Source organism: Pseudophryne corroboree, chromosome 8 (assembly GCF_028390025.1).
Source record: "Pseudophryne corroboree isolate aPseCor3 chromosome 8, aPseCor3.hap2, whole genome shotgun sequence".
Lineage (NCBI taxonomy): Eukaryota > Metazoa > Chordata > Amphibia > Anura > Myobatrachidae > Pseudophryne > Pseudophryne corroboree.
In genome coordinates, this window is record NC_086451.1 from 132,895,470 (window position 1) to 133,183,827 (window position 288,358).

Below are 288,358 nucleotides of genomic sequence, written 5' to 3' on the forward strand. Positions count from 1 at the left end.
AGATCCGGACACCCGAGTCTAGGAAGTCTGCATCCAACGATGCAGATCCTGGACCCACCACACCTTCAAAATGGGGTGACATGGCCTTGTTTTGAAGAACAGTGCCGGGTGCCGTCACCGCTCCGGCCTCAAATGCCGAGGTGTATCAATCATGCTGCAGCTGACGGGGCTGCGAGCGACATCGCAAAACCCGTTCTGTACATGAGCAGAACAGGTCTTGCGTCTGCACAGACCCCCAAACATCATATTTGTATGTAAACCATCAGGTTTGCGTACAAATATGAATCAGGCTCAATGTCCGCAGAGGTATAGTATTCAGTTATGTAACAATGAATACATTTATGTTGATATCTCTCTGCGTATATAATTAAAGGATTTCAAAATACTGTGTAGAAGTAAATGCAGTGCTCTATGCTTATACCAGTTGGCCATTAGAACATGCTGTTATACTGACAACTAATCCCTTTGTGATGGTTTATTATGAGGTATGTGTGTCTTTGTGCAGGTCAGGTACAGTGTGGGCAGATGCACTGCAGACTCCCTTATGCTGCTCCTCCTGTGCATCTCAAAAGCGACATGGAGCCACTATCTAACAGAGGAGATAAGGTATGAGCTAAAGTACAGTATGTAGGGTAATGTACACTTCACTCATTGCCTTCTTCTTCTTCTTCTTCTTCTTATTATTATTATTATTGTTGTTTTTATTAACTTTTATTTTTAAAGTGCCACCAAATGTAATGCCATACAGGGTAAATGTACAAAACATTTCACATTAACAAGGTATTACTGTAGATCTTATACTATGGCACTCCGTCGTGCATTGTACCAAACATTAATATTACACCACAGACTGGATAGGACAGATAACAGCATGGGTTGGGCAACTTATTGAAGCTAGCTAGCAGTCTCGGGAGGAAATCAGTTCAGCAGTCAGTGATCCTGTACCCAACGTATGGGTGAGCAGATAGAATAATGAATGTCGGTATTTTGACCGTGTCTGTATTTTGACTGTAGGTCAATGGATGTCGAGATTATGACCGTCGGTATTGTGTCCGTCGGTAAATCATACTGAACCCTTTAAGTACTGTACATAGTATTGTATAGTACTGTTGTTTTAATTACAAAGAGTCGAAGGCATTCCAAATCTTATCATTACAGTATATACACATACAGTGCATCCGGAAAGTATTCACAGCGCTACACTTTTCCACATTTTGTTATGTTACAGCCATACTTGCCTACCTGACCCTCTCCATGAAGGAGAAAATGCTCTGTTCCTGGACTTTCCTGGTAATGTATAATTGCCATCACCTGTGGTGAGCTAGATAATTGATAAGAAAGGTGTTTCACCACAGGTGATGGCAATCATACATTACCAGGAAAGTCCAGGAACAGAGCATTTTCTCCCTCATGGAGAGGGTCAGGTAGGCAAGTATGGTTACAGCCTTATTCCAAAATGGAATAAATTCATTTTTGCCCTCAAAATTCTACACACAATACCCCATAATGACAACGTGGAAAAAGTTTTTTTTGAGATTTTTGCTAATTTCTTAAAAATAAAAAACTAAGAAATCACATGTACATAAGTATTCACAGCCTTTGCCATGAAGCTCAAAATTGAGCTCAGGTGCATCCTGTTTCCACTGATCATCCTTGAGATGTTCCTACAGCTTAATTGGAGTCCACCTGTGGTAAATTCAGTTGATTGGACATGATTTGGAAAAGCACACACCTGCTGTTGTTATTATTAGATGCAAATAATGATGTCCACAACACTACAGCCAAGTTGTTGTCACTAGATCTAATTATTTGTATATTTGGCAGAATATTTAATATTATGTGAAGCCTTTTTAAGAATGTAATACAAATTTACAAATTTACTGTAACCTATGGTAATTTGTCAGATTTATTTCTCTACTCCTGTTAAGAAAATTAACGCAAGTATCTAATTGGATGTTATGAGTTACAGCCGGGTTTCCCTAACTCTGCCATTACTGTCCATGTTTTAACCATATCCATACTTTAGTCAATTTTATTTAAGCATCTGTACTCAGAAATGGATATCCTTTAAATCTGGAAAACTGGGAAACTGAGATACAGTATTTTTATGATCTCTGCACTGCCCCACTGCAGGGACAGACTGGGGCCATGAAACAGCCCTGGAATGTCACTGTGTCCATGCACCGCAGGTGTGTACAGGACAAGTGGGTTGCAGCCATGGCTGAGTGGTCAGAGGGTCCTGGCCTTACGGCACACCCCCATCCATCTGCGTAAAAAGCACATACGGGCAAGTGGGTGGTCGATCAGCAAGTCGGAATGCTGCTCTGCTTGGCAAGCCCAGCACTCTGTGTTACTGGACCGGCTTAACAGGCCATCAGCCCTTTCGGTATGTGCCAGAAGAGCCAGATGGCCAGTCCGGCAACTGCTCATTGGCATATCTATAATGGGTGCGCTGTTGCACACAGGCCAATTTATCACCCAAAATATACTCCACTGCTGTGGGGGCCCCATATCTGCTGCCATCTTTAGGTTTATATATTTGAAAAGATGGCACCAGCTCAGATGTTCGCAAAGACCATGGCCCTGTGTCAGTGCCTTTGCAATTTCTGTGCATGTCCCATGTCTCTACAAATATCATACAAAAGATGGCCACCAACAGAAGGTATAAGTGAGAGGAGGGGGGCTGCAGTAGTTGGTGCTGCACGAGGGCTCCCCTGGCTATTACTACATCACTGCACTGCACCATTGCTTTAGAAAATAGTGTTGCTAATATCTGTATCAGTAAATGTTGCCATTTCTTCTGGCAGGTAATCCTTTTTCAGTATTGAACATCATCTTCTGCCATTGGTGATGACATACTGCCCTTCCTGCCTGGGTCATAAAGAATTCAGCACAGATTGACACCCAGCACAGAAGACATCATGTGTTCTCCTTGGCTTTTATTCTCTATGAGTGAAGTGGCCAATATATAGTGGAGACTTTAATATTTCTTCAAAAGAACGTAGACTTTGCTTCTCGGGAGAGCAGCTAAACCATCACATTAAATTAGTTGGCTGGATTTCCTATGGGTATCAATTCAATACAACCCATTCCCAGAAGGAATTTGTCATCCACTGCACTTGTACGGAAGACTAATTACTGTACAGCCAGAATGAGGAGGCCTCATTCTGAGGAGACCTCATTTTCAGTCTAAAGAACATGAAGTTGACCTGAGATGTTGCACCTGGTTGGATAATGCTCATTCAATAACGGTGACTAAGTGTATGCATTATTTGCATAACCAGACACAGCAAAGTCTCTTTAAAGTACAGCCTCACTTATAACTTGATTTGTTGGTACAATAAAAGATGTAACAACCTACAACATAAAATGTAAGTTCCAAACTCTTAATAAGCTTCTCTACCCAAAACATTTTGTCATGTAAACGTTACAACTTATTGAATTTCTTGTCTTTAGTTTCCCACACCTCTACTGCTTGGAGTAAATCATCTCTACACTAGAATTATATAAAAAAAAAAATGGTTAGACCTATAATATTAGAGATTTGGCTCTAGTCTGTTATCTCTCCTTGAGCGTCAGATTAGCTTTGATTATACCAAAAACCATTTAAATGTTTCTCATCAGTTACTGTTATTATATTTGGGAACATTAATCCCACAGCCCAAAGCTCTGCTAAAATGAAGAACTGTTAGGGCATGTTTCAGTATTGTGAAAACTAGCCAAATGAATAAGACTACTTTAGTTTACTTTACCTCATCATATAGAAAATATGGGGATATGTATCAAGCAGTGTAAAGAGTGGAGAAGTTGCCTATAGCAATCAATTAGATTCTAGCTATCTTTTTTTTAGTATATTCTATAAACAATAGGTAGAATCTGATTGGTTGCTATAGGCAACTTGTCCACTTTTTACACCACTTGAAATGGGGGATGTAGCCGTCGGTATTGTGACCGCCAGTCTCCTGATCGCTGGTCACATAACTACATCCCCTTGAAACTTCTCTCTATAGTTTGATAGACAACAATTCCTCATCACGTCAGAAAACTATTGTGAATCAGAAACATTATATTGCCTATTTATCACTTCAAAGTATTCATCAATTTCTTCTGATCAGAATTTTAAAATAAGTTTTCCATTTCTAAGTTCTTATCAAAAGCACAAAGCCACACAATTGACGTTTTGGTGGGTGACATCAGCATAAACCAGTTAGTCTCATCACTTTGATAAAGAATAAGAAATAATTGGGATAATTATTTGCATGCACAATACCATCTGCATTTCTGAAAGATCTCATTTAACTAACATTGAGGCATTAAATAAGAAAACAAGATGGTAGATGAAAAATATATACACCACGGGCGTATGGCGTATCTATCTACCATTTTTTCATGCTGTTTATTTTATACTTCAGTTTATTGTTAAACCTTTTGCATTACAAAGAGTGCATATCAGACCAGATGTTATAGTGCATTTCTGTCCCACTTTTTTTTGTCAGTGAATTTATTTTTGTACGATATAGAGGCACACACATTAAACTTTGTATGTGCAACTCATCAGCAAGTGGAATTGCAAAAAGAAAAAAAAAAAGTTAAAGCTTAAAATACACACTATCCAATTTGGGGAATTATCAGGCCAATCAACAGATACTGCCAGACAACTGTGTATACAGGGGCGCTGGAATGTTTGTAGCCGATAAATGTTCCTGTAACCTTCCGATTGAGGACACTAGAGAGCATGTGCGGCACACGTCATCCCCATCATCCTGATCCCGTTTTAGAGATGAGGCAAGAAAATGCCCAGTATGTATGTGTATGCACCAATCCAATATTCACTTCATTGCATCGGAGCGTTTAGGAGACATTGGGAAAAAGATCCGGTAATGTACATATGACTTCTCACTCAGTCTTTACGCTGAAAGTAAGGAGGAGTTAGGATTGTTAGGAGTTAGGATTGTCCATATTTAAAATACCATCATTATTTGGTTTGTCGTTTTAAATACATTGCTATAATAGCTGCACTCAGAAAATAGAACTCATTTGAAAACAGCTGCAAACATCATCTCAAAAAGTTTAAATGCACAATGGAAAAACTATATGACACAGCTCACACTTATAGATCATTTTACGATATGGTAAATCAATTTTGGCACCGTCACCTACTTAGCTGTGACTACTCATAAGGAACCCTTATGTTAAACTTTGGAAAACGTAAAACCCCGATTATACGGGATTGTACTAACTGTGGTGCAGTTTAACCGGGGCAGCTAATTTTTTTTAATCTGTTTTTATACTCCTCTCTGGTAATATATATATGCTGTACAGTAGTCCAAGCTAGGCTGCACATGTTCCTTTCTGGCGCACACCCCTATGTATTTGACTTTTCATTTCGAATAATGTCCACATTAACAGCTAATCCACCACCTGCCTGGAATAAAGGCCTGACCCAGAGCTATGATGCAATTAATATTAAATAGGCAAACTAGATGGCTCCAAACAAATTTGTCCTCACCATTCTATATTTCTGTCACTGTCCTGTAAATGTAGAAATCTCATATAGTTTAGGAAAGACAACATGCTATAGGTTCCGTTCAGAAGCTGTGATGCCTATTCAGACGTCCTGCGGGGCTTTGCACAAAAAGAGCATTATACTCTTGTGAATTTAGCACTTGGTCTTGAGGATGAAATCATTTCTTCCGTGTGCTAAGACTAGCTGCTATAAACACCTACATTCATTTATATGTGGATATACCAGATGCTACTGTCACTTGGCAAAACGTGCCTGGAATATTTGCCAGTTACTTTGCAAAAAAGGAAAAAGGAACATTTAAATATAATTTTATCCTGCATATAAATACATGCAAAAAATTACTGAAATACAGAACACAATCACGTTAAGACATCTCTTTCAAATACCCTTCATAAAGGACTCCCTCTATTAAGGAACTTCCTATAATTCCTTTACACCATACAAAGATGCCCTTGAATAGGCAACTACATTCCTGCTGCTTTTTTGACACTTAGCGGATATATTTCATGACATACAGGTTCTACAAATAAACTGGTGATCAGCTGAAATATAGCGTACTGTAATTAGCTAAAAATTCTGCATAATTATGTCATACTTGTGCAGAAAAGGTGGAATAATTATGTAAATGATGGATTGATTATAATGAGAATCAGACAATTTACAATTTCATTTACCAGCACTCCTTCACTGCCAGAACTTTCAGGTGTGTAAACACAGTAACTGAATATGAGATGCACAACAGAGCCCCCACATACCGTACCTTATGTGAATTAAGCAATCACAAAGACTCCCTGTTTCCAAAAACTGGTTTCAACCGCTGCCAAGTTCTGATGAATATTCTAAGCCAGATTTAAAACAGACAACAAAGTAACGTTGATGCATTAGTCCAAGTGGACTTTTTTTTAACTTTCCAATCCTGCTTGCTGAGGAGTCGTACATACAAAGTTAAAGTCTATTGCCTGCTCACCTGGAATGTCCAGGATACTCCAGAGTTTTGAGGAGTCCCAAGGATTCCCAGGAGAGCTGTTCACCCTCCTATATGAACTCTCCCAGAGGGAACCATACATACTGTAAGTAGGTAAGAGTTCAGTGGGTGTGTAAAACCTTGTGAGCAAATGGCCAAATATATTTCCCGTTCCACTAACATGAAAGATTACTGGCACAAAGAAAAGCAATGATGCTATATTTCAACTCCGAGCCATATAAATGGTAATATGGAACATAAAACATATGCATGAAAGGCTACTAGGTTGGAGAACAAAGTATAGGGGCACAGGTAGATAGATGTAAAAGGACAATTGTAGGAGAAATGTTGGTAACTGTTAGGACACACATTGCACTTGGTAATCTTAATGAGCTCTAAGAAGAAAAAAAATGCCTTCAGACCATGGTAATAAATTGGTGCAGGATGCTCAGCAGTGTAATAGCTGCAATGTAATGATGTCAAGAAAATAAGGAAGAGAGCCAGGCTGTTTTGGCACCAGTGGAAATAGGTTTTTGTGAGATACACAATCGAGTAACATTATTATGACCACCAGCTAGTATCCAGAGTAACCGCCATGTGCAGAACAGAGAGCTTCTAGACGGGCTGAATTGTCATTTTAGACACGTCTGGTAGCCCCCAGGTTCATTTTGACAGTGAGCTGCTCCACTGTACCGTGTCGGTCAGCCCTCACACACCTTCATAGCTGACGTTCACCTCTCACATGTGGTGCTACGCAGTTTCCATGTCGGTTATTCGCAATGGTGCCATGTGTCCAGTCATGATACACCTTCACAACAGCATGTGAACTGCTCACAAACTGCGCTGTTTTAGAAATACTGTCACCCTTGGCCCGAATGACGACAATCATTCATTTTTGCAACCCAGATAAATCGCCCCTTTTACCCATGACAACAGCAAGCGATATGAGGGGTTTTTTCAGAGTTGTTAGCAAACCAAAAAAGTTTGCAATTGGGCAAAACCATGTTGCACTGCAGGTGGGGCAGATGTAACATGTGAGGAGAGATTTAGATTTGGGTGGGGTGTGTTCAAACTGAAATCTAAATTCCAGTGCCAAAATAAGGCAGCAAGTATTTACCATGCACAGAAACAATATAACCCACCCAAATATAAATCTATCTGCCCCACCTTCAGTACAACATGGTTTTGCCCAATTGCTAACTTTTTTGGTTTGCTAACAACTCTGAATAACCCCCTGTGTGCAGACAGTCTATCCACACACCCTATATACCCACCAAGCCAGAGCACAACTTCAGCAGGACAGTCCCATTTGTCTAGGCCTGTCCCAGTTTCCTGCGGTAGGGTGAGTTGGGCGGAGGGCGCATGTGCACAGCATCCATTCACAGTGATGGGAGAGACTGGGGGCAGGCCAGCATCTCAGAGACTGCTGGGCATGCCCCACAATGATGGGAATGGGGATACGATGAAGCTCCACCCCCTTTCCCTGAGGCCTCACCCCCTCCACGGTCAGCCCCTTTCATGGTCCCACTCTATGAACCACCAATGCTAGGAAGTATGTAGTATTAGTATTTATAGAAAGGAGGCACTCATTACTATATAGTAAGAGGCCCCATTTCCTTTTTTGCAACCTGGTACAGACCTGCCAGGGGTACCAGGAGGGGACTAATACTACTTAACATTGGTTCTGGCATTCCTAAGTGTTGGGGCTAATTAGCATGACCCATTGAGGCAGGGGAGGGTTTTTTCTATTTTTTTCCTTACAGGCTGACAGGCAACATACAATAGCTGCAGTTATCTAGTCTGTCACAACCACCTCATTTTTAAGCTGTTTTTTTTTTGGAGTGTTTACCTGCAGTTTCCAGGCTAATGTGTCTGGCAATCTCTAATTTTTTTTAATGTAAAACAACTGGGATGACAGTTTACATCAGAGTGAGCTTTAAAATGTCAGTTTTGCTATGATAAATCCAGAGTTTGCTGATAGCCCACAAATAATGCCAAAGAGAGTCAAATTGCTTTTCAGAAATCCTCCCAAATGCTGTTCACACACATAAAATATTGGTGTATCAATTTAGTCAATTCAATCTAGTCGAGCAAACATTGTACATAATGGGCAGTATTTAATTCTGTTCACCCCCTTCCACACCCGTTACGTTTCTGCTGACGTGTGTGTTATAATCATTTCAGCTTGCTACCCTCGGGGTAGCGAGGGCGCCCTACCATTTACGCAGCTAAACCTGATTACTATGGACACGATTTGTGTGATAACGGGGATCACTTTAGAAAGGAGATTGGGCGTGATATATCATTTGAATACCGCCCCATGTCCGTATTTGAAAATCACTGAATTTCTAACCAGATTGCATATGAACTGGAAGGTTCATCAGTCCAGTCCTTGAATATGATAGTAGTGTGTGTGTCCAATATCTATTGCAGTCCAATTTTATCTAATTATTGCAGTCTGGGATTATTTTGCATTTACATGTGTTTAGTATAATTGCTGACAGAACCCATTGCAACGTGTGTAGGCAACATTAGTCTTTTTATTGCAGGACTTTTACTGAAAACTTCAACAATGACAATTACATTTATTTTGTAGGAAACTCTTTTTCTAAAATAGTACTTTGTTTGATACCACTAACAGTTGAATTTATGAGCACCAACCCATTGTAGTGGTGGCATTTACATTTCCCCGAAATCACATCTACTTTATTTTACTGTAAATTTTCATTCATATTTGAATAATAAGACTTAATTTGCCACTTTCAGCTTGTATTGTTAATATATAATGAGGCTCAATCATCTACAATGTATTGCCCCAATTCCTCGTTCTGCTTACGCCAGAATTGGATAAATCCAACATGTTGGAAATCCTCAAATTGTTAATTTCGACCCAAAAAAATATTGGGATTGGGATCTTTAACATAATGAAATTCCCTGACAGATTGCAGATCATCAATGTCGCCAGTCGCTAGTTTTGATTTCATGTTGCTTTATGCTTGTCCTCCTTCATTTTAGCCATAGGGTTACAGAGTAATGATCATTTGCTGAGGAACAGAAGGTTGCATAGGCCAAGTGGACTAGTTTTTTTAGAGGGAGAACCTACAGTAGTTTTACACAGCAGTGCCAAATAAGGTTTTAGTTTTCAAAGTGAGATAACTGAAATGAGCTAAAGGGGCTGCAGACTACTGTGTCCTACAGGTGGAAAACCAAGACATTTTGTGGTGCGCTTCCCATATGCTGTGTAAATGACACCCAGAGCATCTGCAGGGTACTGCAATTCAGAGGTTGAGTAATCTTAGTCCATTACCTTTACATATAAACATAAATCAGTAGTAACCTAACACTTTAAATAACTGTACAAGTACGCAAGGCTGCTGTTAGGCTGTCAGTGGGAAGACTCTGGTAAACATTTTTTGATGTCCCATAATATGGAAATTTACTTTTAAAAGACTTATCTAAACCAACAAATCAAAACAGTGGGGCAGAGGTATTAAGTCTGGAGAAGTGATAAAGCAGTGATAAGTGCAAGGTTATAATGCACCAGACAATCAGCGCCAATATGTAAATTTACAATTAGGAGCTGATTGGCTGCTGTGTTATCACCTTGCACTTATTACTGCTTTATCAATTCTCCAGGCTTACATCTGCCCCAATGTTTCTTAATGATCACTTTTTGTTATGTCATGTATTCTCCTGGACTCCAAATATTAATCTATAACTAGTATCACACTATTGAGAATCAATTGTCAATTTCTACTTAATGATGTTGCTGTCAAGTTGTCTAAAATAGATTTGTTGTCCTCTGGTATGGGAAACTACAGAAAGGATTCTGTGAGTAAATTGTGTAATAATGGGAATAAATTATTTTGTAAACCATCCATTTGAATAACACTTTACCATTAATCAGAAGTAACATGGTACGTACAGTCAGGGTTAATGGGTCATTGATTAGACCCATATGCAATACAAGTGCTGCATGTTTCACTGCAGTTAACTTCTCATGCATGCTGCATAGAAACATGTAATCTAATTGTAATGAAACCTTGCATTAAGTGTATTTCAAATGGTTCTATATTTACATGGTTGATTTGGCAACCATATTTGGTGAGACAAAATTTGCCTGTACGGATCCACTGCAATGCTGGACAAAGTCATCATTAATATATTCCAAGTCTTCTCTTTATCTGCATATAAGCGACAAAAATGGGTAATGGACAAATCTCCTACTACCACATGGCCACTGTTGGTACCTGTACAAATTATGAACAATGAATGACCCAGAACTAAATCAGTTCAAGGTTTTACCTCTAATCTGCAAGTCTTCACCAAGATGGCGGTGATGGCTTATAAAATCTGTTCGCATCCAGATCATCACCAAAGCATTCTCAAATGAACTGTTTTGTTATTGTGTGTTGCAATCAGACATTTCTTGGTTAACATCTTAGGCCTCGTACACACTGGCACCAGTAAAACACAGATGAGGTGTACACGGTGCGTAGCAGTGAATGTGCATTCTATGCACTGTGAATGCTTTCAGAATTATGGTTCACTGAACCCTTCGGCAAATGCTCACTTGCAGGGTGATCTTCAGATATGAGGCATCGTGTATGCTACGCATCGTGTATGCCTTATTGGAGCCTGTATGCGAGCCCTTATTTAGGTAAAACAAAGATTACCGCAAATGTAATATTTATTTATTAAAGAAAAATGTGTAAGCACTTTTTTTTAAGTATGTCTGTTTTGTTATATATACTTTTAATGTTGTGCATTGTAAAATGTCCTATTTGTGTATTAAATAAAGTTACCTTGGGTGGAAGTGCTGGCACTTAACTGAATGACGCTGATTTTTATTGCAGTGGCAAACCATGAGCATGAATTATATTTATTTTCATCAGTAGTTTTCACGTGCCAGATGCAGGTGTGTCTGAGATTATGCATCTGCATGGGTTTGCTTCCTATGCATGCACATTGCAGATCCATAAAACATTGGGGTAGTACTCACTCTGCATCAGAGCTTTGCACATTAGCAAAATGACCTGGTCCATTGCAAACTTACCTTTTGTTCCCCAACACAGCTGAATGGGGCAGCAATATAGGGCCTCCCACAAGTCAGGAATTCTCTGTATGATATAAAACTTTGTGAAGCTGTTGTCATAAGTATTAAAGAGTCTTAGGACCAGCTAACTCAATAGGGTGTTGTTAAGAAAACATGGTGGGCAAGCACATAATGGAATACAAATTTGTGTTCCCTACTTCATCCTTCCCAGGTCATTATCAACTTTATGTACATGGTTCTCTAAATAGCGCTAAGACGCTATGTCCTGTTTATGTGGATATACTCTAATATTATGACATTACGCTGTCAAAACTCCAGATAAGCACTCACAGTATGATTCCAATCAACAGACTCGGGAGGCTCAAAAGAACATCCCAGAGCAGACAACACTAATTTAGAAATGATGTTGCAATTTGAAAAGTTACATTTCTAAATGACCAAATTACCAAAAACAGCCATGGTTAAATGAACAAGTTCAAGGTCAGTCTATATAAGGTTAAAAGAGGTTATTCCTTTGTGGATTTCTACTGCAACAAAATTAAAGAAAGGTTTTAATTTACACTAGGGCAGAACCCATACACTGTTGTGTTATACACCAGAAAATCCCTGGGTCTTATCCATAAATTCTTACATTGTGGAGAATATAAGCAAGGCAACAAGTAGAAAAATAATGAAGAAAAAGTATTTTTTTGAAAATGCTGTAGCCAAACTGATAATGTTACATGTGAAAAATAATATTGCATCATTTACACATCTACGTAAAATGTGATTTTTATTATTAAAACATGATGTGAAATAATGTATCACTGGCAAATCTGAAGATTCCGACCAAAAAATGATTGTGATCGACAAGTCAGGGATTTTTATCATGCAGTTTTTTTTTGCCATTGTCATCTATGTCCGCAGATTGGTGGCCTCAGAACAAGGAATTGGCCTGTCGTTTTTTCCAGGAAATATCAATAGCTTGATATAATATCTCCTCACATTGCAATGAAAATGTACCCAAAATTGCAAATAAAGTGTTTTTTTTTTTAATTGAAACTGACAGTAAATTAATTAAAAACAAATGCATGTTTTTTTTGTTATTTTACTACCCCCTGCCAATAAATACTGTTTTATTATTATTTTTATTATTATTAATATTAGCTTAAACAAGAGCAAAAAGACAGCTTCTAGATAGACAATTTTTCTCTAGTGTAAATGAAATTACATTAAATTTAATTTACACTAGAGAAAATAATAAGGTAACAAAACAAAGCATACAATAAAGGAGATTTATGGTAGACTTACCATGGTTAAATCTTTCTGCGAGGTACACTGGGTTCCACAGGGAATACATTGGGGTGTAGAGATGGATCTTGATCCAGAGGCACACACAGGCTAAATCTTTAGACTGTCCCAGGATGCATTGCGGGGCTTCCTCTATTACCCCGCCTCCAGGCACTGTGAGCTCAGTTTTGTTAACCAGTCCAATGCAGAAGCAGGCAAAAGAGAAGGCAGATGTTAGTCACATAGAACCACGTTCTCACGACAGGAGAAGGGACTAGCGGCTAATGCCATACAAACCCAAAGAAGCTAAGTGCGTCAGGGTGGGCACCCTGTGGAACCCAGTGTACCTCGCAGAACGAGATTTAACCATGGTAAGTCTACCATAAATCTCATTTTATGCAGCGGGGTACACTGTGTTCCACAGGGAATACATTGGAGATGTCCTAAAGCATTTCCTCAAGGGAGGGGACGCACCTTAGCGGGTATGAGAACCCGGCGTCCAAAGAAAGCATCCTGGGAGGTGGAAGTATCAAAGGCATAGAACTTAATAAACGTGTTCACTGAGGACCACGTAGCCGCCTTGCACAACTGTTCTGCGGACGCGCCACGATGGGCCACCCAAGAAAGTCCAACAGACCAAGTAGAATGGGCTTTAATAGCAGCGGGAGCTGGTAGTCCAGCCTGCGCATAAGCTTGTGCAATCACCATTCTAATCCATCTGGCCAAGTTTTGCTTATTCGCAGGCCAGCACGTTTGTGGAAACAAACAGTACAAAGAGGGTATCTGACCTTCTGATAGAGGCAGTCCTCTCCACATATATATGGAGAGCCCGTTCCACATCCAAACACCGTTCTTTGGAGGACAACTCAGAAGAGATGAAGGCTGGAACCACAATCTCTTGATTAAGGTGAAAAGATGACACCACCTTAGGTAAATAACCAGGGCGAGTTCTAAGAATTGCTCGGTCACAATGAAATATCAAAAAGGGTGAATGACAGCACACCGCGCCTAGGTCTGACACCCTTCTAACAGAGGCAAAAGCCAGCAGAAACAGGACCTTAGCTGTGAGCCATTTAAGATCCACTGACTCAAGAGGTTCAAATGGAGACTCCTGTAGGGAATTCAGGACAACAGACAAATCCCATGGAGCCACAGGAGGGACATATGGAGGCTGAATCCACAGTATGCCCAGAGTGAACGTATGAACATCAGGTATAGACGCAATTTTTCTCTGAAACCACACCGACAAGGCAGATACGTGAACCTTAAGGGAGGCAAGACGAAGTCCTAAATTCAGGCCTTGTTGCAAAAAAGCCAGAAGTCTGGGAGTACTTAACTTGGAAGCATCATAATTCTTAGCAGCACACCAGGTGAAGTAAGAATTCCAGACCCTAGAATAAATCCGTGCAGAAGCCGGTTTGCGGGCCTTTAGCATAGTTTGGATAACTGCCTCGGAGAATCCTTTGCCCCTCAGGAGTGAGGCTTTAAGAGCCACGCCGTCTAAGCCAATCTGGCCAGGTCCGGCTAGACACAAGGGCCCTGAACGAGGAGGTCTGGGCGTTGAGGAAGTAAAAGAGGACGCTCTATTAAAAGGCCCTGCAGGTCTGAGAACCAATGCCGTCTGGGCCACGCTGGAGCGACTAGAAGTAGTATTCCTCCGTCTTGCTTGAACTTCCGTAGTACCCTGGGCAGAAGTGACACTGGAGGGAACTCGTAGGGCAGACGAAAGTTCCATGGAATTGCCAGTGCGTCCACGAACGCTGCTTGAGGATCCCTTGTTCTTGATCCAAAGACCGGAACTTTGTGATTGTGTCGAGACGCCATCAGGTCTACATCTGGTAGACCCCACATGTCCACTAGGAGTTAAAAGACTGTCAGAACTCTGGTATTTTGTGTATCCAAGTTAGAATCAATATGTGGTTCTGTGGTGGGCGCACAGTGCAGGAAACTTGGTGGGCGTAGATAAGACTTGCGGATGAGGTACACAGGAAGATGAGGTTAATATTGATATGCTTTATTGTAGATTACATGAAATATACTGGCAAAAGAATCAGTTCAATATCTGGATTGCTTGAGCCGGACTGGAATCCAGCGAGACAACTGGAACTGGAGTTAGTTAATATCCGACTTGCTTGAACCGGCCTGGAATCCGGTGAGACAACTGGAACTGGAGTCAGTTAAATATCAGACTTGCTTGAACCGGCCTGGAATCCGGTGAGACAACTGGAACTGGAGTCAGTTAAATATCAGACTTGCTTGAACCGGCCTGGAATCCGGTGAGACAACTGGAACTGGAGTCCACATGAATTCACACTGATTAGCTTGCACTTGGACTGAGCTGTTTCAGGAATGCTTGCAGCAGCACACTCAAGGACACACTGGAAGATTATTTAACTTCAGGAAACTCAGCACAGGTGTTACTACTATGAGCTGGAATCACAGTGTTAGTATTGCTGCAGTGAGTAGAAATCACAGTGCTGGTAATACTTGCTTTGAGCTGAAATCACAGTGCGGGTAATGCTGCTAAGAACTGAAGTCTCTGTGCTGATGATATACAATGAGCTGGAATCACAGGTAGTTTAAAGAGCTTTCAGGGCACAAGGAGTGAACCCTGAAGTATGAGTCTAGACGCAGCTAGGAAGCGACGTTGTTCTGGACGATTTGCTAGGGCCCTGCCCAGCCCCTTTATCCCCCTTGCTGGACAGTGATTGGGCAGTGGAATCATGTGACTGAACCGACAGCCGTGGTTGGTAGAGTTGCGGTCAGCTGATCATTGGCAACATGGCGGCGCCCAGTACCTGCGGCCAGCGGGGAGGATAGCGGTGAGCTGGAAGGGAGTTCAGGGGTACTGGAGCCAGCACAGTGGGAGGCGACATGACACCTGCAGGACCACCGGAGCCGGACTAGGCTGCGCACTGGTAAGACCTGTGACGTTAAGTCCCGATTCCTGACAGTACCCCTCCCTTCAAGGGTGGCCACCGGACACCTTTTTGGCTTCAATGGAAATTTGCTATGGAAGACTCGGACTAAATAAGGAGCATGCACATCTGAAGCATTGATCCAAGCTCTCTCTTCAGGACCATATCCTCTCCAGTCGATTAGGTATTGCAGACGACCATAACGACATCTAGAATCAAGAATTTTCTCAACTTCAAATTCCACACCACGGCTGGTAACAACTTTCGGAGCTTTTGGAGGAGTCTGTTGGAAGCGATTGAGCACTAGTGGCCGGAGGAGAGAGATATGGAAAGAATTCGGAATTTTTAGATATGAAGGCAAAGTCAATTTATAAGCTACTGGATTGATTACTTGTTCCACAGGAAAAGGACCGATAAATCTTGGAGCAAACTTCATGGAAGGAACTTTGAGTCTAAGATTACGAGTAGACAGCCAAACTCGATCTCCTGGCTTTAAACTGGGAACAGCTCGTCTCTTCTGATCAGCAAAAAATTTATATCTGGCGGAGGCTTTCTTTAAAGACTGATGAATTGACTTCCACACTTTAGAGAATTGTTGTAAAGAAACGGAAGCAGCTGGGACATCAACTGCCGGTAATGATTGAAAATCAGGTACTCGTGGATGTTGGCCATAAACTGTGAAGAAAGGTGTTGTGTCAGTGGCAGTATGGTAACGAAAGTTGTGAGCAAACTCTGCCCAGGGTAGTAGATCTACCCAATCGTCTTGAGATGAAGAGACATAAAGCCTGATAAATGTTTCTAATTCTTGATTTACCCTTTCTGTTTGGCCATTTGTCTGTGGATGGTATGCTGAAGAGAATTTCAGTTTTACTTGAAGAGCTGAACAGAGGGCTTTCCAAAACTTCGCCACAAACTGTACTCCTCGGTCAGATATAATTTCAGTTGGAAGTCCATGAAGACGAAAGATTTCTCGAAGAAAGTGCTGGGCCAGCTTGTTTGCTGATGGTAGCCCTGTGAGTGGAATGAAATGAGCCATTTTTGAGAACCTGTCGACCACTACCCAGATGGTATTGTGACCACGGGAAGGCGGTAACTCAGAGATAAAGTCCATAGAAATATGGGACCATGGTCGTGTAGGAATAGATAATGGCTGTAAAGTTCCCGCTGGAGACTGCCGGGAGGTTTTATGTTGAGCACATTTGGGACATGACTGCACAAAATCTTGAATGTCGGACTTCATGTTGGGCCACCAATAGGACCTTTGAAGAGTTTTATAAACTTTAAGAACTCCAGGATGTCCAAAGAACTGAGAAGTATGTGCCCAAGTCAGTAATTTCTTCCGCAATTCTGGTGTTACAAACATTTTGCCAGGAGGAGGAGTAGAATACGTAACTTGAGTAGTAGCAAATGATACTGGACTAATAATAGGACGTTCTTCTTGTGAATTTGCCTCTGTATCTGGAACCATGGAACGTGATAAGGCGTCCGCTTTCACGTTTTGAGACCCAGGACGAAATGTGATAAGGAAACTGAATCTAGAAAAGAATAAAGCCCACCGGGCCTGACGTGGGTTGAGACATTGAGCAGACTTGAGGTACAGCAAGTTTTTATGATCTGTAAGAATTGATACAGGAAATTTAGCTCCTTCTAGAAGATATCTCCATTCCTCCAGAGCCAACTTGATTGCTAACAATTCTTGATCACCAATAGAATAATTCCTTTCTGCAGGGGAAAATTTTCTGGAGAAAAAACCACATGGATGCAACTTTCCAGCATCAGAAGTCTGTGAGAGAACTGCTCCCACACCTACTGTGGACGCATCCACTTCTAAAATGAAAGGCTTCTGAACATCAGGCTGATGGAGAACTGGTGCGGTGATAAAAGCTTGCTTGATAAGGTGAAAAGCAGACAGAGCTTCCTTGGACCAGTGAGCCGGATCAGAACCTTTGCGGGTTAAAGCAGTAATTGGTGCTACCAGTGTTGAAAATCCTTTGATAAACTTTCTGTAATAGTTAGCGAATCCCAAAAACCTTTGTACTGCCTTCACAGTTGTAGGAAGAGTCCAATTGAGTATGGAATCTAACTTGGCAGGATCCATACGGAGTTCAGAGCCAGATATAATGTATCCAAGGAATGGAATAGATGAGACTTCGAATGTACATTTTGATAACTTTCCATACAAACGATTCTGACGAAGACGGCTGAGAACTTCTCTGACTTGTTGACGATGTGTTGCAAGATCTCGAGAAAAAATGAGGATATCGTCTAAATAAACAACGACAAATTTGTACAAAATGTCTCTGAAGATTTCGTTTACAAAATGCTGAAACACTGCAGGAGCATTACTTAACCCAAAAGGCATCACAAGGTATTCATAATGACCATCTCTAGTGTTAAAAGCTGTTTTCCATTCATCTCCTTTGCGTATTCTTATAAGATTGTAGGCACCTCGTAAATCGAGCTTGGTGAAGATAGTGGCTCCTTTAACTCTGTCAAAAAGCTCGGTAATTAAGGGCAAAGGATAACCATTCTTAACTGTAATATCATTAAGACCACGATAATCTATACAAGGTCGAAGACCACCATCTTTCTTTTTAACAAAGAAGAACCCAGCGCCTGCAGGAGATGAGGAAGGCCGAATGAAACCCTTTTGGAGATTTTCTTTAATGTATTCTGACATTGCTGTAGTCTCTGGAACAGATAGTGGATAGGTACGTCCCTTGGGTGGAGTTTTCCCTGGAATGATATCAATGGGACAGTCCCACTCTCGATGAAGAGGTAACTCATTTGCAGCTTGCTCACTGAATACATCTGAAAAGTCCTGGTATACATCTGGTAATACATCTGAAGCTTTAGTCTGTCGGACGGGAATAACATGCTGTAAACAGGACTTGAAGCAAGAGGGGCTCCAAGCAGAAATCTGAAGAGTGGACCAGTCAATGGATGGATTGTGCAATTGCAGCCATGGAAGGCCTAGAACCATCTCGTGGGTAGCCTTGGGAATCACAAAGAACTCAATCTGTTCAGAATGGAGAATCCCAATACGTAAAGACAAAGGTGCTGTCTGAAGGGTGATATTACTTTCTGGTATGCGACTTCCATTAACCGCAGTCAAAGCTATAGGCCTGAGTAATGTTTTAGTAGGCAGACCCAATTCATGTACTACAGAGAGGGTCAGAAAGTTGCCTGCAGCTCCTGAGTCTAGGAGTGCTGAGAGAAATCTTGTACCATGGAAGTATTCCAGAGTTGCAGGCAGAATACAATCTTTCTGTGGAGAAGTTTTCTGAAGGATTCCTAACCTGACTTCCCCTTTACAGGTTAGGCTCTGGCGTTTCCCGGACGGGTGGGACAAGAACCCAGGAAATGACCTGGAGCAGCACAATAAAGGCACAACTTCCATCGCTGTCTTCGAGAGCGCTCCTCAGAGGATAGGCGTGATCGATTAATCTCCATTGGTTCTTCTGAGGATGCAGATGGAGAAGATGCACGAGGAACAGAGTGTATCTTTGTATGGTCACCCCTGAATCTCTCACTAATCCGTTCTCTCATACGTAGATCAATCTTAACGCATAAGGAGATCAAGTCATCTAACTTAGTCGGAAGATCACGCGTTGCCAGTTCATCCTTTAGTTTATCAGAAAGTCCATGCCTAAAAGCAGCCACCAAAGCATCATTATTCCAATTTAGCTCGGATGCTAAAGTCTGAAACTGAATTACAAATTGCCCAACAGGGCGTGATCCCTGCTGTATCTGGAGAATGGTAGCAGAAGCGAAGGAAGACCTGCCGGGCTCATCAAATATTCTTCTGAAGGTGCTCACGAAGTCCTTGTAGTTGGTTAACAGAGAATCAGCACGCTCCCATAATGGTGACACCCAGTTCAGAGCAGAACCTGACAGCAAGGACACGATATAGGCCACTTTAGTTCTATCCGTAGGAAAGTTATGAGGAAGTAATTCGAAGTGTACTTCACAAACATTTAAAAAGCCTCGGCAGAGTTTTGGATTGCCGTCAAACTTGCAAGGTGTGGGCAGCTGAAGATGTGACACCCGGGTGTCGGCTGTTGCTAGCTGAATTGATGTAACTGGTGCAGGACTGGATACTGGAGTAGCTGAACTTAAAGATGATTGCATGTTATTAAGATGTGTAGAGACCTCTTGCAAGAACTGAACCACTTGCCACTGGGCGGTTTCCTGACCTTCTAGTCTGGTTATAAGACTTTGAAGAGCCCCTGGACCAACACTCTGATCATCACTTGAATCCATTTGGTCCAGAACAAACTGTCAGAACTCTGGTATTTTGTGTATCCAAGTTAGAATCAATATGTGGTTCTGTGGTGGGCGCACAGTGCAGGAAACTTGGTGGGCGTAGATAAGACTTGCGGATGAGGTACACAGGAAGATGAGGTTAATATTGATATGCTTTATTGTAGATTACATGAAATATACTGGCAAAAGAATCAGTTCAATATCTGGATTGCTTGAGCCGGACTGGAATCCAGCGAGACAACTGGAACTGGAGTTAGTTAATATCCGACTTGCTTGAACCGGCCTGGAATCCGGTGAGACAACTGGAACTGGAGTCAGTTAAATATCAGACTTGCTTGAACCGGCCTGGAATCCGGTGAGACAACTGGAACTGGAGTCAGTTAAATATCAGACTTGCTTGAACCGGCCTGGAATCCGGTGAGACAACTGGAACTGGAGTCCACATGAATTCACACTGATTAGCTTGCACTTGGACTGAGCTGTTTCAGGAATGCTTGCAGCAGCACACTCAAGGACACACTGGAAGATTATTTAACTTCAGGAAACTCAGCACAGGTGTTACTACTATGAGCTGGAATCACAGTGTTAGTATTGCTGCAGTGAGTAGAAATCACAGTGCTGGTAATACTTGCTTTGAGCTGAAATCACAGTGCGGGTAATGCTGCTAAGAACTGAAGTCTCTGTGCTGATGATATACAATGAGCTGGAATCACAGGTAGTTTAAAGAGCTTTCAGGGCACAAGGAGTGAACCCTGAAGTATGAGTCTAGACGCAGCTAGGAAGCGACGTTGTTCTGGACGATTTGCTAGGGCCCTGCCCAGCCCCTTTATCCCCCTTGCTGGACAGTGATTGGGCAGTGGAATCATGTGACTGAACCGACAGCCGTGGTTGGTAGAGTTGCGGTCAGCTGATCATTGGCAACATGGCGGCGCCCAGTACCTGCGGCCAGCGGGGAGGATAGCGGTGAGCTGGAAGGGAGTTCAGGGGTACTGGAGCCAGCACAGTGGGAGGCGACATGACACCTGCAGGACCACCGGAGCCGGACTAGGCTGCGCACTGGTAAGACCTGTGACGTTAAGTCCCGATTCCTGACAAAGACTTCCTGATGAAGACTCCACTCTCCGGCGTGCACGTCCTGACGACTGAGGAAATCCGCTTCCCAGTTGAGGATTCCCGGAATGAACACTGCTGATATTGCTGGCAGATGGCGTTCCGCCCAACAAAGGATTTTTTACACTTCCATCATTGCCATGCGGCTTCGAGTGCGGCCTTGACGGTTTATGTATGCCACCGTGGTGTCGTTGTCTGACTGTACTTGAACAGGCCTGTTCTGTTTCAGAGGCAGGGCAAGAGTCAAAGCATTGAACACTACCCGCAATTCCAGAATGTTTATCGGGAGGAGAGATTCCTGCTTGGTCCACCGACCCTGGAGAGAGTGTTGCTCTAGCACCGTGTCCCAACCCCGCAGACTGGCGTCCGTAGTCGGTAGGACCCAGTTGGGGATCCAGAAGGGACGGCCCCTGCTCAACTGTTGGTCCTGTAGCCACCAGCCCAGTGACAGACGAACCTCCGGAGTCAAGGAGATCATTTGAGACCTGATACGATGAGGCAGGTCGTCCCACTTGGAAAGGATTAACCTCTGGAGAGGGCAGGAATGAAACTGAGTGTACACCACCATGTCAAAAGTTGACACCATGTGGCCTAGTACTTGTATCGCCGAGCATATCAACACTCTTGGACGAGAGAGGAAGTATCTGATCCTGTCCTGAAGTTTCAGGACTTTCTCTGGAGACAGAAACAGTCTTTGGCTGTGTGTGTCCAGCAGTGCCCCCAGATGCACCATGCTCTGAGCAGGGACCAGCGAGGACTTTTCCAGTTGACGAGCCAACCGTGGGCTTGTAGGAAGCGTACCGTCAGTTGCAAATGACTGAGGACATCTTGGGAGTTCGCCAGGATCAGCAAGTCGTCCAGATACGTCAGGATCCTGATTCCCTGATGATGTAGATGTGTCGTCATCACGGCCATAACCTTGGTGAAGATCTAAGGGGCCGTGGCCAGTCCAAACGGCAGAGCCTGGAACTGATAGTGAAGGTTGCCAATAGCAAACAGCAGATATTGCTGATGCGATATGGCAATAGGAATATGCAGATAAGCATCTTGTAAATCCAGGGACACCATATAATCTCCGGGTTCCATGGCCAGTACAATCGAGCGCAGCGTTTCCATATGGAACTTGGACACACTTACAAATTTGTTTAGTGATTTTAGGTTGAGTATAGGCCGGAAACACCCATTGGGTTTCAGGACTAGAAACAGGGTAGAGTAGTATCCTCTGCCTCTCTGGGACAGGGGTACTGGCACTACCACTCCTCTATCCAGGAGAGAACGCACAACCAGGTGTAGAGCTTGCGTCTCCAACAGATCCGAAGGAATAACCATTGCGCAGAACTGGCAAGTGGGATGTCTCTTGAAAGAGACTGCGTACCCGCGAGAGATGACTTCATGCACCCATGCAATACAGAAAGAAGACAGTTTTTTCTCAGTATAAGCGCCCAATGTAGATATCAAATAAAATATACATCCCTTAAGGGTATTCAAAATGGTGATCCTCAGTAGTTCAGCGAAAGTTCTCAGTTGATGTAATTAGTGTCCAGTCATTGTTACATGGAAAAAAAACAGAACATACAATGTGTACTATTGTTTTTTATATGGTATTCAGAGAAAGTCCTTTTATCCCATCAGCATAACAGGAAAGTAGTAACATGAATAGGGGGTCTGTATAGAGTGCGTACCCCAACTCACACTGGGAAGAACGAATGTGTGCACATAAAGGTTTCTTTTAAAACTCTTCACCCTTTCTGTGTGTCCTCCACCAAAAAGTATGCATAGATGAGCATACCTAAACTCACTTTAAAGTGAAGATGAGACAAATGTATAAAGGTATCTTTCACAAATATTTCTATGTCAAATAAAAGGTGCGTACCACACTCACAGAATGAAGTGTGGAAATGTTCCTATCAAGGTATCTTTTGGATCCGCAGCTGTTTCAGGCCTCAAGATGCCAGTGCGTAGTTGAACAGTTATAAATCCAAAAAGACAAAAATGGTGCCAATCAATCCATTTAAAAAAAAGTTTTTAATTGATACAAAATCCCATAACTGGGAGAAGGATACATACAAATAAAAACACTCCGCGAAAGGAGAATAAAAATATGAGAGCTAGAATTTGCAGCCACAAAAACAATTTTTTCTAAAAAATCTTGTATTCTGTATGAGATGCATCAAGTGATAAAAATACCTTGAAGGTTGGTTTTTAGGAGTTGCACAGTGCCCAAAGTTGTCGACGCATTTCGGCTCAGCAGGAGCCTTCCTCAAGACATGTGGGCACTGTGTAACCCCATGCTATTTATTTGGGCACTGGCCAATGAGGTAACAGGAAATGATCTCACAGGTGGATAACCAATTAGTGTAAAAATTAATAAAATTATGGATTCTTTCAGTAAGAAATACATAATTATAGTAAAGAAAGTAACAAGGCATTACGCAACTAAGAACAAAGTCGTAATGAACCAGATAACCACTGCAGGATAACGAAGCAATAGGTGGGCGCCCAGCATCCTCTATGGACTATGAGAAAAGATTTACTGGTAGGTAATTAAAATCCTATTTTCTCTTACGTCCTAGAGGATACTGGGGTCCACATTAGAACCATGGGGATGTACCAAAGCTCCCAAAATGGGAGGGAGAGCGCGGAGGCTCCTGCAGAACTGATTGATCAAACTTTAGGTCCTCAGAGGCCAAAGTATCGAACTTGTAGAACTTAGCAAACGTGTTCGACCCTGACCAAGTAGCTGCTCGGCAAAGCTGTAAAGCCGAGACACCCCGGGCAGCCGCCCAGGAAGACCCCACCTTACACAGTAGAGTGGGCCTTAACAGATTTTGGACACTGCAATCCTGCTGTAGATTACGCATGCTGGATAGTGAACCTGATCCAACCCGAAATCGTCTGCTTAGACGCAGGACACCTAGTTTTCTTGGGATCATACAGGACAAACAGAGTCCGATTTCCTGTGACGAGCAGTCCTCTTCACATAGATTTTCAGAGCCCTTACAACATACAAGGACTTTGATGGAATTGAGGAGTCAGTAGCAACTGGCACAATAGGTTGATTGATATGAAAAGCCGACACAACCTTAGGAAGAAACTGCTGATGTGTCTGGAGTTAAACTCTATCTTCATGAAAAATCAAGTAGGGGCTCTTACAAGACAAAACCCCCAACTCCGACACGCGTCTAGCAGAAGTCAAGGCCAACAAAGTGACCGCCTTCCACGTGAGAAACTTGACCTCAACCTCCTGTAGAGGTTCGAACCAATCCAATTGGAGGAACTGTAACACCACGTTAAGATACCAGGGTGCCGTAGGTGGCACAAAGGGAGGCTGGATGTGCAGAACCCCTTTCAAGAAAGTCTGAGCCTCAGGGGGGAAGCTTGTTGTTTCTCGAAGAAAATGGATAGGGCCAAAATCTGGACCTTTACGGATCCCAAGCTCAGGCCCATATCCACACCTGCTTGCAGGAAGAGGAGACACCATCCCAGTTGAAACTCCACCGTAGGATACTTCTTGGATTCACACCAAGAGGCATATTTTTTCCAAATGCGATGGTAATGTTTAGACGTTACTCCTTTCTTAGCCTGTATCAGGGTAGGAATAACCTTGCTCAGAATACCCTTTTGGGCTAAGATCTGGCATTCAACCGCCATGCCGTCAAACGTAGCCGCGGTAAGTCTTGAAAAGCGAACGGCCCCTGCTGCAGAAGGTCCTCGCGAAGAGGAAGAGGCCTCGTATCTTCCAGCAGTAAGTCCAGAAGATCCGCATACCAAGCCCTTCTTGGCCAGTCCAGAGCAATGAGAATTGCCTGAACCCTTGTTCTCTTTATGAGTTTTAGAACTCTTGGAATGAGAGGAAGTGGAGGGAACACGTACACTGACTTGAACACCCACGGAGTTACCAGGGTATCCACCGCCACTGCTTGTGGGTCTCTCGACCTGGAACAGTACCTCCAAAGTTTTTTGTTGAGACGTGAGGCCATCACGTCTATTTGAGGCACGCCCCAACGACAGGTCACGTCTGTGAACACCTCCGGATGGAGGCCCCATTCTCCCGTATGGAGATCGTGTCTGCTGAGGAAGTCCGCTTCCCAGTTGTCCACTCCTGGAAGGAAGATCGTTAACAGTGCCAATGCGTGCCTTTCTGCCCAGAGGAGGATTCGTTACCTCTGTCATTGTAGCTCTGCTCTTTGTTCCTCCCTGTTGGTTTATGTAGGCCACCGTCGTTACATTGTCCGACTGTACTTGAATGGCGCGATCTTGTAGAAGCGCCGTTGTACACAGCTTTTAGTTCCAGAATGTTTATTGGAAGAATGGCTTCCAGATTTGACCATCTTCCCTGGAAGGTGTCCCCCTGGGTGACCGCTCCACAACCTCTGAGACTTGCATCTGTGGTTAGAAGGATCCAGTTCTGAACTCCGAACCTGCAACCCTCCAGTAGGTGAGGCATTTGCAGCCACCATAGGAGCGAAATCCTTGCCTTCGGTGAGAGACGTATCCTCTGGTGCATGTGCAGATGAGATCCCGACCATTTGTCTAGGACAGTGATGGCTAACCTTGACACTCCAGCTGTTGTTGAACTACACATCCCAGCATGCCCTGCTACAGTTTTGCTATTTGGCCTTGCTAAAACTGATGCAGGGCATGCTGGGATGTGTAGTTCAACAACAGCTGGAGTGTCAAGGTTAGTCATCACTGGTCTAGGTGATCCAGATGGAAGGGTCGAGCATGGAATCTTCCGTACGGCAGAGCCTCATAGGAGGCAACCATCTTCCCCAGAAGGCGAATGCACCGATGAACCGCTACCCGGGCAGGCTTCAAGACATCCTGCACCATTGATTGTATCACCAACGCTTTCTCCACCGGTAGAAATACCCTCTACACTTCTGTGTCGAGGATCGTCCCCAGGAAAGATAATCTCCTTGTCGGTTCCAAATGTGACTTTGGAAGGTTCAGGATCCAACCGTGATCCCTGAGCAGTCGAGTCGTGAGAGCAATGGATTGCAATAACTTCTCCCTGGACACTGCCTTTACCAGCAGATCGTCCAGGTATGGAATTATGTTCACTCCCTGCCTGCAGAGGAGAACCATCATCTCTGCCATTACCTTGGTGAATACCCTGATAAGCCTGATGTGGTGGTCAAATCGGAATGTGGAGGTACGCATCCTTGATATCTAGGGATACCAGGAACTCCCCCTCCTCCAGACCTTATATCACCGCTCTCAGAGACTCCATTTTGAATTTGAACTCCCTCAGATAGGGGTTCAACATTTTCAAATTCAAAATTGGCCTGACTGAACCATCCGGCTTCGGTACCATGAAAAGGTTTGAATAGTAACCATTGTTTTGCATCTAAGGTGGAACTGGTATAGTGACCTGTGACTTTTCCAATTTTTGGATGGCTTCCTGAAGGACAGCCCTGTCTGCAAGCAAAGCTGGTAAGCCTGATTTGAAGAATCGGTGAGGCGGGAGTTCTTGAAACTCAAGCCTGTACCCCTGGGACACAAAATCATGCACCCAGGGGTCTAGGCCGGATGACACCCACACGTGGCTGAACCATCTGAGCTTTGCCCCCACCGGCCCTTCCTCCAGGCTGTGCGGTCCACCGTGATGCTGAGAATTTTGATGTACCAGAAACAGGCTTCTGGTACTGGGAAACTGCAGCAGCAGGTTTTTTGGATTTTACCCGACCTCTTCTAAAGAAGGTGTTAGACGGCTTGGTCTTTTTTGTTTTAGCTGTCCGAAAGGACTGTGACGTAGCTGAAGAAAAGGGTTTCTTCGTAGCAGGTGCAGCTGTGGGAGGAAAAGGTGACTTACCCGCGGTTGCCATGGAAATCCACGCATCCAACGCTTCCCCAAATAGAGCCTGACCTGTATAGGTTAGGTTCTCCACACCTCTCCTGGATTCCGCGTCAGCAGACCGTAACCTCTATGAGCTGAGACAGACATGGAAGATATCCCTGCAGCCATCGAACCCAGGTCTTTCATGGATTCCACCATAAATCCTGCAGAATCTTGTATGTTACGTAAAAAAAAATTGTCACTTTTATCCATTGTATCCAATTCCTCAAGTAACGTGCCTGACCACTTTACTATAGCTTTAGAGATCCATGCACAGGCAATATTAGGTTGTAGCATCGCCCCTGAAGCGGTGTATATGGATTTAAGCCTAGTGTCAATTTTGCGATCAGCCGGTTCTTTTAACGCGGTAGATCCCGGGACAGGTAAAACCACCTTCTTTGATAGTCTGAAAACAGATGCGTCAACTATGGGTGGGTTTTCCCATTTCTTTCTATCCTCCCCAGGGAAGGGAAAAGCAATCAGAACCTTCCTGGGAATCTGGAATTTGTTCTCCGGGTTTTCCCAGCATTTTTCAAATACAGCGTTTAATTCTTTAGACACAGGGAAGGTTAGCAAGGCTTTATAATTATCCGTGAAGCGTCCTCAACCTGCTCGGGTGTTGTGTCAGCAATATTCAACACATCTCTAATGGCCTCAATTATCAACTGCACTCCTTTTACAAGAGATGCCGCCCCCCGCAGCACATCCCCATCTCCGTCTTTCGTGTCAGAATCGGTATCCGTGTCATCTTGCATAATCTGGGCAAGAGCACATTTTTGAGGGTGTACGCTAGGGGGACCTGAAGGAACAGCACCAGACCAAACCCCCATAGAGTTCTGTAAAACCTGAGTTGCAGTCGCAGTCTGTGCTACCCTAGTAGAAATCTGAGAAATCATACTCATAATAGAGGCTAACCACTCAGGCTCCTTTGCAGGGACCTGTGATAAAACAGTACAATCCTGAGTACATGGAATGGGATCGTCCTGAGAGGAATTATCCTCTGCAGCATATGATACAGTGTCCCTAGACATGGCGTTTGGAAACAGCAAACACTCCACACACACACAGGGAAATGACAGACACAGTTTCCCCCCAAGAATGGCGAGAGCCACAGAGATTGGAGCCAACCCACTCACAGCGCTTTTCAGATACAGAGAAGCCCCTATCTGGCGCTTACTGTGCACCTTAATAGGTTACACAGTATTCACACAGCCTCCCCCCCCCCCCCCCTTCTACAACCCCCTGGTACCGTACAAGATAGCTGGAGTTGAAATGGAGGGAAAGCTCTCCCTGTCAGCGTCTCCAGATTGATCTGCAGGCAGGGAAAAATAAGATTTTACTCACCGGTAAATCTATTTCTCGTAGTCCGTAGTGGATGCTGGGACTCCGTAAGGACCATGGGGAATAGCGGCTCCGCAGGAGACTGGGCACAACTAAAGAAAGCTTTAGGACTACCTGGTGTGCACTGGCTCCTCCCACTATGACCCTCCTCCAGACCTCAGTTAGGATACTGTGCCCGGAAGAGCTGACACAATAAGGAAGGATTTTGAATCCCGGGTAAGACTTATACCAGCCACACCAATCACACCGTATAACTCGTGATACTATACCCAGTTAACAGTATGAAATATAACTGAGCCTCTCAACAGATGGCTCAACAATAACCCTTTAGTTAGGCAATAACTATATACAAGTATTGCAGACAATCCGCACTTGGGATGGGCGCCCAGCATCCACTACGGACTACGAGAAATAGATTTACCGGTGAGTAAAATCTTATTTTCTCTGACGTCCTAAGTGGATGCTGGGACTCCGTAAGGACCATGGGGATTATACCAAAGCTCCCAAACGGGCGGGAGAGTGCGGATGACTCTGCAGCACCGAATGAGCAAACTCTAGGTCCTCCTCAGCCAGGGTATCAAACTTGTAGACTCTTGCAAAAGTGTTTGAACCCGACCAAGTAACAGCTCGGCAAATTTGTAAAGCCGAGACCCCTCGGGCAGCCGCCCAAGAAGAGCCCACTTTCCTCGTGGAATGGGCTTTTACAGATTTAGGGTGCGGCAGTCCAGCCGCAGAATGTGCAAGTTGAATCGTGCTACAGATCCAGCGAGCAATAGTCTGCTTAGAAGCAGGAGCACCCAGCTTGTTGGGTGCATACAGGATAAATAGCGAGTCAGTTTTCCTGACTCCAGCCGTCCTGGAAACATATATTTTTCAGGGCCCTGACTACGTCCAGTAACTTGGAATCCTCCAAGTCCCAAGTAGCCGCAGGCACCACAATAGGTTGGTTCACATGAAAAACTGATACCACCTTAGGAAGGAATTGGGAACGAGTCCTCAATTCCGCCCTATCCATATAAAAAAATTAAATAAGGGCTTTTGCATGATAAAGCCGCTAATTCTGATACACGCCTGGCCGACGCCAAGGCCAACAGCATGACCACTTTCCACGTGAGGTATTTTAGCTCCACGGATTTAAGTGGCTCAACCCAATGCGACTTCAGGAAATCCAACACCACGTTGAGATCCCACGGTGCCACTGGAGGCACAAACGGGGACTGACTATGCAGCACTCCCTTAACAAAAGTCTGAACTTCAGGCAGTGAAGTCAGTTCTATTTTGGAAGAAAATCGATAGAGCCGAAATCTGGACCTTAATGGAACCCAATTTTAGGCCCATAGTCACCCCTGACTGTAGGAAGTGCAGAAATCGACCTAGCTGAAATTCCTCCGTTGGGGCCTTCCTGGCCTCACAGCACGCAACATATTTCCGCCATATGCGGTGATAATGGTTTGCGTTCACTTCTTTCCTAGCTTTAATTAGCGTAGGAATAACTTCCTCCGGAATGCCCTTTTCCTTCAGGATCCGGCGTTCAACCGCCATGCCGTCAAACGCAGCCGCGGTACGTCTTGGAACAGACAGGCCCCCTGCTGCAGCAGGTCCTGTCTGAGCGGCAGAGGCCATGGGTCCTCTGAGATCATTTCTTGGAGTTCTGGGTACCAAGCTCTTCTTGGCCAATCCGGAACAATGAGTATAGTTCTTACTCCTCTCCTTCTTATTATTCTCATTACCCTGGGTATGAGAGGCAGAGAAGGGAACACATACACCGACTGGTACATCCACGGTGTTACCAGAGCGTCCACAGCTATCGCCTGAGGGTCCCTTGACCTGGCGCAATATCTTTTTAGCTTTTTGTTGAGGCGGGACGCCATCATGTCCACCTGTGGCCTTTCCCAACGGTGTACAACCATTTGGAATACTTCTGGATGAAGTCCCCACTCTCCCGGGTGAGGTCGTGTCTGCTAAGAAAGTCTGCTTCCCAGTTATCCACTCTGGGAATGAACACTGCTGACAGTGCTAACACATGATTTTCCGCCCATCGGAGAATCCTTGTGGCTTCTGCCATCGCCATCCTGCTTCTTGTGCTGCCCTGTCGGTTTACATGAGCGACCGTCGTGATGTTGTCTGACTGGATCAGCACCGGCCGGTGTTGAAGCAGGGGTCTAGCCTGACTTAGGGCATTGTAAATGGCCCTTAGTTCCAGAATATTTTTGTGTAGGGAAGTCTCCTGACTTGTCCATAGTCCTTGGAAGTTTCTTCCCTGTGTGACTGCCCCCCAGCCTCGAAGGCTGGCATCCGTGGTCACCAGGACCCAGTCCTGTATGCCGAATCTGCGGCCCTCTAGAAGATGAGCACTCTGCAGCCACCACAACAGCGACACCCTGGCCCTTGGAGACAGGGTTATCCGCCGATGCATCTGAAGATGCGACCCGGACCACTTGTCCAACAGATCCCACTGGAAGATCCTTGCATGGGACCTGGCGAATGGAATTTCTTCGTAAGAAGCTACCATCTTTCCCAGGGCTCGCGTGCATTGATGCATCGACACCTGTATTTGTATTAGGAGGTCTCTGTCTAGAGACGACAACTCCTTGGACTTCTCCGGGAGAAACCCTTTTTTCTTGTTCTGTGTCCAGAACCATACCCAGGAACAGTAGACGCGTCGTAGGAACCAGCTGCGACTTTGGAATATTCAGAATCCAGCTGTGCTGTTGTAGCACTTCCCGAGATAGTGCTACTCCGACGAACAACTGCTCCCTGGACCTCGCCTTTATAAGGAGATCATCCAAGTACGGGATAATTATTTCATCCATTACCTTGGTAAATACCCTCGGTGCCGGGGACAGACCAACGGCAACGTCTGGAATTGGTAATGACAATCCTGGTGAGGAGGGTAAATAGGGACATGCAGGTAAGCATCCTTGATGTCCAGTGATACCATGAAATTCTCCAGGCTTGCAATAATCGCCCTGAGCGATTCCATTTTGAACTTGAACCTTCGTATATAAGTGTTCAAGGATTTCAATTTTAGAATGGGTCTCACCGAACCGTCTGGTTTCGGTACCACAAACATTTTGGAATAGTAATCCCGGCCTTGTTGAAGGAGGGGTACCTTGATTTCACCTGCTGGAAGTACAGCTTGTGAATTGCCGCCAGTACTACCTCCCTTTCTCCGAGGGCAGCAGGCAAGGCTGATGTGAGGTAACGGCGAGGGGGAGTCGCCTCGAACTCCAGCTTGTATCCCTGTGATACTACTTGCAGAACCTAGGGATCCACCTGTGGGCAAGCCCACTGGTCCCTGAAGTTCCCGAGACGCGCCCCCACCGCACCTGTCTCCACCTGTGGAGCCCCAGCATCATGCGGTGGACTCAGAGGAAGCGGGGGAAGATTTTTGATCCTGGGAACTGGCTGTCTGGTGCAGCTTTTTCCTTCTTCCCTTGTCTCTGTGCAGAAAGGAAGCGCCTTTGACCCGCTTGCTTTTCTGAAGCCGAAAGGACTGTACCTGAAAATACGGTGCTTTCTTAGGCTGTGAGGAAACCTGAGGTACATTTTTTTTCTTCCCAGCTGTTGCTGTGGATACGAGGTCCCAGAGACCATCCCCAAACAATTCCTCACCCTTATAAGGCAGAATCTCCATGTGCCTTTTAAAGTCAGCATCACCTGTCCACTGCCGGGTCTCTAATACCCTCCTGACAGAATGGACATTGCATTAATTCTGGATGCCAGCCGGCAAATATCCCTCTGTGCATCCCTCATATATAAGACGACGTCTTTAAAATGCTCTATGTTAGCAAAATATTATCCCTGTCTAGGGTATTAATATTATCTGACAGGGTATCAGACCACGCTGCAGCAGCACTATTCATGCTGAGGCAATTGCAGGTCTCAGTATAGTACCTGAGTGTGTATATACAGACTTCAGGATAGCCTCCTGCTTTTTATCAGCAGGCTCCTTCAAAGTGGCCGTATCCTAAGACGGCAGTGCCACCTTTTTTGACAAACGTGTGAGCGCCTTATCCACCCTAGGGGATATCTCCCAACGTGACCTATCCTCTGGCGGGAAAGGGTACGCCAGCAGTAACTTTTTAGAAATTACCAGTTTCTTATCGGGGAACCCACGGTTCTTTACACACTTCATTCACTCATCTGATGGGGGAACAAAACACTGGCTGCTTTTTCTCCCCAACATAAAACCCCTTTTATGTGGTACTTGGGTTAATGTCAGAAATGTGTAACACATTTTTTATTGCCGAGATCATGCAACGGATGTTCCTAGTGGATTGTGTATATGTCTCAACCTCGTCGACACTGGAGTCAGACTCCGTGTCGACATCTGTGTCTGCCATCTGAGGTAACGGGCGTTTTTTTTTTGAGCCACTGATGGCCTTTGAGATGCCTGGGCAGGCGCGGGCTGAGAAGCCAGCTGTCCCACAGCTGTTACGTCATCCAGCCTTTTATGTAAGGCGTTGACATTGTCGGTTAATACCTTCCACCTATCCATCCACTCTGGTGTCGGCCCCACAGGGGGCGACATCCCATTTATCGGCCTCTGCTCCGCCTCCACGTAACCTTCCCCATCCAACATGTCGACACAGCCGTACCGACACACCGCACACACACAGGGAATGCTCTGACTGAGGACAGGACCCCACAAAGTCCTTTGGGGAGACAGAGAGAGAGTATGCCAGCACACACCAGAGCACTATATAATGCAGGGATTAACACTATAACTGAGTGATTTTTCCCCCAATAGCTGCTTGTATACACATATTGCGCCTAAATTTGGTGCCCCCCCCTCTCTTTTTAACCCTTTGAGCCTGAAAACTACAGGGGAGAGCCTGGGGAGCTGTCTTCCAGCTGCACTGTGAAGAAAAAATGGCGCCAGTGTGCTGAGGGAGATAGCCCCGCCCGTTTTTCGGCGGACTTTTCTCCCACTTTTTTCATGGATTCTGGCAGGGGTAATTTATCACATATATAGCCCTGGGACTATATATTGTGATGATTTGCCAGCCAAGGTGTTTATATTGCCCTCAGGGCGCCCCCCCCCCCCCCCCAGCGCCCTGCACCCATCAGTGACCGGAGTGTGAGGTGTGCATGAGGAGCAATGGCGCACAGCTGCAGTGCTGTGCGCTACCTTGTTGAAGTCTTCTGCCGCCGATTTTCCGGAACACTTCTTGCTTCTGGCTCTGTAAGGGGGCCGGCGGCGCGGCTCCGGGACCGAACATCGAGGTCGGGTCCTGTGGTCGATCCCTCTGGAGCTAATGGTGTCCAGTAGCCTAAGAAGCCCAAGCTACCACCAGTTAGGTAGGTTCGCTTCTTCCCTCGCTTAGTCCCTCGCTGCAGTGAGTCTGTTGCCAGCAGATCTCACTGTAAAATAAAAAACCTAAAATATACTTTCTTTCTAGGAGCTCAGGAGAGCCCCTAGTGTGCATCCAGCTCAGCCGGGCACAAGATTCTAACTGAGGTCTGGAGGAGGGTCATAGTGGGAGGAGCCAGTGCACACCAGGTAGTCCTAAAGCTTTCTTTAGTTGTGCCCAGTCTCCTGCGGAGCCGCTATTCCCCATGGTCCTTACGGAGTCCCAGCATCCACTTAGGACGTCAGAGAAATGGCGCTGAACGCTGCTGGGTCCGCTCTGAGAAGCTCTGTCCCCTTTCATGGCACTCCACCGTTCTTTATACTGGCCTGAGGAAAATGCTGGCAGTGAAACCGGGCCCCTGACAGACTTTACAACCAGTGTAGGGTATGGCGCTGGCTCAGGGCGCCCCTCACAGCGCCGCACTAAGGGGGTAATTCTGAGTTGATCGCAGCAGCAAGTTTGTTCGCAATTGGGCAAAACCATGTGCACTGCAGGGGGAGCAGATATAACATTTGCAGAGAGAGTTAGATTTGGGTGGGTTATTTTGTTTCTGTGCAGGGTAAATACTGGTTGCTTTATTTTTACCCTGCAATTTAAATTTCAGTTTGAACACACCCCACCCAAATCTAACTCTCTCTGCAAATGTTATATCTGCCACACCTGCAGTGCAAATGGTTTTTCCCAACTGCTAACATATTTGCTGCTGCAATCAACTCAGAATTAGGCCCTAAGTACCGCTGAGACTCCGGAGCGCAGTGAGTACTGCGCTCCCACCCTGTTGCCGCCATCTACACACTGGCTCCCCGCTTGCTAGGGGGGCCGGTGACTCACTCACCACTTCTGGCTCTGTAAGGGGGTGGCGGCATGCTGCGGGGGTGAGCGATCCCCTGTGGCGGCGAACGATCATTCCCCTCAGGAGCTCAGTGTCCTGTCAGCGGAGAAAGTAGCTCAGACCCCTTAGGGCGGACACTACTGCCCCCCTTAGTCCCACGAAGCATGGAGGCTGTTGTCAGCAGCCTCCCTGTGCCTAAAACTAAAAAAATAAAAACTAGAAGAACCCCTATGGAACTCCCCTAGCTGTGACTGCCTTCTCCGGGCACATTTTCTAAACTGAGTCTGGTAGGAGGGGCATAAAGGGAGGAGCCAGCCCACAATCTCAAACTCTTGAAGTGCCAATGGCTCCTGGTGGTCCCCATGGTACTAATGTGGACCCCAGCATCCTCTAGGATGTAAGAGAAATGATGTTAGTGAGACAATAAAACTGCACTGGACTAGTAAATATATATATATATATATATATATATAACAATACGCGGTCAGAGACCGGGTGTATACATCAGAGTACTTGTACAATATATTCTGGCAGAGGTACACTTGTTCTTACCTAACACTGTCTTAAGATGACATGTAGAATACTTAAGTGTCTGTAAAATCACAGCGCTGACGAATCAGGCGGACTTACAGAGGAGACCTTGCCCTGCAGTCCCGGAGACCAGTCACAGCTACTGTGAGAAGATAGTGCCCAGCGTCTCAGTCAGGAAGTGAGGGAGAGTGTGAGGCCGCTCCAGGGCGGGAACACCAGCAGTAGATGGCGCCCCGGAGCTGGGGGAGGGGCTACAAGTCAAGCACCTTTTCCCCTATGCTGGTCCTCACCTTCCGGTACTATGGAGCCTTATTCAAGTGGATATTTTACTCTCCGACCTGTGCTCCCATGCCCTGATAGATATAATGGGGTCCCTGCTCTGTCACAGTGTCCACGCCAGCGTCATGGTTCTTCTCCTTAATCCGCAACTGGAACGTGATTTAATGGCGTGTCCCTCCTGTGGAACCATCTTACCTCCTCCCTTAGTAGCAGCCACGCGATACTGGAGAGCCGCAAGTACCTGGGAACAGAGCCAGCGGGAGTATGCGACGCCACTGGGGAGGTGATGGAGCCGCAGCACAATATGTCACACCGACATATGAAGTGCTGCAGCCTTTGAAGTCTTCTAAAAAGCTTTTTCAGGGCTGCCTAGCGCAGCCCCCCTATTAAGTGACCTGCTTCATGCAGGCACCAACTCTAAAACTGAGCTCACAGTGCATGGAGGCTGTGTTATAGAGGTGGACCATCAATGCATCCTGGGACAGTCTAAAGCTTTAGCCTGTTGGTACCTCTGGATCAAGATCCAACTCTACATCCCGATGTATTCCCTGTGGAACACCGTGTACCCCGCTGCAGAAATGAAAAATTAGACATGCCTTATTAAATTATAGCACATCTGAGCTGATTGAAGCCTGGATGGGGGAGATCTAGGAATTAGAACCTTACTATTTCTAAACTTTTTAACACTTCTGTACTATAGGGTGTTATTGTCCTTTGTGATCAACATTGTGAGCACCAGACAATAACTATTAAGTGATGGTATCCGCAAGTGATGGGGTAGAAAAGGCACATTCAGTACTACCGTACAAAATCTGTCTCTACTACTATTTCTGCAGTGCAGGGTGTTATTGTCTGGTGACCAGCAGACAGTAACCACTAAGAGGTCACACCATTTTAAACAGGGGACTCATTTCAGGATGCAATTTTAGTGAACTCCACCATATTCCCGGGATTTTACCTATTTAGTGTAGACTACTGGTAAGAGGGCTCTATCTTAATTACTTTACTGGCATGGTCAGATTTCATGCGACTGCGCCGTCCCACCCTGTCCCCCCTTTTTTGATGAGGAGATCCATTCTGCAGATGTGCATAATATAATGTTTAAATATTGTGAAAAATACTTTTTAAACTTTATTAAACAAAATAAATTTTAAAAAACAATGTTATTAACAGTTTTGAAGGGAAAAATTGTCAGTTAAGTGGTGGACATCATTGTGTATCCGGCTTGACAACAAGCCTTACCACCTCCCAAAACCAACAAGCAGCAGGGTGTTAGGGTCTCCTGCCCTGTGCTGCCACGTCGTCATGGCAACCGGGAGACAAGTGCTAGTGGAGTAACCTGAGCGCAGCTGATACTCCGGTTCGGGTCTTTTGCTGTGCAGTGGTTATAGGCTCTGTGCACGGCAGGGGATCCGGTGCTGGTTTTTGTGCTCACAGTCTGTGAGGTCTGAGTGGGGCGTGGACAGCACCTGCTTTATAAGGCCTCTTTTCAGGGTAAGCAGATGCTGCTGAATCTTTGTTGGTTAGTCAGTTCATGAAAGTTAGCCAGTACTGTGTAGCTTTGTATTTGTTTGTTGCTTACTGCAACTAGGCCTGGGGATTTGGTATTACACTCTGCCAATCCAGACCTAGCAGTAAGACTGGAGTCAGTCGTTTAGCTTGCTGGGGTTCTGTTACTACTCTGTGAACTTAGCAAGTTTGCGGCTGTATTCTAAGACTTGCCTGTCTAATCCTGTCTCACTGTGCTAGGTGTCAGGGGTCAGTTTAGTGGCAGTAAGCTAAAACCTGTGCACTGCAAGTGAGAATCAGGATTGTGGAGACTCTCCTTGTGTCTATCATTCCATCTCTGACCAAGGAGTTTACTGCCACACCCGTTGGTAACCCTTTAGGGTTTTGCTGTTGCCCTTAGCAACAGCATTTCGGGTTCTCTACGTATTAAAACACAACATCTTGCTTATTCCATCTGAGCAGTTCTAATACAAGGGAGATACCCAGTTCCTTAGCCTCTGGGCTTCTCTGTTCACTTTGTGTGTATTTTGTTACCCTATCACCTTCTGTGTACGTTATGTCATATTCCCCAGGTTGTCTGTGAGTCCATTTGTTTTGCATAACAGTTCAAACACCAGTACATTCCTGCAGACACTGGAGTGCATAACAGTTCTGACACCAGTACTTTCCTGCAGGCACTGGTGTGCATAACACAGGGTAAGGGGAGAGACACATGACATTTAGGTATGTTACAGACCCCACCGTCCTTTTGAACACTTGCAGTGCTCAGGGCAAGTGTAACTCATCCTTAACACTGAAGCGGTTACATATGCTTTTATTTAATATCTGGCTTTATCCTGCATGGTAACCCCTAAAAGCTATTGTAGATAAATACAAAATGTGAACTATGATGCACCCATATACATAATTATACATAAACACACTACTGATAAAATGTATATTTTTGTATGACTGATCTCAGAACAAAAGACAGTGACCCCTTTTTTTTTTTTTTAAACAATTCGAAAAAAATATGTAGGGGACAATAGAATAAAATCTAACATTGTCATTTGCTTGATGTATTCAAATGCATTTTACAGAATGGCATTCATTATCTGGTAAATGGTTTGTGCTTCTATGAACATTGCAGGTGAGCTGTTCCGGAAAACATCTGACGGCAGTGCTAGTATTTAGGTCTGTATCCAACAATCTCATCCCATCCCTTGCGACAGGTTTGAATTATCCATTCATGTTCATCATCATCTGGAACAACAAAAAAAGTTTACAAAAATAAAAGTTTACCCAATATGAAAGAGAACCTCTTTGATGGGGATGGATGGATAGATGGAAGGATGGATGGATAAATGAAGTGAGATGAGGATATCTGAAGAAAACTGGTCAACTGTCTATCAGCAGGGGTAAGTGACCGCTGGGCAACCAAGAAAGAGAAGTTGACATTCCATCACTATATACAGTATATGATGAATGTCAACATATCATACCACACCCATAAAATGATTTACAATTACAGCAGCGCTTCCCAAACTGAGTGTTGTAGAGGTCTTATACAGGTGCCACGGGCAAGTGGCAGGTCTACTGATTCCATATCAAATGATATGGGCTGGCGAGTTTGAATCCTGGACTACAAGCTACTTGCTGCTTTTAGCTGGAGAAAGACAGCACACGTCCATGTAGTACAAGGACCGCATATCTAAGTGCGGCAATGCGTCTCTGCTCCTTTCTGTAACATTAAATTGAATTGTAAATTCATTTTTTTGTACCTAACTATTTAATTAGTAGATCTGTTAGTTTTTTCTTTTGGCGTACGAGTGCTGTGAACGAAACTGCTGAGACACTAAGGGTGCCATGAAGCAAGAAATTTTGGGTACCACTGACATATAGGGGGTAATTCAGACCTGATCGCTAGGGTGCGTTTTTTGCATCCCTGTGATCAGATAGTCACCGCCTACAGAGGGAGGGGGAAATCGCTGTGTATGTGTGCGTTCGGATGTGTTGGAGAGACTGCACAAACTAATTTTGTGCAGTCTCTGCGCAGCCCAATTCTTACTCTTCCAGTGCGATGATCGGGGCTGGAGCTGACGTCAGAAACCCTACCTCCAAACACCTGGTACATCCTGCATTTTTCCAGACACTACTCAAAAACGGTCAGTTGCCACCCACAAACGCCCTCTTCCTGTCAATCTCCTTGCATTCGCCGGTGCGATGGGAATTTTCACACCATCCCATCGCTGCGGACCGTCGCACCTGCGCATTGCGGTGCATGCGCAGTTCAGGCTTGATCGCAAACGCACAGCAGCGATCAGATCTGAATCGGCCCCCTAGTACAAACAAAGCAGAACATTGTAGGATTCAAAACTTTCTAAACATGGCAGTCAATAGCTATGCATATACAGTCACCATAACCACATAATCAGTGCAGCAGACAGGTTAGAGACACAGCAAGAGGGGTACATAATGGCATAAATAAGGAAAGGAAGAGTACACGAGGGAAGAGGACCTGCTGACGAGAGCTTACACTCTATAGGGGAGCGGTACACAAGATATATGTGACACAGAGAGGTCAGACTTCCCATCCTTGTAACCTCTCTTATAGAGTAATGTCTGGGACTCATTGCTTTTTTTTGTTACACTAGACTGGAGTTAAAACATTTGACATTGTATGTAGACTTCCTTATACCACTTTTCCACAAAAATCCTGGGTCCGACCAGGGATATGGAACATGATCAGACCTGAGACAGACCCCTTTCACACTGCGGCTCCGACCCGAGTTATTCCCAGGTCGGCGCTGTTTACACTGCACACACATGACATCTCCAAGCACCAGGAAATCCAGATTCACATTCAAAACCGTCGACATGCCGCGAGGCGGGGGAAGGGGGGTTGTCCCGTCCGTGAGGGTGTCTGTCACAGCTGTTACCAGGGGTATAGGCAAGGAGAGATTACAGCTTCCCAGTATGAAGTGGGGATAGGGTAAAAACCGAAAGGGCAGCACTAAATGGGTAAACTGTAATCTCTCCCTCCCCAGTGACAGCTGTCACAGACACCATTCCATTTTTACCCAAACCCCATGCTATAAATGGGACCCGGGTTGGATGACCTGGATTACCCATTTACCCTGCCCCTAAACCCGGGTCCTTCCCGTGTTCAACCCTGGTCGCTATCCAGGATGGAGTCTTTTTTTTTTTTGGAAGCTATTTCCACTTAGCCATGTTCTGGGTTGTGATTAGCAGGACTGAAAAAGGGGTATAGATTACTAAAAGCACTGTGTCATTATTTTGTTGTTAACCATTTCATTTTCCTTAGGTCTCCCCAGTGATAAAAGTTGTTTTTGGAGATCGCTTTAATACTACAGATAAGCTTTTTTTTTTTTTTTAGATAGTTTTTATTAAGTTTCAGATAAACAAAAAACAAGAGTAATAGCACATTTCACATACAATGTCCAAAAAATAACAGAATTGAGTAAGTGACAGAAGTCTACATAATACAGCAACACTAGAGCAGAGTGCTCAATTCGCCAATTGTGTACTTCTAATCTTGGCAACAAACAAATAAAATACATAACAGAAGCAAAACAAAGAAAACATCAAATAGTGCAAGCAGAAAGATAAGAAAAAGTACATGATAACGACACATAAGGGGAAACGAAAAGACAAAAGTAAAAGTCTACAATATTTGTGTTCGTAGGAGCAGCATAACCAGGCATTGGTATAAGGAGGCAGAAGAGGAATAGCTGTTACAATAAGTCAGTATCAGACTGTGGGGAGTGTAATTGCAACAAATCTGTGGGATCATTAAGAAGTATGGTATGACCCTGCCGTTCCCGAAATTCCCTCCATTTCATCCAATTTCTTTGCACTGGGGGAGGCGATATAGAATACACACCTCCTGCTGTTTCAAACAAGAAATGCTTGTGGGTATTATTAATAATAGTTTGGATGGTGGGTATTGACTGCGATTTCCACAGTTGACCTATTGCCGCCTTAGTGGATATGAGGATATGACCAGCCACATATCTATCACTATTCAGTAGGGCATGTGTTGAATAGTGAAATAAGGCAAACATGGGATTCAGTGGCACCTCTATATCTAGCACTTCCCGCATAAGAGAGAACACTTCCGTCCACAGCGGCCCCAAGATCGGGCACTCCCAGAAAGTATGTAAAATATTGCCCACATGTCCACAATTTTTCCAGCAGAGTTGGGACATCGAGGGCCAAATGCTATGAAGCCGCTGCGGAGTGAAGTACGCCCTGTGACACAATTTATAAAACATTTTGGAATGTTGGAGACATTTAGAAATTTTGAAACACATTAAGGAGATAGTGTCCCACTCATCCTCTCGGAAAACAATGGAAAGATCCCGTTCCCATTTAAGCTGTGAAGGAGTCTTACCCGTTTTAGGTGGTCATTCCGTGCTGTTCGCTCGCTAGCTGCTTTTAGCAGCATTGCCAACGCTAGGCCGCCGCCCTCTGGGAGTGTATCTTAGCATAGCAGAATAGCAAACGAAAGATTAGCAGAATTGCTACTAAAAATTTTCAAGCAGTTTCTGAGTAGCTCCAGACCTACTCCTAGATTGCGATCACCTCAGTCCGTTTAGATCCTGGTTTGACGTCACAAACACACCCTGCGTTCGGCCAGCCACTCCCCCGTTTCTCCAGCCACTCCTGCGTTTTTCCCTGGCACGCCTGCGTTTTGTAGCACACTCCCGGAAAAACGCTCAGTTACCTCCCAGAAACGCCCCTTTCCTGTCAATCACTCACCAATCAGCAGTGTGACTGAAAAGCGCCGCACGAACTCCAGCAAATCTACTAAGTTTTGTGTTAAATAACTTAGCGCATGCGCACTGTATACCATGCGCATTTTCCACCTATTCGCTGCGTTGCGAAAAACGTCAACGAGCGAACAACTCGAAATGACCACCTTAGTCAGAAGAACACTATACTGATACCATTTAGAAATCCCACCTCTATGACCAGGGGAGGACAGTCTAGAGTATAAAGGAGCAGGGATGGGAATGGGACCTCTCAACGCTCCAGCACAAGAATACAGCCAATGGCGTATTTGTAAGTATTTAAAGAAGTCATGTTTTGGTATACCGAAATGGGATTGTAAACTAGAGAAGGGCACTAAACTTCCTTCCGAGCAGAGATCCTTCAGATTCACAATCCCTGCATCTATCCATGCTTCAAGCGCGAGATTAGGGATGATACTGGCGATAGTTCTAACAGTCAGGTCCGCTGCTGGCAGCGAGATAGTTGGGTCAGACGCTACCACTGAATGCCAAAGCTTTAAGGTACTTCTAATCGCCCTGCCATTTTGGAACACCGTGAATAGGCAGCAAGAAGAGATCCCTTATGTCAATCAATCCCAAAAAAGACCATTCAATAAGGACCCATGGTTTAGGGTTGTGCGTGGTGAACCAGTCCCGAGCCCGGCTGAGAAGACAGGCGGAGTGGTATGCCTCCAAACTAGGATAAGCTACACCACCAGCATTCTTTGGTAAAGTCAAAACCTGCCGAGCAATGCGAGGTTTAGACCCTTTCCAAATAAAGTGAGAAAAGATTTTGTTAGCTCGTACACTAAGAGGTTTGGGGAATCTACAAGGGATAGCCCTGAACAAGTAGAGGAGTTTTGGGAGCAGTATCATCTTGGTTGCAGAGATACGTCCTAGCCAAGAAATTTCGTGAAGGGACCATTCTTTAATAAATTTTTCAAATGCGCTTAATAAGGGTGTATAATTGCAATCATATAGATCTCTATCTAGCGAGAGGTGAATACCCAAATATTTAATAGATCTCACTTGCCAAGCATATCTGTATCTGTCCTTTAGCAAAGTCAATGTTTGTAGCGGAGTATGAAACGGTAGGGCTTCCGTTTTATAAGTATTTAATTTATAGTAAGATATACTAGAATATATATCCAGGATATTATGTAGGGCTGGAAGGGAGGTGTCAGGATGGGTCAAACAGAGCAAGATGTCATCAGCGAATAAACTGATCTTGTGATTCAATCCCCCTATCTCGGGACCTGTGACTGTTGCATCAGACCTAATAGTCTCTGCCAGGGGCTCGATAGCCAAAGTAAAAATGAGGGGTGACAAGGGGCAACCCTGTCTAGTGCTATTCGATATAGTAAACCCACCTGACAGATACCCATTAACAAACACCCTTGCAGAGGAAGTGGAGTACAAAGCAAAGATAGAGTCCAAAAACCTCCCAAAAAAATCCAAATTTACTGAGAACAGATCGCAGATATCCCCAATGGAGTCTGTCGAACGCCTTTTCTGCGTCCAATGAAAGAATCAAAAGGGGCGTTTTATGTACATTGCAATACTCCATGGCGTTATAAACTCTCCGAGTGTTGCCCGGGGCCTGCCTGCCTGGGACAAAGCCAACCTGATCTGCAGCTATGAGAGATGGTAATAGCGGGCAGAGGCGATTAGCTGCACAAAAAGCTTTATGTCTGTGTTTAACAGAGCTATAGGACGGTAATTTTGGACAGATGTAGGAGGTTTACCTAATTTAGGGATAGCAACTATTTGTGCTTCAAGCATTTCCTTTGGAAACCGCCCCACATCTGAAGCCTCATTAAAAACGGACAACAGTACTGGGGCCAAGTCAGCTTTGTATGTTTTATAGAAATTGTATGGGAAGCCATTAGGACCAGGCGCTTTATCTCTCGGGAGATCATCAATAGCTGCTTCTAGTTCCTTTAAGGTCCAAGGAGAACTAAGGGACAGGCAGGTTGCGGAGTCCAGCATCGGGAGGGAGATTTTATTCAGAAAAGACTGAATTTCAGCCTCCAAGTGCTGGGGAGTAGCTGGGTCCGACTGTAAACTGTACAGTTGGGAATAATACTCTGCAAAGGTGATTGCGATATCATAAGGGTCACATACTCTGGAGCCAGTGGAGGAACAGATATAATGAATTCTAGCTTTAGCTCGTCTACCTCGTAAATTCCGGGCCAAAAGTCGACCTGCTTTATTACCAAATATATAAAATCTCTGGTTCAGGCGCACAATATTACGTTGCACCTCCCGAAGAGAGAAAACATTCACCTTCTCCCTAGTAACAAGCAAAAGTTTAAAAACATTTCTATTTTGTGGATTAGCCTTATGCACCAATTCAAGTCTGGCAGCTCCACTTTCAGCCAACAAGCGTTCAGCATTTTGAGAGCGTTTGAGCCGTGAAGCTGCCTGAATTGCCGATCCCCGTACTACTGCTTTAAGAGAGCACCAGTTGTTAAAGATCGAGGTGTCCTCTGGCTTGTTAATATCTAGATACAACTGTATAGAACGTTGTATGACGAGAAATGCTTCTGGATGGCTAAGTAAGAAATTCCCCAGCCTCCGGGGGCCTGGAGATACCTTACGGGCACCCGGGTCCCATACTACCAATAATGGGGAGTGGTCAGACCAAGACATCGGCAGAATGGTTACTTTCCTAATAGTCGCTAACGACTTCTTATCAGTCAGCAAAAGGTCAATTCTAGAGTACGAGGAGTGTACATGGGAGTAAAAAGAATAGTCCCTAACCGTAGGATGTTTAGTCCTCCACACATTGTAGAAATCATACTCCTCGAGTAAGTGGCAAAAACCAGCGTTCTTATCAGGAGCAGTCCTAATCCTAGATGAGGTAGTTCTAATGGGTCTGGATCTGTCCATAGAGGGGTCTACAACCATGTTAAAATCCCCCAATATTATAATGGCCCCTTTAGCTTGATTCTGTATTAGGGAACATAATTTCCTGCAGAACGCAAGCTGCCCAGAGTTCGGCGCATAACATGAGACCAAGGTAACCGCAGTATTCTCGAGTCGACCTATTAATATAAGATACCGACCATCGGGGTCTACTATTTGGGATTCTAAGTTAAAAGGACAGTTTAGAGAGAATAGTATCGCAACACCAGCCTTTTTTGAGGGGCCATTAGCCATATAGCAGGTAGGGAATCGGCTATCGTTAAATTTTGGGGGATCTAGTTTCCCAAAGTGAGTTTCCTGAATAGCTACTACATTCGCCTTTAGTTTATAGAAGTAGGACAGTGCTAACTTACGCTTCTGTGAGGAATTCAATCCCTTAACATTCAGTGATAATAACTTAACTATAGCTGAGTAACTGGGGGGCGAGCTGACAGATTATACCAACAGGTACAGTGAAAAATACTACCGTATCCTGAACACTCTAACACATCAGAGCAATAAACATTGGGAAGACAAGACACAAAAGGGAAACAAACAGAGGGAGAAAAGGAAGAAACAACAGAAAAGAAAAGGAAAAAGCAGACCCCGTAAAGATACGGGGGTATATTTACTAAGATTCGTAATTGACGGGATTTAGAGGGAGATTAAACGAATAACATCGAATGTGTGAATTTGCAACTTTTTGGGGTTTTTAACGACTCATTTACTAAACTGTCGTATTCTGCATTTTCGTTTTTTCCGATGCCGATGTAATTCGTAATGCCAGGCAGTGTTTTACGGGAGTGATCAGTAAAACACTGCCGGGCTTAACACAATGAATCCCGATCGGATCTGTGAGATCCGTGCAGGGCTTCATTGTGTATATTAGGTGAAGAAAGAGTTAAAAATCAGAAATTTTTTTTGCGTGGGGTCCCCCCTCCTATGCATAACCAGCCTTGTGCTCTTTGAGCCGGTCCTGGCTGTAAAAATACGGGGGAAAAATTAACTGGGGTTTCCCTATATTTAAACAACCAGCACCGGGCTCTGCGCCTGGTCCTGGTGCAAAAAATACGGGGGGACAAAAAGCGTATTTTACAGGTACCCCTGGATTCTACTGGAGAAGAGGACCGAGTGCTTCGTGTCAACATAGGTAAGTATGTATGTATGTATGTAAGTGTGCATGTATGTTTAATAAAATTTTACTATCACGGTGTGTGTGTTATGTTTTTATTTGGGTGTTTTTTTTGTAGTAGAACTACAGGTACCAGCAGGCCCGTTCCCCCCCCACGCATGCTGGTACTTGTGGTTCTTCTCCATGTACCAGCTTGTGGGGGAGGCTTGCTGGGACTTGTAGTTCTGCTACAAAAAACAAAACTATTTTTTTACACAAAAGGCTATCAGCCTCCCATCCACTGCCCTTGGATGGGGGGGGGGGGGGGGGGGCAGCCTTGGGCTCAACCCCTGGTCCTTGGGTGGCTGGAGGGGGGATCACTTGATTTAAGGGGTCCCCAATCCTCCAGGGTACCCCGGCCAGGAGTGACTGGTTGGGGATTTAATGCCAGGGCCGCAGGGACCAATATAAAAGTGTCCCCCGGGTGTGGCTTTATCTCTCTGACTAGTGGAGCCCAGTGCTGGTGTTAAAAATACGGGGGACCCCTACATTTTTTGTCCCCCATATTTTTTGCACCAGGACCAGGCGCAGAGCCTGGTGCTGGTTGTTTTAATATAGGGGAACCTAAGTCTATTTTCCCCCCGTATTTTTACAACCAGGACCGGCTCAAAGAGCCCGAGGCTGGTTATGCATAGGAGGGGAAGACCCCCACGCAATTTTTTTTCCGGATTTTTAACTCTTTCACACCCCTTCCCACTGATAAACATGCACGGATCTCACTGATCCGTGCATGCCTATCAGAATATGGTTAAAAAAAGCAGGTCTGTTTGAAAACTGCTTTTTTTTACGATTTGTACTTTTTCCCGGCAGTGTTTGGCTATTGCCGGCAGTGATTGTGAATACGATTTTTTTGTAAATTACTGAGTTGTATAAAATAACAGGCGTGTTTGACCGATGGTGTATTCATTCGTATTTTTTTTTTTTGCCTTCAAAAAAAATACGAATGCCCTCATCACTGCCGAGATTTGTGTTTAGTAAATTCCCGAGATGACACTTTGAAGAAAAAATACCAACTCGGTCAAAATCGGGAGCTTAGTAAATATACCCCACAGAGTCATAGTAAGGCATCAAAACATCCAGTGCCTCACACTACAAAATAGAGAGGTTAGTGGCCAACCTCCCCGCAATCAAATAACCGAAAAATACAGAACTTGGTAACCATATGGTCACACGGCATAGAGAACAAATAAGGGCAAGGCAACATAAACATGCTATCTTGAGCAGAATACTGAGTTCTAGAGCTAACGAATTATCATAGTGCCTAAAACGAAGATATCAATATAAAACATATTGCGTATACCTAGCTCCTAAAATGTAATGTTAAACAATGCATAAATGATCAGAACAGGGAAAAAAAAAGAAAAATAAGAACTCAATGATGGTAATCAGCAAAGGCAATGTCCATAGCAACCCTCGTAGCAAGACATTATGAAAAGACAGCACCAGCCCCATGGAGGTCGTTCTTGGAAAAGAAATGCATCAAAGGCGAGGCCCTATTTCTCAACCGTCGACCAGTCCTGCTGGAGTCAGCGGTCAGGAGAGCTGGTCCCGTGATCTCCCCCTAAATTCCATTTATGAAGAAGTCTCATACCGTCCTCTACTGAAGACACGGCAATAGTAGAACCTTCTCTAGAAATTAGTAGGTGCGTGGGGAAGCCCCACCTATAAACGATGCCAGCTTTCCTAAGAGCCACGGTGACTGGTTGAAAAGAGCATCTTTTGGTAAGGGTATACTGCGATAGGTCCCCAAAGAGTTGAAGCGAGCCTAACGCCTCTGCTGTGTCAGAAGAAGGTCTAGCCACCTTGAGCAGGGACTCTTTAATGTGGAAGAAGTGGACTCTCATTATGACATCCCTCGACAACCCCTCGGGAGCACTGTGACCCTTGGAACCCTATGAATACGGTCTAATATCAAATTCGATGAGGTGACAGAAGGTAGGAGTTTCTTGAAAACCTCAATAGTATAGTCATGATGGCAACTATTAGAAACTGATTCGGGGACCCCCCTGAGCTTAAGGTTGTTTCTTCGCGAGCAATCTTCCATAGCCGCTACTTTATCCCGCAAGGCAGCTACTTCCCCCTCAAAGGTATCATGAGAGTCGATGAGGGTATTATGAGAGCCCACCACCTCACCCATTTTTGTTTCCAGCTGACCGGTTCTCTCGCCCAAATCCTCAAGAGAGCTCTGGCAGGATTGCAACATGGCCCGAAATTCTGATGCCACTTTGTCCTTAAACTGGTGTAACAGAAGCTTCATGTTGCCTACTGTTAAGGCTTCGTTATCCTCCAAATGTGGCGAGGAAGGGGAGTTATGAGTTGAGGATGCGGTCACCATAGGAGATGAAAACGTAGGCGAGGGGGTCGTTCCGGACGCAGGAACCCGTCTCCTGAGACTTGTTACGATAAGGAGAAGGCTTAAAAAAGGCGACTTGAGAAATCAGTTTGGAGGCTTTGTGCAGCTCTCGTTGCGGGGGAAGGCGCCCCTGCACCAGAACTCCACTGCAGAGAAGGTCCACTCAGCCGAGCACCCAGTCTGGGGGGAGACACACACTACAGTCCCCGGCTTCACAGTGAGGGGAAGGCCACAACCCGCAGGGACCCTTAAAAGAGCCCCCCAGCTCCGTAGCTGCAGCCCCTCAATCACATACGCTGGGGGTTGATATCTGGAGATAGTGGGGGTAGCGGGAGCCCCAAATAGTGTAGGTAATTTGCCAAAAGTGTAGGGCTAGCAGGAGCTCCCAAAAATCACGTCCTCTCAGCTTGCTGGCTAAGCCATGCCCTCCCACAGATAAGCTTTTAACTTTTATTCATTGATGCAAACTAACTGTAAATCTACAACTAGTTATATTGACAAATGAATTATATTTTGCAGTGTCCTCACATATCCCCCAACCAAAGTGAGATATCCCAAATGCCCCACTGCAGCTACACTCCCTTGAAAATGTGCTCACTTTACCAGCATTGTTACATAAGAGCAACAACCAAAAGATGATATTTCAGGTTAATTCACGACTGGCTAATTGTGCTCGTCACTGATGAGATTTCCTTACTCTGATAATGAATTACTCTATTAACCTTGCTGTCTGACTGCACAGGGTTAACTATTAATCACTTTTCTGCTAGTACAAAAGCTATAATGAAGAGCATACCTGCTTGGGAAGGACGTAGATGAACCTCTAATAAGCTGGAAAGTGTCCACGTGCCATTATACCAAAATAGTCAGTATGCAAAAAAATGTACATATCTGACAATAAGAGGGCCCCAAAACATGATTCCGGTACCCCACTTCGGGTCCTGATCCACCGGCTGTTTACTTCTATGTTATGCTCCCAGCTGTCCTCTGTGGGGTATATTCAATTGATGTCGGATCATTTCCGAAAGGATCCAACATTTGAGTATTCAATTAGCGGTCAAATCAGACAGGGGGGGTAATTCAGAGTTGATCACAGCAGCAAATTTGTTAGCAGTTGGGCAAAACCATGTGCACTTCAGGGGAGGCAGATATAACATGTGCAGAGAGAGAGAGTTCGATTTGGGTGGGGTGTGTTCAAACTGAAATCTAAATTGCAGTGTAATAATAAAGCAGCCAGTATTTACCCTGCACAGAAACAATATAACCCACCCAAATCTTACTCTCTCTGCACATGTTATATCTGCCCGCCCTGCAGTGCACATGGTTTTACCCAACTGCTAACAAATTTGTTGCTGCGATCAGCTCTGAATTAGGCCCAGGATTTGGTCGTTCCCAACACTGCCAATCCGACTTTTTTTAAAAGTCGGATTGACATTGTCAGAAACGGGGCTAAAACCTGTTGGATTTGGCCGCAATTCCGTCAAAACACATGGATCTGCAGCTATTACTTGTCGGAAAACGGCAGCCAAATTGAATAGGTTGGAACAGTTTCCGACCGAAAAAGTCGGACACTGCCATCTTTCTGACAAGACGGCAGTTATGACTACAATTGAATACACCCCTAATAAGCCTTTTCTTAGTATATATGATTCTCACTGTAAAACTTATTTGTAGAATCGATGTTATTTTCATAATTTAATATAGCAGCTGGATCAATAAAAGTTTACTCCAAGGACCATTTTTACATTTTGGATATAAGCAATTGACAGCTCAGTTTCTAAAACTGTATTCAAGCAATACATGACAATAAAAGCAATCGTACTGACATGCCATGGATGAATGGATAATCAAAAAATGTAATTCTAAACAAAATACAAGAATACTACTCTAAAGTATACAGCATCTATGCAGTAAAACATACATTCCAGATAAGATATTGTAACCCATATATATGCCAGTATTTAAACAGTTACTATTTGTATATATGGTTTCCAGAGCAAAAAAAAAAAAGGATTGCTTCATAATTACTGTAGTTCTGAGGCTATTTGAATCTGTGCAGCTGCAACCTCTTCAGCAGTAACCCACGAAACAAGACAAACTGGGCTTATTATACTGAACAAGCCTTAAAGCCCCTCCCTGATTGTTAGTAATTGGCAGCAATGAACTTAACAGCCACTTGACTATCCTTTTCACACTACCTGGCTGTGCAGCCAACAATTTGAATCACAAATGTATGCGCTTCTTACTGCAGCTGCCTCTGCACTCTGCTCTGCTGCCTCCGAGCCCAAAAACATCAGGACTATGCTTTAAAAGCAAGCAGCATCAATGTTTGAGATGCAATTATTCCCAAGTATCGATTAGCGTTAGCAAATGTAAGACTTATAATTGCTATCCTTCCAATAGCAACTATTTTCAATATGTTAATGTGATGACAGATATAGTTTTACAACGCTTTCCTTTCTAAACGGTCATATTTAAATATTTAACATAAAAGGGAATTTCTGACCTCAACAGCCACTACAGTTAATAATCAAGGCAAAATGCTGTAGTCTGTCTGTCTTCAAAGGCAACAGGCAAAATTAGCTGAGCAGTGCTCTTGCAGATCAGGGTTACATTTATTATGTTATAATGTGGCACCATTTATACAGCCATACAATGAGAACCGTTCCCCATCATCCTTTTTTTTCTACACCAATGAATAATTAATATTGAACATTTAATAAAATTAAATGAAACATTCATTTAGCACCATAACACATTAATAAAATGATATTGCTCACATCAGAGAATTATTGTTATTTGCCTCCTTAATCAATACTTAATGAAGTGTATTGTCCTCGCCTTCTGATTGGCCAGATACAGTTATTAACAGTTTTATATTATTATAGGGGCATCATCGACCACTGGTGTAAATGTATTTATATAGTTAAATAAGACAAAATCTATCTAAAAAAAAAGGGGGGAGGGGCGGGTTTAAAAGTATAACAGTTTATTTAAGCTCGTTACAAAAAATAATAATAATATAATAAAAAATTAAGACATATTAAAACAATGAGCAGAGTATAGGAATCAGTAGGTAGATCTTATCTTAGTGCAGGAGATCAGTGAGGGGAAACCCAACACGTTTCGTCCTTAGGACTTCATCAAGGGGTAGTATATATTCTGTAGCAGCACTTTAGAGAATTAGTCATTCATATCAGTCCCTGCTCCAATTGAGCTTGCAATATATGGGGGAGAGTTAGCAAATCTTGGAGAGAAATAAAGTACCAACCAATCAGCTTGTAACTGTCATTTTACAGGATGTGTTAAAAAAATGTCAGATGCTGCTTGGTTGCTACTTTATCTCTCTACAAGATTTGATAGATCTCACCCAATGTTCCCTAACACACAGACACACACTGACACACACTCTATGGTTATTTTTTTGTCAGATGTAAATCAACTTACCAGTATGTTTTTGGAGTGTGGTAAAACACAACAGCAGCTGGAGGAGACTGAAAGGGACACATACAACTATACACAGAAAAAGCCTTGGGGCCTGATTCGGCGATGTACATAAACCCGATGGTTTGCATACATCTCCAGTGGTAGGACACCTGGGCATGCATCTTCCCTGGCCCTAGCAGAATGAACAGCCCGGCCATCCTGCATAACCTGAGAGTTATGCAAATGGCATAAGTGCATGCAAGTGAGCTGACGCTGCAGCTTCGGACGCAGCAGTGAATCACACATGCATGCAGGAGGCGTCTATCTATTCAAGATGACTCCTGCTGTTTTTGCATATTTTGTACAGCAGCTGCATACAAAGACACAACTGCTGTACGAACTGCATCCACCTCGGAATCAGGACCTTGGTCAGGAACTGAACTCATGACCTCAGGGCTGTGAGACAGTAATGTTAACCACTAGGGCAAGCAATACAGTGGCAATATAGTGGTATGAAGGTAAAAACCACTGGCGATGTGGCAAAATTGACGCATGAGCCAATATCCTATTAGCTGTGCTATGTTACTGCAGCTAAAGGATTCCAAAGAGGCTATCCTATTAGCCCCGGAAGCCGGCACGTATAGGGAATTATGCTTCACGTGCCTCAGGAATACAAAGCAGAATCCCCGAAAACTAGCCCCCGGCAACCTTTTATCGGACCCGAACACATGGGTCCGCGATGTTTTCACGGATCCCATGTGTTAATCGGGTAATAGTGAGTGAGTTACCACATGGTAAAAAATGGACTGTAATAGGATAGCCCAATAGCGTTATCGGGCTAAAAAGCCTGTTATCACCGCGCGGTAACTCACCGCACATAATAGGATATCAGCTTTAGTAAATTTAGCTCGATTTATGTTAAACAGGCAAAACATGTGCAAATCTAGTAATGACTCCCACTTTTGCATGTTTGAAGTTGGCAATCTGGAAACAGCCCATGCTTCTCTAACTTTTGCAGTATGTTCCATTTGTTCTAAAAATAATAATTACTGCTTTTCACCATGTCAAAAATAGGAAGCTTACATTTTAGTCAGCAGCCAATTAATCTACTAGTATGCTTTTGGTTTGGCAGGAAACCGGAGCATTCTGCTGAAGGGCTTAATTCAGAGATGTATGTTAATGCACTCACAGCTGCGATCTCATTGGCGGAAATATGCTAGTGCTGTAGACACCTGGAAATGTATGTAAATCTAAGAAACTGTGTACAAATACGCAGCAACATTCGATGATCCTTTGATAAACGTCTCCCTAAATAACCATGTGGAGGTGCAACATGGCCATGGGAATTGAGGTGCTGGCGCTCTATGTTGTGCATACAGATTTGTAGTTGTGAGCCGGGAGATGCACCAAAACTGGCTGCAACACGCCTGCATATTTGCTACCACTCCCAAATGGTTCCTGACTGTTAATCACTTTGTGAATAAATCCTCACTGTGAACGACATCGCTAAGGTACCACGGCTCATGCATAGTGCAAACACGACACGTGCAGTCGGACGTTAATCACACAATATCACCATTGCATAAACTTCTGATTCAGGCCCTGAAATCCACACAAACATGGAGACATTAAACTCTACACAAACTGAGAACTGAAGTGTTATGAGGGTAATTGCAATGGGCGTAACTATGGTGGGTGCAGGGGTGACTAAGGATGCAGCCTCTTAGTTCGGCATGCCAGGAACATGGGGCTGAGGTGCCCTCATTTTCTGTAACTCTGCCTTCAAAACGCCAGCAGCATGTCAATCCTCTCCTGGCTTTGGGGCAATGTGAGCAACACTGCATCCCCAGCTCTGCACATGCGCAGTGCGGCTTCTGTGCATGTCAGATCTTAATACATTGGAGATGTGTGTAACATCAAATTAATGTACATCTCTGAATCAGGCCCTATACTTCCTCTTGTGTAGATGCCACTTCAGTATATTATGCAGTCTACAAATTCATCTCTATATGCAAATACTGCAAATGCCATTCTCAAAGTGCTTTTGAATATTTTATACTAAATTTTAAATATGAAAAACTGGTTTATGTATACGTACCTAGATGTAAATTTGTATGTGCTCCCAAGATTAAAGGAAGCAGCACGACTATACTTAGCATAATTATTAATTTATTACCAGTGATTTATATAATGTATATTCTGCAGCGTTTTACAGAGAATATTTGGCCATTCCCCTCAGTCCTTGCCCCACTGGAGCTTACAATCTGAGAGCCTAATTCAGCTCTGATCGCTGGGCTGCGTTTTTTGCTGCCCTGCGATCAGATAGTCGCTGCCTACAGGGGAAGTATATTTTAGCTGTGCAAGTGTGCGGTCGCATGTGTAGCTGAGCTGTTTGTGCAGTGTGTGCGCAGCCCAGGACTTACTCTTCCAGTGCGATTGAACCCTGCTAATGGGGGCTGGACCTGATGTCAGACACCCTCTCTCCTGAAAACGCTTGAGCCCTTCTGCGTTTTTCCAGACACTCCCTAAAAATGGTCATTGCCACCCACAAACGGCCTCTTCCTCTCAATCACCTTGCAAATGCCCGTGCAAATTGATCCTTCGCACCATCCCGTCGCTGACCACTGATACCCGTTGTAGCCGTCCAACGCACCTGCGCATTGCGGCTCAGATGCTTGTGCAGCTCTGGTCTGATCGCCCGCTGTGTGAAAACGCACAGCAGCGATCAGATCTGAATTACGCCCTATATTCCGCACACACATTTACGCTAGTATTAACTTTGTTTGGAGGCAATTAACCTACTAGTATAGTATATTTTTGGATTGTGGGAAACTGGAGTACCCAGAGGAAACCCACTCAAGTACAGGGAGAATATACAAACTCCACACATTTAAGTCTATGGTTGGAATCTAACCTATGACCTCAGTGCTGCGAGGAAGTAATTCTAAAAATTACACCATCCGTGCTGCCCATATAATAAGTTCATACTTACCGTCCGAAGGGATGATGCAGACGACAAGTGTGGCGAAAGATGTACCACAATATCATGGTCTTACATCCGCAACTTTGCAAATCTTGCAGAGGGGGTGACACAAAAATCACATGATTCACTAAGAATCATATCATCATGCCCTCTTCTTGCCCATGTCACCAGGATGTGGACTGCATGCGGGAGACTGGCCTGATCTTTTGGGAGTCTGCATGAACTCCCCAATATTTGGTGGTCTCCCAGACATTCCAAGAGGGGTGTAGTATGGCTGACCGGCGGTCTCCTGACCGCCGGTCAGCTTACCGACGCCGGGATCCCGGCGGGGAGAGGCGAGTGCAGCAAGCCCCTTGCGGGCTCGCTGCGCTCGCCACACTGCGGGCTCGGTGGCGACCTACGGTCGCCACGGGTTCTATTCCCACTCTATGGGTGTCGTGGACACCCACGAGTGGAAATAGTCTCTGTTGGTCGGCATGCCGACCATCGGGATAGTGGGGGTCGGGATGCTAGAGGAGGTCATGTGACCGTCGGTCTCCCGACCGTCGGTCACATGAATACCACCCTCCAGGAGAATATGCTAGTGTGCATATAGCTTTATTACAGCTAATAGCATTGGGAGTCTGCATGTCATACATAACCATTACACTGTATACAATAATTGCTGACAGCCCTGTTTGTGTCAACGTATCATTTGGCTCAGTCCACAAAATCCTTTAAAAGTTCATGTATATCAAGGGACTAAGATTTGGACACAGGTAGTAGGAAAGCAGAGTGTTGTTTTGTTTTCAAATTAAATTGTCTTCAGTATGATCTTTGACACCAACGACCATTTAAACTGCTCTGCAAAAACAAGCCACATCTGAACTCTGCTGTGATAGACATCCTAGAGCGACACTCCCAGACCCCTGTGCAACTCTTGCTAAACCTGTCTTGCTAAGACACTGCTACAGAGGACTTCCTGAATATTTCCTACCATCTGCTTTAGATGCTTTAGTGGGCTGGCCTGCAGCCTTGGAGTTTTCCTGCTCCTTCCTGCCCACCCTACTCAAGCCGTTCTGGATGGGTTCCCTGTCATTCCAGAGCCTTTCCTCATTTTCTTTTGCCGACAGCATTTTTTTTTTTTATTATTATTCTTTTACTCTTCCGTTACTTCGTGGCTTTGTGCCTTAATGTGTCTCTCTTGGGAATTTCTGCTTCATAGCTATTAGCTATTCCAAAGTACTTAAATATTGACAGCAATATCATATAGATACAGCTTGTATTACTGCAAGACACCTTCATCAATTTCTTTAAACTCAAGGAATAAAATTCAATAAGGATCTCTCCTGGTTTCAGTAAAATATTTCTACATTTAAAAAGAAATTGAAATGACCTCTCCATAAAGCTACCTATAATCTCTCCTATGTACTGTAATAGTCTGCGTGCTGCAGGAACTGGCATGATTATGGCGATTCAGCTTGTAGATCTAAGGCACCAATTTAAAAGGCAAGATCAGTTTAGTTTTGCCTTTTAAATTATTATTGCCGATTTGAGGGCCTAATTCAGACCTGATCGCAGCAGCAAAGTTTTTCTCTAATGGTCAAAACCATGTGCACTGCAGGCAGTGGCGCCGAGAGAGGAGGGGAAAGGGTACAAATTACCTGAGCCCAGGTCTGTTGGAGGGGCCCAGGGCTATGCCTCCCGTGATTAGGCCATGCCCCCTGAAAAGTACCTTGGCCCAGACAGGCTCTCTACTGCCCCAGCTGAGGGGCATGCCATGTTCCTGTGAGTGGGTGCTTCTCATATGCTAGACATGTCCCCAAAAAGGAGGGTGCAGGGGGGCCCAGAAAGTTGTTGTACCGGGGCCCAGAATTTCTCTTGGCAGCCCCGACTGTAGGTGGGGCAGATATAACATGTGCAGAGAGAGTTTGGGCCAGATTCAGATCTGATCGCTGGGCTGCGTTTTTTGCTGTCCTGTGATCAGATAGTCGCCGCCTACTGGGGGAGTATAAATTCGCTGTGCATGTGTAGCTGAGCTGCAAAAATCCACTTTGTGCAGTCGCCACCCACAAGTGGGTGCGATCGGATTTTTCCCACCATCCCGTCACTGACCGGCGATGCCCGTTGTTGTCGTTCAACGCGCGTGCACATTGAGGTGCATACGCATGTGCAGTTAGGATCTGATTGCTCGCTGTGCGGAAACACACAGCAGCAATCAGATCTGAATTACCCCCTTAGATTTGGGTGGGGTGTGTTAAACGGAAATCTAAATTGCAGTGTAAAAATAAAGCAGCCAGTATTACCCTGCACAGAAACAAAATAACCCACCCAAATCTAACTCTCTCTGCACATGTTACATCTGCCCCCCCTGCAGTGCACATGGGGGTAATTCTGAGTTGATCGCAGCTTCAAGTTTGTTAGCAATTGGGCAAAACCATGGCCCTCATTCCGAGTTGTTCGCTCGGTAAAAATCTTCGCATCGCAGCGATTTTCCGCTTAATGCGCATGCGCAATGTCCGCACTGCGACTGCGCCAAGTAAATTTGCTATGTAGTTAGGAATTTTACTCACGGCTTTTTCATCGTTCTGGCGATCGTAATGTGATTGACAGGAAATGGGTGTTACTGGCCGGAAACAGGCCGTTTTATGGGCGTGTGGGAAAAAACGCTACCGTTTCCGGAAAAAACGCAGGAGTGGCCGGAGAAACGGAGGAGTGTCTGGGCGAACGCTGGGTGTGTTTGTGACGTCAAACCAGGAACGCCAAGCACTGAACTGATCGCAGATGCCGAGTAAGTCTGGAGCTACTCAGAAACTGCTACGAGGTGTGTAATCGCAATATTGCGAATACATCGTTCGCAATTTTAAGATGCTAAGATTCACTCCCAGTAGGCGGCGGCTTAGCGTGTGCAATGCTGCTAAAATCCGCTTGCGAGCGAACAACTCGGAATGAGGGCCCATGTGCACTGCAGGAGGGGCAGATATAACATGTGCAGAGAGAGATAGATTTGGGTGTGGTGTGTTCAATCTGCAATCTAAATTGCAGTGTAAAAATAAAGCAGCCAGTATTTACCCTGCACAGAAACAAAATAACCCACCCAAATCTAACTCTCTCTGCAAATGTTATATCTGCCTCCCCTGCAGTGCACATGGTTTTGCCCAACTGCTAAAAAAATTCCTGCTGCGATCAACTTGGAATTACCCCCAAGGTTTTGTCCATTAGAGAAAAATGTTGCTGCTGCGGTCAAGTCTGGATTAGGCCCTAATTCTACAGGTTAAATGGATAGAATCGCACCAGTTCCTGCGACACACAGACATATTGGCTACAGAGGGTGATCCAGATTTGTACATAAATACAGTATATTTGCATACATCATTTTGTCCTGTGTTTATATTTACAAGTATCTGACATGTACTATCCCTTTCGCCTGGGGAGGCAGATGAGGGCATTTATCCACAGGTGTCAGACAGTACGTGCATGCAAGTTAAGTATTCCCGTAAGAGAGGCATCTTATTTTAGGTGACACATATCTCTGAACTATGGGGGTCATTCCGACCCGTTCGCACGCAGCGGTTTGTCGCTGCGATGCGAATGGATCTGGAATGCGCATGCGCGGTGGGCGCACTGCACACAAGCGTCGTTGCCCAGCGACAGGGGTCGCCGGGTTACGTCATGTCCTACGAAGAAAGCGGTCGCAGAGCCGACCGCAAGAAGATTGACAGAAAGAATGCGTTCCTGGGCGGATCCGGACTGTTGCCAGCCATTTTCGGGGAGTGGTAAGGAAAACGCAGGCGTGTCCAGGAGAACGGAGGGCGGATGTCTGACGTCAAAGCCGGCTCCAGCATCGCAGAGATCGTCGCACAGGGTATGTATGTCCAGGGCTAGTCATGTTTTTTAGCTTAGCAGGACTGCACAAGCAATTGCAGCCCTGCTAAGCTAAAATACACTCCCCCATAGGCGTGGACTAGTTGATCGCAGCGTCAGCAAAAAGTTGCTGGCTGCGATCAACTCTAAAATACCACCTATATACCATATTGAGAACAAATGATGCGCCTAAGCATGATGGCTGTGGTTTTTGAGCTGATGAAGATGATGATGACTGTGTTGCATTCACATGATGCATGTATCTTAAGATGCACGTAACTTAAAATAGATAAGGAAGCACTAACAGACACATATTTGTACATTCACAAATAGGACATATTTTACATTCAGCTCTAAATCAAACCATAGTGATATGAAACTAAAATGTATACAGATTTAATAATAAAAATTAAATCAACATGGCACAAAATGTATCTGGCACAGGTTGTTTATGTTCCAATTGCAGAATTAGCTTTTTGGGGTCAAATTTATTACCAGGCTCTCTTCGCTCTGTGTGTGTGATGACACACAGAAGTTTAACATATTTGATGCCCTTGCATATCCTACAGTACAGTGTAAAGAACAGCATTTAGGGGGAAAAGGAAAGGTAATTATCACACTACTATACCTCGCTTCATCCAAAATGTAAAAAACCCCACAAAAAACAACAACCCGGTTTTGTTGGAACTATGTAGGAAATGTGTGTGTATGGGGGTTATATTACAAGCTCTAGTTAGATTAATGGGAAGTCCTCTCCTGCAATAATTCTTACAGAAATCTTCTGGTTATCCCCCACCTCCCTCATGTGAACTACCAAGGATTGTAATTGATACACGTCCTATCAAATGTATCAGCAGGGAGCAAAATACCACTCTGGTCATTCACCCTCCCTTGACATCACAATTCGGAAACAAATTGTAATTAAATATGGTGGAAAAAGTACCCACCAGCAAGTCCCACACTGAAGATTCCTGCAAAAACACAGTAGGGAACATTTACGTAACTGAAGTAAAAATAGAATATGAAATATTGGACTAAAAAGTGACATTACTTCAAAATGCTAGTCACATTTATACAATGACGTTATAAAATAATCCTATCTTATTTAAAAACATGTTTTTATTGATTTACAGAACTTCATACAGTAGACCTTTTTCTACCTTTTTTCCCCGAAATATCCCATGTATTCCACTTACAGCCCTGCAAGTGTTGTATCCCAATGACACATTGCAGCAAAGGGAAAAAACTATTTCCCTGTCACACCTGCGCACCTTAGTAATTTTACTAAAGCGTCTAAAACAGAGAATTGGTGATGTTGAACATAGCAATCAATCAGAAGCCATCTATCATTTATCTATTGCCTTTTAGAAAATGATAGACAGCGCCTGATTGGTTGCTCCATTTCTGCTAGGAGCTGTGGGGTCCTAAACCTACCATGTAATAACAGCCTTAAGGGTAGATATGGCAATGCAAATATTTGTATCATTTCTATACATTCCAACGCTCGAGTAACGTCAGATTCAGTGACATAAGAAAAACATCAATTCATTTGCATTGAATACAATAAAGATATTGAAAATATTGACATTCAAAATATAGAAATAGTCAAACCATTTTCTACATTGCAGTGAAGCGGTCATATGCCTTCTGCTTAGTTAAACAGTGATTTTGTCATTGACAGGATATCTTATAAACAAATGTTATAACAACGAGTTCAAAGCATATGTGAGGACAAGGGATGGGTGGGTGTTCCCGCTATATTGTTAATCATTACAGGTTCCTGTGTTTTTGGAAACCATACTGCTTATCTCAGTTGATATAATATTTTCTGCATACCAAATGTTTTGGGATCCACGCCAACTAAAACTACCCAGGCAGAGTTATAACATGGGGGTGTCAGACAGGACAGCAGGATCATAAGCACAAGATAAAATCATTTCCATTTTCTGATTTTCAGTGTTAGGACAGATGACACATTGTACAAGTCCAGAATGTCCACACACACATTATTTAAAGGGCCATAAGTCTGATTGTAAAGAGATGAGAGGATGCTGAGGAGTTGTTGGTAGAGACGACAGGCGCCGTCAGATTAGATTGCGCTGGCGGGGTGATTGCAGTGGCAATGCCACAGATAATCACCCTGATTGCCCGCCGCTGCCCGCATACTGAGCCGGCCCTAGGCAGCGCTCCTGACTCCCTTGCAGCAACAGAGAGACGGGAGACAGACACTAGCGGGAGTGAGTCGGACTGGAGATAGCGGCTGTGCGGGTTAGCTGTGTGCTGTCAGATGGTGAGCCCTCAGTGCATTTGCGCAGTGGGCAAGGCACCATTGGCACACACCTAGATACGGCCCTGGCTCAGGGCCAACGGTTACTGGGGGGTATGGTTACACCGAATTCTGGATTATGGCCCTCATTCCGAGTTGTTCGCTCGCAAGCTGCTTTTAGCAGCATTGCACACGCTAAGCCGCCGCCTACTGGGAGTGAATCTTAGCTTATCAAAATTGCGAACGAAAGATTCTCAAAATTGCGAATAGAAATTTCTTAGCAGTTTCTGAGTAGCTCGGGACTTACTCTGCCACTGCGATCAGTTCAGTCAGTTTCGTTCCAGGTTTGACGTCACAAACACACCCAGCGTTCGCCCAGACACTCCCCCGTTTCTTCAGACACTCCCGCGTTTTTCCCAGAAAAGGCAGCGTTTTTTCACACACTCCCATAAAACGGCCAGTTTCCGCCCAGAAACACCCACTTCCTGTCAATCACACTCCGATCACCAGAACGAAGAATAAACCTCGTAATGCCGTGAGTAAAATACCAAACTTCTTAGCAAATTTACTTGGCGCAGTCGCAGTGCGAACATTGCGCATGCACAATTAGCGGAAAATCGCTGCGATGCGAAGAAAAATAACGAGCGAACAACTCGGAATGAGGGCCAATGTTCCTATGGTATGCACAGAGGGGTGCATGGTCATCAGGCTCAGGTACTGAAAATAAAAAGGTGGTAACCCTACTGCCTAGGCTTATGAGAGTTAATAGTCCCATGACTGTAGTGGTCAGCGTCCAAACAGTTGCTGAATGACAGGGTACCAGGTGTGAAAGAAAGTACCAGTCTCCCCTCACTGCCGCCAACACAAGTTGAAAGTACTGCGGAAAATGGAGTGGAGTTTAGTACCAATGGGAGTAGATCTTGTATGAGGTCTCTAGGATGGCAATACTAATAGAAGCATGACCCTTTTCAGAGGCTAATAGCAGCCCACTCCTCGCTGTCCAATGACACCTCTAAACCCCTTTCCCAAGCTGGTATGTGTGGATTATGTAGACAGAAGTTCAAGGCAAGTTGGAATGATAAAGGAGAGAAATGTCACCTTTGCCCCCCCAACTGAGTAAATGCAGTCTCTCTAAGGGGGGTAGGTGACCAAACTAAAGTTTTGACTATGTGATGAATGTAAGTAAAAGTCAAAACATTATTGATTAAATTGTTAAATGCACTGGGCTAATTATCCAGAAATAAAGTATGTGTTTTGAAGTGCATAAGACTGTAAGCACTATATAAGGCTAAAGATAATAATTATGTGCAATGCCATTAAGTGGCCACTTTAATCATGTGTTGTATGGCTAAGATGCACTGTGTGCTAACATAGGAGTCCAGAGAGAAAGTGCTCTCTTCTGCAGAATAAAAGATTGCCGGTGGGTTAATGTTTGCTTCCTATCACTGAGAATTTGTCTTGGCTTTGACAAGTTATATATAACACGCTCTTGAATCAGTCCTCAGAGATCGGTAAGTGCTGCCTGTGGTGCAATGACTGTTCACAGAGAATTTTTCCAGCTAAGATGAAAAGTGTCACGAGAGGGTCTAAATAAGGTTTTCTGCAGAAACCAGGTTCAATTGAATAATTGTGGCAAACTGGTCTGCAATTAAATTCAGTCTAATTTCTCCTCTCGTGTACTAGATAAAAGTAAAAATTTCAGGCATATGTTCCTACAATGTGGTACGCATATTTGTTTCAGCCAATTCAGTAACTTCAAAAGTTAAATGCATAAAAACTGCACTTCCCGCCATTAAAGAGAACCTGCCACATTCTAGGTAAAATAAATCCTTTGATAAAGATGCCTCTTGCACTCTGGGGCAGATTCAGAGATGGACTCAATAGCACAGACACAAGAAAGATGCCCACTGATCCTTTGCTGCATCCAAAAACACAGCATCAGCTCTTCTGCATGAACAATGGTCATCTGAGTAACCCTCGGTTACTCAGGGAGGCCGGGATATTCTCACCACGGCAAGGAAGCTGCAAAGGAAGACGCAGACACTGGCCTCAGCCCGCCTCAAAAATGGGTCCGGGAGGTCCCCATTTTTGAGAATGTTGCCCATCGCTACCCATGTCCTTGCCCTCAAACATTGTCAGCCAGGGCCGGATTAAGGCTTGTGAGGGCCCTGAGGCAACAAAATTGTGGTGGTCCCCACCAATACAAAATTAATGCCACCTGTCCGCACCTATAATCCGGCTCTGCCTGTGTCTCCATACAAGGCCCCTCAGGTGTCTGCCAGAAAGCACCTGTTACTCATTATAGAGCAGCAATAAGTATTACAGAAGGTCACGGGGGTCCCATCTGCCTTCATGCAGGGCCCCACATGGTGTCTGTCAGGAAGACCCTGTGCCCCATCATAGAGCAGCAATAAGTATTACAGAAGGTTACGGGGGTCCCGTCTGCCTTCATGCAGGGCCCCACATGGTGTCTGTCAGGAAGACCCTGTGCCCCATCATAGAGCAGCAATAAGTATTACAGAAGGTTACGGGGGTCCCGTCTGCCTTCATGCAGGGCCCATAGGGTGTCTGTCAGGAAGCCCCTGTGACCCATCATAGAGCAGCAATAAGTATTACAGAAGGTCACTGGGGTCCCGTCTGCCTTCATGCAGGGCCCTGCACAGTGTAAGAAGCATTGTAGTGCGGTGTAGAATGGATTACAACAGCACAGCATCTTTTGCTCCCTTCCTCCTCTTCTAGCAGACACTCAAGAGACATTGAGCAGAGGAGGACTATGGAGCACAGTCAAGCTTTCAGGTATGTGTATACTCTTACAATAAGAGTGCTGTGCCAGGGGCATGCAGACAGGATGCAGTGCTGCCGCTGTTAAATGCTGTCGGCAGCCAGGGGCTGGTGAGACTCACCATAAGACTGAGACTGGGAGAGGAGCAGTCACAGATGATGCCAGCAAATAGCTACTGAACATAATGAAACTCCTCCCCTGCACAGGAGACAGCGGGAAGACCACGGCAGCATCTGATCACTGCTGAGCCTGTGTTCTGCTGCTTCTGCTCCACAAGTCGGTGACTACTCTCCCCGCCGCCACTGGTGTCAGATGGGTCAACTAATCCATTAGATTAGCTGCCCTTGCAGTTGCCTGCACTTAGTGGCAAGTGCAGAGTGAGCAAGGTTAGGGCAATGTTTACAGCCGTGCTTTGAGAGAAATACTTCTCTCCACAGTGCTCCACCAGAGTTTTATTTATTTATTTATTATAACAATGACTACTTTATAACCAACCCCTTTTTATTTTGTCTTCCATATAAACTAACCACTTTACATTCACTTTCCCTGCTTATTTGGTCTCTTTCGATATTTAAAAAAATAAGGCAATACAAGCTCACATACAAATACATGGTCAAGTCACATTATTATGACCACCTCCTACATTTGACGTTGGCAGCGCGTAGCCCATGAAGTATGTCACGTGTCATGTGCTGGCTTAGTGGGTATTTAAAGTGTGCGATAGGCCGTCTGCTTTCGGCCCAAGGGCATTGCGATTAGCTGTGCACTATCAATGTTCAGGGTAAGGTTCTGTTGGATTGCAGGGTACGGATCTGTTGGAGAGAACAGTAAGGTTCTTTTGGGGTGCACAGTAAGGATATGTTGGGTCCCATGGTAAGGATATGTTAGGTTGCAAGGTGGTGATCTGGGGGGTCATCCAGTTGCGGTTGGTTTTCCTACTCCTGTTGCAATGATTTACCGCATGCAATTGCAATTATATGCTAATATTGACAGAAGCTAACCCATGCAAAAGGACTCACACTGTGATCGCATCTTTTCGTACGGCACCTCATGATTGCAGAAACATCTGTAACATTGTCACACATCAGGTCACCACGCAGAGCCCGAGTACCTCTGAAAACGCTAAGCCTGAGCCACTCTTCCAGGACGTCTGGACCTATCCAGTAACAAGTGTGGTCGCAGCTGCTAATATATGCACGGCCAGAAAAGGCTGTCCGAATGGCTATAACACGCCTTCGCATGGCCACTCCCCATTACCAACCCCCCAAACACTTACTTCATGTCACTCACTTTGCGACCAAAAACGAGATTTATGGAAAGAACTTACCGTTGTTAAATCTCTTTCTGCGAGGTACACTGGGCTCCACAAGGAATGACATTGGGGTGTAGAGTAGGATCTTGATCCGGGGAAACCAACAGGCTCAAAGCTTTGACCTTCTTCCCAGAATGCCTAGCGACGCCTCCTCTATAACCCCGCCTCCGTGCACAGGCACTCAGTTTTTGTTAACCAGTCCAATGCAGCAGCAGGCAAAAGAGACGACAACTGTTAGTAGCCACATACACCACATTCTCACGACAGGAGAAAGTGTCAGCGGCTAATGCCATACCAACCCAAAGAAGCTAGGTGCGTCGGGGTGGGCGCCTTGTGGAGCCCAGTGTACCTCACAGAAAGAGATTTAGCAACAGTAAGTTCTTACCATAAATCTCATTTTCTGCTGCGGGGTACACTGGGCTCCACAGGGAATGACATTGGGGATGTCCTAAAGCAGTTCCTTATGGGAGGGGACGCACTGTAGCGAACACAAGAACCCGGTGTCCAAAGGAAGCATCCTGGGAGGCGGAAGTATCGAAGGCATAGAACCTTATGAACATGTTCACTGAGGACCACGTAGCCGCCTTGCACAATTGCTCAAGGGTCGCACCTGGCTGGCCGCCCAAGAAGATCCAACAGACCGAGTAGAATGGGCCTTTATAGTAGCAGGAGTTGGACGACCAGCCTGTACATAAGCATGTGCAATCAGCATTCTAATCCATCTGGCCAGAGTCTGCTTGTGAGCAGGCCAGCCACGTTTGTGAAAACCAAACAGTACAAAAAGAGAATCAGACTTCCTGATAGGAGCTGTCCTCTTCACGTAGATACGGAGAGCCCGTACCACGTCCAAAGACCACTCTTTGGAAGACAATTCAGGAGAAGCAAAGGCCGGAACCATGATCTCCTGATTAAGGCGGAAAGAAGACACCACCTTAGGTAAATACCCGGGACGTGTTCTAAGAACCTCCCGGTCACGGTGAAAAATCAGATAAGGTGACCCACAGGACAAGGCACCCAAATCCGACACTCGTCTAGCAGAGGCAATAGCAAGCAGAAACAACACCTTAAGAGAAAGCCACTTAAGGACTGCTGATTCAAGGGGCTCAAAGGGAGACCCTTGCAGTGCCTCCAGAACCACCGACAAGTCCCAAGGAGCCACAGGAAGGACATAAGGAGGTTGAATCCGCAACACACCCTGAGTGAACATATGAACATCAGGTAAAGTCGTAATTTTTCTCTGGAACCAAACCGACAAGGCAGAAATATGAACCTTGATGAAGACAAGACGAAGGCCCAAGTCCAGGCCTTGTTGTAGAAAGGCCAAAAGTTTGGCCGTACTAAACTTTGAAGCGTCATAATTGTTAGAGGCGCAACAAGCAAAGTAAGAATTCCAGAGCCTATGATAAATCCGTGCAGAAGCCGGTTTTCGGGCCTTCAACATAGTTTGAATGACCGCCTCAGAAAATCCTTTGGCCCTCAAGATGGAAGCTTCAAGAGCCACGCTGTCAAAGCCAGCCGGGCTAAATCCTGATATACACAGTGGCCCTGAACGAGGAGATCTAGGCGCTGTGGAAGTAGAAGTGGACGCTCTATCGAGAGACCCTGAAGGTCTGAGAACCAATGCCGTCTGGCCCACGCAGGAGAGATCAGAAGTAGGAGTCCTCCTTCTTGCTTGAACTTCCTTATTACTCTGGGCAGGAGTGACACCGGAGGGAACACATACGGCAGCCGAAAGTTCCATGGAATTGCCAGCGCATCCATGAACACTGCTTGAGGATCCCTTGTCCTTGCTCCGAAGACCGGCACCTTGTGATTGTGTTGAGACGCCATCAGGTCCACATCTGGAAGGCCCCACTTGTCCACGAGGAGTCGAAACACTTCTGGATGGAGGCTCCGCTCTCCGGCATGTATGTCCTGATGACTGAGGAAGTCTGCTTCCCAGTTTAGGACCCCCGGAATGAACACTGCCGATATGGCTAGCAGATGACGCTCTGCCCACTGAAGAATTCTTGATACTTCCCTCATTGCCATGCGGCTTCGAGTGCCGCCTTGATGATTTATGTACGTTGTCTGACTGTACTTAAACAGGTTTGTTCTGTCTTAAATGCTGGGCCAGGTTCAGAGCAATGAACACCGCCCGCAGTTCCAGAATGTTTATCGGGAGGAGAAATTCCTCCCTGGTCCACCGACCCTGAAGGGAGTGTTACTACAACACCATGCCCCAACCTCTCAGACTGGCATCCGTCGTCAGAGGACCCAGTTGGAGATCCAGAAGGGACGACACGTGCTCAATCGTTGGTCCTGAAGCCACCAACTCAGTGACAGATGGAGCTCCGGAGACAAGGAGATCATTTGAGATCTGATCCAGTGAGGCAAGCCGTCCCATTTGGCAAGAATCAGCTTCTGCAGAGGGCGGGAATGGAATTGAGTGTACTCCACCATGTTGAAAGCCGACACCATTAGACCTATCACTTGCATCGCCGAGTGTATCGACACTAGTGGACGAGATAGGAAGCATTGAATCCTGTCCTAAAGTTTCAGGACCTTCACCTGAGACATGAACAACCGCTGGTTGTGAGTGTCCAACAATGCCCCCAGGTGAACCATGCTCTGAGCAGGGACTAGGGAAGACTTCTTCCAGTTGATGAGCCACCCGTGGGTTTGCAGAAACTGGGTAGTCAGATCCAGATGGCGTAAGGAGAATTTCTGAGGAATTCGCCAGGATCAACAAGTCGTCCAGATACGGCAGGATCCAGATCCCTCGACGGCGGAGTATAGCCGTCATTACCACCATGACCTTGGTGAAGACTCGCGGAGCCGTGGTCAAACCAAAAGGTAACGCCCGAAATTGGTAATGGAGGTTCCCAACCGCAAACCTCAGGTACTGCTGATGCGGCATTGCAATAGGTATGTGCAGGTAAGCATCCTGTATGTCCAGGGAGACCATATAGTCCCCAGGTTCCAAGGCCAGAACAATAGAGCGGAGAGAGTTTACGAAACTTGGAGAACCTCACAAATTTGTTCAAGGACTTGAGGTTGAGAATGGGCCAGGAAGACCCATTCGGTTTCGGGACTAGGATCAGCGGTGAATAGTACCCCTTGTCTCTCTGAGCCAGAGGCACCTGTACTACAACTCCTGTGTCTAGGAGGGACTGCACCACCGAATAAAGAGTTTTTGCCTTCACCTGATCTGAAGGGACGTCTGTCAGGCAAAATCGATAAGGGGGACGATTTTTTAAGGATATGGCTTAACCTCGAGTGACTACTTCCCATATCCAGGCATCGGAAGTGGTTTTCAACCATTTCTGGGTATACCCTAGAAGTCGGCCCCCCACCCTGGGATCCCCCAGAGGGAGGCCCGCCCAGTCATGCGGCAGGCTTGTCAGTTTTGGAAGCAGGCTGACGGGCGGCCCAGGCCCATTTGGGCTTATTGGGTTTGGAAGTGCGAGTCTGTTTCGGGTATGCCTGACCTTTTGCTTTCCCTGAAGGACGAAAGGAGCGAAAAGGAGTACTCTTGGCCTTCGGCACCGAAGGAGTAGTACTAGGTAGACATGCTGTTTTAGCAGAAGCTAAGTCAGCCAGTATCTTGTTGAGGTCTTCTCCAAAAAGAATGTCTCCCTTAAAAGGGAGTACCTCCAGGGTTTTCTTAGAGTCCATGTCCACAGACCAGGACCGTAACCAGAGAATCCGGTGAGCTAAAATGAACGTAGTAGAAGCCTTGGCCGCCAGAAATACCGGTATCAGAAACCGCCTCCTTAATGTAATGAGACGCTGTGACAATAAATGACAAGCATTGTCTAGCATGATCAGAAGCATTGGTAGGCAACTCCACCTCCAGCTCCGGAGCCCACGCTTCCACAACTTCTGCAGCCCATGTCGCTGCAATGGTGGGGCTATGCTCAGCACCGGTTAGGGTGTAAATTGCCTTTAAACAACCCTCCACCGGCTTATCCGTCGGCTCTCTCAGGGACGTGATGGTAGTTACAGGCAGAGTTGAGGATACCACCAGCCGGGTCACCTGCGAATCCACTGGCGGGGGTGTTTCCAGTTAGGACCCCTCCCTCCATACCTACTGCCCCAATCGACTAAAGAGGGGAGACCACATTCCCTGCCTACAACAAGCCGGGAGTAGCAGGGAATTTAATGCTGCTGCATTCCATCTATGAGGCTGGAAAACCCAATGTAACAAAATCCTTGATTCCTACTCCCTGCCACCACGACACAGTCCAGACCCTTCTAAAGTAAGTCACACAAGAGAGTAGTCCCACAAGGGAAGGCGCCACCCAGGCCCATGTGTGAAAATAAAATGTGAGGGGGAGTCTGCCGCTCCCAAACTGTATTATGCCACAGTATAGTAACACAATTTACAGCAAAACAGAATGCGTATTATTATAGTTAAAGGCAAATCCAAAGTAACGGATGTAACACTCAGATAAAATGTTTGTGATAAACATCTGGATTGCTTCAAATTTAAAATGCACATAAGGAAGAAAATGTTACCACAATTGTATCTACCAGTAGTGAATTAAAATATGAAGTGAGAAAAAATCACCATTGTTGTCTGCTGTAAATAAATACATTGTTTAAATGTAACGGATGTAACCGGGAAAGGAGATGGTAATTTCTGACATAACACATGTCTGATTTCTCTGAAACTAAAACAGATATTTATTCCATACTTTTTACAATAAAGCATAAACCACACAGATTGTTTTAGTACAATTTTCAGGAAAGTCATCATTCTTATTACCTTGACAATATTTAATGGAATGGATGTGTAACGGACATAACCCGAAAATCGTCACAGACGTAACCATCAAATCAGGAAATGAAAAAAGGCCCCTGGTACAGGGTCATTTATCTTTCCAATAATGTTTTCAGATGGGTACCGTATCTCATCAGCTTTGTTTTAACTCTTTCACTAACATAAAACCACATGAAACACTGATTATCAACATACAATTTCTGACAGTACATCTCCTCAACTTTTGTTATAAACTACAATAATCCAAGTTTTTTACCTTTGTTTTCAGAAAACAGCAATAGATAATCAGTGGTCACAATCAGTATCTGCCTGATGCCTGGTAGCCATTACTTAAATAAGACAAAATGGCAGCATGTCATGTGACACACTGTTACCAACCCATTTTTTAACTACTATAGACTATGGGGTATATTTACTAAGCTCCCGATTTTGACCGATTTTGATTTTTTTCATCTCGGGAATTTACTAAACTGAAATCTCGGCAGTGATGAGGGCATTCGTATTTTTTTTTAAGGAAAAACACGCCTGTTATTTTATACAACTCGGTAATTTACAAAAAATTTGTATTCACAATCACTGCCGGCAATTGCCAAACACTGCCGTACAAATCGTAAAAAAAAGCAGTTTTCAAATAGACCTGCTTTTTTTTACCGTATGCTGATAGGCATGCACGGATCAGTGAGATCCGTGCATGTTTATCAGTGGGAAGGGGTGTGAAAGAGTTAAAAATTAGGTACAGGTACCAGCGGGCCCGATTTCCCCCCGCATGCTGGTACTTGTGGTTCTCCAAGTACCAGCTTGCGGGGGAGGCTTGCTGGGACTTGTAGTTCTGCTACAAAAAACAATATTCTTTTTTTACACAAAGGGCTATCAGCCTCCCATCCACTGCCCACGGATGGGGGGGGGGACAGCCTCGGGCTTCACCCCTGGCCCTTGGGTGGCTGGAGGGGGAGTCCCCTTGATTTAAGGGGTCCTCATTCCTCCAGGGTACCCCGGCCAGGGGTGACTAGTTGGGGATTTAATGCCAGGGCCGCAGGGACCAATATAAAAATGTCCCCCGGCTGTGGCATTATATCTCTGACTAGTGGAGCCCGGTGCTGGTGTTAAAAATATGGGGGACCCCTACGTTTTTTGTCCCCCGTATTTTTTGCACCAGGACCAGGTGCAGAGCCCGGTGCTGGTTGTTTAAATATATGGGAACCCCAGTCATTTTTACCCCTGTATTTTTACAATCAGGACCGGCTCAAAAAGCCCGAGGCTGGTTATGCTTAGGAGGGGGGACCCCACGCAAATTTTTTGGGGGATTTTTAACTCTTTCTTCACTTCTCAGAATATACACAATGAAGCCCTGCACGGATCTCACAGATCCGGCCGGGATTCATTGTGTTAAGTCCGGCAGTGTTTTACTTATCACTCCCATAAAACACTGCCAGACATTACGAATGACATCGACATCGCAAAAAACGAAAATGCAGAATACGACAGCTTAGTAAATGAGTCGTAAAAAATACAAAAAGTTGCAAATTCACACTACCTATGTCATTCGTGTTTAATCTCCCCCCAAATCCCGACAATTACGAATCTTAGTAAATATACCCCAATGACTAATGCACTGGAAAATAAAAAAATTTAATATTCCAACTTTTTTTTTTATAGCAAACCTGTGACCACATTCCACATTGCTTTTTTATTTTTCTCAATATCGACCCAAATCGACTTTTAGTAAATATACACCCTTGTGTCTGTTCATCCTTTGTCTCAAGAAATTGTTTTTGAAAAAAAAAAAGCCAGCATAGAATGTAGTCACAGGTTCATATAACAATAACTATACAGGGGTGTATTTAATAGATGTCGGATCCTTTCAGACGGAAAGAATCTGACATCTCAGTATTCAATGAGCGGCCAAATCCAACATGATTTGACTGTTCACGACAATGCCAATCCGACTTTTATTAAAGTCGGATTGACACTGTCTGAACCGGGGCCAAAACCTGTCCGATTTGGCAGCGGAATCCGACAAAACACGTGGATCCGCGGCTAATCCGCCGATCCACGTGTTTTCCGACAAGTTGGAATTGCTGAATTGTCGGAAAGGATTGAATAGTTCGGAATAGTCTCCATCCTAAAAAGGTCGGAAACTGACGTCTTTCCAACAAGATGGCAGTTTCCCACCACAACTGAATACACCCTATAATAAGCATTCTGCTTTTGCTGTAAATTGTGTTACTGTACTGTGGCATTATACAGTTAAAATCGACTTTTAGTAAATATACCCCAAAGAGTTATACCACATAGTAAAGTATACATTCAGGAGCACAAATCAAAACAGCATATTATAATACAACAATTCAAAATGTCCAGCTGTTTGGTGCCAAAAAGAAGAAAAATGTAGCACAAGAAATGTACATACCTCAAAGTATAACAATAGAAACACCAAATAAGAATTTCAAAGAAAACAGACATATCAACTTGGGGCATAAATAAACAAATAAAAAAACTCTGAACCCTAGTGCAACAGGTCCAACTCCATCCTCCCCACAATGGAAGATTACCAATTCCTATAGAAGAAAAGGAAGACTATCCAGTATTATCTTGGTATGATGATATAATAAATAATTTAGGACATCTAGAATTCTAAACATGTCATTCCAAATTGCGATACAAAAAAACAATTTGTGCAGCCCCTACTTTTAACTCTTAATTCCACTTACACCAATACATGGCAGGACTCCTGGATGAAATATTTAGGTGTCAGAATCCTGTCTGATCTTCATACTGTCATAGATTCCAATTACTCTATTCTATTTAAACATTTTATTTATCTGACCAAATCATGGGCTAATTATGAGATACCATGGTTGGGTAGACTCTCTGCTGTAAAAATTGTTACTTCCCATATGGTTATATCTTTTTTGAGCCATTCCATACATATTACCTCGCCCTCTGCTAAATCAGTTCTATGTTGATTCTTCATCCTTTATATGTAAAGGAAAATGTGTTCGACTCTCCTGTGATGGCATGTTTCGGTCCAAAGCTAAGGAAGGGCTTGCTGCCCCAAAATTGGAGTTTTACCAACTAGCTAGCTTGTTGGCCCAACTTTCTGATTGATTTTCCCCTACCTCTCCCAAAGCCTGGGTGGTCATTGATCGTTCTCAGTCTGTCCCCTTCCCCCTGGAGGATCTCCTTTGGTTAGTTTCTGGACATAGGTCATTCTCTATATGCCTGGTACACTATGGTTAAAATCACCAGTAATACTGGGTTGCCTTCAGCCCAGTTATCATTGAAATCTGTAGCTAAAATGATTCCAGATCTCTCCCTCTTCATCCTGGATGGACCTGGAGCTAAGTGTCTTGACCTATTAGACAACACTGATGTCTGAGGCCAGATGCACACATGGTAAGGGGCGTTCCAAGACACACATGGGGAGGGGGATTATAGGGAGAGGGATTAGAGACATACACACGGGTAGGAGGTTCGGAGGCACACTAGGGGAAAGAAATCAGAGACACCACAGGGGAGGGGATTTGGAAACACCCCAGGGGAAGGGGTTCCGGGACACCCCAGGAGATGAGGTTCAGATACATATTTGAGAAGAGAGGTTAAAGACACATTTGAGAGGGGAATCAGAGGCACACTAGGGGAGGGTCAGAGAAACACATGAGGAGGGATAAGGGCAGTGGCACACATGGGAAAGTTCTGTGTGCCTCTATTACTGTGAAATAAATGAGGGGGGATAAACAAGGAGAGTTGTGGACACATGCGAGTAGAACTAACCAACTCAGCCGAGACAGGGAGAAGTAATCTCCAGAATCCTATGAGAGGAGAGCTTGTTTATCGCAAGTCTTAAAAATGTTTCTGCAGCTGTCACTGGACACTGAAGGGATCTGCAGCGCGCTGATAAATCCGCCAGTAAACTGCTTCTTAGTCACAGGCTGACATCAGCCTGTGACTAAGAAGCATCTTGCATGATGGATCATCGTGGCCAGTGATCCATGCCCACACACACTTCCACACAGTAACTGAGCCGGCTATAGCACCAAAAGGCACCCCCGTCCCCATAGTGATCTAGTGGAAGTCACCAGGAGTTGGTAGGCTGCTGGTGAGGGGCTACTTCAAGTATAAGATCTAACTATGGTCAACCCTGCATCGTGTGGTCAGCACTACCTTGTGTGGTCAGTGCTGCAGCCGCTTCCATAACTGATTGTTCAGAAGTCACTTCTATTACTCTGTAAGGCCATGTGAGGTGAGCTAGGTGCAGAGGTTGAGGCAGGCACAGGAAGTGATAATGCCTCATAGCATCTGCACCCCCTGCGCCAGCCGTGTGCGATATGGTTTAATTATATTTTGATGCGACCACATGCTACTTGATAATGACGGTTAGAGTTTTAAAGTATATTTTTAAATACATTTTTTTTTATATAAATGTGATCTAAGGTTGGGAGCTATTAGTGCCCAGAAAAGAGAATGTAAATAGCGTTGGGTCCCCCTGCAACTGTCACAAAAAGAACAGACTGAATTGGTCACACTATAACAGGCAAGTGTTAGGTAAAATGAATTCTATACTGCCTGTGGTGTGCACATAGGGGGTAATTCTGAGTTGATCGCAGCAGCAAGTTTGTTAGCAAATGGCCAAAACCATGTGCACTGGAGGGGAAAGGGGGGGGGGGGGGGGCAGATATAACATTTGCAGAGAGAGTTAGATTTGGGTGGGTTATGTCAAAGTCGAAAAATATTACAGAACACACAGCACGTATAAAATACACACACATGCCCACTGCGCGTGCACTTGTTCCGCCGTGCGTGCACATATCCGCAATTTGCGTATGGTCGCTCCCGCGTTCCTGCGCGTGGTATGGGTATTTACGGCGGAGTTTGTGAACGCATGGAGGGCTATCAAAACATTACATATTTAATCCAAATTGTGCACATTGTACACATAGTCCCCCTGCACCACATCAGCAAGTATCAACAGTTTAAATGATTCTAGAACAGAGGGATTCGCCTTTACATGATAGGAGGGGACAGACTAAGGTTATAAGGTGGTGTTTGGTACCCAGCTGTAGGGTATTTTAAGGGTAACATTCCGGTGTTGGTTTGAGGAAGATCGCATGTTCCTGCGTATAGTTATGTGCAGAAGCAGAATATAGGTATAAACTGTATTTACTGTATATTATGTATGCAGCGGGAATCCAGAGGAGACCACCCACAAGAGCAGTTGAGAAAGACATCGCCCACCTTTTCAAATCAACCTATGACCTCTCCTGTACTGTAAGGATGCATCCCTGTGTCCAATGGACAAAGGGATTACAGTATCCATTGTATTGCTTTTGGAAGTATTGTATAAAAAGCCTGTTGCTGCCTGGCCGGTCACAAGACTCTCAACACTATCTACCTGATTAGCGGAGGACTGGACCAGGAAGCGCATGCGAATATTCTCACGTATGTACATTGACTGTAGCCATTTACTTTGTTGTATTGTAGTGCATAATTTGTATTGTTAACCCCCTTTCAGATATATTACTCTGTGGTGTCGGAACCCAGTGATTAACTACAAATCGGTGTTGTGTCCTCTTTTCCCTGCTAGGGTTTAAAGTGTATTACATTTCCTAACTGTATAAGGTTTTAAAGTGTATTAATAAGAGTGTGTACGCGCTGCGTGTACTTTGTACCCCCAGCGCGGCATTTGTACGCAGAGTCTGTACACGGTATGGGACTCATTACGCAAATAGCGTAAAAGGTACATAGAGTGCATATTAAGTTTAGCGGCCATAGCGGCTCCATGGTAAAGGTGTGTTTAAAGGTGTAGCTTTATGGTTTAAGATAATATCGACATTATCAGTTATTTTGTTTCTGTGCAGGGTAAATACTGCCTGCTTTATTTTTACACTGCAATTTAGATTGCAGATTGAACACACCACACCCAAATCTAACTCTCTCTGCACATGTTATATCTTCCCCCCCTTTGCAGTGCAAATGGTTTTGCCCAATTGCTAACAAAATTGCTGCTGCGATCAACTCAGAATTAGGCCCATAGGGCCTAATTCTGAGCTGATCGCAGCAGCAAATTTGTTAACAGTTGGGCAAAACCATGGGGGTAATTCCAAGTTGATCGCAGCAGGAATTTTGTTAGCAGTTGGGCAAAACCATGTGCACTGCAGGGGAGGCAGATATAACATGTGCAGAAAGAGTTTGATTTGGGTGGGTTATTTTATTTCTGTTCAGGGTAAATACTGGCTGCCTTATTTTTACACTGCAAATTAGATTGCAGATTGAACACACCGCACCCAAATCTAACTCTCTCTGCACATGTTAAATCTGCCTCCCCTGCAGTGCACATGATTTTGCCCAATTGCTAACAAACTTGCTGCTGCGATCAGCTCAGAATTACCCAATAATACAGTCAGGTGCATAAATATTGGGACAGTGACACAATTCTCATATTTTGGGCCCTATACACCACCACAATGGATTTGAAATGAAACAAAAAGATGTGTTTTAACTGCAGACTTTCTGCTTTAATTTGAGGGTATTTACATCCAAATCAGGTGAACGGTGTACAACGGTTTCTATATGTGCCTCACACTTTTTAAGGGACCAAAAGTAATGGGACAATCGACTCAAAAGCTATTTCATGGACAGGAGTGGGCTATTCCCTCGTTATTTCATCATCAATTAAGCAGGTAAAAGGTCTGGAGTAGATTCCAGATGTGGCATTTGCATTTGGAATCTGTTGCTGTCGACTCTCAATATGAGATCCAAAGAGCTGCCACTATAGGTGAAGCAAGCCATCATTAGGCTAAAAAATCAAAACAAACCCATCAGAGAGATAGCAAAAGCATTAGGTGTGGCCAAATCAACTGTTTGGAACATTCTTAAAAAGAAAGAACGCACCGGAGAGCTCAGCAACACCAAAAGACCCGGAAGACCACGGAAAACAACTGTGGTGGATGACAGAAGAATTATTTCCCTGGTAAAAAAAACCCCTTCACAACAGTTGCCCATATCAAGAACACTCTCCAGGAGGTAGGTGTATATGGGTCAAAGTCAACAATCAAAAGAAGACTTCACAAGAGTGAATATAGAGATGTTCACCACAAGATGTAAACCATTGGTGAGCCACAAAAACAGGAAGACCAGATTAGAGTTTGCCAAACAACATCTAAAAAAAGCCTTTACAGTTCTGGAACAACATCCTATGGACAGATGAGACAAAGATCAACTTGTACCAGAGTGATGGGAAGAGAAGAGTATGGAGAAGGAAAGGAACTGCTCATGATCCAAAACATACCACCTTATCAGTGAAGCATGGTGGTGGTAGTGTCATGGCGTGGGCATGTATGACTGCCAATGGAACTGGTTCCCTTGTATTTATTGATAATGTGACTGCTGACAAAAGCAGCAGGATTAATTGTGAAGTGTTTCGGGCAATATTATCTGCTCATATTCAGTCAAATGCTTCAGTACTCATTTGACGGCGCTTCACAGTGCAGATGGACATGACCCGAAGCATACTGCGAAAGCAACCAAAGAGTTTTTTAAGGCAAATAAGTGGAATGTTATGCAATGGCCAAGTCAATCACCTGACCTGAATTCGATTGAGCATGCATTTCACTTGATGAAGACAAAACTGAAGGGGAAATGCCCCAAGAACAAGCAGGAACTGAAGACATTTGCAGTAGAGGCCTGGCAGAGCATCACCAGGGATGAAACCCAGCGTCTGGTGAGGTCTATGCGTTCCAGACTTCAGGCTGTAAATAACTGCAAAGGATTTGCAAGAAAGTATTAAAAAGTGAAAGTTGGATTTAGGATTGTTTAGTTTGTCCCATTACTTTTGGTCCCTTAAAAAGTGGGAGGCACATAAAGAAACCGTTGTAATTCCTACACCGTTCACCTGATTTGGATGTACATACCCTCAAAATAAAGCGGAAAGTCTGCAGTTAAAGTACATCTTGTTTGTTTAATTTCAAATCCATTGTGGTGGTGTATAGAGCCCAAAATATGAGAATTGTGTTGGTGTCCCAATATTTATGGACCTGACTGTATATACGGTATAGTAAGAACTTACCGTGGATAACGGTATTTCTCCTAAGTCCACAGGTTCCACAGGATAACAGTGGGATATGATGGAATGACAGCGGATTGGCACCAATCGATCAAAGCTTTCTGGTCTCCCAGGATGCAACGGGCCCGTCCATATATCCCCGCCCACTGGCTCAGGCAAATCAGTTGTATTCCAAAGCACAAGGTAGGAGCATCATGCAGAACCCTAATCAGGTGATAAGAACACACATGCACACCCTTCCGTACAAGAAGGAAGAGGTTAGTGAGTAGAAGAATCCTCAAATCAGGTGTGTCAGGGTGGGATCCCTGTGGAACCTGTGGACTTAGGAGAAAATAAGAATTTACTCACCGGTAATTCTATTTCTCGTAGTCCGTAGTGGATGCTGGGAACTCCGTAAGGACCATGGGGAATAGCGGCTCCGCAGGAGACTGGGCACAACTAAGAAAGATTTAGGACTACCTCGTGTGCACTGGCTCCTCCCTCTATGCCCCTCCTCCAGACCTCAGTTAGGAAACTGTGCCCGGAAGAGCTGACACAATAAGGAAAGGATTTTGAATCCCGGGTAAGACTCATACCAGCCACACCAATCACACCGTAGAACTCGTGATACTATACCCAGTTAACAGTATGAATAACAACTGAGCCTCTCAACAGATGGCTCCAAACAATAACCCTTTAGTTAGGCAATAACTATATACAAGTATTGCAGACAATCCGCACTGGGGATGGGCGCCCAGCATCCACTACGGACTACGAGAAATAGAATTACCGGTGAGTAAATTCTTCTTTTCTCTGACGTCCTAGTGGATGCTGGGAACTCCGTAAGGACCATGGGGATTATACCAAAGCCCCCAAACGGGCGGGAGAGTGCGGGTGACTCTGCAGCACCGAATGAGCAAACTCATGGTCCTCCTTAGCCAGGGTATCAAACTTGTAGAATTTAGCAAACGTGTTTGAACCTGACCAAGTAGCCGCTCGGCAAAGTTGTAAAGCCGAGACCCCTCGGGCAGCCGCCCAAGAAGAGCCCACTTTCCTCGTGGAATGGACTTTTACAGATTTAGGATGCGGCAGTCCAGTCGCAGAATGCGCAAGTTGAATCGTACTACACATCCAGCGAGCAATAGACTGCTTTGAAGCAGGAGCACCCAGCTTGTTGGGCGCATACAGGATAAATAGCGAGTCAGTTTTCCTGACTCCAGCCGTCCTGGAAACATAGATTTTCAGGGCCCTGACTACGTCCAGCAACTTGGAATCCTCCAAGTCCTTAGTAGCCGCAGGCACCACAATAGGTTGGTTCAAATGAAAAGCTGACACCACCTTAGGAAGAAATTGGGGACGAGTCCTCAATTCCGCCCTATCCATATGGAAAATCAGATAAGGACTTTTACATGACAAAGCCGCCAATTCTGACACACGCCTGGCCGAAGCCAAGGCCAACAGCATGACAACTTTCCACGTGAGATATTTTAGTTCCACGGTTTTAAGTGGCTCAAACCAATGTGACTTAAGGAAATCCAACACCACGTTGAGATCCCAAGGTGCCACTGGAGGCACAAAAGGGGGCTGAATATGCAGCACTCCTTTAACAAACGTCTGAACTTCAGGCAGTGAAGCCAGTTCTTTTTGGAAGAAAATCGACAGAGCCGAAATCTGGACCTTAATGGAACCTAATTTGAGGCCCATAGTCACCCCTGACTGTAGGAAGTGCAGAAATCGACCCAGCTGAAATTCCTCCGTTGGGGCCCTTCTGGCCTCACACCACGCAACATATTTTCGCCATATGCGGTGATAATGGTTTGCGGTCACCTCCTTCCTAGCTTTAATCAGTGTAGGGATGACTTCCTCCGGAATACCCTTTTCCTTCAGGATCCGGCGTTCAACCGCCATGCCGTCAAACACAGTCGCGGTAAGTCTTGGAACAGACAGGGTCCCTGCTGCAGCAGGTCCTGTCTGAGCGGCAGAGGCCATGGGTCCTCTGAGATCATTTCTTGAAGTTCTGGGTACCAAGCTCTTCTTGGCCAATCCGGAACCACAAATATAGTTCTTACTCTTCTCCTTCTTATTATTCTCAGTACCTTGGGTATGAGAGGCAGAGGAGGGAACACATAAACCGACTGGTACACCCACGGTGTCACTAGAGCGTCCACAGCTATCGCCTGAGGGTCCCTTGACCTGGCGCAATATCTTTTTAGCTTTTTGTTGAGGCGGGACGCCATCATGTCTACCTGTGGCCTTTCCCAACGGTGTACAACCATTTGGAAGACTTCTGGATGAAGTCCCCACTCTCCCGGGTGGAGGTCGTGTCTGCTGAGGAAGTCTGCTTCCCAGTTGTCCACTCCCGGAATGAACACTGCTGACAGTGCGAACACATAATTTTCCGCCCATCGGAGAATGCTTGTGGCTTCTGCCATCGCCATCCTGCTTCTTGTGCCGCCCTGACGGTTTACATGGGCGACCGCCGTGATGTTGTCTGACTGGATCAGCACCGGCTGGTGTTGAAGCAGGGGTCTTGCCTGACTTAGGGCATTGTAAATGGCCCTTAGTTCCAGAATATTTATGTGTAGGGAAGTCTCCTGACTTGTCCATAGTCCTTGGAAGTTTCTTCCCTGTGTGACTGCCCCCCAACCTCGAAGGCTGGCTTCCGCGGTCACCAGGACCCAGTCCTGTATGCCGAATCTGCGGCCCTCTAGAAGATGAGCACTCTGCAGCCACCACAACAGCGACACCCTGGTCCTTGGAGACAGGGTTATCAGCCGATGCATCTGAAGATGCGATCCGGACCACTTGTCCAACAGATCCCACTGAAAGATCCTTGCATGGAACCTTCCGAATGGAATCGCTTCGTAAGAAGCCACCATCTTTCCCAGGACTCGCGTGCAGTGGTGCACCGACACCTGTTTTGGTTTTAGGAGGTCTCTGACTAGAGATGAAAACTCCTTGGCCTTCTCCTCCGGGAGAAACACCTTTTTCTGTTCTGTGTCCAGAACCATCCCCAGGAACAGCAGACGCGTTGTAGGAACCAGCTGCGACTTTGGAATATTCAGGATCCAGCCGTGCTGTTGTAGCACTTCCCGAGCTAGTGCTACTCCGATCAACAACTGTTCCTGGACCTCGCCTTTATAAGGAGATCGTCCAAGTACGGGATAATTAAAACTCCCTTTTTCCGAAGGAGTATCATCATTTCGGCCATTACCTTGGTAAATACCCTCGGTGCCGTGGACAGACCAAACGGCAACGTCTGGAATTGGTAATGACAGTCCTGTACCACAAATCTGAGGTACTCCTGGTGAGGAGGGTAAATGGGGACATGCAGGTAAGCATCCTTGATGTCCAGTGATACCATGTAATCCCCCTCGTCCAGGCTTGCAATCACCGCCCTGAGCGATTCCATCTTGAACTTGAACCTTCTTATATAAGTGTTCAAGGATTTTAAATTTAAAATGGGTCTCACCGAACCGTCCGGTTTCGGTACCACAAACATTGTGGAATAGTAACCCCGTCCTTGTTGAAGGAGGGGTACCTTGATTATCACCTGCTGAGAATACAGCTTGTGAATCGCCTCCAGCACTGCCTCCCTGTCCGGGGGAGCTGTCGGCAAGGCAGATTTGAGGAAACGGCGAGGGGGAGACGTCTCGAATTCCAGCTTGTACCCCTGAGATACTACTTGTAGAATCCAGGGATCCACCCGTGAGCGAGCCCACTGGTCGCTGAAGTTCTTGAGACGGGCCCCCACCGTACCTGGCTCCGCCTGTGGAGCCCCAGCGTCATGCGGTGGACTTAGAGGAAGCGGGGGAGGACTTTTGTTCCTGGGAACTGGCTGTATGTTGCAGCTTTTTCCCTCTACCTCTGCCTCTGGGCAGAAAGGACGCGCCTCTAACCCGCTTGCCTTTCTGGGGCCAAAAGGACTGTACCTGATAATACGGTGCTTTCTTTGGCTGTGAGGGAACATGGGGTAAAAATGCTGACTTCCCAGCTGTCGCTGTGGAAACGAGGTCCGAGAGACCATCCCCAAACAACTCCTCACTCTTGTAAGGCAAAACTTCCATGTGTCTTTTAGAATCTGCATCTCCTGTCCACTGCCGAGTCCACAATCCTCTCCTGGCAGAAATGGACATTGCGTTTATTTTAGATGCCAGCTGGCAAATATCCCTCTGTGCATCTCTCATGTATAAGACAGCGTCTTTAATATGCTCTACGGTTAGCAATATAGTGTCCCTGTCTAGGGTATCAATGTTTTCCGACAGGGAATCTGACCACGCAGTTGCAGCACTGCACATCCATGCTGAAGCAATAGCCGGTCTCAGTATAATTCCTGAGTATGTATATACAGACTTCAGGATAGCCTCCTGCTTTCTATCCACAGGCTCCTTTAGGGCGGCCGTGTCCGGAGACGGTAGTGCCACCTTTTTTGACAGACGTGTGAGCGCTTTATCCACCCTAGGGGATGTCTCCCAACGTGACCTGTCCTCTGGCGGGAAAGGGTACGCCATTAGTAACTTTTTAGAAATTACCAGTTTCTTATCGGGGGAAGCCCACGCTTCTTCACACACTTCATTTAATTCATCAGATGGGGGAAAAACCACTGGTAGCTTTTTCTCCCCAAACATAATACCCTTTTTTGTGGTACCTGGGGTAATATCAGAAATGTGCAACACATTTTTCATTGCCGTAATCATATAACGAGTGGCTCTATTGGAATGTACACTAGTCTCATCGTCGTCGACACTGGAGTCAGTATCCGTGTCGACATCTGTGTCTGCCATCTGAGGTAGTGGGCGTTTTAGAGCCCCTGATGGCTTTTGAGACGCCTGGGCAGGCACGGGCAGAGAAGCCGGCTTTCCCACATCGGTTATGTCGTCAAACCTTTTATGTAAGGAGTTGACACTGTCGCGTAATTCCTTCCACATGTCCATCCATTCAGGTGTCGACCCCGCAGGGGGTGACATCACATTTATCGGCACCTGCTCCGCCTCCACATAAGCCTCCTCATCAAACATGTCGACACAGCCGTACCGACACACCGCACACACACAGGGAATGCTCTGACTGAGGACAGGACCCCACAAAGTCCTTTGGGGAGACAGAGAGAGAGAGTATGCCAGCACACACCAGAGCGCTATATAATGCAGGGATACACACTACACACAGTGATTTTTCCCCTATAGCTGCTATAATACACAGTTTGCGCCTAAATTTAGTGCCCCCCCTCTCTTTTTTACCCTATTGAGCCTGGAAACTGCAGGGGAGAGCCTTGGGAGCGTCCTTCCAGCGGAGCTGTGAGAGGAAATGGCGCCAGTGTGCTGAGGGAGATAGCCCCGCCCCCTTCACGGCGGACTTCTCCCGCTTTTTTCAGGATATTTGTGGCAGGGGATTTTACACATATATAGTCTTACTGACTATATTATGTGTTTATTTGCCAGCTAAGGTACTCTTATTGCAGCCCAGGGCGCCCCCCCCCCAGCGCCCTGCACCCATCAGTGACCGGAGTGTGTGGTGTGCATGGGGAGCAATGGCGCACAGCTGCAGTGCTGTGCGCTACCTTAATGAAGACCGGCGTCTTCAGCCGCCGATTTCCTGGACGTTCTTCTTGCTTCTGGCTCTGCAAGGGGGACGGCGGCGCGACTCCGGGACCGGACGACCGAGGCTGGGCCTGTGTTCGATCCCTCTGGAGCTAATGGTGTCCAGTAGCCTAAGAAGCCCAAGCTAGCTGCAAGCAGGTAGGTGCGCTTCTTCCCCACTCAGTCCCTCGTAGCAGTGAATCTGTTGCCAGCAGATCTCACTGAAAATAAAAAACCTAATTATACTTTCTTTTCTAAGAGCTCAGGAGAGCCCCTAGTGTGCATCCAGCTCGGCCGGCACAAAATTCTAACTGAGGTCTGGAGGAGGGGCATAGAGGGAGGAGCCAGTGCACACCAGGTTGTCCTAAATCTTTCTTAGTTGTGCCCAGTCTCCTGCAGAGCCGCTATTCCCCATGGTCCTTACGGAGTTCCCAGCATCCACTAGAACGTCAGAGAAATAATAATAATAATAATAATAATTTTTATTTATATAGTGCTCTTTCTCCAACAGGACTCAACGGTAAATTCTTACCATAACGTATATATTTCTCCCGCAGGGTCCACAGGTTATCCACAGGATAAAAATGGGATTTCCCAAAGCAATTTAGAAGTGGGGACGCTCCTGATTGAACAGGAGAACCTTACACCCAAATTCAGCGTCATGAGAGGCAAAAGTATCCAAGGCATAATGTCTAATGAATGTGTTAATGGAAGACCATGTGGCTGCCTTACATATCTGTTCTGCTGAAGCACCATTTTGTGCTGCCCATGAAGGACCTACTTTACGAGTAGAGTGAGCAGAGACATTAGCCGGAACAGGGAGATCAGCTTGAGATATGCTTCTGAAATCGTCATTTGAAGCCATCTTGCCAGCGTCTGTTTAGTAGCAGGTCATCCTCTCTTGTGAAATCCGTAGAGAATGAAGAGAGAATCTGTCTTTCTGATGGCACCGGTATGATCCACGTAGATCCTTAATGCAGGGACCACGTTCAGCGACGCATCTCCCACAGAAAGTCCTGATACCTGAAAAGCTGGGACTACAATTTCTTCATTAAGGTGGAATTTAGACACCACCTTAGGAAGATACCCAGACCTAGTTCTGAGAACTGCTTATCTGGATAAAAAAAATCAGAAATGGGGTACGACATGACAGCGCTCCTAAATCTGATACTCTTCTAGCTGATGCCATAGTCAATAGAAAGAGCACGGTTCAAATGGGGCAACTTGAAGGGCTTTCAGGACTAAACATAAGTCCCACAGTACTGTAGGCGGAACAAAAGGAGCTTGAATCCGCAGCATTCCCTGGAAAAAAATACGCATATCCTGTAAATTGGCAATTTTCTTTTGGAACCATACAGTCAATGCCGATACTTGCACTATCAAGGAAGCCACCTTCAAACCTTTATCCATTCCTACCTGAAGGAATGCTTAGACCCTGGAAACTCTGAAAGATTTCAGGTCCACACTTCTTTCACTGCACCAATGGGCATGCCATATTCGGTGATAAATACGAGCTGAGGAGGGTTACCTTGCTCTGAGCATTGTTTGAATTACGTGTTGTGAGAATCCTCTTGACTTCAGGACAGTAGTTTCAAGAGCCACACCATCAAAGACAGCTGATTCACATGTTCGTGATAACAAGAACCCTGCGTCAGTAGGTCTGGACATTGAGGGAGCAGAAATGGAGTATCCATCGACATTCTCTGCAGATCTGTGTACCAATGTCTTCTGGGCCAAGCCGGAGCTATTAGAATCACGGCACCCTTTGCTTGTTTTATTTTCCTCACCACCCTGGGTAATAGGGTGATCAGAGGAAACAGATACGCCAGATGAAAGTCCCATCTCACCGACAAGGCGTCCACAAAGATCGGTCTGGGATCCTTTGTTCTTGACCCGTATGCGGCACTTTGTTGTTCAGACGAGACGCCATGAGATCTATCTCTGGCAACCCCCATTCGTCTACTAGAGTCTGAAAGACCTCCGGGTGTAGAGCCCATTCGCTTGCCTAAATGGCGTGTCGACTGAGACAGTCCGCTTCCCAGTTTAGGACTCCCGGAATGAACACTGCGGATAAGGCTGGATGAAGGAGTTCTGCCCACTTTAGTATGTGACTTACCTCCTTCATTGCTTTTTGGCTGCGAGTTCCTCCCTGATGGTTGAGGTACGCTACTGCCTTCGCATTGTCCGAGCGGATCTGGACTGGGTTTCCTTGAAGAATGTCCTTTGACTGAATCAGTGCCATGTATATGTCCTGAAGTTCCAACAGAGTTATTGGCAGGTAACTTTCTTCTTTGGTCCATTGTCCCTGGAACCACAATTTTCCGGACATTGCTCCCCAGCCCTGAAGACTGGTATCTGTTGTCAGGATCTCCCGATCTGATATCCAAAAGGGTCTCCCATTGTCTAGATGGGATGTTTGTAGACACCAGGCTAATGACTTTCTTACTTTTGCCGAAAGTACCATAGTCTGCTTCTTTACTGTCTGATGTACTCCATTCCATTTGGCAAGAATCAGACGCTGCAGAAGTCTTGAGTGGAATTGTGCAGACCTGAATCCAGTCCAGCCCCCAAGTGAGTCATCCGTTGTGACGGAACTAGCGATGATTTTGCCCAATTTATGAGCCACCCGTGCCTCTGCAGACATGTTATTGTCTGTTGGAGATGACACAGGCGCAATTCCTGTGACTGTGCCAGGATCAAAAGGTTGTCGAGGTATGGAAAAATTCTTATCCTCTGTTTGCGGAGATAAGCTGCCATAACCACCATAATCTTGGTAAATACTCTGGGGGCTGTAGCTAACCCAGAGGGTAGGGCCTGGAACTGAAAATGCTGTTGGAGGCTAGCGAACCTGAGATAACACTGATGGGACAGTGCTATAGGAACATGTAGGTAAGCATCCTGAATATCCAGGGATACCATATAATCCCCTGGCTTCATGGCCAAAACTATGGAACGCAACGTCTCCATGTGAAACCGCGGTACGCAAGTGTATTTGTTTAGCATTTTCAGATTAAGAATGAGCTGAAATGACCCATTTGGCTTCTGAACCAAAAACAGATTGGAGTAAAAACGCTGTCCTCGTTGTGCCGGGGGTACTGGAATGACTACTCCTGACTGAAGCAATTTCTAAACTGCTTCTTGCAAAGCCCTGGCCTTCGTCTCTACCCGAGATGGGCTGGTGCAGAAGAAACTTTGAGGAGGATGCTTCTTGAAGGGAAAAACATAACCTAGAGATACCGCTTCCTGCACCCAGGCATCTATTGTAGACTGCTGCCAGATCTGTGCAAACTGAAGAAGTCGGCCCCCTACCCTGGGGTCCCCCAGGTGGAGGACCGCACCGTCAGGCTGATGGCTTGTTTTCTGGTTTGGAAGCCGGCCCTCTGGTAGCCCAATGCTTTTTTGACTTACCAAACTTATTGTATCGGGGATGTTTATGATCACTTTTTTCCTTTGCTTTTCCTTGAGACCGAAAGGGCCGGAAAACCGGACCCTTAGGTTTGGAGTTATATGTGGAAGGAAACTTGACCTTCTTGGAGTCTGCTTCTGACTCCAGAATATCTGTCAATTCTTTACCAAAAAGAATATTTCCAGAAAAAGGCAAAGATTCCAAAACCCAATAGTACCCATATCTAATGCTGCTTCTTCCAAGAATACTGAAGCCTGTTTAATATGAGCTATATGGGATTTTTGCTCTCTAGAAGCTAATAAAAAATCCCCTTCCAATGCATCAGCCCAGGCAGCCACTGGCTTTGCCATCCAGGCTGAAGCCATGGCTGGCCTTATGACTGCTCCAGACAGAGAAAATATGTTTTTTAGAAAACCATCCACTCTCCTATCCGTGACATCATTTAATGATGTTGACGGCAAAGGCAATATAGATTTTCGCACTAATCGAATCACATGCGTATCTTCTTCAGGAACCACCTCCCTTTTTAAACAATCCCCAGCTGGAAAAGGATAATTGGAATCCCATTTTTTGGGAAATCTATATTTTTTATTGGGTGTAGCCCAAGCCTCTTCCATGATTTCCCACAGCTGATCTGACTCTGGAAACTCAGTCTTAACTGTTTTGGGACGTTTAAACACAGGTGCCTTGGTTTTTAACACAGGCTCTGCTGAATCTTTTAAGGATAGAATGGCTTTCATTGCTCTAAGTAACTCAGCTATATCCACTGAGCTGAGACCTTCTTCCTCCTCTTCGTATGCCGAAGTAAATTGAGCTTTCATCTTCCGATGAATCCTCATGTGTAGCCTGTGAAGGTGAAGATTTACTTACCATTGGTTTATCAGTTTGTTTCATTTGAGAAGCTACTGGGGGAAATTATATACCATAGGTAGGGAGCTGCATGTATGGGTTAATAGTGTACCCCATTCCTGGTACAGAAGCTGTAGGAATTATCCATTCAGCTATACTGGACAAGGTCTGTGCAAACATACAGTAGGTACAGAAGGATCCACCTTGGGCTGACGTTGTACAGAGATCTGCCTTGTATTCTGCTGAAAAGCAAAACAATTTGCACATAAACCATCCTGAACCAGATCCTGAGAGGATAATACAGTTATGCAAGAGAAACATGATATGAGTGTTGGTATTACTGTAAGTGTACCTTCGTCACCTTTGCCGCTCTTAGACATGATAAATAATCAGCACTTTAACAGTGTACTACACAATTTGTGACTGTATTCACTTTAAACCTTCTAAAAGTGATATACAATCTGACCCTACCCATGCACCAGCATTGAGGATCAGAAAAAACAACTGACAAACATATAGTAAAGTCAATTCAATACACTTTAGATAATAGAAACACTTCAGTGCGCAATTAACAGCAGCTAAGAGCCAGAAATTCTCTCCTATGAGGTATCCTTCACCCCTCACCAAAAGTGTATATAAAGAAATGAATTGGAGAGAAAACTTAGCCAGCGCTGTACTCGTTTTCCTTTCCTTTAGATTCCCCTTCAATTCTCACAGATTTGATCACATGTAAGATAATGAAAAAGATTGTATATAGTGAAGTACTGTTTGATACAAAACACATATACACAAATACACATTTAGAATGGGATCAGATATGACAAAATCCTCTAGGAGGCGTGTAAGATGGGTAATTACCACGATCAGTGGGGACTGTGCACAAACAGTCCCAACAGCGTTTGTGTCCCAAATATGGGTGCTCCGGATCAGCCCACACTTCACACAGATGATAACTGCTGGATCTAGGCAACGACACTCCACTTGTTCCGCGCCTCCACAGGAAAAAACCAACGCGTTTCCTCCCCTAACAGGGGACTTATTAAAGGTGCAGTCAAGATACTGATCCTTTCCCTCCAACCCTCTATTTAAATATCCGTGCCCCAATAGGATTGTTCCATCTCAGCCGGACATCATTATATTAATCAAGTCTCTCAGTCTTTTTGTTGCTCCTGGCTCTCCGTCTAGTGTCAGGAGTGACTTCCGTATACACTGGTGGCCATAGTAACCAAAGTCTCCCCGTTCTGGAATCCCTGTTCAGCCGTCCGGCAGTTACTTCCGCAAATACGGGTTACCATGGTAACCGGGACTTCCTAGCCCATGCGTCACGTCACTTCCGGTCTTAAATCGGGTGAATTAAGTCCAGTGTTTATCAGTAAAATCCTTATTGGATGGAATATTCTCAAACTCTCATGATAGTCCACTAAAACATTAAACCACTTTTTTAATTATATTTTCAAAACACAGAGTCGGCCGGAACGTCACTTCCGGTGACGTCATGAGCTCTGAATAAACTTCTCTCTTTAAAATGCAAAACAAGAAATTAATATATATTTTCTACATATGAGGATTTGACACCCTATAGATAATATTCAGTTACCTAAAATGCAAGAAAAATTAAAAATACTCAAATGCATAAATAATAAGAATTTACTTACCGATAATTCTATTTCTCGTAGTCCGTAGTGGATGCTGGGGACTCCGTAAGGACCATGGGGAATAGCGGCTCCGCAGGAGACAGGGCACAAAAGTAAAAGCTTTAGGATCAGGTGGTGTGCACTGGCTCCTCCCCCTATGACCCTCCTCCAAGCCTCAGTTAGGATACTGTGCCCGGACGAGCGTACACAATAAGGAAAGATTTTGAATCCCGGGTAAGACTCATACCAGCCACACCAATCACACTGTACAACCTGTGATCTGAACCCAGTTAACAGCATGATAACAGCGGAGCCTCTGAAAAGATGGCTCACAACAATAATAACCCGATTTTTGTAACAATAACTATGTACAAGTATTGCAGACAATCCGCACTTGGGATGGGCGCCCAGCATCCACTACGGACTACGAGAAATAGAATTATCGGTAAGTAAATTCTTATTTTCTCTGACGTCCTAAGTGGATGCTGGGGACTCCGTAAGGACCATGGGGATTATACCAAAGCTCCCAAACGGGCGGGAGAGTGCGGATGACTCTGCAGCACCGAATGAGAGAACTCCAGGTCCTCCTCAGCCAGGGTATCAAATTTGTAGAATTTTGCAAACGTGTTTGCCCCTGACCAAGTAGCAGCTCGGCAAAGTTGTAAAGCCGAGACCCCTCGGGCAGCCGCCAAAGATGAGCCCACCTTCCTTGTGGAATGGGCATTTACATATTTTGGCTGTGGCAGGCCTGCCACAGAATGTGCAAGCTGAATTGTACTACACATCCAACTAGCAATCGTCTGCTTAGAAGCAAGAGCACCCCGTTTGTTGGGTGCATACAGGATAACAGCAAGTCAGTTTTCCTGACTCCAGCCGTCCTGGAAACATACATTTTCAGGGCCCTGACAACATCTAGCAACTTGGAGTCCTCCAAGTCCCTAGTAGCCGCAGGTACCACAATAAGCTGGTTCAGGTGAAACGCTGACACCACCTTAGGGAGAAACTGGGGACGAGTCCGCAGCTCTGCCCTGTCCGAATGGACAATCAGATATGGGCTTTTGTGAGACAAAGCCGCCAATTCTGACACTCGCCTGGCCGAGGCCAGGGCCAACAGCATGGTCACTTTCCATGTGAGATATTTCAAATCCACAGATTTGAGCGGTTTAAACCAATGTGATTTGAGGAATCCCAGAACTACGTTGAGATCCCACAGTGCCACTGGAGGCACAAAAGGGGGTTGTATATGCAGTACTCCCGTGACAAACTTCTGGACTTCAGGAACTGAAGCCAATTCTTTCTGGAAGAAAATCGACAGGGCCGAAATTTGAACCTTAATGGACCCTAATTTGAGGCCCATAGACAGTCCTGTTTGCAGGAAATGCAGGAATCGACCGAGTTGAAATTCCTCCGTGGGGGCCTTCCTGGCCTCACACCATGCAACATATTTTCGCCAAATGTGGTGATAATATTGTGCGGTCACCTCCTTCCTGGCTCTGACCAGGGTAGGGATGACCTCTTCCGGAATGCCTTTTTCCCTTAGGATCCGGCGTTCAACCGCCATGCCGTCAAACGCAGCCGCGGTAAGTCTTGGAACAGACATGATCCTTGCTGAAGCAAGTCCCTTCTTAGTATCTCTTGAAGTTCCGGGTACCAAGTCCTTCTTGGCCAATCCGGAGCCACGAGTATAGTTCTTACTCCTCTCCGTCTTATAATTCTCAGTACCTTGGGTATGAGAGGCAGAGGAGGGAACACATACACCGACTGGTACACCCACGGTGTTACCAGAGCGTCCCAGCTATTGCCTGAGGGTCTCTTGACCTGGCGCAATACCTGTCCAGTTTTTTGTTCAGACGGGACGCCATCATGTCCACCTTTGGTCTTTCCCAACGGTTCACAATCATGTGGAAGACAGATGAAGTCCCCACTCTCCCGGGTGGAGGTCGTGCCTGCTGAGGAAGTCTGCTTCCCAGTTGTCCACTCCCGGAATGAACACCGCTGACAGTGTTATCACATGATTTTTCGCCCAGCGAAGAATCCTTGCTGCCATTGCCCTCCTGCTTCTTGTGCCGCCCTGTCTGTTTACGTGGGCGACTGCCGTGATGTTGTCCGACTGGATCAGCACCAGTTGACTTTGAAGCAGAGGTCTTCCTAGGCTCAGAGCATTGTAACTTGCCCTTAGCTCCAGTATATTTATGTGGAGAGAAGTCTCCAGACTTGACCACACTCCTTGGAAATTTCTTCCCTGTGTGACTGCTCCCCAGCCTCTCAGGCTGGCATCCGTGGTCACCAGGACCCAGTCCTGAATGCCGAATCTGCTGCCCTCTAGTAGATGAGCACTCTGCAGCCACCACAGAAGAGACACCCTTGTCCTTGGAGACAGGATTATCCGCTGATGCATCTGAAGATGCGATCCGGACCATTCGTCCAGCAGATCCCACTGAAAAATTCTTGCGTGAAATCTGCCGAATGGAATCGCTTCGTAAGAAGCCACCATTTTTCCCAGGACTCTTGTGCATTGATGCACTGACACTTGGCCTGGTTCTAGGAGGTTCCTAACTAGCTCGGATAACTCCCTGGCTTTCTCCTCCGGGAGAAACACCTTTTTCTGGACTGTGTCCAGAATCATCCCTAGGAACAGCAGACGTGTCGTCGGAATCAGCTGCGATTTTGGAATATTTAGAATCCATCCGTGCTGTCGTAGAACTACTTGAGATAGTGCTACTCCGACCTCCAACTGTTCTCTGGACCTTGCCCTTATCAGGAGATCGTCCAAGTAAGGGATAATTAAGACGCCTTTTCTTTGAAGAAGAATCATCATTTCGGCCATTACCTTGGTAAAGACCCGTGGTGCCGTGGACAATCCAAACGGCAGCGTCTGAAACTGATAGTGACAGTTCTGTACCACGAACCTGAGGTACCCTTGGTGAGAAGGGCAATTTGGGACATGGAGGTAAGCATCCTTGATGTCCATGGACACCATATAGTCCCCTTCTTCCTGGTTCGCTATCACTGCTCTGAGTGACTCCATCTTGATTTGAACCTTTGTATGTAAGTGTTCAAAGATTTCAGATTTAGAATAGATCTCACCGAGCCGTCTGGCTTCAGTACCACAAATAGTGTGGAATAATAGCCCTTTTCTTGTTGTAGGAGGGGTACTTTGATTATCACCTGCTGGGAATACAGCTTGTGAATTGTTTCCAATACTGCCTCCCTGTCGGAGGGAGACGTTGGTACAGCAGACTTCAGGAACCTGCGAGGGGGAGACGTCTCGAATTTCCAATCTGTACCCCTGGGATACTACTTGTAGGATCCAGGGGTCCACTTGCGAGTGAGCCCACTGCGCGCTGAAACTCTTGAGACGACCCCCCACCGCCTTTGAGTCCGCTTGTACGGCCCCAGCGTCATGCTGAGGACTTGGCAGAAGCGGTGGAGGGCTTCTGTTCCTGGGAAGGGGCTGCCTGCTGCAGTCTTCTTCCCTTTCCTCTACCCCTGGGCAGATATGACTGGCCTTTTGCCCGCTTGCCCTTATGGGGACGAAAGGACTGAGGCTGAAAGACGGTGTCTTTTTCTTTATACGGCAATACTTCCATGTGCCGTTTGGAATCTGCATCACCTGACCACTGTCGTGTCCATAAACATCTTCTGGCAGACATGGACATCGCATTTACTCTTGATGCCAGAGTGCAAATATCCCTCTGTGCATCTCTCATACATAGTAATGCATCCTTTAAATGCTCTATAGTCAATAAAATACTGTCCCTGTCAAGGGTATCAATATTTTCAGTCAGGGAATCCAACCAAGCCACCCCAGCGCTGCACATCCAGGCTGAGGCGATCGCTGGTCGCAGTATAACACCAGTATGTGTGTATATACTTTTTAGGATATTTTTCAGCCTCCTATTAGCTGGCTCCTTGAGGGCGGCCGTATCTGGAGACGGTAACGCCACTTGTTTTGATAAGCATGTGAGCGCCTTATCCACCCTAGGGGGTGTTTCCCAACGCGCCCTAACTTCTGGCGGAAAAGGGTATAACGCCAATAATTTTCTATCGGGGGAAACCCACGCATCATCACACACTTCATTTAATTTATCTGATTCAGGAAAAACTACAGGTAGTTTTTTCACACCCCACATAATACCCTTTTTTGTGGTACTTGTAGTATCAGAAATATGTAACACCTCCTTCATTGCCCTTAACATGTAACGTGTGGCCCTAATGGAAAATACGTTTGTTTCTTCACCGTCGACACTGGAGTCAGTGTCCGTGTCTGTGTCTGTGTCGACCGACTGAGGTAATGGGCGTTTTAAAGCCCCTGACGGTGTTTGAGACGCCTGGACAGGTACTAATTGGTTTGCCGGCCGTCTCATGTTGTCAACCGACCTTGCAGCGTGTTGACATTATCACGTAATTCCCTAAATAAGCCATCCATTCCGGTGTCGACTCCCGAGAGAGTGACATCACCATTACAGGCAATTGCTCCGCCTCCTCACCAACATCGTCCTCATACATGTCGACACACACGTACCGACACACAGCACACACACAGGGAATGCTCTGATAGAGGACAGGACCCCACTAGCCCAGTGGTTCCCAAACTGTGTGCCGTGGCACCCTGGGGTGCCGCGGGACACTTGCAGGGGTGCCTCAGGTTGGTTGTCAAGGACCAATTCAAACTATTTATTGTCAATTTAATAGGCAAAACCAGTGCTGGTGGCTGCCAATTATAAAATATGTGGACATACAGAAGCAAATCTTGTCCCTCACCACACAACTGACCCTAAGGATGACATATAAAAATAATTTACTTTATCTAATATTTTTTTCTAAATTTCTCAATAAGAAACTTGTGGCCTAGGGGTGCCGTGAAAAAAAAATATGACACTCCAGGGTGCCATGACTCACAAAAGTTTGGGAACCACTGCACTAGCCCTTTGGGGAGACAGAGGGAGAGTTTGCCAGCACACACCAAAACGCTATAATTTTACAGGGACAACCTTATATAAGTGTTTTCCCTTATAGCATCTTAATATGTAATAATATCGCCACAAAAATGCCCCCCCTCTCTGTTTTAACCCTGTTTCTGTAGTGCAGTGCAGGGGAGAGCCTGGGAGCCTTCCCACCAGCAGTTCTGTGAGGGAAAATGGCGCTGTGTGCTGAGGAGAATAGGCCCCGCCCCCTTTTCGGCGGGCTTCTTCTCCCGTTTTTCTGACAACCTGGCAGGGGTTAAATACATCCATATAGCCCCAAAGGCTATATGTGATGTATATTTAGCCAGCATAGGTACTTTCATTGCTGCCCAGGGCGCCCCCCCCCCAGCGCCCTGCACCCTCAGTGACCGTTGGTGTGAAGTGTGCTGAGAGCAATGGCGCACAGCTGCAGTGCTGTGCGCTACCTTAAGAAGACTGGGAAGTCTTCAGCCGCCGATTTCTGGACCTCTTCTCTCTTCAGCATCTGCAAGGGGGTCGGCGGCGCGGCTCCGGTGACCCATCCAGGCTGTACCTGTGATCGTCCCTCTGGAGCTAGTGTCCAGTAGCCTAAGAAGCCAATCCATCCTGCACGCAGGTGAGTTCACTTCTTCTCCCCTAAGTCCCTCGTTGCAGTGAGCCTGTTGCCAGCAGGACTCACTGAAAATAAAAAACCTAATAAAACTTTTACTCTAAGCAGCTCTTTAGGAGAGCCACCTAGATTGCACCCTTCTCGGCCGGGCACAAAAACCTAACTGAGGCTTGGAGGAGGGTCATAGGGGGAGGAGCCAGTGCACACCACCTGATCCTAAAGCTTTTACTTTTGTGCCCTGTCTCCTGCGGAGCCGCTATTCCCCATGGTCCTTACGGAGTCCCCAGCATCCACTTAGGACGTCAGAGAAATGAAATGAAACATTCAAATGCATAAGTAATAAAGATCGTTAAAGAATAAAGATCGTTAAAAAAGGACTCTTCTATCTTGTGGGTTACCCAGAGACCCCTTTATAAAAACCATTTGACTTCAAAGTCGGAGTTCAACCCCCTTGGCCTCAGTGTCCCCAGTTCGAAAATGGCCTTCATTTCCGCCTGTGCCAATTGGTTGGCTTTATCACAGCGTCTCCAATGACCTTTTATGTGTCGTATCCCACAGAACATTTTTATCGCTCCTACATTACTCTGATGATGTGTACTGAAATGTTCAGACAATGAGTGGGTTGTCAGCCCATTTCTAATGTTTCGTAGATGTTCGCCAAAACGAACTTTCAGAGGTCTTGATGTACGTCCGATATACCAAAGGCCCCAACTACAACTTATCGCATATACTACATTCGAGCTATTGCAGGTGATAAAATCATGTATTTTCCAATTATTTTCATTAATGGAAATTTCAGTAATCTTACTCGTCACTGCTTTAATGCCCCTACAGCCTATGCACAGGCCGCATCTAAATAAACCTTTGGACTTCACAGTGCCCATCGGTTTTTTGGGTGGTAATGCACTTTTAACTAGAGTGGATTTTAGATTGGGAGCCTTCCTGAATATACATTTAGGTTTACCCAGTAGTAAATCTCCAATGATTGGGTCTTTTCTTAAAACTCCCCAATGCCTGGTGAGGGTTTGTTCAATATTTTTACGTTGACCACTAAATGATGTAATGAACGCCCATTCAAATTTGCTATTTTCTTTTTTTCATATTTATGCATTTGAGTATTTTTAATTTTACTTGCATTTTAGGTAACTGAATATTATCTATAGGGTGTCAAATCCTTGTATGTAGAAAATATATATGAATTTCTTGTTTTGCATTTTAGAGAGAGAAGTTTATTCAGAGCTCATGACGTTACCGGAAGTGACGTTCCGGACGATTCTGTGTTTTGAAAATATAATTAAAAAAGTGGTTTAATGTTTTAGTGGACTATCATGAGAGTTTGAGAATATTCCATCCAATAAGGATTTTACTGATAAACACTGGACTTAATTCACCCGATTTAAGACCGGAAGTGACGTGACGCATGGGCTAGGAAGTCCCGGTTACCATGGTAACCCGTATTTGCGGAAGTAACTGCCGGACGGCTGAACAGGGATTCCAGAACGGGGAGACTTTGGTTACTATGGCCACCAGTGTATACGGAAGTCACTCCTGACACTAGACGGAGAGCCAGGAGCAACAAAAAGACTGAGAGACTTGATTAATATAATGATGTCCGGCTGAGATGGAACAATCCTATTGGGGCACGGATATTTAAGTAGAGGGTTGGAGGGAAAGGATCAGTATCTTGACTGCACCTTGAAAAAGTCCCCTGCTAGGTGAGGAAACGCGTTGGTTTTTTCCTGTGGAGGCGCTGTACAAGTGGAGTGTTGTTGCCTAGATCCAGCAGTTATCATCTGTGTGAAGTGTGGGCTGATCCGGAGCACCCATATTTGGGACACAAACGCTGTTGGGACTGTTTGTGCACAGTCCCCACTGATCGTGGTAATTACCCATCTTACACGCCTCCTTTAGGATTTTGTCATATCTGATCCCATTCTAAATGTGTATTTGTGTATATGTGTTTTGTATTAAACAGTACTTCACTATATACAATCTTTTTCATTATCTTACATGTGATCAAATCTGTGAGAATTGAAGGGGAATCTAAAGGAAAGGAAAACGAGTACAGCGCTGGCTAAGTGTTCTCTCCAATTCATTTCTTTATATATGTTATGCACACCAGTGCCCGCAGGAATGTACTGGTGTCTGAACGGTGAGGGATGCAAAACAAATGAACTCACAGACAGACTGGGGAATATGACATTACATACACAGAAGGTGATAGGGTAACAAAATGAACACAAAGTGAACAGAGAAGCCCAAAGGCTAAGAAACTGGGTGTCTCCCTAATATTAGGAATGCTCAGATGGAAAGAAGCAAGATGTAGTGATTTAATACGTAGAGAACCCGAAATGCTGTTGCTAAGAGCAACAGCAAAACCCTAAAGGGTTACCAACGGGTGTGGCAGTAAACTCCTTGGTCAGAGATGGAATAATAGACACAAGGAGAGTCTCCACAATCCTAGTCCTCACTTGCAGTGCACTGGTTCAGCTTACTGCCACTAAACTGACACCTGAACACCTTGCACAGTGAGAAAGGATTTTGGCAGGCAAGTCTGAGAATACAGCCGCAAACTTGCTAGGTTCACAGAGTAGCAAAAGAACCCCAGCAGGTTAAACGACTGACTCCAGTCTTACTGCTAGGTCTGGATTGGCAGAGTGTAATACTAAATCCCAAGGCCTATTTGCAGTAAGCAACAAACAAATACAAAGTTTACACAGTACTAGCTAGCTTTCAGGAACTGACTAACCAACAAAGATTCAGCAGCATCTGCCTAACCTGAGAAGAGGGTTTATATAGCAGGTGCTGTCCACGCCCCACTCAGACCTCACAGACTGTGAGCACAAAAACCAGCACCGGATCCCCTGCCGTGCACAGAGCCTGTAACCACCGCACAGCAAAAGACCCGAACCGGAGTATCAGCTACGCTCAGGTTACTCCGCTAGCACTTGTCTCCCGGTTGCCATGACGACGTGGCAGCACAGAGCAGGAGACCCTAACAGTACCCCCCCTCTGACGAGAGGTCAAAGAACCCCTACCACCGGGTTTATCGGGGAACTGCGAGAAGAAAGAGCGTAACAGTCTGGGGGCATGAAGATCACAACTGCGCACCCACGACCGCTCCTCCGGGCCATACCCCTTCCAGTGCACCAAAAATGACAGCCGACCCGAACCATCTTGGAGTCAAGAATCCTTTCAACAACAAACTCCCTCTGGCCACGTATCAGAAGAGGGGAAGGTCTTCCACTGGAAGAAGGATTACTAATCGCCCGTTTTAAAAGGGAATAATGAAATGTTTTATTGATACCCAAAGAACGGGGTAGATCTAACTGAAATGCCACCGGATTGATAACCCTAGTGATCTTATAAGGACCGATGAACCGGGGGCCTAACTTATGAGATGGCTGTCTCAACTTCAAGTTCTTGGTAGACAACCAGACGAAGTCCCCTAATTTGAAGCTGCAGGGTCTTTTCCGCTTATCAAAAACCCTTTTGGTCACTAATGACACAGACACAAGGGCTTTCTTCACTTTCCTCCAAATACCTCTAAGGACCGAAACCACAGAGGAACCACCAGGCGTGGAGTCCAGGGGGTCAAAAGAATTGGCCTTAGGATGATGCCCATACACACAAAGGAAGGGAGAGATCCCTGTAGCAGAATGAGCCGCGTTGTTATAGGCAAACTCCGCCATGGACAGATGAGCAACCCAGTCAGTCTGACACTTGGAGACATAACACCTGAGGAACTGCTCCAAGGACTGGTTCACCCTTTCAGTCTGCCCATTAGACTGCAGATGGTAGCCTGACGACAAGCTGACAGAAATCTGGAGATCGGAACAAAATGCCCTCCAGAATTTGGCCACAAACTGGGATCCGCGGTCAGAGACCATATCAAGTGGCAACCCGTGGAGGCGCACAACATGCAGCATAAATAATTCAGACAGGCGTCTGGTCGATGGCAGCCCAACCAATGGAACGAAGTGCGCCATCTTTGAAAACCTGTCAACGACAACCCAGATGGCTGTCATCCCCGAGGATTTGGGCAAGTCCACCACAAAATCCATTGAAATGTGGGTCCATGGCTTAGATGGAATAGAGAGTGGATGTAATGGGCCAACAGGAACCCCTCTAGGAGTCTTATTTCGGGCACAGATGTCACATGCCCGAACCCACTTATCCACATCCCTAGCCACCGAGGGCCACCACACCGCCCTAGATAGCAACTCCCGAGTTCTGGCAATACCCGGGTGACCTGCCGACTTCTTGGCATGGAATTCCAGAAACACTCGCTGTCTTAACCTAGGAGGCACAAACAAAAGACCTACCGGAAGGTCTGGAGGAGCCTGCTCCTGTGCTCTAAGGACTAATGACAAGAGGTCCTGGGTAATGCCCACTTTAATACATGATGGGGACACAATGGGCAATGGCTCCTCGGTGGTCTCCTGGATTGGAGCAAAACTCAGCGAGAGCGCATCAGCCTTGATGTTTTTTGACCCAGGGCGATATGTTATCAAAAAATTAAAGCGAGCAAAAAACAAAGCCCATCGTGCCTGCCTGGCATTGAGGCGCTTCGCTGACTCTAAATATGCCAAATTCTTATGGTCGGTGAGAATTGAGACCACAAACTTAGCCCCCTCAAGCCAGTGTCTCCACTCCTCGAGTGCATCCTTAATAGCCAACAATTCCTGGTTACCCACATCATAATTCATCTTGGCAGGCGAAAATTTACGGGAAAAGTAAGCACAGGGATGAAGGCGATTGTCAGACACTCCCATCTGAGAGAGCACTGCCCCAATACCCATCTCAGAGGCATCCACCTCCACCACAAAAGGACGCTCTGGATCTGGGTGTCGCAGCACCTTGGCTGAGACAAATGCCCTTTTGAGACGGGCAAAAGCCGCTTTGGCCTCACAAGACCAGTGAGCAACATCCGCCCCTTTCTTAGTGAGTGCCACCAAGGGCGCCACTATAGACGAAAATCCAGCGATAAATCGTCTATAAAAATTTGCAAAGCCCAGAAAACGCTGAAGCGCCTTCAAACTAGTGGGCTGCACCCAATCCAGGACTGCCTGTACCTTGGAACCCTCCATTTGGAAACCTTCTGGGGAGATAATATATCCTAGAAATGCGATTTGCTGAACTTCAAATTCACACTTCTCCAGCTTCGCCCCAAGCCGGTGGTCTCTGAGTTTCTGGAGGACTAAGCGTACATGCTTCCAATGTTCCTCCAGGGAATGGGAGAAGATTAGGATGTCATCTAAGTATACAACTAAGAATCTATCCAAATATTCCCTGAGCACATCGTTCATGAAGTCCTGGAAGACTGCCGGGGCATTACAGAGCCCAAAAGGCATCACCAAATATTCATAATGCCCTGAGTGGGTATTAAAGGCAGTCTTCCATTCATCCCCCTCTCTTATTCGGATTAGATTGTACGTAGGTCAATCTTAGAAAAAATGGTGGCAGTACGAAGCTGGTCAAACAAGACCGAAATGAGAGGCAGTGGGTATGAGTTTTTAATCGTGATACGGTTCAATTCCCTGAAGTCGATGCAGGGTCGCAACGAACCGTCCTTTTTACCCACGAAGAAGAACCCCGACCCAACTGGAGACTGTGAAGGTCTGATAAATCCCTTAGCCAAGTTCTCCTGAATGTACTCTGCCATAGCCTGAGTCTCAGGACGTGACAGGGAGTACAACCTGCTCTTGGGAAGCTTAGCATTCGGCAACAAATCAATGGCACAGTCATAGGGGCGATGGGGAGGCAGTACCTCTGCAACTCTTTTGGAGAACACGTCCGCAAAATCTGCATAACATCCTGGCAATCCTGGCAAACTTAGCTGCGAAAGCCTGACTGGAAGGCTCAAGCAACTCCTGAAACAATCAGTACCCCAACTAAGAATCTCCCCAGAGACCCAGTCAAATTGAGGATTGTGGGCCCTTAACCAGGGTAACCCCAACACCAATGGGGCAAAAGTACAGACAGTCACATAAAAGGACAATTTTTCAGAGTGTGTGGCTCCAATAGACAAAGAAATCTGGCTAGTGCAAGAGGTAATTTTACCCTGGGATAATGGTTCCCCGTTTAACCCACAAATCTCAATTTCCGATGCCAAGGGTACTAAGGGAACTGAGTGTTTCAGGGCGAATTGGCGGTCCATAAAAACCCCGTCGGCCCCACTGTCCACAAAGGCCTCAGTCTTGACAGTTTGACCGAGGATCTTCAAGGTCACCGGAATGATAAAAGTCTTCTTGGGAAATTCTGACTTCTGGCCTGACAGGATATTTCCCATCACCCTCAGGCCCTGAAGTTTTCCGGCTTTTCTGGGCATGATACTACCACATGACCTTTATTCCCACAGTACAAACATAACCCCTGCTGTCTCCTCCGCGTCTTCTCACGCGAGGAGAGGTGGGTAGCCCCAATCTGCATAGGCTCCTCGGAAAATTCCTCAGAGTCTGAGGTTCCCTTGGGAAAGAAGGAAACCTCGGTCTCCCTTTCAAGCCTGCGCTCTCTCAGCCGTCTATCCACCCGAATGGATAACTGCATGAGCTGATCCAAGCTATCAGGCAAGGGATATTGTACCAGTTGGTCTTTTAACTGGTTAGAAAGACCTCTTCGGTACTGGTGTCTCAGGGCTGGGTCATTCCACTGGGTATCATGGGCCAACCTCCGAAACTCCGTACAATAAACCTCAACTGGCCTTCGCCCTTGCTTAAGGATCGAAATCTGAGCCTCGGCTGAGGCCGTCTTGTCAGGGTCATCATACAACATGCCCAGTGCCGTAAAAAAAGCATCAACACTTTTAAGCGACGGATAGTCAGGCTGCAACCCATATGCCCAGACCTGTGGGTCTCCTTGTAGCAAGGAAATCACTATGCCCACCCGCTGAATCTCCGACCCAGAAGACTGAGGCCTAAGCTGGAAATATAGCTTGCAGCTCTCCTTGAAACAAAAGAACTGCGAGCGATCTCCAGAAAAACGATCCGGGAGATTTACTTTCGGCTCCTTAACCCCTGAAGGTACTGCTGCTGCGGGAGCTCCGCCAGCGGCCTGCGAGGTGTGCATTTTAATGGATAAATCATTTAATTGTCGAGTCAGGACCTGCACCTGATCGACCACCTGTTGCAAAGTATTATGAGGGGTATGCTCCATATTCCCACAAAATTTCAACAGGAGTATTAGGCTGCTGAATATGTTATGCACACCAGTGCCCGCAGGAATGTACTGGTGTCTGAACGGTGAGGGATGCAAAACAAATGAACTCACAGACAGACTGGGGAATATGACATTACATACACAGAAGGTGATAGGGTAACAAAATGAACACAAAGTGAACAGAGAAGCCCAAAGGCTAAGAAACTGGGTGTCTCCCTAATATTAGGAATGCTCAGATGGAAAGAAGCAAGATGTAGTGATTTAATACGTAGATAACCCGAAATGCTGTTGCTAAGGGCAACAGCAAAACCCTAAAGGGTTACCAACGGGTGTGGCAGTAAACTCCTTGGTCAGAGATGGAATAATAGACACAAGGAGAGTCTCCACAATCCTAGTCCTCACTTGCAGTGCACTGGTTCAGCTTACTGCCACTAAACTGACACCTGAACACCTTGCACAGTGAGAAAGGATTTTGGCAGGCAAGTCTGAGAATACAGCCGCAAACTTGCTAGGTTCACAGAGTAGCAAAAGAACCCCAGCAGGTTAAACGACTGACTCCAGTCTTACTGCTAGGTCTGGATTGGCAGAGTGTAATACCAAATCCCAAGGCCTATTTGCAGTAAGCAACAAACAAATACAAAGTTTACACAGTACTAGCTAGCTTTCAGGAACTGACTAACCAACAAAGATTCAGCAGCATCTGCCTAACCTGAGAAGAGGGTTTATATAGCAGGTGCTGTCCACGCCCCACTCAGACCTCACAGACTGTGAGCACAAAAACCAGCATCGGATCCCCTGCCGTGCACAGAGCCTGTAACCACTGCACAGCAAAAGACCCGAACCGGAGTATCAGCTACGCTCAGGTTACTCCGCTAGCACTTGTCTCCCGGTTGCCATGACGACGTGGCAGCACAGAGCAGGAGACCCTAACAATATAGTAAAGTCAGCAATCACACTAGCAGTCAGTCACGTTATATATTAGTCATATGAGCACATCATCAACTACAACCATATTTTTAAGTATGAAGGAGAACATATTACTGAATCATGTTTAAACAGATCTAACGTATTCAGACGCAATGCGAAAGAAACCACAGTAAATGTATACAGACTCATATGCAATAGGCACTTATCTAACTATTCGTACTCAAAGGTAGATAGAGATAATGTGCTGTATAGCCCGTACTCAGGGATACAGGGAGACTCACCTCACTTCCAGGATCAATCAATACATTAGCAAACGCTGAGTGGATCCAGACGCTACTAGTGTACACTGCCACTCCATGAATCTATAGTGAACACAGACGCACCAGTCACACAGACGCCTATACTGCGACCGAGTCCCCTCGTGGTAGCGTCTGGGACGGAAGCGAGGGAACAGTTCATGGCGGGAGACTCGGCGGAAACTGGTCATGAACCAGGGGGAGGGGTGACCAGGAGAGCGTCTGACTCCCCCTGCTGACATCAACCCTAGGGATTGCGGCCTCATGCTATTCCTGGTGCCTAAGATCCCTAAGGCCTAGCGCTGGTCACCCGCGGTGGAAGCCACGTCAGCTACCGTTTGGTAGTCTACTACCAATACAGTGCGGCTGTGTCCGTATTCCATCCACTAAGCGGAATTGAGGCCTTACCTTCTCCCCGTGCTCCGGCCACAGCCTGGTAACGTCTGCTGGACCTGCTAGTATATCTGACACAGACACCCACCGAAACAGCACTATACTCGTGGGTAAGCGTTGTCGTGACCCAGCGGAGAGTTGTTGGAGCGACTCTTTCTAAGCGTATAAGACGCTGTTTAGAAAGATCACTCAAAAACACTAGTAAGACTATAAAAATAATATAAGAAAGCTTAGGGCTGCTAAAAAAAACTGCAGCCCTCTGACCATGGTCCGGCTCCTGCCGCACCAAACAAAAAATGGATTTTTCTGAGCCAGTGGGCGGGGATATATGGACGGGCCCGTTGCATCCTGGGAGGCCAGAAAGCTTTGATCGATTGGTGCCAATCCACTGTCGCTCCATCATATCCCATTGTTATCCTGTGGAAAACCTGTGGACCCTGCCGGAGAAATGAGCAGTCCAACGGCACTTTGCCAGCAGCAGTAACCATAATTGAATTGCTTCCCAAATGTCACTTTGTGTAAATGAAAACATTTTTTCTAACAATAATAAATGTAAAAAATAATTCAGACTCTCTCATTCAAGGTCAATCATACGCTGTATGAACAAATAAAGACACGCAGTGCTATATGGACATATCGACCTACACCACACCTCCAATTAGAACAAAAATAGAAGGTGACAGCACTCCAGGGCAGGAGACCAGCAAAATTATATCTTGAGAGTAATCAACTCAATGTGAAACATAGTGGTCGAACATAATAGCTAACATTTAAATGTAAAGTCATATTACTTGGCAGTCTTGTGCCCAAACAAAAATAGGATTTTAATATCTACCGGTAAATCCTTTTCTCTTAGTCCGTAGAGGATGCTGGGGATGCTTCAAGAACCATGGGGTATAGACGGGATGAACTGGCTCCTCCCTCTATGCCCCTCCTCCAGCCTCCAGTTTAAGTAACTGTGCCCAGGGAGACGGACATTTCGAGGAAAGAATTTATTGATAAACCACGGTGAGCATTTTACCAGCTCACACCACCAGTATGCCGCAGAACGTGGCATTCAATAGAAAACCAGCCGACGGCATGACATAAAGCGTAACACAACCTGTGTGTGTAACACAACCAATACAGCATAACGCATGCCATGGCATGAATATCGTCAGCAACAGGCTGACTTAAACGCAACACACCATGGTGGTCATTCCGAGTTGTTCGCTCGCAAGCTGCTTTTAGCAGCTTTGCACACGCTAAGCCGCCGCCTACTGGGAGTGAATCTTAGCTTATCAAAATTGCGAACGAAAGATTCGCAATATTGCGAAAAGACTTCTCTGTGCAGTTTCTGAGTAGCTCGAGACTTACTCTGCCAGTGCGATCAGTTCAGTGCTTGTCGTTCCTGGTTTGACGTCACAAACACACCCAGCGTTCGCCCAGACACTCCTCCGTTTCTCCAGCCACTCCCGCGTTTTTCCCAGAAACGGTAGCGTTTTTTCACACACTCCCATAAAACGGCCAGTTTCCGCCCAGAAACACCCACTTCCTGTCAATCACATTACGATCACCAGAACGAAGAAAAAAAACTCGTAATGCCGTGAGTAAAATACCTAACTGCATAGCAAATTTACTTGGCGCAGTCGCACTGCGGACATTGCGCATGCGCATTAGCGACTAATCGCTCCGTTGCGAGAAAAAAATAACGAGCGAACAACTCGGAATGACCCCCCATGTGTGTAAACATACCCAATAACTGCAGATACAGTACGCACTGGGACGGGCGCCCATTATCCTCTACGGACTAAGAGAAAAGGATTTACCGGTAGGTATTAAAATCCTATTTTCTCATACGTCCTAGAGGATGCTGGGTGATGCTTCAAGAACCATGGGGTTTATACCAAAGCTCTAGAATGGGCGGGAGAGTGCGGATGACTCTGCAGCACCGATTGACCAAACAAGAGGTCCTCCACAGCCAGGGTATCAAACTTGTAAAACTTCGCAAACATGTTTGATCCCGACCAAGTAGCAGCTCGGCTTTGCCGAGACTCTTCGGGCAGCCGCCCAGGATGAGCCCACCTTTCTGGTAGAATGGGGCTTCACCGATTTCGGTAACGGCAATCAGGCCGTAGAATGAGTCTGCTGAATCGTATTACAGAACTAGCGTGCAATAGTCTGCTTGGGCCCCAATCTTGTTGGGAGTCCATATGACAAACAGAGCCTCTGTTTTCTCAAATTGAGCTGTTCTGGCGACTTATATTTTCAAAGATCTGACCACATCGAGAGACTTCGATTCCGCCAAGGCTTCAGTAGCCACTGGCACCACAATAGGCTGGTTTACGTGAAATGATGATACCACTTTTGGCAGAAATTGCTGACGAGTTCTCAACTCCGCTCCATCAGCATGGAAGATTAACTAGGGACTTTTGTGAGACAAAAGCCGCCAATTCAGATACCCGCCTTGCGGATGCCAAGGGCCAACAACATGACTACTTTCCAAGTAAGGAATTTTAACTCAACCGTGCGTATAGGTTCAAACCAATGAGATTGCAGGTACTGCAACACCACATTAAGATCCCATGGTGCCACTGGGAGCACAAAGGGAGGTTGGATGTGGAGTACGCCTTTCAAGAAGGTCTGAAATTCTGGAAGGGAGGCCAATTCTTTCTGAAAGAAAATTGATAAGGCCGAAATTTGTACTTTAATGGAGCCTAACTTTAGGCCCGTATCCACACCTGCTTACAAAAAATTGAGCAAACGCCCCAGTTGAAAGTCCTCCGTAGGAGCCTACTTGGATTCACACCAAGACACATATTTTCTCCAAATACGGTGGCAATGCTTTGCCGGTACTTCTTTTCTAGCCTGAAGAAGTGTGGAAATGACTTCACTGGGAATACCCTTTCGGGCTAGGATTTGGCGTTCAACCGCCATGCTGTCAAATGCAGCCGCGGTAAGTCTTGATACACGCACGGTCCTTGCTGTAACAGGTCCTCTCGGAGAGTAAGAGGCCAGGGATCTTCTATGATTAATTCTTGAAGATCTGGATACCAAGCCCTCCTTGGCCAGTCCGGAACAATGAGGATCGCCTGAACCTTAGTTCTTCTTATGAACTTTATCACCTTCGGAACGAGTGGAAGTGGAGGGAACCCATAGACCAGGCCTGGCCAACCTGTGGCTCTCCAGCTGTTGTAAAACTACAAGTCCCATCATGCTTTGCCACAGTTTTGCTATTAAGGACTGCTAAAACTGTGGCAGGGCATGCTGGGATGTGTAGTTTCACAACATTTGGAGAGCCACAGGTTGGCCAGGCCTGCCATAGACCGACTGAAACACCCACGGTGTCACCAGGGCGTCCACCGCTATCGCTCGAGGGTCCCTCAACCTGGAACAATATCTCTAAAGGTTTTTGCTGAGGCGAGACGCCAGCATGTTTATTTGAGGAATTCCCCAATGACTTGTCACTTCTGCAAAGACCTCTTGATGAAGACCCCACTTTCCCGGATGGAGATCGTGTCTGCTGAGGAACTCTGCTTCCCAGTTGTCTACACCCGGAATGAAGACCGCTGACAGAGCGCTTACATGTCTTTCTGCCAAGCTGAAAACTTTTGTGGCTTCTGCCATTGCCGCTCTGCACTTCATTCCGCCCTGGCGGTTTACGTACGCCACTGCTGTTAAGTTGTCCAGCTGAATTAAGACGACAGATCGCGAAGAAGGTGTTCCACTTGGCGAAGGCCGTTGTAAATAGCCCTTAATTCCAGAATGTTTATTGCAGACAAGCTTCCTGGCGTGATCATCTTCCCCGGAAACTCTTCCCCCTGAAAGACTGCTCTCCAGCCTCGGAGACTTGCATCCATGGACACCAGGATCCAATCCTGGATCCCGAACCTTCGTCCCTCTAGGAGGTGAGAACTGTGCTGCCACCACAGGAGAGAGATTCTAGTCCTGGAATATAGGATTATTTTCCGGTGCATGTGCAGGTGAGACCCGGACCACATATCCAACTGGTCCCGCTAAAACCACTCTTGGCATTTAACCTGCCCACTGAATGGCCTCGTAGGCCACAACCATCTTCTTCATCAACGGAACGTATTGATGGAATTGACACTGTTGCAGATCCGATCCGACTCTGGATCCTCAGAGCTCTGTCCACTGGAAGAAACAAACTCTCAACAGTTCTGTATCTAACATTATTCCCAACTCCGACAACCGCTTCGTTGGGATCAACAGTGATTCTGGCAAGTTCAGGAGGCAATCACTTTGTTGAAGAACTGTCAGGGAGAAACAACGTTTTGTACCACTTGTTTCTTTACCTCGCCGTACTCAGGAGTGCGTCCCAGTACAGAATAATAATGACTCTTACTACTGAAGGAAAACCATCATACCGCCATCACTCCGGTGAATTGGCAAGGACAATCCTGAATAGCAAACCCAGGTAAGCCTAAGGCGGAAGAAACCGTACTTAGACCCTCTTTTTCCTTGTACAGATTGGATATCCCTGCCCTGAGAGATTCCATCTTGTAGTTCAACTTCTTAAGTAGAAATTTTTGGGATTGTTCTGACCGAGTCGTCCGGCCTCAGAAGCACGAAAAAGCTTGAATAACAGCTTTTTCTTTTCTTTTTTTGTGTGTGACTGGGACAGCAGGACAATGACCTGATCCTGACCCAACTCCTGTATGGTGCCGCATACTACCTCCCCGTCCAGAGGAGAATCGGTAAGGTCTATTTGAAAATTCAGTGAGGGGAATCGTCTGGAAACTCCAGTATGTCCCCCTTGGGACTCTATTCTTAAACTCACTGGTCCATGTCCGTTCCAGGACTGACTGAAGAGTATTAGACGCGGTCCCACCGGTGTGGGCTCCCGCAAGATAGACCCAGCGACATGCTGTGGATGTGGATGATTTCTACTTCTGCGAACTTGAAAAGGCTGCTGACCTCTTACCTTTTCACCTTCCTCTACCTGCAAAGAAAGGGAAAACCGTATCCATTCGGTCGAAATGACTGCATCCTACAATAATGCGCCACCAACCGATGTGAGGTAACATAGGTTAAGAAGGTAGACTTACCAGTGGTATCTGCCGAGATCAACTTAACAAAGCTATCCCCAAACCAGGTTTCACCTTCATAGGGAAGATACTCTAGTACTTCTCAGAGTCAGCCTCAGCATTCCATTGGTGAATCCACAACGTCTTCCTAGTCGAGACTGCCATGTAAGTGGCCAGCGAACCCAAGAGTCCTATGTCCCTTGTAGTCGCACGGCAGTATGCTGCAATGATATAGACCTCACTCAATTTCAGGAGTACCCTGCATACAACTACTCCCCCATGCGCATGTAATGCTAGCATAATCAACGTACATGCGGACACATAATTATAGTATTACATATCTTCCTGCATACGATCCTTTGTGACAGAGCCCTGTGCAGAACAGGGGTGACTCTTACTTTATATTATCCATGAGAAGGAATAACTTTTACCTCAGCATTCATTATAAATATTTACATATACATAAATATACCTTCAAATGCACCTATACACACATATATCCATATATATATATCCAATACATATACATATATCCTTCTGTCAGGAACAGCAGGGTCCCTAGTGATGTTGATACGTTCCAATGTGTATAAACAGGTACTGAATGCCGATTTTGTGGATTTGATCAGGAAACATTATGGTCGACATAAGAAACACTATTCGAGTCGATCTCAGGGAGTAGTAACTGGGCAAAAATAAGATTTTACTTACCGGTAAATCTATTTCTCGTAGTCCGTAGTGGATGCTGGGGACTCCGTAAGGACCATGGGGATAGACGGGCTCCGCAGGAGACATGGGCACTTTAAGAAAGAATTTAGGTTCTGGTGTGCACTGGCTCCTCCCTCTATGCCCCTCCTCCAGACCTCAGTTAGAGAAACTGTGCCCAGAAGAGCTGACAGTACAAGGAAAGGATTTTGGTAATCCAGGGCAAGATTCATACCAGCCACACCAATCACACCGTATAACATGTGATAACAACCAGTTAACAGTATGACAAATAACAGAGCATCAGGTCCAACCCTGATCCAACCATAACTTAACCCTTATTGAAGCAATAACTATATACAAGTATCGCAGAAGAAGTCCGCAGTTGGGACGGGTGCCCAGCATCCTCTACGGACTACGAGAAATAGAGAAAATAAGATTTTACTTACCGGTAAATCTAAGGTCCTAGTGGATGCTGGGGACTCCGTAAGGACCATGGGGATTATACCAAAGCTCCCAAACGGGCGGGAGAGTGCGGATGACTCTGCAGCACCGATTGAGCAAACACAAGGTCCTCCTGAGCCAGGGTATCAAACTTGTAGAACTTTGCAAAAGTGTTTGAACCTGACCAAGTAGCCGCTCGGCAAAGCTGTAATGCCGAGACCCCTCGGGCAGCCGCCCAAGAAGAGCCCACCTTCCTAGTGGAATGGGCCTTAACTGATTTTGGCAGCGGCAATCCAGCCGCAGAATGAGCCTGCTGAATCGTGTTACAGATCCAGCGAGCAATAGTTTGCTTTGAAGCAGGAGCACCAAGCTTGTTGGAAGCATACAGGATAAACAAAGGCTCTGTTTTCCTGACCCTAGCTGTTCTGGCTACATAAACCTTCAAAGCCCTGACCACATCAAGTAACTCGGAATCCTCCAAGTCAGTAGTAGCCACAGGCACCACAATAGGTTGGTTTATATGAAAGGATGAAACCACTTTCGGCAGAAATTGTGGACGGGTCCGCAATTCTGCTCTATCCGCATGGAAAACCAGATTGGGGCTTTTATGTGACAAAGCCGCCAACTCTGACACACGCCTAGCCGAAGCCAAGGCTAATAGCATGACCACCTTCCACGTGAGATATTTCAACTCCACCGTTTTGAGTGGTTCAAACCAGTGGGGTTTCAGGAAACTCAACACCACGTTAAGATCCCAAGGTGCCACTGGAGGCACAAAAGGGGGCTGAATATGCAGCACTCCCTTTACAAACGTCTGAACTTCAGGTAGAGAAGCCAACTCTTTTTGAAAGAAAATGGATAGGGCCGAAATCTGGACCTTAATGGAACCCAATTTTAGGCCCAAATTCACTCCGGACTGCAGGAAGTGAAGAAAACGGCCCAGCTGTAATTCCTCCGTAGGGGCATTCCTGGCCTCACAACAAGCAACATATTTTCGCCATATACGGTGATAATGTTGAGCTGTCACGTCCTTCCTAGCCTTTATCAGCGTAGGAATGACCTAATCCGGAATGCCTTTCTCTGCTAGGATCCGGCGTTCAACCGCCATGCCGTCAAACGCAGCCGCGGTAAGTCTTGGAACAGACAGGGCCCCTGTTGCAACAAGTCCTGTCTTAGAGGAAGAGGCCACGGGTCCTCTGTGAGCATTTCTTGCAGATCTGGATACCAAGTCCTTCGTGGCCAATCTGGAACAATGAGTATTGTTCTCACTCCTCTTTTCCTTATTATCCTCAGCACCTTGGGTATGAGAGGAAGAGGAGGAAATACATAGACCGACTGGAACACCCACGGTGTCACCAGGGCGTCTACAGCTATCGCCTGAGGGTCTCTTGACCTGGCGCAATACCGCTGTAGCTTTTTGTTGAGGCGGGATGCCATCATGTCCACCTGTGGCAGTTCCCACCGACTTGTAATCTGTCCGAAGACTTCCTGATGAAGTCCCCACTCTCCCGGGTGGAGGTCGTGTCTGCTGAGGAAGTCTGCTTCCCAGTTGTCCACTCCCGGGATGAACACTGCTGACAGTGCGCTTACGTGATTCTCCGCCCAGCGAAGAATCTTGGTGGCTTCCGCCATCGCCACTCTGCTCCTTGTGCCGCCTTGGCGGTTTACATGAGCCACTGCGGTGATGTTGTCTGACTGAATCAGAACCGGTTGGTCGCGAAGCAGGGTCTCCGCCTGACGTAGGGCGTTGTATATGGCCCTTAGTTCCAGGATGCTGATGTGAAGGCAAGTCTCTTGACTTGACCACAGACCTTGGAAATTTCTTCCCTGTGTGACTGCACCCCAACCTCGGAGGCTTGCGTCCGTGGTCACCAGGACCCAGTCCTGAATGCCGAATCTGCGGCCCTCGAGAAGGTGAGCACTCTGTAGCCACCACAGGAGTGACACCCTGGCCCTGGGGGATAGGGTGATTAACCGATGCATCTGAAGATGTGATCCAGACCAATTGTCCAGTAAGTCCCATTGAAAAGTCCTCGCATGGAACCTGCCGAAGGGAATGGCCTCGTATGATGCCACCATCTTTCCCAGGACACGAGTGCAGTGATGCACTGACACCTGTTTTGGTTTTAATAGGTTCCTGACCAGTGTCATGAGTTCCTGAGCTTTCTCCATCAGGAGATAAACCCTTTTCTGGTCTGTGTCTAGAATCATGCCCAGGAAAGGCAGACGAGTCGTAGGAACCAACTGCGACTTTGGAATATTTAGAATCCAGCCGTGTTGCCGTAACACTTCCAGAGAAAGTGCTACGCTGATCAGCAACTGCTCTCTCGATCTCGCTTTTATGAGGAGATCGTCCAAGTATGGGATAATTGTGACTCCTTGCTTTCGCAGGAGTACCATCATTTCCGCCATTACCTTGGTAAATATTCTCGGTGCCGTGGAGAGACCAAACGGCAACGTCTGAAATTGGTAATGACAATCCTGTACCACAAATCTGAGGTACGCCTGATGAGGTGTATAAATGGGGACATGAAGGTATGTATCCTTTATGTCCAGAGACACCATAAAATCCCCCCCTTCCAGGCTTGCGATGACCGCTCTCAGCGATTCCATCTTGAACTTGAAACTTTTCAGGTATATGTTCAGGGATTTTAAATTCAATATGGGTCTGGCCGAACCGTCCGGTTTCGGGACTACAAACATGGCCGAATAATAACCCCTTCCTTGTTGAAGGAGGGGAACCTTGACCACCACCTGTTGAAGATACAATTTGTGAATTGCAGTTAACACTATTTCCCTCTCGTGGGGGGAAGCTGGCAGGGCCGATTTGAGGTATCGGTGAGGGGGCATCTCCTCGAATTCCAACTTGTATCCCTGAGACACAATCTCTATTGCCCAGGGATCCAACTGGGAGTGAACCCACCTGTGGCTGAAATTTCGAAGACGCGCCCCCACCGGGCCTAGCTCCGCTTGTGCAGCCCCAGCGTCATGCGGTGGATTTTGTAGAGGCTGGGGAGGACTTCTGTTCCTGGAAACTAGCTGTGTTGTGCAGCTTCTTTCCTCTGCCCCTGCCTCTGGCAAGAAAGGACGCACCTCGGACTTTCTTGTTTTTCTGTGATCGAAAAGGACTGCATTTGATAATACGGTGCTCTCTTAGGCTGTGAGGAAACATATGGCAAAAATTTTTACTTTCCAGCAGTAGCTGTGGAGACCAGGTCCGAGAGACCCTCCCCAAACAATTCCTCAGCCTTGTAAGGTAAAACCTCCATATGCCTTTTTGAGTCGGCATCACCTGTCCATTGCCGAGTCCACAGGACCCTTCTGGCAGAAATTGACATAGCATTTATTCTAGAACCCAGTAGACTAATGTCTCTTTGAGCATCTCTCATATATAGGACAGAGTCTTTAATATGCCCCAGGGTCAATAATATAGTATCCTTGTCTAAGGTATCAAGTTCCTCAGACAGGGTGTCCGTCCATGCTGCTACAGCACTACACACCCAGGCCGACGCGATCGCCGGCCTCAGTAAGGTACCTGAATGTGTATAAATGGACTTCAGAGTACCCTCCTGTTTTCTTTTTTTTTTTTTTTCAAAAAATGTTTTTATTTTCAATTTTCCATACAAATATTTTTCATTATAATGCCAACAAAGCAGTAAGTGGAATAATGAGTAAATAACCAATATATTAGAAAATAACTGTAGTACAAAATGTTCCATCCAATTTATAGAATCCATAAAATATTAAGACGATATATTATCAATCAGGAAGAAAGTAATCTTCCAAGAAGAGAGAATAAAGAGAGAAGAGAAAGGAAGAGAAGAGAAAGGTATGGAAGGGTAGGACAAGGAGAGAGAAAGGACATATGATGTAAAGAAAAAAGGAGAGGAGATAGGTCGCCTGTAGCCCCACACAAAAAAAAAAGGGGGGGGGGGGATATGTTAACTCAATCGAATGGGGGGTTCAGATAGAAACACTGTAGTTTCATACCATCAAGTTGTACGAAAGCAATTATGAATCTGAGTCTTTGTTGAAATGTTTAGAGTATCAATAAAGGATTCCCATATCTCAAAAAAATTCTCAATGCGTTGTTCTTTATGTAGTGAGGTCTCCATCCAATCCATTTTAAAAACGTGAAAAAGTTTATTTTTAAACATTTCTAAGGAAGGAGGAGATGAATGTACCCATTGTTGTAAGATAAATTTTTTCGCTACAGCTGATATAATTAACAATAGCTTACGACAACCTGGAGATATTCTAGAAGTGGTTGTCAGTATGCCAAAAATGGCCCATTCAGGGGATAAAGCTAGACAATTAACCAAATCTGAAATAGCAAATTGTTTTATTTGAAGCCAGAATTTTTTAATATGGGTACAGTCCCATAAACAGTGAAACAGAGTGGCCTCTGGTCGATTGCACTTTGAACATGCCGAACCGGGAGACAACCCCATCAACTGACAGCGAGAAGGTGATAGGTATCCCCTATAGAAAATTTTAAAGAACATTTCCTGGTACATAATAGTTGGGAGGGTACGATTGGAATATAAAAGTGCTTTTAGGATGGTTGCTTCACTAAGATCAGGAAAGTGTCTCTGCCATCTAGTAATGCCTGTGTCGTAGTGGCCTTCATAATACGGTGTTCTTAGTATTTTATAAAACATAGAGATAGCTCCTCTAGTGTTAGATGAAGATTGAAAGGCGATATCCAACTGGTTCACCCAGTCCACGGGAGAAAGATAAGAAGTCACTTTGGATACATAATGTTGTGCTTGCATAAAGGCAAAATTGTGAATTTGTAAAAAGGAAAATTTAGATTGAGCCTGAGAAAAAGTAAGAGTATGTTTTGTGGTTGCGTCAGTAAGCTGACGAATTGTAGTAAGCCCCTGTTGGGCCCATAGAGTAAAGGGAGCAGAAGCCAAACCGTGTTGAAAGTTCATATTGCCGAGCCAAGGAAGAAACAAAGAGTATGAAGCGTTAAGTCTCTATTTATTACGGATCGTATGCCAAACTGACCATGCTGACATTAAGAGAGGGTTGTCCAATATTTCTGTTGGGATGTCAGATTTATGAGAATGTAGAAAATAGATCAAATCTATATTGGTAAGGAAGGATTGTTCTACTAAATAATTGGAATAAAATTCAGAATGTGAAATCCAATCTTTAATATGTCTACATACAGCAGCATAGTTGTAGATTTCCATATTTGGAAAGTTAATACCTCCCTCAGATTTAGTTCTTTGTAATAATCGTAGACTGAGGCGAGGTTTTGTTTTTTTCCAAATAAATTGTCGGAAAGCCGCATCTATTCGTTTAAGATCTGTCTTGGTAAACACAAGTGGTAGAACCTGAATAGGATATAGTAGCTTTGGGAAGGTAATCATCTTTATTAGGTTTGCTCTTCCCAAGTAAGATAACCGTAAGTGCTGCCAGTCATCCAACTCTTTAAGGACTGTATCAATAGTACTTTTTATATTAATAGTATATAAATTATAGATATTTCTAGGGAGTCGAATCCCTAAGTAAGAGATATAAGTATCTGCCCATTTCAAATTACCGACCTGTAATGTACTTTTACGAAAGGAAGTGCTTAGGGCCATAATGGTAGATTTAGAGTGATTTATAGTGAACCCTGATATCGTACCAAAATCTTCTAATTTAGAGAGAAGGGGCATTAAACATTCGTGTGGGTTAGAAATAAAAAGAAGAAGGTCATCCGCAAAGGCAGCTACCTTAATTTCTGTATTGCCGTAGGACATTCCTCGGAAAAGGGGCCAGGATTGGAGAACTCTTAACAAAGGATCTAATGCCAGATTGAAAAGTAAGGGGGATAAAGGGCATCCTTGTCGAGTTCCCCTGAACAATTGAATAGGATCACCTAAAAGGCCATTAATTAACAATTTCGTCTTGGGGGAGCTATATAGATATTTAATTAAATTAATAAAGGAAGAATCAAACCCTCGTTGTTGAAGTATAGCGTATAAATGGGGCCATAAAACTTTGTCGAATGCTTTTTCGGCATCCAAACTTAACAAAATATTATTGGAACGGTCCTGAGTTGTTGAAGAATATAAAGCCGCTACCGCCAAACGAACGTTGCGAACCATGTTTCTGCCATGAGTGAAACCAGCTTGGTGAGATGTCAGGAGAGAAGGAAGGATGGTCTGCAAGCGAGTAGCCAGAATCTTGGAAAGAATTTTGTAATCCTGATTTAGGAGAGTAATGGGTCTATACGAGGTTACCAAATCAGGATTTTTATTGGGTTTCAATAATAGTATAGTATAAGTATCATTGAATGTAGGATATTTAAGATTTCCCTCTTGAATCTGTTTGTAAACATGAGTCAGGGAGGGAATTATATAATCTCTTAGCATTTTATAGTAGTTTCCATTAAATCCGTCAGGACCCGGTGATTTGTTAAGATGTAGGCCATCAATTGCAAACCCAATCTCCTCCTCGGTTATATCACTAGAGAGGACCTCTTTTTGTTGATCTGTTAGGTGTGGTAAATTGGCTTCTTTAAGAAAGGAGTCTGATAAGAGGGGGTCAACTGAAGATTCCTCGTAAAGAGAAGTAAAATATGAATGAAATATGTTGTTAATGTCAGCAGGTTTGGCAGCCATTACATTAAGATTTGGATCTAAAATTTTCATAATAAATTGTTTCTTCCGTTGTCGACTTGCCATGTAAGCTAAAACTTTCCCCGACTTGCCCCCCCAGCGGTAATAATAAGATTTTACTTACCGATAAATCTATTTCTCGTAGTCCGTAGTGGATGCTGGGGACTCCGTCAGGACCATGGGGATTAGCGGCTCCGCAGGAGACAGGGCACAAAACTAAAGCTTTAGGATCAGGTGGTGTGTACTGGCTCCTCCCCCTATGACCCTCCTCCAAGCCTCAGTTAGGATACTGTGCCCGGACGAGCGTACACAATAAGGAAGGATATTGAATCCCGGGTAAGACTCATACCAGCCACACCAATCACACCGTATAACTTGTGATCTAAACCCAGTTAACAGTATGACAAACGTAGGAGCCTCTGAACAGACGGCTCACAACAAATAACAACCCGATTTTTTTGTAACAATAACTATGTACAAGTATTGCAGACAATCCGCACTTGGGATGGGCGCCCAGCATCCACTACGGACTACGAGAAATAGATTTATCGGTAAGTAAAATCTTATTTTCTCTGACGTCCTAAGTGGATGCTGGGGACTCCGTCAGGACCATGGGGATTATACCAAAGCTCCCAAACGGGCGGGAGAGTGCGGATGACTCTGCAGCACCGAATGAGAGAACTCCAGGTCCTCTTTAGCCAGGGTATCAAATTTGTAGAATTTTACAAACGTGTTCTCCCCCGACCACGTAGCTGCTCGGCAGAGTTGTAATGCCGAGACCCCTCGGGCAGCCGCCCAGGATGAGCCCACCTTCCTTGTGGAATGGGCCTTGACAGATTTAGGCTGTGGCAGGCCTGCCACAGAATGTGCAAGTTGAATTGTGCTACAAATCCAACGAGCAATCGTCTGCTTAGAAGCAGGAGCACCCAGTTTGTTGGGTGCATACAGTATAAACAGCGAGTCAGATTTTCTGACTCCAGCCGTCATTGAAATGTATATTTTCAATGCCCTGACAACGTCCAGCAACTTGGAATCTTCCAAATCGCTAGTAGTCGCAGGCACCACAATAGGCTGGTTCAGGTGAAACGCTGACACCACCTTAGGCAGAAACTGAGGACGCGTCCGCAGTTCTGCCCTGTCCGAATGGAAAATCAGATATGGGCTCTTATACGATAAAGCCGCCAATTCTGATACTCTCCTGGCTGAAGCCAGGGCCAGTAGCATGGTTACTTTCCATGTAAGATATTTCAAATCCACCGATTTGAGTGGCTCAAACCAATGGGATTTGAGAAAATCCAAAACTACATTCAGGTCCCACGGAGCCACTGGGGGCACAACCGGGGGCTGTATATGTAGTACTCCTTTTACAAAAGTCTGGACTTCAGGAACTGAAGCCAATTCTTTCTGGAAGAAAATCGACAGGGCCGAAATTTGAACCTTAATGGACCCCAATTTGAGGCCCATAGACAATCCTGTTTGCAGGAAATGTAGGAATCGACCCAGTTGAAATTCCTCCGTGGGGGCCTTCCTGGCCTCACACCACGCAACATATTTTCTCCAAATGCGGTGATAATGTTGTGCAGTCACCTCCTTCCTGGCTTTAACCAGTGTAGGAATGACCTCTTCTGGAATGCCTTTTTCCTTTAGAATTCGGCGTTCAACCGCCATGCCGTCAAACGCAGCCGCGGTAAGTCTTGGAATAGACACGGTCCCTGCTGAATCAGGTCCCGTCTTAGAGGTAGAGGCCACGGATTTTCCGTGAGCATCTCCTGAAGTTCCGGGTACCAAGTTCTTCTTGGCCAATCCGGAGCCACGAGTATCGTTCTTACTCCCCTTTGCCGTATAATTCTCAGTACTTTGGGTATGAGAGGCAGAGGAGGAAACACATACACTGACTGGTACACCCACGGTGTTACCAGAGCGTCCACAGCTATTGCCTGAGGGTCTCTTGACCTGGCGCAATACCTGTCCAGTTTTTTGTTGAGGCGAGACGCCATCATATCCACCTTTGGTTTTTCCCAACGGTTCACAATCATGTGGAAAACTTCTGGATGAAGTCCCCACTCTCCCGGGTGTAGATCGTGTCTGCTGAGGAAGTCTGCTTCCCAGTTGTCTACTCCCGGAATGAACACTGCTGACAGTGCTATCACATGATCTTCCGCCCAGCGAAGGATCCTTGCAGCTTCTGCCATTGCTCTCCTGCTTCTTGTGCCGCCCTGTCTGTTTACGTGGGCGACTGCCGTGATGTTGTCCGACTGGATCAACACCGGCTGACCCTGAAGCAGGGGTTTTGCCAGGCTTAGAGCATTGTAAATTGCTCTTAGCTCCAGTATATTTATATGAAGAGACATCTCCAGGCTTGACCATACTCCCTGGAAGTTTCTTCCCTGTGTGACCGCTCCCCAGCCTCTCAGACTGGCATCCGTGGTCACCAGGACCCAGTCCTGTATGCCGAATCTGCGGCCCTCTAACAGATGAGCACTCTGCAACCACCACAGAAGAGACACCCTTGTCCGTGGCGATAAGGTTATCCGCTGATGCATCTGCAGATGCGATCCGGACCATTTGTCCAGCAGATCCCACTGAAAAGTTCGTGCGTGGAATCTGCCGAATGGAATTGCTTCGTAAGAAGCCACCATCTTTCCCAGGACTCTTGTGCATTGATGCACAGACACTTTTCCTGGTTTTAGGAGGTTCCTGACAAGTTCGGATAACTCCTTGGCTTTCTCCTCCGGAAGAAACACCTTTTTCTGAACCGTGTCCAGAATCATTCCCAGGAACAGCAGACGTGTTGTCGGGGTCAACTGAGATTTTGGAAAATTCAGAATCCACCCGTGTTGTTGCAGCACTACTTGGGTTAGTGCTACTCCGTCCTCCAGCTGTTCTCTGGACCTTGCCCTTATCAGGAGATCGTCCAAGTAAGGGATAATTAATACGCCTCTTCTTCGCAGAAGAATCATCATTTCGGCCATTACCTTGGTAAAGACCCGAGGTGCCGTGGACAATCCAAACGGCAGCGTCTGAAACTGATAATGACAGTTTTGCACCACGAACCTGAGGTACCCTTGATGTGAAGGGCAAATTGGGACATGCAGGTAAGCATCCTTTATGTCCAGGGACACCATAAAGTCCCCTTCTTCCAGATTCGCTATCACTGCTCTGAGTGATTCCATCTTGAACTTGAATTTTTGTATGTACAGGTTCAAAGATTTCAGATTTAGAATAGGTCTTACCGAGCCGTCCGGCTTCGGTACCACAAATAGCGTGGAGTAATACCCCTTTCCCTGTTGTAGGAGGGGTACCTGCTGAGAAAACAGCTTGTGAATGGCTTCCAATACCGTCGCCCTGTCTGAGGGAGACGTTGGCAAAGCAGACTTTAGGAACCGGCGAGGGGGAGACTTCTCGAATTCCAACCTGTAACCCTGAGATACTACCTGCAGGATCCAAGGGTCCACCTGTGAGCAAGCCCACTGTGCGCTGAAATTCCTGAGTCGACCCCCCACCGCTCCTGAGTCCGCTTGTACAGCCCCAGCGTCATGTTGAGGGCTTTGCAGAACCCTGGGAGGGCTTCTGTTCCTGGGCAGGGGCTGCTTGCTGCCCTCTCTTACCCCTTCCTCTGCCCCGGGGCAGATATGACTGTCCTTTTGCCCTCTTGTTCTTATAGGACCGAAAGGACTGCGGCTGAAAAGACGGTGTCTTTTTCTGTTGGGAGGGGGTCTGAGGTAAAAAGGTGGATTTTCCGGCAGTTGCCGTGGCCACCAGATCCGATAGACCTACGCCAAATAATTCTTCCCCTTTATACGGCAATACTTCCATATGTCGTTTGGAATCCGCATCACCTGACCACTGTCGCGTCCATAAACTTCTTCTGGCAGATATGGACATCGCACTTACTCTCGATGCCAGAGTGCAAATATACCTCTGAGCATCTCGCATATAAAGAAAAGCATCCTTTAATTGCTCTATAGTCAATAAAATACTGTCCCTATCCAGGGTATCAATATTTTCAGTCAGGGAATCCGACCAGACCACCCCAGCACTGCACATCCAGGCTGAGGCGATGGCTGGTCGCAGTATAACACCAGTATGTGTGTATATACTCTTTAGGGTAGTTTCCAGCCTCCTATCAGCTGGATCCTTGAGGGCGGCCATATCAGGAGACGGTAACGCCACTTGTTTTGATAAGCGTGTGAGCGCCTTATCCACCCTAGGGGGTGTTTCCCAGCGCGCCCTAACCTCTGGCGGGAAAGGGTATAATGCCAATAACTTTTTTGAAATTAGCACTTTTCTATCTGGGTTAACCCACGCTTCATCACATACATCATTCAATTCCTCTGATTCAGGAAAAACTACAGGTAGTTTTATCACCCCCACATAATACCCCTTTTTGTGGTACTTGCAGTATCAGAGTATGCAAAGCCTCCTTCATTGCCGTGATCATATAACGTGTGGCTCTACTTGAAAATACGTTTGTTTCTTCACCGTCGACACTAGATTCAGTGTCCGTGTCTGTGTCGACCGACTGAGGTAAAGGGCGTTTTACAGCCCCTGACGGTGTCTGAGACGCCTGGGCAGGTACCAACTGGTTTTCCGGCCGTCTCATGTCGTCAACTGATTTTTGTAATGTGCTGACATTATCACGTAATTCCATAAACAAAGCCATCCATTCCGGTGTCGACTCCCTGGGGGGTGACATCACCATTACCGGCAATTGCTCTGCCTCCACACCAACATCGTCCTCATACATGTCGACACGCACGTACCGACACACAGCAGACACACAGGGAATGCTCTTATCGAAGACAGGACCCCACTAGCCCTTTGGGGAGACAGAGGGAGAGTTTGCCAGCACACACCCAAGCGCTATAATATATATGGGAACAACCTTATATAAGTGTTGTATCCTTATAGCAGCTTAAATATATAAAATATCGCCATAAAAAGTGCCCCCCCTCTCTGTTTTACCCTGTTTCTGTAGTGCAGTGCAGGGGAGAGTCCTGGGAGCCTTCCTCACAGCGGAGCTGAGCAGGAAAATGGCGCTGTGTGCTGAGGAGAATAAGCCCCGCCCCCTATTCCGGCGGGCTTTTCTCCCGTAGTTTGTAATATCTGGCAGGGGTTAAATACATCCATATAGCCTCAAGGGCTATATGTGATGTATTTTTTAGCCATAAAAGGTATTTACATTGCTGCCCAGGGCGCCCCCAGCAGCGCCCTGCACCCTCCGTGACCGTTGGTGAGAAGTGTGTGACAAACAATGGCGCACAGCTGCAGTGCTGTGCGCTACCTTCATGAAGACTGAAGAGCCTTCTGCCGCCGGTTTCTGGACCTTCAATCTTCAGCATCTGCAAGGGGGGTCGGCGGCGCGGCTCCGGGACGAACCCCAGGGTGAGACCTGTGTTCCGACTCCCTCTGGAGCTAATGGTGTCCAGTAGCCTAAGAAGCCAATCCATCCTGCACGCAGGTGAGTTGAACTTCTCTCCCCTAAGTCCCTCGATGCAGTGAGCCTGTTGCCAGCAGGACTCACTGAAAATAATAAACCTAAAAACTTTTTCTAAGCAGCTCCTTAAGAGAGCCACCTAGATTGCACCCTGCTCGGACGGGCACAAAAACCTAACTGAGGCTTGGAGGAGGGTCATAGGGGGAGGAGCCAGTACACACCACCTGATCCTAAAGCTTTAGTTTTGTGCCCTGTCTCCTGCGGAGCCGCTAATCCCCATGGTCCTGACGGAGTCCCCAGCATCCACTTAGGACGTCAGAGAAAAGTATTTTTGGAGTAATCTAATTTGGTTTGAGCCTCTTTCATAAGGAAAGATTCCATTATTTGTTTTTGATGTAGATAGTTAGATTTATTATCCGCTGTGGAAAATCGTAAGTAATGGCTGTAGGTTTCTTTCAGTCTGTTTTTTAAAGAATGTAATGTCTTCCTGTGAGTCCTGTTGCGCTTAGCTATGTAAGAGATCACATGCCCTCTCATCACTGCCTTTGAGGCCTCCCAAAATAGAACAAGGTCATTCCAATGTTCTAAGTTATCGTCTACATATTCCCTCCATTTAGTTTTCAAATATAATTGAAAATCATCGTTCTGGGAAAGGAAGGAAGGGAAGCGCCAAAGGCGTGAGGAATGCCAGGGAGTAGACCTAGTTAAGTCGAAAAGTATAGGGGCATGATCCGATATAATGATAGGGTCTATTATGGTATTGCGGACTCGCTGGAATAACGTATCCGCTACCAAAATGTAATCTATTCTGGTAAAAATATCATGAACCTTAGAATGAAACGTGAAATCCTTGCAAGAAGGGTTATGTAGTCTCCATTGATCAACCACATCATGGTTGGAACAGAGAAAGTCAATCCCGTTCACACGGTTTGAAGAGGTAGGAGAGGTAGGGGCCGAGTGATCCAATAAAGGATTATGTAAACAATTAAAGTCCCCGCCAATTATCAGATTAGGGGTATCATGCTTCATAAGAAGATTTGACAGTTTTTTATAAAAGGCCAAACTAGGTGTGTTAGGAGCATAGATATTTAAAATAGTGAATTTCTCACCGTGGACTGTAAGATGCACCAACAAAAACCGTCCCTCTCTATCGGCCACCACATTATCAATGGTATATTGAAGATGTTTACTAAATAAAATTGCCACACCGCGTTTCTTTTTATCAAGGGAGGCTGAGACACATTCCTGGATCCATGTCGCTTTAAGGGTCGCATGGGGACCACGTAACCAGTGTGTCTCCTGCAATAAAATAATATCAGGGGCTAATCGTTTGAGATGAGACAATACCCTTCTTCGCTTGCATGCGGAATTCAATCCAGCTACGTTCCATGACAAAATTCGGATAGCATTCGATGTCAGTTGGGGGGCTAAAGTAGAAAATTCAGTATGGGTTGTCATCCAATTCCACACTTACCAATGGAGGTTGTAGGTAGGGTATCTTTGATTAGAGTGCCCGTCCCATCCCAGCGAGTGAGACCAGCGTTCCGAATATCAATTAGGAGTAATAACTGCAAGGTGAGAGTGGAAAGGGGCCACAGGCGATCCAGGAGAAAAGAAGAAAGAAGAAGAAGAGAAGAAAAAGAAGCAAAGAACAAAGAGTACCAAAAATGACACGCAAACAAATTGCAACACATCACAATAATAGTAAGTATGTAATTATTATGATAATTCCAACAGTCTATCTGTGGGAGGGTAACCCCTCCGTCACAAGAGAGGTAGGAAGCTACCATTTCTCTCCTTTTTCCCTTAGGAAATTAGGAGAAGTGTAAATATTTAAAACTGTAAATCATCAACTCATCCATTTGGAGGTGGATTTTTAGAGGAACCTTGCAACGGAATCTTTAGGTGATCTCTAGCTTGGTCAGGAGTGTCAAAATTAAGGGTTCTCCCATCAGTGAAGACCCGCAGTTTAGCTGGGTATAGAAGGGCAAATTTAACATTCTCAGTAAATAAATGTTTGCAAATTGGGGTGAATTCTTTCCTCCTCTGAGCCACAGAGGCCGAAAAGTCCTGAAATATCAGCACTTTAAAGTTCCGCACTTCAAGAGTGCGCCTTTTCCTGTATGCCATAAGTATGTTTTCTTTATCTCTAAAATTAAGAAATTTGGCGATCACAGGGCGAGGGCGTATTTGGGATGAGGGGGGACCTCTATCAGGGCCAATACGATGCGCTCTTTCAATAAGCACTGTTCCTGAGGTACTAGGAACGTTGAGGATTTGAATTATGTCAACACTTAATAAATCAAAAAGATCCGAACCGGATATTGATTCTGGGATGCCTATAAATCTAAGATTGTGCAGCCTATCTCTATTTTCAAGGTCATCAATCTTTGAGGTCAAGAAAGCTATTTGTTGAAAGTGGGAGTCATCAGAATTTTGCAGAGATACAATAGCATCTTCCGCCGTACTAACCCGTTGTTCCACCTCCACTAACCGTTTGGTATGTGATTCTAAATGGGACAGAACCGTATTTATAGTCGTTTGGATTGCATCCAGCTTTTTTTCCAGGGTTGGGTTTAAAGGCAATGAGCCTTCCACAGAAAGGGAAGGTATCACAGGGGAGGAAGAAAGATCTTGAGATGTGGAGGGGAGTGAGCGACTGGGCTGGGGTGTGTTTACCTTTTCCCTAATAGAGGGATTTTTAGTCTGAGATTTCCCGTTTCTGACCATGGTATCAGTTGGATATTTATCTACAAATTTATCCATACTATGGGACAATGACCAGTGTTTAGCTAGAGATTCTGTACCACCTATGGATAGGAGTCTCTGAGACAACTACATAGTTAGAGAAGAGGGGAGAAAAAAAAAAAAAAAAAAAGAGAAAAGAAAAAAAAAAAAGGGGGGGGGGGAGGAGGGGCCCCCAAAGGACAAAGATTGGGTTCAACCACTGGTTTGTAAAAAGTAAGTTAAGCTTATTGAGATGTAGGATTTGGTTAGGAGTCTCCTATCTTAGCTCTTACACTTTATATGTGAATCTTACATTAAATACAGGAGTATATAGGCAATAATAAAGTAACCCTGTGAAGGATGTTATGCAAAGCGTGAAATTTGATCAGGATTCACCTACTTTGGCTGTTGCGCTTTGTATATGATTTTTTCCATTAAATACAGAAATACATAGGTAACAGTAAAGGTATCCTATAGCATAAACCTATATTATAGGATTTGACTAGGATTCCTCTTTCTCGGTTATTACAGTCTGTATATGAATTTTATATTAAATGCAGAAGTATATAGGCAATAGTAAAAAGCAATAACAAACAGTATCAGCAATAACAAACAGTTATTGGGGCAAGCACCCTCAATAACCCCGCAGTCACAGCAAATAACAAGTTATTAAGTCAGAGTCAGGCTGTATATAAGGCTCTTGCCTGATTAGTGTATCTTGCGTTATAGGACACCGAAAAGTTTCTGTTTCTCCAAGGGGATACTGACCTTCCCCCAACAAGAAAGGGTAGAGCAGATAAAGTATCAGGAGAGGGGAAAGTGGCAAAGAAAGGAGGGAGAACACGAGGTGGGAGAGGAGGGTTATTAGTAGGGAGAATGACAAAATATGGTTACCTATAAGGGAAAGCAGCGTGTTTCACACAGAATCTCTCCAGCCCAAGCTGGTCCACAAGCCTTCAGGCACACTGTCCGAAAAAAAAAAAAAAAAAAAAAAAAGATTCCCTGTGGGTAACAGCATAAGTTTTTCAGAGAGAATGAAAGCAGGTAAGAAATCAGGTTCTGCAGCAACGTCCCCAATATCTGCGCTGGCAGCACCAATCTCCTATCCACCAAGGTCACAGCCGTTCAGGATGTTCAGCTCCCAGCGCCACAGTTCCTGAGGAATATACTCACAACTGTAGGAATAAGTCTTGGTCCCGGTATCTACACCGTCGTCCCTCTCCACCTGACGTATAGGGTAAATAGCTCCGACCCAGAACCAGGCTATGTAAAAGGTTCTTGCCTGACCAATGTAGCTCGATAGTGAAAGTGTAGGGCAGAGGCACAGTGTCAGGAGCGCCTGTCAGAGCAGTCGTGGGGCATAGTTAAGTTCCTCAGATAAGGGGGGTAGCGGTTCTGTCTCTCCAAAGGGAATCTATCCTCTCTCAGGGTAACTGACACAGTTAATATGGGAAGCTTACTGTTCACTTCGTCCAGAGAGCCCGTTCCGGGGTAGGCAGCCTCTTCACCACGACGTTCCCGTGCTGTGGTAGCCGCTCCACCAGTGCCGTCTTCAGCGGTCTCCGCGTCTCCAAGAGGGGGCTACAGCCTCCGCGTCGCGTCTCTTCCAGACCGCAGCAGCCGATCCGTGCAGCCGCGGACGCCTCCCGGCAGCCAGAGCCAGCAGCAGCCGATCCGTGCCGTCGCGGATGCCCCCCGGCAGTTAGAGCCAGCAGCAGCCGATCCGTGCCGTCGCGGATGCCCCCCGGCAGTTAGAGCCAGCAGCAGCCGATCCGTGCAGCCGCGGACGCCTCCCGGCAGTCAGAACCAGCAGGATCCCCCGCCGATCAGCTACTCCAGGCAGCACACACCGCAACCGATCGCAGGTGAGGATCCGCGCTACACCTCCAGGGGCCAGGGACCACACGCGGCGAGTCTTGTCGGCGCGATCGGGACCCAGCGTCCCGCACCTCGGTCCCGGCTATCCTGTGTCCACGATGAATAAGTTTCAGCAATCAGCGGGGGTTAATATGGGAATCAGCGGTATCGTGGAAAATTCAACCGAAGGGTCTAGGTATTAAGTCAGAGGTAATTCCGGCTGAGGCACACGCGGCGACCCACACCGCCGACAAGCTGGTAGGCCTCGACTTTGCAAGCCAGATTCCGGCGGTAGGTAGCTCCAATCTCCCTCGCTGATGGATAGTTAGGTAGAGCTCGTCCTTCCCTGCACGATCATATAGTTTGTGTCAGTAGATCAGCTCCTGTTTTCTATCCACAGCATCTTTGAGGGTAGCCGTATCCTGTGACGGCAGGGCTACCTTCTTGGATAAGCGTGTTAAAGCTTTGTCCACCCTAGGGGAGGATTCTCAGCGTAACCTGTCCGTTGGCGGGAAAGGATACACCATAAGAATCCTTTTGGAAATCTGCAGTTTTTTATCTGGAGATTCCCAAGCCTTTTCACATAACTCATTTAGCTCGTGTGAGGGGGGAAAGGTTACCTGTGGCTTCTTTTCCCCATACATATGTACCCTCCCGTCAGGGACTGGGGTTTCCTCTGTGATGTGCAACACATCCTCAATTGCTATAATCATATAACGGATGGATTTAGCCAATTTTGGCTGTAGTTTTGCATCATCGGAATCGACACTGGAGTCAGAATCCATGTCGGTATCCGTGTCAACAATTTGGGATAGTGGGCGCTTCTGAGACCCTGTCGGCCTCTGCGACATAGGATCAGGCATGGGTTAGGACCCTGACTGTCCTGAGGCTTCCGCTTTTTCTAACCTTTTATGTAAGGAATTAACATTATCATTTAAAACCTTCCACATATCCATCCAATCAGGTGTCGGCGCCGTCGGCGGAGACACCACATTCATTTGCTCCCGCAAACACAGGGAATGCCCTTTTTGAAGACAGTTCCCCCACAAGGCCCTTTGGAGAGACAGAGAGAGAGTATGGCAGCACACACCCCAGCGCTATATCCCAGGAATAACGCAGTAACTTAATGTTAACCCAGTAGCTGCTGTTTATATTGTGTTTTTGCGCCTAATTTATGTACCCCCCCTCTCTTTTTACCCTCTTCTACCGTGAATCTGCAGGGGAGAGCCTGGGGAGCTTCCTCTCAGCGGAGCTGTGGAGAAAAAATGGCGCTGGTGAGTGCTGAGGAAGAAGCCCCGCCCCCTCGACGGCGGGCTTCTGTCCCGCTTAAATATGCATTTTCTTGGCGGGGGCTCATACATATATACAGTGCCCAACTGTATATATGTTTACTTTTGGCAAAAAGAGGTTCCAAATGCTGCCCAGGGCGCCCCCCCCTGCACCCTTACAGTGACCGAAGTATGTGAGGTGTGTGGGAGCAATGGCGCACAGCTGCAGTGCTGTGCGTTACCTCAGTGAAGAACGGAGTCTTCTGGCGCCAATTTGAAGTCTTCTTGCTTCTCATACTCACCCGGCTTCTGTCTTCCGGCTCTGCGAGGGGGGTGGCGGCGCGGCTCTGGGATCGGACGGCGAGGGTGAGATCCTGCGTACGATCCCTCTGGAGCTAATGGTGTCCAGTAGCCTAAGAAGCAGGACCTAGCTTCAGAGAGTAGGACTGCTTCTCTCCCCTCTGTCCCACGATGCAGGGAGTCTGTTGCCAGCAGAGCTCCCTGAAAATGAAAAACCTAACAAAATACTTTCTCTCAGCGAACTCAGGAGAGCTCACTGAAAAGCACCCAGCTCGTCTGGGCACAGTATCAAACTGAGGTCTGGAGGAGGGGCATAGAGGAAGGCGCCAGTGCACACCAGAACCTAAATTCTTTCTTAAAGTGCCCATGTCTCCTGCGGAGCCCGTCTATCCCCATGGTCCTTACGGAGTCCCCAGCATCCACTAGGACGTTAGAGAAATAACATTTTTGCGATCCCGAGGGGTCTGAGAGAAATCAATTCTATGAATCGGACTCCCTCCATAAATATTATCACATCTGTGATCGTGCCACAGACCTACAGTATGCAACTTTACCATAGCTACATATACATATAGGTATAGCTCTTTCTGATATGCATCACATTAACATGTCAATTTTCACCCAGTCAGATATTGTTGGTGCCGACAGGGTTACCCCCCACGTCTATGTCTCCCATATAGTTTTCTTTTAGGAAAAGTATACCTCTACTGACATGTTGACATTGATTAACATGTACCAAGTACTATTAGGAGTCGACAGCGCCGACATAGTCATTCCCCTTGTGGCAGAGCACTCAGCCTCAGATATGCCGACACCCGTGTACCAAACACCCACCGACATTTCACTGGCTATAAGGGATAGACCCCAGTACATTCTGTCATGGAAATACATAAGGAGTTTATCAGCTCATATACACCGCGTTCATGATATAGTGCTTTTATTTTAACTAATATTGCACCAAACAACTGTGGCCCCCCTCGTTTTTCGCACTGATCTATACAGTAGTGTTTTGGAAGGACCAGTGTCTATGTAAGGATAAAATGGTGCTTGTTAGAGCTGTGAGGGCTAAGCCACGCCCCCTTAATGGGGCACTTCAGTCCCGCTTATTATATTTTTATACTGGCGGGGGGTCTGTAATTAGTGCCCAGGCACTTTTTACACTTCTGCCAGTCGCTATTTGAGGATCTATGCTGCCCAGGGCGCCCCCCCTGCGCCCTGCACCCTTCAGTGCCGTTCTGTATGTGGGAGCATGGCTGCGCGGTACCTCAAAAGCCGTCTTCTGCCGTCACTGAAGTCTTCCGATTCTTTTACTCACCCGGCTTCTTTCTTCTGGCTCTGCAAGGGGGGTGACGGCGCGGCTCCGGGAACGAGCAGCTAGGCTTACCAAGTGATCGGACCCTCTGGAGCTAATGGTGTCCAGTAGCCTAAGAAGCAGAGCCTTTGAACTCACAGGAGTAGGTCTGCTTCTCTCCCCTCAGTCCCACAATGCAGGGAGCCTGTTGCCAGCAGGTCTCTCTGAAAATAATAAACCTAACAAAAAGTCTTTTCAGAGAAACTCAGTAGAGCTCCCCTGTGTGTGACCAGTCTCACTGGGCACAGAATCTAAACTGGAGTCTGGAGGAGGGGCATAGAGGGAGGAGCCAGTTCACATCCATTCAAAGTCTTAAAGTTTTGCCCATGTCTCCTGCGGATCCCGTCTATACCCCATGGTTCTTGAAGCATCCCCAGCATCCTCTAGGACGTATGAGAAATATTACACACAAACAAAAATAAAAAATCTTTTTGGCTTAAACTGGTTTCAAATCACGCTCTCCAAGGAGTGTAAAACAATTCTATTCATTGAAACACAAACCTGTCAATGTAATTTGCATGTGCTTCTGTCAAATGATTAGCTGCAACTCGCATAACTTAGTTATGCGAGTTGAGCTCCTAAACTCCACATCAAAAATTAAATAACTTTGGTTGTGCAGGTAGTAGGAAAAAAGTACAAATCCTCACAGTAATCACTATATTTAGCAGCCTGTAAACCAAAATTACAAGGTACTGTATCTGAAAAAATACATGAAGCATAATTAAGCAAAACTTCCAGTCTAGTCTATTCAGTAGTGTGCGCGGGGTGAGGGACCCCATTCTCCTGACAGAGCGATTGTTTCTTTTCGGCGACAGTTTCTCTATGATTTTCTACTGATGTTGGGGGGGATGCAGGTTTTCCATGCATACAGATATGTCCTTATACTTCTATCCTCAATACGCCACACAGCGGGAGATGCATGGCGCTATTGAGCTGACAGGCCAGGCATCATTTTTTGCCAAAAATGCGTCTATGTCGCAAACTGAGTGCTCTATATGAAGCACAACAAAAAAAAAAGTCATGGCTACTGCACCGTAGAATCAGTCGCACACAGATATACAAGTGTTGCAAATCAGATTGCTGTTTGGCACGGCTGCAGAAAAGATGTATGAAGACACATCTGTAATGAGATATGTGCTGCTTCAGTTATATCCCCCTGTATTTAAAATGGACATTTCTAAACATACCAACCACAGTTCATGCATGCACAGTAACACTGCTGGGTTATGCCAAGCAGGAAAGAGATTCCACACAGGACAGAGCAATGCTTTAAACTGACCATTACAATTAGCTTCACATAGTTAGAATTACAAGGCTTTCTATGCAGGACTCAAACTCACATCCTCATGTATTGCAGTCAGACACCTAACATGTGGAGATATTTAAGGATGACCATAATATCCCTTTAATCTGGGACATCTATGATTTACACAGGTTCTGTGGCTGGCTAAACTCTAGCCTGAATTTAACCTGGTTTTAGCCAGCCACAGAACCTGTGTAAAGCATAGGTGTCCCAGATTAAAGGGATATTATGGTTACCCTATATTTGCTCCTGCATAGGAAGACTTGTAAAGTAATTCCAACTGTATGAAGTTAATTGTAATGGTCATTTTAAACCATTGCCCTGTTATGTGTGGAATAAACTCTCTTTACTGCTTGGTATGACCCAGCAGTGTTAGTGCATGCATGAAGATAAACGTGATAGCTCCTACATTCACCTTATAATGAATGTGTTTGTTAATTCATTCCTTCAAAAGTAGGCATAACATTATCTTTTCATCTATAATAAGGAAATGATGAATGGACCACTTAGTGGATGACTTTTCAATTGTTAGATAAGAAAACCCTAATACAATACATCTTAGATTATTGATTCGATCCTTAAATATCTTTCTTAACTATGGGGGTAATTCCAAGTTGATCGCAGCAAGAATTTTGTTAGCAGTTGGGCAAAACCATGTGCACTGCAGGGGAGGCAGATTTAACATGTGCAGAGAGAGTTAGATTTGGGTGTGGTATGTTCAATCTGCAATCTAATTTGCAGTGTAAAAATAAAGCAGCCAGTATTTACCCTGCACAGAAATAAAATAACCCACCCAAATCTAACTCTCTCTACACATGTTAAATCTGCCTCCCCTGCAGTGCACATGGTTTTGCCCAACTGCTAACAAAATTCCTGCTGCGATCAACTTGGAATTACCCCCTATATCTTGTAAAGCAGGACCTCTCGTTTAAACAAAATGTGTTAATTACCTCATCAGTACAGGTGTCATATGGTGATTAAATTGCTGGTGCTCATTTATGTTTATAAGATTGTTGTATTTTTTTTGTTGCTGACTTTTTTGACTTCTGGCAGTTTAGCAAAAAAATACCTAAGCTGGTTTACTTCACTGCCATTTGAACAATTAAATCAAATATCATTGCACAGTTTATACTATTCTTAGGACAAAATATTTCTAAGTTAAAAAAAAACAACTTTCAAGTTATAACAATAAGTGCATCAGCAGCAATAAGACGACTGTTTGCAAGTAATAAACGAAGATCAAAACAATTTCTACTACTATTTTGAGAACACTGAACTTGCCATTTTGGACAAAAACATCAGGTAAAAATGTATTAAATGGATCTTACTAGTAGAATACATAAAAAGCATGCTTGCCTAATCTTGAAAAAGCATTTAAGGAAGATCGTGAAAGCAACACATATAAGCGTGCTGTTAAAGTGGACGTGCACTGCTACATCTGAGAAGATGTGTTATAAAAATGACTTGCATCCAAAAGTAAATGAGCCCCCAAGCAGTTAGTAGAATCTACTTATTGCTAAAAAGGCTTGGATACTTTTGAGGGCTTGCTCATGTATTGTGTTTTACAAGTGGTTCTATATAAGTGGCTATGAGAAATCATATTTGAAAATACATATAGCCATAGGCGTCCTTTCAATTACTGTCGGAATTCACGACGTGTCGGAAAAATGGCAGTTTCCGACATTTTTAGGTCGAATCTGGATTCAACATATTCAAGTCCAGTGCCGTTTTCCGACAAGTCGGGAATTCCGTGGCTAATCCGCCAATCCACATATTTTGTCGGGCATTTCAGACAGGTTTTTGGCCCGTTTTCGACAATGCCAATCTGACTTAAAAAAAAAAAAAAGTTGTATCGGCATTGTCGAAAACGGGCAAAAACCTGTCGGAAATGCCCGCAAATTGAATACTGAAGTGTTGGATCCTCTCCGTCGGAGAGGATCCGACACTCAATGAATACATCCGATAAGCATCATTGCACCTTATAACCAATGCAGAGAAATGGCCCTGAAGATCCCATCTGAATGTATATAGAGTATCTTTGATTTCCTTTTTTTCCCAAGAATGTAACAGCTACATAATGTGGGTAAGGTGCAATAAGGGGGATTGAGGTACAATCATGAAGGTTGCGAGACACTTTAGGGAGTCAGGGAGATTACTACTATTTCAGGGAGTCTCCCTGACAATCAAGGAGAGGTGGCACGTATGCATAAAAAGACTTTTAGAAAGAGGCTATTGTCATTTTCTGATTTCCTCTAGGCACCTGGAAATACTTTTTTTGTGTCAACTAAATACACATAACTAAAATGAATCAGCTTGTGTCAACTAAATACACATAACTAAAATAAATCAGCTGTCCATCTCTATTTTAAATGCATATTTTGTATATGGTTAAAACACAATTGGATTATTCAAGCAAACAAGAACTGTCAAAATGGTGAAAAAATAAGAAACCTGTAAAATAAGATTTTAAACCTACCGGTAAATATTTTTCTCGTAGTCCGTAGAGGATGCTGGGACTCCGTAAGGGCCATGGGGATAGACGGGCTCCGCAGGAGACATGGGCACTTTAAGAAAGACTTTGACTCTGGGTGTGCACTGGCTCCTCCCTCTATGCCCCTCCTCCAGACCTCAGTTAAAGAAACTGTGCCCAGAGGAGACGGACAGTACGAGGAAAGGATTTTTGTAATTCAAGGGCAAGATTCATACCAGCCACACCAATCACACCGTCTAACTTGTGATATACTAACCAGTTAACAGTATGAAAAAACAACATAGCATCAGTCCAAGACCGATGAAAACTATAACATAACCCTTATGTAAGCAATAACTATCTACAAGTCTTGCAGAAGTAGTCCGCACTTGGGACGGGCGCCCAGCATCCTCTACGGACTACGAGAAAAAGATTTACCGGTAGGTTTAAAATCTTATTTTCTCTAACGTCCTAGAGGATGCTGGGACTCCGTAAGGACCATGGGGATTATACCAAAGCTCCCAAACGGGCGGGAGAGTGCGGATGACTCTGCAGCACCGATTGAGCAAACATGAGGTCCTCCTCAGCCAGGGTATCAAACTTATAAAACTTTGCAAAGGTGTTTGACCCCGACCAAGTAGCAGCTCGGAACAGCTGTAGTGCCGAGACCCCTCGGGCAGCCGCCCAAGACGAGCCCACCTTCCTAGTGGAATGGGCCTTAACCGATTTTGGCAACGGCAATCCTGCCGTAGAATGCGCTTGCTGGATCGTGTTACAGATCCAGCGAGCAATAGTCTGCTTTGAAGCAGGGCCGCCAACCTTGTTGGCTTCATACAGGACAAACAGTGCTTCTGTTTTTCTGATCCTAGCCGTTCTGGCCACGTAAATTTTCAAAGCCCTGACCACATCAAGGAACTCGGAATCCTCCAAGTCACGAGTAGCCACAGGCACGACAATAGGTTGGTTCATATGAAAGGATGAGATCACCTTAGGTAGAAATTGAGGACGGGTCTGCAACTCCGCTCTTTCCATATGGAAAACCAGATAGGGGCTTTTATGTGATAAAGCCGCCAATTCCGAAACTCGCCTAGCCGAAGCCAAGGCTAACAACATGACCACCTTCCAAGTGAGATATTTCAACTCCACTGTTTTAAGTGGTTCAAACCAATGTGACTTAAGGAAACTTAACACCACGTTAAGGTCCCAAGGCGCCACCGGAGGTACAAAAGGAGGTTGAATATGCAGTACTCCCTTCACAAAAGTCTGTACTTCAGGTAAAGAGGCCAATTCCCTCTGAAAGAAAATGGATAAGGTCGAAATCTGAACTTTAATGGAGCCTAATTTTAGGCCCAAATTCACTCCAGTTTGTAGGAAGTGAAGAAAACGGCCTAGATGGAATTCTTCCGTAGGAGCATTCCTGGCCTCCCACCAAGAAACATATTTTCGCCATATTCGGTGATAATGTTTAGACGTCACGTCCTTCCTAGCCTTTATTAGCGTAGGAATGACCTCATCCGGAATACCCTTTTCCGCTAGGATCCGGCGTTCAACCGCCATGCCGTCAAACGCAACCGCGGTAAGTCTTGGAACAGACAGGGACCTTGTTGTAACAGGTCCTGCCTTAGAGGAAGAGGCCACGGATCTTCTGTGAGCATTTCTTGCAGATCCGGATACCAGGTCCTTCGTGGCTAATCCGGAACAATGAGAATTGTTCTCACTCCTCTTTTCCTTATTATCCTCAACACCTTGGGTATGAGAGGAAGAGGAGGAACACATATACTGACTGGAACACCCACGGTGTCACTAGGGCGTCCACAGCTACCGCCTAAGGGTCTCTTGACCTGGCGCAATACCTTTGTAGCTTTTTGTTGAGACGGGATGCCATCATGTCTATTCGGGGCAGTCCCCACCGACTTGCAATCTGCGTGAAGACTTCCTGATGAAGTCCCCACTCTCCCGGATGTAGATCGTGTCTGCTGAGGAAGTCTGCTTCCCAGTTGTCCACTCCCGGAATGAACACTGCTGACAGAGCGCTTACATGATTCTCCGCCCAGCGAAGAATTCTGGTGGCTTCCGCCATCGCCACTCTGCTCCTTGTGTCGCCTTGGCGGTTTATATGAGCTACTGCGGTGATGTTGTCTGACTGGATCAGAACTGGTCGATTTCGAAGTAAGATCTCCTCTTGATGTAGGGCGTTGTATATGTCCCTTAGTTCCAGGATGTTGATGTGACGACAAGTCTCTTCACTTGACCAAAGGCCTTGGAAATTTCTTCCCTGTGTGACTGCTCCCCAACCTCGGAGGCTCGCGTCCGTGGTCACCAGCATCCAGTCCTGAATGCCGAACCTGCGTCCCTCTAAAAGGTGAGCACTTTTCAGCCACTACAGGAGAGATACTCTGGCCCTGGGGGACAGGGTGATCCGCTGATGCAGTTCCAGATGTGACCCGGACCATTTGTCCAATAGGTCCCATTGGAAGATCCTTGCATGGAATCTGCCGTATGGAATGGCTTCGTATGTTGCCACCATCTTTACCAGAACTTGAGTGCAATGATGTACTGACACTTGTTTTGGTTTCAACAGGTTCATGACTAGAGTCATGAGTTCCTGCGCTTTTTCCGTCGGAAGAAAAACCCTCTTCTGGTCTGTGTCCAGAATCATGCCCAAGAAGGGCAGACGAGTTGTTAGGATTCAGCTGTGACTTTGGAATATTGAGAATCCAGCCGTGTCGCTGTAACACATTCAGTGAAAGTGATACGCTGTTCAGCAACATCTCCCGTGATCTTTTATGAGGAGATCGTCCAAGTACGGGATAATTGTGACACCCTGCTTGCGCAGGAGCACCATCATTTCCGCCATTACCTTGGTGAAAATTCTCGGGGCCGTGGAAAGCCCAAACGGCAACGTCTGAAATTGGTAATGACAATCCTGTACCGCAAATCTCAGGTACGCCTGATGAGGAGGATATATGGGAACATGCAGGTATGCATCCTTTATGTCCAGAGATACCATAAAATCTCCCCCTTCTAGGCTGGCGATGACCGCTCTGAGCGATTCCATCTTGAACTTGAACCGTTTTAAGTAAAGGTTCAGAGATTTTAAATTCAAATTGGGTCTGACCGAACCGTCCGATTTCGGGACCACAAACAAAGTTGAGTAGTACCCCTGCCCTCTTTGAAGCAGGGGAACCTCTACCACCACTTGTTGAAGACACAATTTGTGAATCGCATGTAACACTATCTCCATTTCCAGGTTTTTTTTTGGTAGGGCCGATTTGAAAAACCGGCGAGGAGGCACCTCTTCGAATTCCAGCTTGTAACCCTGGGAAACAATTTCTATTACCCAGGGATCCACCTGTGAGTGGACCCAGATGTGGCTGAACAGTCGAAGACGTGCCCCCACTGGAGCAGACTCCCTCAGGGGAGCCCCAGCGTCATGCGGTGGATTTTGCAGAGGCCGGGGAGGACTTCTGTTCCTGGGAACTAGCTGTGTTGTGCAGCTTTTTCCCTCTGCCCTTACCTCTGGCAAGAAAAGACGATCCACGTACTCTCTTGCTTTTATTGGAACGAAAGGACTGCATCTGATAATGAGGCGCTTTCTTAGATTGTGAGGGAATATATGGCAAAAAATTTGATTTACCTGCCGTAGCCGTGGAGACGAGGTCTGAGAGGCCCTCTCCAAACAATTCCCCACCCTTGTAAGGCAACAACTCCATATGTCTCTTGGAGTCGGCATCACCTGTCCACTGTCGGGTCCATAAGACACGCCTAGCAGAAATAGACATAGCGTTTATCCTGGAACCCAGTAAACTAATGTCTCTTTGAGCATCCCTCATATATAAGACAGCATCTTTTATATGCCCTAGGGTCATTAAAATGGTATCCTTATCATGGGACTCAATTTCCGCTGATAAGGAATCTGTCCATGCTGCTACAGCACTACAAACCCAGGCCGACGCAATAGCCGGTCTGAGTAACGTACTAGAATGTGTGTAAATGGACTTCAAGGTAACCTCCTGCTTGCGGTCAGCGGGATTCTTGAGGGTAGCCGTATCTTGGGATGGAAGCGCTATCTTTTTTGATAAGCGCGTCAAAGCTTTGTCTACCCTAGGGGAGGATTCCCACCGTATCCTGTCCTGCGACGGGAAAGGATACGCTGTTAGAATCCTTTTGGGAATCTGCAGTTTTTTGTCTGGAGTTTCCCACGCTTTTTCGCATAATTCGTTCAGCTCATGTGAGAAGGGAAAGCTGACCTCAGGTTTCTTTTCCTTATACATGTGTACCCTCGTGTCAGGGACAGTGGGTTCCTCAGTGATATGCAAAACATCTTTTATTGCGATAATCATATATCGAATACATTTAGCCACCTTTGGCTGTAATTTTGCATCATCGTAGTCGACACTGGAGTCTGAATCCGTGTCGGTATCTGTGTCAACTATTTGGGATAGTGGGCGCTTCTGAGACCGCGAAGGTCCAGGAGACATTGGGACAGGCATGGGTTGACTCCCTGACTGTACCCCAGCTTCAGCTTTGTCTAGTCTTTTGTGCAATAAATTAACATTAGCACTTAAAACATTCCACATATCCATCCAGTCAGGTGTCGGCACTGCCGACGGAGACCTAACATTCATACACTCCCCCTCCTCCTTAGGTGAGCCTTCAACCTCAGACATGTCGACACACACGTACCGACACACCACACATACACAGGGAAGCTCTTCTGAAGACAGGTTTCCCACCAGGCCCTTTGGAGAGACAGAGAGAGAGTATGCCAGCACACACCCCAGCGCTATATGACCCAGGAAAAAACACAGTATGTTTACCCAGTAGCGCTGTTGTTGTATATATATATGCGCCAATTATGTGGCCCCCACCCCCCCTCTACTTTAAAAACCCTTCTTCCACCGTGTGTCAAGCAGGAGAGAGTCCGGGGAGCTTCCTCTCAGCGGTGCTGTGGAGAAAAAAATGGCGTTGGTGAGTGCTGAGGGAGAAGCCCCGCCCCCTCGGCGGCGGGCTTCTGTCCGGCTCAAATTTTCCAATAACATGGCGGGGTCTCTTTATATACATGTACAGTGCCCAGCTGTACATGTATATATGTGTATTTGCCATAAGAGAGGTTTATATTGCTGCCCAGGGCGCCCCCCCCCCCCCCGCGCCCTGCACTCTTACAGTGACCGTGGTGTGTGAGGTGAAGGGGAGCAATGGCGCACAGCTGCCGTGCTGTGCGTTACCTCAGTGAAGATCAAGGGTGGTCATTCCGAGTTGTTCGCTCGTTATTTTTTTTCTCGCAACGGAGCGATTAGTCGCTAATGCGCATGCGCAATGTCCGCAGTGCGACTGCGCCAAGTAAATTTGCTATGCAGTTAGGTTTTTTACTCACGGCATCACAAGGTTTTTTCTTCGTTCTGGTGATCGTAATGTGATTGACAGGAAGTGGGTGTTTCTGGGCGGAAACTGGCCGTTTTATGGGAGATTGTGAAAAAACGCTGCCGTTTCTGGGAAAAACGCGGGAGTGTCTGAAGAAACGGGGGAGTGTCTGGGCGAACGCTGGGTGTGTTTGTGACGTCAAGCCAGGAACGAAACTGACTGAACTGATCGCAGTTGCCGAGTAAGTGTGGAGCTACTCAGAAACTGCTAAGAAGTTTCTATTTGCAATTCTGCTAATCTTTCGTTCGCAATTTTGATAAGCTAAGATTCCCTCCCAGTAGGCGGCGGCTTAGCGTGTGCAATGCTGCTAAAAGCAGCTTGCGAGCGAACAACTCGGAATGAGGGCCAAGGTGTCTTCTGCCGCCTCAGATGGTCTTTTCCTCACATACTCACCCGGCTTCTTTCTTCCGGCTCTGCGAGGAGGACGGCAGCGCGGCTCTGGGACGGACGGCGAGGGTGAGACCTGCGTACCGATCCCTCTGGAGCTAATGGTGTCCAGTAGCCTAAGAAACAGAGCCCTGAAACTCAGAGAAGTGGGTCTGTTTCTCTCTCCTCAGTCCCTCGATGCAGGGAGTCTGTTGCCAGCAGGCTCCCTGAAAATAAAAAACCTAACAAAAATGCTTTCTTACAGGAAACACAGGAGAGCTCCTGAAATGCACCCAGTCTCCACTGGGCACATTATCAAACTGAGGTCTGGATGAGGGGCATAGAGGGAGGAGCCAGTGCACACCCAGAGTCAAAGTCTTTCTTAAAGTGTCCATGTCTCCTGCGGAGCCCGTCTATCCCCATGGTCCTTACGGAGTCCCAGCATCCTCTAGGACATTAGAGAAAATTAATTATGACAACTACAGTAATTGCTACAAATTAAGAGGAACCACCTTTACCTCTAAAGCTAAGAAAAAGCAAATAAAGAAAACAATAAGCACAACAGATTTAATAGCTGAATGCTAACCGGCATTTCTCAGAAATCGGTGCTGGTAGTCAGTCACAACACGAGAGACTGGGTCATAAAATCCATCGCCACAATCATAATGGCCTTCTGGGATTTGTCGAGGAGGATCCAGATTTGTGAGTTGGGAGCTACCTAAAACAAAAATGCTTATGCATTGATATCTGCTTGTATTCCCACATGTCCTTTATGCTCAATATCAAAGCTTTTAAAGAACAGGTTGTCTAGTCTGATCAATAAGCGCTTACACACAAGTGTTTCATCCAATGTCTGTGATCTGCTGTACTTCTAGCGGGTGATTTCATTCTCATGGAACCTCATGTGCTAATATTGTACTTTGTGCTATATCTGGCCAGGGAAATCTTGCTTGCTTCAGCTTGTACCCCCAACTGAGATATGAGCAAAAGCAAGCAATATTTCTGTACCATAATGGCATGCAATCTGTGATTTGGAACGTGGAGCTGACTTATGGGCCTCATAATGTGAATAGGTGAGAGTAAACAGGATATTACATTTAAACTTCATGCACCATTTTCGTATGACCATGACCTGTAAAGATAATTTCCTGCATCCATTTATTTATTTTATTAACAGTTTCTTACATAGCGCAGCAAATTCTGTTGCGCTTTCCATGTGTGATGACTATTCTTTCGGTGATGAGATTTATCAATTTCTGTTTTATAATCATAAAATAGATCAGATACAGGCTAAAAGAACAAACCTCAATTATCACATGTCATAATAGTTCTTATCTATGTTAATAATTGTCACCTGTAACAAGTGAGACAACAAATGAAATTACATCAGCAGACTGCATAACTTTCAAACTATTAAATGTGCATTTAAGATAATTTGTTTATACAACTGTAATAGCACCTGCAGGTTTCAAACCAGAACACATTTCCGTATAAAATCTTCTGTCATAACCATCACAGTAATGCCATTTCTCCTTTTCATACTGAAGTCCATCTGCAAAAGTGTATTTTCCCTGCAAAATTCAAAACAGGTATTAAGCAGAGCAAAATAAAAGATTTAATGGTATAATAAATCATTGTTTTGCAAAACAATATATGTTATAAATTAATGTAAATTTAGCATACCAATCTATCCATAAAGTTTTCTTTTCATAGTCTTATCTGAATGGCCATGCCATACCATACCTCTCAACTTTCTGATGTTCCAAGGAGGGACTCCTCGCGCGGTGCAGCAGAGTGGCGCCAAAAAGTGGCATGGCCTGTTGGAAGGGGGCGTTGCTTCACGTGGATGTCGAGATCGCGCGCCACGCCTCCAATTTTCATCACAGTGGGGGCATGGCCAGCGCTCTGTGAGCTACTGGCCATGCCCCCTCTGCCTCACTGAAACAGACGCTGTGCACATGTGCACAGCGTCTATTCGCCGCTGCTCTGCTCTGACCTGAGCAGAGCAGCGAGTGATAGGGAGCCTCCCAACTGCCCCCCCACCACCACCGCGGGACACTGCGGCCTGCGGGAGGGACAGCGGAACAGACCCCAAAAAACGGGACTGTACCGCGAAAATCAGGACAGTTGGGAGGTATGCCATACTGCTAAACTTTTCTTGTTATGCAGATTTGAAAAATCTGACAACAATAATAAAAACAGTACAACTTTTCATGTAAATGAACAAACATACATTCTTGATTCAAAGTATAAAAAAAGTTACACGGTGTTTTCATGTGAATATTAACAGCCAATCAGGAGCCTTTAAAACTGGGAACTGCCTCCAGTTTAATAACTTCAGAAATAGGATATCGGGAACACAGTGATAATATTTCTGCAAGTAAATAGGAGGTTCATTCTCACACTAATACTCATATATGCTCAGAAGATGGCTATTGTCATACAGCTGAGAGACGCAGAAAATGTAACATACAGGTTAAACTGAGAAAATTAGAATATTGTGCAAAAGTTCATTTATTTCAGTAATTCAACTTAAAAGGTGAAACGAATATATTATATAGACTCATTACATGCACAGTGAGATATTTCAAGCCTTTATTTGTTATAATTTTGATGATTGTGGCTTACAGCTTAAGATCACCCCAAATCCAAAATCTCAGAAAATTAGAATATTGTGAAAATGTTCAATATTGTAGGCTCAAAGTGTCACACCCTGATCAGCTAATTAATCCAAACCACCTGCAAAGGGTTCCTGAGTGTTTAAATGGTCTCTCAGTCTGGTTAGGTACAATTCACAGTCATGGGGAAGACTGCTGACCTGACAGTTGTGCAGAAAACCATCATTGACACCCTCTACAAGGAGGGAAAGCCTCAAAAGGAATTGGCAAAAGAAGTTGGATATTCTCAAAGTGCTGCATCAAAGCACATCAATAGAAAATTAAGTGGAAAGCAAAAGTGTGGAAGAAAAAAGTGCACAAGTAGCAGGGATGACCCCAGCCTGGAGAGGATTGTCAGGAAAAGGCCATTCAAAAGTGTGGGGGAACTTCATAAGGAGTGGACTGCGGCTGGAGTTAGTGCATCAAGAGCCACCACACGCAGACGGATCCTGGACATGGGCTTCAAATGTCGTATTCCTCTTTGTCAGGCCGCTCCTGAACAACAAACAATGTCAGAAGCATCTTACCTGGGCTAAAGAAAAAAAGAACTGGTCTGTTGCTCAGTGGTCCAAAGTCCTCTTTTCTGATGAGACCAAATTTTGCATCTTATTTAGAAACTAAGGTCCCATAGTACGGAGGAAGAATGGAGAGGCACACAATCCAAGATGCTAGAAGTCCAGTGTGAAGTTACTACAGTCTGTGTTGATTGGGGAGCCATGTCATCTGCTGGTGTTGGTCTACTGTGCTTTATTAAGTCCAGAGTCAACGCAGCCGTCTACCAGGACATTTTAGAGCACTTCACGTTTTCTTCAGCAGACAAGCTTTATGGAGATACTGACTTCATTTTCCAGCAGGACTTTGCACTTGCCCACACTGCCAAAAGTACCAAAACCTGGTTTAATGACCGTGGGGATTACTGTGCTGTATTGGCCAGCAAACTTGCCTGACCTGAACCACATAGATAATCTATGGGGCATTGCCAAGAGAAAGATGAGAGACATAAGACCGAACAATGCAGAAGAGCTGAAGGCCACTATTGAAGCATCCTGCTACTTTCTCCCTCTGTACACTGTATTAAGTCTCAAGCAGAGTAGCACCTCATTACCTAATTATGGTGTGCAAATTAGGGCCCCCTTCCCTTTGTAACTGATTCTATGTATTTATACATATTTCTGAAGGTAGGCGACACCTTCAGCCTAATTTAGCACCCTGCCCCACCCACCCCTCACTGATTTTAAATAGAAAGTCCAGCACTCTTGCCTGCATATGTGGAATGAGCACACTGAGGTAAGACTCCTACATTTTTTTTACTATGGCAGTCAATATTGGGGGGATTCTCTGGGGCGCGGGGTTCCCTGGACCTGCCGTGGCTGGGCACCCCCGGGGCACCGCAATTTAACATTTATTTCAATACACTATGGCACTTATAGTTTGTTTTATATATATGTAACACTTTCACACCAATTTCTTTCACTCTTCACATTACTCACACATGCAGCAGTAGCTGCTCCTACCCACTTAACTCTTTGTTTGTATCACTCTTGCGGTGCCCTGGGGTTGTCTGGCTGGGTGGCTTTGGGGTGTCCTGCCCCCCGGACCTGAACCCCTGTAGTTAGTGTTACCCAATGAGAGGCTACCTTGGCGCAGTGGGTAAGCTCATATCCCTGGCCAGGAATATGCTAAATGCCTCTGGTTATTACAGGTTGAGCTAGTGTGTGATAGTGCACCTGCTACTTTTTCCCTCTGTACACTGTATTAAGTCTCAAGCAGAGTAGCACCTCATTACCTAATTATGTTGTGCAAATTAGGGCCCCCTTCCCTTTGCCTCCTGTAAGGACGTCAGATGTTGTTGGAAGAAGATTGGAAGGGCCGAGACTTGTACTTTTAATGACCCTAACCTCAAACCTCCGTCTAACCCAGCTTGTAGAAAGTGCAACAATCTGGTAAGACAAAACTGTCTGGGGTTCCAACCCCTAGGCTGGCACCAATCCATGTATCTTTTCCAAATTCCATGATAGTGTGCTGCAGCAACTGGCTTTCATGCCGCTAACATTGTAGGGATAGCTGCACTGGGAATGCCCCTTTCCCTCAGTATCCTGGTCTCAAGAACCACACCGTCAAACGCAGGCGGTTCAGGTCTGGGTGTAGGAATGGTCCCTGTGACAACAGATCCTTCCTCTGCGGCAACCTCCAAGGCTCCTTTGCTAGGAGACCCTTCAGATCAGAGTACCAACTTCTGCGAGGCCAGTCCAGTGCTATCAGAATTACCCACGCTCTTTCCTGAGAGGAAATGGCGGAAAGATATAAACCAGTTCGTAAGGCCAGCGAATCGTTAGCGCGTCCACTGCTTCTGCTGCAGGATGCCTTGTTCTGGTCACATATCTTGGAAGTTGACAATTGTGTCGGGATGCCATTAGATCTACTTGTGGTAACCCCCACCATCTTACCACTGCATCGAAGACTTGGGGGTGTTGACTCCACTCTCCTGGGTGCATGTCTTGACGGCTGAGATAATCCACCTCCCAGTTGTCTATTCCTGGAATGAAGACTGCTGACAGAATTATTTCAAGTTTTTCTGCCCAAGACATAGTCTTTGTGGCTTCCCTTAAGGCCATCTGGCTCTTTGTTCCTTCCTGGCGGTTTATATAAGCCGCTGCTGTGACATTGTCCGATTGTACTCTCACGCGCTGAGCTCGTACTAAGCCCTCCGCTTGAAGAAGCGCATTGTAGATAGCTTGGAGCTCCAGCACATTTATTGGCAGACGAATCTCATTCTGGGACCATCTCCCCTGAAATTGATGGTTGTCCAGAACTGCACCCCAACCTCTGAGACTTGCATCCGTTGTCAAGATGATCCAATCCCAGATTCCAAAACGTTTTCCCGCTAATAGGTTTCTGTGTATCGAACACCAAATCAACAAAATTCTGGCCTGAGATGACAAGCGAATCTTCCTGTGAAGGAACAGGTGCATACCTGCCCCCTGTGAAATCAGGTTAATCTGGAACGTTCTTGAGTGAAGCCTGCCATACTGAATCGCTTCGAAGGATGCTACCATCTTCCCAAGAAGCCGTATGAAAAGTTGTAGAGACACCGTCTGATTTTGCAAGACCTGGTGAGCCATGTGTCTGATGCCATGAATCTTGGTCTTCCGGTAGGAAGACTTTTAGCTGTATCGTATCCAGAATAAGACCCAAGAATTGAAGTCTTTGGGTTGGTTGTAAGTTGGATTTTATTTAAATTGACAATCCAACTGTGCAGAGTCAGGACCTGATGAGTAATTTTTGCACCCCTGATCAAGATTTCCGGATACAGGGCCTTGATAAGAAGGTCATCCAGGTAAGGTATAATTGTTACCCCCATAGATCTTAATTTTACTACCATGCCTGCCATGACCTTTGTGAAGATCCTTGGAGCAGAGGACAGACCGAACGGTAGTGCTCTGAATTGGTAGTGGTTCATCTCCACAGCAAACCTCAGATATGCTTGATGTAGAGTTTAAATTGGAACATGGAGGTACGCATACTTTATGTCCATAGACACCATGGATTCCTGCTGTTCCAATCCTGCATTGACTGACTATCGATTCCATCTTGAACTGGTAAACTGTAAGGAATTGGTTTAATACCTTTAAGTTTAGAATGGGCCTGACCGAGCCATCTGCCTTGGGTATCACAAAAAGATTTTAATAAAAACTCGTCTCTTTCTGAGGTACCGGCACTGGTACTATCACTTCTGTTAGAAGCAACCTTTGGATAGCTGTTTCTAATGCTCTTGCCTTTTGAGGGCACTGAGGCAGACCCGTAGTAAAAATAGGAATTTAATACCTACCGGTAATTCCTTTTCTCGTAGTCCGTAGGGGATACTGGGATGGATTAGTACCATGGGGTATGGATCGGATCCATTAGAGCCTGGCACTACAAGAAATGTTCAGTGTGTGCTGGCTCCTCCCCTCTATGCCCCTCCACCAGACTCTAGGAAAACTGTGCCTAAGGAGACGGACATACAGTGGGGCAAAAAAGTATTTGGACAGCCACTGATTGTGCAAGTTGATCCACTTAAAAAGATGAGAGACGTCTGTAATTTCCATCATAGGTAAACTTCAAGTGTGAGAGACAGAATCTGAAAAAAAAAAAACCTAGGAAATCACATTGTATGATTTTTAAACAATTTATTAGTATATTCTTGCAGAAAATAAATATTTGGACAATCAAAAAGTTTAACTCAATACTTTGTAATATAACCTCGATTGGCAATTACACACATTGTAGCAGGTATTTTGGCCCACTCTTCCATGCAGATATTCTCTAGATCTGTCATGTTTTGGGGCTGTCGCCGGGCAACACGGACTTTCAACTCCCTCAACAGATTTTCTATTGGGTTGAAGTCTGGAGACTGGTTAAGCCACTCCAGGACCTTGAAATGCTTCTTACGGAGCCACTCCTTCGTTGCCCTGGCGGTGTGTTTGGGGTCATTGTCATGCTGGAAAACCCAGCCACGTTCCATCTTCAATGCTCTTACTGAGGGAAGGCGGTTTTTGCCCAAAATCTCACGATACATGGCCCCATTCATCCTTTCCTTAATACGGATCAGTCGTCCTGTCCCCTTTGCAGAAAAGCAGCCCCAAAGCATGATGTTTCCACCCCCATGCTTCACAGTGGGCATGGTGTTCTTGGGATGCCATTCATCATTCTTCTCCCTCCAAACACGGCAAGTGGAGTTTATACCAAAAAAGTTTGATTTTGCTCTCATTTGACCACATTACATTATAGCAATCCTCTTCTGGATCATCCAGATGGTCACTGGCAAACATTAGACGGGCCTGGACATGTGCTGGCTTAAGCAGGGGGACCTTTCTGGTGCTGCAGGATTTCAATCCATGACGACGTAGTGTGTTACTAATGGTAACCTTTGTGACTGTGGTCCCAACTCTCTTGAGATCATTGACCAGGTCCCCCTGTGTAGTTCTGGGCCGATTCCTCACTGTACTCAAGATCATTGATACCCCATGAGGTGAGATCTTGCATGGAGCCTCAGGTCAAGGGAGATTGTCAGTGATCTTGTGTTTCTTCCATTTTTTAATAATTGCGCCAACAGTTGATCTCTTCTCACCGAGATGCTTGCCTATTGTGGAGTAGCTCATCCCAGCCTTGTGCAGCTCTACAACTTTGTCCCTTGCATCCTTAGACAGCTCTCTGGTCTTGGCCATGGTGGAGAGGTAGCAGTCTGACTGTTTGAGGGTGTGGACAGGTGTCTTTTATACAGATAACCAGTTCAAACAGGTGCCATAATACAGGTAACGAGTGGAGGAAAGAAAAGCTTCTTAAAGAAGAAGTAACAGGTCTGTGAGAGCCAGAAATCTTGCTGCTTGGTAGGTGTCCAAATATTTATGTTCCACAAGAATATACAAGTAAATTGTTTAAAAATCATACAATGTGATTTCCTTTTTTTTCAGATTCTGTCTCTCACAGTTGAAGTGTACCTATGATGGAAATTACAGACCTCTCTCATCTTTTTAAGTGGTTCAACTTGCACAATCGGTGGCTGTCCAAATACTTTTTTGCCCCACTGTACTTTGAGAGAAGGAAAATAGATTACAACAGCGGTGAGGTAACAAACCAACACACAACAGTAACAAATGATAGCCATGCTAACCAGAATAAAGGAGAGCCACGCTAACAAAAATAAGAATTTACTTACCGATAATTCTATTTCTCGTAGTCCGTAGTGGATGCTGGGGACTCCGTCAGGACCATGGGGAATAGCGGCTCCGCAGGAGACAGGGCACAAAAATAAAGCTTTAGGATCAGGTGGTGTGTACTGGCTCCTCCCCCTATGACCCTCCTCCAAGCCTCAGTTAGGATACTGTGCCCGGACGAGCGTACACAATAAGGAAGGATATTGAACCCCGGGTAAGACTCATACCAGCCACACCGTATAACTTGTGATCTGAACCCAGTTAACAGTATGACAAACGGAGGAGCCTCTGAACAGACGGCTCACAACAAATAACAACCCGATTTTTTTGTAACAATAACTATGTACAAGTATTGCAGACAATCCGCACTTGGGATGGGCGCCCAGCATCCACTACGGACTACGAGAAATAGAATTATCGGTAAGTAAATTCTTATTTTCTCTAACGTCCTAAGTGGATGCTGGGGACTCCGTCAGGACCATGGGGATTATACCAAAGCTCCCAAACGGGCGGGAGAGTGCGGATGACTCTGCAGCACCGAATGAGAGAACTCAAGGTCCTCCTCAGCCAGGGTATCAAATTTGTAGAATTTTGCAAACGTATTTGTCCCTGACCAAGTAGCAGCTCGGCAGAGTTGTAATGCCGAGACTCCCCGGGCAGCCGCCCAGGATGAGCCCACTTTCCTTGTGGAATGGGCCTTGACAGATTTAGGTTGTGGCAAGCCTGCCACAGAAAGTGCAAGTTGAATTGTGCTACAAATCCAACGAGCAATCGTCTGCTTAGAAGCAGGAGCACCCATCTTGTTGGGTGCATACAATATAAGCAGTGAGTCAGACTTTCTGACTCCCGCCGTTCTTGAAATATATATTTTCAATGCCCGGACCACGTCCAACAACTTGGAATCCTCCAACTTGTTAGTAGCCGCAGGCACCACAATAGGCTGGTTCAGGTGAAACGCTGACACCACCTTAGGCAGAAAATGAGGACGCGTCCGCAGTTCTGCCCTGTCCGTATGGAAAATCAGATATGGGCTCTTATATGATAAAGCCGTCAATTCTGATACTCTCCTGGCTGAAGCCAGGGCCAGTAGCATGGTTACTTTCCATGTGAGATACTTCAGCTCCACCGATTTGAGCGGCTCAAACCAATGGGATTTGAGAAAATCCAAGACTACATTAAGATCCCACGGTGCCACTGGGGGCACAACCGGGGGCTGTATATGTAGTACTCCTTTTACAAAAGTCTGGACTTCAGGAACTGAAGCCAATTCTTTCTGGAAGAAAATCGACAGGGCCGAAATTTGAACCTTAATGGACCCCAATTTGAGGCCCATAGACAATCCTGTTTGCAGGAAATGTAGGAATCGACCCAGTTGAAATTCCTCCGTGGGGGCCTTCCTGGCCTCACACCACGCAACATATTTCCTCCAAATGCGGTGATAATGTTGTGCAGTCACCTCCTTCCTGGCCTTTACCAGTGTAGGAATGACCTCTTCCGGAATGCCTTTTTCCTTTAGAATTCGGCGTTCAACCGCCATGCCGTCAAACGCAGCCGCAGTAAGTCTTGGAATAGACACGGTCCCTGCTGAAGCAGGTCCCGTCTTAGAGGTAGAGGCCACGGATCCTCCGTGAGCATCTCTTGAAGTTCCGGGTACCAAGTTCTTCTTGGCCAATCCGCAGCCACTAGTATCGTTCTTACTCCCTTTTGCCGTATAATTCTCAGTACTTTTGGTATGAGAGGCAGAGGAGGGAACACATACTCTGACTGGAACACCCACGGTGTTACCAGAGCGTCCACAGCTATTGCCTGAGGATCTCTTGACCTGGCGCAATACCTGTCCAGTTTTTTGTTGAGGCGGGACGCCATCATATCCACCATTGGTTTTTCCCAACGGTTCACAATCATGTGGAAGACTTCTGGATGAAGTCCCCACTCTCCCGGGTGTAAATCGTGTCTGCTGAGGAAGTCTGCTTCCCAGTTGTCCACTCCCGGAATGAATACCGCTGACAGTGCCATCACATGATCTTCCGCCCAGCGAAGAATCCTTGCAGCTTCTGCCATTGCTGTCCTGCTTCTTGTGCCGCCCTGTCTGTTTACGTGGGCGACTGCCGTGATGTTGTCCGACTGGATCAACACCGGCTGACCCTGAAGCAGGGGTTTTGCCAGACTTAGAGCATTGTAAATCGCTCTTAGCTCCAGTATATTTATGTGAAGAGACATCTCCAGGCTTGACCATACTCCCTGGAAGTTTCTTCCTTGTGTGACCGCTCCCCAGCCTCTCAGACTGGCATCCGTGGTCACCAGGACCCAGTCCTGTATGCCGAATCTGCGGCCCTCTAACAGATGAGCACTCTGCAACCACCACAGAAGAGACACCCTTGTCCGTGGCGATAAGGTTATCCGCTGATGCATCTGCAGATGCGATCCGGACCATTTGTCCAGCAGATCCCACTGAAAAGTTTGTGCGTGGAATCTGCCGAATGGAATCGCTTCGTAAGAAGCCACCATCTTTCCCAGGACTCTTGTGCATTGATGCACAGACACTGTCCCTGGTTTTAGGAGGTTCCTGACAAGTTCGGATAACTCCCTGGCTTTCTCCTCCGGAAGAAACACCTTTTTCTGAACCGTGTCCAGAATCATTCCCAGGAATAGCAGACGTGTCGTCGGGGTCAACTGAGATTTTGGAAAATTCAGAATCCACCCGTGTTGTTGCAGCACTAGTTGGGTTAGTGCTACTCCGTCTTCCAGCTGTTCTCTGGATCTTGCCCTTATCAGGAGATCGTCCAAGTAAGGGATAATTAATACGCCTCTTCTTCGTAGAAGGATCATCATTTCGGCCATTACCTTGGTAAAGACCCGAGGTGCCGTGGACAATCCAAACGGCAGCGTCTGAAACTGATAATGACAGTTTTGCACCACGAACCTGAGGTACCCTTGATGTGAAGGGCAAATTGGGACATGCAGGTAAGCGTCCTTTATGTCCAGGGACACCATAAAGTCCCCTTCTTCCAGATTCGCTATCACTGCTCTGAGTGACTCCATCTTGAACTTGAATTTTTGTATGTACAGGTTCAAAGATTTGAGATTTAGAATAGGTCTTACCGAGCCGTCCGGCTTCGGTACCACAAATAGCGTGGAGTAATACCCCTTTCCTTGTTGTAGGAGGGGTACCTTGACTATCACCTGCTGAGCAAACAGCTTGTGAATGGCTTCCAATACCGTCGCCCTGTCTGAGGGAGACGTTGGCAAAGCAGACTTTAGGAACCGGCGAGGGGGAGACTTCTCGAATTCCAACCTGTAACCCTGAGATACTACCTGCAGAATCCAGGGGTCCACCTGTGAGCAAGCCCACTGTGCGCTGAAATTCTTGAGTCGACCCCCCACCGTTCCTGAGTCCGCTTGTAAGGCCCCAGCGTCATGCTGAGGGCTTTGCAGAACCCTGGGAGGGCTTCTGTTCCTGGGCAGGGGCTGCTTGCTGCCCTCTCTTACCCCTTCCTCTGCCCCGAGGCAGATATGACTGTCCTTTTGTCCGCTTGTTCTTATAGGAACGAAAGGACTGCGGCTGAAAAGACGGTGTCTTTTTCTGTTGGGAGGGGGTCTGAGGTAAAAAAGTGGATTTTCCGGCAGTTGCCGTAGCCACCAGATCCGATAGACCGACGCCAAATAATTCCTCCCCTTTATACGGCAATACTTCCATATGTCGTTTGGAATCCGCATCACCTGACCACTGTCGCGTCCATAAACTCCTTCTGGCAGATATGGACATCGCATTTACTCTCGATGCCAGAGTGCAAATATCTCTCTGCGCATCTCGCATATAAAAGGAAAGCATCCTTTAATTGCTCTATAGTCAATAAAATACTGTCCCTATCCAGGGTATCAATATTTTCAGTCAGGGAATCCAACCAGACGACCCCAGCACTGCACATCCAGGCTGAGGCGATGGCTGGTCGCAGTATAACACCAGTATGTGTGTATATACTTTTTAAGGTAGTTTCCAGCCTCCTATCTGCTGGATCCTTGAGGGCGGCCGTATCAGGAGACGGTAACGCCACTTGTTTTGATAAGCGTGTGAGCGCCTTATCCACCCTAGGGGGTGTTTCCCAGCGCGCCCTAACCTCTGGCGGGAAAGGGTATAATGCTAATAACTTTTTTGAAATTAGCATTTTTCTATCTGGGTTAACCCACGCTTCATCACATACATCATTTAATTCCTCTGATTCAGGAAAAACTACAGGTAGTTTTTTCACCCCCCACATAATACCCCTTTTTGTGGTACTTGTAGTATCAGAGATATGCAAAGCCTCCTTCATTGCCGTGATCATATAACGTGTGGCCCTACTTGAAAATACGTTTGTTTCATCACCGTCGACACTAGATTCAGTGTCTGTGTCTGGGTCTGTGTCGACCGACTGAGGTAAAGGGCGCTTTACAGCCCCTGACGGTGTCTGAGACGCCTGGGCAGGTACTAACTGGTTTGCCGGCCGTCTCATGTCGTCAACTGATTTTTGTAATGTGCTGACATTATCACGTAATTCCATAAACAAAGCCATCCATTCCGGTGTCGACTCCCTGGGGGGTGACATCACCATTATCGGCAATTGCTCTGCCTCCACGCCAAGATCGTCCTCATACATGTCGACACACACGTACCGACACACAGCAGACACACAGGGAATGCTCTTATCGAAGACAGGACCCCACTAGCCCTTTGGGGAGACAGAGGGAGAGTTTGCCAGCACACACCCAAGCGCTATAATATATATGGGAACAACCCTATATAAGTGTTGTTCCTTATAGCCGCTTAAATATATAAAAATATCGCCAAAATATGCCCCCCCTCTCTGTTTTACCCTGTTTCTGTAGTGCAGTGCAGGGGAGAGTCCTGGGAGCCTTCCTCACAGCGGAGCTGAGCAGGAAAATGGCGCTGTGTGCTGAGGAGAATAAGCCCCGCCCCCTATTCCGGCGGGCTTTTCTCCCGGAGTTTTAGACATTTGGCATGGGTTAAATACATACATATAGCCTCAATGGCTATATGTGATGTATTCTTTTGCCATAAAAGGTATTATATATTGCTGCCCAGGGCGCCCCCAGCAGCGCCCTGCACCCTCCGTGACCGTCTGGTGTGAAGTGTGTGACAACAATGGCGCACAGCTGCAGTGCTGTGCGCTACCTTCATGAAGACTGAAGAGCCTTCTGCCGCCTGTTTCCGGACCTTCAATCTTCAGCATCTGTAAGGGGGGTCGGCGGCGCGGCTCCGGGACGAACCCCAGGGTGAGACCTGTGTTCCGACTCCCTCTGGAGCTAATGGTGTCCAGTAGCCTAAGAATCCAATCCATCCTGCACGCAGGTGAGTTGAAATTCTCTCCCCTAAGTCCCTCGATGCAGTGAGCCTGTTGCCAGCAGGACTCACTGAAAATAAAAAACCTAAAAAACTTTTTCTAAGCAGCTCTTTAGGAGAGCCACCTAGATTGCACCCTGCTCGGACGGGCACAAAAACCTAACTGAGGCTTGGAGGAGGGTCATAGGGGGAGGAGCCAGTACACACCACCTGATCCTAAAGCTTTATTTTTGTGCCCTGTCTCCTGCGGAGCCGCTATTCCCCATGGTCCTGACGGAGTCCCCAGCATCCACTTAGGACGTTAGAGAAAACCAAAGGATCGCAACGCTAACCCGAACAGTAATAGGAACAGTAACAGCAGACCCAACCAAGAACTTACAACCAGGTAAGCAAGAAACACGATGCACTGAGGCGGGCGCCCAGTATCCCCTATGGACTACGAGAAAATAAATTACCGGTATTAAATTCCTATTTTCTCTAACGTCCTAGGGGGATACTAGGATGGATTAGTACCATGGGGCAAGTCCCAAAGCTCCCCGAACAGGTGGGAGAGTGCTGAGACCCCTGCAAAACCGCCTGACCAAACTAAAGGTCTTCGCTGGCCAAGGTATCGAACTTATAGAACTTGACGAAAGTGTTCAAAACGGCCCAAGTACTTGCTCGACACAGCTGTAAGGCTGAGACGCCACAGGCAGCCGCCCAGGAAGAACCCACTGACCTAGTGGAGTGGGTCTGAATAGAACTCGGTAGTGGCAATGCCGCAGAATAGGTCTGTTGAATGGTCAAACTGAGCAATTGAGCAATGGACTGCTTAGAAGCAGGACATCCAATTTTGCCAGTGTTGTAAAGGACAAAAAGCGAATGTGACGAGCTGTCCTCTTGACGTAAATCCTGAAAGCCCGAACAAAGTCCAAGGACTTCAGAGCAACCGATGTGTCAGACATTAACGGAACCACTATTGGTTGATTCATGTGAAAAGCCAATCCCACATTCGGCAAAAACTGTGGGCGACTCCTGAGCTCCGCCCTATCCTCGTGAAATATAAAAATGAGGGCTCTTACAGGAGAGGCCAAAACCAGTAACATGACAGTTTTCCAAGTAAGACATTTCAAGTCCACCCTGTGTAAAGGTTCAAACCAGTCCGATTGGAGAAAGGTCAGGACTACATTGAGATTCCACGGAGCTGTGGGAGAAACAAAGGGCGGTTGAATGCGTAGAATACCCTTTAAGAACATCTGTACCTCCGGAATTACTGCAAGGTGCCTCTGGAAGAATATGGAGAGAGCCGAAATCTGAAATCTGATGGAGCCCAATCGTAGGCCCATATCCACGCCTCCTTGCAGGAAGAGCAGAAAACGGCCAAGTTGAAAATCCATAGCAGAATATCTTCTACCCTCACACCACGAAACATATTTCTTCCAGATTCGGTGATAATGTTAGACGTGACCCCCTTCCGGGCTTAGACCCTAGTCGTGATAACCTTGGAGGGAAGCCCATTCCTGGCTAGGATCTCCCTTTCAACCTCCAAGCCATTAAATGTAGCTGCAGGGAGTCTGGATAGATGAACGGGCCTTGTTGAAGAAGATCCTTGAGGAGCGGCAGAGGCCAGGGCTCTTCTAGAGACATGGTTAGGAGGTCCGCATACCAGGCTCGGCGAGGCCAATCCGGGGCAATTAGAATTGCCTGAACGTTTTCCCTTTTGAGCCTTTTTAGAACTCTGGGAATGAGAGGAATTGGAGGAAACAGGTATATGAACTGCTAAGTCCACGGTGCCGTCAGAGCGTCCACTGCTGCGGCCTGCAGAATCCTAGTACTGGAACAGTAGCGACATAGCTTCTTGTTGAGACGAGATGCCATCAGGTCTATCTGTGGACAGCCCCACCGGTGAACTAGCTGTTGAAACACATGAGGGTGAAGGCCCCAATTCCCCGGATGGAGGTCGTGTCTGCTGAGGAAGTCTGCTTCCCAGTTGTCCACTCCTGGAATGAATATAGCTGAGATAGCCCTTCTGTTGGCTTCCGCCCAGAGGAGTATCCTTGACACCTCTCGCATTGTGGCCCTGCTTCTTGTTACTCCCTGTCGGTTTATGTATGCCACTTCTGTGGCGTTGTCCGACTGTACCTGTATGGCCTGATTTCGGAGAAGATAAGAAGCCTGCAGAAGAGCACTGTAAATTGGCATGAGTTCCAGAACATTTATTAGGAGTGAAGATTCCTGACTCGACCACTAACATGGAACTGAGCCCCTTGGATCACTGCCCCCAAACCTCGGAGACTGGCATCCGTCAGTAGAGTCCAATATTTGGTACTGAAACTCCTACTCTCCACCAGGTGAGAGACTTGTAGCCACCATAACAGGGATATCCGTGCTTTGGGAGACAGAGCTATACTCTGGTACATATGCAGATGAGACCCTGACCACTTGTCCAGCAGATCCAGATGGAACGGATGGCCATGAAATCTGCCGTACTTGATTGCCTCGTTGAAGGCCACCATCTTGCCCTGTAGATGGATGCAAAGGTGAACCGAGATCTTGCGGGGTCTGAGCACCGAGCGGACCATAGCCTGGATTGTCAAGCCCTTGTCCATGGGGAGGAATACCTTCTGAGATACCATGTTCAGTAGAATCCCCAGGAACTGAATTCTCTGTGATGGTAGTAAATGTACAAGGAGAAAAGTATGACTCTTGTTTGGGCGCACTCTTATTATAAGAGTGCGCCCAAACAAGAGTCATACTTTTCTCCTTGTACATTTACTACTGCTTTCCGTTTTATGACTCCGGGCGCACCGCCATACGGACAGATAGGAATTTCCAAATATTATTGTCCATTTCTGGCTCTCAAATAATTATGTGTGTATTTTGAATCCAGGTCTGTGCAGGATCCAAAACTTTCGTCTCTTCTCTGTGATGGTTCCAGGTAAGATTTCTGGAAATTTAGGATCCACTCATGTTCCGTAAGAAGACGAGTAGCCAAGTTGATGCTGTTCAGCAGACTCTCCCTGGACACCGCCTTTATCAGGAGATCGTCCAAGTAGGAGACTATGTTGAATCCCATCATGTGGAGTTGCAGCATCATCTCCGCCATGACTTTTGTGAATACCCTTGGAGCTGTGGAGAGACCAAAGGGTAAGGCCTGCAACTGGAAGTGGTGGTCCAGTATAGCGAATCTGAGATAAGCCCGATGAGGGGGCCATATCGGTATGTGCAGATATGCATCCTTGATATCCAGGGATACCAGGAAATATCTTCTTCTAGGCCAGAGACCACCACCCTTAGAGATTCCATCTTGAACGTGAACACCCGAAGATACGGGTTCAGACTTTTGAGGTTCAAGATCGGCCGTGCCAAACAGTCCGGTTTCGGTACCACGAATAGGCTTGAATAAAATCCCCTGTTGTGCAACAGAGGAGGTACCGTAATAATAACCTTTGTTTGTAGTAGCTATTGAATGCCATCCTGCAAGGTTACCCTTGCTACAAGTGAAGCTGTTAAGCTTTACTTGAAGAATCTGAGAGGAGGGGGTGCTTGAAATTCCAACCGGTAACCCTAGGATATGAGGTCCCTCACCCAAGGGTCCTGGCAGGATTCTGCCCACATGTGGGTGAAGTGTTGAAATTGAGCACCCACTTGAAAGTCCCCCTTCAGCTGGGGACAACCGTCATGTGGAGGTCTTAGTGGATGAGGATCCATAGGCCTGATCCAGAGATCAAGCAGCTGCTGGTTTACGGGGTTTACCTCTGTTTCCTCTAGCTGCATTTGAGGCACCCCTGGCTCTGCCTCTAAATCTGGCCACACGAAAGGACTACAGAGAGGGCCCAGGATAGGGACATCTAGCCGGAGGCACAGCAGACGGCAGATAGGTAGACTTACCTGCCGTTGCTTGAGAAATCCACTTGTTCAGCTCTTCCCCAAACAAGGCATCCCCTGTAAAAGGAAGATTTTCCACGGCCTTCTTGGAATCAGCTCCCGCTGTCCATTGTCGTAGCCACAGAGCTCTGCGAGCTGAGACCACCATCGCGGTGGCACAGGCATTAATGAAGCCTATTTCTTTGATCGCCTCACTCATGAAATTATCAGCATCCTGGATATGATGCAGTAGAGTCAGGATCTCATCCTGAGGTAGAGTGTTAAACCCCTCTATTATATTACCCGACCATTTGACCATGGCCCTAGTGATCCAACCAGAAGCAATGGTGGGCCTCTGTGCTACGCCCACCACGGTGTAAATTGATTTGAGTGTAGTCTCAATTTTTACGGTCAACTGGGTCTTTGAGTAAGATAGCACCAGGTACAGGCAGCACATTCTTACGTGACAGCCTAGACACTGAGGTATCCACACATGGAGGGTTCTCCCAGACCTTCCTATCCTCAGGTGGAAAAGGGAAAGAATTTAGTAACCGTTTAGGGGTTTGAAATTTCTTGTCAGGATTGACCCACGCCTCTTTAAAGAGTGAGTTTAGTTCCTTGGAGACAGGGAAGGTGGCAGAATATTTTGGCTTTACATTATAAAACAACTCTTCCTCAGGTTCTGTCTCCTTATCCGGTATGTTAAGGACTTCCCTAATAGAATAAATTAGGGCCTCCACACCCTAACACAGAGAACTGTCCCCTCCATGTCCACCTCACCTTCATCCAGATCTGGCATGTCAGTATCAGATTATTGAACACAAGTAGAGAAGAAGCAGGACTCTTTGTGGGTGCACTCTTGAGAAACATTACAATGCTAGGAATATGGTAGAAATTATAAAACATACTTTTAATAGATATCATAAAAAAATCCAGGGTATCCAAAATATGGGACAAACTAACATGTAAATCTAAAAAAGCTTTGGTATATAGATAACACCCTATTTATATATAAAGGGTGAGAAGCTCTAAAAATATATAGAGACCAAAGCCACAGCACCTATAAATTAGTCAACAAATTAGACCAAACTGATCAGTAACATGGACTCACATGAAAACATAATTTAAATGAACACAGTGAACTTGTGTTAGATGTAATAACTGAGACCAAATAGAATCATTATGCATCACTTTTTTCTGTACTAATTTCCATTGTTTTCTATTTGGTTTCAGTTATTACATCTGGCACAAGTTCACTGTGTTCATTTAAATTATGTTTTTCATGTGAGTCCATGTTACTGACCAGTTTGGTCTAATTTGTTGACTAATTTATAAGTGCAGTGGCTTTGGTCTCTATATATTTTTAGAGCTTCTTGCCCTTTATATATATATATATAAATAGGGTGTTATCGATATACCAAAGCTTTTTTAGATTTACATGTTAGTTTGTCCCATATTTTGGATACCCTAGATTTTTTAATGATATCTATTAAAAGTATGTTTTATAATTTTTACCATATTCCTTGCATTGTAATGTTTCTCAAGAGTGCACCCACAAAGAGTCCTGCTTCTTCTCTACTTGTGTTCAATGGTTCCACTGTTTGACTCAGGGTGCACCACCAAAGTGACATTATTTAGGTAATTACCTTGTATTGTCGATTATTTTTTGGTTATATACTATTTTTGTGTGTATATCATTACCTGGTGCGAAATCTACCCTGTCGAAAAAATGTCAGTATCAGAGTCAGATTGGAGTATATGTGGAAGTGTGCGTTTGTTAGAGACCAGCAGGGCGGGGGGGGCTAAAGGAGGCTGCATGTGGTCAGCAGCCTTGACTAAAAAAAATCATCGACAGATTTCTTTAGTATCTGCCTTCCTTGTCTGGCAGTAGCCAGCTCAGTATTAATATTAGTAGTCATTCTTTTAAATAATTCCAACCACTCTGGCTCTGAATACTACTAGGGAGAGAACACGGAGTCCAGAGGAGAGAGCCCCCTTGGTGAAGGGGAAAACTTTGTGTTGCATGAGGGACACACAGCCTTCTTGCCAGATATTCTAACAGTAGAATCACACACTGTATTTCAGAAAAACACAGGGCCTAATTCAGAGTTGATCGCAGCAGCAAATTTGCTAGCAGTTGGGCAAAACCATGTTCACCGCAGGGGGGGCAGACATAACTTATGCAGAGAGAGTAAGATTTGGGTGGGGTGTATTCAAACTAAAAATAAGAATTTACTTACCGATAATTCTATTTCTCGGAGTCCGTAGTGGATGCTGGGGTTCCTGAAAGGACCATGGGGAATAGCGGCTCCGCAGGAGACAGGGCACAAAAAAGTAAAGCTTTTACCAGATCAGGTGGTGTGCACTGGCTCCTCCCCCTATGACCCTCCTCCAGACTCCAGTTAGGTACTGTGCCCGGACGAGCGTACACAATAAGGGAGGCAATTTGAATCCCGGGTAAGACTCATACCAGCCACACCAATCACACCGTACAACTTGTGATCTAAACCCAGTTAACAGTATGATAACAGAAAGAGCCTCTTAAAGATGGCTCCTTAACAATATAACCCGAATTTGTTAACAATAACTATGTACAGTATTGCAGATAATCCGCACTTGGGATGGGCGCCCAGCATCCACTACGGACTCCGAGAAATAGAATTATCGGTAAGTAAATTCTTATTTTCTCTATCGTCCTAAGTGGATGCTGGGGTTCCTGAAAGGACCATGGGGATTATACCAAAGCTCCCAAACGGGCGGGAGAGTGCGGATGACTCTGCAGCACCGAATGAGAGAATTCCAAGTCCTCTTTTGCCAGGGTATCAAATTTGTAGAATTTTACAAACGTGTTTTCCCCCGACCACGTAGCTGCTCGGCAGAATTGTAATGCCGAGACCCCTCTATCACTGACCTGGTTTGGGAGTGTTGTGGACTCGGGGCTTCTTCCGATGACCGGGAAGAGGAACCGCCACTGGGTCGTAGTAGAGATGGCCGGATGTAGGTCTTCCTCATGCAGAACTAAGACGGCAGGCGGGAGGCCCAGAGGAATTCTTGTAGGTCTCCTGTAAGACAAGACTTGTAGAAATAATGAAGGCTGGGGTACTGAGATATTGGAGACACTGTGGTATTGAAGGCACTGAGGTACTGGGAGTACAGGGAGTGCTGGGAGACCCTTGGAGGCACGGAGGTGTTTGGAGGCACGGAGGTGCTTGGAGGCACGGAGGTGTTTGGAGACACCGAGGTGTTTGGAGGGACGAGGTGCTTGGAGGCACGAGGTGCTTGGAGACACGGAGGTAACTGGAGGCACGGAGGTGCTTTGAGGCGCGGAGGTGCTTGGAGGCACGGGGTGCTTGGAGGCACGAGGTGCTTGGAGGCACGGAGGTGCTTGGAGGCACGGAGGTAACTGGAGGCACGGAGGTAACTGGAGGCACGGAGGTAACTGGAGGCACGGAGGTGCTTGAGGCGCGGAGGTGCTTGGAGGCACGAGGTGCTTGGAGGCACGAGGTGCTTGGAGGCACGGAGGTGCTTGGAGGCACGGAGGTGCTTGGAGGCACGAGGTGCTTGGAGACACGGAGGTAACTGGAGGCACGGAGGTGCTTGTAGGCACAGGATGCTTGGAAGCACAGGTTGCTTGTAGGCACAGGATGCTTGGAAGCACAGGTTGCTTGTAGGCACAGGATGCTTGGAAGCACAGGATGCTTGCAGGGACAGGATGCTTGGAAGCACAGGATGCTTGCAGGGACGAGGGAGCTCTGGATCATAGCTTCCACAGGAGAAACGAAGATACTCAGGCATCGGATCTCTGCCTGGTATCTGATTTTAAATTCCCCGCCCTAGCCTGATTGGCGGAGCAGGCAGGTGACGTCAGACCTGCTCCGCCTCCTTGCCCTTGCTTGTGATGGCGGCGCCCTTGCTTCCGGGAAGCCGCCGGAGAGCAGCGCCGACCCGCCGCTGAAGCCGGAGACTGACAGGGGAAGAGAGGCGCCGGGCAGACCAGGCCACCCGCAGGGACAAGCGCGGTCGCCGCTGCCCGAGGTTCGTGACAGTACCCCCTCCTCCAGGAGTGGCCCCTGGACACTTCCCGGGCTTAGTCGGATGTCTGGAGTGGAAGATCCGAATCAGACGAGGAGCCGTTACTTCAGTAGCCCCAATCCAACTTCTCTCCTCAGGTCCATAACCCTTCCAGTCCACCAAGTACTGTAATTTTTTATGAAGATAACGAGAGTCCAGAATAGCTTTGATTTCAAACTCCGCTCCAGCTTCTGCCACTACGGACGTTGGCCTTGGGAGTGCTGAGTGGAATCGATTCAGTATGAGGGGACGGAGTAGAGAAACATGGAAGGCGTTAGGTATGCGAAGATGGGCAGGCAAACCCAGTTTACAGACCACAGGATTTAAGACTTGTAGCACAGGGTAAGGACCGATGAACCTTGGAGCGAATTTCATGGTGGGCACCTTCAACCGGAGATTCCGTGTGGACAGCCATACCCTGTCCCCAACTTTATATTGAGGTGCGGCTTGCCGTTTCTTATCTGCAAAGAACTTGTACCGAACAGAAACCTGCTTAAGATTAGCATGAACCTTTCTCCAAATTTGTCCAAAGTGTCGTAGAGTGGACGCTACAGCAGGAACCTCTATTATCGGAAGGCTTGGAAATTCCGGAACACGGGGATGGAACCCGTAGTTGACGAAAAATGGTGATTCCCCAGTGGAAGAATGAAACAAATGGTTATGGGCAAACTCCGCCCAAGGCAACAACTCCACCCAGTTGTCCTGTGAAGGAGAGAGATACAACCGAAGAAAAGTCTCTAGATCTTGATTGACTCGTTCCGTTTGTCCATTTGTTTGGGGATGATAAGCCGACGAAAACTTAAGTTTAATGTGTAGAGTTGAACAAAGGGCTTTCCAAAACCTGGCGGTGAACTGTACTCCACGGTCAGAAACAATCTCTTGTGGCAACCCATGCAAACGAAAATGTTCTCGGATAAACAATAGAGCCAGTTTCGGTGCTGTCGGAAGACCAGTCAAGGGCACAAAGTGTGCCATCTTCGAAAAACGGTCAACGATAACCCAAACGGTGTTGCAACCCTTGGAACAGGGCAAGTCAGTGATGAAGTCCATGGAAATGTGAGTCCAGGGTCTCACAGGGATAGGCAGAGGACGAAGTAACCCTGCAGGAGGCAGACGAGGAGATTTATGTTGTGTACATTGGGGACATGAATTAACGCAATCTTGTACATCCTTCCTCATGGTGTTCCACCAGTAAGACCTTTGCAGAAACTTGTACATCTTCTGAGCGCCGGGATGACCGGAAAACTTGGAGTTATGGACCCACCGTAGTATTCCTGGGCGGAATCTAGCTGGTACGGACATTCTTCCAGGAGGAGGAGCTGGAGTAGTTAAAGCAGCAGAGACAGAAACTGGATTCAGAATTAAACCCCGCTCCGGAGGTTCATCCTCGTCTGTGGGAACCTGTGAACGGGAAAGCGCATCTGCTTTAATATTGAGAGTCCCGGCACGGTACTTGATAATGAACGAGAATCGGGAAAAGAAAAGTGCCCATCTCGCCTGGCGAGGATTCAAACATTGTGCGGATTTGATGTACAGTAAATTCTTGTGATCCGTGTAGATGGTAAACACATGTTTAGCCCCTTCTAGAAGATATCTCCATTCTTCCAAGGCAGATTTGATTGCCAAGAGTTCCTGGTCTCCAATAGAGTAATTTCGTTCGGCTGGAGAGAATTTACGAGAGTGGAAGCCACACGGATGTAATTTCTTATCAGAGGAATGCTGGGAGAGGACAGCCCCCACCCCGACTGAAGATGCATCAACTTCTAAGAAGAAGGGTTCCTCGAAATTTGGTTGTTGGAGAACTGGAGCCGTCGTGAAAGCTAACTTTAAGCGAGAAAAAGCTACAATGGCTTCCGGAGGCCACAAACTAGGATTAGAACCCTTTCTCGTCAGGGCAGTAATGGGTGCAACAATGGTGGAGAAACCTTTAATGAATTTCCTGTAGTAGTTCGCAAAGCCCAGGAACCTTTGTATTGCTTTCAGGGAAAGAGGCTGAGTCCAATCACGAATGGCCGACAACTTTTCCGGATCCATGCGAAGCTCCGTCCCCGAGATGACATAACCGAGGAACGGAATAGATGTTACTTCAAAGGTACATTTGGAAAGCTTGGCGTAGAGATGATTCTCTTGTAAACGGTGTAGCACCTCTTTGACTTGAGTCCTGTGTTCGACAAGATTCTTGGAAAAAATCAGTATGTCGTCCAGATATACCACAACGCTCTGATACAGCATATCACGAAAGATTTCGTTGACGAATCCCTGGAAAACCGCGGGAGCATTACTAAGACCAAACGGCATCACCAAGTATTCGTAATGCCCATCTCGGGTATTAAAGGCAGTCTTCCATTCATCCCCCTCTCGGATGCGTATAAGATTATAAGCTCCTCTCAAGTCGAGTTTTGAAAAAATGCGGGCACCACGAACCCTATCAAATAACTCTGTGATTAGTGGCAAGGGGTATTTATTCTTAATAGTAATGTCGTTTAGGCCGCGGTAGTCGATGCATGGTCTCAACCCCCCGTCCTTTTTCTTCACGAAAAAGAAGCCTGCACCAGCAGGGGAGGAAGAGGGGCGAATGAATCCCTTGAGCATATTGGACTTAATATACTCCGACATGGCTTGAGTCTCGGGAAGAGACAGAGGATATGTGCGACCACGAGGTGGCGTCTTCCCTGGGACAAGGTCAATAGGGCAGTCCCAAGGCCTGTGAGGTGGTAACAGGTCAGCAGCTTGTTCCGAAAATACGTCCTTGTACCCTTGATATGCCTCCGGAATGTGCTCTTCATCCGTTTTGGAGGTAACACGGAGCGGACAAACAGGAGTAAGACAATTAGTGTGACAAAAGGAACTCCAGGACAGAATTTGTGACGACTTCCAATCGATGTGGGGGTTATGACTTTTCAGCCAAGGCATTCCAAGAACCAGATCATGGGGCATTTCTGGGATTACCAAGAGTTCCAAATCTTCCTGATGTAGAGCCCCGACCCGCAGCTTAACTGGCCCCGTGCGCCACATTATGAGACCTTTGGAAATTCTAGTCCCGTTGATAGCCGTCAGTGAAATTGGCCGCTCGATAGGCCGTAACTTTAAACCCAAACTTTGGGCACAGAAGGAAGAAACGAAGTTCCCTGCAGCTCCGGAATCCAATAGGGCTTCACAAGACCTGGAGACTGAATTGGAGACTAGAGTTACTGGAAGCAAGCAGTCCGAAGTTGGAGAAGCTTTTGTCGTAACTCCCAGCTTGACTCCTCCGGAACAAGCTAGGTCTGCCCGTTTCCCGGACGGACTTTACAAGATTTAAGAAAATGATCTGCGGCTCCACAGTAAAGGCAGAGTTTACCCTCACGACGACGCTGTCGTTCTTCCGGAGACAGTCGGGAGCGGTTAATTTGCATGGGCTCATCTGAGCTAGGTGAGGCCACCGGCCTAGGAGTAGGATTCCGGAACCTGGAACGATCCGAACGGTTACGTTCTCTTCCACGCTCCTGCATCCGAAGATCCACCTTGACGCAAAGGGAAATCAAATCTTCTAATGGATCCGGCAGATCTCTAGTAACCAGCTCGTCTTTCAGCCGGTCGGAAAGACCGTTCCAGAAGGCAGCTCTCAGGGCATCATTATTCCAGCGTAGTTCGGAAGCAATGGTCTGGAAATGAACCACGTACTGGCCCACGGAACGGGCGCCCTGCCGAACACGGAGCAAATCGGAAGAAGCAGTGGTCATTCTGCCGGGCTCGTCGAAAATCCTTCGAAAGGACGAGATGAAGTTGGTGTAGTTGGAAACCATGGGATCAGATCGTTCCCATAATGGAGACACCCAATCCAAAGCAGAACCTTCCAACAGAGAAATAATATATGCTACCTTGGACCGGTCTGTAGGAAAGTTGTGTGCAAGTAGCTCGAAATGTACCTCGCACTGGTTCAAGAAACCACGACAATTTTTGGGATTCCCATTATAGCGGGACGGAGTAGGCAACTGAAGGCGTGGAGTGACACCGGCCGATGGTTGAACATTGCTGGCAACGGCAACTGGTGCGACTGCTGGAACAGGAGCCGGAATTACTGAGGCCAGAGACGCCTGAATCTGATCCAGACGCCCGGACAACTGCTGGAGGTACTGCATCACCTGACCTTGTGCTGCTTCCTGACTTTGCACTCGAGAAGCCAGGTTCTGGATGGCACTAGAGTCCGTGTTCCGATCCCCCGAGTCCATGAGGCCTGAGTATACTATCACTGACCTGGTTTGGGAGTGTTGTGGACTCGGGGCTTCTTCCGATGACCGGGAAGAGGAACCGCCACTGGGTCGTAGTAGAGATGGCCGGATGTAGGTCTTCCTCATGCAGAACTAAGACGGCAGGCGGGAGGCCCAGAGGAATTCTTGTAGGTCTCCTGTAAGACAAGACTTGTAGAAATAATGAAGGCTGGGGTACTGAGATATTGGAGACACTGTGGTATTGAAGGCACTGAGGTACTGGGAGTACAGGGAGTGCTGGGAGACCCTTGGAGGCACGGAGGTGTTTGGAGGCACGGAGGTGCTTGGAGGCACGGAGGTGTTTGGAGACACCGAGGTGTTTGGAGGGACGAGGTGCTTGGAGGCACGAGGTGCTTGGAGACACGGAGGTAACTGGAGGCACGGAGGTGCTTTGAGGCGCGGAGGTGCTTGGAGGCACGGGGTGCTTGGAGGCACGAGGTGCTTGGAGGCACGGAGGTGCTTGGAGGCACGGAGGTAACTGGAGGCACGGAGGTAACTGGAGGCACGGAGGTAACTGGAGGCACGGAGGTGCTTGAGGCGCGGAGGTGCTTGGAGGCACGAGGTGCTTGGAGGCACGAGGTGCTTGGAGGCACGGAGGTGCTTGGAGGCACGGAGGTGCTTGGAGGCACGAGGTGCTTGGAGACACGGAGGTAACTGGAGGCACGGAGGTGCTTGTAGGCACAGGATGCTTGGAAGCACAGGTTGCTTGTAGGCACAGGATGCTTGGAAGCACAGGTTGCTTGTAGGCACAGGATGCTTGGAAGCACAGGATGCTTGCAGGGACAGGATGCTTGGAAGCACAGGATGCTTGCAGGGACGAGGGAGCTCTGGATCATAGCTTCCACAGGAGAAACGAAGATACTCAGGCATCGGATCTCTGCCTGGTATCTGATTTTAAATTCCCCGCCCTAGCCTGATTGGCGGAGCAGGCAGGTGACGTCAGACCTGCTCCGCCTCCTTGCCCTTGCTTGTGATGGCGGCGCCCTTGCTTCCGGGAAGCCGCCGGAGAGCAGCGCCGACCCGCCGCTGAAGCCGGAGACTGACAGGGGAAGAGAGGCGCCGGGCAGACCAGGCCACCCGCAGGGACAAGCGCGGTCGCCGCTGCCCGAGGTTCGTGACACCCTCGGGCAGCCGCCCAAGATGAGCCCACCTTCCTTGTGGAATGGGCCTTAACAGATTTAGGCTGTGGCAGGCCTGCCACAGAATGAGCAAGTTGAATTGTGTTACAAATCCAACGAGCAATCGTCTGCTTAGAAGCAGGGGCACCCAACTTGTTGGGTGCATATAGTATCAACAGCGAGTCAGATTTTCTGACTTCAGCCGTCCTTGAAATGTATATTTTTAAGGCTCTGACAACGTCCAACAACTTGGAGTCCTCCAAGTCGCCAGTGGCCGCAGGCACCACAATAGGTTGGTTCAGGTGAAACGCTGATACCACCTTAGGGAGAAAATGCGGACGAGTCCTCAGTTCTGCCCTATCCGAATGGAAGATTAGATAAGGGCTTTTACAAGATAAAGCCGCCAATTCAGATACTCTCCTGGCGGAAGCCAGGGCCAGTAACATAGTCACTTTCCATGTGAGATATTTAAAATCCACCTTTTTCAATGGTTCAAACCAATGGGATTTGAGGAAATCTAAAACTACATTTAGATCCCACGGTGCCACCGGAGGCACCACAGGAGGCTGTATATGCAGTACTCCTTTAACAAAAGTCTGTACCTCAGGAACTGAGGCCAATTCTTTTTGGAAGAATATTGACAGGGCCGAAATTTGAACCTTAATAGATCTCAATTTGAGACCCCTAGACAATCCTGATTGTAGGAAATGTAGGAAACGACCCAGTTGAAATTCCTCCGTCGGAACACTCCGATCCTCGCACCCCGCGACATATTTTCGCCAAATGCGGTGATAATGTTTCGCGGTGACTTCCTTCCTTGCCTTAATCAAGGTAGGAATGACTTCTTCTGGAATGCCTTTCCCTTTTAGGATCTGGCGTTCAACCGCCATGCCGTCAAACGCAGCCGCGGTAAGTCTTGAAAGAGACAGGGACCCTGTTGTAGCAGGTCCCTTCTCAGAAGTAGAGGGCACGGGTCGTCCGTGACCAACTCTTGAAGTTCCGGTTACCAAGTCCTTCTTGGCCAATCCGGAGCCACTAGTATTTCTTACTCCTCCTCACCGTATAATCTTCAATACCTTTGGTATGAGAGGCAGAGGAGGAAACACATATACTGATTTGTACACCCAAGGTGTTACCAGTGCGTCCACAGCTATTGCCTGTGGATCTCTTGACCTGGCGCAATACTTGTCCAGTTTCTTGTTGAGGCGAGACGCCATCATGTCTACCATTGGTCTTTCCCAACAGTTTATTAGCATGTGGAAGACTTCTGGATGAAGACCCCCCTCTCCCGGGTGTATATCGTGTCTGCTGAGGAAGTCTGCTTCCCAGTTGTCCACGCCCGGGAAGAACACTGCTGACAGTGCTATTACGTGATTCTCCGCCCAGCGAAGAATCTTGGCAGCTTCTGCCATTGCACTCCTGCTTCTTGTGCCGCCCTGTCTGTTTACATGGGCGACCGCCGTGATGTTGTCCGACTGAATCAACACCGGTTTTCCTTGCAGGAGTGGTTCCGCCTGGCTTAGAGCATTTTAGATTGCTCTTAGTACCAGAATGTTTATGTGAATAGACTTTTCCAGGTTCGTCCATACCCCCTGGAAGTTTCTTCCTTGTGTGACTGCTCCCCAACCTCTCAGGCTGGCGTCCGTGGTCACCAGGATCAAATCCTGTATGCCGAATCTGCGGCCCTCCAATAGATGAGCCTTTTGCAACCACCACAGAAGATATACCCTTGTCCTTGGCGACAGGGTTATTCGCAGGTGCATCTGAGGATGCGACCCTGACCATTTGTCCAACAGATCCCTTTGGAAAATTCTTGCATGGAATCTGCCGAATGGAATTGCTTCGTAAAAAGCCACCATTTTTCCCAGGACTCTTGTGCATTGATGTACAGACACCTTTCCTGGTTTTAGGAGGTTCCTGACAGGTCGGATAACTCCTTGGCTTTTTCCTCGGGAAGAAAAACCTTTTTCTGAACCGTGTCCAGAATCATCCCTAGGAACAGCAGACGTATCGTCGGAAAACAGCTGCGATTCTTGGAATATTTAGAATCCAGTCGTGCCGTCGAAGAACTACTTTAGATAGTGCTCTTCCGACCTCCAACTGTTCTCTGGAACTTGCCCTTTTTAGGTCGTGCAAGTAAGGGATAATTTAGATGCCTTTTTTCTTTGAAGAAACATCTTTTCGGCCATTACCTTGGTAAAAAGGCCCGGGGTGCCGTGGATAATTCAAACGGCATCGTCTGAAACTGATATTGACAGTTCTGTACCACGAACCAGAGGTACCCTTGATGAGAAGGACAAATTTTGGACATGGAGGTAATCCTTGATGTCCAGGGACACCATATAGTCCCCTTTTTTCCGGTTCGCTATCACTGCTCTGAGTGACTTTATCTCGATTTGAACCTTTTATGTAAGTGTTCAAAACATTTTAGATTTAGACTATGTGTCACCAAGCCGTCTGGCTTCAGTACCACAATATAGTGTGGAAAAATAATACCCTTTTCCTTGTCGTAGGAGGGGTACTTTGATTATCACCTGCTGGATATACAGCTTGTGAATTGTTTCCAATGCTGCCTCCCTGTCGGAGGGAGCCGTTGGTAAAGCAGACTTCAGGAAGCTGCGAGGAGAAGATGTCTCGACTCTCCAATCTTTACCCCTGGGATAATACTCGTACGATCTAGGGGTCAACTTGCGAGTGATCCCACTGCGCCCTGAGACTCTTGAGACTACCCCCCCACCTTGAGTCCGCTTGCACGGCCCCAGCGTCATGCTGAGGACTTGGCAGACGCGGTGGAGGGCTTCTTTTCCTGGGAAAGGGCTGCCTGCTGCAGTCTACTTCCCTTACCTCTATGTCTGGGCAGATATGACTGGCCTTTTGCCTGCATGCCCTCATGGGAAAGGAAAGATTGAGGCTGAAAAGACGGTGTCTTTTTTAGCTGAGATGTAACTTGGGGTAAAAAAGGTTGGATTTCCCAGCTGTTGCTGTGGTCCCCAGGTCCGATGGACCGACCCCCAAATAACTCCTTCCCTTTATACAGCAATACTTCCATCTGCCGTATGGGATCTGTATCACCTGACCACTGTCGTGTCCCTGACATCTTCTGGGAGATATGGACAACGCACTTATCTTGATGCCAGAGAGCAAATATCCCTCTGTGCATCTCACATACATATATATAGAATGCATCCTATTAAATGCTCTACATGAATAAAATATTTTCAGTCAGGGAATCCGACCAAGCCAACCCAGCACTGCATCTCCAGGCTGATGGCGATCGCTGGTCGCAGTATAACCACCGTATGTGTGTATATACTTTTTAGGATATTTTTCCAGCTTCCTATCAGCTGGCTCCTTGAGGGCGGCCGTATCTGGAGACGGTAACGCCACTTGATAAGCGTGTGAGCGCCTTATCACCCTAAGGGGTGTTTCCCAACGTACCCTAATTTCTGGCGGGAAAGGGTATAACGCCAATATTTGCTATCGGGGTAACCCTACGCATCATCACACACTTCATTTTATTTTATCTGATTCAGGAAAAACTACAGGTAGTTTTTTCACTCCCACATAATACCCTTTCTTGTGGTACTTGTAGTATCAGAAACACGTAACACCTCCTTCATTGCCCTTAACGTGTGGCCCTAATGAGAAATACGTTTGTTTATTCACCGTCGACACTGTATTCAGTGTCCGTGTCCGTGTCTGTGTCTGTGTCGACCGACTGAGGTAAATGGGCGTTTTTAAAACCCCTGACGGTGTTTCTGAGACGCCTGGACCGGTCCTAATAGATTGTCGGCCGTCTCATGTCGTCAACCGACCTTGCAGCGTGTTGACATTCTCACGTAATTCTCTAAATAAGCCATCCATTCCGGTGTCGACTCCCTAGAGAGTGACATCACCATTACAGGCAATTTCTCCGCCTCCTCACCAACATCGTCCTCATACATGTCGACACACACGTACCGACACACAGCACACACACCGGGAATGCTCTGACAGAGGACAGGACCCACTAGCCCTTTGGGGAGACAGAGGGAGAGTCTGCCAGCACACACCAAAAACGCTATAATTATATAGGGACAACCTTATATAAGTGTTTCTCCCTTATAGCATCTTTTATATATATACAATATCGCCAAAATCAGTGCCCCCCCTCTCTGTTTTAACCCTGTTTCTGTAGTGCAGTGCAGGGGAGAGCCTGGGAGCCTTCTCTCCAGCTTTTCTGTGAGAGAAAATGGCGCTGTGTGCTGAGGAGATAGGCCCCGCCCCTTTTTCGGCGGCCTCGTCTCCCGCTATTTTTGAAGTTAGGCAGGGGTTAAATATCTCCATATAGCCTCTGTGGGCTATATGTGAGGTATTTTTTGCCTCTAATAAGGTTTTTATTTGCCTCTCAGAGCGCCCCCCCCAGCGCTCTGCACCCTCAGTGACTGTTGTGTGAAGTGTGCTGAGAGGAAAATGGCGCACAGCTGCAGTGCTGTGCGCTACCTTTATGAAGACTCAGGAGTCTTCAGCCGCCGATTTTGGACCTCTTCTCTCTTCAGCGTCTGCAAGGGGGCCGGCGGCGCGGCTCCGGTGACCATCCAGGCTGTACCTGTGATCGTCCCTCTGGAGCTAGTGTCCAGTAGCCAAGCAGCAAATCCACTCTGCACGCAGGTGAGTTCACTACTTCTCCCCTAAGTCCCTCGTTGCAGTGATCCTGTTGCCAGCAGGACTCACTGTAAAGTAAAAAACCTAAGCTAAACTTTCTCTAAGCAGCTCTTTAGGAGAGCCACCTAGATTGCACCCTTCTCGTTCGGGCACAAAATCTAACTGGAGTCTGGAGGAGGGTCATAGGGGGAGGAGCCAGTGCACACCACCTGATCTGGTAAAAGCTTTACTTTTTTGTGCCCTGTCTCCTGCGGAGCCGCTATTCCCCATGGTCCTTTCAGGAACCCCAGCATCCACTTAGGACGATAGAGAAATCTAAATTGCAGTGTAAAAATAAAGCAGCCAGTGTTTACCCTCCACAGAAACAAAATAACCCACCCAAATCTAAAGGTGTGTACACACGGTGAGAAAAATCTGTAAGATTTTACTATATTGTCAAAATCTTATGAAAAGTATATCTTAAGGTATTAGGCAGCTTGAGATACAGATTCGATCCCGATGCGCACTCCCGTGGGGTCAGTATCGTAAGGCTAGATAGACTGTGCAGGTAAGTCAATCTTGACTATCTAGTGTACTATCTAGTACAAAGTATAGTCAAAATTGGCACTTAGTCAAAGTCGTACATAGACAATGGCCCTCATTCAGAGTTGATTGCACAGCTGCTAAAAGTAGCTAGCGAGCGAACACCTTGTCGTCGCCCACGGGAGGAGTGTATTTTCGCTTTGCAAGAGTGCGATCGCATGTGCAGCCGAGCGACGCAAACACATTTTGTGTAAAACAAGACCAGCCCTGTAGTTACTTATCCTGTGCGATGATTCTAGAGTTGGAGGTCCCGGAATTGACGTCAATTACCCGCCCTGCAAACGCCTGAACACGCCTGTGTTTGCCCACCACTCCCAGAAAACGGTCAGTTGACACCCATAAACGCCCTCTTCCTGTCAATCTCGTTGTGATCGGCTGTGTGAATGGATTCGTCGCTAGAAGCATTGCACAGCAACGATGAACTTTGTACCCGTACGACACGCGTGCGCATTGTGGTGCATACGCATTCGCAGTTTTGCCATATTTTTACCTGATTGCTGCAAAAATCGGCAGCGAGCGATCAACTCGGAATGACCCCCAAAATCTCAAGCAAAGATAGTCAAAATCTGTACGATCTGTGCTATCTGGGCTCTGGGGGAGTTCAAATGTTATATCTGCCACACCTACAGTGCACATGGGGCCTAATTCAGACCTGATCGCTCGCTAGGGGTTTTTTGCACTGTTGCAAGCAGATAGTTGCCACTCATAGGGGAGTGTATTTTTGCTTTGCAAGTGTGAGAACGCATGTGCAGCCGAGCAGTACACAAAAGTTTTGTGCAGTTTCTGAATTGCCCAGAACTTACTCAGCCGCTCTGATCACTTCAGCCTGTCTGGGACCGGAATTGACGTCAGACACCCGCCCAGCAAACGCTTGGACACGCCTGCGTTTTTTCAAACACTCCCAGAAAACAGTCAGTTGCCACCCACAAACGCCTTCTTCCAGTCAATCTCCTTGCGATCGGCTGTGCGAATGGATTCTTCGTACAATCCATTGCACAGCAACGATCTGCTTTGTGCCTGTGCGATGCGCCTGTGTATTGCGGTGCATACGCATGCGCAATTCTGACCTGATCGGAGCAAAAAATCCTAGCGTGCGATCAGGTCTGAATGAACCCCATGGTTTTGCCCAATTGCTAAGAAATTTGCTGCTGCGATCAACTCTGAATTACCCCCACAGTGCAGTGAAATAAACACACAACAGTGAAATAACACAGAGCCCCTGACAATCCCATATGTAGTGATATAGAGAGGGATGAGACCAGCATACAATGCCACACAGTCAAAGCAGTGCTCTGCTGGGCATAAACTAGAGCCCTAGATAAGGCAGCCGGTATTAGTGTTAACCTAAATGCTCCCCCCTTTCTATAAATCCCCCTGGTACCAGTACAAGGTGATTTAGCAGGGTCTGTGGATGAGCAGCGCGTTGCATGCAGCCAGGATGTCAGCAGCAGCTGGAAATGGCGCCTCTGAGCTGCTGGTCCCACTCTCCTGGAAGCCCCGCCCCCATAATGGTGCGCAGTCCTTCAACAAGATTATACTGGCTTTGTGTCTGATTTTGTGTAAAATGGAGTTAATACCCCTTATAACACCAATGCCAGTGTGGGTGTCCTCAGCGGGCACCGCAGCCCACAGCCAGGTGTCCATTGCGCCCTTATGCCGCCATTGTCACCGGGGACCCGCTAACCGGGACTCCGGTGTTAGTACTGACCGCACCGCATCTTCGCCATCTGTTAGGGGTGGCGGAATGCTGCTGGCTTGTGCGCACACCCTGGGGGCATGTGAAACAGCGCCTCAGGAGCTAACGTTCTGTCAGTGGGGATATGAACCATTAACCCTATAGGAGGTTGGTTCGGTTTCCCCCTAAGTTCCACGACGCAGGCAGACTGGTGCAAGCCAGTGCTGCTTGAAAATAACAAACCAAAATACATTTCTGATGAAAACTCTCTGGAGCTCCAGAGAATGCACCTGGCTCCTCTGGAACATTTTTCTAAACTGAGTCTGCAGGAGAGGCATAGAGGGTAGGAGCCAGCACACACTGAGCATTTCTTAAAGTGCCATGCTCCAATGGACCCGATCTATACCCCATGGTACTAATCCATCCCAGTATCCCCTAGGATGTTAGAGAAATATTGACTGTGAGGGCGTAAGAGAAATTCGATATTATAACCCTGGGAGACTGTATTGTTGACCCAGACATCTGGAGAGGTTTCAGCCCAGGCTTCCTGAAACCTTGTCAACCGGGCACCCACCTTGGGGGACCCAAGGTGAGCTGGAAGACTGTCATGCCACTGCTTTTTGATTGGGCTTAGAATCCTGTTTTCGGGTTGTTGACTGGGAACAGCCTCTGCCCCTGTTCCCACAAGATTGTAGTGGTGAGAGTCTGATTTTGAAAAGCCCAATAAGGAGACTATTGCAATAATTAATGAGATAATTAGTGCATGAATTAGAATTTTTGCAGTGTCTTGTGTAATATATGGTTGTATACTGTACATGTTTTTTAGATGATATGTAAAAGGATTTGGAGACAGACTGAATATGAGAAATAAAGGCCAGTTCAGAGTTAAGGATGACACCAAGGCAGCGAGCTTGTGGGGTGGGGTTGAGTTATCAACAGTGATAGAGGTATAAGGTAACTGCTAGTGACTGGTGGAAAAATTCTGTTTTTCATCCAAGAAGAAATGCCAGAAATACAGATGGTGACAAATCTGTTAAGGATAGGAGTCATGAGTTTCATGAAATCTGAAAGAGGTGATTAGTTTTCCAAGAGAAGTGGTATAGATTTAAAAAAGTAGAAGACCTAAGATTGGGTCTTGTGGTATTCCAACTGATAGAGGTAGCGAAGAGGAGGTGGATTCAGAGAAAGGAACACCGAAAGAGCAATTTGATATGTAGGACGAGAGCCATGATAGGGCAGTGTCCTGAAGACCTAGGGATTGTAGTTTTTGTATAAAAACAGTGTGGTCAACAGTGTCAAGCGCAGCACAGATTTCTAGAAGAATAAGGAGTGAGTAATAGCCTTTAGACTTAGTGGTGATCAGATTGTTCACTCTGTGGTGTTGGGAATGAAAGCCTTACTGACACGGGTACAATAAGTTGTATGGATGATGAAAGTAAGTGAGGCGGGTGTAGGTAGCTCTCTTAAGTAGCTTGGAGGGTCATAGAAGCTGAGAGAAGGGATGGTAATTTGAGACAGAATTTTGTTTTTTTTTCTGAAAAGGAGTAGTGCCTGCATGCTTGAAAAGTGATGGAAAGATACCAGCAGAGAGAGAGATTACAAATTTTAATTAAAGTTGGAATGAGCTCAGGAGACAGAGCTGTACTGATTTGTGAAGGTAAAGGATCAAGAAGAGAGGTAGCAGAGTAGGAAGATGATAAGAGTTTAGATAATTAATCTTCATTTGTGGGATCGAAAGAAGAGAAGGTGCCATAGGGTTTATGGAAGGAAGTCACTGATCGTAAATGGGTCATGCTGCTCCCAAGAAATTGGGGTATTCCAAAATGATAGCTCATTTTCCTTGGAAGAATTTTTGAAACAGATCCTAAAATGAAACAAAGGTCAAGCAATGACAGACTGGTAGCATGCCCTACTACCTTAAGCGCAACAAACTGTATATAGGACACGGACAGCAAAAAGTGAAGGGGTCTGATGGGCATTGAAGAGGAATGTGGGTTGGTCTGAAGGGCATGTGTTATAGCCTGGTGACATGTGGAGAGGACTGAGGGATACTGAAGGGGCTAGTAAGGTTAATTAATGAACATTCAAGGGGCAATTGGGTTGATGCATTTGGGGAGGTCTTGGGGGTAATTGAAAGAGTATGTGGGGGTTTAACTGGGTAAGATTTAATTATTGCATATAATTAGTGTCTACAATTTAATTATGCTTCACATTAGTGCCCACAGTTCACAGTATGCCACACAGATGTAGCTATGCTTCACATCTAATAAATCTTAGAACACTATGGTAATTGCTTTACATGTAAAAAAAAACTTATAAGGGTACATCACAATAATCACAAGAGAATACTATATAATATATTCATCCTGTGCCGCAAACTCTTACCTCTATTGCTATGCCACAGTCCCACTGAGCATCATATTTACTTCCATTTGGAAAGTACAGTGTTCCCTGTCCATGAAACATTCCATCTTTCACCTCTCCCTCATAGCGGGTTTCTGTAGGGAGGACGTACTCTCCTTTACCTTCCAGTCTACAAGAGAGGAAGAGCTGCTTACATGGGTCATATAGTCTTACATGAACAGGCACACTGGGAATGGAGATAGTGCAGACTGGAGATTTAAACGGAAAAAAATGATATCTACTGGTTAATGGGTTATTGATAATAATACAATTGTAAATTCTGAATTTCAAGTTTTACGCATGAAACACTGAAGTGAACAGCCAATTGTACGGCACATATGGCTCATTACAGTGCATGTAACCAGCCCTGTTAGCCCCTGGCTTGCTCCTGCTCCTACCCCGGTTGCTCCCGACCCCTACCGTATCCAGGGCCGGCGCTACCATTAGGCAGCTTTAGGCAGCTGCCTATGGGCGCCGGCTCCTGAAGGGCGACACTGAGTGCAATAACAAAAAAAATAATTAAGGAACGGAGCTGCTGGAGCCCGAGCAGGAGGCCGCGGCCAGTGGCGGATTCTGAGCGGACTCAGGGGGGCGGGGGCGTAGCCTGGAAATACATTTTTTATTTACAATGCCGCCCAGCACCCGCTGGCAGCAGTCCACAGCACCGAGAGGCGCTGCTCAGGGTGCTACTGATGACTGCCTGTGAGCCGGCTCCAGGGCACACTGCTGGAGCCGGCTTAGATTACCATGCACTTCCGGGTGGCTGGCTGACCCCTCCCCAGGGACCAGCGTCCGCCTCTCGTTGCAAGCACTGCCAAGCAGCACTGAATCTGACCATGATTATCTGTCGTTGGTGTGGACGGCAATGATTCCACTCCGCATAGGATCTTCCACGGGGAGTGGACATTACAGAAGCCCCAGCACTGAACAGAGGAGCCTGGGGGAAGCTGGACTGGCGCTGCTGCTGCCGTTTCAGGTCAGTCACAGTCACCGTTTCTGCTTGCCTGATGTATACCTGCAGCAGGTCACTAGTACAGCCCCATTCCCTACAATATGCTGCACCCCTAATTACTCCCTATGTCCCATATACACCGCTGACTGCTCCCTATGTCCCTGACTGCTCCCTATGTCCCTGACACACCCCTGACTGCTCCCTATGTCCCTGACTGCTCCCTATGTCCCAGATACACCCCTGACTGCTCCCTATGTCCCAGATACACCCCTGACTGCTCCCTATGTCCCAGACTGCTCCCTATGTTACTGACACATCCCTGACTGCTCCCTATGCCCCCGACTGCTCCCTATGTCCCTGACTGCTCCCTATGTCCCCGATACACCCCTGACTGCTCCCTATGTCTCTGACTGCTCCCTATGTTACTGACACATCCCTGACTGCTCCCTATGCCCCTGACTGCTCCCTATCTCCCAGATACACCCCTGACTGCTCCCTATGCCCCTACCTGCTCCCTATGTCCCAGATACACCCCTGACTGCTCCCTATGTCCTCGACTGCTCCCTATGTCCCAGATACACCCCTGACTGCTCCCTATGTACCAGATACACCCCTGACTGCTCCCTATGTCCCAGACTGCTCCCTATGTTACTGACACATCCCTGACTGCTCCCTGTATCCTTGATTGCTCCCTATGCCCCTGACTGCTCCCTATATCCTTGATTGCTCCCTATGCCCCTGACTGCTCCCTATGTCCCCGACTGCTCCCTATGTCCCAGATACACCCCTGACTGCTCCCTATGTCTCTGACTGCTCCCTATGTTACTGACACATCCCTGACTGCTCCCTATATCCTTGATTGCTCCCTATGCCCCTGACTGCTCCCTGTGTCCCTGACACACCCCTGACTGCTCCCTATGCCCCTGACTGCTCCATATGTCCCAGATACACCCCTGACTGCTCCCTATGTCCCAGACTGCTCCCCATTAGCGGATTTACTGTTAGGCAACCCAAGCGGCGGCGGGTCCCTGGGGGCTCACTGACCGTATTGAATCATAGTGCATTGGAGGGTATTTCTATTTTTTGGAGGACCATGAGCTCCGCCGAAAAAGTCCCAGCGTTGGACTGTTTGAGTCCTGGCAAGCTGACAGTGATTAGACAGCTGCCGGGTGCCCATCTAGCGCACCTGAAGGTGGGCCCTTCATAGTGGCAGCATATCCCCCTCCTCAGAATCTGGCTATCAATTCCTGGCATGCTGCAGCTCTAGTATCCTGATCCCCCGTGACTCACTGTGATGTGGTATATAATCAGGGCAGGCGCTAACGCCACTTGAAGGGTGGTACTAAGTGCAAAAAAAAAAATGAAGGAAGTGACTTTTCTCTGTGATCGCCATGAGGGATGTGAGGCACCCGCTCCCGGCTCACCTGGTGTCGGATCTGAAGGGTTAGAGCCACATATTTGGCGCTGTTCCCACCTCCCCTCTCCTGCACTGCTCGCTTCTCCCCGCCTGCCCTACCTGATGACCATGTAGATTTACAAGATCTGCTGTCTCTGCCGGGACCACAAACCATGCAATAAGGCCATGGAGCTGCTGGACCCTGGACTAACCCTGGCCTATACCATAACTGAAACCGCTAAATTATCAAGAGGTGGCTATGGAACTTATAATAAGACGCCGTGTCCACATTTTTTCATCTGAGGGGCTCAGTATTTTGGTGGTGGTGGTAGGAGGGAGGGGAGGGGGGGAGGGTGACGCTGCTGATTTGCCTAGGGTGCTGGGAAACCTTGCACCGGCCCAAACCGTACCGTCCATTGCGCTGCTCCCCATGGTACTGACTGCCCGTGTACTCCATCACCTCCCTGTCGGCGTCACCAAGGCAACGCAACACCAAACGTCGCCATAGCCACTGTGGTCACATGACACCGGCAGCCCAATGAGACGCTAGGATACATACGAGTGTTGTAGAAAATCACCTCTGGGAAGGAGAAATAAGTAAACCAACGCGATGACGTCAGCGCGCATTGACGTGCCACACAGAAGACATATTGCGCCTGCGCAGTAGGCTGACCTTCCCGGGACAGGAGCAGCCATGCCGGGCACCGTGGAGTTACCCACGGCCGATGAGCTGTCAGTGCGGGAGGTATATTTATTTGTTTATTTCTTGCAGTATGTAGCGCGAGTGTGCGCGGAGGAATAACTGTAAATACCACGTGTGTGTGTGTGTGCACGTAGCAAGCGTGCCGCTACTGCCGCCTATCTGAGCCTGTGCCCTGCTTCTCGGTATGGTCATACTTTGTTACTGTACTGATATTGTACGGCTACCGGGTACTTATAATGGCTACAGAATGTAACAATGCTGGCACACTTTACCTCGTGCCATTCCCAAGCCTTTGACCCCCCCCCCCCCCCCCCCTCATGCACAGCTAATCAACAGTTAATATGAAGACATTTGTAACTACACCTCTATATGTATGGTGTGTATTCCCTCCATCCCTGTACAGTACATGGTGTTCCACAGAGCCCATCAGATCACGCTCAGTACTGTAGGTGGCCACACACAGTACGATGTTTACCGAGGGTCCATCTGAGGGTTGTCCCTACACACTGGGCAATCCGGTTCCTGAATACCTGCTGTGTCAGTCCCCCTGTATAACGCTGCTAGGGATAGTCCGCCACATCGCTGATCGTAGGAACATGCAGAAAGATCAGGCGAATCGATGGACAACACCACGGGAGCATGCAATTAAGAATATCATGCTCATACACAGAACAATATAGCTGTCGGGTGTGGTATGTTAGATAGACTAGACTTATGAGCTTTACACACTGGGTGATATGAGTGAAAGATACATGTATGAACAATCTCGTTCATATCTTTCAGTGCGGAGGCACAAGCAATGAACGATGCTCGGCTCGCGCTCGTTTATCGCTGGTGCCCCGTCGCTTGTGCATGCAGACCAATATGGACGATCTCGTCCATATTTGCCTGCACTGCTATGGTGACGGGGAGTGAAGAAACTTCACTCCCCCCGTCACTGCCCCTCTGCTGCCGGGTCGGCCGTATCCGCCGTCAGGCAGCTCGGCAGCGGATCGCGCAGTGTGTAGGGCCCATTAGGTCGACCACTATTGGTCGAGAGTAAGTAGGTGGACATGGTTTCTAGGTCGACAGGTACTAGTTTGACATGAAAAAAGGTCGACAGGAGTTTTAGAAAATATTTTGGTGTCATTTTCTTTGTAGAGAGACTGGGAACCCCAATTAGTGTCCCCTCGTGTGCTTCAGGCAAGGTGCCTCGCTCCGCTACCACTGCGCTCGGCACAGGTTACTGTTCCCAATTGTAGTCCAGATGGATCGTGAAATATGAAAAAGTTTAAAAAATTTAAAAAATGTGAAAAACTCATGTCGACCCAGTACATGTCGACCTACTTACTGTTGTGTCGACCTTAGTCTTGTTGACCTAGTGACCGGATCACATAGCTGTCTTATCGTTCCAATGCATTGGATAGTCGGCTATATCGTTCCGTGTGTGGGGACCAAACCAAAGGAGCTGATAACTGTGTTTGTGGCTTCCTATTGGTCTACGCGACAACACCCAGTTTGTGCCAGTTTCAGGGCTCTGATAAATGATATGGATAACCCACTGCAATTTTAATGATTTGTAGTTTTGGGAATTGCTGCTTTTTTATTTTTTTTGGTCTTTGATTTAACAGAAACTTCTCAATATGCTCCTTCACTTTCTTTTCTTGTCTCCCCACCCCCCCCCCCCCCCCCCCCCCCCCCCAAAAACAAACAAACAAAAAAAACAAAAAACAAACCTTTAGATCAATGTAAGTTCTGCTGTGCTGAAGGCTGCAGCCCATCACTACGGGTCCCGATGTGACAAACCTAATAAGGAATTTATGTTATGTCGCTGGGAAGAAAAGGACCCCAGAAAGTGTCTGTCCGAAGGCAAAAAGGTGAATGAATGTGCCCTGGAGTTTTTCAGGTACTGTCCTGGCAGAGTCATTTCTTAATTTCTGACAATGGTTTTGCTGCATGATTTTGGTTCTGGGAAGTGTTCTTAAGCTGTTACCAGTTCTTGTGTGTATGAGGTTGGAGATTAGCCTTGTATATCTAATTGCCTGCTGTGAGCTTTATAATTGCTACTGTTTAAAAATTATATTTTTTGTATAACGGGACAGGTGTTTGTTTATGGAACTGTTATAGTTTTGTTGTATTTATTAACATGTTAACAAAATTGTGCATTGTTTTGAAATGTACTTAGTGACAGTGAATAAATGACTAAAAATTAGCACATACGATTTTGAAAGTGGGTTGGGAGAATAGTGTTATTTTAAGTATGACTGTTCAGTTAATTTTTTTTTCTGTACTTCACAGGAGTATTAAAGCTCATTGCGCAGATCCTTTTACTAAATACTGGACATGTCTTGACTATAATAACCTACTAGACCTCCGTCACTGCCGTAAACAGCAACAGGAATTTGATAACTGTGTTCTTGACCAGCTTGGCTGGGTGAGACCAGACTTGGGAGAATTGTCCAAGGTGAGGCTTTCGTTTATGTTACTGTCTGGTAGATGTATAAATTTTTATTTTTGGTGCGTTATGGATGCTGGAGCATATCGCAGTTTTTAACCGGCGATATGCTCTCGCACTTCACCTGAATGTATATCCCCCTGGTGAGGTCTCTTACCGCTGCGCTATGTTGGCCCGCTGGTGAAGTGTGCTCCTGTGTCCTTGCGTCTGTCGGTGTGGGTCTGCGCATGCACACGAGACTTCCTTCCCACTGTCCTCCGCTCCTGTAGTAGTGCGCATGCGCGTCCTCTGTCCTGTGATGCCGTGGATGTGTGCCGAGGTGGCGGGTTACAATTAACTTTATTCAAAATATCACAAACAAACATGGCCGCCGGCAGAAAAAAAGACATTTGGGAGCCGCACCGCATGGAAAACAACAGCGAAGTCGAAGACTGCAGGCGCCGAAGTGGAGATCCGAAAAAGCCCTTCATACATTGGTAAGTCCTGCCGCCGCCAGCTAGAGGGTGGTGACGGCGAAAAGGGGAGGGGCCCATAGCGCAGCACGAAAAAAACAACCAAATCCTCATTCATACATCGGGAGGTGCGGTAACTGCAGCAAATAGCGTGCGCAGTTACCGTTTTTACCCAGAAAAACAGTCCATACATCTATCCCTGTGTCTCAATGAATACCTTCCCATGTGTTACCACGTATCTATGGACATAATGCCTGTTTGAGAATTGTACGCAAATGGTGCTGCAACTGCGATCCCATGCATGGATAAAGTGTGAAAACATGCAAATGCTAGTATAATCCTTTTCTGCATGTACGAGCATGAGATGGACTGTGTAAAACATGCAACGCACACTACTTATGAGTACTGTGCAGATCCATTGGCTGCTCCGTGCACTCCTCCACCATCTGCACAGTCCACAGACTGCTAGAGTAAGTCCTGTGGCATGCGGATTGGACTGTGTATATTCCATAAAATGTGGCCACTGGACCTTATTCAGGTTTGTTAGCAAACTAGAAAAGTTAGCAATTTTGAAAACTCATGTTGCACTGCAGGTGGGGCAGATGTAACATGTGCCAAGAGATTTAGATTTGGGTGGGGTGTGTTCAAACTGAAATCTGAATTGCAGTGTAGAAAATATGCAGTCCGTATTTACCATGCATAGAATCAGAGCCGGCCCTAACCAATATGATGCCCTAGGCAAGATTTTGGCTGGTGCCCCCTAGCACCGCCGCTAGTTCTGCAGGAGATAATGGCATGAGTCAGCTGGTAGCTCTGCTAATGTCGGGCGCCTTTTGTTTATAAAAATGCATCTTATTTGCATTACTATGTGGCTAGGATGCACATGCAGCTTCTGCTGATTAAAATGATATGCGGCATGCCTATATTCTGTGTGTGACTGTGGCTGTATCTGCATATGAAATGCTATATTACAGTGGTTTCCAGGACTACACTGCAACGTAGCATTTTGTATGCAGATACAGCCGCAGTCACACACAGAATATAGGCATGCCGCATATCATTTTAATCAGCAGAAGCTGCTGGTGCCCCTAAGCATACCAAATGCCCTAGGCAACTGCCTAGTTTGCCTATGCCTAAGGCCGGCTCTGCATAGAATCAATATAACCCATCTAAATCTCTCATGTTACATCTGACCCATCTGCAGTGCAACATGGTTCTGCCCAATTGCCAACTTTTTTGGTTTGCTAACTATGGGAGTAATTCAGAGTTGATCGCAGCAGCAAATTTGTTAGCAGTTGGCCAAAACCATGTGCACTGCAGGTGTGGCAGATAATAGGATTTTAAATATCTACCGGTAAATCCTTTTCTCGTGGTCCATAACTGATATTGGGCAGACTTAGTACGATGGGGGTATAGACGGTCCAAGGGAGTCGGTGCACTTTTAAAGTTCTTCAACTGGATGTGCTGGCTCCTCCGCCCTCTATGCCCCCTCCCACAGGCAGTTATAGGTAACAGTGCCTGAAGGAGAAAGGACATACATGAGAGAAGGAACATAACAATAAAGAGTGGTGAGATTTGCACACCACTAACATAAAACAACCAGTAACGGCTGGTAACCAAAAAGCAACAGCTGAACAGGTAACCATAGAAAAGACAACCTGCAAAAAAGTCAACGCACTGAGGCGAGCGCCCAATATAGCTTATGGATTACGAGAAAAGGATTTACCGGTAGGTTAATTAAAATCCTATTTTCTCTTACCTCCTAGTGGATACTGGGGTCTTGTACTTTAGTACCATGGGGTATAGATCGGCTCCACTGGAGCCTGGTACTTTAAAAAAACCTTTAGTGTGTATGTGTGTGCTGGCTCCTTCCCTCTATGCCCCTCCTACCAGACTCATTTTTGAAAAATGTGCCCGAGGAGCCGGGTGCATTTTTCTGGAGCTCCAGAGATTTTTCCTTTTTATTTTTATTTTAGTTTATTATTTTCAGGTAGCTCTGGTTGGCAACCAGGCTACCTGCTTCGTGGGACTTTGATTTGGGGGGGTTGACCGAACCAACCTTCTGAGGGTTAGTGGTTTGTAATCCCAGCTGACAGGACACTGCATTCTGAGTTACTGATCACACATCGTTAGTATGTGTGCCCACGCCAGCAGCTAGCCGCCACCTTCTAACATGCCGAAGTTACAAGGTGCGGTGAGTGTTACACTGGGGTCCCGGTTAGCGGGTCCCTGGTGCAGTTTTGGAGGCAAGTCATGCGGCGGTCACTTGCCTGGAGCTGCGGTGCCCGCTGCTGACAAACTAGCTCAGGGCTGTGCCCCGCAGTGCTCACTGTCTCAAGGCTTTGTGTGTACTGCACAATGCATATTCTACTACGTGGCCAGTATAAACTATGGTAGGGACTTCGCGCCATTACAAGGGGAGGGGCTTCTCGGAGTTGAACCAGCGGCGGGAAGGCGCCATTTCCTGCTGCTGCGGATCTTCAAAGCTGCATGCACGCTGCTCCTCCAGGACCCATGCTGCTACAGATTGTAAAACTGGTACCAGGGGGTCATAGAAAGGGGCGAGCACGCCAGCAGTAGCACCGCTGCACTAATATCAGGTCATACATCTGTTTCTACACACTATGTGCTGGTGTCTGCTCCTCAGTGTCACTCCTGGGGCTTTCTAGGGTCTGTGTGGTGGTGTTTGTCAGTGAATTGCGTTGTATTGCTATTGTGTAAGATGTCTGTAGACATGGTTATGTGTGTTGCTTGCAACTCTACCCCGTCCTCATGTGTGAGCAATGTTCCTTATCTCCACAGGGACCTAGCTCACAGGCACCTGACTGGCTAGATAGCTTTAAAAGCATGATTCAAAATGTGAATTTAGAATTCGCTGCAGCTAAAAGAGAGAGACAGGTGTTAAAACACTCTATTGATTGTGTGGTTAAAGCTGCAGATGCCAAGAAGGCTTCTCAGCCCCCTCTAGTGGTTTCACATAAACGCTCACTGCCACAGGTGCTCCAGCCTGATTCTGATCAGCCTGATGTGGATGAGGACAGTTCTCTGTCCTCTGGGGTGGAGGCTCTAATTTTTGCTGTAAGAGAGGTTCTTCACATACTGGATCAGGAGGCAGAACCAGAGGAGGACTTATACTTTAATGTTAGGAAAAGTTGCTGAAGCCTTGGGTCTGTGTCTAAGGAATTAAACTGCCTGGCCAGGGAGTAAATGTAGATATCCTTTCTGCGCTCATGAGCGCAGAAGGGATATCTCCATTTTCTTGTTCATTATGCCATGGTTGTTGAGTTACGTCCTGTAGACATCCCCCACCTCAGCTCTCAGAGGCGCAGCAGTTCTCTATCAACTTTTCCCTGGCCAGGGAGGCTTGGTTGAACCCTGATAAAAAATATAAAATTCCTCAGAGGTTTTTAAATACCTTTCACCTCCTAGCTGAGGACAGGAAGGTATGGGAACCCCCGTCCGTCAGTCTATACGTCGATATCCCGACTGTCTAAGAAATTTAGTATATCCCTGAAAGAGCCAGCTGACCGTAAAATTGAGACCACGCTAAAGGCAACTTATACGGAAGCTGGCTCAGCACAATGCCCCCACAATAGTGTGTGGGTGGATTTCCATGGTGGTAGTCAAGTGGTATGATATTGTTATTGACGGTTTAGGCTCTCTGCCCCGGGATGAGGTTATTACTCTGCTCCAAAATATACAGGATGCTGCAAATTTTATGAGCGAGGCTATTAGAGAGTTGTATAAGGTAAATGGCCACACCACTGCTATGGCTGTTTCGGCGCGCAGAGCTCTGTGGTTACGTCAATGGTCAGCAGACGCCGATTCAAAATAGGGTGTAAAAAAATCTTTCCTTTACAGGTGATGCCTTGTTCGGAGACTAATTAAATAAATGGATCTCCCAAGCAACGGCGGGTGAGTCTACCTATCTGCCATCGGTTGCGCCACCCGTTAGATGTTCTTACACCAGACCCTCCTTGCAGTCCTTGCAACTGGTGTCTCCCTGGACCAGACCACCGGTACCCCTGCCGCTGAGCCTTCCGCTTGATGGTTGGTCCCAGCAGCAGGGTGACTTTCAGGTGGGTGCTTGCCTTCAACATTTCGCCCACGTGTGTGTGGGTTGGTGAGGGACCTCGTTTCCCAAGGATACCGGCTGGAATTTCAAGACCTCCCTCCTCACAGATTTTTCAAGTCGGGCTAACCAGCTTTGCACACAGCAAAAGTTACCTTGCAAGAGGCTATTCAAAAACTTTTGCGGACAGGGGTGGTGGTTCCAGTACCTCCTCCGTTATGCAACAGGGGCTTTTACTCCAGTATTTTTGTCGTTCCCAGACCAGACTGTTCGGTGCGCCCCATCTTGAACCTGAAGTCTCTAAACCCGTATCTGCGGGTGTTCAAATTCAAGATGCAGTCCCTGCGGGCAGTGGTGTCCGGTCTGGAGGAGGGGGAATTCCTGGTATCTCTAGATGTCAAGGATGCTTACCGACACATTCCCATGTGGCCCCCTCATCAGGCTTACCTCATGGACTACCATTTCCACGTTCAGACCTTATCCTTTGGATTATCCACAGCGCCGAGGGTCTTCACCGAAGTCGTGGCGGAGATGATGCTGCAACTGTGCATGATGGGAGTAAACATAGTCCCCTACTTGGACGATCTCCTCATAAAGGCTGTGTCCAAGGAGCGTCAGCTGCACAGCATCGATCGGACGACTCGCCTGCTTACGGATCATGGATGGATCCTAAATTTTCAGAAATCTCACCTGGAACCGATCCAACATCTTCAGTACCTGGGAATGATTCTGAATACATTGTCTCAAAGGGTATTTCTCCTGATGGACAAGGCCTTGACTATCTAGTCTATGGTTCGCTAGGTGCTCAGTCCTCGCAAGGTATCCATACATCTTTGCATCCGATTACTGGGCAAGATCTTTCTGATCAGAGCCGTTCTTTTGACATAGATCTTCAAGACTCACGCCGCATCCAATGCCTCCGGAGGAGCAGCAGTGCTAGAACCTGACGGAACCACAATAGGTTGATTCAAGTGGAATGCAGAGACGACCTTGGGCAGGAACTGCTGCCTAGTCCTGAGCTCCGCTCTGTCCTCGTAGAAGACCAAGTAGGGACTTTTACATGATAAGGCCCCCAATTCTGAGACACGCCTAGCAGAAGCCAGGGCCAGTAACATCACCATCTTCCACGTGAGGTACTTGTCTTCTACCGTCAGCAATGGTTCAAACCAGGAGTACTAGAAACTCCAACACAACATTCAAATCCCAGGGTGCCGTGAGCGGCACAAAAAAAATTGTATGTGAAGTACCCCTTGCAAAAAGCTCTGAACTTCTGGCAACACTGCCAATTTCTTCTGGAAGAAGATAGAGCCGAAATCTGGACCTTAATGGAACCCAGACGTAAGCCCTTGTCCACACCAGCCTGTAGGAAACGGATGAAACGTCCCAAGTTGAACTCCGCAGGCGGGTACTTGCGGTCTTCGCACCAAGAGACCTATATTCTCTAGATATGATGATAGTGTTTTGACGTCACAGGTTTCCTGGCCTGAACCATGGTAGCAATGACCTTCTTGGAAAGGCCCTTGTGAGCTAGGATGTTCCGCTCAACCTCCATGCCGTCAAACAAAGTCGCTGTAAGTCCAGGTAGATGACTTGTCCTTGTTGAAGAAGATCTCTTTTTAGTGGTAGAGACCAAGGGTCTTCGACGGACATGTCCAGAAGATCCGCGTACCATGCTCTCAGGTCCTGTATCTCATCTGAATCGGAGAGTAAGGCAGGTAAACCACGCTTTTGTGGTACCGAGTTAGAGAGGGGGGGGCTGTGTAACATCTGACCTGGCAGCCAGGTCTGCAATAGCCTGCTGTAGTAGCTGAGTTTTTTTGAGCATTAGCAGTGAGTTGTGATGACATATCAGACCTCATAATTTTAATGGCACAGAGCCAGGAAGACTCTTGCACAAGCACGCCCATGACATAGCCTTGTTTCCTCCCAGCCTCCACCCAGATTTCCAAGGCCTTCGCAGTGGTCTTCTCATATCTGTGCAAATTAGTGCGCAACTGCATGCGCAGTTGCAAACGCAGGTCTTGCATGCTTGGTAATAATAAAAACATTGGCAATTTGTGAAAGCATTGGCATTGCATACAACTCTGAATCGGGGCCATAGCTTACATATTCTATCACATTCTTCAAGCGTCACTCCTGCCACTTAACGGGGCGTCTTTTAATGACTTTTCAGCTGTGCATATTTTTTTCCTGGTGGAGCTACTTATACCCCTGTCACATCGCCAATTCCTCATCCCACCCGGGATTGGAAACGGGTCCTTCCCTGGTGGGATCCGGCATTGGACGCTACTGCTGGCTTCCCCGACATGGCAGTATGCCAGGCGGGTTGCCATAGTGGTGGGGGGCGGAGCTGGCGCTGGGAGATGAGTTCATCTTCCCACCGCCTCTCCCTGTTGTAGTGAACGGGTCCTGGGTTGCATTGCCATTACACTGCTTTACTAAAATAGGACTTTAATTACCTACTGGTAAATCCTTTTCTCGTAGTCTCTAGAGGATACTGGGGTTCCATTTAGTACCATGGGCTATAGTTGGGTCCACTAGGAGCCATGGGCACTTTAAGAATTTGATGGTGTGGGCTGGCTCCTCCCTCTATGCCCCTCCTACCAGACTAAGTCTAGGAAACTGTGCCAGAGGCGACGGGCATACTTTGAGAGAAGAATATAAAGGATAGAGGTGAGATTCCGAACCAGCACACACAAACCAGAGGAAAGCTATATTAACCCAACTTTAAACAGGGACAGCAACAGCTGTACCAACAATAGTTAACCAAGTAACAGTGGAGGAAGAACGAAGCACTGGGCAGGCGCTCAGTATCCTCTACGAATTATGAGAAAAGGATTTACCGGTAGGTAATTAAAATCCTATTTTCTCATACGTCCTAGAGGATGCTGGGGTCACCATTAGAACCATGGGGTATAGACGGGATCCGCAGGAGACATGGGCACTTTAAGACTTTGAAAGGGTGTGACCTGGCTCCTCCCTCTATGCCCCTCCTCCAGACTCCAGTTTTAGAATTGTGCACAGTAAGACTGGACGCACTACAGGGAGCTCTACTGAGTTTCTCTGAAATTTCTTTTTTGTTAGGTTTTTTTATGTTCAGGGAGGCTGCTGGCAATAGTCTCCCTGCTTCGTGGGACTGAGGGGAGAGAAGTATGACCAACTTCTAGTGAGTTTAATGGCTCTGCTTCTGGCTACAGGACACCATTAGCTCCTGAGGGTTTGATCGCTGGGTACGCTCAGATGCTCGCTCCCACAGCCGGCCGTCACCCCCCTTACAGAGTCAGAAGACAGGTGAGTTGAAGAAGAAAGAAGACTTTAGTGACTGCATTTCCCTGAGGTACTGCACAGCGAGCGGATGCTGCGCGCCAAACTCCCGCTCACACACACACAGCACTACTGGGTGCAGGGCGCGGGGGGGGGGGCGCCCTGGGCAGCTAAAAGTCCTCAGCATAAACTGGCAAGAGAGGACATTAGTGCAAAGGCACTGTCCTAACCCCCGCCAGTATAATCAGTATTACAAAGAGCGGGACAGAAGCGCGCCATTACGGGGGCGGAGCTTCGTCCCCACAGCTCACTTGGCACCATTTCATCTCCGCTGGCTGTAGAGACGCTGGTCCTTCCTCACACTGCTGAACAAGTATCAGGGTGCAAAACGGGGGGGGGGGGGGGGCAGGTTATTTGGTGCAATAATATAATATAGAAAGCTCTACAGGTCTGGGGCATTTTGGTAATCGCTTCAGACCCATTGATTTGGCGCTGGGGTGTGAGCTGGCAAATTCCCTCTGTGTCTCTCTGACAGGCTTTTCTGTGGGTCTGTCCCCTATAAGCCCAGTGTGTCTGTGGGTGTTTCTTACACGTGTGTCTGCATGTCTGAGGCCGAGTGCTCTTCACAGGAGGAGGCTGTATTAGAGACACAAAAGGCGGTGGAGGTGACCATGTCTGATTGGGTAAATGTGTTGAATGCTAATGTAGCTCATATTAGTAAGAGATTAGACAAGTCTGAGTCTCGGACCCAGGCATGGAAGAAATCTGTGGAATATATGTTATTACAAGTTCAGGTCCCCTCGGGGTCACAGAAACGTACGTTTACTCAGTTGGCTGACATTGATACCGACACGGACACTGATTCCAGTGTCGATTATAGTGATTCCAGATTAGATCCGAAATTGACAAAGAGCATTCAGTACATGATTGTGGCTATTAAAGAGGTATTGCATATCACTGAGGACCCTGCTGTTCCAGATAAAAGGGTCTGTATGTATAAGGAGAAGAACCCTGAGATAACGTTTCCTCCCTCTCATGAACTGAACACGCTATTTGAAAAAGTCTGGGAAAGCCCTGACAAAGTTTCAGATTCCCAAAAGAATTACGGTAGCTTATCCGTTTCTCTCGGCAGATAGGGAAAAGTGGGAGTCACCCCCCACCGTGGACAAGGCCCTGTCACGTTTGTCTAAAAAGGTGGCTCTCCCGTCACCTGACACGGCGGCCCTTAAGGATCCTGCAGATCGTAAACAAGAAACTACGTTAAAGTCCATTTATGTGACCACAGGTACGCTACTCAGACCTGTCATTGTGTCTGCGTGGGTGAGTAGTGCTATCGAAAAGTGGGCAGACAACTTGTCTTCTGAAATAGATACCCTAGATAGGGTTAGCATCCTCTTGACGCTGGGTTATATCAAGGACGCTGCAGCATACCTTAAGGAAGCTGCGAGAGATATTGGGATCAAAGGCCAATGCCATGGCAGTCTCGGCTAGACGAGCGTTGTGGATTCACCAATGGAATGCTGATTCCAAGAAAAGTGTGGAATCTCTACCATATAAAGGTAAGGCCTTATTTGGTGACGGCCTTGATGATTTGGTATCTACAGCTACCGCGGGTAAGTCGTCCTTTTTGCCTTATGTTCCTCCACAACAAAAGAAAATGCATCACTATCGGATGCAGTCCTTTCGGCCCAATAAATACAGAAAGGGCCGAGGTTCTTCCTTCCTTGCTACTAGAGGAAGGGGAAGAGGTAAACGATCACCAGCCTTGTCAGGCTCCCAGGAGCAGAAGTCCTCCCAGGCTTTTGCTAATTCCACCGCATGACATTGGGGCTCCTATGCGGGAGTCTGCACCGGTGGGGGCGCGTCTCAAACTCTTCAGTCAGTTATGGGTTCGTTCGGACCTAGACCCATGGGTTTTACAAATAGTATCCCAAGGGTACAAGCTGGAGTTTCAAGACGTTCCCCCTCGCCGTTTTTTCAAATCAGCCTTACCAGCTTCTCTTCCGGACAGGGAGGTAGTTTGCGACGCAATACAAAAGTTGTGTCAAAATCAAGTTATCGTCAGGGTTCCCCAGTCACAACAAGGAAGGAGGTTTTTATTCGAGCCTGTTTGTGGTCCCTAAGCCGGACGGCTCGGTCAGATCAATCCTAAACCTGAAATCCCTAAATTTCTCTGACGTCCTAGTGGATGCTGGGGACTCCGTAAGGACCATGGGGAATAGCGGGCTCCGCAGGAGACTGGGCACTCTAAAGAAAGATTTAGTACTATCTGGTGTGCACTGGCTCCTCCCTCTATGCCCCTCCTCCAGACCTCAGTTAGAATCTGTGCCCGGCCAGAGCTGGGTGCTTTTAGTGAGCTCTCCTGAGCTTGCTAATAAGAAACTATTTTAGTTAGGTTTTTTATTTTCAGAGAGCTTCTGCTGGCAACAGACTCTCTGCTACGAGGGACTGAGGGGAGAGAAGCAAACCTACTAACTGCGGCTAGGTTGCGCTTCTTAGGCTACTGGACACCATTAGCTCCAGAGGGATCGAACACAGGACCTGACCTTGTCGTCCGTTCCCGGAGCCGCGCCGCCGTCCCCCTCGCAGAGCCAGAAGACAGAAGCCGGCAGAAGCGGAGAAGACATCTAAATCGGCGGCAGAAGACTCCTGTCTTCACATGAGGTAGCGCACAGCACTGCAGCTGTGCGCCATTGCGCCCACACTAACCCACACACTCCGGTCACTGTAGGGTGCAGGACGCAGGGGGGGGCGCCCTGGGCAGCAATTGTTACCTCCTGGCGAATGCTGCATATAAACAGTGGCACACTGTTATATGTATGAGCCCCCGCCATTTATTTTACAAGAAATCGCGGGACAGAAGCCCGCCACTGAGGGGGCGGGGCCTTCTTCCTCAGCACTCACCAGCGCCATTTTCCTTCCACAGCTCCGCTGAGAGGAAGCTCCCCAGGCTCTCCCCTGCAGAATCACGGTAGAAGGGTAAAAAAGAGAGGGGGGGCACATAAATTTAGGCGCATAAATCATAATACCGCAGCTACTGGGTAAACACTAAGTTACTGTGTAATCCCTGGGTTATATAGCGCTGGGGTGTGTGCTGGCAAACTCTGTCTCTCTCTCTGTCTCTGTCTGTCTCTCTCTGTCTCTCCAAAAGGCCTTGTGGGGGTCCTGTCCTCATTTAGAGCTTCCCCTGTGTGTGTGGTGTCGGTACGCGTGTGTCGACATGTTTGACGAAGAGGGCTATGTGGAGGCAGAGCAAGTGCAGTTGACTGACTTGTCGCCGACGACGGTGCTGACACCTGATTGGATGGATATGTGGAAGGTGTTAAATGATAATGTAAACTCCTTACATAAAAGGTTGGATAAAGCTGATACCTCGGGTCAGTCAGGGTCTCAACCCATGCCTGATCCTACAGCGCAGAGGCCCTCAGGGTCTCAAAAGCGCCCACTATCCAAAATGGTTGACACAGATGTCGACACGGATTCTGACTCCAGTGTCGACGACGATGATGCAAAATTGCAACCAAAAATGACAAAAGCTATACGTTACGTGATTATAGCGATGAAGGATATTTTACACATGTCAGGGACAGGGTTTACCTCTGATAAGAGGGTTTATATGTATGGGGAGAAAAAGCAAGCGGTGACTTTTCCCCCTTCACATGAGTTAAATGAGTTATGTGAAAGAGCGTGGGATTCCCCAGATAAGAAAGTCCTGGTTTCCAAAAGGTTACTTATGGCGTACCCTTTCCCGCCTGAGGACAGGGTGCGCTGGGAATCCTCCCCTAGGGTAGATAAAGCTCTGACACGCTTATCTAAGAGGGTGGCCCTGCCGTCGCAGGATACAGCCACCCTAAAGGATCCTGCAGATAGAAAGCAGGAAAGTATCCTGAAATCTGTTTATACACATTCAGGGACTCTACTGAGGCCGGCAATTGCGTCGGCATGGATGTGTAGTGCTGTAGCAGCGTGGACAGATAATCTGTCTGAGGAAATGGATACCTTAGACAGGGATACCATTATGCTGACCCTGGGGCATATAAAAGACACTGTCCTATATATGAGGGATGCCCAGAGGGACATTTGCCTACTGGTCTCTAGAATTAATGCAATGTCAATTTCTGCCAGGAGGGTCCTGTGGACTCGGCAGTGGACAGGTGATGCCGACTCCAAAAAACAAATGGAGGTGTTACCTTACAAGGGTGAGGAATTGTTTGGGGACGGTCTCTCGGACCTGGTTTCCACAGCTACTGCTGGGAAGTCAAACTTTTTGCCATATATTCCCTCACAACCGAAGAAAGCACCGTATTACCAAATGCAGTCCTTTCGCGCACAAAGAAGCAAGAAGGTCAGAGGTGCTTCCTTTCTTGCTAGAGGCAGGGGCAGAGGAAAAAAGCTGCACCTTACAGCTAGTTCCCAGGAACAGAAGTCCTCCCCGGCTTCCACTAAATCCACCGCATGACGCTGGGGCTCCACGGGTGGAGCCAGGAGCGGTGGGGGCGCGTCTCCGACATTTCAGCCACCAGTGGGTTCGCTCACAGGTGGATCCCTGGGCTATACAGATTGTGTCTCAGGGATACAAGCTGGAATTCGAGGTGATGCCCCCTCAACGTTACCTAAAATCGGCCCTGCCAGCTTCCCCCATAGAAAGGAAAGTAGTGGTAGCGGCAATTCACAAGCTATTTCTCCAGCAGGTGGTGGTAAAGGTTCCCCTTCTTCAACAGGGGAAGGGATACTATTCCACAATGTTTGTGGTACCGAACCGGTCAGACCTATATTAAATTTAAAGTCCCTGAACATTTATCTGAAAAGATTCAAGTTCAAAATGGAATCGCTCAGAGCGGTCATTGCAAGCCTGGAAGAGGGGGATTTTATGGTGTCTCTGGACATCAAGGATGCTTACTTGCATGTCCCCATTTATCCGCCTCATCAGGAGTACCTCAGATTTGTGGTACATGACTGTCATTACCAATTCCAGACGTTGCCGTTTGGTCTGTCCATGGCACCGAGAATAATTACCAAGGTAATGGCAGAAATGATGGTGATCCTGAGAAAGCAAGGAGTCAGTTATCCCATACTTGGACGATCTCCTCATAAAGGCGAGGTCGAGTGAGCAGTTGCAGATCAGCGTAGCGCACTCACAGGAAGTGTTGCAGCAGCATGGCTGGATTCTGAATATCCCAAAGTCGCAGCTGATTCCTACGACGCGTCTGCCCTTTCTGGGCATGATTCTGGACACAGACCAGAAGAAGGTGTTTCTCCCGACGGAGAAGGCTCAAGAGCTTGTGACTCTAGTCAGAGACCTCTTAAAACCGAAACAGGTGTCGGTGCATCACTGCACGCGAGTCCTGGGAAAGATGGTGGCATCGTACGAAGCCATTCCCTTCGGCAGGTTCCATGCGAGGATCTTTCAAAGGGATCTGTTGGACAAATGGTCCGGATCGCATCTTCAGATGCATCGGCTGATCACCCTGTCCCCCAGGGCCAGGGTGTCTCTTCTGTGGTGGCTACAGAGTGCTCACCTTCTCGAGGGCCGCAGATTCGGCATACAGGACTGGGTCCTGGTGACCACGGATGCGAGCCTCCGAGGGTGGGGGGCAGTCACTCAGGGAAGAAACTTCCAAGGGTTGTGGTCAAGTCAGGAAACTTGTCTGCACATAAATATCCTGGAACTAAGGGCCATATTCAACGCCCTGAGTCAAGCGGAGCCCCTGCTTCGCAACCAACCAGTGCTGATTCAGTCAGACAACATCACCGCGGTGGCTCATGTAAACCGCCAGGGCGGCACAAGAAGCAGAGTCGCGATGGCGGAAGTCACCAGGATTCTTCGGTGGGCGGAGAATCGCGTACAAGCACTGTCAGCAGTGTTCATATCGGGAGTGGACAACTGGGAAGCAGACTTCCTCAGCAGGCACGACCTCCACCCGGGAGAGTGGGGACTTCATCAAGAAGTCTTCATTCAGATTACAGATCGATGGGAACTGCCACAGGTAGACATGATGGCGTCCCGTCTCAACAAAAAGCTGCAACGGTATTGCGCCAGGTCAAGAGACCCTCAGGCGATAGCTGTGGACGCCCTGGTAACACTGTGGGTGTTCCAGTCGGTCTTTGTGTTCCCTCCTCTTCCTCTCATACCCAAGGTACTGAGAATCGTAAGAAGAGGAGTGAGAACAATACTCATTGTTTCGGATTGGCCAAGAAGACCTTGGTACCCGGAATTGCAAGAAATGCTCACAGAGGACCCATGGCCTCTGCCTCTCAGACAGGACCTGTTGCAACAGGGGCCCTGCCTGTTCCAAGACTTACCGCGGCTGCGTTTGACGGCATGGCGGTTGAACGCCGGATCCTAGCGGAAAAAGGCATTCCGGAGGTAGTTATTCCTACGCTGATAAAGGCTAGGAAGGACGTGACAGCAAAGCATTATCACCGCATATGGCGAAAATATGTTGCTTGGTGTGAGGCCAGGAAGGCCCCTACAGAGGAATTCCAACTGGGCAGATTTCTGCACTTTCTACAGTCTGGAGTGACTATGGGCTTGAAGTTGGGATCCATAAAGGTCCAGATTTCGGCCCTATCCATTTTCTTTCAAAAGGAACTGGCGTCTCTTCCTGAAGTTCAGACGTTTGTTAAGGGAGTGCTGCATATTCAGCCCCCTTTTGTGCCACCTGTGGCACCTTGGGATCTCAACGTGGTGTTGGGTTTCCTAAAATCCCACTGGTTTGAACCACTTAAGACCGTGGAGCTAAAGTATCCCACGTGGAAGGTGGTCATGCTATTGGCATTAGCTTCAGCTAGGCGTGTGTCAGAATTGGCGGCTTTGTCATGTAAAAGCCCCTATCTGGTTTTTCATATGGACAGGGCAGAATTGCGGACTCGTCCCCAATTTCTGCCAAAGGTGGTGTCATCTTTTCATTTGAACCAACCTATTGTAGTGCCTGCGGCTCCTCGTTACTTGGAGGATTCCAGGTTACTAGATGTAGTCAGGGCTTTGAAGATTTATGTAGCCTGAACGGCTGGAGTCCGGAAAACTGACTCGCTGTTTATCCTATATGCCCCCAACAAGTTGGGTGCTCCTGCTTCAAAGCAAACCGTTGCCCGCTGGATCTGTAACACGATTCAGCAGGCTCATTCTGCGGCTGGATTGCCGCATCCAAAATCAGAGAGAGCCCATTCCACAAGGAAGGTGGGCTCTTCTTGGGCGGCTGCCCGAGGGGTCTCGGCATTACAGCTTTGCCGAGCTGCTACTTGGTCGGGTTCAAACACATTTGCAAAATTCTACAAGTTTGATACCCTGGCTGAGGAGGACCTTGAGTTTGCCCATTCGGTGCTGCAGAGTCATCCGCACTCTCCCGCCCGTTTGGGAGCTTTGGTATAATCCCCATGGTCCTTACGGAGTCCCCAGCATCCACTAGGACGTCAGAGAAAATAAGATTTTACTTACCGGTAAATCTATTTCTCGTAGTCCGTAGTGGATGCTGGGCGCCCGTCCCAAGTGCGGACTTTCTGCAATACATGTACATAGTTATTGCTTAATAATGGGTTATGTTATGTTGGCATCCATTGTTGATGCCCTGTTGTTCATACTGTTGACTGGATAAGTGTATCACAAGTTATACGGTGTGATTGGTGTGGCTGGTATGAGTCTTACCCGAGATTCCAAAATCCTTTCCTTATAATGCCTGCTCTTCCAGGCACAGTTTCCTTAACTGAGGTCTGGAGGAGGGGCATAGAGGGAGGAGCCAGTGCACACCAGATAGTACTAAATCTTTCTTTAGAGTGCCCAGTCTCCTGCGGAGCCCGCTATTCCCCATGGTCCTTACGGAGTCCCCAGCATCCACTACGGACTACGAGAAATAGATTTACCGGTAAGTAAAATCTAATTTTCTACCTAAAGAAATTCAAATTCAAGATGGAGTCTCTCCGAGCAGTGATCTCCAGTCTGGAGGAAGGGGATTTTATGGTGTTGGTGGACATAAAGGATGCCTACTTACATGTTCCTATTTATCCTCCGCATCAGGCTTACCTGAGGTTTGCAATTCAGGATTGTCATTACCAATTTCAAACGTTGCCGTTTGGTCTGTCCACGGCTCCGAGGATTTTCACCAAAGTGATGGCGGAGATGATGGTTCTCCTTCGCAAGCAAGGAGTCACGATTATCCCATACTTGGATGATCTCTTGATAAAGGCGAGATCCAGGGACCAGTTGGTGCAAAAAGTTGCACTCTCCCTGACAGTTCTTCAGCAACATGGTTGGCTCCTAAACTTGCCAAAATCACAGTTGATTTCGACGACGCGGTTGTCGTTTTTGGGAATGATATTGGACACAGAACTACAGAGAGTCTTTCTTCCAGTGGAAAAGGCTCTGGAACTTCAGAATCTGGTCAAACAAATTCTGAAACCAGCATGTGTCCATCCATCAATGCATTCGGTTACTGGGGAAGATGGTTGCGGCCTACGAGGCCATTCAGTTTGGCAGGTTCCATGCCAGAGTGTTCCAGTGGGACCTGTTGGACAAGTGGTCCGGGTCCCACCTACACATGCACCGGAGGATAATCCTGTCCAAGACCAGGGTATCGCTCCTGTGGTGGCTGCACAGCTCTCACCTCCTAGAGGGGTGCAGGTTCGGGATACAGGACTGAATCCTAGTGACCACGGATGCAAGCCTCCGAGGCTGGGGGGCAGTCACAAGGGGAGAAAACTTCCAAGGAAGATGGTCTAGTCAGGAAACTTGTCTCCACATAAATGTTCTGGAGTTAAGGGCCATTTACAACGGTCTTCTGCAAGTGGAACATCTTCTTCGAGATCTGCCTTTACTGATCCAGTCGGACAATGCAACAGCAGTAGCATACATAAACCGTCAGGGCGGAACGAAAAGCAGAGCTGCAATGACAGAAGCCACAAGGATTTTCCGCTGGGCGGAAAAGCATACAAGCGCTCTGTCAGCGATCTTTATTCCAGGAGTGGGCAACTGGGAAGCATACTTCCTCAACAGACACTATCTCCATCCAGGAGAGTGGGGCCTCCACCAAGAAGTCTTCGCAGAGGTGACAAGTCGTTGGGGAGTTCCTCAAGTAGACATGATTGCATCTCGTCTCAACAAGAAGCTTCAGAGATATTGTTCCAGGTCAAGGGACCCTCAAGCAATTGCAGTGGATACACTGGTGACACCGTGGGTGTTTCAGTCGGTGTATGTATTCCCTCCACTTCCTCTCATTCCAAAGGTTCTAAAGATCATAAGAAGAACAAAGATCCGGGCGATCCTCATTGTCCCAGACTGGCCAAGGAGGGCTTGGTATCCAGATCTTCAGGAATTACTCATAGGAGATTCATGGCCTCTTCCTCTGCGTGAGGACCTGTTACAACAGGGGCCGTGCATGTATCGGGACTTACCGCGGCTACGTTTGGCGGTTGAGCGCGAAATCCTAGCCCGTAAGGGTTTTCCCAGTGAAGTCATTACCACACAGTCATTCAGGCCAGAAAAGGGGTAACATCTAAACATTACCACCGTAGAAAATGTTTCTTGGTGTGAATCCAAGGGGGCTCCTACGGAAGAGTTTCGGCTAGGACGGTTTGTCCATTTTCTACAAGCAGGTGTGGATGCGGGCCTAAAATTGGGCTCAATTAAGGTACAGATTTCGGCCTTATCGGTTTTCTTTCAGAAACAATTGGCCTCCCTTCCAGAAGTTCAGACTTTCGTGAAAGGCGTGTTACACATCCAACCTCCATTTGTGCCTCCAGTGGCACCATGGGATCTTAATGTGGTGTTGCAGTTCCTTCAATCACATTGGTTTGAACCTTTACGGAAGGTGGAGTTGAAATTCCTCACTTGGAAAGTGGTCATCCTGTTGGCCTTGGCATCTGCAAGGCGGGTGTCTGAGTTAGCGGCCTTGTCTCACAAGAGCCCCTATTTGATCTTCCATAAAGATAAAGCTGAATTGAGGACACGTCAACAATTTCTACCGAAGGTGGTTTCCTCTTTTCACATGAACCAACCTACTGACGCCTTCGCGGAGTCAAAATCTCTGGATGTGGTCAGAGCTTTGAAGATTTATGTCGCCAGAACGGCTCAGATTAGGAAAACAGAGGCTCTGTTTGCTCCCAACAGGGTTGGGTGTCCTGCTTCCAAGCAGACCATTGCACGCTGGATCTGTAACACGATTCAGCATGCTCATTCCACGGCTGGATTGCCGTTACCGGAATCGGTGAAGGCCCATTCTACTACAAAGGTGGGCTCATCCTGGGCGGCTGCCCCGGGGGGGTCTCGGCATTGCAACTTTGCCGAGCAGCTACTTGGTCGGGGTCAAACACATTTGCAAAGTTCTACAACTTTGACACCTTGGCCGATGAATACCTTAAGTTTGGTCAATCGGTGCTGCAGAGTCATCCGCACTCTCCCGCCCGTTCTAGAGCTTTGGTATAACCCCATGGTTCTAATGGTGACCCCAGCATCCTCTAGGACGTATAAGAAAATAGGATTTTAATACCTACTGGTAAATCCTTTTCTTAGTCCGTAGAGGATGCTGGGCGCCCGTCCCAGTGCGTACTGTATCTGCAGTTATTAGTTGTGGTTACACACATGTTGTGTTACGTTATTGTCAGCTGTTGCTGCATTTGTTCATGTTGTTGGCTTGTGTTCTGTTGAATGCCACGTTGTACAGCATACTTGAGGTGTGAGCTGGTATGAATCTCACCTTAGTTTAACAATAAATCCTTTCCTCGAAATGTCCGTCTCCCTGGGCACAGTTCCTATAACTGGAGTCTGGAGGAGGGGCATAGAGGGAGGAGCCAGTTCACACCCTTTCAAAGTCTTAAAGTGCCCATGTCTCCTGCGGATCCCGTCTATACCCCATGGTTCTAATGGTGACCCCAGCATCCTCTACGGACTAAGAGAAAAGGATTTACTGGTAGGTATTAAAATCCTATTTTCTCTTACGTCCTAGAGGATGCTGGGGACTCCGTAAGGACCATGGGGTATAGACGGGCTCCGCAGGAGACGTGCACTTTAAGACCTTTTAATGGGCGTGAGCTGGCTCCTCCCTCTATGCCCCTCCTCCAGACCTCAGTTGGATCCTGTGCCCAGAGGAGACTGGTTGCACACTAGGGGAGCTCTACTGAGTTTCTCTAGAAAAGACTTTTGTTAGGTTTTTTTATTTTCAGGAAGCACTGCTGGCAACAGTCTCCTCAGATCCCCCGAAGCAGGGAGCGAGAAGCAGACTCACTTTCCTGGACTGATGGGCTCTGCTTCTTAGGCTACTGGACACCATTAGCTCCAGAGGGTCGGAACACAGGTGTCGTCCTTGCTGTTCATCCCGGAGCCGCGCCGTCGTCCTCCTCACAGCGCCTGAAGATAGAAGCCGGGTAAGTATAGGAAACAAGCAGGCTTCGAAGGCGGCAGAAGACTTCAGATCTTCATGAGGTACCGCGCAGCAGTCGCGCTGCGCGCCATCGCTCCCACACACACACAAGGCACAGCAAGGGTGCAGGGGGGTCGCCCTGGGCAGCAATTAAGGCCTCATATTAGACTGGCACAGATATATAGGCAGTATATATAAAAACCCCGCCAGTATAAACAAATAGCAGGACCGAAGCCCGCCATTGAGGGGGCGGAGCTTGATCCCTCAGCACTAACCAGCACCATTTTCTCCACAGCTTGCTGCAGAGAAGCTACTCCTGGACTCTTCCCCTGCTGTACAAGTAACAGGGGGCAATAACGAGGGGTGGGGCACATTGATTTAGTGCTAAATTTGTTATAAAAAGCACTTACAGGTCTGGGATTTTGTTTCAGAACGAAGTGGCGCTGGGTGTGTGCTGGCATACTCTCTCTCTGTCTCTCCATAGGGCCTTATTGTGGGTCTGTCCCCATATCCATATATCCCAGTGTATGGGGGGGTCTCAGTACGTGTGTGTCGACATGTCTGAAGCGGAAGGCTCGTCTAGGGAGGAAGCAGAGCAGATGGTGGTAGTGTCTCCGTCGGCACAGCGGATTGGGTGGACATGTGGAATGTTTTGAATGCTAGGGTGGCTTTATTACATAAGAGATTGGACAGGGCAGAGTCCAAAGACCAAGCAGGGAGTCAATCCATGGCTCTTACAGTGTCGCATGACCCTTCAGGGTCCCATAAACGTCCCTTTACCCAGATAGCAGACACTGATACCGACATGGATTCCGACTCCAGTGTCGACTGATGATGCACGGTTACACCCAAGGGTGGCCAAGAGTATTCAATACATGATTATTGCAATAAAAGATGTATTACATATCACAGAGGACCCCTCTGTCCCTGACACAAGGGTATGCATGTTTAAGGAAAAGAAACCTGAGGTAACGTTTCTCCCATCTCATGAGCTGAACGCTTTATTTGAAAAAGCTTGGGAAACTCCAGACAAGAGACTGCAGGTTCCCAAGAGAATTATTATGGCGTATCCTTTCCCCTCAAATGACAGGTTACGGTGGGAATCCTCACCCACGGTGGACAAGGCCTTGACGCGCTTGTCCAAGAATGTGGCCCTACCGTCCCCGGACACGGCGACCCTAAAGGATCCTGCGGATCGCAGGCAAGAAACTACCTTAAAAGCAATTTATGCGACTACGGGAGGCCTGCTCAGACCGGCAGTAGCGTCGGCATGGGTGGGTAGCGCAATTGCAGCTTGGGCAGATAACTTGTCATCTGACATGGACACCCTAGATAAAGATAGTATTATATTGACCTTAGGTCACATCAAGGACGCAGCGTTATATATGAGGGAGGCTGCGAGAGATATTGGTCTGTTGGGTTCAAGAGCCAATGCCATGGCAATTTCTGCTAGAAGGTCCCTATGGACCCGTCAATGGACTGGTGATGCTGACTCAAAGAGACATATGGAGGCTTTACCTTACAAGGGTGAAGTTTTATTTGGGGAGAGCCTCGCAGACCTGGTTTCCACAGCTACCGCGGGTAAGTCTTCTTTTTTGCCTTACGTTCCCCCACAGCAAAAGAAAACACCTCAATATCAGATGCAGTCCTTTCGGTCTCATAAGTTCAGAAAGGGGCGTGGCTCATCCTTCCTCGCCAGAGGTAGAGGGAAAAGAACACCAGCTACAGCTAGTTCCCAGGAGCAAAAGTCCTCCCGGGCCTCTACCAAATCCACCGCATGACGCTGGGGTTCCGCTGCGGGAGTCCGCACTGGTAGGGGCACGTCTTCAACTCTTCAGCCAGGTCTGGGTTCAGTCAGACTTGAATCCTTGGGTGGTCAAAATTGTATCCCAAGGCTACAAACTGGAGTTCGAAGATGTGCCTCCTCACCGATTTTTCAAATCGGCCTTGCCAGCTTCTCCCCCAGAGAGAGCAATAGTTTCAGCTGCCATACAAAAGCTGTGTCAACAGCAAGTGATTATCAAGGTACCCCTATTGCAACAGGGGAAGGTGTTTTATTCAACCCTATTTGTGGTCCCGAAGCCGGATGGCTCAGTCAGACCAATTCTGAATCTAAAATCCCTAAACCTATATTTCAAGAGGTTCAAATTCAAGATGGAATCTCTCCGGGCAGTGATCTCCAGCCTGGAAGGGGGGGATTTTATGGTGTCCCCATATATCCTTCTCATCAGGCGTACCTGAGATTCGCTGTACAGGATTGTCATTACCAGTTTCAGACGTTGCCGTTTGGTCTTTCCACGGCCCCGAGAAGTTTCACCAAGGTAATGGCGGAAATGATGGTGCTCCTGCGCAAGCAGGGGGTCACAATTATCCAATACTTGGACGATCTCCTGATAAAAGCAAGATCACGGTAACATTTACTAAAAAGCGTGTCTCTCTCCCTGAGAGTACTACAAAAACACGGCTGGATTTTAAATCTGCCAAAGTCGCTGTTGGTTCCGACAACTTGGCTGTCGTTTTTGGGCATGATTCTGGACATGGAAAAACAGAGGGTTTTTCTCCCAATGGAAAAGGCCCAGGAACTCAAGAACATGGTCCAGGACCTGCTGAAACCAAAGAGAGTGTCAGTTCATCAATACACTCTAGTATTGGGAAAGATGGTGGCGGCCTACGAGGGTATTCCGTTTGGCAGGTTCCATGCAAGAACTTTTCAGTGGGACCTTCTGGACAAGTGGTCAGGGTCCCATCTCCAGATGCATCGGAGGATACGCCTGTCCTCCAGGGCCAGGGTCTTTCTCCTGTGGTGGCTCAGGAGTGCTCACCTTCTAGAGGGTCGCAGGTTCGGAATTCAAGATTGGGTTCTCGTGACCACGGACGCGAGCCTCCGAGGATGGGGAGCGGTCACCCAGGGAAAAAATGTTCAGGGAATATGGTCAAGCCAGGAGGCTTGTCTAGACATCAATGTGCTGGAATTAAGGGCCATATACAACTGCCTGAAGCAGGCGGAGAATCTTCTTTGCAACCTACCCGTTCTGATACAGTCAGACAACATCACAGCCGTGGCGCATGTAAACTGCCAGGGCGGGACAAGTAGCAGAGCAGCAATGGCGGAAGCCACCAGGATTCTTCGCTGGGCGGAAAATCATGTAAGCGCTCTATCAGCAGTTTACATTCCGGGAGTAGACAACTGGGAAGCAGACTTCCTCAGCAGGCACGATCTCCATCCAGGGGAGTGGGGACTTCATCAAGAAGTCTTTGCAGAGGTAACAAATTGTTGGGGACTCCCTCAAATAAACATGATGGCGTCACGCCTCAACAGGAAGCTTCGGATGTATTGTTCCAGGTCGAGGGACCCTCAGGCGGTGGCAGTGGACGCCCTATTGACACCGTGGCTTTTTCAGTCGGTCTATGTGTTCCCTCCACTTTTACTCATCTCAGAAATATTGAAAATCATAAGACGAACAAGAGTGCAGACAGTATTCATTGTCCCAGATTGGCCTCGATGGGCCTGGTATCCAGATCTTTGGGAAATGATCACAGATGATCCTTGGCTGCTTCCTCTCAGAGAGGACCTGTTACAACAGGGGCCGTGTGTGTTCCAAGACTTACCGCGGTTACGTTTGACGGCATGGCGGTTGAACGCCAGATCCTAGCTAGGAAGGGTATTCCGGGGGAAGTCATCCCTACTCTATTAAAAGCCAGGAAGGAGGTTACGGCGAAGCACTATCACCGTATATGGAGGAAATATGTGTCTTGGTGTGAAGCCAAGAATGCTCCTACGGAAGATTTTCAGCTGGGTCGTTTTCTCCATTTTCTACGAACACTTATCTATATTCTTTCAGAAGGAATTGGCTCCTCTCCCAGAAGTCCAGACTTTTGTAAAAGAAGTGCTGCACATCCAACCTCCTTTTGTGCCCCCAGTGGCACAGTGGGACCTTAACGTGGTGTTAGACAGTTCCTTAAATCGCACTGGTTTGAACCTCTTCTTCAAACAGTTGAATTGAAGTTTCTCACTTGGAAAGTGGTCATGTTGTTGGCCTTGGCGTCTGCAAGGCGGGTGTCCAAATGGGCGGCTTTGTCTCACAAGAGCCCCTATCTGATTTTCCATGTGAATCGAGCAGAGTTGAGGACTCGTCCTCAATTTCTGCCTAAGGTGGTTTCGTCTTTTCACCTGAACCAACCTATTGTGGTACCTGTGGCTACGGATGCCTTGGGGGATTCCAAGTCCCTTGATGTAGTCAGGGCCTTGAAAATTTATATAGCCAGAACGGCTTGGGTTAGGAAAACTGAGGCACTGTTTGTCCTGTATGCAGCCAACAAGGTTGGCGCTCCTGCTTCTAAGCAGACTATTGCACGCTGGATCTGTAACACGATTCAGCAGGCTCATTCTACGGCTGGATTGCCGTTACCAAAATCGGTAAAGGCCCATTCCGCTAGGAAGGTGGGCTCTTCTTGGGCGGCTGCCCGAGGCGTCTCGGCATTGCAACTTTGCCGAGCAGCTATGTGGTCAGGGTCAAACACTTTTGCAAAATTTTACAAGTTTGATACCCTGGCTGATGAGGACCTCATGTTTGCTCAATTGGTGCTGCAGAGTCATCCGCACTCTCCCGCCCGGTCTGGAGCTTTGGTATAAACCCCATGGTCCTTACGGAGTCCCCAGCATCCTCTAGGACGTAAGAGAAAATAAGATTTTAAACCTACCGGTAAATCTTTTTCTCCTAGTCCGTAGAGGATGCTGGGCGCCCGTCCCAGTGCGGACTAAATCTGCAAGGCTTGTATATAGTTGTTGCTTACATAAGGGTTATGTTACAGTTGAGATCAGTCTCTGGCTGATACTGTTGGTATATACTAAACCAGTTAACAGTATGAACAATGTTGTACGGTGTGTGTGGTGTGGGCTGGTATGTATCTCGCCCTTAGATTAACAAAATTCCTTTCCTCGTACTGTCCGTCTCCTCTGGGCACAGTTCTATAACTGAGGTCTGGAGGAGGGGCATAGAGGAAGGAGCCAGCTCACGCCCATTAAATGGTCTTAAAGTGCCCAGGTCTCCTGCGGAGCCCGTCTATACCCCATGGTCCTTACGGAGTCCCCAGCATCCTCTACGGACTAGGAGAAAAAGATTTACCGGTAGGTTTAAAATCTTATTTTTCTCTTACGTCCTAGTGGATACCTGGGTTCTATTTAGTACCATGGCGATGTACCAAAGCTCCCAAACTGTGTGGGAGAGTGCTGAGGTTCCTGCAGAACTGATTGACTAAACTGAAGGTCCTCAGAGACCAAACAATTGAACTTGTAGAACTTGGCAAACGTGTTCGAACCAGACCAAGTAGCCACTTGCAGAGCTGTACAGCCAAGACACCCCGGGCAGCCGCCCAGGAAGAACCCACCGACCTTTTGAAGTAGGCCTGTACAGATTTTGGAACTGACAAACCTGCCGTGGAATAAGCATGCTGGATAGTGAGCCTGATCCATCGTGCAATTGTCTGCTTTGAAGCAGGACTCCCAATTTTATTGGGATCATAGAGAACAAACAGCGAGTCGGATTTCCTGTGACGAGCTGTCCTCTTTACGTATACCTTCAAAGCCCTCACAACATCCAAAGACTTTGAAGTAGCAGAGGTGTCGGTGACAACCGGAACCACAATAGGTTGGTTGATGTGACACGCAGACACCACTTTAGGAAGAAATTGCTGACGAGTTCTGAGTTCAGCTCTGTCCTCATGGAAATTTAAATAGGGGCTTTTGTGAGAGACAAAGCCCCCAGCTCCAACACATCTTGCTGAAGCCAAGGCCAACAGTGTGACGGTCTTCCACGTAAGATATTTTTACATCCACCTCTTGTAACGGTTCAAACCATTCCGTTTGGAGAAACTGCAGCACCAAATTGAGATCCCAAAGTGCTGTGGGAGGCATAAAGGGAGGTTGGATGTGCAGAACACCTTTCAAGAACGTCTGGACCTCAGAGAGAGAGAAACAAATTGTTTTTTAAAGAAAATGGACAAGGACGAAATCTGGACCTTTATGGAGCCCAGACGTAGGCCCACATCTGCCTGCAGAAAAAGCAGGAAACGTCCCAGATGAAATTCCACCGCAAAATAATTTCTGCTCTCACACCAAGAGATGTATTTCTTCCAAATACGGTGGTAATGTTTAGAATTTACCCCCTTTCTGGCTTGGATCATAGTCAGGATAAGTTTAATAGGGATCCCTCTTCTGGCTAGAATCATCCGTTCAGCTTCCATGCCATCAAACGTAGCCGCGGTAATTCCTGATAGACGAACGGGCCCTGTTGCAGAAGATCCTCGTGAAGAGGTAGAGGCCACAAATCTTCAAGGAACATCTCCAGAAGGTCTGCGTACCAGGCCCTTCTTGGCCAGTCCGGAGCAATGAGTATTGCTTGAACCTTTTCCCTTTTTTTTTTTTTTTTTATATTCTTTTGAGTTTTCTTGGGATCAGAGGAAGTGGAAAAAACACGTACACCATCTGATAGACCCATGGAGTTGTCAGAACATCTACCGCCACTGCCAGTGGGTCTCTTGACCTGGAACAATACTGCTTGAGCTTCTTGTTAAGACGAGAGGCCATCATGTCAATTTGTGGCGATGGTGAAGGCCCCGCTCCCCCCGGGTGCAGGTCTTGTCTGCTGAGGAAGTCTGCTTCCCAGTTGTCTATTCACGGAATGAAGACCGCTGACAATGCCACAACATTTTTTTTGCCCAGAGAATTCTTGACACCTATGACATTGCTGCTCTGCTTTTCCGCCCTGTCGGTTTATGTACGTCATATTGTCTGACTGGACCTGAATGGCCCGATCTTAAAGATATGAGACCTGCAGAAGGGCGTTGTATATGGCTCTGAGTTCCAGAATGTTGATTGGAGGAATGACTTCCTGACTTGACCATCTTCCTTAAAACTGCACCCCCTGGGTGACTGCTCCCCAACCTCTGAGGCTTGTGTCGTGGTCAACAGAATCCAGTCCTGAATTCCAAAGCTCTTACCCTCGACGAGGTGAGAAATCTGTAGCCACCACAGAAGGGAGATCCTGGCTTTGGCGACAGACGGATCCTCTGTGGCATGTGAAGATGCGATCCGGACCATTTGTCCAACAGATCGAGCTGGAAGGGTCTTGCGTGAAACCTTCCGTATTGAAGAGCCTCGTAAGCGGCCACCATTTTCCCCAGAAGGCGAATGCATAGATGCACCGATATCCGGGTTGGCTTCAGGACATTCCGAACCATCGACTGGATTACCAATGCCTTTTCAAATGGAGTCGCAGAAAGTGTTCCTTCTATGTCCAGTATCATTCCCAGGAATGGAAGCCTCCGTGTTGGCTCTAGGTGAGATTTCGGAAGGCTCAGAATCCACCCGTGATCCTGTAAAAGTTTGGTTGAGCGACCAATGCTGTCCAGCAACCTCTCCCTGGATGTCGCCTTTATCAGAAGATCGTCCAGGTACGGAATTATATTCACTCCCTGTTTGCGGAGTATAAACATCATCTCTGCCATCACTTTGGTGAATACCCTCGGTGCCGTGGAGAGACCAAATGGCAGGGCCTGGAACGGGTAGTGACAGTCCTGCAGTGCAAACCGTAGATAAGCCTGATGAGGCGGCCAGATCGGAATGTGAAGGTATGCATCTTTGATATCCAGAGACACTAGGAATTCCACTTCCTCCAGACCTAAGATCACCGCTCTCAGAGACTCTATCTTGAATTTGAACACTCTTAAGAATGGGTTCAAGGACCGTCCGGTTTCAGTACTGCAAACAAGTTGGAATAGTACCCCTTGTTGTGCAGATGAGATGGAATTGGAACAATGACTTGAGTCTGTACCAGTTTTTGGACGACATGCTGTAAAGTTATGCTTGCCTCTTGTGAAACTGGTAAGCCTGATTTGAAGAATCTGTGAGGTGGGAGGTCTTGGAACGCCAGTCTGTAGCCCTTGTAAATAAGATCTATGACCCAGGGATCCTGGCACGAACTTGACCAGATGTGACTGAAGAATTTTAATCGGGCTCCCACCTGACAGCCCTCCAGGCATCGTGGCCCACCGTCATGCTGAAGGCTTTGAGGAAGCCAAGCCTGAGCTCTGTTCCTGAGCACCTGCAGTTGCTGGTTTGCGTGGTTTACCTCTTGTGCCTCTGGAGGCCGTAGAAGCACCTCTGGATTTGCCTTTAAACTTGGCCGTCTGTAAAGTTGAAGCTGAATAAGCTTTCCTGGTTGGGGGAGCTGCGGAAGGAAGATATGTAGACTTACCCGCAGTAGCTTTGGAGATCCATTTTAGTTAATCTCCAAACAAGGCCTCTCCTGTGAATGGTAGGCCTTCCACACCTTTCCCGAAGTTTGCATCATCAAGTCCACTGGCGTAGCCACAAGCCCCTGTGTGCTGACACTGCCATAGCGGTGGTCCGTGCATTAAGCAAACCAATCTCTTTTGTGATCCACACACATGCAGTAGTGGGTCTCTGGGCCACCCCAGCAGCTGTGTACAGTGATTTGTGTGTAGTCTCAATTTTACGATCAGCTGTATCTTGTAGGGAGGCTGCACCAGGGACAGGCAATACAATTTTTCGTGACAGCCTAGAAACTAATGCGTCCACTATTGGTGGATTTTCCCATATTTTCCTATCCTCCAGAGGAAAAGGAAAAGATGAGAACAACCTTTTAGGGATTTGAAATTTCTTATCAGGATTAACCCACGGTTCTTCAAACAGGGTATTCCATTCCTTTGACGTAGGAAAAGTGACTGAGGACTTCTTTTTTACATTAAAATAAGATTCCTCACACTTCTCTGACACCTTATCATGAATTTTCAGAGAAACATCTCTGATAGCCTCTATAAGAGCCTCTATTCCCTGTGACAGAGTAGCATCCCCCCCTCCAAATCCACCTCCTCCATGTCTGCCCTGTCAGCGTCCGAGTCAGACTGCAGGATATGGGCCAGGGATTGTTTTTGCGGACAAATGAGAGGGGAATGAGACGCTGGTTTGGGGACTGAGTCTCTGTTCATAAACTCATCCACAGTCTGTCTTAAGTATTGCGTCTTTTTCTCGTTGCGGGATAATTTCGTAGAAATATTGGAGATTATTCCCTTAATGGAATTAACCCACTCTGGTTCAGCCCCGCTATTCTGGGAAGGTGCACTGTCCTGAGTGCCCAGTAGTGAGCCCCCTGGTGAAGAGGAACACACCGCTGTCCAAGAAACACACTCTTTGCCTGACATAATGTATATGTGACAGCACACACACCCACAGGAAAAGGTTAAGCACAATTAACCCACAAAGAGCCCTTCAGGGAGACAGAGTTATTTGGAGCCATCCCCCATCGCGCCCTTATCGCTAATGCCAAGCTTAGCTGGGTCGCAGACTAAGTTCCCTGATAGGGGACTTGGGCCCTCATTCTGAGTTGATCGCACTAAGCAACTTTTTGCTGCTGGTGCGATCAACTAATCTCCACCTATGGGGGAGTGTATTTTAGCATAGCAGGGCTGCGAATGCTTGTGCAGCCCTGCTATGCTGAAAACGTTTCCTGCAAAACAAGACCAGGGTAAGAGTAACTTACCCTGTGCGACTGCTCCAGCGATGAAGGTTCCGGTCCTGATGTCAGACATCTGCCCTCCGTTCGCCAGGACACGCCTGCGTTTTTCTTACCACTCCCCGAAAACGGCTGGAAACGGTGAGTATCCGCCCCGAAACGCCTCCCGCCTGTCCATCTTCTTGCGATCGCCGCTGCGATCACATTTGTCTCTGGCGGCGTTGCCCGGCGACAAACGTCACCAGGCAACGACGCGTGTGCGCAATGCGTCTGCCGGGCATGCGCATTTCCGACCGCTGCGGTGCGAACGGGTCAGAATGACCCCCTTAGTACACTAATAATCGCTCCCGCTATGACCCCCACACCGGTACCGCTGAGGTAATCTGGAGTCTCTCCAGGGGAGCTGCACAATCCTGTCAGTCGGCGTCTGTGTCCACTGCAGATAGAAAAATGGCGCTGGTGAGCTGCTGGATCCGCTCCTAGTGAAGGCCCCCTCCCTTCGATGGCGCACAGTCTTCCCGCATTTTTTTTATACTGGCTGAGGTAATCTGGTGCTTAAAATAGAGAGAACCGTTTTAAGGCTGTTTTTGCCAGTATGGGTACTCTGTACAGATGCAGCTGTGTACTGTGTCTGGAGACTCAGTCCGCCCCGGTTAGAATCCGTGTGTCTTACTCACCACTCTTCATTGTTCTGGCTCTGTGAGGGGTGGCGGCGTGCAGTGGGAATGTACGCTCGCCGTGGTGGGGCTTGCGAATACAGTAGTTCCATCAGGAACTCAGTGTCCTGTCAGCAGGGAACGGGACCATTAACCCTTCAAGAGGTTGGGCCTCCCCCCATCCCCCCCCAAGTCCTACGAAGCAGGCAGGCTGGTGCCATCCAGCCCTGCCTGAAAATAACAAACATATATAAAATAAATGCAGAAAACTCTTCAGGAGCTTCCATAAGCGTGACCGGCTCCTCCGGGCACATTTTCTAAACTGAGTCTGGAAGGAGTGGTATAGAGGGAGGAGCTAGCCCACACTATCAAATTCTTAAAGTGCCCATGGCTCCTAGTGGACCCATCAATACTTCATGGTACTAAATGGAACCCCAGTAACCTCTAGGACGTAAGAGAAAACACTTTTTTTTTTTTTTTTTTAATAGACTTAGCGCTAAAAAAAAAAAAAAATCTTATTAAAACAAAACACCATTTGTTTCCTGAAATAAAGAATATATAACACTGGCTTCAGTAGATGTAGGAGTGAAAAGTTTATTTCTGACCCATGCAATATATTGTATATGCACAGGTAATCTAATCCATTGCCGGTAATTATTAAACGAAATAATGGTAATAGGGGAAATGGTCTCACTATGAATATGGTTATGTTGTAAAATTCAGTTGTAGACACTTTGTTTAGTCTTAGGCTTTCTGGCATGCATGGGGAGATTCATTTGTACAAGATGTCCGCAAAGCATCTGCCAGAATGGTGGGATGAAGGCTCTTTGTGGCTGGTCACATAGCTGATTTTCCCTTGCACAGGCTGAAAGTTAGTGGTTCCTAAACTCTGTCCACAAGGACCCCTAAAAGTTCATTTTCCAGGTCACCTAGCCGGTCACAGGTGTACTCATTACTCACTGACACATTTTAAAAGATCAACAGGTGGAGCTAATTATTTCACTTGTGATTCTGTGAGGAGACATGGAAAACGTGAACTGTTGGCAGTCTTGAGGACAGAGTTTGGGAACCATTGCTGTAAGTAAAACGGCATTGTTGGACTTCCTTAATTTATCCCGGTATGTCCAGCACCTACGATAATTGAATTTCCCTTGTATAATTGCAACATATAGGGGCAGATATATTAAGCCTGGAGAAGGCATAAAGAAGTGATAAAGCAGTGATAAGTGCAAGGTGATAAGGCACCAGCCAATGAGCTCATAACTGTCAATTTACATATTGGAGCTGATTGGTTGGTGCGTTATCACTTTGCACTTATCACTGCTTTATCGCTTCTTTATGCCTTCTTCAGGCTTAATACATCTGCCCCATTATGTGAACAAACGGGAGGATATTACCCAATTTGGAAGTCTGCATCTGGAACCTTACAGCAGGACTAGGCACCAACCAGAAACCACATACAGTAAGAATACCTATACAGGTTGAGTCTCCCTTATCCAAAATGCTTGGGACCAGAGGTATTTTGGATATGGGATTTTTCCGTATTTTGGAATAACTGCATACCATAATGAGATATCATGGTGATGGGACCTAAATCTAAGCACAGAATGCATTTATGTTTCATATACACCTTATAAACACAGCCTGAAGGTCATCGTAGCCAATATTTTTTTATTACTTTGTACATTAAACATAGTGTGTGTACATTCACACAATTCATTTATGTTTCATATACACCTTATACACCCAGCCTGAAGGTCATTTAATACAATATTTTTAATAACAGTGTATTAAACAAAGTTTGTGTACATTGAGTCATCAAAAAACAAATGTTTTACTATCTCCGTCTCACTCAAAAATGTCCGTATTTCGGAATATTCCGTATTTTGGAATATTTGGATATGGGATACTCAACCTGTATACAATAGGTACTGAATTTTACTGGGAGATGGTGGTAAATATCTGTAAAAGGTTGCCATAGAGACTGACCGCTATTTTCTACAATCCAGATCAGAAAGTTATTAAGGATATTACCCCACAAATCTATTTAATCAGTGGAACAAATCTATTTCCTTCAACAAAGGATTTTTTATCTGAATCAAAGACAGTGGAGTAAAACACATTGAGCGTATCTTCTGTCATTACATAAGTGTGTTTACTCCTTTGGACATTTTGTATGTTGTAGGTTTTGTCTGTCTTCAGTGTACCGGTATTAGGCCATTTATATTCATTCATACACTGAAGCTTATAGTATTCGAACTATAGAGATCATTTATTATAAGGATATATACAATATTTAGTAAAAAAAATTACAGATTTTTAATCGCATAAAATGTATAGTATTTATTTCCATTAAAGCAAGTTTGTTATGCGCTAAAACCCCTTGTCCTGTATACAGCAATTTCCTTTTAGTGGATTTGGATAATGCATCCACTGGTTTGAGCAGCAAGCTACATGTTTATACACCTAGTAAGAAGCGAATTTTCACCACCTTGTCTGGAAGATATAGGGGTATATGCAATTGCGGTCGAATTCCCGAAATTGTCGAATTTCGGGTCATTTTCGACCAAAAAAAAAAAATCGCCTATGCAATTCAGTGCTTTCCGACCAAAAAACGGACTTTCAAAATTCGACTTTTTGAAATTCGACTTTTTGCAAATTCGACTTTTCTGCAATGATACAAGTGCTGCAATTCGACCAAAGCATATTCAATTCAAGTTTGGAAATTCGACAGCAGTGCTTTTAGACAGCAAATTCGTCATTTTCAATCCGCCACACTTTGGAGGGTGAAAACAAATAAAAAAATTTTAAACATGTTTTTTTTTGTGTTTTTTTTGGGGGGAATAGCAGATCTATTTATATTAGAAGGGATTATGTACTTTTTTTTTTTTTGGAGGCACAAATATTATTTATATATTTTTTAAAATATTTTTTTATTTTTTATGCTGGAACGGTGAAATCCTAAAAAAAAATGGCGTGGGGTCCCCCCTCCAAAGCATAACCAGCCTCGGGCTCTTCGAGCTGGTCCTGGTTCTAAAAATGCGGGGAAAAAAATTGACAGGGGATCCCCCGTATTTTTAAAACCAGCACCGGGCTCTGCGCCTGGTGCTGGTGCCAAAAATACTGGGGACAAAAAGAGTAGGGGTCCCCCGTATTTTTAACACCAGCATCGGGCTCCACTAGCTGGACAGATAATGCCACAGCCGGGGGTCACTTTTATGCCGTGCCCTGCGGCCGTGGCATTAAATATCCAACTAGTCACCCCTGGCCGGGGTACCCTGGGGGAGTGGGGACCCCTTCAATCAAGGGGTCGTCCCCCCCAGCCACCCAAGGGCCAGGGGTGAAGCCCGAGGCTGTCCCCCCCCCCCATCCAATGGGCTGCGGATGGGGGGGCTGATAGCCTTTTGTGATAATAAAAAGATATTGTTTTTTCCAGTAGTACTACAAGTCCCAGCAAGCCTCCCCCGCAAGCTGGTACTTGGAGAACCACAAGTACCAGCATGCGGGAGAAAAACGGGCCCGCTGGTACCTGTAGTACTACTGGGAAAAAAATACCCAAATAAAAACAGGACACACACACCGTCGACAGTAAAACTTTATTTCATACGTCGACACACACATACTTACCTATGTTCACACGCCGACATCGGTCCTCTTCTCCATGTAGAATCCACGGATACCTGAAAAGAAAAGATCAATATACTCACCTCAGCCATGGTCCAGAGATAAATCCACGTACTTGGCAAAAAAACAAACCGAACACCCGCTCCATGCCGGACTGAAAGGGGTCCCATGCTGACACATGGGACACCTTTCCACGAATGAGACCTGTCAGTGACAGCTGTCACAGAAAGGTCTCTAAGCCAATCAGGAAGCGCAACTTCGTTGCGCTCACCTGATTGGCTGTGCGCTGTCTGTACTGTGACAGCACATCGCAAAGCCGCTCCATTACTTTCAATGGTGGGAACTTAGCGGCTAGCGGTAAGGTCACCCGCCGGTCAGCGGCTGACCGGCGGGTGACCCCACCGCTACCCGCAAAGTTCCCACCATTGAAAGTAATGGAGCGGCTTTGCGATGTGCTGTCACAGTACAGACAGCGCACAGCCAATCAGGTGAGCGCCACGGAAGTAGCGCTTCCTGATTGGCTGAAGGGACGTCAGTGACAGGAGTCACGTGATGTCCCGGCATTCGGGAGAAAGGGGTCTGATGTGAAAGCATTGGACCCCTTTCTAGTCCGGTATGGAGCGGGTTTTTGCGTTTTTTTTTTTTTTTAAACAAGTACGTGGATTTTACTCTCTGGACGTGGATTTGTCTCTGGACGCTGGAAGGTGAGTATAATTTTTTCACAGGTACCCTCGGATCGTCGGAGACCGTGGCAGTCGGCGTGTCAACATAGGTAAGTATGTGTGTGTCGGTAGTGTGTAATAAAGTTTTACTATCAAGGTGTGTGTGTCCTGTTTTTATTTGGGTATTTTTTTCCCAGTAGTACTACAGGTACCAGCGGACCCGTTTTTCTCCCGCATGCTGGTACTTGTGGTTCTCCAAGTACCAGCTTGCGGGGGAGGCTTGCTGGGACTTGTAGTACTGCTGGAAAAAACAATATCTTTTTATTATCGCAAAAGGCTATCAGCCCCCCCATCCGCAGCCCATTGGATGGGGGGGGGGACAGCCTCGGGCTTCACCCCTGGCCCTTGGGTGGCTGGGGGGGGGGGGACCCCTTGATTGAAGGGGTCCCCACTCCCCCAGGGTACCCCGGCCAGGGGTGACTAGTTGGATATTTAATGCCACGGCCGCAGGGCACGGCATAAAAGTGACCCCCGGCTGTGGCATTATCTGTCCAGCTAGTGGAGCCCGATGCTGGTGTTAAAAATACGGGGGACCCCTACTCTTTTTGTCCCCCGTATTTTTGGCACCAGCACCAGGCGCAGAGCCCGGTGCTGGTTTTAAAAATACGGGGGATCCCTGGCCAATTTTTCCCCTGCATTTTTAGAACCAGGACCAGCTCGATGAGCCCGAGGCTGGTTATGCTTTGGAGGGGGGACCCCACGCCATTTTTTTTTCCGTTTTTTTTACCGTTTTTTTAAAATCGCGGCAAAATCCGCCAAATCGGCCGATTTTCGCCCGCGACTCTGGCGAATCCGTTTTTCATTGAATATGGTGAATTCCGGAAGCCACCTTCCGGGATTCACCTGTCGAATTGAGTCGAATTAAAAAACGGCGAAAATTGCCGCGAATTCGACCGCAATTGCATATACCCCATAATGTGAACAAGTCTGTCACCACATGATTAATGTACGTTTGAGCGGCAGTAGGAGGTTAATAACAAATAGTTTGCATACAGTAAGCATATCTGTCATACTCGCCATTTCAGTGTGTGGACACTTCTGTATTTTGAAGATAATTGATATTTTAATACTTTTTTTAGTTTTCTATTCAAGTTTTTATAACTTTTCTTTGCAAGTTCAATAAACCTGCTTCTCTATTGATGGCTATTGTTTTATTAGTACAGTTCTTGCAGCTGGTTCATGACCAGAAATTGGCTCTCATTGGGCCTGATTCAGAGTTGGAGGGCAGGCTGCGTTAATGGTTGCCTGTCTGTGACTTTATGCAAATGCTGCTACAGAGTCTTTTCCTGGCATACATCCATGCTTCCAGTTGTGCACAGACTGGGGTGCCCACTTCCTGTATCTATAAGGGAATTCAATTAGCCGTGGTAATTTTACTGTCAGCTAATTGATCCCCCAGGATTATTTAATTAGTCCCCAAAGTCAGCCCCCAGGCTAAACTGAACAGACACGAAAAGAAATCCCAGATAAATAACACTGTTGCGGTGCCCGAAAACAGGCTAAGACATAGAATCCGTGATAAGTTCCTGGACCTATGTGTTATCACCCAAAAACAGATTAATTTAACAGGTGAGAAAAAGGGGCTCTAATTGCACAGCCCCAGACATTTAAAGCCTGAGTCTACCACCCTTTTTCACCACCTTTAATTAATGGGGCTAATTAAATTCCTCCCTATAAGCACTGAAATACCGCTTTGGTGCCATTTTAAGACACATCATCAAACCTTGCATCAGCCCTAGGACGGGTGCAGTTTCTCCGTCCCAAGTAAGGAGTTGAGTGTTTGTGTACGTCACTAACACGTCTGCGATACTCCATGTAGTATGCATAGTGCAATTTAGACTCGTGTTCAGTAGCAAAATAATCTCTACTATGTCCGACATCGGCAGTGCGACCATCATTGTGTAAGGACCATTCGGTGTGTGGTGCCATATGACCACTAAACATGTAGGACTCGTACTGTTGCTGAGTATCTGTGGAACGTATTGAGAGAGATCTCACTAATTAATGTTTAACTGGGTGGTGGCTAATTGTCAATAAGAAAACTATTATGTTCCCAAACTGTTTCTTTCTTTTTTTATTTAATAATTGTGTGCCTGTAAACTCTTGACTGTGTGTGAAACGTCTTGGCATTTCCACTTTCCAAGTCTTTTATTTAATATTGTTATTAGTAAATCTGTCTTTCATACTCTGGCTGACCCAGTGAGTTATGGTATCCTTTCAGATGGTCGACACATGAACAGGTCAACATGGCTTTTTTTTTTTTTTTTTAAACAAAATTAGATTTTTAACTTTTTCATACTTTACTGTTCCCAATCGCAGTCCACGTGGATGGTAACCTGTGCCGAGCGCAGCAAAGCAACTTGCCCGCAGCATGGCGTTCGAAGCGGTACACTAATTGGGGTTCTTGGCTTGGTCATGTTACGGAAAAAATGACACCAAAAACAGTCCAAAAATTCATGTCGACCATGTCAATGTCGACCATTAGTGGTTGACCTAACGAGTGTCGACCTTAACATAGTCGACCATTCATACCGGAACCGTGAGTTATTTAGTCATTAGTACTATTAGGTCTTTGCTGCTTGCAGTTTGCGTGTTCTTTTTATGTAGTGAGAAATAGAACTATTGTAATGATGGCGATAATCGAATATCCTTGCATGTTTGATTAAGGTATTTAATAAAAGCTGAAGGCACTTTTAAGTTGAGTTTTGCTGCAATGCTAGTGTACTTTAGCTCATGTTAGTGTAATATATTTTTTTTCTTTTTAAATTGAGAGTTAGATGATGGCACTACACTGGTAAACTACTCCCATCAAGTATAAGTTCTATCTGTAATCAAAGCTACATATCTCCTTGAGTTTTTTTATCACTTTTTTTTCTAATTACTATGTGTAACTGCAGATGCTTTTAATAGCATGTTCACAGTGGCCTGTGTTTGCTTTCAGTGGATCTGATTCTGAGTCAAAAACCGGATGCATTTAATTTTAGCAAACTGCACAAGTGCCGCCTCATGTGTGCACCTTTATATGGAGGCTGCAGCGCAGCTGGTTTCACTATCAGAAAATTAGGTGTCAACATTGTAAACACATGCAAGAAATGCATTTCATTGGAGTTCTGTGCTGTTATGAACCATGCCTATGCCATTGAGACGCCTGATCTGATGGATATTTTGTACCCAGCATGGAGTAAGAGTCATACCCCTTTCAGACCACACAAATAACCCGGTATCTACCCGGGTCGCTGGGTGGTCTGAAAGGGTCACTCCCGGGTTGCCTGACCCGGTAATTTAACCCAGGAATAAAGAAGGCTTATTCTGGGGTCAGGTGCAGTGTGAATGGGTTACCCGGGTCAATGCGACCCGGTACCCGTTCACAGTATAGGGAGAGGCGGCGCGGAGATTATCTCATCTCCCAGCACCGCACCTGCCTCCGATGCCGCCGCGGTCCCCGCCCTCAATGGCAACCCGACCTGTCATATTGCCGGGTCGGGAAGCCAGTTCAAAGGGTCCAATGCCGGGTTGCACCCGGGAAAGACCCGCTTCCAATTCTCGGATGCGACCCAGCATTTAGCGATCTGAAAGTGGTATAAGAGCGATGATGGTTGCAGATGAAAAAAAAACAATGGGTGGTGTGACTGTACGCATTAAGCCATAGAGATGCTCTGGTTACCGTGGCCATCCACAATTGCAGGTACTTTTGTGTGCGACTCTGAATCAGGCCCAGTATAGCATAGCATATCAATAGATTGGTTTATTTTGTATTTCAACTGAAATAACTGTTATGAATACAGTGCATCATGGATACATGCAGTAGGATGTTGCTTTACAAGTCTATATTTTGCAAAGTGGTCATGCTTCATTACTGCACAGATTCCACATTTGTTTAGTCTTTTATTTTCCTTTTATTTAATATTTTACTAGAAGAAAAGTGACCCTTTCAACAAGCAGGCTTAGTTCCCAGCATTAACACTGTCCATTATAACACTGGCCATTTTTGGGCACAATGCAAAGTAGGACTGTCCATCAATAAAGTAAATCTCTGTATATTGATTCACCTATGTGCTTCTGAATGTAATGGAATGTTAGTTATAAAATTATGCTTACCTACTGCCGCTATCCCCATGCCCGGCTAGGGCTCCACGAAAGACAGGGTGCAGTATTCTACTGGAAGCACGCTCTCTGCTTATCGATGTCCAGTCTGGCAGTCCCAGAGGGAGAAAACGCCTCCCAATGGGACTGCCTGTAGTGTCTGTGACTGACAGGTAGAACTTCCACTGAGCTGAGGTGGCGGATTTCACTGGGGGGAAGGGGGGGCTGGGCTGCAGATCCGCCACTGATCAGTCACTATTGCTTCTATTAATCTATTTAGCTGGCTAAACCTTGCACAGCCACCAAAAGTAGTGTGCACAATGTTTGTTTTGCATTCGATGGAACAGCTCACTTACTGTTTGTTATACTTTATTGGAAAATAAAAAATCCATTCCTTTCTTTCCATATTAGGTTACAAAAGTGAAAACTGACAGACCTCTCCCAGAAAATGTCTACCACTCAAGGCCAAGACCAGAGCCGAACCCCCCTATTGAAGGAGAATTAAAGCCATCCAAGTATGGTAGCAAGCTCTTCTTCTGGAACTGGTAGAGGGTTTGGTGGTTTATGTGCAATTCCTAATATCCTTTTCTGGTCTTATGTCCATAGATCAGTTTCGTTTTATCTATTTGGGAACAAAATAAAATGATGAAATCCCTTTTCTGTGACTGATTTGTTTTTATAGTTTTTCTGCTTAATTACTTATGATGACTGAAGTGTTTGGCTAAATCCGTTTTAGTTATGTCTTCTGGACAAAGTACACTGGTTGATTTTTATTTTTTTTATTTTTACATTGTATTATCTAATAAGGCATTTCATGCAGACAAAACTAGGAATATAGGGGGTCATTCCGACCCGATCGCTCTCTGCAGTTTGTCGCAGCGATCGGGTCGGAACTGCGCATGCCTGCACATGGCAGCTTTCGTTACCAAGACAGAGGCGGTCGCTAGGCGGGAGGGGGCTGAACGCCGCCGTTTAGGGGGATCGGTCCGGCCAACGCAGGTGTGGCCGGACCGTTGCGGGGGCGGGCCGCGGCGTCACGCAGCCGCTGCAGCCAGCGGGAGCGACGAGCAACTCCCGGCCAGCCGCAGGAGCTGCGCTGGCCGGAAGTTACTCCTCAAATACAAAGGCGATGCTTTTGTATTTGTGCGGGGGGGGCCGGCACTGACATGCGGGGCGGACTAGCCCTGTGCTGGGCGGCCCCCCGCATGTCTGAGTTTACGATCGTAGCTGTGCTAAATTTAGCACAGCTACGATCAACTCGGAATGACCCCCATTATACTTTTTCACACTTGTCCCAATAGTTACTTTCTTGCATCTAGTGAAGCCCTAGAAATGTGGTTGGGTAACATCCTGGCAGTCAGGATCCCGACTGTCATAATCCCGTAAAATTTTTCTAATAAAAGTTTTGTAGCCCATCCATAATCCTAATCTTCCCCTAGTGCCTAACCCTAATTCTCACTGTCTGCATCCGTCAGAATTCCGCTGCTGAGGTTCTGACCGGCGCGATCCTGACTACGTGCACTCATCCATTATCTTTTCCGTTAAAATCCAGCTCTCACAGTATCGCACTGTAGACTCTACAGCTGTTTAACATGTTATGCTATTTAAAAAAAAATAAATCCTAAAAAGATTACTTTTATATAATGCCATCTCAGAATGGCATTATATGAAGCAAATACTTAACTTACATGAAAACTGCGGGGTCAGAAGAAAATTTTCCTATCAGTCCCTGCAGGATTTTGAAACTCCTCCTATGGGTGTTGTATCCCCCCTGGTTTATATCGGCAGCATACATACCTGTTTATGTACTATCAAAATACTCCAGCATATATTTAAATGTACACGTTTGAATAAATATATATAAATATATTTCAAACGTGTACATTTTAATATTTTCATATTAAATAGGTATGCCCGTGTCTTGTCCCTTTAGCAGCGACACATGATGTAATGCAGCTGGGCCATTAGACTGCACATGCCCAGCTAGAAGTCGTAACATGCACAAAAAGAGGATTTTGGTACTTACCAGGTAAATCCTTTTGTTTGAATCCATAGGGGTCACTGGAGTACTCTTGAGATATGGATGGGGTGTTAGCAGGGATAGGCACATTTAAATATTTAAATTAGTAACCCTCCACCCCCTCCATACTCCCAAGGTACTTTCAGTGTTTTTTTGCTGAGCCGAACCAGAGCGAAAGAGAGGATGAACTATGGAAAATTACATATAACATTATAATATAACGTACAACTAGAAAGTTGACACGACAACAGATAACAATCACCATAACATTTAAACAAGCCGGTGATAGCGTTACCATAAGATATACTGAACTTTCCACAAGAAAGGTGAAACTGCTCTGGGCAGGTGTCCAGTGACACCTATGGATTCAAAGAATAGGATTTACCTGGTAAGTACCAAAATCCTATTTTCTCTGACGTCCTAGTGGATGCTGGGAACTCCGTAAGGACCATGGGGAATAGTGGGCTCCGAAGGAGACAGGGCACATCTAAGAAAGAATTAGGACTACCTGGTGTGCACTGGCTCCTCCCTCTATGCCCCTCCTCCAGACCTCAGTTAGAATTCTGTGCCCGGCCGAGCTGGTTGCACACTAGGGGCTCTCCTGAGCTCCTAGAAAAGAAAGTATATATTTTAGGTTTTTTATTTTCAGTGAGATCTGCTGGCAACAGACTCACTGCTACGAGGGACTTAGGGGAGAGAAGCGAACCTACCTGCTTGCAGCTAGCTTGGGCTTCTAGGCTACTGGACATCATTAGCTCCAGAGGGATCGAACACAGGCCCAGCCTCAGTCGCCCGGAGCCGCGCCGCCGCCCCCCTTGCAGAGCCAGAAGCAAGAAGAACGTCCAGGAAATCGGCGGCTGAAGACTCCAGTCTTCATTAAGGTAGCGCACAGCACTGCAGCTGTGCGCCATTGCTCCCACTGCACACCACACACTCCGGTCACTGATGGGTGCAGGGCGCTGGGGGGGCCCTGGGCTGCAATAAGAGTACCTTGTATTGGCATAAAACACATAATATAGTCAGTAAGACTATATATGTGTAAAATCCCCTGCCAAAAATATCCTTAAAAAAGCGGGAGAAGTCCGCCGAGAAGGGGGCGGGGCTATCTCCCTCAGCACACTGGCGCCATTTCCTCTCACAGCTCCGCTGGAGGGACGCTCCCCAGGCTCTCCCCTGCAGTTTCCAGGCTCAATAGGGTGAAAAAGAGAGGGGGGGCACAAAATATAGGCGCAAACTGTATATTTATAGCCGCTATAGGGGAAAAATCGCTGTGTGTAGTGTGAATCCCTGCATTGTATAGCGCTCTGGTGTGTGCTGGCATACTCTCTCTCTCTGTCTCCCCAAAGGACTTTGTGGGGTCCTGTCCTCAGTCAGAGCATTCCCTGTGTGTGTGCGTGTGTTGGTACGGCTGTGTCGACATGATTGATGAGGAAGATTATATGGAGGCGGAGCAGGTGCCGATAAGTGTGATGTCACCCCCTGCGGGGTCGACACCAGAGTGGGTGGATATGTGGAAGGTATTAACCGACAGTGTCAACTCCTTTACATAAAAAGGCTAGATGACGTACAGCAGTGGGACAGCCGGCTTCTCAGCTCGTGCCTGCCCAGGCGTCTCAAATGCCATCAGGGGCTCAAAAACGCCCGCTACCTCAGATAGCAGACACAGATGTCGACACGGAGTCTGACTCCAGTGTAGACGACGATGAGACAAATGTAAAATCCACAAGGGCCATCCGTTGTATGATTACGGCAATGAAAAATGTGTTGCACATTTCTGACATTAACCCAGGTACCACTAAAAAGGGTATTATAGTTGGGGAGAAAAAGCATCCAGTGGTTCTTCCCCCATCAGATGAATTGAATAAAGTGTGTGAAGTGGGGTTCCCCCGATGAGAAAATAGTAATTTCTAAAACGTTACTGATGGCGTACCCTGTCCCGCCAAAGGACAGGTTACGTTCGGAGACGTCCCCTAGGGTGGAGAAGGCGCTCACACGCTTGGCAAAAAAGGTGGCACTGCCGTCTCAGGATACGGCCGCCTTAAAGGAGCCTGCTGATAAAAAGCAGGAAGCTATCCTGAAGTCTGTATATACACACTCAGGTATTATACTGAGACCTGCAATTGCTTCAGTGTGTAGTGCTGCAGCAGCTTGGTCCGATACCCTGTCAGATAATTTGGATACTAGACAGGGGTACTATTTTGCTAACCATAGAGCATTTTAAAGACGTGGTCTTATATATGAGAGATGCACAGAGGGATATTTGCCGGCTGGCATCTAAAATTAATGCAATGTCCATTTCTGCCAGAAGAGTATTATGGACTCGGCAGTGGACAGGTGATGCTGATTCTAAAAGGCACATGGAGGTTTTGCCTTATAAGAGTGAGGAATTGTTTGGGGAGGGTCTCTCGGACCTAGTATCCACAGCAACAGCTGGGAAGTCGACATTTTTACCTCAGGTTTCCTCACAGCCGAAGAAAGCACCGTATCATCAGGTACAGTCCTTTCGGCCACGAAAAGGCAAGCGGGTCAGAGGCGCTTCCTTTCTGCCCAAAGGCAGGGGAAGAGGGAAAAAGCTGCACCAGACAGCCAGTTCCCTGGAACCAAAATCTTCCCCCGCTTCCTCTAAAGTCCACCGCATGACGCTGGGGCTCCACAGGCGGAGCCAGGTGCGGTGGGGGCGCGTCTCCGGAACTTCAGCGACTAGTGGGTTCGCTCACAGGTAGATCCCTGGGTTCTACAAGTGGTATCTCAGGGATACAAGCTGGAGTTAGAGGCCACTCCCCCTCGCCGTTACCTCAAATCTGCCTTGTTGGCTGCTCCCAAAGAAAGGGAGGTAGTACTGGACGCTATTCACAAGCTGTACTTCCAGCAGGTGATAATCAAGGTACCCCCCTCCCCCCCCCCCCTTCAACAGGGGCGGGGTTACTATTCCACAATGTTGTGGTACCGAAACCAGATGGTTCGGTGAGACCCATCCTAAATTTAAAATTCTTGAACACTTATATAAGGAAGTTCAAGTTCAAGATGGAATCGCCCAGGGCGGTTATACAAGCCTGGAAGAGGGTGTCCCCATGTACCCACCTCACCAGGAGTACCTCAGGTTTGTGGTACAGGACTGTCATTACCAATGCCAGACGTTGCCGTTTGGTCTGTCCACGGCACCGAGGGTATTTACCAAGGTAATGGCCAAAATGATGATACTACTTAGAAAGAAGGGAGTTATAATTATCCCGTACTTGGACGATCTCCTGAAAAGGCGAGGTCCAAGGAGCAGTTGCTAGTCAGCATAGCACTATCTCAGGAAGTGCTGCATCAGCACGGCTGGATCCTGAATATCCCAAAGTCGCAGCTGATTCCCGCGACGCGTTTGCTGTTCCTGGGTATGATTCTTCACACAGAACAGAAGAAGGTTTTTCTCCCGGAGGAGAAGGCCCAGGAATTATCATCTCTGGTCAGGGACCTCCTGCAACCAAAACAGGTGTCGGTGCATCACTGCACGCGAATCCTGCGAAAGATGGTAGCTCTTACGAAGCGTTTCCCTTTGGCAGGTTCCATGCGAGGATCTTCCAGTGGGATTTCTTGGACAAGTGGTCCGAATCGCATCTTCAGATGCATCGTTGGATCACCCTGTCACCAAGGGCCAGGGTGTCTCTGCTGTGGTGGCTGCAGAGTGCTCATCTTCGTGAAGGCCGCAGATTCGGCATACAGGACTGGGTCCTGGTGACCACGAATGCAAGCCTCCGAGGGTGGGGGGCAGTCACTCAGGGAAGAAAACGTCCAAGGACAAAAACTTCCTTGCATATAAATATTCTGGAACTAGGGGTCATTTACAATGCCCTGAGTAAACCAGAATCCCTGCTTCAAAAACAACCGGTGCTGATTCAGTCAGACAACATCACGGCTGTCGCCCATGTAAATCGACAAGGCGGCACAAGAAGCAGGATAGCAATGGCAGAAGCCACAAGGATTCTTCGATGGGCGGAGAATCACGTGATAGCACTGACAGCAGTGTTCATTCCGGGAGTGGAAAACTGGGAAGCAGACTTCCTCAGCAGACACAACCTCCACCCGGGAGAGTGGGGACTTCATCCAGAAGTCTTCAAGCTGATTGTATACTGGTGAGAACGACCACAGGTGGACATAAAGGCGTCCCGCCTCAATAAAAAGCTAAAAAGATATTGCGCCAGGTCAAGGGACCCTCAGGCGATAGCTGTGGACGCTCTAGTGACACCGTGGGTGTACCAGTCGGTTTATGTGTTCCCTCCTCTTCCTCTCATACCCAAGGTACTGAGGAGAATAAGAAGGAGAAGAGTAATACTTATAATCATTGTTCCGGATTGGCCAAGAAGAGCTTGGTACCCAGAACTTCAGGAAATGATCTCAGAGGTCCCATGGCCTCTGCCGCTCAGACAGGACCTGCTGCAGCAGGGGCCCTGTCTGTTCCAAGACTTACCGCGACTACGTTTGACGGCATGGCGGTTGAACACCGGATCCTGCAGGAAAAGGGCATTCCGGAGGAAGTCATCCCTACGCTGATTAAAGCTAGGAAGGATGTCACCGCAATACATTATCACCGCATATGGCGAAAATATGTTGCGTGGTGTGAGGCCAGGAAGGCCCCAACGGAGGATTTTCAGCTGGGTCGTTTTCTGCACTTCCTACAGTCAGGGGTGACTATGGGCCTCAAATTGGGTTCCATCAAGGTCCAAATTTCGGCTCTGTCGATTTTCTTCCAAAAAGAACTGGCTTCACGGCCTGATGTTCAGATTTTTGTTAAGGGAGTGCTGCATATTCAGCCCCCTTTTGTGCCTCCAGTGGCACCTTGGGATCTCAACGTGGTGTTGGATTTCCTAAAGTCGCATTGGTTTGAGCCACTTAAAACCGTGGAGCTAAAATGTCTCACGTGGAAAGTGGTCATGCTGTTGGCCTTGGCTTCGGCCAGGCGTGTGTCAGAATTGGCGGCTTTGTCTTCTAAAAGCCCTTATCTGATTTTCCATATGGATAGGGCGGAATTGAGGACTCGTCCCAATTTCTTCCTAAGGTGGTATCAGCGTTTCATTTGAACCACTCTATTGTGGTGCCTGCGGCTACTCGGGACTTGGAGGATTCCAAGTTGCTAGATGTAGTCAGGGCCCTGAAAATCTATGTTTCCAGGACGGCTAGAGTCAGGAAGACTGACTCGCTATTTATCCTGTATGCACCCAACAAGCTGGGTGCTCCTGCTTCACAGCAGACTATTGCTCGCTGGATCTGTAGCACGATTCAACTTGCACATTCTGCGGCTGGACTGCCGCATCCTAAATCTGTAAAAGCCCATTCCACGAGGAAAGTGGGCTCTTCTTGGGCGGCTGCCCGAGGGGTCTCGGCTTTACAACTTTTCCGAGCTGCTACTTGGTCGGGTTCAAACACATTTGCAAAATTCTACAAGTTTGATACCCTGGCTGAGGAGGACCTTGAGTTTGCTCATTCGGTGCTGCAGAGTCATCCGCACTCTCCCGCCCGTTTGGGAGCTTTGGTATAATCCCCATGTTCCTTACGGAGTTCCCAGCATCCACTAGGACGTCAGAGAAAATAAGAATTTACTCACCGGTAATTCTATTTCTCGTAGTCCGTAGTAGATGCTGGGCGCCCATCCCAAGTGCGGATTGTCTGCAATACCTGTATATAGTTATTGCTTAATTAAAGGGTTATTGTTTGGAGCCATCTGTTGAGAGGCTCAGTTGTTATTCATACTGTTAACTGGGTATAATATCACGAGTTGTACGGTGTGATTGGTGTGGCTGGTATGAGTCTTACCCGGGATTCCAAATCCTTTCCTTATTGTGTCAGCTCTTCCGGGCACAGTTTCCTAACTGAGGTCTGGAGGAGGGGCATAGAGGGAGGAGCCAGTGCACACCAGGTAGTCCTAATTCTTTCTTAGATGTGCCCAGTCTCCTACGGAGCCCGCTATTCCCCATGGTCCTTACGGAGTTCCCAGCATCCACTACGGACTACGAGAAATAGAATTACCGGTGAGTAAATTCTTATTTTCTTTTTCATCCACTAGGGGTCACTGGAGTACTCTTGGGACGTACCAAAGTTTCTCCCTTGGGCGGGAGAGCTGTTTGGCACCTGTAACACTAGACGGCCAAAGGGTCATTCCACATCAAATCAACACAGCCATTTTCATGACCATCACAGATTTCAATGAAATTTGCTGTGCTTGTTAGGTCTGACGAGAAACTAATTTACACCAAATTTCAACATCATAGGTTGGATATTTTTGGAGGTGGAGCCATTTAAAAATGAACAAAATATGCAATTTTACTGCCGCGGGGGTCTTTTCGTTTGCCTGTAGCTTGAGTTCTAATTAAGACAGAGCGATGAAATTAGTGTCATTTTGAAGCTTATGACTAGATCTTTTCACTTCAATTTTAATTTAGTAAGGTAGTACTAAAAAAAGTTTAATAACCATTGACCATGACCTTTGACCTCCATTTTTTAAAATAGGGATACACAGAATTGCGTTTTACTCGTCCCCCATAATAAAAGTCCAAATGGATTCTGTGTATCTACCCCACAAAATACCATCCTTTTTTTATGTTTTGTCCTACTTGTATAGTATACCGGTATTAGGTTATTATAATCTTTTATCTTATTATTAATACACATTTTTTTATATTTACATGTTTCCTCTTGATTTTGTATATATTAGAATACAGTTTTTCACTAAAATTTGCCACTTGTAAAGCTATATGGTAAGCGCAGTGTAACACACCCACATTTTCATTGTCTATATCGGAAGGGAATGTGGAGCCCCCTCCATTTGCTTGCACAGCTGCTGCCTAAATATAGCTGGTGATTAAGCGCAGCCCTCTCCTCTACCCATTCCAATAAAGGAATGTAGTTTCTGGGTTCCAGCAATTGTGCGGGATTGCTCAAATCGAGCTTCCAGGGACTTCTCTTCTGCCTTGTAGTCAGCCGAACTGGCGTACTTGAAAGACACAGCTGTAACATTCTCAACGGTTCAAACAATTGTCGAGGTGTCATTATTTGTTGATCGTACGGCCTTTGAAAATATTAGCTGCACGAGCCAGTCTCCACAGTGCCACCAACTCCATCACTTGCCCCTTTTTCTTACGTCCTAGAGGATGCTGGGGACTCCGTAAGGACCATGGGGTATAGACGGGCTCCGCAGGAGACATGGGCACTACAAAGAACTTTTAGTATGGGTGTGCACTGGCTCCTCCCTCTATGCCCCTCCTCCAGACCTCAGTTAGATCCTGTGCCCAGAGGAGATTGGGTGCACTACAGGGGAGCTCACCTGAGTTTCTCTGAAAAATAATTTTGTTAGGTATTTTATTTTCAGGGAGCACTGCTGGCAACAGGCTCCCTGCATCGTGGGACTGAGGAGAGAGAAGCAGACCTACTTAAGTGATAGGCTCTGCTTCTTAGGCTACTGGACACCATTAGCTCCAGAGGGAGTCGGAACGCAGGTCTCCCCCCGCCGTTCGTCCCAGAGCCGCGCTGCCGTCCTCCTCACAGAGCCGGAAGAAAGAAGCCGGGTGAGTATAAGAAGAAAAGAAGACTTCAAGGTGGCAGAAGACTTCAGATCTTCCCTGAGGTAAGCCGCTGCGCGCCATTTCTCCCACACACTACACACACTGGCAGGCACTGTTGGGTGCAGGGCGCGGGGGGGTGCCCTGGGCAGCAATATAAACCTCTAGGCTGGCATTTATATTGACATAGGCTGCGGAGGCAGTTAGTGGATAAATCCCCCGCCAGTTTTTATAAAATTGAGTGGGACCGAAGCCCGCCGCTGGAGGGGGCGGAGCTTGGTCCCTCAGCACTAACCAGCGCCATTTTCTCCACAGAGCACTGCAGAGACGCTGGCTCCCCGGACTCTCCCCTGTTGAACACTGTGACAGAGGGCAAAAAAAGAGGGGGGCACTTGTATGGCGCAGTGAGTGTATTACACGGTTATTATATATAAAAGCACTACAGTATATCTGGGAATTTGTTTCCAGTGTCAGTTGGCGCTGGGTGTGTGCTGTCTCTCCAAAGGGTCTTGTTGGGGAACTATCCCCTTATAGATATATCCCTGTGTGTGTGTGGGTGTCTGTACACGTGTGTCGGCATGTCTGAAGCGGAAGGCTCATGTAAAGAGGAGGTGGAGCAGATGATTGTGGTGTCTCCGTCTGCAACGCCGACTCATGATTGGTTGGACATGTGGAATGTTTTAAATGCAAATGTGACCTTATTACATAAGAGATTGGACAAAGCAGAGTCCAGGGAAAATGCAGGGAATCAATCCACGGATTCAACTTGGTCACCGGGCCCTTCTAGGTCTCAAAAACGTCCCATATCCCAAATAGCAGACACTGATACCGACACGGATTCTGACTCCAGTGTCGACTATGATGAGGTGAGGTTACACCCAAGGGTGGCCAAAAGTATTCATTATATGATTATTGCAATAAAAGATGTTTTGCATATCACTGAGGACCCCTCTGTCCCTGACACGAGGGTGCGCATGTATAAGGAAAAGAGACCTGAGGTTACCTTTCCCCCATCTCATGAGCTGAACGAGTTATTTGAAAAAGCTTGGGAAACTCCAGACAAAAAACTGCAGATTCCCAAGAGGACTCTTCTGGCGTACCCTTTCCCTGCACAGGACAGGGTACGGTGGGAATCTTCGCCCAGGGTGGACAAGGCTTTAACGTGTCTGTCCAAGAAGGTGGCGCTACCGTCTCCAGACACGGCAACCCTCAAGGATCCTGCTGATCGCAGACAGGAGACTACCTTAAAATCTATCTATACGCATACGGGTGCTTTACTCAGACCGGCAATTGTATCGGCATGGGTATGTAGCGCAGTAGCAGCTTGGACAGATACCTTGTCAGCTGACCTTGATAACCTAGACAGGGATACCATTTTATTGATCTTAGGTCACATTAAAGACGCAGTCTTATATATGAGAGACGTTGGGCTGCTAGGTTCAAGAGCCAACGCCATGGCGATTTCTGCTAGACTAGCCCTGTGCACCTGCCAATGGACGGGTGATACCGACTCAAAGAAGCATATGGAGGTTTTACATTACAAGGGTGAAGTTTTATTTGGGGATGGTCTCGCGGACCTGGTTTCCACAGCTACTGCGGGTAAATCTACTTTTTTGCCTTTTGTTCCCCCACAGCAAAAGAAAACTCCACAATATCAGATGCAGTCCTTTCGGTCGCATAAGTCCAGAAGAGGTCGGGGCTCCTCCTTCCTCGCCAGAAGTAAGGGTAGAGGAAAGAGAACGCCTGCTTCGGCTAGTTCCCAGGAGCAGAAGTCCTCCCCGGCTTCTGCTAAATCCACCGCATGACGCTGGGGCTCCACTGAGGGAGTCCGCACCGGTGGGGGCACGTCTTCGACTCTTCAGCCAGGTCTGGGTTCTTTCAGACGTGGATCCTTTGGCGATGGAAATTTTATCCCAAGGCTACAAACTGGAATTCGAAGAGGTGCCCCCTCGCCGATTTTTCAAGTCTGCCTTGCCAGCTTCTCCCCCGGAGAGGGAAGTAGTATTGGCTGCAATTCAAAAGCTGTGTCAACAGCAAGTGATTGTCAAGGTTCCCCTGGTCCAACAGGGGAAAGGGTACTATTCAACCCTGTTCGTGGTCCCGAAGCTGGATGGTTCGGTCAGACCCATTTTGAATCTAAAATCCCTAAACCTGTACTTGAAAAAGTTCAAATTCAAGATGGAACCGCTCCGGGCAGTGATCTCCAGCCTGGAAGGGGGGGGGGGGATTTTATGGTATCACTGGACGTGAAGGATGCCTACCTTCATGTCCCCATATATCCTCATCAGGAGTACCTAAGATTCGCTGTACAGGATTGTCATTACCAGTTTCAGACGTTACCATTTGGGCTGTCCACGGCACCGAGGAGTTTCACCAAGGTGATGGCGGAGATGATGGTGCTCCTGCGCAGGCGAGGAGTCACAATTATCCCGTACTTGGGCGATCTCCTGATAAAAGCGAGATCGAGAGATCAATTGCTAAAGAGCGTGTCGCTCTCCCTGAGAGTGCTACAACAGCACGGTTGGATTCTCAATCTGCCAAAGTCACAATTTGTTCCAACGACTCAACTATCATTCCTAGGCATGATTCTGGACACGGAACAGAAGAGGGTTTTTCTCCCAATGAAAAAGCCCAGGACCTCCAGAACATGGTCAGAGACCTGCTAAAACCAAAAAGAGTGTCTGTTCATCAATGCACTCAAGTTCTGGGGAAAATGGTAGCAACCTACGAGGCCATCCCCTTCGGCAGGTTTCATGCGAGGACGTTTCAGTGGGACTTTCTGGACAAGTGGTCAGGGTCTCATCTACAAATACATCAGAAGATAAGCCTGTCCCCCAGGGCCAGAGTGTATTTCCTGTGGTGGCTGCAGAGTGCTCACCTTCTAGAGGGTCGCAGGTTCGGCATTCAGGACTGGGTTCTGTTAACCACGGACGCGAGCCTCCGAGGCTGGGGAGCAGTCACACAAGGAAGAAATTTTCAGGGACTATGGTCAAGCCAGGAGGCTTGTCTACACATCAACGTGCTGGAATTGAGGGCCATATACAACGGCCTACGGCAAGCGGAGAATCTTCTTCGCGACCTACCAGAGCTGAGTCAATCAGACAACGTCACAGCCGTGGCTCATATAAGCCAAGGAGCAGAGTGGCAATGGCGGAAGCCACCAGGATTCTTCGCTGGGTGGAAAATCTCGTAAGCGTTCTGTCAGCGGTCTTCATACCGGGAGTGGACAACTGGGAAGCAGACTTCCTCAGCAGACACGATCTCCATCCAGGAGAGTGGGGTCTTCATCAAGAAGTCTTTGCAGAGATAACAAGTCGTTGGGGACTTCCTCAAATAGACATGATGGCGTCACGCCTCAACAAAAAGCTTCGGAGGTATTGTGCCAGGTCAAGGGACCCTCCAGGCAGTAGCGGTAGACGCCCTAGTGACACCATGGGTGTTTCAATCGGTCTATGTGTTCCCTCCTCTGCCTCTCATCTCAAAAATATTGAGAATCATAAGACGAAAATTAGTACAGACAATACTCGTTCCAGATTGGCCTCGAAGGGCCTGGTATTCAGATCTTCAGAAAATGATCACAGAAGATCCGTGGTCTCTTCCTCTCAGGGAGGACCTGTTGCAGCAGGGGCCCTGCGTATTCCAAGACTTACCGCGGCTACGTTTGACGGCATGGCGGTTGAACACCGAATCCTAGCTGGGAGAGGTATTCCGGAGGAAGTCATCCCTACTCTGATAAAGGCTAGGAAGGAGGTGATGGCGAAACATTATCACCGTATCTGGAGGAAGTATGTATCTTGGTGTGAAGCCAAGAATGCTCCTACGGAAGATTTCCATCTGGGCCGTTTTCACCACTTTCTACAGATAGGAGTGGATATGGGCCTGAAGTTAGGGCCGAAATCTGTACCTTAATGGAGCCTATCTATATTCTTTCAGAAGGAATTGGCTTCTCTCCCAGAAGTCCAGACTTTTGTGAAGGGAGTGCTGCACATCCAGCCTCCTTTTGTGCCCCCGGTGGCACCTTGGGACCTTAATGTGGTGTTAAAGTTCCTAAAATCTCACTGGTTTGAACCTCTTCAAAGGTGGAATTAAAATTTCTCACTTGGAAGGTGGTCATGTTATTGGCCTTGGCATCTGCAAGGCGGGTGTCCGAATTGGCGGCCTTGTCTCACAAGAGTCCCTATTTGATTTTCCATGTGGATAGAGCTGAGTTGAGGACTCGTCCTCAATTTTTGCCTAAGGTGGTTTCTTCATTTCATATGAACCAACCTATTCTGGTGCCTGTGGCTACGGGTGACTTGGAGGACTCCAAGTCCCTGGATGTAGTCAGGGCCTTAAAAATTTATGTAGCCAGGATGGCTAGGGTTAGGAAAACAGAGGCTCTGTTTGTCCTGTATGCAGCCAACAAGGTTGGCGCTCCTGCGTCTAAGCAGACTATTGCTCGCTGGATCTGTACCACGATTCAGCAGGCTCATTCTACGGCTGGATTGCCGTTGCCAGATTCGGTAAAGGCCCATTCCACTAGGAAGGTGCGCTCTTCTTGGGAGGCTGCCTGAGGCGTCCACGGCGTTACAGCTTTGCCGAGCAGCTACTTGGTCGGGTTCAAACACTTTTGCTAAATTCTACAAGTTTGAGCAAACGCGAGGTCCTCATCAGCCAGGGTATCGGTGCTGCAGAGTCATCCGCACTCTCCCGCCCGGTTTGGAGCTTTGGTATAAACCCCATGGTCCTTACGGAGTCCCCAGCATCCTCTAGGACGTAAGAGAAAATAAGATTTTAAACCTACCGGTAAATCTTTTTCTCCTAGTCCGTAGAGGATGCTGGGCGCCCGTCCCAGTGCGGACTAGTAATGAGCGGATTCGGTTTTACTCGGTTCTCAAAACCGAATCTTATTGGCTCACTGATGTCACGTGTTTTGGATAGCCAATAAGATTCGGTTTTGAGAACCGAGTAAAACCGAATCCGCTCATCACTAGTGCGGACTGAATCTGCAAGACTTGTATATAGTTGTTGCTTACATAAGGGTTATGTTACAGTTGGGATCGGTCTTTGACTGATACTGTTTTTTGTTCATACTGTTAACTGGTTGCGTATATTCCAGGTTATACGGTGTGGTTGGTGTGGGCTGGTATGAATCTTGCCCTTAGATTAACAAAATCCTTTCCCCATATTGTCCATCTCCTCTGGGCACAGTTTCTCTAACTGAGGTCTGCAGGAGGGGCATAGAGGGAGGAGCCAGTGCACACCCATACTAAAAGTTCTTTGTAGTGCCCATGTCTCCTGCGGAGCCCATCTATACCCCATGGTCCTTACGGAGTCCCCAGCATCCTCTACGGACTAGGAGAAAAAGATTTACCGGTAGGCTTAAAATCTTATTTTTCCATATGAGGTCGCTGAAAAGTGTCACTTGGCTGGAATTCCAAAGTCTTGCTCGTGACAGCAAAGATTAATGAAATTCTTTCGATTTTTATACTGAGAGGCAGCTCCATCTGAGAAATAAATGATCTTTGTAACGATAGGATACTTTTCCTTAAAAAAAATTATGAGTACCCCTGGAATAAATGAACTGCAACAGTATCATGGTGAAGATAGTCTGATATAATAACAAAGCTGACATGCTTTAGACGCCCTGCCTTATCTATGAAGTATGCTACACAAGGATGAAGAGTTGCTTGTGTGATATTCCAGTGGAAACCTTGCACTTTGTCTTGCAGTACAAACAAATAGTTCTCTGCAAAGTCACAGATTACCAAAAACTCCCCTGGTTGCAAACTCAATTTAAGGTCTGCTTGAAAAGACGACTGTTTGGCAATGAAGGAATGGCGCAGCAGTATTTGTAACTTGTCACAAAAAGTGTCCAGAAAATGAATGTGTAACTGTCTCAAGATTAGAATGGTCAACAGAGACCCATTGTTTGTAAGAAATATTATCCATCATCCATTAACTGCCTCAACTATTCCTTAAAATGTTTGAGGCGGTTGGCATCTTCACATTCATTACACTCATTAAGGTAGCATGCTGGCTGAGGAGGATTGCATATTATCATTGCTAAACAATCCTTATTCGATTTCAACCGACCTGGGGGTCGCCATGGGGGTGGTGTTGGGGTCCTTTTATCTTCTAGTTACTCCTACCAACTCATACCACCAGAACCATCCCTTATATTCTCTACATTTGAGGTCCACGCCATATGCCTCTTCCAACCAGTCCATCTTAGAGTAGCTGTCATTTACCGCCCCCCTGGCACTGCTTCCAAATTCATCGACAACTTTGCTTCCTGGCTTCCTCACTTCCTCTCTTCTGACATTCCCACCATTATCCTAAGCGATTTCAACATCCCTATTGACATCCCCACACAATCCCCTGCCTCTAAACTCCTTAACCTCACCTCTTCACTTGGTCTCTCCCAGTGGACCTCCTCACCCTCCCATGTGAATGGGAGCTCACTGGATCTGGTCTTCACTCACCGCTGTGATATTTCTGATTTTTCCAACTCCCCATTTCCCCTCTCTGACCACCACCTGCTCTCCTTTAACCTATCTCTCTCGACTTCCCCATATCTACCTCCTAAGGCTACCATCACTAAGCGTAACATTGAAGCTATTGACACCACATTCCTTTCCTCCCTGTTTGACTCACTTCTCTCTCCTATTCTCTCTCTCTCATGCCCTGAACAAGCCACTTCCACATACAATGCTTCCCTTACTTCTGCTCTTGACTCTGTTGCTCCACCAACCACTATTCACCCTTGCAAATTAACACCTCAACCCTGGCACACCAAATGCACCAGATATCTGCAAAAATGCTCACGTACTGCTGAGCGATACTGGAGGAAATCACGCTCTAAGGCAGACTTCCTCCATTTCAAACTTATGCTCTCATCCTTCAGTGCTGCCCTTTCTCTTGCTAAACAGTCATACTTCAAGAACCTCATCTCCTCCCAGTCTTCCAACCCCCGGCGCCTCTTTGCCACTCTCAACTCACTCCTCTGCCCACCTCCACCTCGTCTCCCTTCCTCACTCTCTGCTCTTGACTTTGCCACTTACTTTACATCCAAAATTGACTCCATACATCAGGACATCACATCACACCAGACCATCAGTAACCAGCCTTCTCCCATCCCTTACCAACCCTCCCCATCCCTCGCACCAACTCTGACATCTTTCTCCCATGCATCTGGAGAGGAAGTCATGGCCCTCATTCGTTCCTGTCCCCTCACCACCTCCTCACTTGACCCTATCCCCTCCCGCCTCCTCTGCAACCTCTCTTCTTCTGCTTGTTCCCATCTTTCCCACCTTCTCAATCTCTCCCTCTCATCAGGCACTGTCCCCTCTGCCTTCAAGCACGCACTCATCTCTCCTATTCTTAAAAAACCTACCCTTGATCCAAACACTCTCTCCAACTACCGACCCATCTCTCTCCTCCCTTTTGCCTCCAAACTCCTTGAGCGTATTGTCTACAACCGCCTTACTTCCTTTCTTTCCTCACACTCACTGCTTGACCCATTCCAGTCTGGCTTCCGTCCTCTCCACTCCACTGAAACTGCCCTTAGAAAAGTATGCAATAACCTCCATGCTGCTAAATCTAAGGGACACTACTCTCTACTTATTCTACTTGATCTCTCTGCTGCTTTTGACACTGTGGACCATCCTCTCCTACTGCAAATCCTTCACTCCATTGGTCTGCGTGACACTGCCCTCTCTTGGTTGTCGTCCTACCTTTCTGACCGTTCATTCTCTGTCTCCTCTCATGACTCCGAAAAAACTTTTTTTATAAGGCGCTAATATCAAATGCTATAAAAAACCCTTTTGGATAAAATAACAATCGGCTGCAAAAAGTTAATGACCTGGGGTTAGCAGGTCAATCAAATTGCACTGGGCCACCCAAGTGCAATTAACCACAAAACTCCAATTGTTAGAAACTTTTGCGCTATATTATAAATTTATATGATATGGCTGACAAAAATAACAGACTCCTATTGAATTAAAAATATTTAATAATATATGAATAATCACAAATCATAAAACAAGACCGGTCTTAGTAGTTTAAACATCTAAGATGACAAGTATATATACTTTCCAATAAAAGGAGGTGGACTTAAGCATATTCTGTGCACAGAGGTGTAAAAACTAGCTTTATAGCTAAATGACTTGATTTACAAAGTAAAAAAAAATAGATCAAGTGTAGCTGCTGGTAGAACCCATATAATAGATGTTTCCAATAGACAGTCACTTTGTATCAAAGTTCCTTTGAATGTAATAATCCAACATAGGTCAGTAAAATGAAATGAGAGCCGTTTTCAACCGGAATCTTACGTGAGGTGTGAGCAAGTAGTATCAGCAGGAGTACATCCCGACGTCCACCACACTGGCTTCTAGCTGCGGGGAAAACGGCACCTGCTACAACCTGTCCTGCTCGGTCTGAATGCTCCACAGGTCTCCACCTCTACGTGCCGTTTGCGGGCACCAGTGAGCGGCTCCTCTCCACTCAAGAATAAACAACCAGCAGATGAATGCTGCGGCCGGTATGTACTACGGGTCTAACTCCAGCTGGGGTCCAACAGCTGCTAAATCTAAGGGACACTACTCTCTACTTATTCTACTTGATCTCTCTGCTGCTTTTGACACTGTGGACCATCCTCTCCTACTGCAAATCCTTCACTCCATTGGTCTGCGTGACACTGCCCTCTCTTGGTTGTCGTCCTACCTTTCTGACCGTTCATTCTCTGTCTCCTCTCATGACTCCACCTCCCCCTCACTTCCACTAACTGTAGGGGTACCCCAAGGTTCTGTCCTTGGTCCTCTTCTCTCTCTATACGTCCTCACTAGGTAAGTTCATTAGTTCTTTTGGTTTCCAATATCATCTCTATGCTGATGACACTCAAATCTATCTTTCCTCTCCAGACCTCTCCCCTACTCTCCTCACTCGTATCTCCAACTGTCTCTCTGCTATCTCTTCCTGGATGTCCCAGCGCTTTCTTAAACTTAACATGTCTAAGACCGAGCTGATCATCTTCCCTCCCTCCCGCATAACCTCACCTACTACAATCTCATTATCTATTGATGGCACTACTATCTCCTCTACCCCCCAAGTGCGCTGTCTTGGAGTAATCCTTGATTTCTCCCTCTCCTTCAAACCACACATTCAGCACCTCTCACAAACCTGCCGTTTTCATCTAAAAAATATTTCCAGGATCAGACCCTTTCTGACCCAGGATGCTACTAAGACTCTTATCCACTCACTGGTCATCTCCAGAGTGGACTACTGTAATCTCCTTCTGACTGGCATTCCCTACAAATACCTCTCTCCACTCCAATCTATCCTCAATGCTGCTGCCCGGCTCATTTTCCTCACCAAACGCACTACGTCCACCTCTCCTCTCTTACTAGACCTTCACTGGCTCCCCTTCCCTTTCAGAATCCATTTCAAGCTTCTCACACTTGCTTACAAAGCCCTCACCCACTCCTCTCCCATCTACATCTCTGATCTTATCTCGCTTTACACTCCCACCCGTCCTATTCGCTCTGCTAATGCTCGCCGACTCTCCTGCCTACGGATTACTTCCTCCCACTCCTACCTCCAAGATTTTTCACGTGCTGCACCACCCTACCTCTCCCCCTCAGACTCTCCACCTCTCTACAAAACTTCAAACGGGCTCTCAAGACCCACTTCTTCACCAAACCCAGCCAAATCTCATCCTAAACCTCTGTTCCACGCTCTCTATGTACCCCATCTGTCTCACCCCTGTCTGTCTACCCCTCCCCTTTGGAATGTAAGCTCTCACGAGCAGGGCCCTCTTCCCTCATGTGCTTACCCTTTTCTTACTTTAATAATCTTCAGCTGCACCAAATCCAGCAGTCTTCTGCCACCTGATACTTATTCCAGTGTCATCTGCTGATGTAGCTATGTTTATTTACCCTGTACTTGTCCTATATTGTCGTCAACTGTAAGTTGCTGTTTTCCTGTTTGATTATTTGTTTATGTACTCTGTAATTGGGCGCTGCGGAACCCTTGTGGCGCCATATAAATAAAGGATAATAATAATAATAATGGGATCTCTTCCTTTGATGTCAAATCAGAAATCTTTGCACCTAATATCATGAGTTTGACATTCTGGTGGGTGGTGCAGACACACACGGAATGTGTACCACTTCCTTCAGCTAAGGTGCAGTGTTTGGGGCGAAGTTCTGCAAACTTTAAGGAAGTTTCCGCTGCAACATCTAGAGCTTTCAAACAAGAAACGCCTCTTTTAAATTGCTTAAAACCAACCGTTTCTGAGCATGAACTCTGTTTCTTTTTTTTTTTAATTCTTTATTTATACGTGGTTAAGCATAGTAAGAAAACATTACATGGAAACATGGGACAGTTGGCCATCAGAACCAGCGTCCAGCATAAACCACAAATTTTCAAATAGACAACAAAGTTAGTCAATGAAGGAAGAACAGTAACATTCAAATGTAGAATTCGGGGGGGGGGGGGGGAGAAGAGGGAAAGGGGGACAGGGGGGGAGAGAACCACGGTATAATCTGTGCACAGTATATATCCTGGAAGTAGTAAGATCAGAAGAAAGAGGAAGAGGGGGGTCAAGAAGGAGACGAGAGAAGACAAGGAAAAGGGAAGGAGGAGGAGAAAGAGAGAGAGAGAAGAAAAGAGAAGAAGAAAGGCCTGAAGGAGGAGTAGTAGGCAGTGCCCATGGGTCTGCGGAGGAAGTTAGGAGCAAGAGGAGGGGGATGGCAATCTACGTTCAGCAGCGAGCCAGGGGGCCCAGACCTGCTCAAAAATGTGACCCCGGTCGTGGAGATAGTATGTAATCTTTTCCAATGAGGCAATGTGCCAAATTTTAGTTTTAAGGGACGGGAGGGAGGGTGGAGAGGGGCTCTTCCAGTTAAGAGCTATCAGTGACTTTGCCGCCGTTAGGATATGTGTGGCCAGCTTTTGGGAAAATTTATTGAGCAACGGGGGGGGGGGGGGGGTGGTAACATTGCGAAAAGATCCAAGGTTCTTTCAGCACAGGAGAGAATTGAGGAGGGAGTGGACTAGGTTCCAGAAGGAAGCAATGGACGGGCAGGTCCACCATATGTGGAGCATAGTGCCTCTAACCCCGCAGTTCCTCCAGCAAAAAGGGGAGGAAGACGGAAAGAGTTTGTTAAGTCGGTCAGGGGTGTAGTACCAACGGTAGTAAACTTTGTAGGCCGTTTCCTTAAAAGCAGTGGCAATAGAGCATTTAGCAATCCCCAGTCTCATGTCTTCCCAATCTTCACTTTCTGGTGGGGGCCCAAGGTCACGTTCCCATGCGAGCTCATGGGGCCGGGAGAGGGGAAAGGAGGAATCTAGTAAAATAGAGTAGAGTTGGGAGATTAGGCCTTTGTAGAGATGGGAGTTGATGCATAAGCTTTCAAAGGGGGTGAGGGCACGAAGTAAGGCGGTGGAGGGGAGAGAGCCTAGGAAGTGGCGTATTTGTAGGAATTGGAAGGGATTAAGTGGGTGTGAAGGGGTCTTTTGTTGGAGGTCAGGCAGGGACAGCCATTGGCCCCGATCGGCAAAATTGGTCGGGAATTTGAAGCCCAGCGTTATCCATAGACGGAACCTCACAGTTGAGAGTCCAGGAGGAAACATAGGGTTCTGCCAGATAGGGGTCAAGGGCGAGAGGATAGTGGTGAGACCATTCTTCAGGGAGAGGGAGTCCCAAGTTTTAAGGTTAAATTTAATAGTGGGGAGAAGTTTGGGGGTCAGGTCTGGGAGGCCAATGAAGGCTGCCTCAATATCCAGCCAAGATACAGATCCCGGAGGAGCATAAGAGGTGACAATATGGGATAAGTGAGAGGCGAGATAGTAAAGTTTGACGTCAGGAAGGCCTCTACCTCCCGCGGAGGTTGGCCTTTTCAGGGTATTGGCGGCGATGCGGGGGGTCTGTGATTCCAAATAAAACGCACAAGGGCTCGTTGGATAGTGCGAAGAAAGGAGGCCGGGACTGCCACTGGGAGGGTCTGGAAAAGATAAAGCCACTTGGGGACTATGGTCATTTTAACCGCTATGATCCTGCCCAGCCACGAAATAAAAAGACTGTTCCAGGAGGTCAGGTCAGCGAGTGTGTTGGTGAGGAGGGGTGGAAAGTTTTCCCGGAAGAGGGAATCATAACGAGAAGTCAGGTATATCCCCAGATATTTAATCTTTGTGGGCTGCCATTTAAAATTAAAGTTAGCGCGAAGGGACTTAGCCTCTCGATGAGGGATATGAAGCAGCATAGCCTCGGATTTGGAGTAGTTGATCTTGTAGCCTGATATAAGGCTATAAGAATGCAGGACTGAGAATAAGTTTGGGAGTGAGATAAGGGGTTGGGTCAGAGAAAGTAGAATGTCGTCAGCGAAGAGGGAGATTTTAGGGTCGGTGCAGCCTACTTGTATTCCGTGTATATCTGGGTGAGCTCTAATTTGAGAAGCGAGGGGCTCAATAATGAGGGCAAATATTAGCGGCGAGAGGGGGCAACCCTGACGTGTACCATTTGAGATGCTAAGTGATGCTAATTTGAAATGCTAATCAGCCCGATGGGACACCATTGATTAAAACTGTGGCAGAGGGGGCGGAGTATAGTGCCAGGACGCCAGTGAGAAAGCCACCGGACAAGCCATAGGCCTCCAGGGCGGCTCTCAGAATACTCCAGGAGATCCGGTCAAATGCTTTTTCAGCATCCAAGGAGAGCATGATAGTGGGGGATCTCCTGGAGTTCGAGATATGTATAAGATCAATAGCACGCCTGGTGTTATCTCTCGCCTGACGGCCCGGGATAAACCCCACCTGGTCGTAATGGACAAGGGAAGGGAGGTATGGGTTAAGGCGGTTGGCCAGGATCTTAGCAAAGATTTTCAAGTCCAAGTTCAAGAGTGATATAGGGCGGTAGCTAGCGAAGTTAAGGGCGTCCTTGCCTTCTTTGGGGATCACCACAATTCTAGCCTCCAACATCTCAGGGGGAAAGGGGTCACCATGGACAATCCTATTGAACAGGGACTGAAGGTGGAGGGAGAGAAGAGCAGAGAACTTTTTGTAGTAAAGAGCCGTGAACCCATCCGGGCCCGGGGATTTACCAACTTTTTGCATGAGTATAGTCTGAGCAATTTCTTCCACCGAGATCTCACTGTTAAGATGGTCCATGGCATCCTGTGGTAGTCTAGGCAAGTTAGAAGCAGAAAGAAAGTTGGAGGCTAGATCGGAGTGGGGCAGAGGGGAGGAACCAGGTGAGGGGGGTGGGAGGTTGTACAGGTCAGCGTAGTAGGATTGGAAGGCAGCTCTAATGGCAGCGGGGTCTTTGACAAGTTTATTGAGAGAGTTTCTGATAGAGACAATATTAGTTTTGGCTCTCGTGGAACGGAGTCGTGCCGCTAGGATCTTGTCCGCCTTGTCTCCCTTCTCATAAAAGGATTAGCGAAGCCACTTAAGACGTTTGGCCACCCGTGCAGTGAGAAGGAGATCAAGTTCCGCCTTAACAGTACGAAGTTCGGACAAGATAGCCTGGTCGGAGGACGCCTTATGCTGGGTCTCAAGTGAGTGGAGTTTAATAGAGAGTTTGTTAAACTGAGAGAGGGATTGTTTTTTAGCTTTTGATGCTAGGCTGATACCATGTCCACGAAGAACTGCCTTGTGTGCCAACCAGAGAGTGGACCTAGAGATATCGGGGGTATCATTCAAGGTAAAATAGTCGGAGATTGTGTCCCGAAGATGGGAACATATCTCAGGGTTGTGGAGGAGGGAGTCGTTAAGTCGCCATGTCATGGGGCGAGGGCGTGAGACCAGACCCGAGAGATCGCAGGTGATAGGGGCATGATCGGACCAGATCAGTGGATGAATATGGGCATTGTGGAGATTTAAGGCGAGATCGTGGCTGAGCAGGACCATATCAATGCGGGAGTAGGAATTATGAGGGGCAGAGTAGAAGGTATAGTCGCGGGCAGAGGAGTCTTTTATCCTCCAGGAGTCGTAGAGAAGCTGGGATCACGTGAGACGGAGGAGGGATCTGGAGCAGAGGGAGTCCGACGAAAAAGCAGTAGGGGGAGAGGGAGAGCGAGAGCGGTCTACCTGTGGGTTCAAAACGGAGTTAAAGTCCCCAGCAAGTATGAGGTCGCCTTGCCGGACTCGAGTAAGGAGGTTATCTAGCTTTGTAAAGAATCGTTCCTGTCGTTGGTTAGGGGCATAAACGTTGGCTAGAGTACAGAGGTTGTTATTAAGTTTCCCCACCAAGACGAGAAACCGGCAATCTTTGTTGGGATATGAGTCTAGAAGCTCAAAGGTGAGGTGGCGGGCAAATAAAATCGCAACCCCCGTTTCTTGGCCGAGTGGTCGCAGGCATGGAAGGAGCCAGGGTATGGTTTACATTGCAGGGTAGGATGGGAGTAATGCAGGAAGTGAGTCTCCTGTAGGAAGACCAGGTCACCTTTATGGAGTTTAAGGGAGGCAAAGAGCTTACCTCTCTTTTGGGGGCTATTCAAGCCCTTCACATTAAAAGATAGTACCCGGAGACCCATGGGCAAGCAACGATGAGGTAGGCAGATTAGGAAGAGCGGAGAGCACTGAAAGTAGAGGGAGGAGAGAGAAAGATAGAGAAGAAGGATATAAAGCGAGAGAGAGTGTGGTCAGAAGGGAGGGGGGAAGGAAAGGAAACCGGGAGGGGAGGGAGGGTGGTTGGTCATCCGGCAGTAGAGGCCAGGACCGGTAGTGCTGACAGGGGAAAGGGGTACTAGGTGTCGGGAGGGCATCTAGGTCAGCGAGAGGGCTCAAAGCCCTAAGGGGGCACGGCATGGGGTCCGGACTACGGATCACAAACCGCTTGGCAAAAGGTAGGAGGCAAACCTCCCCTGGAGGTACCTGAGGGAGAAAGCTGGAGAGAATACAGGAACAGAAGACAGATGGAGCGCCAGCTCCGGAAGGGAAGGGAGAGGGGGGGGGATAGATGGAAAACAAAAAATCAGGTTTCAGCATGTTAACATATCAGCAGCGTAACATTTTAACAGGGGGTAACAACAGAACAGTCGTGAGGTAACTAAGGGGCCGGGAGACCAGGATATGGGGAGCCTAAAGTGGAACAGCTCCCCGGGTAGGGGAGTGCGACCAGGAAGGGTCGACCCAATTATGTAGAGAAGACATTGAATTAGAGGGCTGAAAGTCCATCAGGGAACCGGAGGTGGAGCCTGGGAGGCCGCAGAGGCCGGGACCGTAAACCACTCAGATCGAGGGGGCTGAATCGGGTCCCGCTGTGTCCGTGGCGGCAGGCGTTGAGTATGGATATCCTGTTCGGCGGTGGGGATGCCCAGCTTGGAGAGCAGCGTTTGAGCCTCGGATAGATCCCTGGCCGTGAGGAGCTTCCCTTGGTGCCAAACCAGGATACGAAAAGGGAAACCCCAGCGGTATTTAACATTATGACAGGAGAGCAGGGAAGTAACGGGTTTGAAGTCTCTGCGTTTGGCCAGAGTGAGCGGAGATAAGTCTTGGAAAATCTGAAGAGGGGTATTCTGGAAAGTCACAGATCCCAGCCGTCGGGCCTCCCTCATGACAGCTTCCTTCGCAGTGAAGTAGTGCAGTCGGAGAATGACATCCCTGGGCTGGGAGGAGTCCTGAGAGCGAGGTCGCAGAGCTCGATGCGCTCGATCCAGGAGCAGATGTTCGTCAGGGGTGTCAGGTGACAGGTGTGCAAAGAGGCGCTTGAGGTAGAGGTCAAGGTGGGCCGCCTCGAGCTCCTCAGGGACACCCCGGATCCTCAGATTGTTTCTCCTCGCCCTATTGTCCTGGTCCTCATGCTCCTCCCGCAAGTGGGCAACATCTTGGCGGAGTTGATGGAAGTCGGTCTCGACCGTTTGCTGGAACGACACCACCTCCTCCACTCGTCGTTCAAGTTGATCGGTTCTGGAGCCGATGTCGGCAATATCGGATTTCAGGGAGTGGAGAGCCTGGACTGAGGTCTTAACATCCCGCATCTCCTTAAGGAGGGAGAGAAAGTCCTTGCGGGTGAGGGGCTTAAGATCGTCGTCCTCGGCTTCCGAGTCGTAGGGACCCTGGGGGGGTCCGGGAGCATCAGGCCTGCTCTTGGCCGGGGTGTTTTTTTTGGTAAGGAATGGTGTGAGGTCGGACCCCTGTGACTTTTTGCCACCTCTGGGCATCGTGAACATATGAAGAAGGGGGTGGACAGCAGGATGGGAAGTGGAGGTGGTGCTCCAGCAGTGAGGCTCAGGACCAGGGAAGGTAAGGCGAGGGCCTTAAGGAGGCATCATGGTGTGGTCAGCCGAGCACGGCAGATGAGATAGGTCCAGGGAGTCCCAGGAGAGCAGGGGGCCCACGTGGCCCCGGAGAGTAGTCAGACAGACAGAGGTCGCAGGAGGCGGAGCTCCGTGAAGGACCACCTCCGTTCAGGGACCGCGGAGATGAGCCCCTGGCACGGACCAGCCAGTGACCGGGGCAGCACCGGGGCCGGACAGCAGGGGGAAGGGAGGTCTGCGGTTAGTAGCGGGAATGGCCTTCAGGTGAGGTATAATGTGTGCTCCAGAGGGCTGTAGCAGGGGGGGTCACAGCCTGCAGGTAGTGAGGGAGATGGGCCTGGAGGCCTGCAAGATGGCCGCCACTGGTGTACCACACAGGGAGCTGCAAGGTGTAGCAGGGTTGTTCCGGAGCCTCCCAGGAGGGTCCCCGGCGTCTGGGGGTTCCAGGGGGTCCGGGGCAGCCAGCAGGTATGTGCGGAGGAGGGAGGGGTCCGTCAGGCGCCTGCGGGAGCCTTTCGTGAGTGTGACTCGGGCTCGGAGCTCCCGGGCGGGCCGCTGCCAAAATCGAGGTCCCGGCTTAAGATCGGGGAGCAGGCCGCGACCTCCGGGAACCGCCGGAAGCCTCCACAGCGCCCCAGGATCGGGTCTTAAGGCAGGGGCAGGGGCCGTAGGGAGCGGTACATACCCCAGGGATCCCGCCGTCTGCCGTCAATTTCGGGTCCCTCCGGCTGCAGGGCCAGCCCCCCGGCGACCTCCAGCGAGACGGCCGCCGCTCGTATTGTGGCCTCCAGGGATCGTCCTCCGGCCAGACAGCCCCCAGTCTCCAGGTGTGGGTAAGGGGGGTTAGAGGCGGGACGGGAGAGAGGCAGCGGCACTCGGCAATATCGCGGCTCCGGTCCGCCGCTTCGGCCCGGCGCCAAACTCGAGCCCCCGGCTTCAGGCTGGGGGGAGGCCGCAATCCGCAGGAGTGCTTAAAAGCACTCCCTGACTCCGCGGGTCCCCCACAGCAGCTGCGGACACATACAGGGAGTCAATGAACTCTGTTTCTGTAAAAATGGCAGATGGAAAAAGTCTTTTCGGGCATGATGTGACTTATATCATCAGATGCATACAAGTTTCTGACAACATTTGCAGTTTCTTCTGTCAGCACCTTCCCTGGTTTTGGATTAGGTGTGGGTGGAAAGTATACCTTTCTCTTTAACAAGCTTTTTAGCTACATGAACCATAAAATTGGATGCACCAAACTCTTCCTCCACATTTTTTTAATACTCCCAACTTTTTACAACAGGACTTGTGTACACCATTACAGAAAGAGAAACTCTGTCTGCAACTTCAAATCAAAACTCATGGAAAGCATGAACAAAACCTGGTCTATTATATTTATTTATTTATATATATATATATATATATATATAGATCTATATATATAGATCTATATATATATAGATCTATCTATCTCTCTATCTATATCTATCTATATATATATATACACTGCTCAAAAAAATAATGGGAACACTAAAATAACATATCCTAGATCTGAATGAATGAAATATTTTTATTAAATATTTTGTACTTTACATAGTTGAATGTGCTGACACCAAAATCACACAAAAATGATCAATGGAAATCAAATTTATTAACCCATGGAGGTCTGGATTTGGAGTCACACTCAAAATTAAAGTGGAAAAACACTACAGGCTGATCCAACTTTGATGTAATGTCCTTAAAACAAGTCAAAATGAGGCTCAGTAGTGTCTGTGGCAACCACATTGGTGGTTCAGGTCTGGGGAACGGGCGGGCCAGTCCATAGCATCAATGCCTTCATCTTGCAAAAACTGCTGACACACCTCCAGCCACATGAGGTCTAGCATTGTCTTGCATTAGGAGGAACCCAGGGCCAACCGCACCAGCATATGGTCTCACAAGGGGTCTGAGGATCTCATCTCGGTACCTAATGGCAGTCAGGCTACTTCTGGCGAGCACATGGAGGGCTGTGTGGCCCCCCAAAGAAATGCCACCCCACACTGTTACTAACCCACTGCCAAACCGGTCATACTGGAGGATGTTGCAGGAAGCAGAACGTTCTCCTTGGCGTCTCCAGACTCTGTCACTTTATAATACACTGTCTGCAAGTGAGAATTTTTGTATAATTTAGCTGCTTGCTTGTCAGTAAATTATTGTTATTGCATTATCCCATGGGAGTCCCAAAGTATAATTTGGTACATGTTTAAATGAAATATGGGAGAACTCGTATAAAAAAAAAATTATAAAAAAAATCCCTATTTTAAAAAATTGAGGTCAAAGGTCATGGTCAAAAGTTATTAATCTTTTTTAAGTACTACCTTACTAAATTAAAATTGAAGTGAAAAGATCCAATTAAGACAGATTAAATTTGTGTCATTTTTAAGCTTATAACTAGAACTCAAGTTACAGGCAAACAAAACGACCCACGCGGCAGTAAACTTGCATATTTCGGTCATTTTTAAATGGCTCCACCTCCAAAAATATCCAACCTATGATGTTGAAATGTGGTGTAGATTAGTCCCCCCCATCCTACTGGTACACCAAATTTCATAAAACTTGGAGAGGGTCAGTAAAATTTTTATGTTTTTTTGAGTTGATTTGATATGGAATGACCCCAAAGCTAGATGCTGATGCTGCAAACATATAAAAGCGCACAAACGTGTGTACTGATTACCATGTAGCCACATGCCGAAGTTGCTTCGTAGAAATACCAGATACGGTGGCTTGCATGACAAGGCACCCAGTTCTGAAACACGCCTTGCCGAAGCTAAGGCTAGGAGAAACCCTGTTTTCCAAGTTAGAAACTTAACATCCACGTGTTGTAAGGGTTCAAAAATTGAAGACTGGAAGAAAAAAAAAAATCAAAAACTAAATTCAAGTCCCATGAAGCTGTAGGTGGTAAAAACGGAGGTTGAACTCTAAGGACACCCTGCAGGAACATATGCACTGTTGGCAAATCCCATCCCCCCCCCCCCCCCCCCCGACTGTTAAAATAGCAAAAGACAGGATAACTTGAAAGATGTCGGAAACTTCTGATATTCACCCCAACAAATATAAGTTCGCCAAATGCTGCGATAATGAGCTGGTGTAACTGTTATACCAACCATGTTACGTGCTAGGAAGCCAGACACCAGAATGCCCTCTCGTCTTAAGAGAGCGTTTTCAACAACCACCCCGTCAAACGCAGCCACGCTAAATCGGGGTAAAGAAACTAACCATTTCAGAAGGTCTGGGTGTAGCGGACACTGGAGTTCCTAGAACCACGCTCTCCGAGGCCAGTGAGAAACCACTAGCATAACAGTAGTGGACTCTCTTTTAATCCGCTTTAGCAACCGAGGAAGCAGAGGCTGTATGGCCACGCTATTGTGAGAGCATTCACTACCACTGCCTTTGGATCTATCTCTTGTTCTGAACACATATTTGGGTGTCTGATGATTTTGGCAAGATGCCATTAAATGCACCTGTGGGTAACCCCATCGCTGGACTGGGACACTTCTGGATGTAAAGCCTATTTTCCTGGATGAAAATTCGGACGACTATTTGCTTTCCAGTTGTCCACTCCAGGAATGAACTGTTAAGTTAGTTTAACTTACAGGAAAAAGCAGTACCTTATTACACAGAAGTTCGGGCCGCTGAATGCAAACTGTAACCCCTGTAATGTGTACGCACTTTGCGTACACACACCGAACGGGCCGCTGAATATACACAGAAACCCCTGTACTGTGTATGCACTTTGCGTACACACGCCGACACGCTGTGAGCACAATGCAGCTACACGTGTGGCTGAAATACACTTTAAACCCTTAACAGAAATGGTATGCGACACCAGTAGTTGTATGTTATGTTGTGGTCCAACGCAGCAACAAATATTTACTAAAAGGGGTATACAAAGAAATAAAACATATGTATCCATTGGTTGTAGCTTCTTCTCTGTGATATTGTTGTGTTCGCCTGCACCACCTGGATCCTCAGTCAGTCTAGCAAGATGACCTTCAGAGAATAGACTGGGACTGGCCAGGAGGTCTTGCTTTTATACAATTGTCCAAAACACAGTACAAAGGAAACTGTAAGCTCTTCATCCATAGGTCAAGAGGCAGGTCATTTACAGTACATGAGGGGTCATAGGTTGGTTTGAATAGGTGGGCGATGCTTAGTCCAGGTGTACTTGCAGATGTCTTCCACTGGGTTGCCGACGAATATCACGAGTACAGTACGATATGAATATTGTATTCCTGCGCATATCTATGCGCAGGAGCATGCTATATTCTGCAAACTGCAACCGGAATGTAGCCCTTGAAATACTGTACATCTGGATACCAAACACTATGTCCTAACCTAATTCTGTCCCCTCACATCCTGTAAAGCTCGATATCTCTATTGTTCTATTTCCCAAGTAAATGTAACTTGCTGGTATGGTGTGTGTAGACTATGTGTAAATTCTGCACTATGTGGATAAAATATCAAATATGTCTGTGGCTTTTCTATGCGAATGCGTTTGCTACCGTAATTACTCATACCATGAGCTAATACGCAGGGCTTCGCGAGCCAATGTACGCAGCGTGCAGGTATGCGCACGCACGGCAGAACAAGTACATGCACGGAGGCCACTCTGTGTGGTGTTTGCACATGTTGGATGTGAGTATAATATTTTCGACTTCGACAGAACACGGACGATAATATCACTTGGTGATGCTCGGCCCAATTGAGAATTCAAGCAACTTCTGGCATGGCCATGCGACTTCATGTTCCTCTTGTTTGTTAGTGTATGCGACTGCCGTTGCGTTGTCCGACGGAACCTGAACAGGCTGAGGACTGGAGTATATGAACTGCCTTTTGCAGAGCGTTGTAAATTGCCCTGAGTTCTAGGACATTTATTGACAGTAATCTTTCTCGGTCTGACCATAGACTCTGAAGCTGTCAATGTAGAACTAATGTTCCCCCAACCTCTGAGACTTGCGTCTGTCGTCAGAAGTATCCAATACCAGACTCCGAACAGTCTCCCCACGGTGAGATTTTGTATATGGAGCCACTAGAGTAGTGATACTCTGGCCCATGGAGACAACCACACAATCTGATGAATTTGTAGATGAGAGCCTGACCATTGGGTTAGAAGATCTAGCTGAAAAGGACGTGAGTGAAACCTTCCGACCTGGAGTGCTTCGAAAGATGCCACCATCTTTCCTAACAGTCGAATGCACAAGAGCACTAAGACTGTCCGTGGTTTGAGCACTAACTGTACCAGATGCTTTCTGTACTGGCAGATAAATTTGTTGATCCACGCTATGCAGAATCATTTATAGAAATCGAATCCTTTGATATGGGATCAGGCTAGAAGTTGACATCTAACCGTGCTGAACTAGTACATTGTACATTAGTAAAGCATTCTGAAGGAGCAATTGTTGAGACGAAGCCTTGATGAGAAGGTCATCTAAGTTCTGAATTATTATCACTTCCAGATACCTGAGATAAGCAATCATTACAGAAACCAGTTTTGTGAATACGCAAGGCGCTGATGAGAATCCAAAAGGTAGTGCCTGAAATTGACAATGGTTTTGTTGTACTGCAAACCTGAAGTACACCTGTTGAGGTGGCCAAATTGGAATGTGTAAGTACGCATTCTTGAGATCCAGTGAAAACATGAATTTTTGTGGTTCTAAACCTGCAATCACTGACTGCAGGGACTCTTGAATCTGTAGTAAGTGACTTACTGATTGAGCCCATATAGGTTTAATATCGGTCTGACTGAGCCGTCCGGCTTAGCCCCTGACCTTGTCGGTGTACTAGTACCAGCATTAAAACTGCTGTCTACTAGAGACTGAATAACGGTCTGCAGAACTGCCGTCCTGTCCACTGACATAGGCAGACCTGTCTTGAAAAACCACCTTGGTGGTAGACCATAGATCTCTATTTTGGACCTCTGAACACTAAAGTGCAAATCCACTCAACTGTGGATGTCTGAAAACACACCAAGTGATTAGAAGACGTGCTTCCACAACTGAAGATCCGAGATGGGCTGGAAGCCCGTGATGCCACTGGTTTGTCAGCTGGCATTTTGTCTTGACAGTGGTTAGTGGTTTGTTGAAAACCAAGTTCTCGAACACGTCTACTCTGTATGGTTATTCCTTGAGCATGACCTCGAAAGGACTTAGGACTAAAGGATCTGAACGCTGGTCCTGCGTATTTCCGTTTCGGAACTGGTGCTGGCAACAGTAGGAAAACAGACTTTCTCTCCGTAGCCTTAGAAATACAGCTGTCCAATGAAGGACCAAATAACATATCGCCAGAATAAGACAATACCTCATGTCTCGTTTTGTATCAGCCTTGGCGAGTCAAGAACGTAACAAAAGTGACCATCGGGCCACAATTATTGAAGCTGAAAGCAGAGACCTAGCTTTTCTGACAGCCCTAGAAGCCGTACCTAAATACAAAAGTGATCAGTGAAATGTATAAGCTGCATGAGGAAAATACCCTGTTATAGGCCTAACCAGAGCTGTTTAGCCCATGCAATTAAAGCCTTGTTAACCCAACTCCAACTAAAGCAGGTCTAAGCAACACCCTTGCTGCTCTATACATGGACATTATTCCAGTCCCAGCTCCAACAACGCTTAGAGAACCCGTCTGAGCGAAAGCTGGAGGCCATGTTAGTTAACTACTTTGAAAGTTTAGAAACGAATGAATATACTGGTGGCAAATTTTTTAATCCAGTTGTCATAGCCTGTGGTCAAGGATAGTTAGACAAAAATTGCTTTGGTATAGAAAAATGGTTATCTGGATTTCACCACCTTCTGTCAACTGTGTATTAAGAGAATGTGAATAAGGAACATCCACAGTCTCACTTTGTCAAAATTTTAAGTTTTATTTGCTAAACGACAGAGGCTGTCTTAGTGAAATGTAAGACCTGGCAAACTGCCCTAATGATTTTAGATCTGGAAATAAATTGTCAGAATGCAACAGGGAGGACACCAATAAAGTTTGAGAGAAACGATGACTATTGCTAGGCATTGAACTATACATGGACTTTTCTAAACCCTGCAAAGTTCTAGAAATATCCTGAGCCTACTCTGGCTGCTCAGATGGTATTAACCTAGAATCAGATTTAGCCACCTCACGTTTTGTGCCGCTGGCAACTCTGACTTGAAATGGCTGATTTGATTTGCCATCATCCCTCAAGGAGGATCAGGGAGAAGACCGTATTTGAATACGTATTTTCAAGACACACTGTACAAGTGGAAGTTCCTTCACGTAACACACACTCACAGACATCGCAGACAAGCTGCCTTTGATTTTACAGTAGCTTTACTCTCATGCACACAGACAGTATTAGTGCAACGCAAGTCCTCAAGACTCAGCAGGAATTTCAGTAATGCACAACTCTAACAGATCTTTTTTTTTTTTTTTCTAACACCCCTGCCCCCTCCAGTGGCCGGTTGTTGTAGGACCAACACCAAATTCCTGTTAGAGTAAGCAGGAAGTGATTTTAAAATGGCATCACTAGTGTACTCATATGTAATATATAAAGCACATAATGTATTATGTTAAACACTGTTAATTACATACTTCCTTCCCCTATTGAGAGGAATCATTAGGGACCGCCATGAAATCTCCCACCGCTCTCGCAGGTGATGCAATAAGGCTCGGCAAGCAGTCTTAGGGGTCTATTCATGAAGCGGTGAAAAGAGTGGAGAAGTGAGCCAGTGGAGAAGTTGCACATGGCAACCAATAAGCTGCTCTGTATGATTTTGTAGTATGCAAATTATAGATGTTACTTCAATGCTGATTGGTTCTTCTCCACTAGCTCACTTCTCCACAGTTTTCACTGCTTCATGAATAGACCCCTTACTCTCCCCCTCCGTAGTGTGTGCGCGTGGGTGGCAGGCAGCGGCAGCAAGGGAAGCTGACCGCGGCCGTCAGGATCTCCCCCTGTATCTGGTTCTCCCTCTGTCAGTAAGAGCCGGGGAACCATGACTGCGGCCCGCGGCAGCAGCGGAAGCTGACCGCGGCTGTCAGCAGAATAGTGGTCTGGCACATGTAATTGAGTGCTGGAAAACGGTGACAGCGCCCAGCGGCGGCAGAAAGCTGTCCGCGGCTGGGCGCTGGGGAGCGCGTTTACAGTGAAACTAACTTCCCCTACACACTGCGGGGCGGCAGCATGAGCTGACCGCCCCGCTACCCCCAGCAACCAAACGGCCGTGACAGATACTGCAGCGCTGGGAAAAGTGAGTTAGGCGCTGTTACCTCCCACATCCACCAAGTGCACATATATAGATCTGTCCTACGCAGTGAAAATGGTACACACGGAGCGGCGGCAGCATGACCTGGCCGGCGCTCATTACCTTCTGCACCGCACTGCTGGGGTCTGGAGGCAACGACGGAGCTTCTCTTCAAGCTCTGTCCTGCTCCCTGCAGCCAAGGCTGAATCGGCAAACGCTGATGAGAGTCTATGGCGGGGCTTCCCTGCATAAGTACAGAGCAGCTATGTGCTACTGTAGCAGCATACACAGTCCCGGACCCAAGCTTCTTAGTAAGCTGGGAAGGGCTGTGAAGAAAAAAGTCGTAAAAAGAAAAGTGAAGGCACAAAAAACACTGGGGTATCTTGGTAGTATGGAGGGGGTGGAGGGTTACTAATTTAAATATTTAAATGTGCCTATCCTTGCTAACGCCCCATCCATATCCCAAGTGATGAAAAAGAAACAAAATACAAGAGTCCATCTATTTGGACTTCTGAAAACAGTGCTGCCGCAAACTTTGCAAGTACGATGTGTTAATGCAACTGCTGTCCCTACGAAACAATTCTGAATAGTTGTGAAACATATTGCAAAAACAGATTGTGTCGCTGTTGCCCGAAAATTAGAGACAGCATCAACACTCATAATAACTTCTAGGACTCTATCAAGTATGTCTCTTCTGCATAGTTGAGCAACCAAAATCTTGTTACTATACCATTACAAAAAAACAATCCCAAAGTTTATATTTCACTAAACAAATCTTCCTGAAAACCTATACACCACATCCCAAAATAGCTCTGGACACATTTTTCTTCTTTAGGTATGTTTGATTATTAACGTTTTCAATACAGTATAAAACTAAGCTCAGTATCCTGTTAGCCCCGATGCTGCTTCGGCTGATCAAAACGGCTGGATATTGAAATGTATGACCGATGGTCATTATCGTGGTACCCAATTAGAGGCCGTTTTGATCAACCGAAATTGGACCTGCAATTGCACAAAATCACATGGGATTGGGGATTATCGCTGCTTCCGGAGGCCCCTTATCGCGCATTATGTTTCTGGTGCCTCCGCATAATCCCCAATAAATGCTGGCATCAGCGCTAATATGATAGGCTACGGCGCTAAAAAAAAATTTTTTAAATCAGGAGAGCCATTCTTAATTAATATTCATGTCATGCATGCAGTGGGCAACAGTGAGAAAGAATCAGGTGTTTGTAAGGACTAACCTGAAATAAAAAAACCTGACTATAAAATTGAAGGACATGACTTGTAATCAGTAAGTACAGCATACACAAAGTGCCAGTGGATATAAAATGCAAGATTCTTTGATTCCAGTAATGTTCACAATTGTTTAAAAAAAAAATTTAAAATGTGATGATGGATAAGAATTTGATTAAGCGTCGTCTTGCATGTGTGATGGCTTCATATTTTTGCTTTTTAAAGGCCACATGCAGAAATATAATGAATTGACTGTATTACCAAATTGTGAGGCAACTTTTCTACAGAGCACTCCAAAAAATCTGATTTCTGCAACAAGGTACACTGTGTTCCACAGGGAATACATAGGAGTGTAGAGATGGATCTTGATCCAAGCACCGACAGGTTAAAGCTTTAGCTGTCCCTGGATGCATTGGACTCCTCTATAACTCCGCCTCCAGGCACTGTGAGCTCAGTTTCGAGTTGGTGCCTGCAGAGCAGGCTAGTCAACAGGAGGGCTGCGCTGGGCAGCCCTGAAAAAGCTTTCTAAGAAGACTTCAAGGGCTGCAGCACTGTTACATGTCAGAGTGACATTCAGTGCTGCGGCTCCATCACCTCCCAAGTGGCGTCGCATACTCCAACGGCTCAGTTCCCGGGTACTTGCGGCGGCTGCTACGGGGAGGAGGTAAGAAGGTCCCCCAGGTGGGACCCTCTACTAAATCGCGTTCCGTACGCAGTCTGGGGAGATGGACTGCGACGCTGGCGTGGACATTGTTGCGCACAGGGACCTCACTTTATCTGCCAGGGCATAGGAGTACCGGTTGGGTGTACTAACACCCAGTTTAATAAGACTCTGTAGGACCAGGCGGTGAGGACCAGCATAGGGGAGCCAGCGCTTGACCTGTAGCCCCTCCCCCGGCCCAGGGTGCCATCTCTGAGCAAATTTTCCTACCCTGGAGCTTCCTTCCACTCTCCCTCACTCCCTGACTGAGACACTGGGTGCCATCTTAGGTTTAGCTGCGGCTGGTCTCCAGGACTGCAGGGCAAGGTTTTCCTTGTAAAACCGCCTGTCCACAGCGCTGTGACTTTACAAACACTTAAGTATTCTACATGTCTTTATACAGACAGCGTTAGTTAAGAACAAGTGTACCTGTTACAGAATATATTGTACGAGTATTCTGATATATACCTCCGGTCTAGGACCGCGCTGTGGAAAATTACATAATAAACGTCATTGAAACGTCAGTAACTATCTGCCTGCAAGAGAGTTCTTATTGATTTAGACACCAGGATTGCCGCGTCTGCAGTATGTGTGTGTGTATGTGTATATATATATATATTTCTCTAACGTCCTAGAGGATGCTGGGGTCCACATTAGTACCATGGGGTATAGACGGGTCCACCAGGAGCCATTGGCACTTTTAGAGTTTAAGAGTGTGGGCTGGCTCCTCCCTCTATGCCCCCCCTACCAGACTCGGTTTAGAAATTGTGCCCGGAGGAGCCGGTCACAGCTAGGGGAGCTCTCCTGAGCTTTCCTGGAAAAAGTTTAGTTTAGAGTTTTTTATTTTACAGGGAGGCTGGTTGCAACAGCCTCCCTGCAGCGTGGGATTAAGGGGGGGAGCAGTGTCCGCCCTGCGGGGTCTGAGCCACTGACTCCGCTGACTGGACACTGAGCTCCAGAGGGGCTGATTGGTCTCCGCCGCAAGGGCACCACTCACCCCAGCAGCATGCCGCCGACCCCTTACAGAGCTGAAAGATGTTGTGAGTTAGTCACCGACCGCCCTAGCAAGCGGGGGGCCGGTGTGAAGATGGCGGCAACAGGGGTTGGAGCTCGGTATTAACAGCTCTCCCGGATGGTAACCAGAGGCACACTGTGTGGCGCTGTGAGGGGCGCCCTGGGCCAGCGCTTACCCCTCACAATTGGTCAGCAAGCCTGTCAGGCCCCAGGGATCCAGCCAGCACAACTCCTCAGACCAAAATTTAAACACAGTTGAGTGGGAAGACAGCGCCGGGAAGGGGGCAGAGCTTCTCCTCAGAGCGGACCTGCAGCGTTCCAGCGCCATTTTCCTCCATGCTGCAAGCAGAAGGAAGATCCTCATCCACTCCACAGCAGCTCCAGTTACTTTACCGGTACCAGGTGGTTGTAGAAGTGGCGGAGGCTGAATACTTGATGTGTGTCCTATTAAGGAGCACAAGTCAGCGCTGGTAAGAGGTGTCTCTTAGTAGAGAAAGCGCTGGTGTGGGTTGGCTCCAATCTCTGTCTTTCTCTTGCCATTCTTAGGGGGGGGGGGGGGACGCTGTCCTACCCCATCCTGTGTGTGTGTGGTGTGTTTGGTGGTCACTAGCAGCGATGTCCAGGGATACAGTGTCTTATGCTGCTGAGGATTTATCCTCCCAGGATGATCCCATGCTATGCAATCAGGATAGCACTGGTTTAGCACAGATTCCAACAAGAGAACCAGAGTGGTTTTCCTCTATCAGGACTTGGATTTCCCAGATTTCTGACAGGGTTACCAGTAATGAGTCGTCAACCCAGGTCTTACAGTCCTCTATGGCTGTGTGCCCCTTGTCAGGTACCTTGGGTCACCCCGCTATATATCCCCACAAATGTGCACTTGTGCAGATAACACAAGACGATTCTACAGATGGTGACGGGGATGTGTTGCGGGGGTCCGCATCTCTTGCAAGGGGGGGTGAAGCTGTTGATAGAGGCGATCAGGGATGTGTTAAATGTTAATGATACCACACCTGAGCAGGTTGAGGAGGCTTTCTTCACTTAAAACAAGAAAGCTTCGCTAACCTGTCCTGCGTCAATCAGGCCTGGGTGAACCCTGAAAAGAAGTTTCAGATCCCTAAACGGGTTCTGGTAGCTTTTCCTTTCCCTGGGGAGGACAGGAAAAAGTGTGAAAACCCGCCAATCGTTGACGCTTCTGTATCTAGACTCTCAAAGAAGGTGGTTTTGCCGGTACCGGGATTTACCGCTTTAAAGAAGCCGGCAGATAGGAAAATTGATAATACTCTGAAGTCAGCGTACACTGCTTCAGGGGCCATCTTACGTCCCACTATTTCTAGTGCATGGATTGCTAAGGCTATAGTGAAATGGTCGGCTGCCTTGATGGAGGATTTGGATACGATGGATAGGGATGACGTTGCATTGTATTTACGTAACATTGATGATTCTGCAGGTTTCATGGTGGAATCTATGAAAGACCTGGGTTCCATAGCTGCGGGAATTTCTTCCATGTCTATTTCAGCTCATCGGGGACTGTGGCTCCGCCAGTGGTCGGCCGACGCGGAATCCGGAAAGAGTGTGGAGTCGCTGCCCTATACAGGTCAAGCTCTCTTTGGGGAAGCCCTAGACGCGTGGATATCTACCGCTACTGCGGGTAAGTTTCCGTATCTTCCCTTAGCAGCTCCTGCTCCGAAGAGGTCCTTCTCCTCAGCTTTTGAAGCAGTCCTTTCGGCCCCTACAAGACCAGAAAGGCCAAGTCTTCCGGTTCCTTCTTCAGGGGAGGTAAGGTTAAGTCCAAGAAGCCTGCCGCTGCAGGTTCCCAAGAATAAAAGCCTGCTTCGGGTAACCCTAAGTCCTCCGCATGACGGTGGACGGGGGATGGCCCGGAGGTGGGGCCCATGGGGGCGAGACTCAGGCAGTTCAGTCATGTCTGGGTCTTCTCCGGCCTGGATCCCTGAGTGGTGGATATTGTCTCTCAGGGATACAGGCTGGAATTTCAAAGTCTCCCTACTCGTCAGTTTTTCGAGTCGGGCTTGCCAACTCTGTTGGAGGACAGCACAGTACTACAGGAGGCTGTTCATCGGCTGGTAGAGGCACAGGTCATTGTGCCAGTACCGCCGCACATGATGGCGAAGGGTTACTATTTGAACCTTTTTGTGGTACCGAAACCGGATGGTTTGGTCAGGCCCATCCTGTACCTGAAATCATTGAACCCCTTTCCAAAGGAGTTCCAAGTTCAAGATGGAGTCTCTCAGGGCGGTGATATCAGGTCTGGAAGAGGGGGAATTCCTGGTATCCTTGGATATCAAGGATGCGTACCTTCACGTTCCGATCTGGCGACCGCATCAGACTTATCTCCGCTTTGCATTGCTGGACTGTCATTTTCAGTTCCAAGCCCTGCCGATCCGCCTCTTGACAGCGCCGAGGGTGTTTACCAAGGTGATGGTGGAAATGATGATTCTGCCCCGCAAACGGGGGGTGAACATCATTCTTTACCTGGACGATCTCCTGATAAAGGCGTTGTCCAGGGAACACCTGCTGCAGTCCATTGCTTTCACAACACGCCTGCTTCAGAGTCACGGGTGGATTCTGAACTTTCCAAAGTCGCATTTGGAACCAACCCGGAGATTGTCTTTTCTGGGAATGATCCAGGATACGGAAGTACAGCGGGTTTTCCTTCCGCGGGACAAGGTGTTGGTGATCCAATCCATGGTCCAGGATGTCTTGAAGCCACCCCGAGTGTCGGTTCATCAATGCATTCGCCTTTTGGGAAAGATGGTGGCCTCTTACAAGGCTCTCCAGTATGGGAGGTTCCATGCTCGGACCTTCCAACTGGATCTACTGGACAAGTGGTTGGGTTCTCACCTCCACATGCACAAGAAAATTTGTCTGTCACCAAAGGCGAGGATTTCACTCCTCTGGTGACTCCAATTGCCTCGCCTCCTGGAAGGCCGCAGGTTCGGGATTCAGGACTGGGTCCTTCTAACTACAGATGCGAGCCTCAGGGGCTGGGGAGCAGTCACTCAAGGAGTGACCTTCCAAGGATGGTGGTTAAGCCTGGAAGCCGGCCTGCCCATCAACATTCTAGAACTAAGAGCCGTCTACAACGGTCTTCTTCAGGCGGCCCCTCTTCTAAGAAATCGGGCCATTCAGGTGCAGCCGGACAACGTAACAACAGTGCCTTACATAAACCGACAGGGGTGAACGAAGAGCAGAGCGGCAATGGCAGAGGTGACAAGAATACTCCTCTGGACAGAAAAACACGCATTAGCGCTGTCAGCCATCTTCATTCCGGGAGTAGACAACTGGGAAGCAGACTTCCTCAGCAGACACGATCTCCATCCAGGAGAGCAGGGCCTCCATCCGGAGGTGTTCAAGGAAATAACAGATCTTTGGGGTCTACCCCAGATAGATGTGATGGCCTCTCGTCTAAACAAGAAGCTTTGGCGCTATTGTTCCAGGTCGAGGGGCCCACAGGAAATGGCAGTGGACGCCCTGGTGTCTCCGTGGGTTATCCAGTCGGTGTACGTGTTTCCTCCCCTCCCTCTCATCCCAAAAATCCTAAAGCTCAAAAGGAGAACAAGGGTTCAAGCGATTCTCATTGCCCCAGACCAGCCAAGAATGGCTTGGTATGCGGACCTTCTGAATCTACTGCAAGAAGAGCCGAGGCCTCTTCCTCTTCGGGAGGACCTGTTGCAGCAGGGACCGTTCACCTATCAAGACTTACCGCGGCTACGTTTGAAAGCATGGAGGTTGAGCACCTGATTCTTGCTCGGAAGGGCATTCTGAAAGAAGTAATTCCTACCCTCATACAGGCTAGTAAAGGGGTAAAGTCAAAACATTACCATCGTATTTGGAAGAAATATGTTTCTTGGTGTGAGTCCAAGAAGTTTCCTGTGGTGGAATTTCATCTAGGACGTTTCCTACTTTTCCTGCAGGCAGGATTGGATATGGGGCTGAAGTTGGGATCTGTGAAGGTCCATATTTCAGCCCTGTCCATTTTCTTTCAGAAACAATTGGCTGCCCTCCCTAAGGGTCAGACCTTTCTGAAGGGAGTTCTGCATATCCATCCTCCCTTTGTGCCACCTACGGCACCCTGGGACCTTAACGTGGTGTTGCAGTTTCTCCGGTCGGATTGGTTTGAGCCTCTACAGGAGGTGGAGCTTAAGTTTCTTACGTGGAAAGCAGTCACTCTGTTGGCTTTAGCTTCGGCCAGGTGTGTCTCCGAGCTGGGGGCTTTGTCATGCAAAAGACCTTACTTGATCTTCCATGTGGATAGGGCTGAGCTCCGGACTCGTCCGCAGTTCCTTCCAAAGGTTGTTTCAGCATTTCATATCAACCAACCTATCGTGGTGCCAGTGGCTACTGACTCCTCAATTACTTCAAAGTCCTTGGATGTCGTGAGGGCTCTGAAGATTTATGTGAAGATAACATCTTGTCACAGGAAGTCGGACTCTCTATTTGTCCTGTACGATCCCCCAAAAATTGGGTGTCCTGCTACTAAGCAGTCTATTTCTCGCTGTATTAGGTTCACTATCCAGCACGCCTATTCTACGGTGGGACTACCGTGTCCTACTTCGGTTAAGGCCCAATCTACTCGTAAGGTGGGGTCTTCCTGGGCGGCTGCCCGGGGTGTCTCGGCAACGCAGCTTTGCCGAGCGGCAACTTGGTCGGGGTCGAACACGTTTGCGAGGTTCTACAAGTTCAATACTTTGGCCTCTGATGATCTGAAGTTCAGTCAATCAGTTCTGCAGGAGCCTCCGTGCTCTCCCTCCCGTTCTGGGAGCTTTGGTACATCCCCATGGTTCTAATGTGGACCCCAGCATCCCATAGGACGTTATAGAAAATAGGATTTTGGTACCTACCGGTAAATCCTTTTCTCGTAGTCTGTAGAGGATGCTGGGCGCCCGCTCGCCCAGCGCTTCGTTTTCCTGCACATGTTATTTGGTTCAGTACCACTCCGTTTAATTGCTTACTGCATAGTTACTGGGTAAGTAATGTTTCAGCCGTTTGCTGATTAGTTCAAGCTAGTTGTCTTGACGTGGCTGTATGTGTGAGCTGGTATGAATCTCACCACTATCTGTGTTAAATCCTTCTCTCTAAGTATGTCGTCTCCTCGGGCACAGTTTCTAGACTGAGTCTGGTAGGAGGGGCATAGAGGGAGGAGCCAGCCCACTCTCTTAAACTCTTAAAGTGCCAATGGCTCCTGGTGGACCCGTCTATGGGGGTAATTCCGAGTTGATCGCAGCATCAAATTTGTTAGCAGTTGGGCAAAACCATTTGCACTGCAGGTGTGGCAGATATAACATTTGCAGAGAGAGTTAGATTTGGGTGGGGTGTGTTCAAACTGAAATCTAAATTGCAGTGTAAAAATAAAGCAGCCAGTATTTACCCTGCACAGAAACAAAATAACCCACCCAAATCTAACTCTCTCTGCAAATGTTATATCTGCCCCCCCCGCAAGTGCACATGGTTTTACCCAACTGCTAACAAATTTGATGCTGCGACCAACTCGGAATTACCCCCTATACCCCATGGTACTAATGTGGACCCCAGCATCCTCTACGGACTACGAGAAAAGGATTTACCGGTAGGTACCAAAATCCTATTAGATAGATAGATAGATAGATAGATATACTATTGTATACTAGTGTAGTGCAGTTTTATTGTCATAACTAATAATTATCTGCATTGTCACTGTGACTGTGTGTGTCTGTATCTGCTGTATGGCTTTCACTTTCAGTGTTTCCCAGATATATCTACCACTATATTCTGTACCCTAGGTAACTTGGTGTGTCAGGATTAATTATATAGTGCGTCACAGTATTTACTGATTATACGTATTATACTGTGTACTCAGTCACCTACTACCGGATTTATTCGCAGGTGTTGTGTACTGAGGACTCAGTCACTTACTAAAGAATTTATTCGCAGGTAGTGTATTCTGGCTTTATCGTGCTCATATGCTCTATGGTTGCATTTACTGAAATGTCTAACAAAAAGGGCAGTAAATCTGGGGATGCTCCCGCATCATGCAGGGCAGGCACCAAGGATTTACTTGATGGGGAAGTTTTACATGATGGTTTGCGTAATATGTGGCATACCTCTCCCAGTCAGTCTGCAGCTCCTTCAACCAATCAAGAGCCACCCTGGGCTAAGTTCTCAACTCTGTTGGGTACTCTGGTGGACTGTCTTATGCCTACTATGGGATCACCTGCGCCACTACAGTCACAAATTGTCCCTATGGTTAATCCGCCTTGGCTGGATAAGTTGTCTAAACAATTGCAGCAATTAAACTAATCTTTGGTTAGACATAAATCTGCTATAGGTCACATTCGTGCTCCTGGGTCATCTAAGCGGGCTGCTACTTCCTCACAGTCCACACATCTCTCTGAAGTTTCTTCTGATGAGGATGGGGAACTAACTGTCCTGTAAGACACCGAATCAGATGCTTCTGACGAGGAATCTTCTTTACAGGTGGATGTGCCTGACTCGGTGGTTGCTATTAGATAGATCCTCCAAATATCTGATGATGATGAGGATTCCACTGCGGTGTCTAAGAAACCTGACAAGTTTAAACATCAGAAGGTAACTAAAATTATATAACCACATTCTGACCATTTAGTGGACATACGCCGAGAACCCTGGTCTGAGTCAGGGAAGAAATTCTCTCTATCTAAACTGGCCTTAGCTCGATATCCTCTCCCTGCAGAGTTATGTAACAAGTGGGAAAATCCACCGCAGGTGGATTCCCAAGTCACCCGTCTGGTGGTATCTTCTACTCTGCCTGTCACTACTGTCACCTCACTGAAGGAACTGATAGACAGACGTGTTGAGGGATGTCTGAAATCTATTTACTCCCTAACAGGTGCTGTACATAGACCCACTATTGCTGCCTCCTGGGCGGCAAAAGGTATTGAAGCATGGGTTCAGGCACTGGAGGAAGAGCTGCCCAATGAATTATCTGACAAGACCAGACAATATCTGTCTCACATTACCACTGCTGCCTATTATATTCAGGAAGCGTCCTCTGAGGAAGGGGTATTGGCGGCTAAGGCGTCGACTACGTTTGTTCTGGCCCGCTGTATTCTGTGGTTGAGGTCATGGAAGGTGGACCTGTACTCCAAAAAGACCTTGGAGGTACTCTCTTTTAAGGGAGACCTCTTTTTTGGGGAAGACCTAAATAAAATTGTGTCTGATTTAGCGGCTGCTAAAACTGCATTTCTCCCAAATCCTACTCCCTCTGCACAGAGGGCATAAGGTACCACTTTTCGTTCCTTTCGGCCTTAGGGGAAAGCAAAAGGTCGGGCATACCCGAGACAGCCTCGTGCTCCCAAAACAGTCCTAGGTGGCCCATCAGCCTGCTTCTAAACAAGACAAGCCTGCCGCATAATGGGGCGGGCCTCCCCATGGGGGATCCCAGGGTGGGAGGCCGACTTCTACAGTTCACCCAGGTCTGGTTAAAGACCACTTCAGATGCATGGGTGCTGGAAGTTGTTTCTCACGGGTCTGGCCTCCCTCAAGGTTCACATATCTGCCTTGTCGGTGTGGTTCCAGAAAAAAATTGCATCTATACCTGATGTACATGCATTCACTCAGGGTGTATTGCGGATTCAGCCTCCCTATGTCCCTCCTGTGGCTCCATGGGATTTGTCTGTTGTTTTGAATGCCCTGCAAGAGTCTCCATTTGAACCTCTTGAGTAAGTGGACCTTAAATGGCTTACGGCTAAAGTCCTGTTCTTACTGGCTATTGCCTCTGCCAGAAGGGTGTCAGACCTAGGCGCTTTGTCCTGTCGTCCACCCTTTCTGATATTTCATCGTGACCGAGCAGTTCTTAGAACTCGCCCTGGTTATTTACCCAAGGTGGTGTCCTCTTTACACCTTAATCAAGAGATTGTGGTTTCGGCCTTTATCTCCTTTGAATTGTCCTCCAAAGAACGGTGTTTGGATGTGGTACGGGCTTTCTGCATATATGTGGAGAGAACTGCCTCTATTAGCAGGTCAGATATCCTTTTTGTACTGTTTGGTTTCCACAAACGTGGCTGGCCTGCGAATAAGCAAACCTTGGCCAGATGGAATAGAATGGTGATTGCATAAGCTTATGCACAGGCTGGACTTCCTGTTCCTGCTGCTATTAAAGCCCATTCTACTCGGTCTGTTGGACTCTCTTGGGCGGCCCGGTGTGGCGCGTCCACTGAACACTTGTGCAAGGCGGCTACATGGTCCTCAGTGAACACGTTCATTAGGTTCTATGCCTTTGATACTTCCACCTCCCAGGATGCATCCTTTGGATGCTGGATACTCATATCCGCTAAGGCGCGTCCCATCCCTTGAGGAACTGCTTTAGGACATCCCCGGTGTATTCCCTGTAGAACACAGTGTACCCTGCTGCAGAAAAGGAGATTTATGGTAGATTTACCATTGTTAAATCTCTTTCTGTGAGGTACACTGGGTTCCACAGGGAGTCCATCCTGACGCACGTAGCTTCTATGGGCTTGTATGGCATTAGCCGCTGGTCCCTTCTCCTGTCGTGAGAACGTGGTTCTATGTGACTAACATCTGCCCTCTCTTTTACCTGCTCCTGCATTGGACTGGTTAACGAAACTGAGCTCACAGTGCCTGGAGTTGGGGTTATAGAGGAGGCCCCAATGCATCCCAGGGACGGATAAAGCTTTAACCTGTTGGTGCCTTGATCAAGATCCACACCCCAATGTATTCCCTGTGGAGCCCAGTGTACTTTATCTTATATAAAACCCTTTATAAGGTCTAAGAACACTGTACGCTATTTACGTATGGAGTACCGTAAGGGTACGCTCGTTGCGTAACGATCGCTTAGCCGTGGTCGAGACGCTCAAGCGTCACGTTCGCTCACGGCCGAGAGATCACAGGCAGGCACGCTATTGGCTGCCGACTAACGTAATGATTCGCTATAGCGTAGCGGACGCTCGGGACCACGAGGAGATCACCAGCGGCGCTGACGCTCACAATGTTAAACCTTTATATCTAAACCATAAACAATGTGATATGCTGTAAAACCTTAGTGTAGAGATAGGGTGTAGATGCAACACAGTGTAACCTTATTAACTTAAAAGCTGTTTGATCGTCACCGACGCTCTGAGAATACTTAACACTATAAGAAATACACAGATACCGTGCTTAGGGTCCAACGCCTAATATATATATTATGAATGTTATACTTGCAAAAGAATTAATACAATACAAGTCATACACTACAATATAACATAGACTACCTAACCAGATAACTACACAGAAAATACAATACAATACTATTACGTTTAAGAGAGTACGAGAGAAAGAGGAGAGAGAGAGAGAGAGAGAGAGAGAGATATGGCCCACAACAACAAGAAAGACAATATGATTGCGGAGAAAACTTACGCACAAAGGAAATGATCGCATGCGCCTCTGGACATCCAGCTCCCGATTTTCAGCAATGATAACCGTTGAAGAGTGAGAGCTGGATGTGATCGGCTTGTCTATTTATGCCCCACACACAATACAATTCAATGGTCCCTACAATCTCATTGTTCATTGGACACAGGAATTCCTCCTCGCATTATAACAAAAGGTCATAGGTTGATTCATACAGGTGGGCTGTGACGATTTCCAACTGCTCAGGTGGGTGGGAAACTAGGTTTCCCGCCGCATGGATAATTAAGTGCAAATAATAGTAAATGGACATAAACTTCTTATGTCCATAACTATTCGCACGAGCGATTAATCCGCTTCAAACCAACACCGGAATATTGCTAATTAAATACTCTTCCGATGGATACTAAACACCACTGTATTACTCCTGTCTGACCCTTCGTATCAAACAAAGGGGGATTTCTCTGTCCATGAACATTCTACATTAACCAAACTTTCAGAATCTATCAAAGGGACCATGATCTACAAAATACATTATATAGTGAAAATATGTAACGATTGAGTTGCACGCTACGAACACGCGAACTCTACCGTAAATGCACATACCGCGCGCCCGCGGGTGCCCGCAACAGCGAGTATGCGCACGCACGGGAGAGCGTGCGCATGCGCAGCGCAGACCTGTATGAGGTGCAAATATGGCAGTGTGCATCGTGATATTTTTCTGACTTTGACAGTCCACCCTTTGGCAGTCAACAATAACTGCCACTTCCTAAAACATTTCAAAACGAGAAAAATATATGTCAGGGGTTAATACATTTACATGGTTGGGTAGGGGAGGAGAGGAGAAGGTAGGAAAAGGGTATGACCTAGTGAGACAGCAGAAGCATGTGTGTATGAATCCGTGTTTGGGGGTCATATATCATCGTGCCGTACGTGTTTTAAATCAAGCTTCGAGGCATTGCGAAGTATACATTTGAATTCCTTCTTATCCCGTGGTACGGGTCTGTGGATGGGCTGTCAAACTTTACCGAGCTCTTTTCGGATTTTGGTTGTAACAAAATGGGGAGCACATTTTAGTTGATGATACATGAATGGGGGAATATGTGATTGCTGATATCTGTGCCTGTATTCCCTATCGACTATGTGTGTAATTACCTGAAGGTTGTAGAGATGAAGAAAAGACATAATTACGGTAAATGCAGTGGTATTCTATGTCAGGTAAATGAACATTTGTCGTTTGAAGTCTTGTTCGGTGTCTGTTGAATGCAGTCTTCTTTGTGCTTTTGCCAAAAGGCGTGTGGGCAAAAAGCTTTGTCAATGTCCATAGACTTACAAAAGTGTTGGGCTAGCGTAATTTTAAAATTTCTAGGGAAACTGGGGGTCTATGGCAAAGTTCATCAAATATCTGTGTATAAGGTTGTCAAAACTTCTTCTTTAATCCATCAGTTGTCTGTATACAGGATCATGAAGAAAATGGAAAAACAGATGAAAGAAACGGACCGTAGAAATCGCATTTTCATCACATCATTGTTTCTACATTTGGGTCATAAATCAAATCCATTGGAATTACAATTTCCTCACTCCTTAAACTCATCACCCTGGTACTTCGTTTGCACTTCGTTAAAGCCTGACTGCATCTAAATATCAAGCCAATCGTTATGATAACACCTAAGATACATAGGAGAAACTTCCCTACATCCATTATGACTCCTTGAGCCCATTCTCCTAAACCGGAGAACCAATTTCGCGGGTTCAACCATGACACCCAACCAGTCAGCTCATTACTCACAGCAGCAAGGGTGAGATTGTGTCTCCTGCGAAATTCCCACTTCAGTTGGAGAATATCGTCCATCTTTTGGTCTATGACCTCGACCGGGTCCTCGGTACTATTTGTAATATATGTGCAACATTTCACGCCGTACTGCGTTGCCAGTGTGACACAATATCCACCTATTACTGCTGTGAGATAATTGAGAATCATTCTATGCTGAACTAGTTCTGTTTTATAAGCTTGAAGTTCTCTTCCAGTATACCTAAACGTGTCATCATACATTTCTGTGATATTGTCTAACAAATTTGCGAGCGCAGATATGTATTTATAATTCAACACTCCTCTGGCGGTGCGAGTGAAATCTAACGCGATTAGAAACTGAATCCCGGTGGATTCATGGATCATGTCAGAGGCCGGATGCTCTGTTCTTTCTATCAGGTGCCGTTTAACTACGTGCTCGTAGTGGGTGTGAGTATAAGGAGCTTGGGCAACACGGTGTATATCTTTCATTTTGGCATGTGATACAGTCATTACTTTAGGCAGTACTTTTCCAATATAACACAATCCTTCAGAGTTTGGGGCAAGCCACTTATACGCCTTCCTCCCGCATATGAAATATGCATCATCGGGGAGAACATATGGGACGGAGTAGGACATAACCATATTACACATCTTCCATGTGAAATCTCCTAGCCCTAATTCTCCCATCTGTCTAGTACACGTATCAGCTTGTACGATATGTGCACAGTATCCTGGTGATACCTCTCCAATTCTCGTAATCCTATTTCCTAGGGTATACCTATATCGGAAAGATTTTCCTCTACTGGCTATGTGGCGTATAAGTTCTGTATCTGTCGGCATTCTATCTGCTCTATATGAAAAGGTCATGGTTTGGTTACTCCATGACACTTCCCAATTTCCCGGCTTTCGGGGATTGGAAATGTTAAAACATATGAGGGATCTATCCACATGATATTGGTGGAGCTTCAAACTAGGAGGACTGGAGATATTAAACCTCCTATCCACCGGCCTCCCACCACTTAGCTCAAGTACCTCCCCTATCGTTAAAGGAAATGGTACTAGTCCTGATTTGCTATGACCTTGAGGTACTTGAGAGCATACCCAACAATCTGTTTGATTTAGCACACTACCCACTAAGGAGTGATAGTCACTCAAGGGATGCCGGTCCATGTGGATATTAAAACTGATTGGCATTTCTTGATGCACCCATCCTCAACTACATTGTCACAGAGCCTACAGATACAGTTTTCTTCAGCTAACAATCCTTCACAATTCCTTCTATGGTCAATGCTATCGGATCGTTTTCTGATACTCGCCTTTGCTTGTTGATTATGTTGTTCTCGGAAAACTACGCCTCCATCTCTGTCATCAGAACCTATTCCAGAACCTCTCTCGACCTCCATGGTACTCTCGCCGGAACAGACTGCTCTGGTCAACATCATGGTCAACAGGAAAATCCGGATCACAGTCTCTTGGGGCAAGTCCATCTTATAGGAGGAAACGAAGAAGAATGAGAAGGGGGAAAAATAATTTGAGGGAGGGGGAATGGGAAGTGAAGAAAAACAATAAAAGGGAACAGGGAATCGACAACTGCTTTTGATCTTGTGATTCTCAATGCTCAGGTGCCGCCTCAGTCCTCCTGGAACAGACACTCCAGTGATACAACTTCCTCTACCGTCTGTTCCTTATCACGGGACCTCTCTGGATCAGCAACCTTCGTACAATGGGACGAATGAACCCAAGTCTCTCTCTCGGCAACCTTCAATGCTGTAGTGCTAGTCAATAAGACTTGGTATGGTCCTTCCCATCTGTCAATAAGGCAACCTGAGCGTAGAAAATTCCGTATCATTACATAATCCCCAGGTTCAATGTCATGACAATTACTATCTGGTAAATCAGGAATCACTAACTTCAAATTATCATTTTGATTCCTTAGCTGTTTACTCATGTTAATCAAGTACTTTACAGTCACTTCATTGTTACACTTCAAATCATCCTGAGGGTTAATCATAACATGCGGTTGTCGACCAAACAAGATTTCAAAGGGAGACAGATTAAGAGGGGACCTGGGAGTGGTTCTGATGCTGTATAGTACAATGGGTAAAGCTTCTGGCCATGTCAATCCTGTCTCTGCCATAACTTTGCTCAGTTTATTTTTAATAGTGCTGTTCACTCTTTCCACCTTCGCACTCGCCTGTGGATGGTATGGAGTGTGCAGCTTGCTATCAATTCCCATCAACTTACACATTCCTTGAAAGACATCACCTGTAAAATGGGTACCCCTATCACTTTCAATTATTCTAGGGATACCATATCTACATACAAATTCCTGCACAATTTTCTTAGCAGTAAACATAGCGGTATTTGTGGCCGCAGGAAATGCTTCGACCCAATTTGAGAACACATCTATACAAACAAGTACATATTTCAAATTTCGACAAGGGGGTAATTGAATGAAGTCAATCTGTATTACCTGGAAAGGGCCGCCTGCAGGTGGGATATGAGATGGTTCTGTTGGTATTGCCTTTCCGATGTTCTTTCTCAAACAGGTAAGGCATGACATTGCTCTCTTACCTGCATGAGATGAAAATCCTGGGGCGCACCAATATGCTCTTACCAACTTGCACATTCCCTCCTTGCCCAGATGAGTCAGCCCGTGAGCTGCCTCAGCTAAACATGGGAGATATGCTCTGGGGGCCACCGGTTTACCTTGTCCATCCGTCCAGAGTCCTGAGGACTCCTGGCCATATCCCTTTGCCTTCCAGACTGCCTTTTCCTGTGTGGAACACAAATTTTGCATCTCACACAACTTCTGTGTGTTGATGGTATTAAATACCATCAGTTGTGTGGTGTCTGTCTGTCTGGGGGTCCCAGCTGCTAACTTAGCTGCTTTGTCTGCTCGGCTGTTACCAAGTGATACTGGGACTTGGCTATATGTGTGTGCTTTACACTTGATAACAGCCACTCTGTCGGGTTCCTGTATCGCTGTTAGAAGCCTTTTGATGTGAGCTGCATGCGCTATCGGTGTACCAGCTGCCGTCATGAAATTTCTGAGGCGCCATAGGGCTCCGAAATCATGGACTACCCCGAATGCGTATCTAGAGTCGGTGTAGATATTGGCTGATTTGCCCTTAGCCAATTCACATGCTCTGGTTAGGGCGACCAGTTCAGCAACCTGGGCTGAGTGAGGTGGGCCTAGCGGTTCCGCTTCTATGGTGCCTTGGTCATCTACGACTGCGTATCCAGTACACAAGTCTCCCGAGTCTGACTGTCTGTGACAACTACCGTCCGTGTAGAAAGTTAGATCTACATCTTCCAGTGGATTGTCACTGATGTCAGGCCTTGCGGTAAAATTTTTGGGTCAAATATTCCATACAATCATGTGTGTCCTCCTTTGTGTTAAATTCTCCTTCCCCACCATTCTCATCCTCCACCCTTTGTGCCTGTCCAGGCACACCTGGGAGATATGTTGCAGGATTTAATGCACTGCATCTCCTTATGGTGATGTTTACGGGGGCCATTAGTGCCAATTCCCATCTTGTAAACCGCGCTGATGAGACGTGCCTGGTTTGGGCAGAATTTAGCAAGGCTGACACTGCATGTGGTGTATGAATTGTGAGGTTGTGACCTAGCACTACATCTTCGCTTTTCGTTACTAGCAATGCTATCGCAGCAACGCTTCGCAAGCATGTGGGGAGGGATCGCGCTACCGTGTCTAGCTGAGCGCTGTAGTATGCTACTGGCCTGCTGGCATCACCGTGCTTTTGGGTTAAGACGCCTGCCGCGCAACCAGCACTTTCTGTTCCGTACAGCTCAAAGGGTTTCCCATAGTCTGGCATACCTAATGCTGGTGCCTGCGTTAGGCACTGTTTAAGTCTCTCAAATGCCATCTCGGACTCGTCTGTATGCGAAATCCGATCAGGTTTGTTTGAGGAAACCATCTCCTGCAAAGATAACGCTAGAATGGAAAACCCTGGGATCCAGTTACGGCAATACCCACACATTCCTAAAAATGTTCTGATCTGTTGCTGGGTTTGTGGCAGAGTCATGTCTCTAATTGCTTGAATTCTATCAGCGGTCAGGTGTCTCAGTCCTTGTGTTAGACAGTGTCCCAAATATTTTACCTTAGTTTGGCATAATTGCAACTTGTCTTTGGAAACCTTGAGTCCTGTGTCTGAAAGATGAAACAGGAGCTGTTTCGTATCCTTCAGGGATGCTTCCAATGAATCAGAACACAGTAGTAGATCATCCACGTACTGTATTAATACTGATCCACTCTCTGGTTGGAAAGACTGTAAACAATCATGCAAAGCTTGGGAAAAGATACTTGGACTGTCTATGAAACCTTGTGGTAATCGAGTCCATGTGTATTGGACTCCTCTGTATGTGAATGCAAACAAATATTGACTGTCAGGGTGCAGAGGTACCGAAAAGAAAGCGGAGCAGAGGTCAATAACAGTGAAAAATTTCGCAGTGGGAGGGATTTGCATAAGGATGACAGCTGGATTTGGCACTACGGGGAACTGACTCTCAACTATTTTGTTAATCCCCCTTAGATCCTGCACTAGCCGGTAACCCCTCCCCCCACTCTTTTTCACAGGGAAGATGGGACTATTGGCAGTGCTGGACGTTCTTACCAGAATGCCCTGTTGTAGCAAGCGCTCTATTACGGGATACACTCCTAACTCCACCTCTGGCTTCAGAGGGTACTGTGGGATTTTTGGAGCTATCCTACCATCTTTTACTTGTACAACTACCGGAGCTACGTTTGCCATTAATCCAGTGTCCTGTCCATCTTTAGTCCAAAGTGACTCTGGTATCTGGGATGTCATTTCCTCTACTTGGGATGGAGTCCTATTTGTCATAATGGTATGTGACATTAATTTTGACGGGGAGTCTAACATGTCTCGCACTTCCTGAGCGTGATTCTCAGGTATGTCCAAGAATACACCTTCAGGAGTACAATAAATGACGCACCCCATTTTGCACAATAAGTCTCTTCCCAGGAGATTAGTCGGTGCCGATGCAGCCAGCAAAAAGGAATGCTTGGTATGTAACGGCCCTACTGTAATCTCGGCTGGTTTGCTAACAGGGTAGTGCTGGACTACTCCTGTTACTCCTATGGCTGGAATTGTCTTACCAGTGGTTCTCATGCCCACTGTCGAATTTATCACTGATTTGGCCGCCCCTGTATCTACAAGAAAGTTTAATGATTTACCAGCTACATTGATTGCAATTTCGGGTTCACTTCCAAGATTTGCAATCAATTTTACTGGCTGCAGATTACAGGTATGGCCACACCCCTATTGGGTATGGTGACCTCCCTGAATCCCGCTGGCAGCAACTACTTGTGAAGGGGTTAAATGGGAACTACCAGTGGCTTGCCAGTCTCTGTTCGGGGGATATCTTTTTGTTTCCCCTGTATGTGGCTCATAACTCCGTCTCTGCGGACCCTGCTCCCAATGTCGTGTGTCGTGTCGTTGTCTAGGGGGTTGATATGAGTTTTGTGAATTTTTCACTCTACAGTCTCGTGCCATGTGTCCCTGTCTATGACAAGAAAAACAAGTTACCACATTTGACTTACCCACAGGGTTTGGTGATTTATACAAAGGCTGCCTTGTGGTCAGGGCCTGTATACTTACGGCCATTAACTTATCACCTTGTGACTCCCTGTGTCGGGTGATATTCCGGTCGTGATCAATAGCAGCCTCTCTCAAAGTAGCCACCGACAGACCTCGCCAACATGGTTGCGTGGTCTGCACTCTTGTCTTTAATGTCTCTTTTAAACCATCCATTAGTACAGATACTGCTACTTCTCGATGGTTTATGTTTGTTTTAATGTCCTCTATACCTGTGTACTTTGCCATTTCTAGTAATGCCCTGTGAAAATATTCTGCAGCAGTTTCTGACTCTTTCTGTCTAATGGAGAAAATCTTGTTCCACTTAACTACCGCTGGGAAATACTCCTTTAACTGTAAACTTATTCTTTTTACGTTATCTTTGTTGTACACATCTGTAAGAGGTACATCCTGATCTAATCCACAGTCAGCCAAAAATTGAGCTGCGTCGACATTTGAGGGTAAACATGCCCTCAGCAATACCTGCCAGTCTTTGTTATTGGGCTCTAAAGTGTTCCCTAGGTCTCTGATGTATTTCTGGCTGGCAACTAAGTCTTTCCTAGGGTCAGGGAATTCAGACACTATGGTTCTTAATTCCATTCGGGAAAATGGGCTGTACATGGCAATGTTCCTAACAGGAGTGATTCCTGTCGTGTCAGTTTTCCCATTTGGCACTGCTATTACCCTAACAGGATTAAGTCTACTAACATCACTCTGTGTAGGTTCTACAGCCTGTGGTGAAATGGTTTCAGCGTAGTGTATGGTGCCGTACTTACCTGTAGATACGACCTCACCTATCCCTCCGCTAGGGGCTTTTGTTACTAATCTCGTGGGTGGAGCCGTGCCTACTGTTGTCTCTGCTATGGTGGCTGCTAGAGAGAGCGCCGATATTGTTGCCGATTCGTCCTCTTGATCACACTCCTGGGGAAAGTTCAAAACAGGGTACAACTTGCACGGGTTAATACTTGCATTGGTTAACTTATTAACATTTACACAGTTGCTAAGTGTTTGTTTGTTACACCCTGATGCGTCATTCTCCGCAACCAATTTCTCTCCTGATATGTATGGTGGTGGCGGGGCCGTCGCTATCAATTTCTTGATAGGATTAGATCCCGCCGCCAGAGCCAATCCTCTCTGTATTTCACCCTCCTGTTGCCATAACTGCAAATAATCATAATGTTGGATTCGTTTCTTTGTTGATTTAATGAGACATATCCTCCTCCTTAAATTTTGCAACACTTCTGGGCTAAAGCTACCTACTCTTGGGAATTTCTCCCCGTCATGCACTGTCATTCTCTCCCATTCATCACATAAAACCTCTGTATTTGAACCATATTTTTCACACATTACGTACCTTGCCGACCCGACTGGTCGGTTTACTGAATCAACCCGAACCGAGGTTGATCGCCCCCTTCCTGAACAATTGGCCCCCATAACTTGCAGACGTTGCTTTCACCACCTCTGACCTTCAATCAGGGTCTTCAGCGAACCCTTACAAAAACCAAAATGTTCACGATAGGCTGACGGTGGCGGTTTACCGAGTACCCCACTCACTCGCCCACGCCGACCAATACGACCCACACACTGCCCTAGTGCTGGCGTACTCGACCCAGGGCCCCTATGAACCTCTATTTACTGGAACATGCGAGGGATATCCGCAGAACACTTACTCTTTCCAGTAACTATTGGTTGTTGGACAATTCCTGAGTGACCAGCGAACTTCCCTTCAGAAAATAAAAAATTACACAAATCACATCAGAGTGTACAAATAGTTTTATGACCGGGATCGTACACAAATGGTACTGGTCAGATTAACTAATGTACACAATTACGTGCGGTACAATCGTTCAGCACATAAGCAACTAATCTTATGTGCTGAGCGACCAGTGGAATCGAAAATTTCGGCTGCGAATTCCTTCAGCCAGAGCTTTACTGGCCTATATGGGTTTTGCACCAACCCCCTGGGTTGTGCCCTTTTCTCTTATTTATGGCAGACTTCTTAGTCTGCTGTACCTGGACCTCCCGGTCTGTAGTATGACCTCCTGGTCTACTATACTCTACTGCTCAAATTTTATGTTTAACCAGAGATGCCTCCCTAGCCACCATGCACGTCACTTACATGTATGTACCTCTGCGAGAACTCGACTTCTTGTGGTTCAACCTGGAAAATTGTATAAACTTATATATACAAAACACTCACTCACCACATGTACACTTTTGTTTCTATTTCTATTTCTGCGCAGAAATTTTCTTTAGACCAGATGTGTTGTGAATTTGGAGAAGGATCTGTTAATCTAAATTTCGGACACTAAAATAGACTTGCGCTACTTACCACGTTGCCACCTTTCCGCCTGTTGCAATAACTCTATCGTGTGATTTGAGTTACGTGGGCGTACCCGGACGCTCCGTTGCGTAATTTACGCTGCGTGCGTCGGCCTTTGAGTTGCGTACGCGAGTCTCACCCTTTGTTAGAGACACGTGTACGCAAAGCAATGTCCACCGTAACACAACTAACACGTTTTATCAATTATAAAATGGCAAACAGGAGAGAGATATATGAAAATACACGAATGAAAAAGAAATGCAGATATGTGCGTGCGTACGCAAGACAGAAATAAACAGTTTTAAAAGACACTAGTGTGTTGTTCTTACCTCCGGTTCCGGATTCCTTCAGCACCCTTTACTAAGCGAAGCAGACGCTTATCCCGTCAGCACTGCGAAGAATATGATCTCCCGCCCTTTGCTGATGGATAATGTCTGCTGAAATTACCTAGCAGAGATATGTGAAGGACAGGACGAGCCGCCAATTGATAAAGCTAAATATTTATCTTATATAAAACCCTTTATAAGGTCTAAGAACACTGTACGCTATTTACGTATGGAGTACCGTAAGGGTACGCTCGTTGCGTAACGATCGCTTAGCCGTGGTCGAGACGCTCAAGCGTCACGTTCGCTCACGGCCGAGAGATCACAGGCAGGCACGCTATTGGCTGCCGACTAACGTAATGATTCGCTATAGCGTAGCGGACGCTCGGGACCACGAGGAGATCACCAGCGGCGCTGACGCTCACAATGTTAAACCTTTATATCTAAACCATAAACAATGTGATATGCTGTAAAACCTTAGTGTAGAGATAGGGTGTAGATGCAACACAGTGTAACCTTATTAACTTAAAAGCTGTTTGAGCGTCACCGACGCTCTGAGAATACTTAACACTATAAGAAATACACAGATACCGTGCTTAGGGTCCAACGCCTAATATATATATTATGAATGTTATACTTGCAAAAGAATTAATACAATACAAGTCATACACTACAATATAACATAGACTACCTAACCAGATAACTACACAGGAAATACAATACAATACTATTACGTTTAAGAGAGTACGAGAGAAAGAGGAGAGAGAGAGAGAGAGAGAGAGAGAGAGAGAGAGATGGCCCACAACAACAAGAAAGACAATATGATTGCGGAGAAAACTTACGCACAAAGGAAACGATCGCATGCGCCTCTGGACATCCAGCTCCCGATTTTCAGCAATGATAACCGTTGAAGAGTGAGAGCTGGATGTGATCGGCTTGTCTATTTATGCCCCACACACAATACAATTCAATGGTCCCTACAATCTCATTGTTCATTGGACACAGGAATTCCTCCTCGCATTATAACAAAAGGTCATAGGTTGATTCATACAGGTGGGCTGTGACGATTTCCAACTGCTCAGGTGGGTGGGAAACTAGGTTTCCCGCCGCATGGATAATTAAGTGCAAATAATAGTAAATGGACATAAACTTCTTATGTCCATAACTATTCGCACGAGCGATTAATCCGCTTCAAACCAACACCGGAATATTGCTAATTAAATACTCTTCCGATGGATACTAAACACCACTGTATTACTCCTGTCTGACCCTTCGTATCAAACTAAGGGGGATTTCTCTGTCCATGAACATTCTACATTAACAAAACTTTCAGAATCTATCAAAGGGACCATGATCTACAAAATACATTATATAGTGAAAATATGTAACGATTGAGTCGCACGCTACGAACACGCGAACTCTACCGTAAATGCACATACCGCGCGCCCGCGGGTGCCCGCAACAGCGAGTATGCGCACGCACGGGAGAGCGCGCGCATGCGCAGCGCAGACCTGTATGAGGTGCAAATATGGCAGTGTGCATCGTGATATTTTTCTGACTTTGACAAGATTTAACAAAGGTAAGTCTACCATAAATCTCCTTTTATAATCCTTTAGCATTGGAGAAAACCTAATCATGATCTTGTAGCAGAGTTATCCCTCCAGCACATCAGGGAGATTTTGGAGTTGAATAATTCCTGGCACCCGCACACATGCTAGTGGCTTGCACCTTATTATAGGTCCTGTAAACCCAAATTTGCCCTGTGACTGACAGTGCGGCATACATCGCTTGTACATTTCTATATAACAGATTGCATATAAAGACTTCAGTCATTGCAAGAAATTATTGGAACCCTCAAACCGGACTCTATCATCTACTGCTGTGGACCTGAGCTAGTAAACCAGCAGCAACAAAACCACCTGAGCTACTGAACTAGCAGCAGCAAAACCACCACATTATGTCTTACCTCCTGGACGGATCCCGACATTTGATCTATTTACATCTGGACTCCCCTGGCAGCAGAGCTCCTTCCTCCTTCCATGATTTTATATATATATATAATACACACACACACACACACACACACACACACACACACACACACACACACACACACACACACACACACACACACACACACACACACACACACACACACACACACACACACACACACACACACACACACACACACACACACACACACACACACACACACACACACACACACACACACACACGTGTCATATTCAGGGGGCTTGTTAAGTGGTACAAGTCACTCTCACCACTACCGTAGTGGTCTCCACATTGAAAACTAGTTGTACGATCAGACCTGATAGTAAAAATTAGAGATGTGCAGGTTTGAATTTACTTGGCTTTACTCAGATTTACCCGGATCTCAAAACAGCATATTATTGGCTCTCGGATGTCACGTGTTTTGGATAGCCAATAAGAGAAGAGCTAAGTGAGACCCAGGAACATTGTATCCTAATATTATGTAAAAAAGAGCCTCCTCAGAATCCTTCTGCAGCATTAGAATATTTTCTCATCGCTGCTGCGTCCAAAGATGGAGCAGTAATGAGAAAATAATCTATCTCTGAATCACGTTCTTTAGTGAAGCGCTTAAGATTTTTCAGTGCAATATGCAGTAGAGGATACAATCATACTGTATGTTGCTTAAGTCTAGCAGACTACAAATCACCTCTCAACCCTGACTGGTGTCAATCGCATTAGATCATCTTTCTGACAAGAATCAACCATAATAGATCTTGCAACAGAACAGTGGTGAGTATTTCTTATCTCTGTATCTTGTACAATCTTATTCCATAAACAACTGCTACTGTCATCAGACACCAAATGCTCGGAATGTGAAAGCTCTATTGTACTGAAAAACGTTGAAATTCAGACCTCTGAGATACATAACCAATAAAATCAATGCTCAGTAATTGGATTGTTTTGTAGAGTGCTGGCTAGATACTTTGGGCGGGATTCAATTCTTTTCACCCCTTTCCACACCCATTCTGTTTCTGCCCTCAGGGACGTTGTATCATTATTTCAGCCCACTTACCCCGGAGTAGCAAGGCACCCAACCCTTTACACAGCTAAACCTGATTACTATGGGCGCAATATGCGCAATAACAGAGATAATTTTAGAAAGTAAATTGGGCGTGATATATCATTTGAATCTCACCCTTTATGTCATCAATTCCAAACATGTTCCCCCATCAAAACTTCAATACGTTATAGTGTTCACTCTAGAGTGAACGGCAAGCAGGTGGCAGGTGGGGGGGCTTGACCACATCTTTGTCACTCATGGGGGTGTGATCCCATCTTCCTCACTCTTGGGGGTGTGCCCAGCACTTATGTGAGCTGCCCCCAAGCCTTCCCCTCACTGAATAGATGCCATGCGCATGGCATTTATTTACTGGCAGTGATTGTGAACCACAATTTTTGTCCCAGGCACTACAGCTCACGAGTGGGGATGGCACAGGTCAGGCTGTTCCAGCGGGGAGCCGCCAAAGGGGCAGGGTGCATTTTTGTCCATTTAAAATTGGGCAAGGTATGCACCCGCTGAAACTGCCTAGTGGGAAGACTACATCAAAAGACGATGCAATGTCATTACACGACCTGATAGCCAGTTAATTATGAGAAACGGCTGACCAGTGACTTACGTGATTGGCAGAAATATCTTACACAACTCTCAATTAACAGTAGTGGGCCTGATTGAACGTAAACCTACATGTGCAGAAGGGGTCTTGCACCCTCGCATGCTGTGCCCCCAAGCCACAGCCTGATTCACAGACTGCCTGGCATTTAGGAGTGGGGTGGGAGGAGCCAGCCAGCTTTCCCAAAAAGGAGGGCGTGACCCCTGTTTTCTGGGAGTGGTGAGGCCAGGGTCTGCTCCTTCTGATGCAGATTTCCTGGCCTCTGCAATGTGAACACGAGCATGCAGGAGGCATTTACTTACTGAAGGGTGTTATTGTTTATATAGTGCTGAAAAGAGGCTGTCTCATTACAGGTGACAGAGTAAAAAATAATACAATGCATTTAACAAACTATGGGGGTCATTCCGAGTTGTTCGCTCGGTAAATTTCTTCGCATCGCAGCGATTTTCCGCTTAGTGCGCATGCGCAATGTCCGCACTGCGACTGCGCCAAGTAAATTTGCTATGCAGTTAGGAATTTTACTCACGGTTTTTTCTTCGTTCTGTTGTTCGTAATGTGATTGACAGGAAGTGGGTGTTTCTGGGCGGAAACTGGCCGTTTTATGGGTGTGTGTGAAAAAACGCTACCGTTTCTGGGAAAAACGCGGGAGTGGCTGGAGAAATGGAGGAGTGTCTGGGCGAACGCTGGGTGTGTTTGTGACGTCAAACCAGGAACGACAAGCACTGAACTGATCGCAGATGCCGAGTAAGTCTCGAGTTACTCAGAAACTGCACAGAGATGTCTTTTCGCAATATTGCGAATCTTTCGTTCGCAATTTTAAGAAGCTAAGATTCACTCACAGTAGGCGGCGGCTTAGCGTGTGCAAAGCTGCTAAAAGCAGCTTGCGAGCGAACAACTCGGAATGACCCCCTATGAGATGAGACACAGATCTGATAGCTGGGCTGTGTATTTTGCTGCCCTACGATCAGATAGTCGCCGCCTACAGGGGGAGGGGAAAAGCGCTATGCAAGTGTGCGTTCACTTCTGTAGCAGAGCTGCACAAACATCAGTTAGTGCCGTCTCTGCGTAGCCCAGGACTTACTCAGTCGCTGCAATGGAATAATGCTGATTGTGGGTGTCTGACATCAGCTCCAGCCCCAAACTGTTAGACACCCACAAACGGCCACTTCCTGTTAATCACCTTGTGCTCGCCCTGTTGCTGTTGTGCGACGCACCGGCGCATTGTGGCTAGACACGTGCAGTTCTGATCGTATTGCACGCTGTGCAAAAACGCACAACAGCGATCAGATCTGAATTATCCTCACGGTGTGATCTCTATACAACTGAACTGCCCGGGAAAGCAGATAGTTCAGAGCTGCTGATTAAGGGGGTTATTCAGTATGGATCGTTATTGTCGAAAATGGCAAATAAGTGATTTTCTGCAAACTGCGCATGCGCTGCGACTGCACAGCGTGATTGACAGCAGTGGTTGTGAAGAGGGGCTGGCATTCCGGGGGAATGGTCCACCCGAGGTAGGCTTGTCCAGACTGTTTTCGGGGGGCGGCTGCGTTACATCACACGCAGCTGGTCCGATGAAGAAATGGTGGCGGACTGCCTGCATACACAGCCTAGCTGCGTATGCAGGGTATCGTCATTAATTCTGGACTCAGCGATACGATCAAATAGCTGGCTGCCAATTAGCATGCTGGGTGGCCTTGCCCTGCACAGGGTGGCCCCGCCCATCGATGGGTGGTCCCCAGCATGCTATAGAAATGGTTGCAGATTCTGCAGCTGGACATGAATAGGGAAAGGGGATTGCCGGTCAGTGATGGGTTTGTGCGAAGGAGATTGACAGGAAGAGGGCGTTTGTTGGTCTCAACTGACTGTTTTCAGGGAGTGTTTGGAAAAATGCAGGCGTGTCCAAGCGTTTGAAGGGAGGGTGTCTGACGTCAAATCTGGTCCCGACAGGCTGATGTGATCTCAGCGGCTGAGTAAGTCCTGGGCTGTGCAGAGACTACACAAAGTCAGTTTGTGCAGCTCTGCTACATATGCGATCGCACACTTGCACAGCAAAAATACACTCCCACTGTTGGCGACGACTATCTGATTGCAGGGCTGCAAAAATCGCTGCCCAGCGATCAGATCTGAATTACCCCCACGGATAGTGCAGTGTGGAGGGTCTTTCCATGAGAGCTAACAGGTGCTTCCACAAATGTTTAATATGCTTGTTTATTCTTTTTCTTTACTTGCCGCCCCCCTACTTTCAGTCTCTACCAATTTCTTCTGTTTCCCATCTTCTTTACCTACTTTACAACATTAGTGGTGCCCGTTCACAATCACTCTTTCCTTTATCCATACTGGATATATTTAGTGGAGAAACCAAAGCTAAGGACTAAACCTCATCAAAAAAACAATCATAAGATCATTAAATTCAAGGATGGTTGACGTAGTTTTTTTTAATAAATCTAGTTCAAAACTAGACCCAGCTCCACCATTATGTAACTCCCAGGTGTAAAGAATGGAGATTGTGGCAAAGACAGGATGTGGAAATGCACATCCCAGCATGCATTGCCTGTTAGTGCATGCTAAAACTGTGACATGACATGCTGATATATGTGGTTCCACAGCAGCTCTGGTACCTCCCTGCTTTATGAAAAAAAAACCCTGATCATTATAAGGCCCTTCATTTATAATCTTCACTTTATGTAGTTAATAGCCTTGCTCAGCTGGCCTTGTTGGAGGAATCTGGGTACCTCCCTTCGCATCACTTCACCTTTTTTCCACTTTCCACTGAAAGGCTGTAACATGGTTCATTAAAGAGAAGAGAAAATCCCTATGGGTACCTGTTAAGTGAGGTTCATAGATGGGTCCAGTAAATTCCCACTAGGAAGTTCTCTAAAGACATTTGTGTATCTGTAATAGGTGCAAGGTGTGCACCTATATAATTATACTTATCCCTCCTAAGTCTCCCTGCAGACAGAAATCACCAGAATCATGGTGTGGCGACTATTTTCCCAGTGATTTGCGCATGCGGAATAGAGATCTACTGGAACATCGGCTATGCTGCAGGGAAACCTGATATGTCTGTGAACAACGCTGTTCACACCCGCGTTAGCCATATATCACTTGTCGTTCGAACAAACAAGAAAAATGTGTATCCAGCCTTTTGGTTATGTTCTCATCATTGTATGCATACTTTGTATCACAGCTCTGTTGATTTGCAGTTTGCATTTGACTTCCAACTCAGTCTGATTCATATACATTTTTTAAAACTATACCTGAAACCTTAATTTCATAGTTATTGCAGAATAGGTGGTATATAGGTGGTATTCTATATTTTCTGAAATCCAAATTATTTTAAAAAGTATATACAGGTTGAGTATCCCATATCCAAATATTCCGAAATACGGAATTTTTGGAGTGAGACTGAGATAGTGAAAATTTTGTGCATTAAATAAAGTTTGTGTTCACTGAGCCATCAGAAAATAAAGTTATTAAAATTATAGTATTAAATTACCTTCTGGCTGTGTGTATAAGGTGTATATGAAACATAAATGCATTCTGTGCTTAGTCTTGGGTCCCATCGTCATGATATCTCATGGTATGCAATTATTCCAAATTACGCAAAAATCCGATATCCAAAATACTTCTGGTTCCGAGCATTTTGGATATGGAATACTCAACCTGTATTTAAACTGGATATTTCTCAGACAGTCACAAAATTTAATTTGGCAAATAAAAACTGTTGTCCTGTTTATTAAAAACCCCATACTAGCATGCCCCTGAACAAAGAACATCTAAATCTATGCATTTGTCCACCTGGGTTCAGTATGTTTGACCACTGGACTGGATGCCGGCAATCACAATACCAATGCCAGCATCCCAATGTTTCTAATCTCGACAGGGGCAAGGTAAGTATGTTACCCCTTATTCCCTAATCCTCCCTTCCCCCTGTCTAACCCCTTAGTGCCTAACCCTAAACTCCGCCCGGTGGTGCCCAAAGCTAGCCTTCTGCCCTCCCCACAGCCTGTCCTATACACCTCCAGGTGGTGCCTAGACCTAACCTCCCCCCTCCCCCTCCCTCCCGGCTCTAACCCGCCTATTATCTGTAGGGATTCCGGCGTCGGTCTCCTGACACTTGGGATTCTGGCGCTGACATTCTAGCGGTTGTCAGGATTCCGGCATCTGTATTCCGGCTGTCTTAACAGCATCCCATCCACCCACATGTTTCATGTCTGTCATTTGGGGCTCTACTTGAAGGGCATTATACACAACTGTGCCTATATAATTTTAATTTGAACTCAAATTGTACCATCGATTTAGCGTGGTAAAATGATATTCAAAACATACAGTTTTGTACTCTTCTATGTGAATTTTTGAAACCATATTTCTTAGTTTATTTTACTCTGCATTTTATTTTTAGTTTTAGAAGATATTTTACTACTATCAACAACAAGGCAGTCCAAGACCCACATGGAAGCAGAAGACTCAAGAGCAGTTACGATTAACTATTCTTTTCCTTTAACCACTTAGTTCCCTCTTAATTAGCTTCGGTAATCAAGATTGATTGGAAATGAAATTGTAGATTGTAAAAACACAATAAAAACCAGGACGTCTCAAGCAGAGAATTAATGAGAATAACACTAACACATATCCTAAGGACAGAGAATCATTGTCAGGCAGTCTGGGAGCTGCGATTAGAGAAGGATTGGTCTGAGTTGGTGTTCCTTGTACCTTTAGACCAACCTCATGCATCAATAAACCCGCTGACAGCGGGAACAGTTAAACATCTGGTTTACAAAGAGTAAGTGCTTTCAGATGCTCTTTGTACAAACTCCCAAGCTATATATGCACGGGAAATATGCTGTCATCATCTTAAACATGATGTCATTTTAATTTGCATGATAAATTCAGTAGGTATTTAATCTTTAAGTAGATATGTTTAAACAATGTAAAATGTTAAAGAGGGCCACTGAGCGGGTTACAAGTATTATGTTACATTACAACATTACATTGTGCCCAAATACTGGACATTTTGGTAGCCCACAAGACAGCTGCATAGCTGTAAAAATAAAGTGCAAATTATGTTTTTTAATAGCATGTATGCATGATATTTATATTTTATATATATATATATATTTTATATATATATATATATATATATATATATATATATATATTGCGCTATTGCATTCATCTATACATGTAAACTCAACTGTACATGTCAAGATGGCGACAGCTGGGCAGGTGCAGACTGCGGCTATTTTGATGAGGTGAATTTGGTAGCTTGGCATTTTATTACACACTCTGTTTTATGTTCATTTATGTTAGAATGTTTACTGAATAATCTAAACCAAAGTGCATATATTTATGCTAAAGTGTTAAGTGTTGCAAGAATGACACCACAAAATACATACAGGTATGTAACCCACTAGGGACAGACAACAGGTCAGTAGCTCTCAGATTATGCCCCGGGTGTGGTGTTGGGGCTCGTGGCAGCCGCACATGAGGCTAAACAGAGGAAATTGGGGTCATCACCTGCTGAACGCTCCATGCAGGAAGCACGTTTGGACACAGGAAAGAAATACAATAGATTGTTAGAAGTTTAAAGAAAAACGAGAGGCGGTTCATTGTTCATACAGATACATGTAATAAAGGCCTGGCAGGTCTGGGGAACAGATTAGCTGAAGAGAAATACATTATACATTCCTGGGAAGTCTGTATTTATTAGATGTGTATAACACAGTGAGGACAGTTAACATTATACACACACTTGCATGAATTATTCTTTTGCATCCTGACATTCTACTATCTCTGCAACTAAGGTGGTGATTCAGACTTGATCGCTGGGCTACTAACGTTGCTGTCCTGCGTTCAGATAGTCGCCGCCCAAGTGGAGTGTAAATTTGCACGTGCAAGTGTGCGATCGCATGTGTACGCCGAGCTTCAAAAATCCAGTGTGTGCAGTCTGTGCGCAGCCCAGGATTTACTCCTACAATGGGATGAGAACAGGCTGATCTGGGGCGGAGCTAACGTCAGACACCGTTGTTGAAAACGCTTGGGAACGCCTGCGTTTCTCCAGACACTCCCAGTAAACGGACAGGAAGAGGCCATTTGTGGGTGGTAACTGTCATTCACCTTGCGAACGCCCGTGCAATCGGAATTTTCACACCATCCTGTCACTGGTCGGCGATGCCTGTTGTTATTTGGCAATGCGTGTGCGCATTACGCTGCATGCTCAGTCTATCGCTGATCGCCCCTGATATTGTAATTTCTCTTACGTCCTAGCGGATGCTGGGATCCACATTAGTACCATGGGGTATAGACGGGTCCACCAGGAGCCATTGGCACTTTAAGAGTTTGAGAGTGTGGTCTGGCTCCTCCCTCTATGCCCGTCCTACCAGACTCAGTTTAGAAAATGTGCCCGGAGGAGCTGGTTACAGCTAGGGGAGCTCCGTAGGAGTTTCTCTGGTTTTATTATTTTATTAGAGTATAGGCACAGAGAAGCTGCTGGCAACAGCCTATCTGCTTCATGGGACTAAGGGGGGGAGTAGTGTCCGCCCTGTGGGGTCTGAGCCACTATTTCCGCTGACAGGACACTGAGCTCCTGAGGGAAATGATCGTTCGCCGCCACAGGTGATTGCTCACCCCCGCAGCATGCCGCCACTCCCTTGCAGAGCCAGAAGATTCGAGTGGGTCACCGACTCCCCTAGCAAGCAGGGAGCCGTGTGAAGATGGCGGCAACAGGGTGGGAGCGCAGTACTGACTGCGCTCCGGAGGCTCAGCGGTACTTAGTGCTGTGGCGCCAGGAGCCAGCGCCGTACCCTACACTGGTATTGAAGTTTGTCAGGGGCAAAATCCTCAGGCCAGTATAAACGAACAGTGGAGCGGAAAGCAGCGCCATGAAAGGGGGCGGAGCTTCTCCTCAGAGCGGACCCAGCAACATTCAGCGCCATTTTTCCTGCAGATCACTGCGGAGACGCTGACAGGGAGAGCTGTCCCTCCAAATCAACTTCAGCTATCCTGTACGGTACCAGGGGGTGTAGAGGAGGTGGGGAGGCTGTGTAAATGCTGTGTAGCCTATTAAGGTGCACAGTAAGTGCAGGGTAGTGGCTTCCCTCTATCTAAAAAAGTGCTGTGTGTGGGTTGGCTCCAATCTCTGTGGCTCTCTTGGCATTCTTAGAGGTAAACTGTATCTGTCCATTCCGTGTGTGTGTGTGTGTGTGTGTGTGTGTGGTGTTTGCTGTCTCCAAAAGCCATGTCTAGGGACTCTGTGTCATATACTGCAGAGGATAATTCCTCTAAGGATGATCCCATTCCATGTAATCAGGATTGTACTGTTTTATCACAGATCCCTGCAAGGGAGCCTGAGTGGTTAGCCTCTCTTAAGGGTATGATTTCTCAGATTTCTACTAAGGTAGCACAGACTGAGACTGCAACTCAGGTTTTCAGAATTCTATGGCGGTTTGGTCCGGTTCTGTTCCTTCTGGGGCCACTAGTGTCCACCCTCAAAAACATGCTCTTGCCCAGATTATACAAGATGACACAGATACCAATTCTGACACGGCAGATGGTGATAGGGATGTGCTGCGGGGGGCGACATCTCTTGCAAAAGGAGTGCAGTTGATGATTGAGGCCATTAGAGATGTGTTGAATATTGCTGACACAACACCTGAGCAGGTTGAGAAGGCTTACTTCACGGATAATAAGAAAGCCTCGCTAACCTTGCCAGTGTCTAAAGAATTAAACGCTATATTTGAAAAATCCTGGGAAAACCCGGAGAAAAAATTCCAGATCCCAAGAAAGGTTCTTTTTGTATAATCTGTTTTTATTTAAGACAGTATAACAGTATAAAGATTGCTTCACATTTTAACAGAAGAAGAAGAAAAACATCAGGACACAAATGAAGGTCTAGTACAACATAGCCTTAAAGAGTAGGGTAGCGTTTCGTCTCCTTCGCTGGGGGTTAGCGAAGGCGCTAGCATCAGTAGGTGTTTCTGTGACAATCATCTGATGTCCTTTCGCCATCTATCTATACTATAATGTATTTGCAATCTTAGATGGCGTTATAGAGAAGCTATAGAAAGGAGAGAGAGAAGAAATGAGAGGAATAATAGAGATAAAACATGGTGTGACCAAACCTGGGGGGGGGGGGGTATTGAATGGGGGAGGAGGTGTAGTACAGTCTATCCATCGATAGGTTGTGCGTTGAAATCATTTGACGGCATAAACATAGTCCTTATAGTCTTTGGAGGACGTATACTCTATCCAGGGCATCCACATGATCATGAATTCCGAGAGTTTGTCTCTGGAAACCAGGAGGATGTTTTCCATATTCATATAGTGGTTAATTCTGTTAAACCATAGTTTCCTAGTGGGTGGGAGTTGAGATCTCCATAGTGTGGGGATGACTGCTCTCGCTGCATTAGACAGGTGTCGGAGTAGTGATGTGTTATGCTGAGCTAGTGAGGTTGAGGAGTGAGAAAGTAGCCAGAAGGCAGGGTCTGTGGGGACAGGGGTGTGGATTATGTCTTGAGAGGTGTGTATAACATCTTCCCAGAATGGTTTTAGTAGGGGACAATCCCACCAGATATGTAGTAGGGAACCTGTGGCGTAGAGACATCTCCAGCATCTATCCGTCACTCCAGGGTACATAAAGTGGAGGAGAGAGGGATGCCTGTACCATCTCATTAAGAGCTTTATATTGGGTTTCCCTAACTTGTATGCAGACTGAGCTTTTGTGGGATTTGAGAAATATCATCTGCCAGTCTTTATCTGTCAGGGAGATCCCGAGGTCTCTCTCCCAGGCCGGCTTAAAGGACATGGGCTTCTGGGCGTTTGGGGTCTGTAGTAGTCTATATAGTGAGGAGATAGTGTGCCGAGGGGGGCAGGTGGCGACGCACATCCTCTCGAACTGTGTCAACTCTCGTGAGGCCCGGAGGTGCCTGCGCTCAGAGTGCAAAAAGTGTCTAAGCTGTAGGTACTTCCAAAAATCACGCTGCGGGACCTCCCATTTTGACCGTATTTCTGAAAATTGTTTAATTCCTGAGGAGGTCGCCACCTGGCCCACTCTAAAGAGGCCTTCGAGGGCCCAATCACGAAAGTGGGATGGTGTTAAACCGGGCTGGAAGTTGGGGTTAGCTAGAAAAGAAGTCAGAGGGCCAAAATCGGAAGAGAGGAAGGGCCAGCGACGCGCCTTTTTCCAAAAGGATAGGGTCGCTGTAATTGTTGGGTGGGGTGTAGGGGGTTTGGGCAAGGAGGGGACCCAGGGAAAGATCTCTGGGAATTGCTGTATGTATAGTCCCTCTATAGCCACCCATTGTTTTGTTTCTCGACTCCTTGTCCAATCTAGAACCCTATTGAGCATTATTGCCCAGTAGTAGCCTCTAATGTCCGGTAATTGGAAACCACCACATCGGGTAGAGCGGATCATAGTGGATCGGCTTATTCTTGGCCGTCTCCGAGACCAGATGAATTGTTGTATTAACAGATGGATGGATCTGAACCAGGAGTCTGGGATCTGTATGGGGAGGGTCTGCAGTTTGTAGAGCAGTTTGGGGAGAGTATTCATCTTTACAACATTCACCCTCCCCAGCCAAGAGAGTGGTTTAAGGTACCATCTACTATAGTCAGCCCTGAGTGACCGAAGGAGGGGGATAAAGTTTAAAGTATATAAGTGGGATAGGTCATTTGGCAGCTGTATTCCTAAGTAGGACAGGTGAGAGGCATTCCAATTAAAGGGGAAGGTTCGTTTAAGTTTAGCTACGGTGTCGGGGGGGGAGGAGATGTTCAAGGCGCATGATTTGGACATATTGATTTTAAAGTTGGAAAGTGAACCGAAGTGGGATAGTTCTCGCATAAAATGGGGGAGGGAGGAGATCGGGTGCGTTATTGTGGCTAGTAGGTCATCCGCAAACAGGGAGAGTTTGTGCTCCGTATCACCAATCGTCAAGCCCGTGATGCCGTCATTGGCCCTGATAGCTCTAGCGAAAGCTTCGATACAGAGGACAAAGAGTAGAGGAGATAGTGGGCATCCTTGTCGCGTCCCGTTGCCTATAGGGAAGGAATCGGATAGAAATCCGTTCACTCGAACCCGAGCTGTGGGGGATCTATAAAGGCCCATTATCCTATCAAGCATCTGAGGACCCAATCCAATATGCTCCAGCACGGACCTCATAAAGCCCCAACCGACCCTATCAAAAGCTTTTTCCGCATCAGTGGAAAGCAACACTGTGGGTGGGCCACCCCGGGACGCGATA

At 46.7% G+C, this 288,358-nt stretch overlaps 3 protein-coding genes across 5 annotated transcripts in view; 2 read left to right on the top strand and 1 right to left on the bottom strand.

Moving 5' to 3' along the window:
* LHX6 (LIM homeobox 6) overlaps positions 1–11,321 on the top strand; it is a 193,451-nt gene extending 182,130 nt beyond the window's left edge. For all 3 annotated transcript variants that reach the window (XM_063936932.1, XM_063936930.1, XM_063936931.1), the window contains 2 exons: positions 506–606; positions 2,808–11,321. In XM_063936932.1, coding sequence (XP_063793002.1) covers positions 506–606; positions 2,808–2,828 — 122 coding nt within the window. In that variant the 3' untranslated portion in view covers positions 2,829–11,321. The remainder of the gene's footprint in view (positions 1–505; positions 607–2,807) is intronic.
* Positions 11,322–37,721: 26,400 nt separating this feature from the next.
* On the bottom strand, positions 37,722–177,708 carry MORN5 (MORN repeat containing 5). The gene is made up of 5 exons (XM_063936939.1): positions 177,552–177,708; positions 174,776–174,923; positions 139,970–140,081; positions 139,097–139,228; positions 37,722–38,040 (listed from the first exon to the last, which is right to left on the bottom strand). Exons 1-5 carry the CDS (start codon positions 177,596–177,598, stop codon positions 37,961–37,963), a joined length of 519 nt encoding a protein of 172 aa, XP_063793009.1. The 5' UTR covers positions 177,599–177,708; the 3' UTR covers positions 37,722–37,960.
* Positions 177,709–177,766: 58 nt separating this feature from the next.
* On the top strand, positions 177,767–218,700 carry NDUFA8 (NADH:ubiquinone oxidoreductase subunit A8). Its single transcript, XM_063936938.1, has 4 exons — positions 177,767–177,886; positions 179,566–179,729; positions 180,122–180,287; positions 218,447–218,700. Exons 1-4 carry the CDS (start codon positions 177,836–177,838, stop codon positions 218,582–218,584), a joined length of 519 nt encoding a protein of 172 aa, XP_063793008.1. The 5' UTR covers positions 177,767–177,835; the 3' UTR covers positions 218,585–218,700.
* Positions 218,701–288,358: the final 69,658 nt, after the last annotated feature.

Coding starts and splice junctions, on each gene's coding strand:
- NDUFA8 (XM_063936938.1), top strand. CDS start 177,836: ATGCCGGGCACCGTGGAGTTACCCACGGCCGATGAGCTGTCAGTGCGG. Junction 179,730..180,121: donor TGTGCCCTGGAGTTTTTCAG/GTACTGTCCTGG, acceptor TGTACTTCACAG/GAGTATTAAAGCTCATTGCG. Junction 180,288..218,446: donor ACTTGGGAGAATTGTCCAAG/GTGAGGCTTTCG, acceptor TTTCCATATTAG/GTTACAAAAGTGAAAACTGA.
- MORN5 (XM_063936939.1), bottom strand. CDS start 177,598: ATGGAGTACACGGGCAGTCAGTACCATGGGGAGCAGCGCAATGGACG. Junction 139,229..139,969: donor TTCTGGTTTGAAACCTGCAG/GTGCTATTACAG, acceptor TTTTTGTTTTAG/GTAGCTCCCAACTCACAAAT. Junction 38,041..139,096: donor CCGATTTCTGAGAAATGCCG/GTTAGCATTCAG, acceptor TTGTTGTTCCAG/ATGATGATGAACATGAATGG.